This window comes from Cibotium barometz, chromosome 33 (genome assembly GCF_041138505.1).
Source record: "Cibotium barometz isolate CiBa-2024 chromosome 33, ASM4113850v1, whole genome shotgun sequence".
Taxonomy (NCBI): Eukaryota; Viridiplantae; Streptophyta; class Polypodiopsida; order Cyatheales; family Cibotiaceae; genus Cibotium; species Cibotium barometz.
The window spans coordinates 47,286,250-47,574,607 of NC_141078.1; the positions used below are offsets into that span (position 1 = coordinate 47,286,250).

Below are 288,358 nucleotides of genomic sequence, written 5' to 3' on the forward strand. Positions count from 1 at the left end.
CTTGAAAAATACCTGTTTTCCGGCTAAAGCCAAGGGCACTCACTACATGAAACTAGATAACCTCATCTTGCAACCACCCACATCCACATCTTGCAACCACCCACATCCACATCTATCCTTTCACATACATTCACATCCATTCTTATCGCATACACATTCTCATCTATCCTTTCACATACATTCACAACCATTCTTTCACATACATCCACTTCCATTCTTTCACATACATCCACTTCCATTCTTCTCATACATCCACATCCATCTTTCATATACATCCACTTCCATTCTCACATACATCCACATCCATCCTTTCACATACATACATCTACATCCATTCTCACATACATACATCTACATCCAATTCTTTCCCATAATTTACATACTTACATCTACATCCAATTCTTTCACATACTTACATCTACATTTAATTCTTTCATATACAACTACATCCATTCTTTCACATTTATCTGATTCTTCACATCACATCTATCTATCATATTCATTCACATTTATCTGTTTCACATCCCATCTCATCACATCTATTTACCTTTCATTCTCATCACTTCTATTCTTATCACATCCATTCTCTATTCATTCTCATCTATCTGATTCATATCACATATCATCACATCTATTTATAGAATGCAAGAGAATTCTTATTTTTTATAATAAAGATTCTTTACGCATCTATTTATGCATAAGAACAACTTCAGTGGTGAAAAATAACACTTTTATAAAAATCCGTTTATGCATGTATTTATGCATAAATTATATTTTAAGGAGAATAACACTTTTGAAATAAAAATATTTTTTTGGCATCTTTCTATGCATAAATTCAATATTAATGAGAATAACTCTTTTGAAATAAAAATAAATTCTTTATGCATCTTTCTAGGCATAAAATCAAAATTGATGAGAATAACTCTTTTGAAATAAAAATAAAACTCTTTATGCATCTTTCTATGCACAAAATCAAAATTGATGACAATAACTCTTTTGAAATAAAAATAAATCTCTTTATGCATCTTTCTATGCACAAAATCAAAATTGATGACAAGAACTCTTTTGAAATAAAAATAAATCTCTTTATGCATCTTTCTATGCACAAAATCAAAATTGATGACAATAACTCTTTTGAAATAAAAATAAATCTCTTTATGCATCTTTCTATGCATAAAATCAAAATTGATGAGAATAACTCTTTTGAAATAAAAATAAATTCTTTATGCATCTTTCTATGCATAAAATCAAAATTGATGAAAATAACTCTTTTGAAATAAAATAAATTTCTTTATGCATCTTTCTATGCATAAAATCAAAATTGATGAAAATAACTCTTTTGAAATAAAAATAGATTTCTTTATTCATCTTTCTATGCATACAATCAGAATTGATGAAAATAACTCTTTTATAATAAAAATATTCCTACTATGCATTTTTCTATGCATAGAATAAAAATAATACTTTTAGAATACACAAACGATGGGGATTACTCTTTTTGAATAATAAAAGATAAAACTTATTTCACAAAATTTAAGAAAATTTTGCCATAACCTCCTTTGTATGGCTGACCATTTTCAATTTTTCTAATCCTAATCTACTTAGGAATTATTTCCAATTGGTTTCAAGTATTCTAAACTAATCAATTTTCACTTTAAGAGAGAAACAATATGAAAAGTTTAATTCCAAAAATTAGATTACTTAACTAGGATAGAGAAGGGCTGAATTTAAGAAGAAGAGAGGGGATAAGCCTTTCCAACAAGGCATAGCATCTGTTTATCATTTTAAAGACAACAAAAATCAGAAAACCATTAAAAGAATAAAGAAAAGTAAGATTTCTTACTTACATAAATTTCTGGGAGCTTTCCTTTGGCTTGATGGTTTGAGGGATCTACTCTTGTTTGCAACAAGAGTGGCCACCAATTCTTTAGAAGAGGAAATGGTCAAAAACTAGTGAATTATTAACAAATTCACAGTTTTTGGCTCTGGGGGAGGAGCAGAGTAACAGTGCATAAAACACTATTAATCTTCAACAAAGGGGGAGGCTTTTATTTATAGGAAAAAGTGAGCTTCTAACCAAGCAAACTGATTCTAGAATTTTCCAGATCAGTTTGGTCAATTTTTGACCATTTTTAGGTCAGTTTAGCTTACTTTTTGGAACTAGACTTGAATTAGGTCAGTTTAGCTTACTTTTTGGAACTAGACTTGAATTAGGAGAGAGGAGAGATGAAATATCTCAATTTTTGATAATTTAAAACTCCACCACACATGTGAAATAGGTGCCTCCTTCATGAGGGGAATTCCCCCACACTGAGGTGTCAAAAATGCATCATTTCTCTAAATATCTCTTCTTTTTTAACTAATATCCTTGTCCTTAGTCAACTCATCATCTTATGTGAGTATTTAATCATTTTTGGGGGGATTTTGTTTATTTCTTCTATTTATCTCCTCCACACATTTGGATGAATCTGATTGGCCTCTCAAAACCTTAATTTGAAATTTTTAGAAAATCTGGACCCCCAGGGTAAGGCCTCTTGAATAGATTCTACTTGATTTCAATTGCACCTTCTGAAAATCTTTTTGAACTTCTGTTTTGAGGGAACTTATTTTAATACCAAGACATATTTTTCCATCCAAAAATATCCAAAATCTGAAGAATCTCTCTCTAGAATATTTTCTCTCTCTAAGGAAGAAACAAGATCTTTTATATTTATGAAGAGGGATTTGATTACAGGGGAAGATACTGGATATCCTGAGAGGTTGGGGAGGAATCTTACATTCTACCCCACTTAAAAAACGCGAGATGTCCTCATCTCGCAAAACTAGAGGAGAATTCTTTTCCATAAGATCTAACTGATTTTTGGTTCCTTATAGTCTGGTGAACCCAACAGAATCTTGGGATAAAGATCCCTTATATAAATCTCATCATCAGAGATAATAATTCACTCAGATCGTAATATTAAAATCCTTATCACAATAATGGTCCATTAGACCGAAATTTCTATCTGAACAGTCCTTTATGGAAATTTTCAATTATACAGATTTTTAATTTGACATCCCTTAACTTGATCCACTTAATTTGACATCCCTTAACTTGATCCACTGGGTCAAGTGTTAACAGGAGCAATCTACCAGCACAATCCACTAATCTCATAGTGGTTTGCTGAAGTCATTATTGTCATTCTAGCTACGAACATCATCATAGGGACTCATCCCATTCATCCTCATTGTGGTTTTACTTCGCTTATTACATTTCAACCAAAATTCAGGAACCTTCATTTTTCAATCGGAATCCAAATCAACTCATCAGTTCTCAATCAGAATTTAAAATCATATCAACCACATTCGAATTCATCATCTAGATAGTATTAATGCTTATAATTTCAAGTCTTAGACTTACTCGTATATACTACCAGTAAAGAGCTGCAGTTATACCCTCGGTATATACGGGTAGTCACGGTCCTTGAAACTATAAGGTAAATACCATCATGTCTAGGCCTCAAGCAAGTCAGGGATTCCATACAATTGCGGTACTTCCAGCTGAAGACCCAATTACCAATTTACGAATTTCAGTTTGAATATCAATTTGTATGAATTTTATCACACAATTACAACCTTTTACTCCTTCATAAATTTTTGACATTTTTGGCTTCTTGGTTGATCCTTATTAGCCAATTTGCTCTGATACCAGCTGTAAGATCCCTGACCCCACTGCACAACAAATTTGGGGGTGCTAGCAGCGGAAGTAGCACTTCTTGCACGGGGCAGGGTCCCACACTCGAGGCCTCGCCCACCACGGATATCCAGACAAGAGACTAATCCATCGGTTCTTCCAAAACCAAACTCGAAAAAACTTCCCTTGCCCGGAAAGCACGGGCGATTCCTTTAGGATAACTTTTCTTTAACGAAGTCAAAAGCCTTAACTAATTAAACTCATCTGACCGAACCTGTAAGTCGCATAGTCAGATCAGGGAAAAAGACTATACTTGGATCATAGAGACCAACGCTTTTTTCCTCATTGAGAGGCACAGCCGTTGATTCTTTTCCATAGAACAATTTTTATCTAGGATTTACCTCATCTATCATACTATATAGAAATTGAGTCTCGAGTTTTAGGGATCCATCAATCCAATCTAACCCCATCTACTCCCATGGGTTAGCCAACCGCCCAAGCCAACCGCCCAAGCCAACCGCCCAACCACTATAGTGATGGGATCCAATTAGGAATTTGGTTAGGTTTTGTCCCGGGTACTAGGGAAAAGAGTTCCCAGGCCCCCTAGCTGGATATTCATACAAACATAAAACTAGTCACACCACTTCAACACTCAATATAAACTTGCCTTTTTCACAGATTCAACAATCTTTAAAATAATCATTTAATGAAACCATAGTGTTACTGATCATAATCCTCAAAATCTTCGGTTAAATCCTTATTTCCATTCATTCCTTCATCGGTGTACCTATGGCATCACTAGAATGCTCACCACCTATCCACTTAGAGGCCTTTTCGATAGTTCTTAGCTCATAGTAACCGGCAATATATTCACATATCAAAATGGAGTCTCCATTGAAGATCAGCAAGATCAACCAATAGATCCATATAAAAGAGCCATGGATTCATCCGTTTTGAGAACCACCAAGGTCAATCAACCAGATCCATACCCGAATTCAGAAAACAACTCTTACTCCTTGTTCCAATAACTTCGCCGACGTACTTGTGGGTATCTTCGGCGACCCAGAGCCCCCGAGCACCGTATGGTCAGCACCCTCTAGGATCCTTCGCAGGTCACCTAGAGCTTCACTCATAGGCCGCTTCCTTGGTCCCTCATCCACAGTACCGGAAGCTCACCATTTAAATCAAACCGAGGCTGGTCAAGACCTCGGCCGATGACCTTGCTACGCGAGACATCCTCCATTGACTCTCCGTCTCAGTAGTTGCAACTTTAACAGATAGGTCTCCATGACCTCATTCACAAGACGGTCAAAATGCTTCCCCAGCATTCTTGACATAAAATAGTCATTCAAAAACAGATTTCACATACAATTATAGTTCCAACAATATTTCCATCTTTTTACATCCCTCCACATCCTTTCACATTAGATCCCATTTGTTCTCATCTTCCCACAATTTTTATTTTCTTCATCGATCCCTATCACATCACATCATTCCCACATCAAATCACATCTAATCGCATCATCCACACATCCAATCGCATCCAATCGCTCCCAATCCGCATCATCCACACATCCAATCGCATCCAATTGCATCATCCACACATTCATCCAATCGCATCCAATCGCATCCATCCAATCGCATTCATCCAATCGCATCTAATCGCATCCAATCGCATCATCCACACATCCATCCACATCAATCCACATTACTCATACATTAATCCACATTAACCACACTTCCATCCACATCTTCCATACATCCATCCACATCAATCCACACGTCAATCCATATCATCCATACATCCAACCACATCAATCCACATTATCCATATCATCCATACATCCAACCACATCAATCCACATTATCCACACATCCATCCACATCATCCACACGTCAATCCACATCATCCATACATCCAACCACATCAATCCACATTATCCACACATCCATCCACATCATCCACACGTCAATCCACATCATCCATACATCAATCCACATCATCATTTACATGAATTTCTATCATTCACTCATCAATCCATATCATCCATACATCCATTCACATCTTCCATACATCCATCCACATCATCCACACATCAATCCACATCATCCATACATCCAACCACATCAATCCACATTATCCACACATCAATCCACATATCATTCACATCAATTTCTATCATCCACTCATCAATCCACATCATCCATACATCCATTCACATCATCCACATCAATCCACATTCATTTCATAAGCATTCCCATTCTCATCTAATCACATCTTTTTCTATCTCATCACGTATTTCTTCATTTACTCTCATCAGATCTCATCCACTTGCATCTACCCATACATCTCATTACTTCACATACATAAACATATATTCAGATTACATTGCATCTTATCACATCCATTTCACATCACATCTCATTCATTCACATCTCGATTCACATGCCAACACATTCATTCACATCCCTTATCGTTCATTCACATCCGAATTCACATCACATCACATCCATTCACATCCCTTATCATTCCTTCACATCTCGATTCATGTACTATCACATTCATTCACATCCCGATTCATGTACTATCACATTCATTCACATCCCTTATCATTCATATCTATCCAATTTACATCACATCTCATCGCCTCTATTCTCGTTCATATCCATCACATTCACATCCACATATATTCTTTCACATACATCCACATCCATACTTATCACATACACATCCACATCTATCCTTTCACATACATCCACATCCATACTTATCACATACACATCCACATCTATCCTTTCACATACATTCACATCCATTCTTATCACATAGACATCCACATCTATCCTTTCACATACATTCACATCCATTCTTATCACATACACATCCACATCTATCCTTTCACATACATTCACATCCATTCACATCCATTCTTTCACATACACATCCACATCTATCCTTTCACATACATTCACATCCATTCTTTCACATACATCCACTTTCATTCTTCTCATACATCCACATCCATCTTTCACATACATCCACTTCCATTCTCACATACATCCACATCCATCTTTTCACATACATACATCTACATCCATTCTTTCACATACATACATCTACATCTAATTCTTTCACATACTTTACATACTTATATCTACATCCAATTCTTTCACATACTTACATTTACATTTAATTCTTTCACATCTACATCCATTTCTTTCACATACTCACATCTACATCCATTTCTTTCACATACTCACATCTACATTCAATTCTTTCACATACTTACATCTACATTCAATTCTTTCACATACTTACATCTACATCCATTCTTTCACATTTATCTGATTCACATCACATCTATCTATCTATTCATTCACATTTATCTGTTTCACATCCCATCTCATCACATCTATTTACCCTTCATTCTCATCACTTCTATTCTTATCACATCCATTCTCTATTCATTCTCATCTATTTGATTCATATCACATATCATCACATCTATTTATAGAATGCAAGAGAATTCTTATTTTTGATAATAAAGATTCTTTACGCATCTATGTATGCATAAGAACAACTTCAATGGAAAATAACACTTTTATAAAAATCCGTTTATGCATCTATTTATGCATAAATTCAATTTTACGGAGAATAATACTTTCGAAATAAAAAAAAATCTTTTATGCATCTTTCTATGCATAAATTCAATGTTAATGAGAATAACTCTTTTGAAATAAAAATAAATTCTTTATGCATCTTTCTATGCATAAAATCAAAATTGATGAGAATAACTCTTTTGAAATAAAAATAAATCTCTTTATGCATCTTTCTATGCATAAAATCAAAATTGATGAGAATAACTCTTTTGAAATAAAATAAATCTCTGTATGCATAAAATCAAAATTGAAGATGTACAGCACAAATGCCTAAGGAGACGGGACACCTTGGTGTGAAGATACAAAATTGATGAAAATAACTCTTTTGAAATAAAATAAATTTCTTTATGCATCTTTCTATGCATAAAATCAAAATTGATGAAAATAACTCTTTTGAAATAAAAATAGATTTCTTTATTCATCTTTCTATGCATACAATCAGAATTGATGAAAATAACTCTTTTATAATAAAAATATTCCTACTATGCATTTTTCTATGCATAGAATAAAAATAATACTTTTAGAATACACAAACGATGGGGATTACTCTTTTTGAATAATAAAAGATAAAACTTATTTCACAAAATTTAACAAAATTTTGCCATAACCTCCTTTGTATGGCTGACCATTTTTCAATTTTTCTAATCCTAATCTACTTAGGAATTATTTCCAATTGGTTTCAAGTATTCTAAACTAATCAATTTTCACTTTAAGAGAGAAACAATATGAAAAGTTTAATTCCAAAAATTAGATTACTTAACTAGGATAGAGAAGGGCTGAATTTAAGAAGAAGAGAGGGGATAAGCCTTTCCAACAAGGCATAGCATCTGTTTATCATTTTAAAGACAACAAAAATCAGAAAACCATTAAAAGAATAAAGAAAAGTAAGATTTCTTACTTACATAAATTTCTGGGAGCTTTCCTTTGGCTTGATGGTTTGAGGGATCTACTCTTGTTTGCAACAAGAGTGGCCACCAATTCTTTAGAAGAGGAAATGGTCAAAAACTAGTGAATTATTAACAAATTCACAGTTTTTGGCTCTGGGGGAGGAGCAGAGTAACAGTGCATAAAACACTATTAATCTTCAACAAAGGGGGAGGCTTTTATTTATAGGAAAAAGTGAGCTTCTAACCAAGCAAACTGATTCTAGAATTTTCCAGATCAGTTTGGTCAATTTTTGACCATTTTTAGGTCAGTTTAGCTTACTTTTTGGAACTAGACTTGAATTAGGAGAGAGGAGAGATAAAATATCTCAATTTTTGAAAATTTAAAACTCCACAACACATGTGAAATAGGCGCCTCCTTCATGAGGGGAATTCCCCCACACTGAGGTGTAAAAAATGCATAATTTCTCTAAATATCTCTTCTTTTTTAACTAATATCCTTGTCCTTAGTCAACTCTTCATCTTATGTGAGTATTTACTCATTTTTGGGGGGCATTTTCTTTATTTCTTCTATTTATCTCCTCCACACATTTGGATGAATCTGATTGGCCCCTCAAAATCTTAATTTAAAATTTTCAGAAAATCTGCACCCCCAGGGTAAGGCCTCTTGAACAGATTATACTTGATTTCAATTGCACCTTCTGAAAATCTTTTTGAACTTCTATTTCGAGGGAACTTATTTTAATACCAAGAGGTTTTTTTCCTTCCAAAAATATCCAAAATCTAAATAACCTCTCTCTAGAACATTTTCTCTCTCGAAGCCAAAACAGGTAGAAACAAGATCTTTTATATTTTTTTAAGAGGGATTTGATTACAGGGGAAGATATTGGACATCCTGAGAGGCTAGGGAGGAATCTTACAGGTTAGGTGTGCTAAATGTCTCTTACATGTAATGTCTTTTCTTTACAATGAGAGAGAAAGAAAGAGAGAGACACTTATACTTTTAAGTTTTCATCGGAAGCTCATCTTTTAAGATGAAGGCTCCTTTTTTTTCTCTCAAGGAAATCATTAGGTAAGAAGCCATCTCTCTCATCTCAAAAATTCAAAATTCAAAATTGAGAAAGGGAAAGCGTGAATTGTTCCTCTTTCTCCCTTGGCCATCTCCCTCCTCTCCTTTGGCCATGTGGAAGGGGGAAAGCTTGTGTTTAATAAGTGTAGATAAGGGATATATACCAGTTTTTTGTATTTGACTTAAACCTTGATTGGAAGTAAAGCTAAAGGATTTTGAAAAAGATGGGTTTGCTTTATCCTAGATTTTACTCAACTGTTAAAAAATCCACTTCGTCTCTTGAGAGGAGAAGGGAAAATGCCACCTCCATTTTTTCAAAAAATAGGAGTAATTGGATAAAATTATAAAGAAAATGCTTGATCAAAATTATCTTTTCCTCTTCAACCCATGCTGAGAAGGATTCATGTTAGGTTCACTAAAAAAATGTTTCCCCACACACCTTTTGTGTTTGTGGGTTCGGCATGGAAATTCAAGGTGACCAATTTCCTTATGGTGGGAAAAGGATATTGGGAGTTCATCACAGGAGCCAAAAATTGCTAAAGAAAATCCAACCCCACAACAAGTGTAGGCAAATAAAGCATAGTATGAAAGAGCTAGAAAGGTGTTGTATTGGTTGTGTGTCATTGTGATAGATTCTATGATTGTGCATATATAAGATGCACAAATGCCTAAGGAAGCTCGGGATAACTTGGTGAAGATGTATAATATAAACACTCAAGCTTAAAAGATGTGTAGCTAAAGTAAGAGCTGCATAACGTAACCGGAGAGAAGCTGAGTAATATAAATGATTACTCAGTAAAGGTTAAAGGGCTTGCAGATGCCCTTGATTCTCTTGGATCACTGGCGGTGATGATATGATTTTAATGTAACCTTGAATGGTCTTAGCAAGGAATATAACTAGTTTCAGACCTCTATTGGAGTTCGAGAGAACTTCCTTGATTTTTAGGAATTGATTGCTCTCCTTATCCATGTGAGGAGATGAATGTTAGGGAAGGTTCATCCTCTAGAAATTCACATGAACATGCCTTCTACTTAGATATAGGTAGAGGTAGTTCATCCTCTAGAAATTCACATAAGGAGGCCTTCTACTTAGATATAGGTAGAGGTAGAGGTAGTTCATCAACTAGAAATTCACATGAGCAGGCCTTCTAATTAGATACAGGTAGAGGCAGAGGCGGATCATCATCTAAATGCTAAAGTGTATGCTGTTTTGGAAATAAAAATCATGGGTAACAATAATAATATCTCTCTCTCTCACACACACACATACACAATGAGCATATAACAGCTCTAATTGAATTAGGCAAGCAAGACACAAGAGAGCAAGAGACTAAAGAAGAAGAGCACTCTATTAGTTGCATAGTCATGAGAGTTACATTTTAGGTTTTGTACGTGACCTCTAGGCTACACATTCTTGGGTAGCCAAAGTTAAAAGTCTGGTCCTTGGGCTCATTTAGCCACTCTAGCTAGTGTAAAAACCTATTCTAAAGCTAGCACTCTCAACTAGGATCTCGCAGTGCACCTTTAATAGACAAGTGGTGAGCACACATGTAAAATGTACAATACAAGGTTTTCCTGTGAATTTCGGCCATTCCGACGGTTGTGGCCTAAAAGAAGTGAAAATAATACGGTGGCTAGCGTCGATGCCACAGAGGTATCCGACAAGGGTTAACACTCACCATAACTGGTCATGTGGTTAGAGATGGCAAAATCCATATACCAGATATCTTCGGACATGTCTCTTATTGTGAAACTAAGCATATGTTGCATCACAACTTCTATTATCACCCTATTTACTTGATGATGCATAGTTTACTTATTGCAGCTTTCTACTTTTGATATCATTCTACTTTTTTATAACTTCCTTTGCCATGTGCCCTGGTTTGCCATAGTACTAAAACTCTATGATATTTGCACTCTGTTTTCTTTGCCAACCACTTCAGCCCCTCTAGTTCCCCCTACCTCTAGAGTGGCCTCGCCTACCTATTTGTACATTAGATTCCGATTGAGTGAGAGGAGGGTCGAGCTTCCTTTGGAGTGCGGCGGCGGTGGCACTTTAGAGTGTGGTTGCATGGCAACATCGTCTTCTATGAGAATCTGAGCACAAGTATTCACGAGGTGAGTGACACACCTTGCCCATGCAATTGTTAACTAGGTCATGGCATATTGGCTTCTCGGTTGAGCTATTTTATGCTCTCAAGTGTGGTTGGGAAAATCCTCATGACATTGGTTTGTTCCTGTACTCTTTTTATGGTGCAAAGGCTTCTCATAAGTGGTGCCGTCGAGGAATAGCCCCACTGCATAGCCACAATGCATTTTGAACACGTGTGCATATAATTGATTTCTATTATATTTATGCTTTCTAAAATTTTCAAGAATGATAGAAACAAAATGCTGAAAATATGTCCATTTTGTTGCATTGTTGTTAAAATTTGAAGAAATTTATGTTCAATTTATGTAATTTCTACATGTTTTACAATTTCTACATGTTCTTCAATTTTTTCATGTTTTTAATTTTTGTAAATTTTTACAATTTCTGTGCAGTTTGTGCATTTAGGTTAACCTTTCTTCCACTTATCATTTACAAGTTCAATTTTTGGTTTTCTATATTTTTTAATTTTGAAAATAAAACAACACTCAATTGAACATGAAATTGAAAGAATTGAGTTAAATAGATCATAAAATCGGTTTCCTAGCATAGTATTCATCCCAATTTTGACTTGTTACATGGAGAAATCGGGATAAAAATAGAAATTAGGGGAGGATTTGCAACACACATAAATTTTTATGTTTTTTTGCATATTTTGCATTTTTGCCTTAGTGTAATTAATGTGAGTTAATTAGGCTTAATCATGTCTCTAGTATGGGGCATCTTGACTAGCTTTCCGTATTTAATGCGTGCAAGCTTTTAGGCCAGTAGCCCAAAAAGTTCAAAAGCCTGTCAATACCCATTTTTAGGTGAGTTTTGATGGGTTGGCTGCATTCAATGCATGCATGCTTCTAGGCAGGCCCCAAGTTAAAGATTCTAGGAAAACCCCTTTTTGGGAAAACCAAAAATTGAAACTATAAACAGTAAACCAAAACATAAAAAATAAAAAATAAACGAAAAGGAAAAAGGAAAAAGAGAAAAGGTAAAAGGTCTAGGGGGGAAAAAAGTACTTTTTTTAAAAAAAGTGCATGCACAAACTTGCCTAATATATGTTTTAGGGTGTTTGTGATTGTGTTGTTACACCCACAAAATTAATATTTTTACATAGTTGAGCTTAACTATGAGAGCCAGCACCCGTAATGCTTGATTAACCTGAAAAAAGTACACTATTTTTGGGGCCATACGAGTTAAGAAACACCAGAAACGTGTTTCAGAAAACCTTTGGATAATCCAAAAAAATTTGGAAAAAAATAAAAATTTAAAATTTCCCAAACTTGTCTAGGGTATCTGTATAACCTTTTAACACCCTATAAGCACATGCACCTATGTTGTTGTGGGCATGTATTAGAGGCCTATTTAGACGATAGTACATCTATCGTGCTATGCACGTACCAACCTACACATTGGGCTCAAGACCTTTGATCAAAACCTAGTTTAGCATTGTACAAGGACATATACTAGGGGCCGGTGATATATTGTCAGATTTTGAGTCAATGGAAAGATCCCCAGTCCCAAGAAGTGAGAACCCTAACCAAACCTTACCAGTCAAGCTAGCTACCAGTCTGTTTGACCACCTAGCTAGCTACCTTAGAGGTTCCGCCTCAATCGCTATCTCTGAAGTAAACCTTACTACATATAAACCACACGATGAGGAGTTGAGGTATACTCCATAGAGACACTTGTTGTACTCTCATCGTTACAAGCCATCAGGGAAAATATGGACTATAAAAAGGGGCGTGTAAGGATTAGCTTAAGCTGTTAATTTTTTGGGTTTAGAATGCTAAACTTAGCTCCATAGTAGGGGACAAGCTAATGAATACCCTACTTTTGGGTCCCTTTTTAGACTAGTAACTCCTAGATCCTCTCCTATTCTTACTCTAGGGTCCACTCACTTTTTAGAAAAGTTACCACTATTTCTAGAGTCCATTCTCATTTGTGAATTTTTTATGTGTGAGATTCCTTGGACCACTTGCCTTTTTTATGTGGTCCCACACTTCTCTCTTCCCCAAATTTAAAAAACGCAGATAAAAGAGACCCTAAAATTAAGGTTTTTTTGAAATATTCAAATTTTAAGGAACAATTTTAATAAGAGTTCTAAAACTAACACTTTTCTTCAATGTTTATATTTCATGAACTTTTTGATGATGCATTAACGGGGAATTCACAAACACATACACCGAGTTATTTGAAAGCCTGCATTAGGAAGTAGGACATGTTGGCTATTGTTCGTGACTCCAATTACAAGGGATTTCGTGATGTTTTGACGAAAGATATCATGAAGGACATTGAGGGGATATTGAGTGCAAATGATATTCAAAGTGCTTGTGAGATGAAGCAGGTATAAGTCGGAAAGACTATGAGTCCATCCATGCCATCACAAAAAGGAGGCTCTTCACAAGCGAGGGATCAAAATCCACTTACTTCCACCTCTGTACAAAGTTGCATTGGCAAAGAAGACAAGCAGTGCACATGTAAGATCACTTGTTGGTGAGTATTTCCATGTGGAGGGAATAAATTATTGAAGGACAAATCAAAGGGCGATATCAAAGTAGATTATGATGCCTTCAACAACATTTTCATGGATTTAAAGAGACTTTAACAAGTAATGATCAAATTTTATAAAGTCTCTCATGAAGGCTAGTATGAATTAAACTTTCTTATTCATGGTGAAAAAATAAATAGCACGTATATTTAATCATGTGTTGCTTTATGCTTGTAGAGTCTCTTGGGGGAGTGGTCTCTTTTGTATTGAAGCTAGATGAGTTTCAAATTGTCAAAGGGTGTATATTGGAAAGGATGGGACTTACACTCATGAATGAGGCAATGGCACATGCAAAGGACAAGGACAATGTGCCTTCTTTCAGTGTTTAATCTAAAAAAGACAATTGGTGGTTAGGAGATTTTGAGATGCCAAAGGAGAATCATGAAATGCTAGATTGGATGCTTCAAAGATGTCCTTGGATTGTTGAGGTCATCAAGCCGCAACAAATAAACGGTGAACAACTTGCAGTTCTAGGTTTGGGTACCTTTGTAGTGGATTGGCATTTAGGAGGAGATTTGAAAACAATCAAATGTATGCTTGGTTGTGACACAAGTGCTACCTCTTTACTTCCTTACCCTCTATGCATAAAGAAATCAAAGCAAAAGTGCAAGAAGGAAGATGAATTGTGATGGATTGATTGAGTCATATCATGCAACGTCGAAGCACTACTAGACATGGATGGGAGCGAAGGATCTTACATGGAATCCCATTATTTCATTCCCATGTGAAAAAATTCACTTCTACACATTACATGCCATGATGAGAATATTTGATAAGTTGCTCAAATTGCACATTGACTTTGCATTCATTTATGAAGCCGACTACACGATCCATGATGGAAGGCATTTCCAAAGTGAAGGATCTACTCAACTCTCTAGGGGTGCATGGAGGCAATGTCAAAATAGTGAAGGATGCAAAGATGTCTAGAGATAATCATGTTGTGGCGCAAAAAGTATCAATGAGTGGAGTAAAGGCTAGGTATTTTTTGCACAACATGTCGGGGAAAAACTCCAAAGCAAGATGGGAGTTGTGGAAAAAGTTATGTAAAACTGTATGACTGATTGTGATAAGGATGCAAGTCTTCATAATAAACGAGCAAAGGTTTGGACTTGTTTTGATAAGATGGTGTCAATCATGCTGTTGAGTACTACCAACGTTGAACAACAAAGCATATTAAAGACAACAGTCATCGAGTTTACTCAGCTGGTCTGAAAGTTGGAAACATCAAGCACCCATTACATGATACTTTTTTGTTATTATCAAGTTGTTATAATTTGTATGTATTTATAATCACTCACTCAATTGCTTGTTTCTAGCATATTGTTTACGCTCATGGATCATATTACTTGGAAAACTATGGTTCCCTCGACATGTGGAGCACCCAAGGGATGGAGAAATCACATTATAGGGCAAAGGGAATCTATTTCAAGAACACTTGTCACGGTGGAGGGGTGACACGAAAAAATTACCTCATTGAAACATTTGATTGGTTTTTTCAATACACATTGAAAAGAATCTTATTAAAGGAGAAAGCAAAGGCATCTCAAATTGCAAAAGCAGTTCAACTTCGAATGAAGAAGAGCAATAAGACTAAATGGAACTAAAGTAGTGGGCTAACATGCCATGTTGCATAGCGTGCTACAATGGTTAGAAATGACAAATTTTGGGTGAAACAACATTAAATTATAAAGGACATTTAAAAAAAAGCGTTTCACACTAAATTGTAATTTTTAAAAATTTGACCCTAATTTTGAAGTGCCTATAATAAGACTCTATGGCCTCATTTTTGTCATTTCACTTTCACACTCCTCACTTTCTCACCCCATGGCTCGAATAAAGAATACTGCACGTAAAGTACCTCCTCATCCTGCCAATGGCTACTACTGGTAATTAGAAAGCATTCTCGAAATTTCGACAACACGGAATCGTCAATAACTGACAGCGAGCAAGAGCAGGAGCAAGAGTAGGAGCAGTGTCCTCCACCATGGGAAGGACCAAATATTCCACCTCCGCAAAGAGCAAGAGCAGCGAGCAAGAGAGAGCAAGAGCAGGAGCAAGAGTAGGAGCAGTGTCCTCCACCATGGGAAGGACCAAATATTCCACCTCCGTAAAGGGTAACGTGCTCGGAAGACCCTCCCTGCTAATATGGGTCCTCTTCCAACACGAGAGGAATTCCAAGCAGCAAGTGGAGGACAAGGAGGCTCTACAAGTGAGGGGAGCACACCTTGGATTCTATATTTACAAGCATGACCACAGCAGCAGAGGTAACTGAACCTCCACCACAACCTCACCGTGGCCGCCCCAAGGGACCTGACTGGAAAAAGGTGTTAACCCATTCCTAGGGTTAATAAGAGCTACAACCATTATCTTACATCAAGGAGTCAAGGTAGATACACCAAAAGGTCATACATTCAAGATATGATGCAATGGTGTCCAAATCTACAACTTGGATGGGTGCCCATAAATGGTCCGATGAAATACTTCAGGCGATTCCCGCTTCAAGAGTGTGTGGTAGCAAGTTAGGATGAAGTTCTAAGTGATGTACTTCCTAGATATATTATGAGAGTAGTCATTGTAATAGCATTAGGCCTCTTATGAGCCTAAAGTGCCGGCCACAGTTTAAGTGAGTGTGAATACTTATGGCCATGTATATAAGTGAAAATCTCTCATAATACAATATCCTCTCCCATTGTGCAATAGAGTATTTCTCTTACTAATCCTATTGCTAATCTCTCTCTCTAATGCATGCTAGTGTGTGTGTGTGAGCGATGTGAGGTGAGAGGAGGGACGAGTACACGTAGTGTAATGTGGCGGTGTAACAACGCTCACGGGAGTTGCTTCTCAAGGAGTTGTAGATCTTGGAGACCTAAAGGGTTGCGAGCTCGGCCCATTAGAAATATCCTCACACGACAGTTGCGGTTCACCAGGTAATCTCTTGTTGGATGTGTTTCAAGGGGGTTAGGGTGAGCCATACCATTTTTGGCACCGCTATTGGGGAGCCATCCCTTGGCTTTTTCTATCGTTTTTCTCTAATCTACGCATTTCTCATTGACCATTGTCTTTATTAATGGTTTCCCATGAACAAGATGTGGATTTGATGGAGATTTGGTGTAGAATAGCTCTCTTTTTTGTTGTAAAGAATGCTTTTGCTTAATTTGTTGTTTTTATTATTGATAATGTTGTTTTTAATGCTCCTAGGGCTTGTACATAGAGTGTATTAGGTTTAGTTTGCATCCATTGCATCAAACAATGTAATAGAGTGTAATTTTTAGTGAATGTTAGCTATCTTTAGAGTTAAACATAGAACTAGAATCATTAATTTTAGCTTAAATTTTTAGTGAATGTTAGCTATCTTTAGAGTTAAACATAGAACTAGAATAATTAATTTTAGCTTAAATTATGTGTTTTTTGTTGGAATTATATGCATTAGAGTGTTAGCAAGCATTAGGAGTAGCTTAATCCTTCAAAAAATTTATCAAATAACCCTTGAATTCGACTAATTTCTCATAATTGATCGATTTTTGTCATAAAGAGTAAATTTCTCATAATTGATCGATTTTTGTCATAAAGAGTAATTAATCCACTTCAAGAGGTAAAAAATTAAGAAAATGTGTTTTTTTGGGGTCTAATTCAGGCATGTAAGTAATCGAAATTAGTATTTTTGAGTGTTTTGAGAGCATCTAGATGCATCAAAACACCTAATTACATCGATTTTTTCATCAATTGGAGGAATTCGACTCTCTTTTTTAGTTAATTTTACCTTAAAAGAAGAGACCTTGTGTGAATTAATTATTGATTAGGGGTTAATTAGAGCCCTTTATTAGCCTAAAAGAGAAAAAAGATTAGTGTGAAAGGATTAATCTTTGATTAATTTTTAATCACTTTTTTAACACAACTCATTAAGGCTAATGAGCATTGAATGAGTAGATGCTCATTAAGACTAATGAGCATTAAATGAGTAGATGCTCATTGAGGCTAATGAGCATTGAATGAATTGATGCTTATGAGTTGTCAAATTGCCTATTTTGGGGGTCATTTATGAGGGGTGTAAGGGGGTGTTACAAAAAGGTTGACTTTTTTTATTCCCACTTGCCTTTTTGGAAAGATGCTAATATCTCCCTAATTTTAAATTTCAAAAAATGTTCCTCCCTAAACAAGAAAATTCGAATTTGCCACTAGACAAAAAAAAAAACCTGTGAGTCGCTCACGTCGTGAATCGTTTTTGCACTCACGCCTTAAGGGTTCACGTCTTGGGGGTCCGTGCCAAATTTTTTTTCCAAAAAATGATTAACATCCTAAGTGTTTTACGCCATGAAACCCTACTGTTTCATGATGTGAAATAGTTCTCGCGAAAAAAAATATCAAATTTGATAAAATCCATGAAGTCCGTTTCACGCCGTGAACTCCACCCTGCTAGTTCACTCTAGAAAACAGCCCTGTTTGGAGGCTTGTATCTCCTAAACTGTGAATCCAATGAAGGCGCTCTAGTGCTCATTGGAAAGTCGACATTGATCTCTTCGAAATTGGTCTTGACCATTTGAGGTCCAAATCGATCGTTTTAGCCTCCAACCAGTAGCCTCAAAATTCGACCCGAAAATCGAGGCAAAAAACGGTCAAAGCATAAAAATCGCCCAAAAAAGTACAAAAACAACTGTGAACCATATTCAAGCTACTTTTTGAGGTTCTAAATGATAAAATCATGAAAGACAGAGAGACAAAGTTGTAGAACTCCAAAAGTACTACAACTCTCTCATACATACTTTTTCCAAATTCCTTTTGGAACACCTTTAAAATCGGGTTGTGAAACAGGGAAAAAAATCATGAATTTTTTTCATCTTCAAATAGTGATGGAAAATAGGTTTTGAGACCTTCTCTTTCATTTGGGATGATACGAGCATGCACTTTTTCGAAAAAATATCTCTAAGGTTCACGTGTAGCACCTAAGCTGATTAGGGCAAATGGACACTCGTTTGACCCAACGAAGAGTATGCCAAGCCTCTTGAGGTTGTAAACAGGCTAGAGAAAATATAAAAGGCACCAAAAAAAATGTGTGCTTGCTCATTAAAGGAGCAATTAGTAACGTCAAGTTATGGCAACGATAGAGGGGCTACGTGGGCCGACACTCTCATTGAATCCAATGGCTGACATCTTCGAGCCATTGAGACCCATGCTGCAAATGCACCTCCCACTACCATTCGCCATGCTAACAACAAGAGTGTCATCGAGTTTTTCACCCGCTATCACTTCAATCCCATTGGGCTTTGGTCCTTTACCTAACATTTCCACAAATCCTATAGGTACTAACCCTTGGATGCCTACACCTTGAACATATTAACAAGTCTAGGAAGGGGGGTTGCCTAAGGACTAAGTGAGTCCCTACCCACAAGAGCACTCACAGACCCACAAGAGCACTCACAGACCCACAAGTGAGTCCCTACCCACAAGAGCACTCACAGACCCACAAGTCTAGGAAGGGGGGTTGCCCAAGGACTAAGTGAGTCCCTATCCATAAGAGCACTCACATACAGCCTTAGTGACATACAAAAATACGACCATACAGATTTCCAAATTATGGGTAAATACGATGGAACAATTGATCATGTTCAATTCATTCAAATGTTTGAACAGCGATGTGAAGTCTTTGGAAATCCAAACTACCCCACCAAGGTACATGTGTTGAACCTATACTTAGTGGGAAAGGCTAGTCGATGGTTCATCACATTGATGCTGGCGATCAAGTCAAACTTTAGAACCTTGAAGTCAGCCTTTATCCATGGCTTTTCAAGACAAGGTGATCGATGGAGGAGGGTAGCAAGTGAGCGTGAACCAAACAAAACCATTAGAGACTTTATCCTTTGGATAAAACTCTTTGACTCATGATGTGAGCCATGGGAAAAATTAAACGATTCTCAATTGAAGAAATGTTTCATGATGGGGGCTTAAAGAAAAGTAGCTTACACAACTTGATCTTTGTATCCAATCTAGAAACATTCGATCAATGTTGTAAAGAAGCAATATGTTTAGATGACAGCATGATGGGGGCTTAAAGAAAAGTAGCTTACACAACTTGATCTTTGTATCCAATCTAGAAACATTCGATCAATGTTGTAAAGAAGCAATATGTTTAGATGACAGCATGATGGAAGATGATCATGATATGTTATGATGACAGCATGATGGAAGATGATCATGATATGAGATGTTTCTCATCTAAACCAAGTAAAGCAATGGCTAAAGAACGATTGATCTCAGAATTGTCATTCCCTGAATTCTATGCAGCGTTGCTTAAAAGCTTACAACCGACATCTCTAAGAGAGGATGCAATCCTTTAAAACCAAACATCCTTAATGTCTCTCCAAGTGATGAGTGAAAGGCCTTGTGTTCAATGCAATCATTACAATCATCCCAATCCCCATTGTGCGTACAAGGCACTTGTTTTTTTGTATTGCATATATTGCAAAACCTTTGGTCACAACACATCCCAATGTCCCAATTCATCTACAATCAACTCAAAACCTTCATCTCCCTGTGCACCAAACACAAACAGTCAAAAGGGTAGAAACTACTCAAGAAGCAGTTAATCGAACACTTCAGTGTTTCTATTATCGTGAACTGCACAAGGTGGCAGATTGCACTATTTGGAATACTTCCATGTCCATGATCACTAACACCTTGCAATACCTGTGTTGTGAACGTTGTGGCATTCACATGTTCCAAGATTGCCCAAGGCAAGTTGCTTCACTACTGCAATCTGTCTCACAGAATACAACTCTAAATATCTTAAGTGTACAAAACAGAAAATTATCCACGATACCCTTGAATGTGCTTACACGATTGCAAGCCAAGGCACGAGAAACAGTAAAAAAGAATACAAAAGATAACACTTTGAAATGGATAGAAGAACATGCCTTAAAACAGAAACCAAAAGAGAAAACAAAACCTTCTAAACCCAAGAAAAACAAGGAATAATAAACTATCGAAACCAAGGTTGAAAGAGAGGACAGGGAAAAGAAACCTGTGGAAATATAAACCCAAACAACCCAAAAGCTACACATGCTGTAAAAGCATCCACCTCAAAGACTACTACACAAACCACAACACCCACATGTGCGACATAGAATACAAAAGCCCAAAAGAAAATTCGTTCTCATCACATGGGTAAACATAATGAAAACCTGACGATCCAAAGAAAGAAGATGAAATAAGTTCTAGTATGTCACTTAGTGAGGGTGAAACAAGTTCTGATTCATCACTTAGTGCACTTAATAGACCAATCAAGAAACTAGAACCCGCCCAACCACCCTAAATTGAAAATCATGATCATATGACATATGCGGAACGCAAAAAGCAAGCTCAAGAGAGCATGCTTAGCATTGTTGCGTGTATTACAGGATCACCAGCTGTGATTGAACCTCATAATACCAATCCTAAAAAAAACAACCAAAATGCAAGAACCTGAGGAGTATCGCTTTCCCTTTCAAGAGGAAGGCGTACTCTCTACGGGGAAGAGTCATTAGAGGCAAATTGCACGAAGTATTCGGTTGAAAAAGCACATGAGGAATTCGATGAATCCCTTACAAAATTAAAGCAATCTCTCAAAACCTTATTTGGATGAGTGCTCTTCTCTTATGTAGTGAAGCCAGCATAGCATCAACACTTGCACCTTTAAAGGCTAAACATGAGTTATACCAAGACATAAAGAGCTACATAGGACAGGACTGTGAGAATTCACAAGTTTCCAAACAAACCTCAATCAGAATTGTTAGAGAACCAAGTGTGCCATTGTGCACATTGGGTACTCTTGGAAAAGCTGAGAGCCAAAAAGAGGGTGAAAGTGAATGAGAATATGAAACCAAAATGAGATCTGAAACTAAAACATCCATGGTTCCTCTTGAAGATTCTATCATGATATGGTTGGATTTCCCTACGGGAAATGATGTTAAGTACAAACGTGTGTTGATTAGCCCTCGAGCTAGTCATAACATCATGATAATAGACACTTGGATGTCATTGGGATAACCTAAACTCATCCCTAAAGACAATGGACTCGCAAGAGGAGTCAATGGACAAAACATTGAAGTTTTAGGTTACTTTAGCTATGCTACTGAAATAATTGGTGGAGATGTAGAATTTAGATTCCATGTTACCACCACACATCCCCTCGAGTATGATGTCATTCTTGGTGGAACTTAGATATGTGACTCGTTGTATTCACTTGATAAATCCATGCAAACACTCACCTTGAACACTCCTGTAGGCATTGTGCAATTACTCTTGCGGAAGGACGAGACCTTGGAAGAGTTGGAACTTCCAACATATCTTACTGAGAATATCCCAAGAATTATGGTTGGATTGGAACTTTCTAGTAAAATCACCACAATTCAAGCACATCTTTATCTAACACGAGAGAAGAATCTCATGATCCTCGAGTTATGGGATTTGTTAGGTTAACCAACACTCACAGCTCGTCCTTAAAGAATTCCATTTACACAAGACTTGAACATGCCATGTCTAGGGTACTTTGAACATACAATTTGAACATACAATGTATATTGAAACTAACTCCCTTACTTGTAAGTTTTTTGTGGTTAATATTGAGATATTTTTGGATAAAAATTTCTCCTAATATCGAAAATATGTTTCCCTGAAACAAAAATTCAAAATAAATCTTCCAAGGTGCATTAGGAATCTAAAAGACCTTAGTCTAAGAGTCAAGATTTTCTGAAAAGCTTATGGTCCAATAAGGTTCCTATGGACCAATAAGATTAATCCAAGTGTTGGGATGAGATAAATCCAATGAATAAAAGAAAATACCCAAAAATGAGTAAATGCCCACATAAGATGAAGAGTTGAATGAGTACAAGATTTATTAGTTAAAAACTATGAGATATTACTAAAAAATGAGATATTTTGGAGGAATCGTACAATTTTGACACCTTGGTAAGGAAAGGGGGAGACTTCAAGGAGCACCTATTTCACACATGTGAATGAGTTTTAAATTCAAAAATATTAAGATATTTTTATCTCTCCTCTCTCCTGGATCAAACCAAATAAAAAAGGGAGCTAAACTGGTCCAAATCGTGTCCAAATTCAGCCAAACTGAAGTTGAAAAATTCTAGAACTTAGTTGGACTCAGTTAGTGGCCTCCCTCACCTATAAATAGACCCTCATTCTTTTGTAAAATCAGCGGCCGGTTGTGCCTCGTTTTTGTTAAAGGAGGAAAAAAGCGGTGATTCTATGGACCAAGTGCAAGTCTCTTCTTTGATCTGACCATGTGACTTCAGGTTCAGTCGGATAAGTTTAACTAGTTAAGACTTTGACTCGTTAGATTAATTCTCTCGTTAGAAGATTTTCCCATGGCGGAATCACTGGTGCCTTTGAGGAAAGTTTTTTCGGGCTCGATTTCGGAGAAATCGTCGGGCTAGTCTCTTGTCTAGACATCCGCAGGCAAGGCCCCGAGTGTGGATCCCCGCCCCAAGTGAGAGGTTGACGCTGCTTCCGCCGCCACTGCCCTTGGAGGGGGCATCACGGAGGAGGGGCGGGGGGATCTCACAGCTGGTATCAAAGCTTTGTTTTTTGAAAGCTAATAAGGACAAATGAATTCTTATGAGAAATTTGTAATAAAAACTCAGAAAGAGCATTTACATATTGTATTTTCATTCCGTAAGCCTCATTAATGAAGATTTTTAATCAAAGAATTTGATTTTATAGATGGAAGTTCCACACTTACTTGGTAAGTGGATTATTTATGCATAAATAGATGTATAAAAGAATAATTTTTATTATAAAAGTGTTACTTTCATCAAAGTGGATTATTTATGCATAAATAGATGCATAAAAGAATTTTATTCCAAAAGTGTTACTTTCATCAATATTGATTTTTATGCATAAAATGATGCGTAAAAAGATTTTTCTTTTATATACAAGTGTATTTCTAAAGAAGTTAGATTCTATGCATAAATAGATGCATACAAAATTTTTATATTAAAATAAGAGCTTTCTTTAATCCTATGTTTAAATCCCATGAATATTGGTAAATGAAAAAGTAAATACTCTGTGTGAAAGAAAATTCTACCATTTCATATTCTCGAGGATGAGAAAATTCAGAAAATCTATTGAAGTCAAAATTTTAGTTAAATGATTAATTTATCCCTCATAAGAATTCGTGATTAGTTTTGAATTCAGTTAAGTAAATACTCGATGAATGAAATTCAGTAAAGTAGTAATTGGGATATTACCTTCGATAAAGATATTTCAGAAAGAACCTTTCCCTCAATTTCAAGAAAAGATGATGTGACCAGTTCAGTAATCTACACTCAAATCACCCATCGAATCTGAAACTAAGTTGAGACCTTTGATTTCGATCTGAGGATCAAGATTACAGAATTCGAGGAATTCTGCTTGGGAATCCAGACCTGTGATCTAGAAGTATTGGGATACGAATTTAAGGTATACTCATCGTATTCAAAAGAAAAAAAAAATCAAAACTGAAAAACTTGCATAGAAACCCTGTTTTCTTAAAGGACTGTCTTACGCCAGAATGCTGGAGGGAGCATTTGGCATATATGTTTTTCTGAGAGAAGTTTGGTTGCAACAGCTGGCGGGGGAGTGTTCAAAGGATGGCTCACGCGGCAAAAACCTACCCAGGTCTCTTGACCAGCCTGGGTATGGTGTAAAATGGTGTGCTTTCGATACGATGGGCGAGGGCCGACGAAGCAGTCCCTGAGTGAAGTGCCAAGACACCTAAGGAGGATCCTGGAGGGTTCTGACCAGGTGATGCACGGGCTCGCGGTGCTTAGGACACCCATGCGTATGTCATGGAAGATGTATATATGAATGATGACAAGAATATTATTGTAATCTGTTTACTGGATCTCGTTGTTGACCTGTTGGTCTAAAACGGAGAGTTTAGAGTGATACTATTTTGTGAGAAACAAGGATTGAATGGAAATTTTGAGTTATGACATCTGTAACCTGTAATTGTTTGTCAATGGATTGTTTTATAAAGTTTAAAGAGGAGTGTGTGCGTATCTGTTTTCTAAAGCAAAAGTTAAGAAAGGCATTCAATTATGGGTGGGTGAGTACTTGTCTGGTTCTACTATTCCAGTGGTTAGGCGGTGGCTAACCCATGTTCCGGATGGCTGGAATCAGTAGAGTTTTAATAATAAAATTGATCAATAGGAATACGCTTAGAATTCGAGTAGATAATTAAAAGCCTGAAGACTTCTATATTGAATAGATCAACAGCGGCTGTGCCTGATTCAATTAGGAAAAAAGCATTGATCCCTTCAAGTTAAGTCTGTAATAGATTTCCTCTTCTATCTGGTTTTATCAGATGAAGGTAGTTCTGTATCTTGACCTCGTTAGAAAAATTCGTTAAGAAAATAAAAATGGTGGAATCGTCCCCGTTTTTTGGGCAATGGAAAATTTTCCCGGTTTCGGTTTTCGGAATGACCACCAGCTTACTCTCGTGCCCGGACATTGGAGGGTGAGGCCCCGAGTGTGGGAAACCCTGCCCCGCTATGCAAGAGGGAGCTGCTTCCGCTGCCAACAATCAGGAGTCCGGTGCGCGGAGGGGGCTGAGGGATCCCATAGGAGCAGAGTCCTCAGAGAATTTTTAGTAAAGTGAAAGTTATTCCCTCTAGAAGATGCCACCTAGGAGAAAGAAGAAGAGTTGGCGAAAGATTACCCCCACCTAGGAGAAAGAAGAAGATGCCACCTAGGAGAAAGAAGAAGAGTTGGCGAAAGATTACCCCCACTCTGCGAGATGAGGACATCTCGCGTTTTTCAAGTGGGAGAGGATGTAAGATTCCTCCTCAGCTTGAATAATGAATAAGCCTCTAATGAAGAGTTGATTGAGTACAAGATTTATTAGTTAAAAACTATGAGATATTACTAAAAAAATGAGATATTTTGGAGTAATCATACAATTTTGACACCTTGATAAGGAAAGGGGGAGACTTCAAGGAGGCGCCTATTTCACACATGTGAATGAGTTTTAAATTAAAAAATATTAAGATATTTTTATCTCTCCTCTCTCCTGGATCAAACCAAATAGAAAAGGGAGCTAAACTAGTCCAAATCTTGTCCAAATTCAGGCAAACTGAAGCTGAAAAATTTCAGAACTTAGTTGGACTCAATTAATGGCCTCCATCACCTATAAATAGACCCTCATCCTTTTGTATTCTTATCTGTGAAACTAGACCATGCCAATATTACATTAGAATAAGCATATTTTCTATTATCCTCTAAAAATCCTCTACAATTTGGAGAGATTAGAGTTTCTCTCTCTCTTCAACCTTCCTTGGAGCTTTCCTCTCAACATACTAACCAATTGATTGGTTGGGGGCCTCTCCTAAGAATAGAGAAGCAAGCAAAACAAGAGGTAAGATGTGACTTTATGGTTTTTCTTTAATCTTCTAAATGTTTTTCACTTCTCAACCCCTCTCAAGCTTGAGAAGTATTCAAATGAATGGTTTTTCAATGCAAATGAAGCTCTCTAATGAATTCTAATGAATTAATCATAAAAAGTTTACATTTATGCTATATCTCTCCCTCCCCCCAAAGAATGGTCATTCCTATGACCAATTCTCTATTCAAATGATGCTTCTCATGGAGCAATTCTCAATTCTAAAATCAAACTCTATGCTAGTCAAGCTAGAGGCTAAAGAAATGACTTTTTAATGCTTTTATGTTACATAAATTACGATAAAATTATGATTTAGATCCATAAATTGGATTTGGATCTATTGATAGTTAATCTATCATAAGTGTTTTACTAAGTCTTATGCCTTTCAAAATTATTGAAAATTATCAGTAATAGCAATGGAGCTATGGCAAAATTTTTTAGAAATTAACACATAAATCATTTTTATGCATAATGGGAAAAGAGGACTTCCTACCATATTCTAGGATTAGTCATCCTATGTTAAATGAATAATTCTCATCATATCCATGGAAAATCAATTTTTAATATTTATGCATAAATAGTTAATTAGAGAAAATGAGAAATTTTTAGTAATTTCATTTTTATGATAAAAGAGGAATTCCCATGATAATGGAGATCCATGTATTCCAATGGAGAAAGAGAGAATTTGGAATATTAAAATAATGGATATTTTATTTAAAATTAAAGAAGAATTTTAGATAAATTATTTTATACATGAATAAATTTAAATGATAAAAGAGGAATTCCCATCATATTTGGAATTCAATCATTTAAATGAGAAAAGTGGAATTCTTAGTATAATGGAATTAATGGACATTTTTATTCAATCTTAAGAGAAATTTTAGTTAAATTTATTTTTTATGCATAAGAAAAATTCAAATGATAAAAGAGAAATTCCCATAATATTTGGAATTCAATCATTTAAATGGGAAAAGTGAAATTCTTAGTATAATAGAATTAATGGATATTTTTATTTAATTTAAGAGAGTTAAATATATTTTTATATTTTTAATTAATTTAAGAGAGTTAAATGTATTTTTGAATAAATTTAAATGATGAAAGAGGAATTCCCATCATATTTGGAATTCAATCATTTGATGGTAAAAGTGAAATTCTTGGTATATTTAGAATATTGAATATTTTTATTTAATTTAAAGAGAAATTTTAGATAGATTTATTAGATGACAAAAGAGGAATTCCCATGACATTTGGATTGCACTCATTAAATGAGAAAAAGGGGAATTTTAAGCTTATTTAAAAAAATGGATGAAGGATTGGTTTATGCCAGAATGCTGGAGGAAGCATTTGGCATGTGTTTTACTAAGAGGAGGTTTGTTTTTGCAACAGCTAGCGGGGAGTCGTCGAGGGACGTCACTCATGGCAAAGCCTGCCGAGGTCTCGGTACGGTTAAAATGGTGTGCTTCCGGTATGATGGGCGAGGACTGACGAAGTGGTCCCTAAATGAAGTGCTAGGACACCTAAGGAGGATCCTAGAGGGTTCGGACTAGGTGATGCACAGGCTCGCGGTTGCTAGGACACCCATGCGTGCGCATCGAGGAAGATTCGGATGGACTAAGAAGAATGACTTTTGTGGATCAAAATTTTGATATTAGATCTCGTTGGTTGGCCTGCTGATCTTCAACGGAGAGTCCAGAGGAAACATTTTATAATACAATGGACTCAGAATTTTGGAGGATGATCATCAATAATATTATGATTTTCATTGAAGGATTGTTTTAAAGACAGTCAAATCTGTTACTTCATATCGGGTGTGTACATGGTGTGCCTACTTTAAATTTTGCTTGAAAGCCGGCTAAGGGGCCTGGGAACTCTTTTCCTCAGTATACTCGGGCAAAACATAACCAAATCTTTATAAAGGAATCCCACCAATATAGTGGTTGGGTGGTTGGCTAACCCATAGGTTGGATCGAGGGATTCCTGCGAAACAATTAAGATACGATTAGTTACGTTAGTTAGATTAAGTCTCAAGAAGACCCTTGTTCTGTGGGAGGGAATCAACAGCTGTGCCTCATTAAAGGAGAAAAAAAGGGGTGATTCTATGGACCAAGTGCAAGTCTCTTCTTTGATCTGACCATGTGACTTCAGGTTCGGTCGGATCAGTTTAACTAGTTAAGACTTTGACTTGTTAGATTAATTCCCCCGTTAGAAGATTTTTCCATGGCGGAATCGCCCGTGCCTTCGGGGCGAGGGAAGTTTTTTCGGGCTTGGTTTCGGAGGAACCACCGGGCTAGTCTCTTGTCCGGACATCCGTGGGCGAGGCCCCAAGTGTGGATCCCCACCCCGCGTGAGAGGCTGATGCTGCTTTCGCCGCCAATGCCCTCGGAGGGGGCATCGCGGAGGAGGGGCGGGGGAATCTCATCAAGCCACTTGGCGCTCTGATACCATGTCAGAATGCACAACGAAAATGAAGATAACTGTTGTAGAGAGCAATACATAGATGAAAGAGAGAGAGAGAGAGAGAGAGAGAGAGAAGCTTGTGGAACTCTATTATATACACCAATAAAATCCCGGAATAATACATGGAAGAGTGTGGGGGCAAATATGGCCCCCTTGGCTGTTGGTCGACCAACCCAAAGTCAGTCACAACAACTGCCCTGGTAGCCCACAACCTGTAAAACACCCAGTCGGCCAGCAATCAAGTAGTCAGCCAACACTATAGTATAGTCGGAGCAGCACCAGATCACATGGGTAGCACAAACACAATCGGCCAAGCAGCATCAGGGGGCAGCCGATAGTACATACACAACTTCAGAAAAAATAGGAAAAATACGAAGAGTGAGGAAAAATGGGAAGACACCAAAATCGGGCAGGCATACCCACAACAGAGGCCTTGATATAGTGTACAGAAAGGAGATGACTGCTAACAAGTGCAAGACAAGCTATAGGGAATATATGCTAGTAGCGAAGTGCAGGCAAGTGCTAGTGATACAAATGACAAAAATGAGAGAGGTTCCATATTTATAGAAAAATTGGGGTTTGAAATCGACAATTTCACACTTAACAAAAAAGGGCCGACCACCCAAAATACTTTATTAAACGTAGTCATTTTAATTATAATACTTAATCTAAGTAATATATTTAATCAAATGTATCCAAATAGTAAGTTTGTACAAACTTATCCAAATTAAACTTAAATAACTTTCCAATGTACAATTGAAATTAATTGAAAATAGGTAAAAAAGACCTTAGTCTAAGGGTCTAGATTTTCAGAAATTTTTGATTTATGCTCCAATTAAGGTTCCTATGGACCAATAAGATTAATCCAAATGTAGGAAGGAGATAAATTGAAGAATAAAAAAACCCCCCAAAAATGAGTAAATGCTCACATAAGATGAAGAGTTGACTGAGTACAAGGTTTATTAGTTAAAAATTAAGAGATATTTAGATGAAATCATTTTTGACACCTCAGTGTGGGGATCTCCCCTCATGAAGGAGGCACCTATTTCACATGTGTGGAGGAGTTTTAAACTAAAAAATAATGAGACATTTTCATCTCTCCTCTCTCTTGTTTCAACTAGATCCAAAAAATAAGCTAAATTGACCTAAAAATGGTCAAAAATTGACCAAACTGATCTGAAAAATTCTAGAATCAGTTTGCTTGGTTAGAGGCTCACTTTTTCCTATAAATAGAATCCTCCCCCTTTGTAAAAGCTTAATGGTGTTTATGCACTTTTACTCTGCTCCTATCTTGAGCCATTTAATATTAAATTTCTTGATAATTCAATTATTTTTGGCTTAATCCTCTCCAAAATAATTGGTGGCCACTCTCGCTTCAAACAAGAGTAGAACCCTCAATCCCTCAAGCCAAAGAAAAGCTTACAACTCCACGTAAGCTAAATTTTTCTTACTTTTTAAATTTAAATATATGGTTTTCTTTATTTTTCTTGTTTTATAAATGATTGAAGTAAATTCTAATGCTATGCCTTGATCAAAAGGCCACCCCTTCTCTTCTTTACAATTCAGTCTTTCTTTATCCTAAAATGATTAATAAAAAGATTATTTAAACTTTTCTTATTGTTTACTCTCTTGAAAATTAAAAATTGAGTAGATTAGAATCCTAGACATCTGATTGGGGTTAATATAAGTGAAAAGTAGAATGATAAAAATGAGAAATGGCCAGCCATACAAAGGAGGTTATGGTAAAATTTTCTAGAATTTTGTGGAAAAGAAAGTTTATTTTTATGTTCCTCCATAAGAGTAAATCCCATCGTTTATGCATTCTAAAAGAAATATTTTAATTTACTCCATGTACATATTTACTTATGAATATGCATGGATATTACTGATATTAATTATTGAATTTAATTTCTATACATAGAAAGATTTATTTTCATTAAAATTGATTTTATGCATAGAAAGATGCATAAAGGATTTATTTTTATTTCAAAAGTGTTATTTTCATTAAAATTAATTTTATGCATGGAAAGATGCATAAAGGATTTATTTTTTATTTCAAAAGTTCTATTTTCATTAAAATTGATTTTATGCATAGAAAGATGCATAAAGGATTTATTTTTATTTCAAAAGTGTTACTTTCATTAAAATTGATTTTTTACATAGAGAGATGCATAAAGGATTGATTTTTATTTTGGAAGTATTACTTTCATTAAAATTGATTTTTTGCATAGAGAGATGCATAAAGGATTTATTTTTATTTCGAAAGTGTTACTTTCATTAAAATTGATTTTTTGCATAAAGAGATGCATAAAGGATTTATTTTTATTTTGGAAGTGTTACTTTCATTAAAATTGATTTTCTGCATAGAGAGATGCATAAAGGATTTATTTTTATTTCGAAGTGTTACTTTCATTAAAATTGATTTTTTGCATAGAGAGATGCATAAAGGATTTATTTTTATTTCGAAGTGTTACTTTCATTAAAATTGATTTTTTTGCATAGAGAGATGCATAAAGGATTTATTTTTATTTCGGAAGTGTTACTTTCATTAAAATTGATTTTATGCATAGAGAGATGCATAAAGGATTTATTTTTATTTCAGAAGTGTTATTTTCATTAAATTTATTTTTGCATAGAGAGATGCATAAAGGGTTTATTTTTATTTCAAAAGTGTTATTTTTCTTAAATTTGAATTTATGCATAAATAGATGCATAAAAGGATTTTTATAAAAGTGTTATTCCCATTGAAGTTGATTTTTATGTATAAATAGATACGTAAAGAATCTTTATATCAAAATTAGAATTCTCTTAAATTCTATGTTTAAATTCTATGAAATAAATGAGATGTGATGTGAATGAATTGGATGGATGGATGTGATGTGAATAGAGGTGAATAGATGTGATGAGATGTGAGGCCAAGCTAGTGTCCATGGCAGAAACTGTCAAAATGGCGAAGGACTTCGCCAAAGCTTTCATTGTGAAAGTCCTGCCAAAGCCAGCTCCCTCATCCTTCAAAAGATTCCAGACACCGAGAAGTTCTTCCAACCGCCTCCAAAGAGACACCAAGGTCCCAACCAGAATCTGGAGATGGGAAGTTTCAGGAATAAAGGAAGACCTTTCCCTCGAAGTTCTTTCTCAGGAACTCCGGCTCTCTAAAGAATGCAAAGGGAAGAGCTTCGAAGCGAGAACAGATGCTTCGGATGTCAGGGGTTTGGGCACCAGCTCAAGGATTGCCCATATCCTTCCATGGGCCAAGGAAGCCAAGGTCCCAGAATTCAGAGATAGACTCCTTCATATCAGTCCAATCAGGGTCCCTCACGCCAAAATCAAGGTAACCCCAGAAGAGTGCCAGCTCAACCTGTAGCCTCCATGCAAAGCAGTCTTCGAACTCCCTTCCAGAATTGGAGTAACCAAAGAGAGAGAGTTTCACCTCAACAGCTAGAGCAATCACCATAGCTGATGAAGTGGAGGAAGAAAAAGGACATATCTATGCAGCAATAGAGCATCAAGGGAATAACCGTCAATTCTCAGTGCTCCAGACTCCAGCAAAGTACCAGGGTAAGTAATTCAAGCTTTTGATTGATTAAGGCAGTACTCATTCTTTTATTTCGCTAGGATGTCTGCGTAAATTATTCCTTAAAAAAAATCAGGAAAACCTATGCAAGTGGAATTGGCCAGTGGAAAGATTCTTTTCACACACCTTGAGATAGACCTTATTCAGTTTAGCCTAGATGGGAACGTAACAGAGTGCCAGTTCGAGTCCTACCGTTGGGAGTCTATGATGGAATCCTTGGAATGGATTGGCCCCGTAAGAATCAAGCTGATATTCATTGTCTCACAAAGGAACCATCTCTTTCCTTGACCTTCACGAGAATAAAGTTCAAGGAACTGGAATTTCCGGATCTCTAGTGCTGTAATTAGTCAAGGCTTCTAAATTGTTAAAAGGGCTCAGAAAGAGGCAAGGTGTTTATGTCGTTAAGATGAATCCAGTAGACATAAAATGCAAGGCTAAAGAACCAGATTGGTTAAAAAAGAGTAAGAGGTTCGAAAAATAATTTCTTAAACAATATAAATGATCTTATTTGGAGATCTATGACGACATATGTCCAGTAACAGATTTTGCTTCATCAATTCGTCAATAGACAATCACTTATACAACAGGGAATTTTTCCACAAAATGCTTCTTTATTTATAGAAAGGTTGCAGTATGTACATAGAGTAGCTCGGCTCTAGAAGTCAAAATCTCTTCAGGAGGAGACGCATAAGACGACAATACTGGGCTATAGACATGCCCTGATACAAATGTTCCCTTACTGCCAAGGGAGCTACTATCTTCTCCTTAGGAATAAAGCGACTAAGGAGTCTGTAGATTTGGCAGGAAAGTCTGAAATTTTGAGGTCTTGAGTGATATAAAATAACACCATGTATCACTTTTAGTCTCATCAGAATGATGGTTAATGAGAGATTCTACCTTAGCATCGCACGTTGGTCGCAAGAGGCATGGACATACTGCCCTATAAACCACTCGTGTTGCCATCTCTCCGCTGGGTCAGGAAAATAAAGATCCTCAAAATGGCTTGCGAGTCTAGCTCGGCTCGTTCAAGTTGTAGCGGAAGAGATGAGATGCTCCAAGGGCGAACGCAATCATGTCTTGTGACTGGGTAAGGTCGGGAACACCAGATAAGTGTGGAACTTCCATCTATAAAATCAAATTCTTTGATTAAAAATCTTTATTAATGAGGCTTAATGAATGAAAATACAATATGTAAATGCTCTTTCTGAGTTTTTATTATAAATTTCTGAGATAAGAATTCATTTGTTATTAATGAGGCTTACAGAATGAAAATACAATATGTAAATGCTCTTTCTGAGTTTTTATCAAATCTTTATTAATGAGGCTTATAGAATGAAAATACAATATGTAAATGCTCTTTCTGAGTTTTTATTACAAATTTCTAAGATAAGAATTCATTTTTCCTACTAGCTTTCAACAAAGCTCTAATACCAGCTTTAAGATCCCCCCGCCCCTCCTCCGCGATGCACCCTCCAAGGGCACTGGCGATGGAAGCAGCGTCAACCTCTCATGCAGGGCGGGGATCCACACTCGGGGCCTCGCCCGCGGATGTCCGGACAAGAGACTAGCCCGGTGGTTCCTCCGAAACCGAGCTCGAAAAAACTTCCCTCGAAGGCACGAGCAATTCCACCATGGAAAAATCTTCTAACAGGGGAATTAATCTAACGAGTCAAAGTCTTAACTAGTTAAACTGATCCGACCAAACCTGAAGTCACATGGTCAGATCAAAGAAGAGACTTGCACTTGGTCCATAGACTTGCACTTGGTCCATAGAATCACCGCTTTTTTCCTCCTTTAATGAGGCACAACCGCTAATTCCCTCCCACAGAACAAGGGTCTTCTCAAGACTTAATCTAACTAACGTAACTAATTGTATCTTAATTGTTTCGCACAGGAATCCCCCGATCCAGCCCCCAGGGGTTAGCCAACCACCCAACCACTGTATAGGTGGGATTCCTTTATAAAGACTTGGTTATGTTTTGCCCGGGTACCGAGGAAAAGAGTTCCCAAGCCCCTTAGCCAGCTTTCAAGCAAAATTTAAAGTATGCACACCATGTACACACCCAATATGAAATTGCCATTTTTAACAGATTCGACTCTCTTTAAAACAATCCTTCAATGAAAATCATAATATTACTGATCATCATCCTCCAAAATTCTAAGTCCATTGTATTACAAAATGTGTCCTCTCTGGACTATCCGTGTTGAAGACCAGTTGGCCAACCAACAAGATCCAATATCAAAATTTTGATCCACAAAAGTCATTCTTCTTAGTCTATCCGAATCTTCCTCGATGCACGCATGGGTGTCCTAGCAACCGTAAGCCCGTGCATCGCCTAGTCATAACCCTCTAGGATCCTCCTTAGGTGTCCTAGTGATTAATTCCATTATACGAAGAATTCCACTTTCCTCATTTAAATGATTGAATTACAAATATGATGGGAATTCCTCTTTTATCATTTAAATTTATTCATGCATAAAATAATTTATCTAAAATTCTTCTTTAATTTTAAATAAAATATCCATTATTTTAATTATCTTAATTCTCTCTTTCTCCATTGGAATACATGGATCTCCATTATCATGGGAATTTCTCTTTTATCATTTAAAAAAATTTTTACTAAAAATTTCTCTTTTTCTCTAATTAACTATTTATGCATAAACATTAAAAATTAATTTTCCATGGATATGATGAGAATTATTCATTTAACATAGGATGACTAATCCTAGAATATGGTAGGAAGTCCTCTTTTCACATTATGCATAAAAATGATTTATGTGTTAATTTCTAAAAATTTTGCCATAGCTTCGCTGCTATTACTGATAATTTTTAATAATTTTGAAAGGCATAAAACTTAGTAATACACTTATGATAGATTAACTATCAATAGATCCAAATCCAATTTATGGATCTACATCATAATTTTATCGTAATTTATGTAACATAAAAGTATTAAAAAGCCATTTCTTTAGCCTCTAGCTTGACTAGCATAGAGTTTGATTTTAGAATTGAGAATTGCTCCATGAGAAGCATCATTTAAATAGAGAATTGGTCATAGGAATGACCATTCTTTGGGGGAGAGAGAGATATATACTTTAAAAACATCCTAAATTAAGCATAACTGTAAACTTTTTATGATTAATCATTAGAATTCATTAGAGAGCTTCATTTGCATTGAAAAACCATTCATTTGAATACTTCTCCAGCTTGAGAGGGGTTGAGAAGTGAAAAACATTTAAAAGATTAAAGAAAAACCATAAAGTCACATCTTACCTCTTGTTTTGCTTGCTTCTCTATTCTTAGGAGAGGCCCCTAACCAATCAATTGGTTAGTATGTTGAGAGGAAAGCTCCAAGGAAGGTTGAAGAGAGAGAGAAACTCCAATCTCTCCAAATTGTAGAGGATTTTTAGAGGATAATAGAAAATATGGTTATTCTAATGTAATATTGGCATGGTCTAATTTCACAGATGAGAATACAAAAGGATGAGGGTCTATTTATAGGTGAGGGAGGCCACTAACTAAGTCCAACTAAGTTCTAGAATTTTTTAGCTTCAGTTTGGCTGAATTTGGACAAGATTTGGACCAGTTTAGCTCCCTTTTTTATTTGGTTTGATCCAAGAGAGAGAGGAGAGATAAAAATATCTTAATATTTTTGAATTTAAAACTCATTCACATGTGTGAAATAGGCGCCTCCTTGAAGTCTCCCCCTTTCCTTACCAAGGTGTCAAAATTGTATGATTACTCTAAAATATCTCATTTTTTTAGTAATATCTCATAGTTTTTAACTAATAAATCTTGTACTCAGTCAACTCTTCATCTTATGTGGGCATTTACTCATTTTTGGGTATTTTCTTTCATTCATTGGATTTATCTCATCCCAACACTTGGATTAATCTTATCAGTCCATAGGAACCTTAATTGGACCATAATCCAAAATTTTCAAAAAATCTTGACCCTTAGGCGCTAAGGTCTTTTAAATCATTTTTAATTAATTCCTAATGCACACTGGAAGATGTATTTTGAATTTTTGTTTCAAGGAAACATATTTTTGATATTAGGAGAATTTTTTTATCCAAAAATATCTCAATATTGAATTACCACTCTCTAGAAATTTTTATCTCTAGGCAAAAACAAGGAAAAATAATATTTTCTTGTATTCAGAAATAGGGAATGATTACAGCAGAGGCTTATTCATTATTCAGGCTGAGGAGGAATCTTTACACTTGAAGCTTGGACACAGTGGGAGGTCGAGGGTTTACTGATTGAGGTGCTGATTGGAGATTGTTTGGGCTATATGGGACTTGGAGATTGGGTAGAAGCTGGCCATCACCATTGGACAGCCACCTTGCATTCTATTTGTAACCTCTTCTTCTTCTTTTTTCCCACCCACCCTCCCTTCACAAGACCTTGTGAACCCTTGAGATGGCAGATTTGCTTGAGATGGCTGAGAAGCACGTGAAGATGTCGACACTCCCCACATTTCCAGTGGACCAAGAGTTGGACGGGAACAACTACAGCATATGGAAGGTAATGATGGAATCTATTTTGGAGTTCTATGACTTGGCTGATTTCATTGTTGTTGGGGTTCCACGGTCGGAGTTGGAAGATGGGGAATTACCCTCTATTCAGAACCTCTATTCGGAAGGAACGGGAGGCACAGGCATAGTTATGGGATCGTGTTAATGCCTGAGTCCTTTCTTTCATCTTCCTCAATTGCACACCACAAGTGATCAGTCACATAAAGCATGTGATGCTGGCTAGAGGGATTTGGCAGCATTTGGCTTCTCTACAATAGGGTATCACACCCATGAAGAGGATCTACTTGGAAGTTCAAATGCGGGTGATGAATCTTGCAAAGTTCAGATGAATCCTGCAAAGTCCTCGACGATGCTGGAGCATATCAACAAGCTGCGGGAGGCTGGTTCAAAAAATGGAGAACTTCCACCACACAACCTAGCTCAAGATACCATGTTAAGAGAAAACGTGGTGTATGAGATATGTGGAGGAGATTCACTCAAAGAATATAAGAAAATATCTTGTTTATTAAGTTGTTTATGAATACAACTAGGCCTCTTGCTCAATACAAAATGCCTCCTAGCTTCACCTTTAAATAGGTGAGCTAGTGGACCTTAAGTCCCTTCACACACACACACACACCTTCTCCTCCCCTTTGAGAAAACGTGGTGTATGAGATATGTGGAGGAGATTCACTCAAAGAATATAAGAAAATATCTTGTTTATTAAGTTGTTTATGAATACAACTAGGCCTCTTGCTCAATACAAAATGCCTCCTAGCTTCACCTTTAAATAGGTGAGCTAGTGGACCTTAAGTCCCTTCACACACACACACACCCTTCTCCTCCCCTTTGACAACCAGTTTCTTAATAAAAGATACAATATCACTTTGTTCATGAGAAGATCTTGGCTGGTGACATCTTGCTTCTTTATTGTTCGACGGAGGACAATGCGACAGACCTCTTCACGAAGTCTCTACCTCAAATGCTCCGATGGCACTCCAGCTCACTGGGGTTGGTTCCACATCCAGGAGCTGAGAGGGGGTGTTAGGTAGCAGTCATCTCCTGTCTACAGCTAAAGGTACCACCCCACATGCCAATGGAGAAGGTTCATTAGCAATGGGGTGGTTGTGGATGCACCCATGGATGAGGCCGATGAGATAGGGGTAGCACAAGATATGCCCAAGTTAGCACTAAGTACACTTAGCTCCATAGTGGTAGATGGAGAGAAGTTTCTCTTCTTTTGCAGGACTTAGAAAAAATGTTTAAAAGTAAAGCAAGATGAGTGCTTGTCTCTCCTTGCCATTAGGCTAGATTGTCCACTTAACAACAGATCCTCTCAATACATGACGGAGAAACTTGTACCAGTTGATGGTACGGTATTAGAGAGTGTCCAATTTGTTCAAGGACAAATACAAGAAGCTGAGTAGGGTCAGGTGCCCAAGGAGGAATTCAAAGAAGTACAATCTAGCTTGCCCCAAATCAACTTAGTGCATTCACCTCCTCAATAATTAGAGTAGTATAAGTCATCAATCAACATCGAGCAGCCAGATGCGATAGCATCTGATGAACTACACTTGGTAAGTTAATAATCCCCAGTTGTTTACTCCTATTCATGGCATGATTGATTACTAAAATGTGGTTTGTATGTAGCATGTCATGGAGTTGGATGCTTGGGCACATCGTAAGGCTGGCACAAGGGATCTCTTTGGAACTAACTTTGCATTGGCCCATTACATGGGCCGTATTCCAACAAAAGACATTGTGGTTATCCATGATGCTTTTAGCCCTATGGGAGGATTCCAACTTTTGGCTCTCAAGTCCTTATCCAAAGTGTTGTGCTTGTCTAGTGTCTCCAAGAATGCAGAGAAAATTATCCTCATCATCAGCAAGTCGACTATTTTTGCAACCTTTCAAGGAGGCTATGCTCCCAAGGTCCTTATCAATACAGCCATCGTCGAAAGTTTAGGGGAGAGAGATGCCACATGCATTGTAGATTCCATCATGGCAGGAACTCTTCCCCTCAAGAGAAGGCACAAGGCCTCAAAAGATTGAAAAAAAACTAGGATATAAATTATAAAGCTTATTATGTAATCCTGTTTTGGTAATAAAAACACTTTTTTTGAACTATCTACGAGGGGGGCAATTTTTATTTTTGTAGTTGAATTTTACATAAAGTGAATTTTTTTACTATGCAATTGATTATGAATTTGCAGTTGATTATCAATTTGTAATTTAATGGAGTGAGTTCAATTTTGTAGTTGAGTTTGTACTAATTAACAAAACTTTTATAATTATATTTGAAATCAATTAAAAAAAACATTCTGAAACATTTTTTTAGAGCCTGTACAGGCCTTCCAAGCCCTCCCCCAGGTCTCAGGGGGGCTGCATGTGCCCAAAAGGCCCTAGACCTGGGGCCAAACAGGCAAGCTAGGGCCTTTTGGGCACTTTAAGCTCATAAGAGGCCTAATGCTATTACAATGACTACTCTCATAATATATCCATGAAGTACATCACTTAGTACTTCATCCTAACTTTCTACCACATGCTCTTAAAGTGGGAATCACCTTAAGTATTCCATCAAACCATTATGAGCGCTCGTCCAAGTTGTAGATTTTGAAGCAATGATCTTTTGGTGCATCTATCTTGACTCCTTGATGCAAGATAATGGTTGTAGCTCTTGTTAACCCTAGGAATGGGTTAACATTCCCCCCTTCCTGATGGCGATCGTGTCCTCATGATTGCATTGTTGAAGACCTTTGTATGGGGAGAATTGACATGCTTGTAGATGGCTTTAATGTTGATTAACGTTTAATGGTCTTTTGTTTCTCCGGAAGGAATGAGAAAGGCAAGTTAGTAAATGAAAACATTAGTAGTTTATTGGGAATTTCTAATGAGGTAGTGGGGGGTGGGGTTTTTTATGAATGATTGCATTTTTATATTTTAGTGAGCATGTTTTTTCCTTTTTTTGGATCACTTTGTTTTTTGTAATCATAAGCAAGCTTACATGTGATTTGTGTTAGTAGGGAAGCTAAGGGATGTTAATGATGGGGAAGAAAAGAAGGAAGGATCCGGAGGAACGTAAACATAATCATCAGAATGAGATGGTGATTCTCAGTTTCTCATTTGATTCAATGAAGCGACATTCATCATTTGAAGAAATTGGCCTTTGATGATGTCCCTTTGTGTGGTAGGATTCTTGTCAAATGTTGTTGAGCGGGACTTTTTTCTGCATGCTTCTTCCCATGAACTTTTTATGCTTTTATTTATATTTAAGTGCTCGAATGAAGCAGATATATATGAAGTACAAGAGTCATATATTGAGCTTCTCCTGTTGAAGTAGCCCCGTGTTTGTAAGACATGAAAAAATTATGTTGACTTGCGAGACTAAGATATCTTCACTAAGGATTAGATATCATTGTGTTGTGAAGATTTTTATTTGGAGAGGTTTGCAATTTGAAAGAAAGTTCTAGGCGATGGGGTTGTACCATTGACCAGGCTTTCGCCTACCATGGCCCCCCATCCAGAGATGTACCTGGAAAGTTGTTGATGGTGAGGCTTTGGTGCAAATGTCCTCTAGTACATGAGTATGGATATGTACTCATGGAGCAACTGCTACATTAACTTAGCCAAAATAATAGTAAGCTATAAGCTTAACAAAAAGGGAATGGATATTGAAGATCGTTGGGGTTTGTTTGTGATATTCTACTAGGCCATATGTGTGACTCCCTTGTATTTGTGTTTTTTTTTGGGTTACCACCTTGCGAGCAACAAGTTCTTATATCTACCGCGTAGGTTTTGCACTTATGGTTCACATCTAGAGGGGTGAAAAGAGCATTGTAAGTTTGTCTTTGATGCACTCATAAGTCTCCATTGGCAGACGTGGGAATTGATTCTTAAATTTTTGGCTCAAATGTTATCGAGGGGGTAGGTAAGACTACTAGTTAGTTACCATAGGGGTTGCTTAAACACACAAGCTCTTGTGTAGGTGTTGAATGTACGAGAGTGGTTGAGTGACTTGCTTGGTGTTGCTTGGTGTTGAATGTATGAGAGTGGTTGAGTGACTTGCTTGGTGTTGCATGTACGAGAGTGGTTGAGTGACTTGCTTAGGTTTCCATTCTTGTCGAACTTTAGGTGAAGCTGTTGGGATCATGTAAGTGTCTCTCTCATTGTAAAGAAAAAACAAAAGGCATTACATGTAAGATGCATTTATTTTGAGAGAGAGTACACCTTACCACATACCCCACCCATTAAAATTTAATTAATTGAAAGTATATGTATATGTGTGTGTAAATATAAATTTATTCCTATGTATAAATATACATATATATGTATGTATAGATATATGTATCTAAATATAATAAAACCTAATGTGTGTGTGTGTGTGAGAGAGAGAGAGAGAGAGAGAGAGTTCTATGTGTGGGGGAGAGTGTGAGAGAGTTCTATGTGTGGGAGAGAGTGTGAGAGGAGAGAAAGGGAGTGTGTGTGTGTGTGTGTGTGTGTGTGTGTGAGAGAGAGAGAGAGAGAGAGAGAGAGAGAGAGAGAGAGAAAGAGGCATATAATTTATGTGTGAGAGAGTTATATGGGGGAAGAGAGTGCATTTGCATTAGTGCATGTGCGGGTGTGTACATGTGTGCGTGTGTGTATGTATGTGTGTGCATGTATGTATGTGCGTGCATGCGTGTGCGTGTGCGTGTGTGTGTGTGTGTGTGTGTGTGAGAGAGAGAGAGAGAGAGAGAGAGAGAGAGAGAGAGACATTACATGTAAGATGCATTTATTTAAGAGTGAGCACACATCACCACTTATCCCCACCCATTAAAATTTAATTAATTAAAATTAGATGTGTATGTGTGTGTGTATATATACATATATATATATATATATATATATATATATATATATATATATATATATATATATATATATATATATATATATATATATATATATATATGAATGTATAGGTATATGTGTCTAATTATAATAAAACAGAATATTGTTTATAATATATTTGTGTGTGTGTGTGTGTGTGTGTGAGAGAGAGAGAGAGAGAGAGAGAGAGTTATGTGAGTAAATAGTAGAATACATATTTCAAAAAAAAAAAAAAGAGAGAGAGTTATGTGAGTAAACTTTTTTGATAAAATTAGAGTTAAAGATAAGAGTATATGAATATATCTAAACAATTAGACAAAGAGAGAATGAGATGGGGGCAAGCCTAGGGGAGAGAGAGAGAGAGAGAGAGAGAGAGTTATGTGAGTAAACTTTCTTGATAAAATTAGAGTTATGTGAGTAAACTTTCTTGATAAAATTAGAGTTAGAGATGAGATTATATGAATATATCTAAACAATTAGAAAAATATAAAGAAAATAAATTTATGATAAAAATAGCATCTTTATGATAGAGATCCCCAAAAGTACGTCAACTTTTGCATACGGCCGAATTTAGTGAAACGGCTCATGCCAAGTTTTAAACCATGCCTATTCCCGTAATTTTAAGTACCAACTCAACTATATTTTGGTGAAAACCCAGAGAGTTACAGTGGTTGTAAGTCACAAGCATACATGGAGCCAGGTGACAGGGTGAGACAGGCAAACGTCTATAGGGAGTATCAATTTCTCTTATTGTTTTCCATACATGGTTTAATTATTTCATAAGTGTATGTAAGAGAGAGAGAGATATTAAACATGATTTGTAAGAATTGCAGGTTCCTTAGATAAAGCTCTCTTTTCTTTCCATGTTCTCTTTTCTCCTCTAAAGAGAAGATGCATTGATTATCAAATTACTTCATACCTTAATAAATCATCAAAATACTCATATGTGAGACTATGGGTCTCATATATTGGGGGGGCAGATTGGACCTAATATTTTTATCTTGTGTTGATAAATATTTTTGTGTATAAGTTTTTCATTCAATTCTTCTTCTAAGGTTGATATATTAACTTGTAGTTAACTTATTTAAAGCAATTGTAAAATTTCTTGAAAGCTTGTACTTGGATAAAACGTCCTGTAATAATAGTGGTATCAGAGCTACATGCCAAGTACAAGATCTTTTCACATGCTTAGGGGAAGAAAATCAAAGGTGTGGGTTATGGACTAACCTATTAATATTTGGACTATAGTGCTTTTGCTATTTTGCAGAAACATATTGAAGGAGTTACGATTTTTAAATTCCCCCCCTTTTCTACTCTTTTAAATTCCCCCCCTTTTCCACACACTGGATGACAGTTGTTTTCTCGAGAAAGAGGCACTGATCTCGTGTGTTTAATCACCCTCTAGGGCCATTGGGGATGCCCATGGCTTAGAGAAAACTAGACTTGAGTATGAGTTAGTACTCATGATTATTGTTGGGTGTAAGTAGCTATGGGCTGCTAATTGTGTGATGGTGGACAATTAGTATAGGTGGAGAGAGATGACAACAAGCACAACTCCTCTATCACCATGTCTCACATACAATGAGAAATCTGCATTGGCTACATGAAAGCCAATAGTGACAAGATATTCAGAAATCTTGTCAGACCATGCTCTTGGTGCTTGCTTTAAGCCATACAAGGCTTTCTTCAACCTGCAAACGTGCTCGAGGTGACCCTCATCCTCATAACCAGGTGGCTGCAACATATACACCTCTTCTTGTAAATCCCCATGCAAGAATGCATTCTTTACATCCATCTGGTAAAGACCATTGCTTTGACACAGCCACTGCTATCACTGTTGCCATCTTGGCAACTGGGCTGAAAGTTTCCTCATAATCAATCCCATATGTCTGTGCATATCCTTTGGCTACCAATCTAGCCTTGTACCTGTTTATGCTTCCATCACTGTTATGTTTAACTTTGTACACCCACTTGCATCCAATGGCTTTCTTGCCTTCAGGCAATTGCACTAAATCCCAAGTCTCATTTCCATATAGTGCATCCATCTCCTCGTCCATAGCTTTCTCCCAACACATATTTCCAACAGCCTCATCAATGCATGTGGGCTCAACAACCTGCACAACCTTTGCCATATATGCATAGTGATGTGCCATATATGCATAGTGATGTGCCACATAACCATCATAGGTAAATCTCTGCACAGGATTTCTCACTCTCCCAGATCTTCGCAGCTTTTCATTCATGGCTTCCATAGCCTTCTTTACACCAGGTGTTCTCATAGCTGGGATCCCAAGCTCCTCATCAAGGCTCATATCTGAGCCACTAGACTCTCCATCAACATGAGAATGCCCTGCTTCTCTTTTCCTTTACGCGATGTAGTAATCACATTTGCAGGACTGGTATTATGACGCAGCCTGCCACTCCATGGTCTATCAACAGACCCACTAGATGAGGACTCTCCTGGTCCACTCAAAGACTGTGATTGCTGACCTGCATTCTGTGCAACCACACTTCCACTCACATCAGCCCCAACAGCTTCTTTCTCAGCAGCATACCAGCTGCTCATCTCATCAAAGACAACATCCCTGCTTACCCTCAACTCACGTGTAGCAGGGTTATAACACCTGTATCCCTTTTGCTCAAGGGAATATCCAATAAACACACATTTTTCAGCTTTCGGATCCAGCTTAGTTCTCAGCTCATCTCGCACATGCACATATGCAATGCATCCAAAAACTTTCAGATGAGACAAATCTGGTTTTCTGCCAGTAAACCTCTCCTCTAGAGTTACATCATGTATGGCTGCAGTTGGAGTCCTGTTCATGATGTATACTGCTGTAGAAACAGCCTCAGCCCAATAGGAATGCGGCATATTCTTCTCTTCCATCAATGCTCGCGCAATCTCAGCAATGTGCCTGTTTTTCCGCTCAGCAACTCCATTTTGCTGCGGAGTGTATCTGCATGTAAACTGTCTCCGAATACCATTCTTCTTCAAAAATTCAGAGAACTCATTGGAGAAGTATTCTCCCCCTCCATCTGACCTTAGGCACTTGACATATTTCCCTGTTTGCTTTTCAACCAAAACTCTGAAATTCTGAAAGTGAGTGAACACCTCACTCTTCTCTTTCATGAAATATACCCACACTTTCCTTGTGTGGTCATCAATGAAAGTCACATAATACCTACAGCCTCCCATAGATATGGTCTTCGTAGGACCCCATACATCTGAATGCACAACATCTAGTGCATTTTTGCTCACATATCTGTTACGTGGAAACACATGCTTTGTTTGCTTCCCAAATTGGCATGCTTCACAGATTTGATGCATACCTTCCACTTTAAATTTTGGCAGCCCTGTCACAATTCCTTTTGTCTGCATAGACTTCAATCTCTGCACATTCACATGTCCAATTCTTTTATGCCATATGTCTATGTCTGCAACAATTCCTGAACCATTTGCAAACATCACAGCACTCATTTCAGGCATGTCTACATTCAACGTCAGCATTCTGCCCACTCTGTTGCCTTTTGCAACCAACCTGCACTTGTCTTTGAAATCTTCAACATAACACCCATCAGGGTTAAACTGAACCTGCAAACCCTGCTCAATCATCTGGCCAACTGAAACCAGATTCTTTGTTATGTTTGGTACATGAAGTACATCTGCAAGGTACTTCACTTTGTCATCCTGCATAGACAATGGCACATCTCCAACATGGGCAATTGGATGAGCAGGGTCATCCCCTGTTTTGTATGCACATTGAAGTCACTAGTTGTGACATTTGAGAGTACTACAGTACCGCTGTGCAGAAAATACAATAGTTTGTGCAGAAAAACCAGAGTGTAGTTTCTGGTAAAATTGTGTGTTTGGCAAGATGTCTAATGATGGCATAACACAGATTGTGGCTGAGAAGCTGGATAAGAATAACTTCCATGCTTGGAGGTTCAAGTTGACGAATTTCCTGATGGGAAAAGGCTATTGGGACTACATAGAAGGTGAGCATGAAGAGGCACCGGAGATACCGGATATAAATCCGACTGCTGCAGATGTGAAAGAGTTTAAAGACTGGAACCAAGGAGCCAGGAAAGTTATGTATTGGCTTTCCATTAGTATACAAGACACCATGATTGGGCACATTCAGGATGCCAAGTCCCCCAAGGAGGCATGGGACACCTTGGTAAAGCTCTTTGAAACAAATACCAAGGCACGTAAGATACAGTTGAAGAATGAACTTCATACTGTGGAGAAAAAGAGCATGTCTGTGAATGACTATGCGCTGAAGATAAAGGGTATTGTGGAATCCTTTGCATCTATTAGTGTGTCAGTAGATGATGATGACAAGGTGGAAGTTTGTCTACGTGGTCTCGGGCCACAATACAAGGCGTTCAAGACGTCCATTCAGACTCGGGAAAACATTCCCAACTTTACAGATTTGGTGTCTATGCTGATTATCGAAGAGAAGAGCTTGGGTGAAGACCAACAGTCTTCACAAAGCAAAAACAGTTCAGAGCAACAGGCCTTCTACACGAGTTCAGGGAAGAGGACGAGGTAGAGGAGGACGTGGACGCGGTCAAGGAGGTGGCCAAACAGGTAATCAGAATTATGGCCAGCAGCAGCCAGCAGCAACAACAGTCCCAGAATCAACAACAACAACAACAACAACACGCAGGTGGAAGAGGCAAATTCAGAGGCAGGGGGAGTCAAAGAGGCCGTGGAAATTGGCAAAGGCAATATAATGATGCACGTGAATGCTATTATTGTGGTAAGCCTGGACATGTGCAGTCAGAATGTTATAAGAAGCAGGCTAACATGCAAAATGGGAAAGTGCAGCAAAACAACTATGCATCCTCAAGCAGAAATAATGAGGATAATGAAAGGTTGTTTGTTATGCAGCATGTTGTGAATGCCATGTCTGAAAATGTTGATGCAGCACAAAAAGATAATGTATGGTATGTGGATTCAGGCGCTTCGAACCACATGACGAGTCATGGGGAGTGGTTCAAGGAGATGAAAAACCCGGAAAGACCAGGTTTTGCAATGGCAACTGTAGACCTCTTTGCAGCACCCATAGTGTCTGCACAGTCAATCTGTCTTCCTGCAGTTCTTAAAACAGAGTTCTGCAGAGAATCGATGACTTACCCGCAGTGCTCGAAATCGCCTGCTTTCTGAAAAACGGAGGTCCAGACGCGCCCGAAACGCGTTTTTCGGCCCGAAAATTTATAGTCCGATAGGACTGTTTAGTTGCCCTATAGCTTTACTCCCGCGAAGAAAGCTCCTCAATCAGAGACCGTTTGCCGGTGCCTCCCGTAGAGCTCCCGACAAGGGTGTAGTCACCAACACAATAGGGAAGAGTAGTTGAAGCTCTTACCCTCGTACCGCTTCCTATGGTTCTCTTGCTTGCAGCTAAGCCCTTAGCACGAACCAGGCTCTGATACCATGAAAAGATGCAGGGGGGAAGAGAGCTTGAGCTCTTGCAAGCACGCACACACGCTCACAAAACCCTAATAGAGAACACACAAGGTGAGAGGCTGAAATCTTCTTCTTCTCTACTCAACACACACAGCCTGTCATCCCACTGGCTGCATATCTTCCATGATCTCACCAACCATGCCAGTGGTGTGAGTGTGGGGCCTATCCCCCAGGCGGGTCATCAGTGGCCACCGCCTCACTAGACAAGCTCGATATCTCAACATGTAGTACAATCGTGATATGGAGAGTGATTGAAACTCAAATAGATGGTGAGATCACTTACAAGCTGATTTTAAACATGACTCATGCTCTTACAAATGTTTATATACTCAAGCACGTACTCATGCCAACATCATAATATCAATCTCATAATTTTCCATGCTCTCCACAACACCATAAAGCTCCAAGGGCATCAATTAAAACACATGTATGCCCCTTACATAGGCATGTAAAAAGCATAGGCATGTAAAAAGCATGGGCATGTATGCCCCTTACATAGGCATGCTTTTTACATAGGCATGTAAAAAGCATGGGCATTCAGTACCTCCATGTACATACATAATATTGAGCATTCACATAAGCATATCATATGCTATTCCAAAGCATTGATTCATGTTTCCATCATGTAGAATAACTCCCATGAATTAAATAAACATATCCAACATGTGGCTATAGCATTCATGAATATGATTAGAGCATGTAATTCCAACATATGCTATTCAAATGGCATAAGGATGGCCATGAATATCATAAATTGCATCCAAATGGCACAAGGAACAAGAACCCTTGCATTGTTGCTCTAAGGTTGGCTTAATGGCTCATATGATAGCTTGCCATTATAAATTAAAATGCTTAATGGCAACAAATCAATGCAATTAGCTTGTAAGAATAGCAATGGTATGGAATTAGGGACTCTTGATGAAAACCCATGGTATCAAACGAAAGGCAACTCTTGCAAGAATCAAGTCATTGATAGTATGTATGTGATTCATACCATTGTATTCATGAGCTAATAAGCATCATTAAGGAATATGTGCAACCCTAGGGCTCCCCATGCATCAAGGAAAAGCTAAGAATGACTAATCTTAGAATTATCTAAACATATGATGATTAATGACTTGATTAGAGCATGTAATGTGCATTAATGGCTTAATAGAAAAGTAATTGCATCAAGGTGAATAGAAGGCAACTCTATCGAAACATATGATGATGATGGAAACCCTAATATGTAAGAGAAGAGAAATTTAAGAAAATCAAGATTTAGGTCAAGACTTGATGCATAGTGATTAGGGAATGCAGTTAAATTGAAAATTGACAATAATTCCCATTCAACTCAAGCATTAGAACCCTAATTTTTTTGGAATCCCCTAATATGCACGAAAGGGAAAAAATTTTGAAAGGGAAAATTTGAGAGAAGGAAGAAATTGGAGATTGATCTTACTCTTAATAGATGCAATTGGTGAGGATTAGAAGCCATGCATGAAGCATTAAACACTTCTTCTCTTCACAAATTGAGTGTAGCACGTATGGGTGTTCCACGGCCCATTTCATCCATTACAAGGCGAGCCAAGCTTCCACTATGGTCACTGTGGTAAGCTTAGGCTTTGGTCTCCATTGGCCAAAATCGTCCCAAACGGTTGCCAAAATGCGTGAAACGTAGCATGATGAAATTCGGTGATTCACTCAAATCAACCTCCATAATACAAGTTAGAGGGGTGCTAATGCCTTGCCTAATGCTCTCCTAAAATTTCCTTTGCAAGATCTACTCCCATAATCATTTAACAAGATTCTCAAAAATCAAGCAAGAAAGAGCAAAAAGGAAAAAATGTTTTGATTATGATTAACACTAATCAAGATTAGTAAATCTCTCCCTCCTGTCTTTTTCAAATTTTGGAGCGGCTACCCCAAAAATTGATCCCCGTCTAACCCATGGCCCCAAAAACTTTAGGAATTAGATCAAGAAATGGGAATTTAACTAATCAAGGTCACCATATCCATCTTCTTGATCAAGAAAACCAAGAATATCAAGAACATGCAAAAAATTCAAGAAAAATACATAAAATTTAATAAAAAATGAATCAAAACAAGAGCTTTGATACCACTAAAAAGGTCCATTCATCACATAGAGTAGACAACAAGGGTGTAGGTCACCATCCTAGAATCTCATGTGTGAGTAGCTCACCATGGAAGCTTGCTCAAGGCAAGGGGATAACCATATGGCCATGTATCAAATATGTCAAAAAGGTATACAAACTATCCCATAAGTGACTTATATAGTCACTTACTCCAGGACCTTTCACCCATGGGCAGCCCATAAACCCAAGTCTATGCTCCATATCATGTGCCTAGGCCCTCATCCTACATGTGCACATAATTTTCTACATTACACCAAGACAAGCTGAGATAAGCAAATGTCTTATTGTTTTCCATACAGGGTTTAATTATTTCAGTGTGTGTGTGTGTGTGTGTGAGAGAGAGATATTAAACATGGTTTGTAAGAATTACAGGTTAGGCTTAGATGAAGCTCTCTTTTCTTTCCATGTTCTATTTTCTCCTCTGAAGAGAAGATGTATTGATTGTATCAAATTACTTCATACCTTAATAAAATCATCGAAATACTCATATGTAAGACCGTGGGTCTCACATAAGGGGAGGCAAATTGGACCCAATGCTTTTGTCTTGTATTGATAAATATTTTTCCGTTTAAGCTTTTCGTTCAATTCTTCTTCTAGATTGATGTATTAACTTATAGTTAACTTATTTAAAGCAATTGTAAATTTTGTTGAAAGCTTGTACTTGGAGAAAAGGTCTTGTAAGAGAGAGAGAGAGAGAGAGAGAGAGAGAGAGAGAGAGAGAGAATAAAAGTAAATTTCAATTAAATGTAAATGTAAATTAAATGTGTGTGTGTGTGTGTGTGTGTGTGTGTGTGTGTGTGTATAATATATCTATCTATACTATATGTGTGTGTGTGTGTGTGTGTGTGTGTGTATAATATATCTATCTATACTATATTATGCACAAGTTTTTGGGAGAGGAGGGAATATGTGGTGGTTGGAAGAGGTAAGAAAAAAGGGGGTGTGATGGCAGAGGGGAGGAGCCATGTATTGGGGGAGAGAGAGAGAGAGAGGAATAAGCGTAAGGGTATGTCGAGAGAAGAAAATTTAAACAAATAATATAATACAAAAATATAAAGATATATAATACATAAATATAAAATATCTATAGAATACAAATATATATAATAACAATATGTAAGCATATAATAAGTAAGGATATTAAATAAATATATATAATAGATCTATACTAATATATTATATGTTATAAATATGATAATTCATATAAATATAATATAAACATATAATTAATTAATAAAAATATATAAAAGTAAAAATTAAAAATATATATAATAATGTAATATTAATATAATTATATACAAATATAGTAAATCTATATACATATATTATATATAATAATAATATTATATTAATACAATTATATACAGACACATTCACACACACATACATACATGCACACACTATCACACACGTGCATGTGGAGGAGATGTGTGTGTGTGTGCGCGAGAGAGAGAGAGAGAGAGTTTCTATGTGTGTGAGAAGACAGATGCATATGTACGCGTATGTGTGTGAGAGAGGGTTGTGTGTGCACGTGTCAGAGAATACATGTGTGAAAAACATACACAGATATGAGTCTATGTGAGAGAGTCATCCATAAAAACATGCGCACACTGTGTATACAAATACACACATACACATGCATAGACACATACACACAACACAGTCACACGCACATACATATGTATGCAAGCAATGCTGCAGCTGTGTTTACACAGAACAAAGTTACAAACCCAAGGCGCACATATTAACAGGTAAAACATGAGCCAATTTTTCTAGCCATAGGCTCTGCGTTTAGAAAGCAAAGAGAGAGAAGATGGGGCTTTGCGGTGAGAATAGACAGCATGGCGATTTTGCTGCAGAATTCATGTCTTCGGTACCCCAGGGGTCTTTCCTGGGCCTGAAGGGGGACCCCTCCATCATCGCCCACCAGAGCTCGGGCCGCAAATGGTTCAAACAGTGGTACGATCTCTTGCTGCGTTCATCTGTAGCAGTATCTGTTGGATGTTTTGAAAGTCCTCTCATCTCTAGGGTTTCTAGTTTTATGTCGATGATTTTGTTTGCCTCTCTAGTTTGATCATTTTTAGCATTTTTCTTGATTTTAGGGTTGTCTGGCATATATATATCTGTTTGAATTTATCAGGGTTTTCTCTTGGGTCCATTATTTGGCTCAGGTTTTTGATCCTGTTTAGGAGTTTCACCTGAAGAAAACAACATTGTTCCTTACATGTACCTGTGCTCAATCTCCTGTAGATTAAGAAAACAACATTGTCTTTTATATGTACACGTTCCAATCAACCCTTACAAATTGATCCATGCCATAGTTTGTCTAACTGACCTGAAGCAATGGTGTCGCCAGGATTGGTATGAGGGGAGTGTACCACGTAATGCTTTGGAAAGTTAACATGGCATTTTCACAATGAAATCTATGTGTGTAACTATGCATAGGCGTATGCGTATGAAATTACGTACGCAAGGGAAAAGGCCGCTGTAGATGACAGAATATGCTGATATGCAGACTTTAACAACTCTAAGAAATGGTTCACAATTGGCTCATGCCACTGCACATTGAAGGCCATTATTTCACACGCATCCAAACACACTCTTTTTTTCATGGCTTATTTAGCAACCTTTCAACTACTTATTAGCCCATGTGTCTCTCATGGCATGATGATTGGTGTATCGATCTGCGTTGATTTTTGAAATTGCTGTATTCATACATTTGAACAGGAGCTGTATTCATTACATATCTCTGTGTTGATAACATGCTATTTAGCATGATTTAAAGTTTCAAACCAAACTTTTGCTTGATCAAATGGGAGTTTTACCTGCCTGGTTTCTGCGGTGTATGCAGGGTGCCTTATGATACTGTTTTGAATCCAGGGAAATGCCTGCTGTTAAAGTGGGTCAATGGTGAGCTCGTTCTTACCGTTTCTATATGTTTTCTACTTGCCTTCAACTGTCTTAAAGGCTGTGATACTTAAAAGTTTATGCATTTGTATCATTGCCCCGTTTACACATGGGCAAAGCATGCATTTGTGCTTTCCTAGCTTTCTATTGTCACTGTTTGTGAGGATGGTGTGGATGTGGTTGGGACATAGATCCTGGCATTTGCCCTCTTCCAGATGGATTGGTATTTTAAGTGGCAGTTGATATGACCCGGTAATGGCCAATGGATTGTAGAGGCCTGTTCATTGCATGACCAGTTCACAATGGCCTCAAGTTGCATTTCTTTCTTTAAAGGGGTCTTTTTGCCATTTGGAGAATTCTGGGAGCTCTGTCGAGACTCCCTTGTGTAGCGGCTGGAAACAGCCATTTGGCCCTATGGAACGTGGAAACGCTGTTTCCCCTTCCCTGTTGTTCCCATTCCCCCATTCCCATTTTTATATTTTCACGATTGTGTATAAATTGTTTACATCATGCTGTTCCATACCTATTCTGTTTTCCTACCCTGTCCGTTTCCGATTCTGTAATAAGTTCCCATTCCCCGATCCTTGCAACTATGCCCCCTTGGCGTGGGTTTGGATACACTATTGACCAATGGGCTGTGACTTTGCTGAGGAATTTGAAACTTCGTTCCATTTTGGGTAGGCGGCAACAGTGATGAAGTTGGTGGCATTTTGATGGTGGGTGCAGCCCACTTTAGAGAGCCACAAAGGCACCTAACAAGGGTGCAATAGAGCTGGTACAGCCAGTATGACTCTCCATTCAGCCGGTACAGTCTCCATTCAGCTGGTACAGTCTCCCATTCAGCCGGCACAGCAAGTATATGGGCTGGTATAGCAGGTACAACGGCCCGTACAGCAAATACAAGGGCTGGAACATCAGGTACAGTGGCTGGAACAGTAGGTACAATGGCTGGTACAGTAGGTACAGCCCTCAAATCAGCAAGTACATGGGCTGGTACAGTAGGTACAATGGCTGGTACAGTAGGTACAGCCCTCAAATCAGCAAGTACATGGGCTGGTACAGTAGGTACAATGGTTGGTACACCAAGTACAATGGTTGGAACAGCAGGTACAGTGGCTAGTACTGTAGGTACAGAGGCTATAGAAATAGAGAAACCTTCTGTTGATGGGAGTGAAGGAGTGTAGGGACTCTCCACAAGTAGTAGTTGACGAGAATGCGGGCAACCTGTTGGAGGTAGCAATTCTCGCAACAACGCCTGGGTTGTCGCATGACTGGATGTGGTGGATTATCCGATATGCAAGAGCATGGGAAGTCGAAGAGCCATATATATCACACACACACACACACACAGTGAAGTAGGCGTGAGCAAGAGAGTGTAGGCACAATAACTGATGATGATTGAGTGTACCACAATGCTAGTACAAATTAATAAGTGAGAGTGACCCAAGGGCCAAAGTACAAAAGTCACTTCACACACACTCCCAAAAGTGAGATAGAGTATGTTCCTGTGCACAGGCGAAAAAACCTGAGGGAAAAAGTGGCCGGCTTATCCTAGAGTGTTCGCACACTACTGCCCATGATATAGATGTCACAACACTACCTATGACACAGATGTCTACAAACCCGACTATGGAGGTTATGCTGAGGGCGCATATTTTTTTTAAGGCTTACTCTTTACTTAAACGTCTTGTGCTGGCCTCTTCCACTGTATAGAAACATGCATAAGGTTATTCTGCGGGAAATGTTCAGAAACCATGCTGTTAAACATGCTGATGGCCCTAAAGGTATTGTTTAGTTGTGTATATCATGAGTAAGAGGCTCTAATGTTGGGCTAAATTGTTCTGGGTAATGCCTGTAATCGATACTCTGTATTATCAATTTATCAGATGATATGTTGAAGTCCCTGAAAGACAAGTATCCAGAGGTGGAAAACGAACCTGAGGAAGAGTACGAGGTTCTTTACCTGTGTAATTTCGAAGGCTGTGGAAAGGCTTTCACAGATCAGGGTGCCCTCCGGAAACACATGAATGTGCATGGAGAGAAGCAGTTCATCTGCCACTATGAAGGGTGTGGAAAGGTGAGGTCATCGTTAAGTGCAACTGCGATGGCTACACCCTGATGCTTACTAATGGCAATGCTAACAATAACATGCTCACTGTTTCAGAGATTTATGGATAGCTCGAAGTTGAAAAGGCACTTTTTGATTCATACAGGAGAGAGGCCTTTTGTCTGCCCTGTTGATGGGTGTGGTAAGGTACATTTCAATTGATCTCTTTTGGGGCTTGATATTTTGAAGACCATGAGCACATTTATTTCTGTCAGGAGTGGCTTATGGGTCGTATTTCACAGGCCTTTTCATTGGATTTCAACCTGCGCTCCCACATGCGTACGCATACACAAGAGAATTATCATGTATGCCCATTTGAAGATTGTGGGAAGCGTTATGCCCATGAATACAAGCTACGTGCACATCTTCGAACATGTCATGAAAAGGTACTATTTTGTACAAGGCTTCACTACAAAATGTTGCTCTGAACTAGTTGGTGAACTGGAGCTACTGTTTTGCAAATGCTATAGGCCACAGATACAGCAAAGCTTAAGCACTTGGGTACATACTTATTAATCTTTTTTTTTTTTTTGGGAAAAAGTAGTCGCGTTAGAAGCCTTTGGTCTAAATGATGTGAACTTTGTGGGACTCCATTAGCAAACAAATTTTTGGTGCAGAGGTAATCCCAGCACTCACCATCACATGTAATGATGGAAGAGCTTGCAAATCAGCCATAGGCCTGTGGTTGCAGGAAAAACAGCATTTGTGAGGGAGCTATGCTACATTACAAAGATTTGAAAACTGAAGTTCAAGATCAGGCCTCAAGAGTTTGTGGGAAAAGAAAGCCTTTGATGTGTATGAGAGGCCAAAACAGGAGCTTTCTTCCCATGTTTCACAAACAATACAACATGCATGGACACAGGATTAATGGATCGGCATGATACTATAGGTGTGAGAATTCATGGTCAAGGAGGGGTGGAGAAGCTCCAGAAGAGATGAGTTGAAGGTAGTGGTAAGTTACATCAAAGGTGATATGGTCTTCATAAGCTGGGGGGAGATCAAACCTGACTTTCTTCAATGTGAGTAGGCAAGGCAACTAGCAGCACGGAGGCGTACTCCTCATATGCGGTTTATGCCATAAAGCATGATGCCTTAATTGAGGAATCCAAGTTCAGGCAACTCTTCATTTATGATTGATGATCTCGTGACAGAGCTTTATCCTTCATGCCTAGAGGGTGACAGTATTGAAGCTGATCACTTAAGTGGGCCATTTTTATCCATTGAACGGGGTCATAATACATGACCCAATGCACAATTAATATCATGCCTTAGACCGTCATGGCCTGTGACAGATGGTCTACAACAGTGTGGTGTGCATTTTGGAATCTGGATTTAGGCTAGACTAGGCATATATTTAAGGTCCTTTAGTGTGTGCATTTGTGGGCTTCTTTCTTGCAATCAACCATTGACTCACTGATTGGCTGTTTTTCTTCCATGCCAGCCCTCTGTGGTGCTTGAGAGCAATCTCGAAAAATCTAGCATAGACATGGACACGGGACTTACATGTTCGATGTATCTTATTGAAAATGTTTTTTAAAAGAATTTTCATCATCTAATATTTATATGTGAGTGGCATTTACAGGTTGCTGATGGGCTCCTTGTCTGCAGGTTCTACCTCCCGAGGTGAAACTTGCTCCTCCTCCTCCTCTCCCCGCTTCATTCGAAAAGGAGATCAGAATACAAAAGTCGGCAGCTGCAGCCTCCGCCTCAGCCAATCTAGAGCGGCCATTTGCATGCCATCATGAAGGTTGTGACAAGCGGTACATACATGAATACAAATTGAACCTTCATCTTCGCAAAGAGCATGCCAATGACAATCATGCAGAAGTTGCACAAACGGGGCGGCATGCTGATGCAGAAGATGACATGGACGAGGGTAGTGAAAGGGAGCTCACAAAGGCTGGGGTTTTTCGAGGCTCTGGCCGAGGAAAACTACGACTCATTCCAAAGGCACCCACACCAAAAACTGCAAAGAGGAAATGGCCCAATGTGGCGCCTGTAGATCTGAACATGAAGGTGCAGGGGGGTCCTCGTCCGGGGAGGCGTAAAGAGGTTGCAAGAAAAGGCCCTCATGCAGACAGTGAGGAGACAGAAGAGGAAGATCCCGAAGACACAGAGGATGAAAACATAGGAAGAATGATGCATGTGAGAACGACATACGAAGATGATGAAGAAACAGAAGATGACATGGAGTAGCGAGCTGGTGGGTTGATAGTGCAATGGCGACTCTGGATGCACCCGCGGATGAGGCCGATGAGATAGGGGCAGCACCAGATATGATGGAGTTAGCACTAAGTACGCTTAGCTCCGTAGTGGTAGATGGAGAGGAGTTTCTCATCTTGCAAGACTTAGAAAAAATGTTTAAAGTAAAGCAAGATGAGTGCTTGTCTCTCCTTCCATTGAGCTAGATTGTCCACTTAATGATAGGAACACTAGATATGCTCGAGTTAGCACTAAATATGCTTAGCTCTGTAGTGGTAGATAGAGTGGAGTTTCTCTTCTTACAGGACTTAGAAAAAATGTTTGAAGTAAAGTCCCTCCTTGCCATCGGGCTAGATTGTCCACTTGACAATAGATTCTCTCAATACATGACGGAGTAACTTGTACCAATTGATGGTATGGTATTAGAGAGTGTCCAATTTGTTCAAGGGCAAATACAAGAAGCTGAATCTGTAAACTGTCTAGAAGAATTTACAAAAAAATACACTTATGTGTTTTATAACTTGCTGTGAGAAACATGGTGCATTCTAGTTCAATTTTGCACATGGTAAATTAATAAAATATATTTCAAACTTACATATTTCAAAATGTGTTCCAAAACAAAAATCCATGACTATACAAGCTTAAAATGAGACAAGACAAAAAAAAAACTTGAGATTTCTATTGATAAAAATTGATTTTTATAAGAATAACGCTTTTATAATAATAAAATTCCTTTATGCATCTTTCTATGCATAGAAATTAAATTTAATAAGAATAACACTTTTGTAATAACAAAAATTTTGTTATGCATAAAAATTAAATTTAATAAGAATAACATTTTTTTAATTAAAAAAAAAATTTTATGCATCTTTTTATGCATAAAAATTAAATTTAATAAGAATAACTCTTTTGTAATATAAAAATTTTTTTTATACATTTTTTAATGCATAAAAATTAAATTTAATAAGAATAATACTTTTGTAATAAAAATATTTCTTTTATGCATCTTTCTATGCATAAAAATCAAATTTAACAAGAACACTTTTGTAATAAAAAAAATCTTTTATGCATCTTTCTATCCATAAAATGAAATTTAATAAGAATAACACTTTTGTAATAAAAAAATTTTCTTTATGCATCTTTCTATGCATAAAAATCAAATTACTTTCAAATAAAATTGAATGAGATATAAGGCATAAATCAATTGAATGTTTCTATAATCGCACGGTGTGCCTCTCATGTGCCCTCTCTTTCTGGAGCCTTTGTTGCAGGGTTTCTTTTTTCCGTTTCTCCCTTTTGGCCCAGCCTTGAAAGTCTTCAATCATCTTATCTTTGTTCTGTATCTCTGCAGTATGTGCTTTCCTCATGGCCTCCACATGATCTCGTCTTTTGCTGAGCTCGATCCTAGATGCTTTTAGCTCTTCTACATGCATTTTTCGTGTGGCATCTAGATGATCATGTTTGTTCTTTAGATCGGCATGGGTTGTTGTCTGAGCAACATTTAGCGCATTGACCGTCATTTTACCTCCTCTTCCTCTTGTGTTCTTGGCAGGGGTTGTGGACTCTATTTTCTTATTGAGGGCTTTTATTGTCAACCCATCCTGTCTTTGTTTCTCCTTGTATTCTGCCACTAGACCATCCAACTCTTCGATCTGGGCTCTAGAGCGGCCTCATCACCTGCCCTTTCTTCTAGCTTTTTTGTGGCTACCCAGGCATGCTCTTGCAGCTCATCATCGGGGATTATATCCATTGATGATCCTTCGTACAATACCAGCTCCTTTCCCTTGCCCTCAGGCTGCTCTTGCGTCCTCTTCCCATCACCTTTCTGCAAAGTAAACTTTTTCTTCCATGTCTTGAGTTTCATTTTTAGTTGCTCATTCTGTGCTTGCAACTCCTTTTCTTTGCTGGTGCGTGCCTCGCTGTGTCCTGCCTCCTTGTCCCCTTGGCTATTTGCAATAGTTTCCAGGGCTCTTATAAGGTTGGTTACTGTTAGCTTTCTTGTGTCCGAATTTCTAGATCATCCGAATTCTTATCCTGCCCCCTGGAAGGGAGCCATCTGCCTACAGGTGGGTGTGGGGGCTTGCATTGCCGCCTGTTAGCTTCTTCAAGTATTCACCCCACACCTCCTTTAGGTCTTCCATTGTGTGGATTTCCCATTGTTCCATTTTCTCTGCTTCCAGTTCGTAGATTTTCAAAAACCCTCAACGTCCAAAGCTGCCAGTCTGCCTTCCACCTTGACAAGCTCTACTTTGTCTTTATCCGCCTTGGCATGCACCTCTCTTATAATCTTGATATGTTCTTCTCTGATTAAGAGGATTTGGCCCTTAGCCCGAGCTTAGCTTTCCTTGGCCATGTCTATCTCTTCTTTTAGCTGTCTGTTTACCTCTTCATTCCTTGCCAACACCCCTTTTTTTTTTCCCATTTCTCTTTTTGTCTCTTGATTCTCTTTATGGAGCCCAAGCAGCTGTCTTTGCATCCCATATTATTCATTTACATCCTGATTCACATGACATCACATCTCATCCATTCATTCACATCTATCTGATTCACATCACATCTCATCACATCTATGCACCTCACATCCATCCATCCATTTCATTCACATCCATCTCATTCACATCACATCTCATTTATTTCATAGCATTTAAACATAGAATTTAAGAGAATTCTAATTTTGATATAAAGATTCTTTACGCATCTATTTATGCATAAAAATCAACTTCAATGGGAATAACACTTTTATAAAAATCCTTTTATACATCTATTTATGCATAAATTCAAATTTAAGAAAAATAACACTTTTGAAATAAAAATAAATCCTTTATGCATCTCTCTATGCAAAAAATCAATTTTAATGAAAATAACACTTCTGAAATAAAAATAAATCCTTATGCATCTCTCTATGCAAAAAATCAATTTTAATGAAAGTAACACTTCTGAAATAAAAATAAATCCTTTATGTATCTCTCTATGCAAAAAATCAATTTTAATGAAAGTAACACTTCTGAAATAAAAATAAATCCTTTATGCATCTCTCTATGCAAAAAATCAATTTTAATAAAAGTAACACTTCTAAAATAAAAAAATATCCTTTATGCATCTCTCTATGCATAAAATCAATTTTAATGAAAGTAACACTTCTGAAATAAAAATAAATTCTTTATGCATCTCTCTATGCATAAAATCAATTTTAATGAAAGTAACACTTCTGAAATAAAAATAATTTCCATTATGCATCTTTCTATGTATAGAAATTAAATTCAATAATTAATATCAGTAATATCCATGCATATTTATAAGTGAATATGTACATGGAGTAAATTAGAATATTTCTTTTAGAATGCACAAACGGTAAGAATTACTCTTATGGAGTAACATAAAAATAAACTTTCTTTTTCACAAAAGTCTAGAAAATTTTACCATAACCTCCTTTGTATGGCTGACCATTTCTCATTTTTATCATTCTATTTTTCACTCATATTAATCCCAATCAGATGTCTAGGATTTTAATCTACTTAATTTTTAATTTTCAAGAGAGTAAACAATAAGAAAAGTTTAAATAATCTTTTTGTTAATCATTCTAGGATAAAGAAAGGCTGAATTGTAAAGAAGAGAAGGGGTGGCCTTTTCATCAAGGCATAGCATTCGAATTTACTTCAATCATTTATAAAACAAGAAAAATAAAGAAAACCATAGATTTAAATTTAAAAAGCAAGAAAAATTTAGCTTACATGGAGTTGTAAGCTTTTCTTTGGCTTGAGGGATTGAGAATTCTACTCTTGTTTGAAGCAAGAGTGCCCACCAATTACTTTGGAGAGGATTAAGCCAAAAACAATTGAATTATCAAGAAATTCAATGTTAAATGGCTCAGGACAGGAGAGCAGAGTAACAGTGCATAAACATAATTAAGCTTTTATAAAGGGGAAGGCTTCTATTTATAGGAAAAAGTGAGCCTCTAACCAAGCAAACTGATTCTAGAATTTTTCAGATGAGTTTGGTCAATTTTTACCCATTTTTAGGTCAGTTTAGCTTACTTTTTGGATCTAGTTGAAACATGAGAGAGGAGAGATGAAAATATCTCATTATTTTTAAGTTTAAAACTCCTCCACACATGTGAAATAGGCGCCTCCTTCATGAGGGGAGATCCCCACACTGAGGTGTCAAAAATGCATCATTTCCTCTAAATATCTCTTAATTTTTAACTAATAAACCTTGTACTCAGTCAACTCTTCATCTTATGTAAGCATTTACTCATTTTTTGGGGTTTTTTTTAATTCTTCAATTTATCTCCTCCCTACATTTGGATTAATCTTATTGGTTCATAGGAACCTTAATTGGAGCATAAATCAAAAATTTCTGAAAATCTGGACCCTTAGACCAAGGTCCTTTTTACCTATCAATTAATTCCAATTCTACATTGGAAAGTTCTTTTTGAATTTCTGTTTCAGGGGAAACCATTTTAGACACTAGGAGGATTTTTATATCCAAAAATATCTCAATTTTGAATTACCTCCCTCTAGACATTTTCTCTCTCCAGGCCAAAATAGATAGAAACAAGATCTGTTATTATTCTGAAAAGGAGATTGATTACAAGGGGAGAAACTGGACATCTTGAGGGGCTGGGGAGGAATCTTACATCCTACCCCACTTAAAAAATGCGAGATGTACTCATCTCGTAGGTGGAGTATGATCTCTTTCATCATCATCTTCTTCTTCAATCACTTCTAGCGTTACTGCCCTTGGAAGTGGACGGTCGATTTGGGAACATCTCTCTTTGACTTCCCCTATTCTGAGGCGGAGGTCTTGCATTACTTGGGATTGAAACTGCGGGTTGGTTAGAGGGTCTACCTCTGGGATTTCCTTGATTTTGGCGGAAAGAAACCTGATTACTCCATGAAGGAAGGAGCTGGAGTCTGGAATCTTGATCCCTGATTCCCCTGCCTCGAAAACTTTGATCCAAAAGGAGTCGGGCAATCCATACTGTGATGTCCAAATCCTTGACAGTTATAGAATTTCACTCCCTTGTTCAAGGGTGGAACTTCTGAAGTTGAATTCCAGGGGATTGAGCTTCGGGAAAAGGACATTTCTTCCATTCTAGAACTTCCCATATCCTGGGCTTGACCCTGATATCTTTTAGGCGGTGGAAGGTTGGAATCACCTTTTGGAATAAAAAACCTTTTGAAAGGTGATGGTGTTGGCTTCAGTGGGACTTTGACATCAAAGGCCTTGGCAAAATCCTTTGCCATCCGCACTGTTTCAGCCATGGAAACTGGGTTGGCATTCTTCACTAGGATATTCAAAGGTTATGGGAATACATATGAAATGGATGTGATTTAAATAATTCTTATTGATGAGGAACAATGTGGAAAGATTAGAGTTTGTTATAGAAACTGTATTTATGACCTATTTTTTAAATGACTGTTTTATGTCAAGAATGCTGGGGAAGCATTTTGACTGTCTTGTGAATGAGGTTGTGGAGACCTAATCTGATAAAGATGCAACAGCTGACGGAGAGTCAGTGGAGGATGTCTCACGTAGCAAAGTCGGCCAGGGTCTTGACCAGCCTCGGTTCGATTAAAATGGTGAGCTTCCAGTACGGTGGATAAGGGACCAAGGAAGCGGCCTATGAGTGAAGCGCTAGGTCACCTGCGAAGGATCCTAGAGGGTGCTAACCATACAGTGCTCGGGCTCTGGGTTGCCGAAGACCCAAACCAAGCAAACTGATTATAGAATTTTCGAGATCAGTTTGGTTAATTTTTTACCATTTTTGGGTCAGTTCAGCTTACTTTTTGGATCTAGATTTGAAGCAGGAGAGAGGAGAGATGAAAATATCTTATTTTATTGATTAAACATTGGGGGTAATGATGAGAAAAAGGCACCTACTTCATGATGGGAGATCCCCACACTGAGGTGTCAAAATTCAGTTTTTTAATTCTTTTCTTTGTTCGGCATTTACAACACTGGTAGGTTTGGTACTTGGCACCAACATATCTTGGCCATAGATTCTAGAGCTAGACTACAGCGACTAGTCCACGTCTACCCACTCCACTTAGCATGTTCAAATTATGAACCGCATGTACATAGTACCTTAGTACCTATGTTGTGTTTTCCTTATCTTTTGAGAGAGCCCTCTTTTTGTTTTTAAGAAGAAGAAGAATAATTTTCAGCCTCTAACCTTGTGTGTTCTGTGTGTGTGTGTGTGCTTGCAATATCTTAAGGGCTGAAAACGCGCTTCAGTCCCATGTGTGTAGACCTTTGTTTTCCAATTCGCAGGCGTCACAGGCATTGTGGGGGTAGGTTTTGATTCTCTGCAGAATTCTATTTTTGGTACTAGAGACAGGTGATTGGTTGTGCAAACACTTTGTGTACTACAAAGAGGTCTTATAGTTGCAATTGGGTGTATGTATTCAAATTGGGGTCATTGATTGTGACTTTTTGGGTGCAATGTAGTACCAGTGCAGAGAATACAACATTTGCGCAGGTTAAACAAGAATGTTTTTTTTTGGTGAGGTGGTGGTGTAAACAAGATGTCCAATGATGGAATTAACCAGATTGGTGTAAAGAAGCTTGACAAAAACAACTTCCATGCTTCGAGGTTTAGATTGAGAAATTTTGTTATGGTGGTAAAAGGCTATTGGGACTACATTGAAGGTGAACATGAGGAGGTAATAGAGATACCGATATTAATCCAACTGTTGCATATGTAAAAGAATACAAAAATTGGAATCCGATAACTTTGGATTTTGTATGTTGAATTTACACCAAAAAGTATATTGAAAAGAAAATTCCCAAAGTAATGGGATTTTTCCAAACTCCCTAATATGGTCTTCAATGCAAAATTTCCTATCATGCTATATATCATTGGAAAGCTATTGAAACAAAGAATCTTGATGTATAATCTGCCACAAATTATGATTTGATTTGCAAAACATTTTCACATGCCCATTTTCTCTAACACTCCTTGTATTCAACACTCCGAGAATGAGAGGATTTAGGTTACATTTGACTTTTATATGTGACTTGGCCGTTCACACATGGATGCCCACACATGGCCGGCCGATCCTAATCATTATCCTGATGAAATTTGAGGTGCACCTCTCATCGGCGACACCCAATCCCCTTACCCTTTACATGTGGTGCCGACAAGCCCAGCCCATGACTCAGAATACGTAAAATAATTATATGACGTAAAAAGTAATACGTCTCAATGTCCGCCATAGGTTAATATGCCCTTCTTCCTTATGTAGATTTCGTCCTCGGAAGCTATGGTATGGTGACAAATTTCATGTCCACATCAGAAGGGAGCTCGTTGGAAAAAGTTAACCCATGACAATATAGCTTGCACTAACATGTTCAACAATGTAGCACCTGTACACATACTAAAAATCCTACTAGCAATAAAAATTAAAAAAGATGATGAGAAGGAGCACATATCAAAATAAGAGAATGAAGTATGACTATGTTGTTACTACAGGCCATGAGCATGGATTTTTTATGGATTGATATGAGTGACCCTATCCTGGACCCAGATTGTCTAGATTAGTACTATCAAGGGCATCTAAGTATTCCTCCTTTCCCACTCACAATATTTTTATGCACCATTAGGGGAGCAATGTTGTGGGGCCACCTTTGTGGACCTATTCTGCCTAAAGTTTCATCTTGTTGCACCATGTCTTAGTTGTGAACGTTGCATGTTGTCTGCAACTTCCTAATTATGCTAGCATTGTAGAACTTATTTTAGGTGCTGTGGGACAAGACTCTTGCAGTCCATCTTGCAGTCCATGGTGGTAGGAGAGACCCCACAACGACATGATGACATGAGTGTAGCTTACTCAATGGGAGGACCCTATCAAGTAAGGAATGCACAGGAAGAGCTTGTAGAGCAGGGGAGGAGGGAAAGAGCTTATACACTTACACCGTCATTCTATGAAATAATGTTATTGATTCCTCGTCCCTTCTAGAGCATGGTGGGTCATTTTTTTGACAGCTTAGCTAGCGGTAACTACTTAGCTCACTTGCTTGTAGTACCCATGCCATATCACAGTGAGGATGCACTTAACCCGTTGCCTTGTACACTAGAGGAGGCATATATATTAGAATCAAACTGTGAGGATGATGCGCTTAGTGACACTGAGTCTGAGCCAGCGTATGAGTTATGGCTATTTTTGATGACGACCTATTGCACTAATTTTTGAAGTTTTTTTATGCTTCATAGGAAGCAGGGAAGTTCTCAACATTACAAGTACAATTTGACAAGATCGACTTCCCAACCATACAATTACCAAGTGTATTCTAAACCCATCCTCAACTAATGCTATTGTTTTCAATTTCATTCTTTTTAACAATTCTCCGTTCAATGGTTGTTTGAGTGCTTGGTTGCATCATTCTCTCTGGTCTATCACTTTTCTAGTTATTATTTGGATAACCATTCAGGATTTGGTCCTAGTTCAATTCTTTACTACGATCGACTTTAAAGTATGCCAAGTACTCCACCTTCCTTAGTGTGCCCTCTTTAGTTAGAATAAAGCCTTTGAGGTGAATTGTAAAAGTGAAAGTAGTTCAAACAAAAAAAAATCAAAATTTTTAAAAACAAGACAAAAAGAAAAAGAAAGCCCAAGAAGATATCCATCGCCGTGTGCGATCTAGGTAGGGCTTTTGGGGAGCCTTGGGCCCTTAGCCTTGATCTCCATGGGATAGGACCTTGTGGCTAAAAACCTACCAATAAAGGGCTTAAAAAAAAACCATCGTTGTAGAGGTACTTAGCGGTTCTTAGATACTCTTGTATGAGGTCTCTGGGCCATTGCTTGGGTCTCTATAGGGTGGTGCCCTGCTTTTGTATTTTTATTTTGTTATTAAATTAAAAACAACCTAAAAAATGAAAGGCAAAAGCTTGCATTTATGAGGCTAGATAATAGCTAGAGATGGTTTCACCAAAGTGATAGTGTGTAGAGACTAGGGTTATAACCCAATGCATGCTCTTTGCTCCATCTTAGTTTAGATCGAATTTGGACCAACCTTAATATTACCCTTGTCTTAACTATAAAATTTTGACCAATCACAACAATATTTCCTCACTGCTTGATTAGGTGTTTGCTTTGTGCTTAAATTTTAATTATTATCCACATGAACACCTTACTGGTTATACCATGTTGCCTTGTAGACCTTATTGTGCTTAAATTTTAATTATTATCCACATGAACACCTTACTGGTTATATCATGTTGCCTTGTAGACCTTACAAGATCTTCGACATTTCCAACACTAACATGTAATTAGCATACAGACTCAACGCATCTTCATGGACATATTCCGATTTTAGGTAGAGTGTGCTATTTGTGGATTATTTGTGGATTAGGTGTTACACAAGCTAGAGTGGTCAAATGAGCCCTAGGACCTATTTTTTTACTTTGGCTGCCCAAGAGTGTAAACCCTAGCAGCCACACATAAGAGGAAAAAATGTAACCTTCACAACTCATTCTTTTATGCTAATTCAATAGAGTACTCTTCTTCTTTATCTACTATCTTATGCTATTGCTTGCTTGCTTGTTTGAGCTCTTATATGTGCTTGCTTGTTTGAGCTCTTATATGTGCTTGCATGTGCTCTTATATGTGCTTGCATGAGCTCTTATATGTGCTTGCATGTGAGACAGTGAGTGTGAGAGTGCTCTTCTTCTCTATCTACTATCTTATGCTATTGCTTGCTTTCTTGTTTGAGGTCTTATGTGTGCTTGCTTGCTCGCATGTGAGAGAGTGTGTTGTGAGAGATTAGGTTATGAGGAGGTTGAGCTTCCATTGAAGTGCGACAACAGAGTGGAGCTTTTGGGTGTGGCTACGTGGCAACATCGTCTCCTACGAGAATCATAGGCAACAAGCTTTCACGGGTGAGCAACACACCCTGAGTATGCATTTATGTGCTAGGTCATAGTAAATTGGTTTCTTGGTTAAGTTGTTTGTGCTCCCGAGTGTGGTTGGGCAAAGCCCCATAACATTGGATTGTATTAGACTTATAAATCAACAAGTGTATAATGGGTCCATTGGGTCTAGTTAGACCCAATGTAAGGTGGCTAACATAGGCTTACCTAGCGTATAATCCCCACGTAGAAACTATATATAGCTGAGAAGCATATCATCAATGAAGTTATGAATAAATGAACAAATATATAACTATGATACTTTTGAAATAATATATTTATATAATTACAAATAATATTTAATTATCTCAGGTTTGGGTTAATATACTATTCTATTAGTATTCTAAATTGTGTACTTCAAAATGGAATTACACCGTGTGAAAAAAGAATATTTTTATACTAGTATTATTGGGTAGCCTTATCCAAATATAAAATCATATACTTAAAAGCAATATATATGACACAAGTGAAGAGAAGAGAGACATCGTTCACCTTGCGTGCTTTTGCTCCTCTCGCTTGCTTGTGTGCTTTGCTCTTCGCTTACTTGTGTGCTTGGCAATGATGGTAGCTCAGGGAAGCTCGTAATTGCGAGACGATGATGAACGTTGAGACTAGCGTGTGCCTCTAATTTTTTTTAAAAACTTGCGTGCTTTGCTTTCTTTAGCGTGCGCTTGCTTTTTTCACTGTGTTGTGTGCTTGTGGTTTTTTTGCATGCCACGTGGCCTGTTGTAATCACTTGCTTTTCTACAAGCAACTTAGTTTTGTTGCCTTCTTCTTGCAACGTGCCTCCAAGGTAGTTGATCTTGACGCTGTGCCCATTGGCTCCCATACCTCCACCCTCTTCATCAGTCTCTCTTGCCAATTGGCCCCTTTTTTTTGCCGCCCTTGCGAGTTCAAATATTATCAAAGAGCACTTCCCATTCAAATATTATCAAAGAGCACTTCCCATTCAAGTTGTCTGAACTCCCCCATCTTTATCCCCACCTTTTGGGGGTAGCTAGGGATTTCACTAGGCTCTCTGAATTTGAGGACACACCAGTGTAACGCGATAGAAGAGGAGAACTGCCTATCTAGATTTCCCTCTTTATCGGATCCTGTCGCCTGCCCCTGCCTCTTGTGTATCCGTAGTTTTGCTGCCGGCTTCTTGCAACGTGCCTCCAAGGTAGTCGATCTTGATGTTGTGCCCATTGGCTCCCATACCTCCACCCCATAATCCTCCTCATCGGTCTCTCGCTAATCACCCCCCTTTTTTGTCGCCCTTGGCAGATCAGATATTATCAAAGAGCACCTCCCATTCAAGCTGCCTGAACTCCCCTAGCCTCGTCCCCACCTTTCGGGGGCAGCCATGGATTTCACTAGGCTCTCTAAATTTGAGGATGCACTAGTGTAACGTCATAGAAAAGTTGGCATTTTTTTGGCCTGCCACGTGGCTTGCTGCGTTGTGTACCTATTGTCACTAAAACACTCACACTGGACACTTTAGATGGCTACCAACTTGCCACGTGGCCTGCTGTAGTCGCTTGCTTTTCTCCAAGGAGCTTAGGCTAGCCAATATTAAATTGTCAAATGTTAATATACTGTATTCGTATGTGTACTTCAAAATGGAAATAAGCACCCAAAACGTTTTTTTTTGTGGTTGAATTAATTAATAACATCGTTTGAAATGTTATGTGATAAGGTTGCACCATAACAATCACAATAATGTAAAAATAGCAACTTTTTTTTTAATGCAAAGAAATTTATATTAAGTATCAAATTAGATACAGCACCCTAAGGTGAACACTGGAGCTTATGGACTTTCCTAAGCAGTAGATCCACAGTAGCTTTAATCTTCCCTCTCTCCCTAGTCCTTGCTAGTACAAGACCTTCTACCACTAGATTCCTTACTCTCCCTATGGAGCTATAGTCACAGCTGGATCCCCTGTGTGGGCAGCAGTCAGCAGAATCCTCAGTGACTGTGGAGTGCTTGACAAGATCAACTGGAAGCAAGCAGTCATTGGATGCAAGGGCAGGATGAACCCTGCCATATATCAAGTGTGGCAAACACTGAGAGGCTTGATACTAAACTTTTTTATTTTAGCAAGAACATTTGCATGGTGGGCGTTGTCTCTATCTCTTACATATTGTTGAGACGTCGTTCTCTCTCTCTTTCCTTCTCTCGCTCGCCTGAGCGCTACAAATGAGGGAAGCTGGTGACGAGTAGAGAGAGGACGAGGAGTTGGACGGGGTGGCCGTGAGGACGAGGAGGGGATATAGGGGGTGATGGCGAGGAGAGAGAGGATGAGGAGATGTAGTGGGCGGCTGTGAGGACAAGGAGGAGGAGTGGATGGAGAAGGCAATGACGAGATGCTGGCCCTCGAGCAAATGACGAAGATGTTTTGCATTGCCTAAGGTTGAGCACCTTAGTATTTGGGCATTAATTAATTAATGGCCAATAAAAAGGTGAATATATATATATACACCAACAATAAAAAATATTATATCGTGTGAAACATATCGTAATTTTCCCAAGCATTATTCTCTCCGTCTCTGTCTCTCTCTCTCCCCCTCTCTCTCTCTCTCTGTCTGACAGCAGCTTCTTCCGAGTACTCATGGAAGAGACGCTTCTGCCATCGCCATCACAACCGCTACCGCTACCGCTACCGCCCGCACCATCATCAGAAGCAGCCAACAATAACACAGATGTGGCGGCGATCGCTGGCGCCCCCGGCGGCCCTCTCTTCACGCCCGGCTTTATCTCTCCCCTCATCTGCGTCAGGAACTTTCAGGGTTCCTGCGTGACTGTGTTGATGGTGAGCATAACATATACATAGACATAGATATGGATGCACACACATCTATATACGCATACATATGCTTAGACACTAATACATAGGCTACACATACAAATCATATATGTGTAGACATCGACACAATCATACATGCGTATATACACCATACCCACATATACACTATATTTAAAAAGATAGTTTAGAAGCACACTGATAGAATGATGGCAAGTGCTCAAAACGAGAATGTATTTGAGTTTTGATGCAAAATAGGAACTAAACCCAATGTGGGCTCAACACAGCAGCCTTCCTTTCATTGGAGTTGCAGCTCATCCAGTTATAAGTTTAGAAGGGATAAAATCAGTTTTAAAGTTAGAGATGTTGGTGTGGCATTGCAGGCTATTCAAGCTGAGCTGAATGATACATCCATACAGGCTGCTGATGACGCTGATCTTTTGTAAGTACAACTTGCTATCCTCTTCTTTTGAAGTGACAGATTTTAAGTGCACTCTGGCTCTGATAGGGAACTGGGCAGCTTTTCTGAGTCGCTGGGCTATTGTTTACTTAGTAGCTTTTTGTGCTTGTACTCCAGGTTGTCATTGCACTGCAAGCATTTGGTGCGTCTACTTTATGGTTGACATTAGTTCTGGCCAACATATAGAGGAATTATGCTTTTATGAACATGAGAGCTTAGTTAGAAGCCTTGGTACAAGTTGAACGAAGTCTGTTCTAGTATGTAGTTTGGGCGGGTGAATTCAACAGCATTTTTGTCATAGGAAACGGTCCTAAGAACTCGCGACTGTTTCCAAGGCTGTGTGAATGGCGCTTGTGTAATCTTTTTTGAATGCTTCTGCAAAGGTTTCTATTGTATACATGTAACATTCTGACTTGTTCATGTCTACGTGTAGGCTTACCCAAATTACAGGTGATGCAAAAATTCCGGAAAATTTAATTGGATCGTTAATAAATATGTTCACTGCATAGCTGATGTCTGGCATGGGTGTTTTTCAGATAGATAAAACTCTGGTCTAGCTTGAGTAAAGTCTTGTGTAGCATTGAAGTGTCTTTGATGGCAATGTTTGATCAGCTTCCGTTGGCATACCAACTGGCTTGCACTTAGCCACGCGTGTGTTCGTAGTTCTGGAGATCCTTAAACGATGGTGCTGAAACTACACTGGCTTGGTGTGAATGTCCTTGGGCACCGTCTCATGAACAATACGCGCGTTAACACTTAAAATGTAATAGCCACAATGCAGAAAACAACTGAAAGATACATCACTACACAAGATAATTTGCAAAAGACAAGCACTGCACAATACACCACCATTGGGGCGCAAATGGGCTGATCTCCCCCTCAATACTGAAGTATATTATTGGAGTATTTTAATTTGTGTACAAGATTCCAAGGGCTTTCTAGCCAGATAGTCCTATGCAAATGCAAATATGAAGACAAGTTACCCAAACAAGAGGGGCGTTGGAGTAGATTGTTGATGCCAGACTCGTCAAATGAGTCAAAGTAACCTGGCCACGAGTCTCGTAGACTTGGAGAGGAGTGAACGTGAAACTGTTGTCACACGAACAGGCGCTCTCGTACTAGAGCCTGGCTCAAACCCTCATAGAGACCGTGGCTCAGTCTCCCTGGTGCAAGTACACAAATAGGTAGATGCACACGAATAGGTACAAGTACACAAACAGGTACTAGTTCGCGGTTTCCAATAGGAGGTACTCAAACAGGTACACGCGGAGCCAGTTCACAGCAAATACACCTGGTACAGTAGAGTTCTCAGTTAGAACATCAGGTATAGTTCAGCATTTAATGTTTGCATTTTGGGGTCCACAGTGCTGGTGGCCGATTGATGTCTAGCCCTTGTAAGCCCTGGCGGACTGCTGTCGATGCTGCAAAAGCCCTAAATCTGGTCCTAAATCTGGCTGCCAACCTGCATTAGGCATGTCCTTGAGCAATGCACATGACAACATGGTTGGCAGGCAGGAGGTGGAGGGGTCCAACCCTTGTGTGCCACATGGCACAGCCAACCTCAAACCAAGGTGGGCACCTCCTTTTGGTGTACACACACACTTAATGTGTGTTTACATGGTCAAAAGGGTGCCCACAGGTTGGGCTGCCCTAACCTGCATCCCTTGGGCCCTAGGCACTAGCTGTTGGGTATTTCGGAGTCTCGTGTGTGTATCCATGTGTGTACTGCCCCCCAAGGGTTGTGTTCGTATGTGTGTGTACCATGTCTCCAAATCACAACCGATTTCCTCCTGTACAGTGCCTGCCTACACGATATCACCATCGTTGCTTCCATCTCCATTCGCATTGTCATTGTTCGCCACCCACTGCTGATGACACACATTGAACGGGTGCCTCTAGTGAGTGCTGAGCACTAGTCACCACACGACGTCCTCAGCTCGTACAGTTGCCGTTGACACCCACTCGTCCACGTGTACCACATCAACTACATTAGCATGTCACCTATACTTGCAAAAATCAAGGTTTTCAAAATTTGGGGCTTTTACAAATTAAGGTAAAAATCATCAAATCGAGGCTTCTGCGAACTTAGGTAGCTGGTTCTGACCATGTACAGAGATTTCTTCTTTCGATTGTGCTCCTCTTGTAGTAGCAAGCCAAACAACTCTTCAAACAAGATTGGTCCTGGGTTCCCCCGCATAGATAGAGTGAGCGATGTGTGGAAGTTCAAGTAAGTTGTTGGCAGTGATGATAGTGTTCTGGAACCAGCTCCTTTTTAGAAATGATCTCATCAATATTGAGCAACTGCTCTTGAAGATCTTGGATCTTTGTAAGATGATCAATCATACTGTCATCATCATTTATGTCCAAGTTCTCAAGTTCCTTCTTAAGATATGCAATCCTGGCCTCATTCTTTGCTTGATACATGGTTTCAAGTACATCCCAAGCTGGCCGTGAGGTCTTGCAAGACCTAATATGTGGTATGATTAATCGCTTTAATGACAAAGCAATCAAAGCCATCGCTTGGGCATCACGAGTATCCCATCTCTTCTGCTTCTGAGAGGGAGGAGTAGGTACTGTAGCTTGTTGAGCACCACAACCATGTGTGTTAGGTGCTATGTTTGCAGGGCGTACATCTTTACCTAATACATAACCTCATAAACCTTTGGCGACAAGAAGGTTTTGGACCATGAAACTCCAGAGGGAGTGGTTACTGCCATCCAATTTGTCCTCTTGGGACAAAACCTCCAATGTATCAGTTGTATTCCCAGTCATAATGTTGAAATCTCTTTGCCAAGAGATATGCAATCACTTGCAACCAAATATGCTGTATAAAGAACACCTATAGGCAAGAACACAATGCACCGGAATGCTATGCTAGGCAATCACAGATTCCTAAGCAAGGCTGTAGTAAATGTTTGGAGTGTCTTGACAATACGAACAATGCAAATCTCTGCACAATCAGTGCTCAAACATCCAATCAAGGCCTGTAGAATGGAAACCCCAATTTTTGGTGCACTAGAGACATAGTTGCCAGGGGTTTTTTGAAACGCGTTTCAAAAACGTTTCTAAAACCTTTCATTCAAATCTGTGACGTTTCAAAAACGTTTCATACAAGAGGGGGGGTTAGAGGTCCCAAAATTTATATATAAGTTTATAATACGAAAAAAATATGTTGCCTAGTTTGCAAAACAATATTAAACATGCATCATTTACACATTAAAACATGTTTACAAGTTAAAACTAAAGATTCAAGGTGACCTAGTTAGTTACCGTGGGCACCCAATTGATCAATTGGCATAAATAAACGGGCAACATTAAGAATCAAGTTATGGATTCCATCGTCAATAATGGCAATTGCCCAAAACTCAAGAAACAATATATAAAGCAGGCAAGAGTGACATAGTCCGTTGAGCACTCAAAGTGATCACAAAAAGTCTGAATCTTGAGCTGATACAAAAAAAGAAAACTGAAGTCTGAAATACACAAAGTAAAGCATGTTGATAGATAGATACATGACAAACTAGAGGAGCTTGATAGCCCCAAAGACTAGAGTCCTCAATTTGGAGTCTGGGCCTCAATATCCTCGATGTTCTCATCAGTAGCCTCCTTGATAAAAAACGCTCAAATTGTATTGATAAGAGGTGGGAGAGAAAGAAATGCGTTTCATTTGAAAGAAACGTTTTTGAAACATTTTGTTTCATAAAAAATGAATGAAACGTGTTTATTTGCAACTATGACCAAAGAGCTGAATGATGTGCCAATTGCACACAAATTTGAAAAGCCCCAAATCTTTGTGTACGTTGTAGCTGCAATTGTGCAATTAAGCATGAATTTTTGTGAAAAGCCCCAAATTTCTACAAAGCTTGCAGCTTTAATTTTTGCAATTAAGCAAAAATTATGTAGTTGCATGCATGAAATTGTCCTCTTTGCCATGAATTATTCAATTAAGCATGAATCTCTAAAAATCCCTAATTTTCACTGAACCCTGCACTTGAAATCTTGCACTATAGTGCTGCCTGCACCTGGAATTTTGCAATGAAGCATGTAACTCACAAAAGCCCCAAAACAAAAATCCAATTTACCTGTTGGAAAGGGGGGCAAGTAGCGGATTGTGACAACCAGCTGACAAAGGTTGTAGATCAGCCGTGGAGCAGAATGGTCAACAGGCGAACAGGTAGGCAATTGAGGTGATAGAAGTCAAGTAAGCAGGAGCCGGTACCTCTTTGAATTACTCCTCAAGTGCCTGGCCCTGCCCAGCTTCTTGTATTTTCCCTTGAACAAATCGGACACTCTCTACTACCGTACCATCAATTGGTACAAGTTTCTCCGTCATATATTGATAGGATCTGTTGGTCAAGTGGACAATCTAGCACCATGGCAAGGAGAGACAAACACTCATCTTTCTTTACTTTAAACATTTTTTCTAAGTCCTGCAAGAAGATAAAATCCTCTCCATCTACCACTATGGAGCTAAGCATACTTAGTGCTGCCCCTATCTCTTTGGCCTCATCCCCGTGGGTGCATCCATAGCCGCCATTGGGAGGGGGGAAGATTTTTGAGGTGCCGGGGATTGGTATGACATCGGCGAACAGCAACTGGCATGAAACCGATCCCGTTAAGTGGGAGAAGACTCCGTTGGACACCCCCACGAGTAATAGCACAACTTAAATATCACAATCAAATGGACAACTCAACTGAAAAACTGAAATGAAATGATGATCAATGGACACCAGCACTGGGGCCGGAACGGGCCGACCCCCCCCTCAATATATAATATATTATTGGGAGTATTTAAGTGATACAATGCTCCATGGGTTCAATGAACTAGATGATGTCCATGAACAATTGAAATGAATACAGTTACCAAACAAGAGACTTGAAGTAGACGTTCGAGGAAGAGCGATCCACTTGAAGAAGTCTAGTCTCTACGGTCCCGTGCTTTCACTGGAATCCGCAGAGAGCGCCCCACTGGTGTTCCAGGACCACGCACAAACAGGCGCTCCCGTACTAACGCCTGGCTCTCCCGATCTTGGCACCCATGGACCGTGGTTCTCCAAAAGCTTCGACTACCCGGCACCGAACGGGTGTTAGTAGCAGTGAATATCCCTGTAAGATTTACACCAAAGACCTTTGCTTGAATCTCCTTGTAAAACAATGAATATGGCCTTCAGTAGTACTAGGCACCCACATATGAAAGGAGAAGTCTCTATTACTGCTATTGCTGCCAGCTTGAGGGATAGAGGATGGATCGCCAGCAGCTGCCCGATAGTATGGGGAGCTAGAGTCGCCTGTTGTGTAGTCTGCCTGTGTGCAAGCAGGAGAGAAGGTCGTTTGTGAGTACAGCCGCCTGCGGGCAAAAGAGAGAAGACCTGTGTGCAGCCCCCTGCAAGGCAAGAGAGATGGTCGGCGCCTGGGCACAGCCGCCTGCGGGCAAGAGTAAGGACGAGTCGTCGGGTTGCAGTCGTCTCGTTGCAGTCGCCTGCGGGCAATAGAAGAATGACTTGTGCGCAGCCGCCTGTGGGCAAGGTCGCCTCCACGCAAAAGTGGAGAGGGTCGCTTGCGGGCAAAGGTGGCCGACTAAGTACAGCTGGCCGACTCACCCTTTGCATGGGGGGCGGCCAGTTGAAGGCTTCAGGGGGGGGTGGTTAGGTGACCATGCACCCACCACCACCCAGGAGCCCTCCCCACCATGGTCCAAGAGTGGGTGCCCATAATGGGTGCCCACCCTAGAAAAGGGCAGGGGGAGGCCGCCCACTCATTAATGAGTGTGAACCTGCAACCTTATAAAAACAAAGGTTAGAAATAATGCCATAAAATAAACAAATGACCACCTATTCACACGCAACAAAACTCGTTAGAAGACAGAGCAAACTTCACGACTCACTGGCAGGTGTCTCCGCTTAGTAAGTGAGACGTCAAACAGGCAAACACAAGAATACAAGTCACACGAAAACAGTTCCAGGCATGCAAAACATGAATGTATGTGCAAACAGTATCATGGACATATCTCCCGTTCATGGAACAAGTACTAGACATTCGTGTCGGGCACGATGATGGCACGACAGAAAGTATAAATCCCGGTCTTCCTATGGAGTGACAGTCCCATAGGTAAGACACAGATCCAGGCACGAGCCTCCCTATGGAGTGACAGTCCCATAGTACTAGACATTCGTGTCGGGCACGATGATGGCACGACAGAAAGTATAAATCCGGGTCTTCTTATTGAGTGACAGTCCCATAGGTAAGACACAGATCCAGGCACGAGCCTCCCTATGGAGTGACAGTCCCATAGGCAAGACACGGCACAAATACTGGCTCTTCCATGGCGTGACAATCCCATGGATAGAACACAGTCTAGGTCATACACGGGTGGCACCAGTCTGGCTCCCGTCCATGTTATGCAAAATAGTGGCCCCTTCACATGAGACACCGGCTTGGCCTCAAGTGAACGAGACACAAATCTGGAGATGGACCAAATGGTCGGCCAATTGGTGATATCCCCCCGGGCTTCTAAAGAGTTGTCCTCAACTGAAAAGCCTCAAGATATGCCTGCAACAATTGTGGGTAGTCAATGAAATAATCCTTATTTACCCACTTTGCATCAATGGGCAAATAATTCTTGAACTTCACAAGGTATCTCCTGGAAAGCTTTCCTGCAGGTAGCCTTCTCTCCTTGTGAAAGACAATCTGTTCTGGCTGGAGGATCTCCTCAAGCTCATCAATCTCTGGCGGGTCTTCTGTGAGGCTCGTCAGGATCTGGCCCGACATATTTCCGCAAAAGATTCACATGAAATGCATTGTGAATCTTCCAATGACTAGGTAAAGCAAGCTTGTATGACAATTCATTGATCTTTTGAATCACCTTGAAGGGTCCATAATAGCGAGGAGAAAGCTTAAGATATGATCCTTCTCGTCCTGGCCTCTTCCGAAGCCTAGCTTTCTCAAATTTTAGCAAAACCCAATCACCTTCTTTGACTTGCTTGTGCCTTGCTATGCTTGTCAGCAGCCATTTTATGCTTATCTTGTGACCTTGCAATGGCTGTCCGTACCTGAGCAAAGGCTACATCCAAGTCACGCCATCTGAATAGAGATGAAGTTATCTGTTGCACAATCATCAAACATAAATAAGGCGGGCTGATCCTTGATTTGACCCCATGCTTTGCATACCATCCGCTCTTTTCCATCATGTTTTGTGTTTCCCTGCACATCGGGAACTGCATGCACATTTGCCTTGGTTTGCTTGTCCTCATGCTTTGGTTTGTGGTCAGGGCATTGTCGAAACATGTGCTCTTTGCTGCCACAAGAGAAACATTTCCCCTCCTTGGCATATTGCTCCCTTTGCTCGGGGGTCAAGCCAAATTTGTTCTTCTTTGGCCCATGATCTTTAGATGAGGTATTTTCAGCGTTACCTCCCTTTTGGATCTCCCGAAACCTTTTTGCAGATTTGGGACAGCCTTATCTTTGCTCTTTGAACCCCCTTGATCTTGCTTAATTTTGAGCACCAATTGCTCCGTGGCAAGAGCAGAGGCTATAAGCTGTTGCAAAGTGTGTTTCGGGTGCAATTCAATGCCCGAACGATAAGCTGGTTGCAATCCGGAGCGAAACGTCCTCTTTCTTTCATCCTCAGTGATTGGCATAAAGGGAGTTACCTCAAGCAACACTTTCCAAAACTTATTGGCATACTGCTGCACACTTTCAGTATCTCTTTGTTGCTCAAGTCTATCCCACTTTTGGGTGAGAGTTTGCTCCTCATTAGGTGGCAAGAACTGGGCATAAAATCTGTCCTTAAACTCTTTCCAAGTGCAAATGGGGTCTTTGGTGGTCTTTTCAGTGATCCACCAATGAGCGGCTGTCTCCTTCAAGAACATGCTAGCATGGCGTACTTTAGACTTCTCAGTGAAGTCCTCATCACTAAAAGCAATATCAAACTGTGCCATGAATGCTAACACCTTGGAAGCATTATGCTCTCCATGAAAAACATCGAACTTAACGGACTTGTCACCTGCTTTGAATTCCTTGAGCTTTCTGGCATGAGGCTCATGGTCCTCTCTTTTTCTTTTCCCCTTATCCGACGGGGCAGCCCTATCTGCATGGGCTCCATGGGCCATCATGGAAGTTTCATGAAGCACGGTGGCATGTGCTCCACGAACCTGAAAATCAGATGCATGTGACCTTCTTGCATAAGGCAACGCATCTCCATGAGACAACTCAGTAGGCAAAGCTCTTCTAGTTGCAGACCTGTCACCCCCTCCATGGGATACATGCCTTGAATACATGTGACCATCATGCCCTCCATGAGCACTAGCATACATATATCTGTCACCCTTTGTGCCTTGTGGAGAAGATGCATGACGAGAGGTGGCTGTCACCTCTTCCCTTTGCATAAATGACCTCAACCTTTGAGATGCGGGATCTCCATGCTTCAAGCGAGGTGGATTTCTGAATTTCAGCTCTCCATCTTCCCCCTCTTTGATGTCACCTTTGCGGAGGAGGTAGGAAAGTGCCAACTCCCTTGGCTTCTTGCTCACTTCTCGTGCCATGGACTCAAAAGTCATGCCCACCATTGCATCGGCTTTCCTTGCTTCAATGGCACTTTGCACATGGGGATCTTCATGCAAGAATTTCAGCTCTTGCTCTTTTGCCTGCAAAAGCTTTCTCATATGCTCCAATTCAGCCCTCATTGCATTAGGCTCCTCTTCTTGCATAACTGTCTTTCCACGAGACGGTTGTCCCCTCGAATCACTATCATTCACCCTCTCAAGGGGCTTGTGCCTTCCCTGCAAAGCATCAGAGAACCACGCGAGGCACTTGATGGGCCCCTCGAATTAGGCACTTCCAAAGGGTTGCCTTGGCTGTCCATTGTGTTAAGTGTGCTAGCAGCCGGGTGTCCAATACACAGGTTCGTTTCCCCACTAAGAAGAGGGAAATAACCGTGCTCTGATACCAATGAAACTGATCCCGTCAAGTGGGAGAAGACTCCGTTGGACACCCACACGCGTAATAGCACAACTTAAATATCACAATTAAATGGAAAACTCAATAACAACTGAAAAACTGAAATGAAATGATGATCAATGGACACCAGCACTGGGGCCGGAATGGGCCGACCCCCCCCCCCCCTCAATATATAATATATTATTGGGAGTATTTAAGTGATACAATGCTCCATGGGTTCAATGAACCAGATGATGTCCATGAACAATTGAAATGAATACAGTTACCAAACAAGAGACTTGAAGTAGACGTTCGAGGAAGAGCGATCCACTTGAAGAAGTCTAGTCTCTATGGTCTCGTGTCTTCACTGGAATCCGTAGAGAGCGCCCCACTGGTGTTCCAGGACCACGCACAAACAGGCGGTCCTGTACTAACGCCTGGCTCTCCCGATCTCGGCACCCATGGACCGTGGTTCTCCAGAAGCTTGGACTACCCGACACCGAACGGGTGTTAGCAGCAGTGAATATCCCTTGTAAGATTTACACAAAGTAAAACAATGAATATGGCCTTCAGTAGCACTAGGCACCCACGTATGAAAGGAGAAGTCTCTATTACTGCTGTTGCTGCCAGCTTGAGGGATAGAGGATGGATTGCTAGCAGCTGCTCGATAGTATGGGGAGCTAGAGTCGCCTGTTGTGTAGTCTGCCTGTGCGCAAGCAGGAGAGAAGGTCGCTTGTGAGTACAGCCGCCTGCGGGCAAGAGAGAGAAGACCTGTGTGCAGCTGCCTGCAAGGCAAGAGAGATGGTTGGCGCCTGGGCACAGCCGCCTGCTGCGGGCAAGAGTAAGGACGAGTCGTCGGGTTGTAGTTGTCTCGTTGCAGTCGCCTGCGGGCAATAGAAGAATGACTTGTGCACAGCCGCCCGTGGGCAAGCGAAGGGAAGGTCGCCTGCACGCAAAAGTGGAGAGGGTCGCTTGCGGGCAAAGGTGGCCGACTACGTACAGCTGGCCAACTCACCCTTTGCATGGGGGGCGGCCAGTTGAAGGCTTCGGGGGGGGGGGGGGGTGGTTAGGTGACCATGCACCCACCACCACCCACATACGGTTAAGGGAGGGCTCCCCTCCCCACCATGGTCCAAGAGTGGGTGCCCATAATGGGTGCCCACCCTAGAAAAGGGCACCATGAGATATTGGGGAGACCGCCCACTCATTAATGAGTGTGAACCTGCAACCTTATAAAAACAAAGGTTAGAAATAATTCCATAAAATAAACAAATGACCACCTATTCACACGCAACAAAACTCGTTAGAAGACAGAGCAAACTTCACGACTCACTGGCAGGCGTCCCCGCTCAGTAAGTGGCACGTTAAACAGGCAAACACAAGAATACAAGTCACACGAAAACAGTTCCAGGCATGCAAAACATGAATGTATGTGCAAACAGTATCATGGACATATCTCCCGTTCATGGAACAAGTACTAGACATTCGTGTCGGGCACGATGATGGCACGACAGAAAGTATAAATCCCGGTCTTCCTATGGAGTGACAGTCCCATAGGTAAGACACAGATCCAGGCATGAGCCTCCCTATGGAGTGACAGTCCCATAGGCAAGACACGGCACAAATACTGGCTCTTCCATGGCGTGACAATCCCATGGATAGAACACAGTCCAGGTCATACACGGGTGGCACCAGTCTGGCTCCCGTCCATACGACACCATCTTGCTGACACACGGGTGGCACTTGTCTGGCTCCTGTCCATGTTATGCAAAATACTGGCCCCTTCACATGAGACACCGGCCTGGCCTCAAGTGAACGAGACACAAATCTGGAGATGGACCAAATGGTCGGCCAATTGGTGACAGGACATAAAATTGACCGCCTTAGTCCCAAACAGGTGTGCACACGCGCGTCCACGGGGTGTCCAGGCGTCCTCGGTGCCCGTGGACATTCACAGGCAAAATACGATGCAATGTCTAGGCAAACAAAACAAGTCACACATGCAAGTGCACTTCTCAGGCAAATAATTGTGCGTGATGATTTGGATTAAATCTCCCAACTTGCCATCTTGTACACAAAAACTATCGTGACCATGCGCACCACACATGGTGGATCCAAATGCTGTACTCACTAGAGCCATTGCCGTTACATGAGCCCAGCTAACTCACCAAGATCACCAACCCTTCCATGAGGTAACATACTCACTAAACAGAGTCACCAACTCTTTCATGAGTTTATGGAGACACTAGGGTCACTAACCCTTGCGCATCACCTCTATTCACCTCACATCCATCCATTCACATCTCATCACTTCTATTCACCTCACATCCATCCATTCACTCTTACATGAGTGAATCCATCATGCTCTAGGAAATTCCTTGCGCATGGCACAGATCTCTGGAGGATTGTGATATCCCCCTCGGCTTCTAATGAGTTGTCCTCAACTGAAATGTGTCCATATATGCTGTAAGGAGATTCAAGTAGTCCTTAAAGTATTCTTCATCAACTGACTTCGCATCGAGTGCTGGGTAGTTTTTGAATTTAACTAGATATCTACGAACAAGCTACCCACGAGACACTTTTCATTCCTTGTGGTAGATAATTTGCACAGGTTGCAAGATTTCTTCCAATTCATCAATCTCCGGTTGGTCGTCCAGTACCAGTGCCAAAGGATCTGTACCAACATATGGTTTCAAGAGACTGACATGAAAGGCATTATGTATCCGCCCCATTTGAAAAGCTACCTCATTGATCTTCTCCAAGATCTGAAATGGTCCATAATACTTGCATGATAGCTTGGGATACATTTTCTCTTTGCTTGTCTTCTTGCAGAGGCGAGCTTTTTGGAATTTCAATAAAACCCAATCACCCACCTAGAGCTGCAACGCTTTCCGATGTTTATCTGCAGCTTTCTTATGCTTTAGGATCTCTGTGTGGTTGTCTTGACCTTTGAGAAGGTAGTATCTAGATCCCTAACATACTCATCTGTTGCAAATATTTCATCCTTGGTGCGTAGTATAGGAGGCAAAACTACTTTACCATACACAATTTCAAAGGGTGCCTTACCTGTAGAAGTATGCTTTGTATTGTTGTAGGCAAACTCAACAAGTCGTAAATACTTCTCTCAGTCTGATTTGCAATCAGAAACATAAGATTTTAGCAAATCAAGCAATGCCGAATTTGCAATTTCACTCTGTCATCTGTCTGTAGATGATATGATAAAATCCATGGTGATACTTTTCCAAGGCTGATTCGGAATCGGCAACGGTTGAAGCAACCGTGGAGTCTTATGCCTGTCAAATTTGACCTTCTGGCAAACCAAACATTGGCGAACATAATCATCAGTTTCTTTACACAACTGAGGCCAAAAGAAATACTTCTCCAAAGCCTGTGTAGTGGCAAGAATGCCACTATGTCCTGCATAAGGTGGTACATGGCATTCTTCCAACACTTTTTGCCTTAAGTTTTTATGCACACAAAGGCGGTTGTGTATCATCAAATACCCATCACGTATGGAATAATTTGGGACTGAATTACCTTGCTGTAAATCAGTCCATATATGTTGAAAATCATCATCTGTGTGATGGGCATCTCGCATATCTGAGAGGTCTTGATGATGGCGATAGTAATGGCATGAACTTGAGGCCTTTGGGAAAGCGCATTAGCAACATATTTTTCTTTCTGGGAATGTGTAGAATCTGAAAATGAAACACAGAAAGGAAATTTGTCCATCTCATATGCTTCTCAGACAACTTCGTTTGAGTAAGAAAGTACCGAAGACTTTGATGATCTGTCTTAACGCTAAATTCAGCTCCCAACAAATAATGCTTCCACATCGTGAGAGCATGAATGACGGCTAGAAGCTCTCTCTCATAAACCTGCAAGTGAAGTTTCACATGTTGCAATCAACGGCTTTCGTGTGCAACACCATGTCCTTCTTGGTTTAATACGGCACCAATACAATCTCCAGAAGCATCACATTCAGTGGAGAATGATTTGTGTAAATCTGGCACAATCAAAACCGGTCTAGACATGATGGCTTGTTTTAAGCCATGAAAAGCCTTCTTTTTTACATTACCACACTGAAAAATTGTCTTTTTCTTGGTAAGATCATGTAATGGTGAAGCAATTTTAGCAAAGTGCTTAATGAAGCATTGGTAATACGAGCATAATCCTAGAAAACTTCGAACGTCTGCACTGACTCCTCTTCTTCCTGTTTTAGCCAATCCCATTCTTTGCGCACATTTTCAGCAAGTTTGGTGGTAAGAATTGATCATAAAACTGAGTTTTGAATTCAGCCCATGTGCGGGCAGCACTATGGTCCAAGAGTTTGGCCATCCACCAATCACTAGCTGTATCTCTTAGATGCATACCCACATGTCTTAGTTTAGAATTCTTTGAGAAGTCTTCATTGCAAAAAGCTATCTCAAACTGCTGAATAAAAGCAAGAGCTTTGAAACTTCCAGCTTCACAAAGAAGTTCTCAAATTTGATGTCCTTATCCCCTGACTTAAACTCTTTGGCTTTCTTCTTTGAATGAGATCTGCCATGCCCATCAGTTTTAGCCATAGGGGACTCGTGTCGACCTCTCTTTCCACTATCTCGAGCAGCACTCGTAGATCACGTGGAATTAGCATGAAGAGAATTCTTTCGGTGTGTGGCAATATGATGAGGATGAGATATTGTCTCTTCTAAATCATCAGAATTTGCATGTGCTTCCGAGCGAGAAACCTTTCTTCCACTGGAGTCCTCGGATACATCCCTTTGTCCTCTTATATAAAACTTGCCCGATTCACGAGGATCTCTTTGCTGCCATGGTCTCAAAGGCTGCATCATCTGGAGAAATTTTCCTTTTTGTACTCAAAGACTTCTTGCACATCTGGATCCTTTCTCAAAGATCTCCATTGCAATGGTATCATCTAACTTGGCGCCTCAAGGCCTCCAACTTAGACTTTACATCAACAAGATTTGTATATGCAGTACAGCCCCCACAGACATCATAAATCACATACACATCTTGCAACCACAAAAGATAATCTTGCACATGACACAGCACTAGGGGATGATATTGGGTCAGCCCCAACATCCCCCCCCCCCCCCCCCCCCCCGCGCCTGCGCCCCCCGAGGTATCTTTATTACCAATAGAGTGTTCTCTTATACAAGATGCTGGTGCCGGGAGTTCCACTCCTCAGCCAATACTAGATTTATCCAAATTTGTGGAAAACAAACAATTCAAGCTCTCGGTCACCAATAGAGAAAACAAATCCTTGGTCACCAACCAGGCCAGAGAAGTCACCAACTGCCCAATAGAGAAAACAATTCCTTGGCCACCAACGAAGGTCAAAGCAGTCACCACCTGCTGCCAGATAAATCCAACTCTCGGTCACCAACCAGGGCCAAAGCAGTCACCAATTGCTGTCCCATGAAACCAAACCCTTGGTCACCAACCTGGGCTTACATAGTCACCAACTGTTCCTTAGTTTCACGGCTGTCCACATGATTGTGCAATTCAGCAGCTCAAAACAGGCCCAATACAGCACTTAGGCCAATCGTTTTGCTCCCCTTGAAGCTGTGTTGAAGCCGGGCACAACCTGTATCTGCTCCATCTCAAGGAAACCCTTAAGAGTATTGCTGAAATCTGCTGTAAATCAGCACAACCAGCCAAAAGAGAAAGCAATAGAGGAAGTCGACCAGATTTAGGGAGCAGTTAAGCAACTCGACTGGCCCTCTGTGGATTGTGGAAACCTTGTTGGTCATGTCCACTCCCGACTAGTTCAGGTGTGAACCCAGCTTACTCACGGGCACTTTTTCCTTGTGATTGGACACAGGTTTTTTCCCCGTGTGAACACACTTATGTGTGTTGGGCACTTTGCCCTAGGTCTTTTAGTACTCACTTGTACTTTCATTTTATATCCTTATTGAGTACATCTTTTCCAGCACTCTCACGTTTCTCTGTGCTTGAGGTTGTGTGTGTGTGTGTGTGTGTGCAGGCTAGCTTCCCTCCTACCCAACATTGGTATCAAAGCTTGGCTAGGGTTAGCATTAGGGTTTGCCCCTTGCTGCCCGTCAGAGCTTGAGCCTATTGCACACATCAGGGCATTAGGGTTTTGCTGCATTAGGGTTAGGGTTAGGGTTTAGCCTTCAGCCGTCCTGCAGCCACCCTGCCGCCGCCCTTAGCCGCCTCTGCACGCCGTTGTCGCTCTGTCCGTACGCCGACCGTACCTGTGCGGAGCACCACCTGTACCACAGTCGTCGTCGCCGTTCGCCGCCTGTCACATCTACGACGTTGACCTGTACCGCCGCCGTCGCCGTCGTCGCCGCCTCTGCCGGTCGTAATTGCGTGCGCTGCCGTCGACTGTAGCTGCCAGATCTGTGCGCCGCCGGCTTCACAACTCCCAGATCTGGGGTCGTCGCCTTTAGATCTGCCATCGTCGCCCTCAGATCTGTGCCGCCCGTCATTTGCCCAGTGCCACCGCCGTCTGCGCCCGTACCTGCCGCCGCTGCCGCTTGCGCCTATCGCCTTAAGCACCGCCGCCTCTGCCGTCGCCCTCACGCGCAGCTGCCGCCTGCGCCGCCGTCACCGCCCTGTACTGTGCCTCGTGCAACCTCCCTGTACCGTCGTACGATTGTACCTGCACCTATACGTGTACCGTACGATTGTACCTGTGTAGCTGCTCTGCACTGCCCAAAGCAACTTCAGATTCACCTTCAGATCTATCCAAAATTGGCAAGGTTTGAGGGATTTGCAATTTTTTGACCTGAAAATTGCACATTTTGCCTATTAAAAATTGGGGCTTTTCACCATTGAGCCTGTAATTGCAACATTGGCATTGATTTCAGCAGAATTGGTGCATAATTGCACTAGAAATTGGCACTATTTTGCAGAAATTGACTCGATTTTGCAGAAATTGGCACTATTTGCAGGCAATTTTGGGTATTACAGGCACATTTGGTTGGCATTGGAGCATTTCCCCCAAATTTTTGGGTATTGCAGGCACATTTGGTTGGCATTGGAGCATTTCCCCCAATTTTTTGGGTATTGCAGGCACATCTGGTTGGCATTGGGGCATTTCCTCCAATTTTTGGGCATTGCAGCACTTGGTATAGGTGACAATCGCATTAGCAGATTTACAGGTGTAGATCCGGTTCAGTTGTGATCGAATTGGTTGCCTAAAAATTAGGGCTTTTCTACATTGAGCCCATTTTTGGAGCATTCGACCAATTTACATTTGATCTGACAGGATTTGAGCACTTGCAGCTCTTACAGGTGTCAGCTGATTGTGTTTTTCACGGCACATGTATACATTTGTGGTTTGCTGCAGTATATGTATGCCATGGTGGACACTTTGACAGATTTGCATCATCGTGCAGTACACTTGCAGATTTGGGACATGCATATGTATTTCTCCTAGTGAAGGAGTTCCCTTTCAGTCCATTGGTTATCCTGCTATTTATCTCCCGCATTCTTACGGTTTTGCTGGACATTGCATACTTGTGGTGACTTGTGACAGATTTGCTGTCCTATCATGGCCAACAGTAATAATGACCTCTTTGGAATGCTATCTCAAGAGGACAAGCTCAATGGGGACAACTACCCTATGTGGGCTTATATGATGCGTCATGTTTTGGTTGCCAAAAATGTATGGTTGTATGTGGATGGCACTGAGGAGCGTCCTCTTGCACCTGCTCCAGTGGAAGGTGAAGTGATTCCCGCTCATCCTCCTGCAGGTCCACCTCCTCGTCTTCCTCCTACTTAGCAGCAACGTACTTGGGATGCTAGGGATGCTCAGGCCCATGCATTGATTGCTCTCTCGCGCAGGCATATCATTCCGCACATTCGATCTTGCACCACTGCAAAGGGTGCTTGGGATACCTTGGCGGCGTTGTATTCAGGTTGCAATGAGGCTCGTGTAGCTTACCTTCGGGGCAAGCTTGAGACTGACCGCATGCTTGAAGGTGACTCTATCGATCAGTACCTTACGCATGTGAAGGACCTACGAGAGCAGCTCATTAACATTGATGAGGTTTTGACAGATAGCTATCTTGTTCAGACAGTTTTGCGCAACTTGCCTGACTCTTATCAGACATTTGGCACCACTTTGCTTTTGTTGGCTGGCAATGCACCTAATGTGGTCACTTTTGACAACCGTGTGACTCTCTTGCTGAGTGAAGAGCAATCTCGTTCCAACAGGAACAACATGATGTCTATTGAGTCAGCAATGACTGCTCCTTTTCGTGGGAATAGATCTGGGCCTAAACCTAGCCCATCGAATCCTCCCAAGACAGAGGACAAGCTTGAAAAGAAAAAGCGCTGTAACTATTGCAGGAAAACAGGGCACATACCATAGAGGAATGCAGGAAGCGTATTGAGAGTGAAAAACAGAAGAAGCTGGCATCTTCTTCCATAGGTGCAGATCAGGCCAATTTGGCTACACGTGTCAGCCTTGACACTTACATCTTCATTGCTTGTAGAGATGTCTTCTGATGCCATTGCTTTTGATGACTATGCTTTATAGTCTGTACTCCATGGTATGCATTGTCTGGCAGATGCATTTCAGGGGGGGGATTCTACTTGCCCACATGTAGTTGGTGATGCCTCACGGTCACTTATGCTTGTTGACCCTTATGCTGGTCTATGCTAGACGCTTTCTCTTATGTGATGTCTACTGGAGATGCCTTTTATGCTGTTTTCCCTTGCAGCGGGATTGTTTCTACAGTGTTGACATTGTCACTTTCTCACATGTGATGTTTACTGGGAGTGCCTTTTACTCACTTGGCCAGTGTTGGCTTGCTCTCATGGTTTTGACATGTCACATGTATATTCTTCATTGTGGGATTATGCATCTTTACATTTGCCATACATGCCACTGATCATGACATCGCTGAGAGTTTACCTATCCTCTCATAGCATTGGCTGATACCCGCCTCTAGCCCCCACTTTTTCTCCCCATTTTCAGCTTTTCCCATTGCTGATTTTTCCTCATCGGATCCTCCATTGATGAGTTTCACTTATGCAGCTTACATTGCATGTCTCACAGGCATGACTTCTGGATCCTGTTGCCTTTACACATGCGTATATCTGCTACCTCTTCTTATGCTTATGACTGGTGCAGTTACATAGCATTGATGTGGATTACATGCAGTTCAGCTTGGCCTTTGGTACTTGCCTTCAGGGGGGTATTATGCGATGCCTCTTGATTTGATGCAGTTGATGTCCACATGATCTTTGCCATGCATTTCTGGTGATGCATTTATGTACTACTGTGCTCTAGCATTCGCACTATGACATTGGGGATTCTCCTTTTTCCCGTCATATAGTGCTTGCTTTTTCCATTGGCACTGCAGTTCAGTCTTACTGTGGAGCATAGTGCAGGGCAGCATTCACAGCTTTATCACCCTGCTGCTACCCGTTCACACCATTCACTTGAGGGGGGTTTGTTGGTACTCCCGGCTAGTTCAAGTGTGAACCCAGCTTACTCACGGGCACTTTTTCCCTGTGACTGGACACAGGTTAAATCCAGGGAGGAAGAAGACCGAAAGCATGCAGACCAAGCTACCGGCGAAAGGCTTCATCGTGAGGCTATGCAACTCCAAAATCAGCAGGTGATAGCCGGTATGCAAGTGAATGTTTTGTCTATTCTCCCTACACTGGCGAACCAAGGCGCAAGTTCCTCCGTCACCCCAACCACCACCGTCTTACTAGCTCAACCGAACTTCAGTAAGTATGATGGTAAGTGTGATCATGCTGCATTTTTACAATCCATTCCTCAATTTGTCGCATATTTTCTTTTGGCTAAGCTTTCAGATCCACAAGATTGAGTCCACCTAGCGGCACCTCACCTTTTAGGCGAGGCGGTCACTTGGTGGCAGCGTTGGTCGAGTCTACATGTAGGGACTCCACAGTATGTATGGGACACCTTTGTGTTTGACCTGAAGAGAAGGTTTCTCCCTCTACAGTACATGACGAACCTTGAGGATGAGTTTTACACACTCTCCCAAAATGGGTCACCTGTGCTCACTTACTCTTATAAAGTATGGAGGTAAGCCCAAGCAACCATGGACTAGCTCCAAACCCCAACAACCATCATCCACAACCCAATAATCATCATCTCGGGGGGGGGGGGGGGAGGAGGCTCAAAATAGCAAAGACAATAAGAAAGACTTCGAGAGCACTTCATGAGGTAAGAAGGTGCACCTAAGAAAACTCCTGAGGATAAGGCCAAGGAGGCATTACTAGTGGATATCTCCAACCAGAATATCTTTAGCGAGACTTCATTGTCTCATTCCTTTTGGGGTGTGATACGATTCTCAGCGTTTAGTGGTTTAGGGAGTATGCACCCATGCCATTCGGTCTCACCAATGCACCTATGACGATGATGTCTCAGGTATTTGTGGAGCTCATAGGAAAGTGCGTGTTCATCTTTTTAGATGATATACTCATTTTTTTTGCCGCTGCAGAGCAGCATGTGTAGAATGTCGAAAAGGTCTTGCAACTTTTGTGAGACAATGCGCTCTACATCGATGGGAAAAAGAGCGAATTTGGGGAAGAAGAAATCCATTATCTGGGATATGTCATCAGTTGGGACGGGATTAGCCTAGACCTTGAAAAGGTAAGGGCGATTCTCGAATGGGATGTTTCCTAGAATGCGCAAGAGATCCGCTCTTTTGTGGGTCTCTGCCAAACATACAATATCCATATGGACAAATTTTGCGACCTTGTAGCTTCTCTCACCGATCTGCTCAAGGGCGTGTAGATGTGTCATCAAAAAGTGTCCGTTACAGGCAAAGCACTCCAAGCATTTCATGCAATGAAAAAAGTGGCCTTGGAATCTCTGGTTCTCAAATTGGCTTCATGGGATGATCCTTTCGAGGTAAACACGGATGCCAACAATTTAGCCATAGGAGTTGTCCTCCAGCAGGAAGGGTGCCCAGTGGCTTATTACATTCGGAAATTAAATGATGCAGAAAAGAATTATGCAAGGAGTTATTGGGGGTGATGATAGCTCTTAAACATTGGAAACAGTTCCTTTTACGGGAGAGAGTTTATCGTTAAGACGTATCACTAGGCACTGAAATGGTTATAGACCATCAATGGAGTGACAGACAAGCCAGCTGCAGTCAGATCTTCCAACAATTTGGAGGTATGATTGTATACATTCCTGGCTCAAATAACCCCGTCGCCGATGCTCTTAGTCGAAAAGGCACAATTCAAAATTTGTAGGAGTCCATTGTGCTTGAAATACAGGGAAAAGATCTCGACAGTATGAAGGCACAATACGAGGATTCTTTGGGATTCGGGAGTCAATTTAGATTGGCCCATCAGTCAGAACCAGGTCACTACACCATTCATGATGGCTGGTTATTTTACAAGAACCGGCTGTGCATTCTTTGGGAAAAGTGGCAGACACTTCTCCATGATGCGCATGATTCTCTTGTTGGAGGGCATTGTGGTATCAACAGTACACTGGAGAAACTTGAGCAATCCTTCTATTGGCCAAAGATGAGACGGGATGTCTATTAGTATGTCCAAGCATGTCAAATATGCCAGAAAGTGAAGGTACCTCATACGAAACAGGTGATCTTTCTATTGGCCAAAGATGAGACGGGATGTCTATCAGTAAGTCCAAGCATGTCAAATATGCCAGAGAGTGAAGGTACCTCATACGAAGCAGGGAAGGGTACTTCAACCTTTGCTAGTTCTAGAGGGTCCTTTCCAGGGTATCAGTATGGACTTTGTTGGACCTCTTCTGGTTGCATTTGGATCTCGGAACACATAGTGCATGACCATTGTGGACCGGTTCAGTTGAGTGTGTCAAAGAGTGCCTTGCCAAAGCACAGGAAGTATACACTAGGCAAGCCAACAAATCAAGAAGAGATGTCCCCTTTAAAGAAGGGGATTGGGTATATCTGTGAATTATGAAGCAATGACTAAAACAAGTGGGCAAACATTATCCAAAATTATCCTTTCGCAGCTTCGGACCCTTTCCTATCTTTAAAAAGATTGATGATGTCTCTATGAAGCTTAAGCTTCCTGATAGTTGGACTATGCATAATCTTTTCCATGTTTCTTGGTTGAAGCCCTATATTGGTTGAAGCCCTGTATTGGTCCAGCTTTGCAAGATATTTCTTGGTTGAAGCCCTATATTGGTCCAGCTTTGCAAGATATTACAGATGAGCAACAACTGGATGTGGTAGACGAAGCCGAAGTTATTGAGCTTGAACAGATTCTCCTCCACAGGTGGAAGCATGGATCTGGTCGAAGACAGAGACAATTCTACACAAAGTTTCAAGACAGAGGTACCCATAAAGCAGTATGGCTCAGCGAAGAGTTCTTCCCCGAGTATCCCCAGCACCTGGTGGACTACTTGGAAGCAATGAACTTACCGCCAAGCTAAGTAGGAGGGAATGTCACATGCACCGTGCACTAGAGTGCTATGTGACACACTGGCTCTACATCAGTGCACCATTCATCATTGGGAATTACCTTTTTTGGAAAATTTTGTCGTATGCTGTGGCCCCATTGTGAGCCCTAGACCAGGGACAGTCAGGCATGAGCTACGTAGGTCAGTCTCTAGGCCTTAGAGGTCAGTCAAGTGTGAGTCCTCTTAACCCACTTGGAGAATGTCTCAGATAGTGCATATAGTGTCAGCCTTAGGATTAGGTTGCATTAGGAGAGCATATAGGTAGGCTTTGGGCCAGGCCATGGCATGGCCAGTCCAATGGGGCAACATCCAGGCCATTAGGTGGGCCTGGGCAGCCAGTCGGCAGCCCACATAAAGCCCTTCCTGCAGTTGGGTAGCATTTAATGCTACCAGGCTCCATTCGACCAGCACAAGGATTGGCCTCATGCAGTCGGCCAACATCAGAAAGTGCATCAGCCTGCAGTCGGGGGACAGCCAGTCGGGCAGCTTTATTGATAGCATCTTTTGCTAAGTGCAGCAGATTTATTAGCTTTTAATGCTATTTTTTTGGTCCAAGTGCTATTGGCCGACAACATCTGCTGGCCAACCCCAGCAGCCTAGGATCATATAAATACATGCGCTTCAGTCCCCCATTAAATCCATTCAGGTATTCAGCATAAATCAGCAAGACAGGATCAGTTCCAAGCATTCCCAGGGCTCCACTAAGGGCATCTTCAGCATTCAGCCAGCATATGTGCATCCCTCATTTTTGGGGTTGCATAGTGGTCATTGAAGTGCCATTCAAAGGAGCTTGGACAACATCTGGATCAGCCTGCGTTGGGTCTATATCGTCCTTGTATTTGGCAGTCTTGAGGCATCCTTCATACTCATTGTAAGTTCTCCAAAGATTAATATAAGCAAAAATACACCTGCTTGCAAGAGAAAGGGGGGGGGGGGGTTTCAGTGGGTAAATTGGGACCCAATATTGTGTCGACTCTTATCTGCTTTCTTTCTCTCTTCTACTCTCTCTCTCTAAGCGGAATCGCACAAACTCACGGGTACAAAGAAAGCTTTGTTGCGTGTTATGACGATCAACCTCTTGCATGCTACAATTAGAGTTAGGCACAGCAGCAGCAACACACTCACAAGAAGGCACACACAAGATGATGAGAGATGCAAAGAGCAGGTTGTATGGAGCTAGAAGGTTAACTCCATAATATCATAATACAAGGTGTCCTTCACACCAAACCTCCAAGGGGAAAAACCCAAAGGGAAAAAGTGCCCTTGGTTAGCCGGCATGGGCCTAGGCACATGGGGCTTAGGGTAGCTTTATGCATGTGGAATTAGGGCACATGTGGCCCTGGGACTATAAAAGGCACATGGCCTATGTACTTGGATACCTTACCAGACTTTTCGTACTTTTGGATCATTATACACTTTATCTTCTCGGAGCTTATGGCCCAAGCTTTCATGATTGTCATTGCAGACCTCCCATGTCTAGGTGCTACTCCCAATGATTAGTGGGACTCCCTATGATGAGTGGATCTAGGTGGTGCTCCGTATGATGGGTGGATCTACCTCATGAGTGCAATCTTCATCTCTATCCCTAGATCCCTTTCTTGCAATCAAAGTGGGCTATGAAAGCCATTGTCTTACTCGCATCGTAATCATTTCAAACTTTACAGATTTATCACCTGCCTTGGAATTCTTTAAGCCTCTTGGCATGGTGACCCACCTCATCTATCTTCCTCTGCCCCTTATCCAATGGGAGAGCAGTACGTGCATGCACATGACTACGGCGAGAAACATGTGGCACCGAGGCATGTGCCCTATGCAACTGTCATGTGCAAGACATGCACTGGCTAATCCCAGGCTAATCTTGAAGAGGCAACAAGATAAAGACAGATCAGAACCAGACTTTGGAGCATAGGTTGCTGCTTTGGCAAGGGATTTAACTGGTGGTGGACAAGGAGGGCTGTCGGTGAGCGCTGGAAGGAAGGAAGACCTGTTGGCTGCAGCATATTACATAGAATATTGTCTTGGACCTGGCTGACCAGCAGTCAGCCAGTCTATTAGTTCATTCCCAAGCCTGTAAAAGGCACAAGTTGCTCATCATTTAGACTTTTCAGTCCAGCCAGGACTGAATCATAGATTTAGGCATAGAATAGGTTACACACCTTTTCATGAAGGCAGCCCATGGCTGCACGATCTGAACTACCTTTTTGTACTATAAGAATGTATTGAATACTCAGCTATCTCTCTTTCTCTTCTCTCCCTTCATGTGTTTTGCATCAGCATGTTCCAGGATGTGTTTAGGGCTGAAAGAAGACTCCCAGAGCTTCTGCGTGTAACATTGGTATCAGAGCATCAAGCTCAACAAGGCTAAACACTGATTCAGTCCGAGATGAAGGTGCACAGGTCCAAGGCACAGGAAAGTGAACAGGTACGAGGTCCAAGGAAAGGAACACAAGACATGGAAGAATTCTCAGGAGGTTGGTTGGCCTAGGGGAATGGCAGTCCTATGAGTCGGGTGCCACTTGGGGCACACTAGGAAAGGCTTTCAGGCAACGGTTCCAGGGGAGGTTGATCCTCCAAGGGGTGGAGTGAGTGCCAAACTCAATACTTAGGAAAGATGACTAGAGACAGTGTTTAGGGACAGGGCAAGAATGGAAAGGGAATGGGATGGAACAGATGCATAGATCTTCATGAGAGTTAGAGTGGATTTGGAGACTGGGCCGGGTGTTTAGTGGAAAGGTTGCTAGAGGGAAGGATGACTGGGGGACTCCGAGAACAGAGAATGGGATGATGACAGTCATCCAAGAACACAGATTGGAATCCCATCATCAAGTTTAGCAGAGGGGAATGTCATGTGCAAGACATGCACTGGCTAATCCTGAAGAGGCAACAAGATAAGGACAGATCAGAATGAGACTTCGGAGCATAGGTTGCTGCTTTGGCAAGGGATTTAACTGGTGGTGGACAAGGAGGGTTGTCAGCTAGCGCTGGAAGGAAGACCTGTCGGCTGCAGCATATTACATAGAATATTGTCCTGGACCTGGCCGACCAGCAGTCGGCCAGTCCATTAGTCCATTTCCAAGCCTATAGAAGGCACTAGTTGCTCGTCATTTAGACTATTCAGTCTAGCCAGGACTAGATCATAGATTTAGGCATAGAATAGGTTACACTCCTTTCATGAAAGCAACCCATGGCTGCAGGATCTGTACTACCTTTTTGTACTATAAGAATATATTGAATACTCAGCTATCCCTCTCGGGGCATGAGTAACGGGTGAAACACGATCAACTTTGGGTCTTCCCACATTATGCATAATTTTCAGCCCTTGACAGGCCTCTTCTCTAGCCATTAGGCAGCTAACAATTTCCCCACGGGAATAAAACATCACATATACATTTTCATCCTGTTTGCCACTCTCTTTGCCATGTACATATCTTTCCTTTCTTGACGCATGCTAGGTGGAGACTTGCTTGGAAGTCACTGAAGCCTCGTCCTTGTGCACATAAGACTTTATCCTACGAGACTAAGTATTATCTATCTCCACACGTGGGGGTTCTTTGACACAAAGTTCACATGTTTGGCCCTTCACCAAATCCCGAGTGCGCATAAGGTAGTTGAGAGCTGCCTCACGAAGATTCACACCCAATTCCTTGGCCATAGAGTCCATAGTATGTGCAATCATAGAGCGGGTTCACATGAAACATCTTCAACTGTTCCCCTTGGCATTCAACTGCCTCTTTGACGTTCCATCTCGGCCTTCAACACAGGCCTTCGACACATGCCTTCAACACATTTGGGTCATCTTCATGCGTCCTCTGTTGGCTCTCAGATGCTGTCCCACATGTGTTTCCTCCTCCACATAACCTATGTGCATATGCCTATTACCCAAGGCATCGCATGTGAAGTAGGTCCTTGCCCAATTTGTGCATGGCTGTCCATAGTGTATGACGGCTGTTCACTCGAAGCCCAATGCCCGACGACTGTTTCCTTACTAAGAGGGAAAGAACAATGCTCTGATACCACTGAAAGTACACCGGCTTGGTGTGGACGTCCTTGGGCACCGTCTTGTGAACAATACGTGTGTCAACACTTAAAAATAAAAGCCACAATGCAGAAAACAATTGAAAGATACATCACTGCACAAGATAATCTGCAAAATACAAGCACTGCCTAGTTTACCATCTGTGCCTATGCCGGACTTCGGCCATGGACATGTGGTTCACAGGCGTTCTTGCGAAAGGTCCCTTAGGAGAGCCTCTGGTGGTATGGGATGCTAGGTTTGACTTGCTTGGCCCGTGGGGAGTGGAATCATAGCCCCTGGCTCAAGGGAAAGTCAAAACTTGAATTAAAGCTGAGTTAAATCAAACTGTAATTTTGAGTTACATGGTGACCAATTGCATCTTCATTTGCTTTTTTTTTTTTGCACTGTGTATGCATTTTATTTTGAGCCACTCTTTTGTGAAGAGCTCACTTATTTGCTTGATAGGTGGTCCATTTTGGTGGGAGACCTTTTGATGTTGTGTTATGGTACTTCCTCTAATGTTTCTGATCATCATGGTCAAAATTGCTTCCAGGGTGGATGATTTGAAGATAGTTTCAGAGGAGGAGCTTGTAAATCACGCTTTGAAGAAAATTGTACAGGTGTGTTTTGCTGATGTTTCCTCTCTACACACTTTTTGTCCAGAATTGTCAGAACAGCTGTCGAAGGATCAGGGCAATTCTTTTTTGCATTCTTACCCGTGTGCTTGTAAGATATGATGAAGCATAAAACTTTTCTACTTTTAGATATGTGCGTGTATTGTGCTCCTTTTCCTTGTTGGAGGTGGAGATGGATCTAAAGCAAAAGACTGCCTATATAGATGTATGTATGCATGCATACATGTACATGTGTGTGTATGTATGTGTATGTATTTGCATACATGTACACGTGTGTGTATGTATTTGCATATTTATGTATGTGATACTTGTGTGTGTATGTGTGTGCATGCATACATACATATATCATGCTCACATATACATTCATAAAAACACATACGTTGACCCTCACTTTGACTGATTGGTGTCTTTCTTTAACATATTCAACCATGGCCATACATTTGCAAGTATACATTCAACCATGGCCACACATCTTAAATCTAGACTTTTTGCACATGTGCGCATTAACAATGTTCCTAGAATAAAGTCTTTTTGGGTCTTTTTAAAAAAAAATTTGTGCCCTACAGTTTTCAAAATGAAATTCGTCCCAACACAGGATGTGGGTCGCCTTTCCAGGAAAAAATTAGCGAAGCTACTGGGTGTGGTCCTGAAATTGAAGGACAAGAAGGCAGCTCTTCAGGTCTTGGGCATGGCTCTATTGATAGCACCTGTGAAGGCGTGGATGTCTCAGAAGAAAATAATGTCTTATTGGAGAGAACAAAAATACTGATGAAAAGGAAGAGGGGAAGACCTTTTGATCGGATCGTGCGAGCTGCTGCATGGGGAAAGGTAAGTTGTGTCTTTAAGAACCTTCATTTTTTTTTTCTGGCAGGGTGGAAGCAATCTTCAAGTGCTAATTACAGAGTGATTTACAAACAGTGTTAGCCAGAGTAAAGTGCTATTAAACTGGATGGTTACTGCTATTCTTTTAAAATTTGGGTATAGGTGGAATCAAATACTTACTAAGAAATTTTATGTCAAATCAAATTCTAGACTTGTTCATGTAGCCTTTTTCACTTACATGAGATACGATATTTTCCAAAGTAAAGGCATGTACTGGTCACGCTGCTTGTTTTCCTCTGCATCTAGTGGCTTGCACTTAAGCAGTCAATCTTACTTAGCACATCAATTGAACCAAGACACTAACCGCATGAAGTACCATTCTTACTTGGCCCACACCCCTAAAAACTATCAGCCCCCTAAGTGCGTTATGGGACACGGTGTGACAGTGGCCTGTAGGCAAATGTTCAAATGTTAGCATATCATCCTTGTGTGCTAAATGATAATAATCTGCTATTGGTGAAATGAGAACATGGTGAGGTAGAGATTATAGAATTATATTGTGATGAGATGACACTAGTAAGGTGTCCCCTTGATTGAGTGTCTCATGCTATTGATTGCAGGTAATATTTTCACTTAAAAAAAATTAATGGGATGGTGATGGAAGGGTTGAGTCTCATAGCATGCTGGACATGTCATTGTCATCTTCTTCCCTGCTGTCATGCCTTCATATGTTACTGGTGTGACGATTCTTGCAACTGTCCCATTAGATGTCTGTAGTGCAGTCTTTCCGAATCCTTTATCAGCTTATGGTGGAAGGATGGATGGATTCTTCGCATTTCTCAAATCAGCTATTGGGAGTGTGTGTAAGTAGGGCCTGTGCCATGCCAGCTCTTGTCATATACATAACCCCTCTGCTGTGGGCTGGACTACTACCAGATCTAGAGACAATTTTTCCCCCTCTAATAAATGAACCTTGAATCTGGGGATGCACTCTCATAGTTTTACTCAAATAACATGGAGTAAAGATAGCCATAAACCTGTACTCTAGGGTTTACATTTGCAAGGCGAGGGTCAAAATATTTCCGAAATCTGCGAAGGGGCTGAGGATGAACAGGGCCAAGATGAGTTTCAGGAGGCAGTTCCCTTAATGTCCCAGTCTCCGATCGCTGACGTCAGGCAGCAGGCTTCACACAAATCAGTTCTAGATCAGCCCCTCCATTAATGGCTGTTGGTTGCAGAGGAGGTAGAAAGTAGAATTTTGTTTTTGGGAATGGGCTTATAATTATTGCTGCTTAATTTTGGCCAGAGATTCATAACCCTACTAGAGTTGGGCATTCAAGCTTTGTCCCATGGTAAGAAAAGACTACTCAAGTAATTGCATGGGTCAGATTCTTCATGGGCTTATTTCTGTATGGGAAGAGATATCTCTGCATGGCTTCCTGGGAAGCGTGGAACATTTTTTTTCCCTTCAATAAATGAACTGGAGTCTGGGGATGCACTCTAATAGCTTTGCTCCAGTAACATGGAGTAAAGGTAGCCATAAACTTGTACTCCAGGGGTTGCATTTCCAATGCCAGGGTTAAAATATCTGCAAAATCTGTGAAGGGGCTGAGTATGAACAATTCAAATATGAGTTTCAGGAGGCAGTTCCCTCAATGTATGAATCTCCAACCTCTCATGTCCGCAGCAGGCTTCAGACATATCAGTTCTAGATCAGCCCCTCCATTACTGGTTGCAGAGGAGTTAGAAAGTTGAATCTTGTTTTTGGGAATGGGCTCATAATTATTGCTTCTTAATTTTGGCTAGAGATTCATAGCCCTACTTGAGTTGGGCGCTCGAGCCTTGTCCCATGGTAAAAAAGACTACTCTCAAGTAATTGCATGGGTCAGATTCTTCATGGGCTTATTTCTGTATGGGAAGAGATATCTCTGCATGGTCTCCTGGGAAGCGTGGAAGATTATTGCCCAAAGATCTTCTTTTCAGAGCAAGCCTTGACAGTTCCAGCTGCTCATGTAGCTCCTCTGGTGTTTGAGCATGAAGAGAGTAAAATTTCGGATGCTGTCAATTACACATGTAAATTACTGATTCATTATAAAATGGTTGAAAGTTTGGTTTTGAATATAAATGCCTTGCTGTAAGTGTTTTTTGCAACCAAAAATGGTCCACTGTCTGGCTTGCAAAGCATTTGAAGGAAAATTGTCAATTTTTTCCTTGAAAGGAATGCAGTTTTGGGGAACATTGATACAGCAGATGTGTGCTGATTGAGCCATGTTGGGTTGGGCAATGTTGATGACGTCTGTGCCATTCTATCCAGGGTGAAGCGTTGCTGGAGGAGTCTCTATACGCAAGGCTAAAGATGGAACGGGAAAATGCCAAGACAAATTGCTGTTTGCGGTCTCTAAGGTGCACAATCTTTCCCTTTATTTATCTTCCAAGAACTGTCTCATGCTTTCTATCAGGGAACTCTAAGGTGCTCTCCAAGGATCTGACTAATTCGTTGAACTTGTAATAAGTTGTGATATGTGACTTGAAATTAGTGCAGAGTCCATACTGTATTTATACATTGTTTTTTCACCACTTTGGGAAAAACTTAGGTCCCCAAATAAAAGCGCACCTACAGAAGAGCCTGCCCAGTGCTGTTTTCCTCTTGCAGGCTGGTTGACGTGATTTCTTTACCAAATTTGCCTTCCCCAATCTTGTTGGGATTTGTGCAACCTGTTTTTTGAGGTTGGTACGCTCAATTTTTTATTACTTTAGTTGATTTGTGGGAAAAAATCAGATTTTAAAATTGGGTTACCCATTTCTCATTTTATCATCAAAATGCCTTGCGCCAGGGATGCTATGTTTCCCCATTTCTCATTTTACCAAATCTGCCCTCCCCAATCTTGTTGGGATTTGTGCAACCTGTTTTTGAGGTTGGTACGCTCTATTTTTGACTACTTTATTTGATTTTTGGGGAAAAATCAGATTTTGAAATTGGGGCTTTTTTGGCATGCTTCCCCATTTCTCATTTTATCATCAAAATGCCTCACGCTAGGGATGTTGTCACATGCAGAAGCTCTGGAAGTCTTCTTTCAGGCTTAAGCACTGCATAGGAACTCTTGATGCAGTCCCAACTGAGTTAGTGTAGTGGTCAAAGCTTGTGACTTGTAACCTCTAGGTTATGAGTTCAAGTCCCACTAGGCTCTCTCATGTTATAAAGGGACACCTATGCTCACTTGATGTGTTTGGTTGCTCGGGCTCTTGCCCCTTGAACACTCGAGTGACTCCTTCTCCTCGGGTGGTGGATCACCCGAGATAGGAGGATCCATACGAGACCCCTCCGCTGTTCCAGCGCCGCTCGACTCATCGCAGTGGTCATGGGGGATGCCTAATTCGTGGCTCTTGCCCCATGGTACGTGGCCCTTGCCCGACCATGCTAATTGGCTAATTGTTGGAAGGGGAAATCGGCTCCACCCACTTGAGTGGATCCCGGGTGTGTACGGAAAAAAAAAAAGGAAACTCTTGATGCAAGAATGATAAGGGGAGAGAGAGAAATAAAGAAAGAAAGAAAGAAAGATATATTAAGCGTCTACTAAAGACTCAATGGGCCTATGAGACCAAAGTGATACAATAATGTCCATGGCATATCTCATCATGGAATGGAAAATAAAATAAAAAGAAAACATAAACATAGCTATCTCACTGGGGTGATACAAAACTGTCCATGGAAACTCATCATGGAATACTAAGAACATAGAAACATGAGAGCAACATCAGCTCTGAGTAGATGGTATACCACTCTCCAAAATATCAAGCATGGGGCTAATGATTATGGCCGAGAAGTCTCCCTCAGCTATGTCACGTGGAAAGGTAGCTGGATGGCGGTGGAGCATGTCTTGGATCTGGAGCTGATGAGGTGATCGTGGCCAACGGGGGGGACGAGGGCGTCGGGCACGTTGGAGTGCAAAGGCTCGGTCCGAGGTAACTCCTCTTGGGCGAGGTAGGTCCAGAGCAGCTCGTGGAGGATCCACAAGATCCACTATGTCGGTGTCCTCCGGGTCCAGAAGAAACTAGTGATGGTTGGCTGGCGAGGGAGGGGGTGGGGTGGCTGGGGCCGAGGCTCTCTCAAGAAGGTGTCCTTGTGTCTGCGGAGCTCAAGTAGGAAGAGGCCCAAGCAATGTTGGTCCTGGAAGTCCATGATCCTCGAGAGTGGACCGAATCCCTCACGAAATAGACAGTGAAACCTCTTGCAGATCTCATAGTATACTAGGCAGCAGCATATGTAATGCTCCTCCGTCTCAACCTCTGTGTGGCATAGTCGGCAGATCCTCTCCTCTCTGGGTCTTCGTATGAGCTTCCCGGCTCTGAAGATGCGTTCAACTCCGCCTGTCTCCACTCTGAGGGGCGGTGGGATGAAACCCGTATCTGGCCAATCGCAATCCGCATGGCATGGGACATGTGAACACTCAAGCAGCCCGGTTGTTGGATAAATCCATCTGCAGTGAGTGTGAGGAAGTGATCTGTAGAAGTGCATCTTCGTGGGGAGCTCCGGAGGTGTGATCCATGTGCAATGTGTGTAGAGGCTGAGAAGATCTAACCGGATAACCCGGTTGGTATCCTCGTTTCTGTCGGAGAAAAGGAGAGTCCAAACTGTACTGAAGAGTGGGTAGGTGGTCCATGCAGAGCCCGTATACTAAGAACCAAGTGGAAACTAGTGCATACCATACTCGAGAGTGGCCCTCAAGTGCTAGCTGTCTGGAGGACTCCAGGGCAAGCCTCGGGTACCTGTGGGGATCCATGTGATTGATGTGATGGAGGTATGTGACTGTCTGGAAGAGTGCATTCACTACCATTGGGGCTGGAGCAAACTCTGCCTAGATAATCTGGTGTGGGACTCATGGTTTACTTCGGATCATACGGGAGAACATCATGACCTGGGGCTTCTCAACTCGTTGCCAATCCTCATCGGATAAATCTGGCCCCCAGAAGGCTGCTCCATACATCAAGGTTGGTGTGACGAGTGTGTCAAAAAGCCAGCCCTTCGTCCTGGGCTCCTGGAAATGTGCCTGGAAGCACTGCCGTTCAAGTAAGCTCAAGGATGCATATCCCCGCGTCACTTTGGCATGTGCCGCGGGAACCATGGTAAAGCGTGGGCCATTGAAAGTGACACCAAGGTAGACATAGGATGAGACAATCTCCACAGGATCCCCTCTATATGTGAAGCTCAATCTAGATGTGAAGGGGTGAGAGGTATCGAAGACCATTACCTTGGTTTTACCAAGGTTAACAGAGAGGTCCTGTTAAGTGCAAAAGTCATGTAAGGCATCCAACTGTCTCTAAAGCCCTTCGGCTGAGTCTGAGAGGAGGACAATGTCATCTAAAGCCCTGCCAATGTGGGACCAGCCCCGCCTAATCCATCAATGAAGCTCGAGATCTCATCAATGTAGAGGCCGAAAAGAGTGGGTGATAGAGGGCAGCCCGGTTTCACCCCAATAGTGCTGGAAATCTCTTGTGATGTACCTCCTGGGGCTCTCACTCGTCCGGTGACGGACTCATAGAGGGCGATGATGCTCCAAACCATGTCAGATGGGACTCTGATCTCTTGTAGACGGTGTAGGAGGTGGGCTCGGGGTACAATATCAAAAGCTTTGCGGAAATCCACAAAGCAACAGTAAATCCTCTGATGTCGTGCTCTACCCTCCTCGATGATGGCACGGAGGGTGAAGATGTGGTCAAGGGTAGAGTAGCTCCTCCGAAAGCCAGCCTGTCTTGAGGCTCTACATCCTTGGCTCTCTGCAAATGAATTGAGCTCCGCCTCTAGCACTGATCCATAGAGTTTGGCCAATGTGTGGCCAATCATGATTGTCGTGTAGTTATTAGGATCAAGTGGATCTTCGGCTTTGAGGATGGGGGTGATAGTGTTGGTGGACCAAGAGGGTGGAAATCCTTCACAAAGGGCTCTATTGAACATGTAGGCTAGTAGGGGCGCCAGGGTCTTATCGGCATGCGAGATGTACTTGGGAGTGAGTCCCTCATGATCTTGGGCTCGCCCATTGCGTAGTCTACGAATGGCCTTGAGGACCATGCCCTTTGTGAAGAAGGTGGAGGTGGTGGGACGGGGATCTGGTGGTGGGGGTAGGGGTGGCTGATGGGGGATATGATAGAGGGAGCGTGCATAGGAGTGCCATGTGTTCGGGCAGGTGATGTTCTCGGAGTTTGCTCCAAGCCTCTTTGCAGTTCGGCCCTAAGAAAAGTCAGTATAACTCATCCTCTTTCCGAGCATAGAACTCCCGTTTCTTGCGTTGGGTGAGCCGTTGAGAAATCCGTTGCGCTTGGTGCTTCGTGATTTGCCGAATCCATACCTCATGCTTAAGACGGGAGCGTGTGGCCCGGCATTCGTGATCATACCAACAGTTTTGGGGCATGGAACTGCAAGGTGGCTTGGCGGTAGACCACCGCGTGCAGATGAAAGAAGCAGTGGCGGATGTGTGGAGTATGGTGGTGATCTGTGCTGTGAGGGTGGATAGGTTGACAGTAGGTTCCACATCCTGGAGTTGGCGGTAGATGTGGTTGGAGTAAACAAGGTCAAGCTCGTGATCAAAAAGGACGTGAGTGTAATGTGAGATGGGGGGGGGGTGGTGGTGGTGGTGGAGGGACGGGTGGTGTGCAGGTAAGAGTGAAAGAGAGGTAGGCATGGTCAGCTTCAAAAGGGGGTGGCGGAATGGAGAAGTCGGGGAGAAGGTGTGCCAAAGCCGGAGATCCCATAAGGTAGTCCACGGTGCTAGTACCTCTTGGGTGAGGGCGCCGGAGGAGAATGACCCTACCATCTCTGTAGATAGCCCGCTTGCCTGCTCTGCGTGCCTCATGACCAGGCACCATCGCCTCACGTCGGTGTGCCATTTGTGCTCAAGTGAGATCATCTCCCATGTACACCTGTGTGCCCTTGAGGGCAGCCCGCCTTGTTGGGGTAAAGGCATTATGCCCACCCTTATAGTGTGTACAAGCCCATAAGTTATAGTACATAGTACACTTAGTACATTAAAAGTACTAAGTGCACTATGTGTACTAGTGCAATATACATGTGTGATAGGGGAGTCACACACTCATCTTGATGAGTTGACTTATCCCCACAACTCTCTCTCTCTCTCTCTCTCCCTTCTTCTCTGTGTGTGTCTCCCACATGAAACTCTAACCTAATTCTCTCTCCCATTCAACTGGTATCAGAGCCAGTCTGCAGCTCTCTGCATGTGCAGTTTACTTCCAACAATGGTGGTGTCGAATGTGCTGTAGAGTGAAGCGGCCGATTCTTGCTACAGGCAGCCAAGCATTGAACGCAGTCTCACGCGGGCAGGTTACAGTAGCAACAGCGTACCACAAAGGGGAAGGAGACTGAAGCGCTGAATACAAGGAGGCTGTAGCGCTGACAGAAGGCCATATAGTGCAGCGCAGCAACGCTTGAGATTGGAGCTTCTTGTAAGGACAGAGAGCGCTGAGCAGCGCACAGCACTGAAGAGAGGGCAGGGCGCCAGGCAAGAAGGCGTGGGCTGCTCAGCTGCTGCCCAGGCACAGCCACGCTGCCCCAGCAACCTCAGCGCAGCATCAACCTCAGCGCAACAGCAACAGAAATCAGAAATATGCAGCAGCCTCCACACCTGCATCCGTACCTGCACGGTGACAAAGAAGCATCATCTCTCCCCTTTCCTGCCAACAGAAATCAAAAATCAGAGGTATTTTGCTCCAATTTTGAAATTTACATGTCCAATTTGCAATTGAGCAGGTACAATCATCAATTGAGCAGGTCAGGTGCCCAATTGCTCAATTTTTGAGAAAAATTGGCAAAATTGGGTGACATTGGTCACAATCAGGATCAATTTGCAGGAAATTGGATTTCGAAATTTGGGGCTTTTGATGTAATTGTGCAATTAAGCATTCATACATGCTGTATGATGTGAGAAATTGCACATTCGGACAAAATTGCAGCAAATTGCAGTGCAAATCAAGGGGCTTTTGTGCCGATTGGATTGATTTGCATGCAGGCAATCGCATTTGATGCTGTGGATAATGTGTTGATGCCTGTCAAGCACTCAATGTGCCTGTAAATCAAGGGGCTTTCATGTATTGGATGTATATGTGGCCAGGGGGAAGCACCGTGAAGACTTTGGATGCCTTCATGTGCGTCAATGTACCATGTATGATCAGCAATTGATCTTAAATCAAGGGGCTTTTCAAGATTTTATGCTTGTTAAGCTTGGCAAAGCAGCAGGCAAGACTTTTATGCCTTGAATCCTCAGAAATCAGCTTGCAGTCAAGGGGCTTTTGCCCAATTTCTGTTCGGGACTGTTTTATGCAGTGTTCGGGACTGTAAAAGTCTGATTTTCACTCTTTTGGACAGCCAGGAGAGCATTTATTGCTACTGTACCTGCTGGTACAGATTTGGCACAGCTTTGTGCAAGTTTTGGCATGGCTGTACACTGATTTGAGTGAGCAAAAGGTTCAATTTCAGCTGCTGTACTTGCCGGTACAAGTTTGGTACATCATTGGTGAGCACTTAGTACTGCTGTACAGTACTTTGGAAGGGCAACAGAGCACATTTAAGGTGCTGTCCTAAATCTGCAGCAACCAGATTTTGGTGTTTTCATCACATACAGTGGGAGAAAAGTTGCATTTGTGCTTCCGCAGTGGGAGATAAAGCTTGGGAGAATAACTGTGAGCACTTTGTGTGCTTTTGGTGCAGTGTTTGCACATTTTGCAGGGAGTCAGGCATTGACAGGTTGCATATTGCTATGGCAACCACAGGTGAGAGCTCTTCATTGCTTCACATCAAGAAGCTTGAAGGCTCACATAACTATGATATTTGGCAAACCCAGTGCTATAATGTGTTGCTCCAGAAGAAGCAGCACAAGCTTATCAAAGAAAGGGGTGTAAAGCCCGCTTCTCTTACTGCTGAAGAGTGGGAAGATATGGATGAGCTGGCAAGATCTACTATCATGTTATCTGTGTCAGACTCTTTACTTTTCAGCATTCGTGAAGAGAAGACAGCTTGGGGAATGTGGCAGAGATTGCAGGACTTGTATGCCTAGCAAAGTGCCTCAAGCAAAGTGTATTGGTTGAAGAAACTCATAGGTCTTCATATGAAGGAAGGGGCGTCTATGGCAGCCCATCTAAATGAGTTTAATGGTATTGTCAGCCAAGTTATAAATCAAAAGTTGGCAATGGACGATGAGTTCAAAGCCACTTTTCTCTTATGCACTTTGCCAGAGAGTTGGGACACATTCAGGACAGCCACTAGCAATTCGAATGCTATGCTGTCATATGCAGATGTGGAAGGTGCTCTTCTTCAAGAAGAGATGAACAGGAAGCACAATTGTGTTGGAAAGTCCAATGCAATGAATGCACGTGGGAGATCCCAGCAAAGGGGTAAAAGCCAAGAAAGGGGAAGGAGCAAGTCTCGCTCCAAAAAGGACTTGGAATGCCATTATTGTGGCAAGAAGGGACACATCAAAAAGCAATGCTACAAATGGAAAAATGATCAAAAGGAAAAGGGAAAAGGCAAAGACAAAGACAAAGATGAAGCCAAAGATGTAAAGCCAAAGGGCAAAAGTGGAGTCAAGATTGAAGAAATCAATGTGTCACATGCAGGTGACAGTGAGGATGAGGTCCTATTTACGTCTTCACTTGATGCCCATTCACTTCTTACAGGTGGTCATGGTATGCACTCATGGATCATTGATTCAGGTGTCTCCTTTCATGTCACAGGTTGCAGAGACTTGTTTGTCAGGTATACTGCTGGCAATGAAGGAGTAGTTTATTTGGGTGATAACCATGCATGCAAGATTCTTGGCAGAGGTGATGTGAGGCTTGTGTTTTCAGATGGCTCACAGCTTATGCTCCATGATGTCAGGCATGTGCTTGAGATCAAGAAGAACCTGCTTTCTACTGGACAGCTTGATGATGCTGATTATGTTACCACATTTGGTCGTGGAAAGTGGAAAATTAGTAAGGGCTCACTGGTTGTTGCCAGAGGCTCTAAGGTGGACACTCTTTACTTTATGCATGCAGGTGTTTGTCACCATGCTAATGTAAATACAACCGAGCTGCCGGAAATCTCTATGTGGCATAGCCGGTTGGGACACATGAGTGTCAAAGGAATGGAGCAATTGTCTTGTTTGGGTTACTTGCCTTCTCTAAAGTTTTCAAGTTTTCAGTTTTGTGAGCATTGTATATATGGTAGGCAACTCCAGTGCCCCCACAAGAAAGCTCTTGGACAGAAAGATGCTCAGTTAGAGCTTGTGCATACAGATGTATGTGAGATGCCTCAGCTTTCTTTGGGAGGGGCAAAATATTGTGTGTCTTTTATTGATGATGCCACACGCAAGGTGTGGGTTTATCCTCCTCGTTTGAAGAGTGATACATTCTCAGTGTTTGAGAAGTTTGTTGCTCTTGTTGAGAATCAAACTGGCAAAACACTGAAGGCTTTGCGTTCCGACAATGGTGGAGAGTATATGTCCAAACAGTTTCAGGACTTTTGTGATGCTAAAGGCATCAAGAGGGAGCTCTCTACTCCTTATGATCCTCCACAAAACGGAGGATATGGTGACAACGGTGAAATGGGGTATAGACTTTGGGATCCCGTGAATAGAAAGATTATACGCAGCAACGATGTCATTTTTGATGAAACATGCATGTATAAGGAGCCTGCAAGGCAACAGGAGCCTGGCAGAGTCATCTTTGATGATGATGGACATCATGGACAACAACCAAGGGCTGTAAATCAGCCATTACAGCAGGAAAACCAGCCCTTAAATGGTGCTGAAAATGGTCCAAATGGACAGCCAGAGATGGCAGAAGATATCCCTATGGATTTACCACAGTTAGAGGAGATACCGGGCATGATTTTTCAGCCTTATGGCATGGAACAGGAGCCACCAATGGGTGATATGCAGGCTGGACAGCAACCTGAAAATGATGGTCATTGGGTACGGAGGTCCACAAGACCCTCCAGAGTCCCTGATGACAGGTTTGTTCCAGGGGTTGACTACTTGATGCTCACTGACTGTGGGGAGCCCTCATGTTATAAGGAGGCTTTATAGAGGGCAGACAAGGCTCTTTGGGAGCGTGCCATGAAGTCAGAGATGGATTCTCTGCACAAAAATGGAACATGGAAGTTGGTGCATTTGCCTGCAAGCAAGAAGATTTTGCCATGCAAGTGGGTTTACAGGCTCAAAGTTGCACCAGATGCAAAGCCAAGATACAAAGCCAGATTAGTGGCTAAGGGCTTCAAGCAGGAATATGGTGTGGACTTTGAGATCTTCTCTCCAGTGGTCAAAATGACCACACTTAGAGCTGTGTTAGCTTTGGTTGCACATGATGATCTGGACTTGATTCAGATGGATGTGAAGACTGCTTTTCTTCACGGTGATCTCCATGAGGAGATATATATGCAGCAGCCAGAGGGTTATGCAGTGAATGGAAAGGAGAAGCTTGTATGCAAGCTGAAAAAGAGTCTTTATGGGCTCAAATAGGCACCAAGGGAATGGTATCATAAATTTGATACATTCATGAAATCCCAGAAATTCAGGAGAAGTGACATAGATCACTGCTTATACACCAAGAAAGCTTTGGATGGCAGTCTATTGATCCTCATCTTGTATGTTGATGATATGTTGATTGCCGGGAAATCTCGTAAAGAGATGGATGCCTGGAAGCAGAGGCTGCATCAAACCTTTGATATGAAGGATTTGGGTGATGCAAATCACATTTTGGGTATGCGGATACTTCGGGACAGAAATCAGCATGTGTTGTATTTGTCTCAGAAGGAATACATTGGCAAAGTTTTGCAGAGGTTCAATATGGACGGGGGGAAGAAGACTAGTACTCCTTTACCTCCATATGCGAAACTCAGTGCTATGGACAGCCCATAGTCGGATAGTGACAGGGCTGATATGGCCAAGATTCCGTATGCTTCAGCTTGTGGCAGTCTCATGTATGCCATGGTTGCTACTAGGCCGGACATTGCATTTGCACTGGGAGTGGTTTCTAGATACATGGCCAACCCTGGCAAGAAGCATTGGGAAGCAGTGAAAGGTGTCATGAGATACCTGAAGGGCACACAGGATATGTGCATTTGTTTTGGGAAACAGGATGCATTAGTGCATGGTTACACGGATTCGGATTATGTCGGTCATCCAAATAACCGGAAGTCTACTACCGGTTATGTGTTTACATTCACAGGAGGTGCTGTGTCATGGATATCCAGGATGCAGAAGTGCACTGCCTTATCTACTACAGAGGCCGAGTATATTGCAGGCACAGAGGCTTGCAAGGAGGCATTATGGCTATCTCGGTTCGTGGTTGATTTGGGCTATACAGGGGATATTCCATTGTTGCATTGTGACAGTCAGAGTGCCATCCAGTTGGCAAAGAACCCTGTCTTTCATGCAAAGACGAAGCATGTGGATGTGAAGTATCACTTCATCAGAGAGGTGATAGAGAACAAGCAAATTCAGCTTGTTAAGATTCATACGGATGACAACCCGGCTGATCTGTTGACGAAGAGTTTGCCTCCGGAGCGGTTTGCTCATTGCAGACACTTGGTGGGCATTGGATGAGGCCAGTTTCAGCCTTGATATGGCCTTGTATATTATCATGTACATGCTGATTTTTTCTTTTCCTTCATTTAAGGGCACTTTGCCTTTAAGTGGGAGGTTGTTGGGGTAAAGGCATTATGCCCACCCTTATAGTGTGTACAAGCCCATAAGTTATAGTACATAGTACACTTAGTACATTAAAAGTACTAAGTGCACTATGTGTACTAGTGCAATATACATGTGATAGGGGAGTCACACACTCATCTTGATGAGTTGACTTATCCCCACAACTCTCTCTCTCTCTCTCTCTCTCTCTCCCTTCTTCTCTGTGTATGTCTCCCACATGAAACTCTAACCTAATTCTCTCTCCCATTCACGCCTGTCTAAGAAGGCGTGTCTGTTGGTGGCATCAGGGAATCTAATGATGAGGGCCGCTCTCGTGTCATATCCTTGGGGGGAGAGAGAGAGAGAGAGAGAGAGAGAGAGAGAGAGAGAGAGAGAGGAGGGAAGAAGAAGAAGAAGAAGAAGAATATATTATCGTCCTCGGGGGGCCAAAAAACGGCCCATGGGACCCCCACAAAGTAAGTACAAAAGCTGTAAACAAAGCCTCCTTCTTTCATGGGAGGGAAAAAAAGACTAGTGTGTGGCCAATTGCGTTACAAGGTAGTCACGGTGCTCGAGAATTTTGATGAAGTATATGCCGAGGGCAGCAAGTTGGCCATGCGAGAGCAAATTCACTAAGTCGGTGTATCCTTCTAAAGTGGTGTTGAAATCTCTCCTTATGTGCTCATATTGTGGGCATGTTAAAAGAACATGCTCCTCTGTCTCCACTGCTCGCAGACTACATAGCTGGCATAATCTTTTCTCTCTCTCGACACCGCTCCATGCTCCTCTCTCAATCTCGAGAGTGTGTGACCGGGTGCGGATGAGCGCAAGACCTTGCCTGGCATTAGCAGGAATGGGTGTGCTTATGTATTTCTGAGCATTATCTTCTTCTTGTGAGTATGTGACCCAGTGGTTTGGATTAATGTGCGAACAGTAGTATTCATATTTAGCCCTTTTTTCTGCTGATTGCCATTGGCAATGTAGTGCTTCCAATAATGCTTGGTGGAATGCTATCTCGTCTACTGCGTCTGGTGATGTATCTAGGTACGAGGCTATACCCCATCTTTGGAACCAGCCCTTGATGTCATGCATCCATCCTGATGATAGCATCTTACTTTTGTTTGTCTTTTGTGGTCTCTTACTTGCTTCCCATGCTTTCCTCGGTAGTCTCTCTACCTTCATGGATTTGACCTTCCTTATGTACTTAAAAACCCTTTCAAGTGCTCGGAGCTCAATGGGTCTACTGCGTGTTTCAAGGAGTTATATATATATATATATGTTATATATATGTATATGTTATATATATATATATATATATGTTATATATATATATATATATATATATGTTATATATATATATATATATATATATATATATATATATATATATATATATATATATATATATATATATGTTATATATATATATATATATAGAGAGAGAGAGAGAGAGAGAGAGCGAGAGAGAGAGAGAGAGAGAGAGAGAGAGAGAGAGAGAGAGATTTTATTAACGTCTTCCAAAAGACCGAACTCGGCCTATGAGACAAATCAGTTTACCTGTGTGGGGTATCCTCTGTCATCCCAACAAAATGAAAAAGTATTGAACTAAAAAGCTGAATCTGGGTGTGCAATAAGTACAATGAGTGGGGGAGGGGATGGAGCTCTACTACTAGGAGAATGCAAAGCTATATGCATGGAGTATACAATCATGATATGCAACCTAGCTAGCTCCATCCTGTACCATACTGGGGGTATAAAATGGTATACATCAATGAAGGGGGTGTCCACAGCTCCGTGAAGAACATGCCTAGGTCTGCTCTGAAGCGAGCCAGTCGCTCCGCACCCTCTCTGTGAAACTGAGCCCTGATCTCTGTCATCTCTCTCTGGTATAGGCGTGGTGTCCGAAAGCCAGGTGTCCTTTGTCTCCTGCGGGCTCTGAGTGTCTCTGCTCTCTGGAGAGTAATTCCCTGCTGTGTAGGGGCTGGGAGTGGGGTATATCTCTGAAAAAATGTAGTAATCTGTGTCTGTCATCCCCCCCTTTGGAGCTGTCTGAGCCTGTAATGATGTCTCTCTGTGACGTTGTATGTCTAGAATGAATCTCCCCAGTATGCGCTGGTCTGCTGCCTCAAAGAGCTGGCGTAGGGAATGTGGCTCTCTGAATAAAATGGGATATCTCTCTCTGATGGCTGTATATGCTCTGCATTTGCATACATAATGCTCCTCACTCTCCACCTCCTCTCTGCACAATCTGCATACCCTCTCCTCTCGGGGGATCCGTGCTGCTCTGCCAGTCTCGATCTCCAATTGATGTGATGAGACTCTAAGCTGACCAATAGCTACTCGGGAGCCATGTGGTAAAAAGCCCTCCATGTATCTAGGCCTCTCTATAAATCCATAATCAGTGATACTCATGAAGTGATCTCTGTAGTACAGCATCTTCGGTGGAAGAGGCTGTGTAGGCGATATCCATGTCTCTCGTGTATAGAGCTGCCATAGGTCCTGTCTCAATACTCTGTTTCTCTCACTATGAGAGAGACAGATATGTGGTGCATCCCTGTCATACTGGAATTGTCACCATTTGGCCACCCGAATGGTTCACTCTTGCTTTCACACTATGTACATATTGGATTGGTGTCTGCGGAATATCATATCCAACTATATAGCATGACACGTGTCAATCACATGCATAGGCACATTCCATAAGCCATACTTGACGTTATCATGCCCGGAATATCTGGAGGACTTGGCTTTCCGCTGGGACTTGTGCCTTTGTGTACATGCCCGAAAACGCCTGGAGGATTGGCTTTCCACTGGGTCTGGTATCACATATACTTGCCTGGAAACGCCTGGTCTTATATGGTTTCATGAACGGAAATTGCTCATGCCAATGCTGCATTGCATAGCATCTTTATGTGCTTGCCTGCAAATGAAATTGCATGCTGTTTTCATGCCTGCATGACCTATGTGTAGTTCCGGGTTAGGGGAGGCCTGCCCGTGAATCGTACGTGTGAAACTGTCTGCTGACATGGCTGTGTGGCATGTGAACAGGTGGTAAGTATTACCCAATCTAGGCTCAAATAGCCTTTAGGACTTAGCCAATATTTATAAGTGAGTGCGTTCCCACTTCATTAAAGTTTGGGCGTCCAAAAGTCACTTATAAATTATGACCGCTTCCAAGTTCACACTCACTGAAGTCCCGAGGCAGACAAGACTCAATGTCCAGGACCTGATCCTCCCTTTTTACTCATAAATGGGCATCTCCCCATGTCCCTTCATCTAATTGGACCTCAATTCACTTACTTATTAAGAGAAAATTTGTGTTTTCTCTTCATGAGGATTTTTGGAGGCTGAAAACTCTGTTTTTCCACCATTTTTCTCCATTTCCAAGCTCTCCATAGCCATACCCAACTTGCTAGGGTGTTTTCCAAGCTTCTAAGAGTGTTTCCAAGTGCTAATCACTCTCCTACTCACTCCCAATGACTGAAATTCAGCAAAACAACTCAATGTCCAGGACCTGATCCTCCCTTTTTACTCATAAATGGACATCTCCCCATGTCCCTTCATCTGATTGTACCCCAATTCACTTACTTATTAAGAGAAAATTCGTGTTTTCTCTTCATGAGGATTTTTGGAGGCTGAAAACTCTGTTTTTCCACCATTTTTCTCCATTTCCAAGCTCTCCATAGCCATACCCAACTTGCTAGGGTGTTTTCCAAGCTTCTAAGAGTGTTTCCAAGTGCTAATCACTCTCCTACTCACTCCCAATGACTGAAATTCAGCAAAACAGCTCTCATTTTTGTTGTAATTTCTGGTCTTTTTGCTGAAAACCCTAATTTCAGCCTTCCTTTCTCAAATTGAACCATAGGGGAAGCTTTCCCAGGGTTCCCTTCATCCTCTTGAAGACTTTTGTCGCGAAGGATTGCGGCAAATCGAAGATATCAACACTTCTAAAGCTTCCAACGCAAAGGCTTCCGCTCGCAACAACTTCTATGAAGATTGGTAGCTAATTGGACAATGTGTTGTCATTACTTATTCAGTAGAAGGGCAGGACTCCTTGTTTAGCCGCCCTGTGTAGTATTTCTCTTGTCCTATGTGCTCTTGAAGATGTTGCTACCTTGCTTGGTAGAACATAGAGCCAATGGTAGAGAATATGGGCACTGAAGTTCGGCTGGGCATCAAGGCAGCTCCTTGGTGATCTACATCGACATACCATTGTTTTCTAAATACTGAATTTCATATGCATTGGCATGGAGGATTTGGCAATGGATGCCCGTGAAGCTATGTATTGAATTTCTCCAATAGTAATATAATTTACTCAAGGGAGGGGTCGGCCGTTCCGGCTCATTGTGTGTCTCTTGTCAATTCAGCAATTTACTTCTTGTATTTGAGCAAGTGTCCTTCAAATCTTAGTGTATTTAAGTGTATTGATTAGCATTGTGTTCTACCAAGTTCTGTTGGTATCAGAGCATACGGTTCTCTTTCACTTCTATCGTGAGAGACGATCATCGTGAACACTAGCTATCTACACTTAGAACATTATGGACAGCCATACAATGAATGTTGGAGATGCTAATACAAGAGGCAGGGACAATGAAATGCATGCCTCCAAGCAAACTCATGTGGTGCACAATAGGGAACATGAATATGTGGGACAGCCGTCCCGTGGCAAAGAGAAGATGCAAGAAGAAGAGTCCATAGTCTTGAGGGCTGAACTTACTCGTATGTAGGCTCTTCTCCATGCACAACAGGATCCATTGGTACATGATCGTTTGAAGGCCAAGAAAGCTGAATCTTATATGGATCATGCAATGGCAATGATTGCTCAAGAGTTGCATATGCAACCGAGGGATGCAACACGTGCATACTTGGGTCGTACCGAGGATGCCTATGCAGAAAAGGCAACCATCCCACATGTCTTGGAATCCCCACAAGTGCCCGAACAAGAACTTATGTCTAAGAGGATAAATCTCCATGTGATGGGAGAGGAACAATCAGTGACTTCACGCCATGCAGGAATACCTCATGTAGCCCGTGAAGGATACAATGTTTATGGCAGTGGTCAAAATGTATGTCAAATACCATTGCCGGCTGAAAATGTATATGCACAACACATGCAACATGGGCTGCAATTTTCTGTTGGTGCAGGTATTCCGCGTATCTCTCATGCCACTCATGCCTTCGAGTCTGCTCGTGAGGGAGAACTTATGGCTGAAAATGTATCAATGCATGTTGAGGGGCCAGCCATGCCTTATGCTTACAGGGCACATGTATCTATGCCTTATGCATCACCTTTTGGTCCAAAAATGATGCCAATTACAGGGGCTGTTCCAATGGACAAACATGGGGGAAAACATGTTGAGATGCACACACATGCATCAAAGTCTCGTGACTTCAAAGCCGGAGACAAATCTGTGAAGTTTGACACATATCATGGAGAATATGATGCATCAAAGGCACTTGCTTTTATTGCCCACTTTGATATTGCTTTCAGTGATGAGGATTTCACTCAGAAATCCATGATCCGGCATGTATGCATGTTCATGAAAGGCACTGCTGTCCATTGGTGGCTTATGGAGAAGCTCTCTCCGAATCCTATTAGATCATGGAAAAAGTTCAAGGAGAGGTTCTATGCTCAATTCTTGCCTCCCAATGCATTGAATGAGATAACAATGAAGTGGGATTGGGTAAAGCAAAATGAGGGGGAATCGGTAAATGCATATGTACAAAAGTTTTGGAAAGTGCTCTTGGAGGTGTCTCCATTTATGCATGTCACCGAGGCAAAAACGAAGAGAAGGTTTCAATCGGGATTGCAACCCGTGTACAAAGCGGGATTACAAATGTATCCTGTTTATACCTTACACCAATTAATCGCAGCCGCCACCGCCACCGCCACCTAGCAATTGGAACTCAAATTGAGTCGATCCAATAAGGCTAAACCCTCATTTCAAGGCAAAGAGAGGGCTGTCCAAAACCTGCAAAATGATGGACAGCCACCTAAAAGGGACCAAAACCAAGCCAAATCAGGTCCAAAAGCTGAAAATAAGTTTGCTAAAAAGCGCCCTTATAAGCCGGCAAACTTTGGTCTTAGTGCTGAGAAGGAGGAGCAATATATGCTAAAGGCAAATGCTTTACTTGTGGCAGCACTGAGGGCGACCCCCTCCCCCCCACCAACTAAGGGCGACCATTGCCCTTAGTTGGTGGGGGTGTCTCACCCCCCACTAAGGGCGATCGTCGCCCTTAGTGGGGGGTGCACGCACCATTAAATGCTTGACCCCCCTACACGGCAGCCACTCTCCCACCCTGCGAATGCGGTAACCACCCTCCCTCTCCTTGTAAGATTCCTTGCTCCCAGCTTTTGAGGTGTACAGATGTAAGAACCTCCCCTTCTGATATTGTAATTATTTCTCCTTCTGAAATAAAAGAAAGATTCTGTTTTATCCTGTTTTGACCTAGAGAGAGAAAATGTCTAGAGCGAGGTAGTCCAAAATTGAGATATTTTTGGATATAAAAATTCTCCTAGTGTCTAAAATGGTTTCCCCTGAAAGAAAAATTCAAAAAGAACTTTCCAATGTGCAATTGGAATTAATTAGAAATTGAAGTGGCAGTCCGAAAAGGAACGACTCATCTTAGGGCAGATCATTTGTCTCGAATCACCTCTGGCGAAGCTCCTGTGGGTGTGGATGATGATATGTTAGATTCAACACTTTTCCTTGTAGAGACAGCTCCTAAATGGTTTGAATCCATCTTAGAAATTTTGACAAGTGGGCAGATACAACTAGTGGGTCCTAATGTGGACCTATGGCACCATTCAAGTTAATCTCAGGGAGATTATATTGTCAGGGTAATGATGGAGTGTTGCGGCTCATACCTAACCCTGACCAATATGAGGAGATCTTGGAATGGGCACACGCGGGTATCGGTTTAATAGCAAAGATAGGGTTGTATGCAAAGCTTGGGGACAACTCAAGAATCAGCCGGCTTTGTTTATGTTTGATGATTGTGCATCTGAAAATTTCATATCCACTCAGATGGCAGCTGCTTTGGGTATTGAAGTGGAGGACATGGGTCCTCAAATTGAAGCAGGGATTGCCTTTGTTGGTAGAGAAGTGGAGGTCATGCCTATTTTTGGCAAGTTGCGCATACACATTTAAGGCTATGTGGATCATGAGGATTTTCTTGTGGCGCCTTTGAATGGCTGTGATGTATTGCTTGGAAAGCCTTGGCATACACGTATTGATCCGTGCAAGGCTTACAAGACTAACAGGATCACCTTCATGCATAAAGACCGAGAACATGTAATTGATGCTGGAGAAGAGGGTGATACCATTCCCCTTGTATCTCATGTACAAATTAAGAAAGTAATGAAAAAGAGTATTTTTGCGTACTTGATTTTTGTACGAGATCCTGTTGAGGAAAATAATGTACATGTAAACACTCTTTGTAATGATGGGCCGAAATTTTTGCAAGAGCACAATGATTGTTTTGCTGATGAGTTACCACCTGTACGACTGGAAGATCATCGCATTGATCTTGTGCCGGGTAGCTCACCACCTAATAGGCCAGCCTATCGTGTAAGTGCATTCCAAAAAGAGGAGATCATGAAGTAAGTAAATGAGCTTCTTGAGAAGGGTTTGGTTCAGCCAAGCTCTTCCCCATATTGTTCACCCGTCCTCTTGGTTCAAAAGAAGGATGGATCCTTTTGTATGTGTGTGGATTATACAGCTTTGAATAAGCTTACCATCAAGAATCGGTTTCCGATTCCACGCATAGACGACATCCTTGACAAGTTGGATGGATCAGCATACTTTAGCCGAATTGATCTCAAGAGTGGATATCATCAAGTGCGTGTAGTGCCTCAGGATGTACACAAAACTGCTTTCAGGACAGCATTTGGGCTTTATGAGTATCTTGTTATGCCTTTTGGTCTTCCAAATGTCCCGGCTACATTCAATAGAATGATGGATCGCATATTCCGTGGGTACAGGAAATTTACAGTTGTCTTCTTTGATGACATCCTAGTCTTCTCGAAGACCGAAGAAGAGCATAAAGCTCATTTGGCTTTTTTTTTTTGAAGAGCTCCATAAGCATAAACTCTTCATAAATGCAAAGAAGAGTGAATTCTTCTTGTCAGAGATACATTATCTTGGGCATATTGTGTCCAAAGATGGAGTGCGGATGGATCCTGCAAAGATTGATGCAATTCGGAATTGGCCCAAATTGAGTTCGGTGCATGAGATCCGTAGTTTTCTTGGATTATGCTCTTACTACCGCAGGTTCATTCGGCACTTTGCATGGAATGCTTCTCCTTTGCATGATTTGACAAAGAAGAAGGCCGTGTTCAAATGGACTAATGTAGAGAGAGATGCATTCCTCAAATTGAAAGATGCAACTACTCATGGTCCAGTGTTGATCGTTCCGGATTTGCAAAAGCCTTTTTGTGTGGAATGTGATGCATCTGGAAATTGCATAGGAGCTGTCCTTAATCAAGAGGGACATGCCGTGGCTTATGAGAGTCGTAGATTGCATGATGCAGAGCTATCTCTTGGCATTTATGAGAAAGAGCTCTTGGCTGTAATTCATGCACTTACTATATGGAAACATTACCTTCTTGGGGCTGATTTCACTGTGAAGACAGATTACCAGAGTTTGAGGTATTTTCTTACTCAAACTAAGTTATCAGAGAAGCATATGAGGATGGCCAATTTCCTCTCTATGTTTCATTTTCAGATCTTGCACACCCCGGGAAAGAAGAATGTAGTGGCTGATGCATTGTCACGAAAGCCGTATGTAGCAGCTATCTCGGTTGCCTCTCATGGGGACATGTCTACCATGTGTGATTTGTATCATATGGATGTCGATTTTGTGACTATTTGGACTGATTTGATGTTGATTTTGCCACTATTTGGGCTGATTTGTATCATACGGATGTTGATTTTGCCACTATTTGGGCTGATTTGATGGCTGGGCCTCATATGTGATCAAAGAGGGTTATCTCATGAAAGATAATTGCCTATGTGTGATGTCTGACATGAGGCAAAAGGTTTTGGATGAGTGCCATGCTCCTCCATATGCTGGTCATAGAGACATAATGCCTACTACGCACAAGATTGAGCGGTATTTCTTTTGGCCAGGTATGCGGAAGGACATAGAGGCACATGTAAGTGCATGTATCACCTGTCAAAAGGTCAAATTTGATAGGCAAAAGGCACTAGGTTTGCTTCAGCCATTGCCTATTCCCACGCAGCCATGGGAAAGTATTACAATGGATTTCATTATGGACTTGCCACGTACCCAACAGGGTAATGATGCAATTTGGACAATTGTGGACAGGTTTCTTGCACAAGTGTTCAAACATCATGGAATACCGAAGTCCATTGTGGGGGATAGAGATCCCAGGACTACAAGTCTCTTTTGGCGGGCCTTATTTGATAATATGGGCACCAAATTGGACTTCTCATCAGCTTATCACCCTCAAACGGATGGGCAAAGTGAGGCTGCAAATTCAGCCGTGTTGGATCTCTTGAAATGTTATGTGGCGGATGAGAAGTCTTCTTGGGAGAAGTACTTACCGCTTGTGAAATTTGCATACAACAACACAGTGCATGCATCTACGGGAAAGGTCCCGTTTGAGATTGTTTATGGTAAGGTGGTTTTGCCACCCATCCTTCGCACAAAGGATGAGATATTTGCAGCTGATGAGTATGTAAGAGACTTGGATATTGCTTTTGCTCAGGTGCGGACAGCCATTGCAAGATCACAAGACAAGCATAAAAAGGCTGCCGACAAGCATAGAAGGCAATTGGATGTTAAAGAGAATGATTGGGTATTGCTGAAATTTGAGAAAGCAAGACTTGCAAAGAGGCCTGGCAAAGAGGGTGCATATCCTAAGCTTGCAACCAGGTACTATGGACCTTTTCGAGTGATCGAGAAGATCAATGAAGTGGCTTTCAGATTGGCATTACCTAGTCATTGGCACATACACAATGCTTTTCATGTGAGTCTCCTTCGCAAGTATGTAGGGCCGGAGCCCAGTGAAATGGTCATTGAGGATCCACCAGAAGTGGATGAGCTTGAGGAGATCTTGCAACCAGAGCAGATTGTGTATCACAAGGAACGCAAGCTTGCTGCAGGCAAAGTTGTGAGGCGTTACCTTGTGAAGTTTAAGAACTATCTTCCCATTGATGCTAAATGGGTAGATGAAGAGTTCTTCAAAGATTGCCCGCATGTGCTTCAGACATATTTGGATGCATTTCAGTTGCGGACAACTGTTTAGAAGCGCGGGGGAATGTCACCATTTGGCCACCCGAATGGTTCACTCTTGCTTTCACACTATGTACATATTGGATTGGTGTCCATGGCTTATGGAATGTGCCTATGCATGTGATTGACATGTGTCATGCTATATAGTTGCATATGATATTCCGCTGGGATTTGACGTTATCATGCCCGGAATATCTAGAGGACTTGGCTTTCCGCTGGGACTTGTGCCTTTGTGTACATGCCCGGAAACGCCTAGAGGATTGGCTTTCCACTGGGTCTGGTATCGCATATACTTGCCTGGAAACGCCTGGTCTTATATGGTTTCATGAACGGAAATTGCTCATGCCAATGCTGCATTGCATAGCATCTTTATGTGCTTGCCTGCAAATGAAATTGCATGCTGTTTTCATGCCTGCATGACCTATGTGTAGTTCCGGGCTAGGAGAAGTCCGCCCGTGAGCCGTGCGTGTGAAACTGTCAGCTGACATGGTTGTGTGGCATGTGAACAGGTGGTAAGTATTACCCAATCTAGGCTCAAATAGCCTTTAGGACTTAGCCAATATTTATAAGTGAGTGCGTTCCCACTTCATTAAAGTTTGGGCGTCCAAAAGTCACTTATAAATTATGACCGCTTCCAAGTTCACACTCACTGAAGTCCCGAGGCGGACAAGACTCAATGTCCAGGACCTGATGCTCCCTTTTTACTCATAAATGGGCATCTCCCCATGTCCCTTCACCTGATTGGACCCCAATTCACTTACTTATTAAGAGAAAATTCGTGTTTTCTCTTCATGAGGATTTTTGGAGGCTGAAAACTCTGTTTTTCCACCATTTTTCTCCATTTCCAAGCTCTCCATAGCCATACCCAACTTGCTAGGGTGTTTTCCAAGCTTCTAAGAGTGTTTCCAAGTGCTAATCACTCTCCTACTCACTCCAAATGACTGAAATTCAGCAAAATAGCTCTCATTTTTGTTGTAATTTCTGGTCTTTTTGCTGAAAACCCTAATTTCAGCCTTCCTTTCTCAAATTGAACCATAGGGGAAGCTTTCCCAGGGTTCCCTTCATCCTCTTGAAGACTTTTGTCTCGAAGGATTGCGGCAAATCGAAGATATCAACACGTCTAAAGCTTCCAACGCGAAGGCTTCCGCTTGCAACAACTTCTATGAAGATTGGTAAGCTAATTGGACAATGTGTTGTCATTACTTATTCAGTAGAAGGGCAGGACTCCTTGTTTAGCCGCCCTGTGTAGTATTTCTCTTGTCCTATGTGCTCTTGAAGATGTTGCTACCTTGCTTGGTAGAACATAGAGCCAATGGTAGAGAATATGGGCACTGAAGTCGGGCCGGGCATCAAGGCAGCTCCTTGGTGATCTACATCGACATACCATTGTTTTCTAAATGCTGAATTTCATATGCATTGGCATGGAGGATTTGGCAATGGATGCCCGTGAAGCTATGTATTGAATTTCTCCAATAGTAATACAGTTTACTCAAGGGAGGGGTCGGCCGTTCCGGCTCATTGTGTGTCTCTTGTCAATTCAACAATTTACTTTTCGTATTTGAGCAAGTGTCCTTCAAATCTTAGTGTATTTAAGTGTATTGATTAGCGTTGTGTTCAAGTTCAACCAAGTTACAGGAGTGGTGGTAGATGATCCATGTCTAGGCCATGCTGTGAGAACCAATGTGTGACCTGTGCATACCATGATCCTCTGTCTCCTGCCTCAGCTAGCTGTCTAGATGCCTCAAAAGCTATGTATGACAATATGTCCTGTGACATCTCTCTGAATCTGTCTAGCAAGCATATAGTCTGGAATATGGGCTCTACCATCATAGGAGGCGCATCAAACTCTGCTTGGATAATGTCATGAGGTACTGACGGTTTGCTGCGTATCATGCGTGCCATCATGAGAGCCTGTTGTCTCTCTATCTGTGTTCACCAATGGGTAGCAAGGCCTGGTGCCCATACCGTTGCTCCATACATTAGTGCCGGTGTGACTAATGTGTCAAATAGCCACCCCTTTGTCCGGGGCTCCTGAAAATGCGCCTGGTGGCACACTATCTCTCTAGCATAGCCAATGCTGCATGTCCTCGTGTCAATCTAGCTCTAGCTGCTGAACCCATGGTGAAACGCGTGGCTGCTACAGTTTGTAGAGAAGGTAACCCCTAGGTACACGTTTGATGTTAGCACCTCCACTTGGCGTCCTGCGAGAGTGAATGTCAACTGACTCCTGCCTTGTCTCGATGTATGAAAGACCATAACCTTGGTTTTCCCAAGGTTCACAGTAAGATCCCTCTGTGTGCATGTAGATGCTGTTGTAGACCTCCTGGAGACTCAGACACTAATACAATATCATCAGCATAAAGCATAATATGTACTGAGGTACCTGCTAGATCAACTCCATCTCCGCCTCCCTGTGTAATGAAGTCAGCCACGTCATCAATGTATAACCCTAATAGCGTGGGGGAAAGTGGGCATCCTTGCTTCACACCAATGGTGCTAGCAATAGTCTCGGACATACCTCTTGGGCATCTAACTCGCCCAAAAACCTGCTTATATAATGCATAGATGCCCCATGTCATATATGCTGGTATGCCAAGAGATTGTAGGCGCTGAAAGAGCCTCTCTCGTGGTACTGTGTCAAATGCCTTGCGGAAATCCACAAAGCAGCAATAGAGCTTTCTCTTCCTCACTTTGGCTTGATCAATCATACATCTCAAAGTGAATACATGGTCAGTGGTAGAGAAAGCTCTCCTGAAGCCTGCCTTCCCTGATGAGCGTAAACCTGCTCGCTCAGCATATAAGCTAAGCTCTTGCTCCAACACTGCACCATAGAGTTTGACCAACGCGTGGCCAACCATAACCGTCCTGTAGTTGCTCGGATCAAGCATATCCCCTGTTTTTTTGATCGGCACAATGGTGTGCATCGTCCACTCCGCAGGCAAACCCTCTGCTAGTGCCTTGTTAAACAGGTGTGCAAGAAAAGGAGCCAAAGAATCTACTGCATATATGAGATGCTCACCCTGTAGGCCCATATGGTCGGCGGCCCGTCCATGCTGTAGGTGGCGGATAGCGGCGAGTAAGTCTCCTCATCTCTCTCCTCGACTCCTGCTCTGTGATGGCTCCCGAGGTAGCGGAGCCGTGAGTATAGGGCTGTGCACTCGTCATCATACCATCTGTTTTGGGGGCATAGTCCCAGATCTCGCAGGCTCTCCTGAGTGGACACGATGTGGGAAGCTCTGCCAGTGTATATGTTTGCCATGTCATGTGTGAAGTAGATGGTAGTGTGTGGCGTTGGTATGTGGGGGGCGGTGATACTGGTGATCCGGCTAGTGAAAATGCCAAGTATGTATGATCTGCCCCAATAGGACGAGGTGGGATGGAGAATGAGGTGACAAGCTGTGATGCCTCCAAAGACCCCATAATGTAGTCTACCACCGTGCCTCCGGTCCGTGTATGACCCCCATGTGGGAAGCATGTCAGCCCTCCTGATACCGGCCACAGTAGCATCCCGTTATTAATAACAAGACGATGCGTGGCTCTTAACTCTAGTAAGTGGTCCCCATAATGTCCTCTGTTTGGTCTAGTGTCCTCTGATGCTCGACCAGCCCCTATCTCCTCTGGATCCACAGGGTGGAGGATCTCCATGTCATCATAGTCATACACCTCACACTGTCTGCTCTGTGTGTGGGCATTGAAGTCACCCGTAAGAAATACCTCCCCTAGTGTAGAATAATGCATAATGTCCTCTGACAGACAAGTGTATGGCGAGGCTTCTGTCTCCTCCTCCTGTGGCATGTCCTCTGTAATGACATAGGAGGATCCTGATGGAGGAAAGTAGCATAGGGCTATGTATATAACCCTGTCCTGTGAGAGCTGTAAGCTGATCCACATGTATCTGGCCTCTGGATCCTGTGCTACCACTCTCAGTCTCCCCTGTAGCTTTCGTCTGAATAGAACTGCTACCCCCCCCCCCCCCCCCCCCCCGCGACCCTCTCGAGGTACCTTGGCGTGTCGTCGTCCTCTATGCTGACTCCCACTGGAATCCCTCTACTCGAGGTAGCCCTCTCTCTGGGCTCTGATGTGTCTCTGTCAGAAGTATGATGTCTCTCCTCATCATAACATGCTCTAGTCGTCCAGGCTATACCCATAGTGAACCATTACAGTTCCATACTGCCATGTGTATCTCTGTCAGTGGCCTGGTCTATGTCCCATAGGCCCCAAACCGCTAATCCATGGGCCGGCCATCAATGATGACCCGACCATCTCGATAGAAGGCCTTCTTGCCTTCTCTCCTCGCGTGTAAGACTCGTGGCATGCAAGCTCTCCTATGCTCTAGCTCGCGTGTAAGACTCGTGGCATGCAAGCTCTCCTATGCTCTAGCTGCATCCTCGTGAGATCATCGTCCAAGAAAATAGGAGCTCCCTCTAAGCCTCGTATTATGACCCTCTTCCTTATGAAGATGGTGCGTGCCTCCACATCCCTAAACTATATGATGAGAGCTCTCTTCTTTGTCATGTCTTTCCCGGCCCTCCAAGCTTTGAGGAAGGGGGGAGGTCCCTCATGTGAGTATCCAAGTCGTGGGCATAGTGTTCGCCCATCCCCCTTGGGTAGAGTCGGCTACCTCGGGAATCCCCGTGACTCTCACATTGAGTCTACGAGCATGTCGCATCCGCTCCTCCTCAATGGTGGTGTTGACGATTTGGAGCCCTTCTTTTTGGGCATCCTCTTTCACTTCCTTTTTGATGTTCCCTTTCACCACTTCTACCCAACCCTCCCTTGTTGCCTCCATCTTACCTTCTAGGCTCTTGGCGATTGCCTTGGTGAGTTCCTCTTTGATGGCCTCTTTGTCAACTTCCACAATCTCCCCCTCCTCCCGTGGTGGTCGGTCCCGTAGAGAGATCACCTCCGCTTTGAGGATGTCGATTTCCTCCTTCATAGTGTCCCGTTCCTTCTTCCATCCCTCTTTCTCCTCTTTCCATGCTTCTTTCTCCTTCTTCCCTCCTTCCTTCTCTTTCTCCCTCTCCTTCTCCCTTTTCCAGGCTTCCTTCTCTTTTTGTAAAGCTTCGATCTCCTTCTCGACTTTGGAAAGTCGGTTGATGATGTTGATGGCGGAGTCCGCTGTCTTCTTGTTTTCTCTGATGGAGATGTTCAGCTTATCCTCCATTTTGACTATCTCCTCTTTGCTTGCACCCTTGGCCATGTCGATGTACCTCGGAGAGAGAGAACCCTAACACTTATGTTGCTGCCTTGGAGGCTTGAGCAAGGGTGGCTGGGAAAAGGAAGGCGGAGGGGCTAGCAGACGGGCCAGCATAGCGAGCCAGTCCAAGGGCGGGAGAGAGGGCAATGAGCAGGGGCGAAGGCGGCGGCGAGCAGGGGCGCGAATTGAAGGTGGACAGTAGCGAAGCGAAGGCGGGAGAGTTGCGGGTGGCGAACAATAGCGAAGCGAGTAGGGGCGCGAACAGACGGCGGACATTAGCGCAGCGGAGCGAATAGAAGGCGGCGAGTGAGGGCGATGGTGAGCACTGGGGGAGGAGAGGGTGATGGCGGGCAGGTGCAGGTCGTCGCGGGGGAAAGAGGGAAAGAGAGAGAGAGAAGCGAAGAGAAAGGGGGCGAAGAGAGAGAAGGCGGGTGCGCAGAGAGAGAAGCAAAGCGGGTGGGGGAGACACAAGGGAGCGCAGAGAGAAGCGAAGAGACGAAGAGAGAGAAGCGAAGAGAAAGGGGGCGAAGAGAGAGAAGGCGGGTGCGTAGAGAGAGAAGGCGGGTGGGAGAGAGAGAAGGGAGCCGAGAGAAAGAAAGAAAGAAAGAAAGATTTTATTAACGTCTTCCAAAAGACCGAACTCGGCCTATGAGACAAATCGGAGAGAGAGAAGGCGGGTGCGCAGAGAGAAGCGAAGAGACGAAGAGAGAGAAGCGAAGAGAAAGGGGGCGAAGAGAGAGAAGGCGGGAGGAGAGGGCGATGGCGGGCAGGTGCAGGTCGCGGGGGAAAGAGGTAGATTGAGAGAGACACTAAGAGTGCAAGTGCAAATCTTCGCACTGGGGTAGCCCTATGGGCTGGCCCCATCTCTACATGCAAACCTACATGCCTACAGATGTCTGGCATCCAGTTGCAAACCAGATACACAGAACATCTGACATCATTCCAGAGGGAGACTCACAGCGCGGACTGGCACTGCTTCATGTGCAGGACAGTGCACACCTGACCTTGGACTCATGTGCAGGACAATGCACACCTGACCTCGGACGACTGAGATGGATCCCTGGCTGACTCGTCCCGGACTGGGCTCACATGGGACCAGTTCACCATCCCAGGTCCTGCACCTTCTGTACAGAAATGTCTACGTGGCATCCAAGTGCGGGATGCACGTGCTTTTATAGGCCTTTCAAATGCCTAATCAATTGGTTGACTTGCTGTCGGCCGGTTCCATGGACAACAATAAATGTAAATGCTGCCAACATCGTCTGGAAGGTCAAATCCACCTGGCCAATTGGTGTCATTGCCCACGTGGACGTCTTTTGCATATCTGAGCCCTAATCTAATGTTTATCTGTTGCAAACCATGGATTTAGCCTTGGATGTGCACGTGCATGTGCATGCACATGACAGATGCTATGTGGGCCCATGTTGTTAGCAGTCATCTCCTGTCTGTACATTACACCGGGATCTCTGTTGTGGGTGTGCTTGCCGATTTTTGGTGTCCCCCCATTTTTCCTCACTTTTCATGTATTTTTTTATTTTTTCTGGCTGTGGGAGGGTTGTTGGCTGTCATCTTCTGTTGGTTGACCGGAGGAGTTGCTACCTGACCTGGTTCAGATCTAGCCGACTGCATTTTTTTCTAGTCAACTATCGTGGGTGCTGGTTATAAGCATCTCTGGCTACTGTCGGCCTGTTTTGGGCTGGCCGATCGGCACCGTGGGGCCATATAAAATGGCCTTGGCCCTCCACACTTGTTTTGTACCATTACCGAGATTTTCTAGTGTATATGTAGAGTTTATATAGCTTCTCTGTCCTCTCTCATCTGCATTTTTCTATCTACAGTAGTTGTCTTCATTTCCGCTGCGCATTCTGACATGGTATCATAGCCCCATGTGGCTTGAAGCTTGGAGACAGTGGGACCTCGAGGGTTTGTTGATTTGTGGTGTTGATTGGAGATTGCTTGGGCTGTTCAGGACTTGGAGATTGGGTAGAAGGTGGCCATCACCGTTGGACAGCCACCTTGCATACTATTTGTAGCCTCTTTATTTTTTTTCCCAGCCACCCTCCCTTCACAAGACCTTGTCAACCCTTGAGATGGTAGACTTGCTTGAGATGGCTGAGAAGCACGTGAAGATCCCTACACTCCCCACATTCGTGGTGGACAGACAGTTGGACGGGAACAACTACGACATATGGTAGGTAATGATGGAGTTTGTCTTAGAGTCTTATGACTTCGTTGATTTCATTGTAGTTGGTGTTCCATGGCCGGAGTTGGAAGATGGGGAGTTACTCTCTACACAGAAAGAATGGGAGGCTCAGGCACAATTATGGGATCGTGTCAATGCCCGTGTGCATTCTTTCATCTTTCTTAATTGCACACCACATGTGATTAATCATATAAAGCATATGACGTTGGCCAATGCCCGTGTGCATTCTTTCATCTTCCTTAATTGCACACCACATGTGATTAATCATATAAAGCATATGACGCTGGCTAGAGGGATTTGGCAGCACTTGGCTTCTCTGTATAACAGGGTATCACTCATGAAGCAGATCTCCTTGGAAGTGCAGGTGCGGGTGATGAATCTTGCAAAGTCTTCGACGATGCGGGAGCACATCAACAAGTCGTAGGCTCTTCAGCAGGAGGTTCTTCAGGCTGGGAAGGAGATATCTTCAAAGGACATGGCCATTATGTTGTTGTCTCATTTGCCCTCTCAGTACTCTCACTAGTGGGGCAGGCTCAGCATCATCACATGGGAGGAGCTTGTGCCAATGGTCTTGGACCAAGAAGAGCGTTTTATGAACCCTCCACAAGGCGGAGGTTTTGAGGCTTGGACTGGCCAGCGGTCGAAAGGCCGTAACAACAGCAACAATAAGGGCAAAGGGAAGTCTTTATCGGAGAAGTCTTCTGAGAAGAAGCCCGATTCAGACCGTGAGAAACTAAAGGCCGAGCGAACTTATAACGATTGTGGCGAGAAAGGCCACTATTGGAGAAAGTGTCCTAAGTGGAATATCGAGAAGAGTGCTAATTCTTCAGCTTCAGCTGCAAAGACACCAGCCTTTGTGCACTTGGTTCAGACCGTGAGAAACTGAAGGCCGAGCGAACCTGTAATGATTGTGGCGAGAAAGGCCACTATTGGAGAAAGTGTCCTAAGCGGAATACCGAGAAGAGTGCTGATTCTTTAGCTTCAGCTGCAAAGACTCCAACCTTTGTGCACTTGGAGATTTTGGACATAGATGCTTCATCTTCTTTGAGCGAGGAGACAGTTGGCTTCACCGCCAGGGATACTCGGGAGTGGATTCTTGATAGTGGTGCTTCTAGGCACATGACTCCTTCCCATGAGTTCTTACATGATCTTAAACGGCAATCAGGTCCCATTTTCATTGGCGACAATTTCACTATACCGATTCATAGTGAGGACATGATGGACAATATTCTTGATGGCCAAGGGGGGAAGCATTCCTCTCGTGTTCTTTACGTCCCCGCACTTGGTTTTCATCTATTGTTAGTGCATGAGGTTAGCAAGACTGGCTTCCGGGTGGAATTTGAGGAGCATTCTGTTGCTCTACGGGACAGAAAAACAGGCCAGGTTGTTTGGGAAGGCGGAGTGGAGAACGATATCTACAAACTCTCAGCACTCTCCTCTCTGACAGGCACTCAGATCGGTGATTTGTGGCACTTCCGTTTTGGCCACTTGAATGTGGATGCGATGCGGTGGGCTTTCCGAGACGAGATGGTGGATGGCTTGTCAGATGTTGGCATTAGGCAGGGATGCTGTTGGAAGAAATCCATCAGAGCATTCACTTGCATTGGGTATGAGCATGAGGGACATTCTTATTTTTAAAAGAGCTATGAAGCGTTGCAAGGTAGCTAGAGGTGGAGCCATTGAAAAGAACTTGGGTAAAACAGGAATATAGGCTCTTATGTGATAGTTGGACATATGTTAGAAACATGAATGTGTATAACATTTTGGTGTCCTCGTGTAAGGGAACAATGTTTTTTCATGCCATTGATGCATTTGCAGGAGGGACAATTGTCACATGAGAGTACATTTGGAGACACTTACACGAGGCGGTCATGGAGATTGGCTTGTCGAATTGCGTGGCCTCTTGAGACAGAGGATGAGCCGTTGATATATTGCAATGACAACCATGGTTTTGGAAGGGCCACAACTTATATGAGATATTCAACTTCATCCCGTCTCCTAGTGGAAAAATATAGGATCAACACTATGCATCCGGTGAGTGTCAAGACTCAAGAATCGAATCACTATAATTTATTAATTACAATGTACTTAGTACTTGCAACTTCCATCAGAGTCCTCATAACATTGCAGTTTAGGTTCTTGTGAGAAAGAAAGATATATTAACGTCTACAAGAGGCCAAAGTAGCCTATGAGACTAAAGTACCAATACATCCAAAACTCAAGGAAACTAAATTTCCCTAGTAGAAAATGAAAAGCATAAATTGGAAAACAACTAGCTATAACATGTGGCCAAAGAGGAAGTAGTGGCCTGATACAACTGCCAAAAAAAGGCATATCTAATAAAAGTGTGGAGCTGGAAAAATGGTAGGCTATGGGAAGCAGCTAAGATAGATGTCTCACATAGGTCGATCTAGCATATACCAGTTGAAGCGCTGAGCTCGTGCCAATATCGCCTGTAGCCTCTGATAATGTCTCGGTTGGGGCCGCAGCCCCGTGGGTCGTGAACGCCGTGCTCTACATAGCTCTCCAGCTTTGTCCAGGGTGATTCCTCGAGGTGGCTGTGTGGGCCCAGTCCACGGTCAACGGTGCGCGGGGTCGTTGCTGCTTTGAAGAAGTTGGTACAGGTGCGTTGGCCTATGTCTCGGACATGTCCCCCCTGTCTGGAGCGTAGGATGTGGTCTCGGTGTTTGCCTAGCTCGAGGAGAAAAAGCCGAAGGCAACGTTGGTCTGAGTAGTCCATCACTCTGGACAATGGCCCAAATCCATCTCGGAAGAGGCAATGTGTAACATGCGTTGCGGAAGCGTGTTCATGATTAACGCTAAGCAAAGAAGATAACACTAATCCTATGTTTAGCAAAGACACAAAAGAGAGGGAGAGAGAGACCTAATCTACTGTATATTGCCTAAACATGCTATATATACAATGATCTTGCTGATTCACAGCTTCATGATGCGTACCAAAGATCCTTGCAACCCTCTACTTGCAATCGAACAAGAGAAGCTCCTGTGGATCCACCACTAAGTCCTTGTTGCCTTGCAGACTCTGACAAATAGATCCTCTTGATCTTTGAATGATGATTCTAATGAATGCCTAATGATCCTATTTATAGGAAAAAGGAATGAATTCGTAATCAAGTCGGTTTTGCCTATTTTTCCCACAAAACATTATCCAAACAGTCATATTTTGTGTCCAAACTATGCCCAAAAGGTGTCCCAACCATTGGGCTATGTTTTGGGCACTTCCGGGAGCTTGTAGGGCTGCAAAATCTGCCCCTAAATCTACCCATATATTTGCTAATGAGAATATACATGTCTATGAGCATTGGGATGAACGGATGCACATGACATCCCCTTTTGCTAAGCTTGGAGCATTGGGGTAATCCACTCTTTTCGCGACGGAAATTAACGCACAAACTTGAAAGGAGAAGTGCAGAAAATAGAGAGAGAGAGGGAGAGATGGAGAGGACAGAGTATTGGGTCCCAATTACCCTCTGTAGGGCCCCCACCACGGATGGTGTATTTGCTTTATTAGAATGATGAGAAAACTGAAAGCAAATACAGAATTCTTGACCTTTTCTTGGCTGGGAAATCCCTGCCCTTGACCTTCAGAAGTCAACCCCTTTGCTTAGCAATCTCCTTGGCTTGTCTACCCCTTGATTCAGTGTGTGACTCCCCTATCACACATGTATATTTGCACTAGTACACATAGTGCACTTAGTACATTAAAAGTACTAAGTGTACTATGTACTATAACTTATGGGCTTGTACACACTACAAGGGTGGGCATAATGCCTTTACCCCAACAACCTCCCACTTAAAGGCAAAGTGTCCTTAAATGAAGGAAAAGAAAAATCAGCATGTACATGATAGTATACAAGGCCATATCAAGGCTAAAATTGGTCTCATCCAATGCCCATCAAGTGTCTGCAATGAGCAAACCGCTCCGGAGGCAAACTCTTTGTCAACAGATCAGCCGGGTTGTCATCCGTATGAATCTTAACAAGCTGAATTTGCTTGTTCTCTATCACCTCTCTGATGAAGTGATACTTCACATCCACATGCTTCGTCTTTGCATGAAAGACAGGGTTCTTTGCCAACTGGATGGCACTCTGACTGTCACAATGCAACAATGGAATATCCCCTGTATAGCCCAAATCAACCACTAACCGAGATAGCCATAATGCCTCCTTGCAAGCCTCTGTGGTTGCAATATACTCGGCCTCTGTAGTAGATAAGGCAGTGCACTTCTGCATCCTGGATATCCATGACACAGCACCTCCTGTGAATGTAAACACATAACCGGTAGTAGACTTCCGGTTATCTGGATGACCGGCATAATCCGAATCCGTGTAACCATGCACTAATGCATCCTGTTTCCCAAAACAAATGCACATATCCTGTGTGCCCTTCAGGTATCTCATGACACCTTTCACTGCTTCCCAATGCTTCTTGCCAGGGTTGGCCATGTATCTAGAAACCACTCCCACTGCAAATGCAATGTCCGGCCTAGTAGCAACCATGGCATACATGAGACTGCCACAAGCTGAAGCATACGGAATCTTGGCCATATCAGCCCTGTCACTATCCGACTATGGGCTGTCCATAGCACTGAGTTTCGCATATGGAGGTAAAGGAGTACTAGTCTTCTTCGTCCACATTGAACCTCTGCAAAACTTTGCCAGTGTATTCCTTCTGAGACAAATACAACACATGCTGATTTCTGTCCCGAAGTATCCGCATACCCAAAATGTGATTTGCATCACCCAAATCCTTCATATCAAAGGTTTGATGCAGCCTCTTCTTCAAGGCATACATCTCTTTATGAGATTTCCCGGCAATCAACATATCATCAACATACAAGATGAGGATCAATAGACTGCCATCCAAAGCTTTCTTGGTGTATAAGCAGTGATCTATGTCACTTCTCCTGAAATCCTGTGATTTCATGAATGTATCAGATTTATGATACCATTCCCTTGGTGCCTGTTTTAGCCCATAAAGACTCTTTTTCAGCTTGCATACAAGCTTCTCCTTTCCATTCACTGCATAACTCTCTGGCTGTTGCATATATATCTCCTCATGGAGATCACTGTGAAGAAAAGCAGTCTTCACATGCATCTGAATCAAATCCAGATCATCATGAGCAACCAAAGCTAATACAGCTCCAAGTGTGGTCATTTTGACCACTGGAGAGAAGATCTCATCAAAGTCCACACCGTATTCCTGCTTGAAGCCCTTAGCCACTAACCTGGCTTTGTATCTTGGCTTTGCATCAGGTGCAACTTTGAGCCTGTAAACCCACTTGCATGGCAAAACCTTCTTGCCTGTAGGCAAATGCACCAACTTCCATGTTCCATTTTTGTGTAGAGAATCCATCTCTGACTTCATAGCACGCTCCCATAGAGCCTTGTCTGCCCTCTGTAAAGCCTCCTTATAACATGACGGCTCCCCACAGTCAGTGAGCATCAAGTAGTCAACCCCTGGAACAAACCTGTCAGGGGCTTTGGAGGGTCTTGTGGACCTCCGTACCCAATGACCATCATTTGCAGGTTGCTGTCCAGCCTGCATATCACCGATTGGTGGCTCCTGTTCCATGCCATAAGGTTGAAAAATCATGCCCGGTATCTCCTCTAACTGTGGGATATCCATAGGGATATCTTCTGCCAACTTTGGCTGTCCATTTGGACCATTTTCAGCACCATTTAAGGGCTGGTTTTGATGCTGTAATGGCTGATTTACAGCCCTTGGTTGTTGTCCATGATGTCCATCATCATCAAAGATGACTCTGCCAGGCTCCTGTTGCCTTGCAAGCTCCTTATACATGCATGTTTCATAAAAAATGACATCATTGTTGCGTATAATCTTTCTATTCACTGGATTCCAAAGTCTATACCCCATTTCACCTCTGTCGCCATATCTAGGAATATGCATTTGTGAGACTTAGGATCAAGTTTGGTGCGTATTTCCCTGCGTATGTGCACGTACGCAACGCAACTAAACACTCTCAAGTGCTTGTAGGACGGAGGCTTCCCTGTCCATACTTCCTGTGGCACTTTCCCACCAAGCCTCGTGTTAGGTGACCTGTTTATAAGATGAATGGCTGTCATAACAGCTTCAGCCCAAAAACCATGAGGTAACGCAGCATTTGACAACATAGAACGGACCTTCTCCTGAATGGTCTTGTTCATCCTCTCTGCTGTCCCGTTTTGTGGAGGATCACAAGGAGTAGAGAGCTCCCTCTTGATGCCTTTAGCATCACAAAAGTCCTGAAACTGTTTGGACATATACTCTCCACCATTGTCGGAACGCAAAGCCTTCAGTGTTTTGCCAGTTTGATTCTCAACAAGAGCAACAAACTTCTCAAACACTGAGAATGTATCACTCTTCAAACGAAGAGGATAAACCCACACCTTGCGTGTGGCATCATCAATAAAAGACACAAAATATTTTGCCCCTCCCAAAGAAAGCTGAGGCATCTCACATACATCTGTATGCACAAGCTCTAACTGAGTATCTTTCTGTCCAAGAGCTTTCTTGTGGGGGCACTGGAGTTGCCTGCCATATATACAATGCTCACAAAGCTGAAAACTTGAGAACTTTAGAGAAGGCAAGTAACCAAAACGAGACAATTGCTCCATTCCTTTGACACTCATGTGTCCCAACCGGCTATGCCACATAGAGATTTCCGGCAGCTCGGTTGCATTTACATTAGCATGGTGACAAACACCAGCATGCATGAAGTAAAGAGTGTCCATAGCATCATCAAGCTGTCCAGTAGAAAGCAGGTTCTTCTTGATCTCAGGCACATGCCTGACATCATGGAGCATAAGCTGTGAGCCATCTGAAAACACAAGCCTCACATCACCTATGCCAAGAATCTTGCATGCATGGTTGTCACCCAAATAAACTACTCCTTCATTGCCAGCAATATACCTGACAAACAAGTCTCTGCAACCTGTGACATGAAAGGAGGCACCTGAATCAATGATCCATGAGTGCATACCATGACCATCTCCTGCAAGAAGTGAATGGCCATCAAGTGAACTGTCACCTGCATGTGACACATTGACTTCTTCAATCTTGACTCCACTTTTGCCCTTTGGCTTTGCTTCTTTGGCTTCATCTTTGTCTTTGTCTTTGCCTTTGCCCTTTTCCTTTTGATCATTCTTCCATTTGTAGCATTGCTTTTTGAAGTGTCCCTTCTTGCCACAATAATGGCATTCCAAGTCCTTTTTGGAGCGAGACTTGCTCCTTCCCCGTTCTTGGCTTTTACCCCTTTGCTGGGATCTCCCACGTGCATTCATTGCATTGGACTTTCCAACAGAGTTGTTTTTCCTGTTCATCTCCTCTTGAAGGAGAGCACCCTCCACATCTGCATATGACAGCATAGCATTTGAATTGCTAGTGGCTGTCCTGAATGTGTCCCAACTCTGTGGCAAAGTGCATAAGAGAAAGGTGGCTTTGAACTCATCATCCAACTTTTGATTGATTACATGGCTGACAACACCATTAAACTCATTTAGATGGGCTGTCATAGACGCCCCTTCCTTCATTTGAAGACCTATGAGTTTCTTCAACCAATACACTTTGCTTGAGGCACTTTGCTGGGCATACAAGTCTTGCAATCTTTGGCACATTCCCCAAGCTGTCTTCTCTTCACGAATGCTGAAAAGTAAAGAGTCTGACACAGACAACATGATAGTAGATCTTGCCAGCTCATCCATATCTTCCCATTCTTCAGTAGTAAGAGAAGCGGGCATTACGTCCCTTTCTTTGATGGGCTTGTGCTGCTTCTTCTGGAGCAACACATTATAGCACTGGGTTTGCCAAATGTCATAATTGTGTGAGCCTTCAAGCTTCTTGATGTGAAGCAATGAAGAGCTCTCACCTGTGGTTGCCATAGCAATATGCAACCTGTCTCACAGTCAATGCCTGACTCCCTGCAAGATGTGCAAACACTGCACCAAAGCACACAAAGTGCTCACAGTTGTTCTCCCAAAGTTTATCTCCCACTGCGGAAGCACGAATGTAACTCTACTCCCACTGTATGTGATAAAATCACCAAAATCTGGTTGCTGCAGATTTAGGACAGCACCTTAAATGTGCTCTGTTCCCCTTCCAAAGTACTGTACAGCAGTACTAAGTGCTCACCAATGATGTACCAAACCTGTACCGGCAAGTACAACAGCTGAAATTGAACCTTTTCCTCACTCAAATCAGTGTACAGCCATGCCAAAACTTGTACAAAGTTGTACCAAATCTGTACCAACAAGTACAATAGCAATAAATGCTATCCTGGCTGTCCAAATGAGTGAAAATCAGACTTTTACAGTTCCCACCACTGCATACAACAGTCCCGAACAGAAATCGGGCAAAAGCCCCTTGACTGCAAGTGGATTTCTGAGGATTCAAGGCATAAAAGTCTTGCCTGCTGCTTTGCCAAGCTCAACAAGCATGCAATCTTGAAAAGCCCCTTGATTTAAGATCAATTTCTGATCATACATGGTACATTAACGCACATGAAGGCATCGAGAGTCTTCACAGTGCTTCCCCTTGGCCACATATACATCCAATACATAAAAGCCCCTTGATTTACAGGCACATTGAGTGCTTGACAGGCATCAACACATTTCCCAAAGCATCAAATGCCAATGCCTGCATGCAAATCAACCCAATCGGCACAAAAGCCCCTTTGATCTGCACTTCAATTTCTTGCAATTTTGGCCCAAATGTGAGATTGCTCACATCATATAGCATATATGAATGCCCAATGGCACAATTACATCAAAAGCCCTAAATTTTGACATCCAATTTCCTGCAAATTGATCCTGAATGTGACCAATGTCACCCTATTTTGCCAATTTTGCTCAAAATTTGAGCAATTTGGCACCTGTACCTGCTCAATTGATAATTGTACCTGCTCAATTGCAAATCCCAAAAAAAAATTGAAGCATGTACCTCTGAAAATTTCTGTTTTACAGGAAGGGGGGGGAAGTGCTGATGCTGCTACAGTCTGAAATACTGATTGGCCTTTGAAGGTCGCAGGGGAGGGGCACACACTGGTTCAACACAGGGACACACAGTGTTGCCCAACGCTTCTTCTCCAGGCTGAACAGGCGTGCAACACAGTAGACGACGGGAAGCTGTGAAATGTCCCTCGGTCCAGTTGTGACATGCGCACCTCCCTGCAATCCGACTCTGAGGGGCAAGCGAACTAATCGACGTGAGCGTGGCGAATACACGGCAGGTGACTTTTTCGAAGCTTCGTGGGGGACTGAGTTGTGCTATCGAGTCGGCGTCTCACGGCTGTTGACGCTGCCCCACGGCTGTCCCGGCTACTCCTCCCGGCTGATGGTCGACGGCGATGACTTTTGTGCCGGCCGCGTTGGAGTCAAACCTGTAAGCGCACACAGGCGCACGATTTTCAGCTCATGCGCTTTCAAGCGCTTCACAGCTCTGCCGGCTCGTGTGATGTAAAACCCTTCGCTTCACCCACAGTTGTACGATAGCAAGCTCTCCCAGGTTGTCCGGCCCACTGTGCAGCGACAGGCAGCATTTCACAAGAAAACACAAGCAAGTCCGTCCAGAGCAGCTTTCGAAGGTGAACACAGGTCCATCCACAGTAGCTCGAAGGCGGGCAGGTCCAGGCAGTCTAGCAGGCTCTGATACCAGTTGAAGGGAGCTGAGTTAGGGTTTCATGTGGGAGACATACACAGAGAGAAGAAGAGAGAGAGAGACATATAGGGATAAGTTAACTCATAGTATGTATGAGTGTGTGACTCCCCTATCACACATGTATATTTGCACTAGTACACATAGTGCACTTAGTACATTAAAAGTACTAAGTGTACTATGTACTATAACTTATGGGCTTGTACACACTACAAGGGTGGGCATAATGCCTTTACCCCAACAAAATCTGCCCCTAAATCTACCCATATATTTACTAATGAGAATATACATGTCTATGAGCATTGGGATGAACGGATGCACATGACATCCCCTTTTGCTAAGCTTGGAGCACTGGGGTAATCCACTCTTTTCGCGACGGAAATTAACGCACAAACTTGAAAGGAGAACTGCAGAAAATAGAGAGAGAGAGGGAGAGATGGAGAGGACACAGTATTGGGTCCCAATTACTCTCCGTAGGGCCCCCACCACGGATGGTGTATTTGCTTTATTAGAATGATGAGAAAACTGAAAGCAAATACAGAATTCTTGACCTTTTCTTGGCTGGGAAATCCCTCCCCTTGACCTTCAGAAGTCCACCCCTTTGCTTAGCAATCTCCTTGGCTTGTCTAGGTCTTGATTGACTTGAGCTCTTGGTGAATACTGAGATAGTGTTCTTGTTCCCTTTTGTATCGTTCATCTTCCTGTCTCCGACGACTCTGCAAAGTCGTGAGAAAGTCATCGTCCATTGCCTCTGAACTCATGATATTATTTTGCTGTTTTTTCTGTTGTAATCAGCCCAAAAACCCTAACTCTAGACTTCTATATGCTTTCTAAACTCCCTAGGATCATGCTAGGCTGAAAACTAGACTTTCTAGCACTATACTATGCTGAAAATGAGCAAAAAGTTGATGCAAAAACGCAGATTTAACGCAAAAACGCAAACCCTAATCTTGCTCGTAAACCCTAAAATGCAAACCCTAATTTCAGAAACCCTAATTTAGCATGCACCAAATATAAGCTAAGAATTGTCCTAGGATGACCTAAGTTCTGATACCAATGTAACATGCATTGCGGAAGCGTGTTCATGATTAACGGTGAGCAAAGAAGATAACGCTAATCCTATGTTTAGCAAAGACACAAAAGAGAGGGAGAGAGAGACCTAATCTATTGTATATTGCCAAAACATGCTATATATACAATGATCTTGCTGATTCACAGCTTCAGGATGCATACGAAAGATCCTTGCAGCCCTCTACTTGCAATCGAACAAGAGAAGCTCCTGTGGATCCACCACTGTGTCCTTGCTGCCTTGCAGACTTTGACAAATGGATCCTCTTGATCTTTGAATGATGATTCTAATGAATGCCTAATGATCCTATTTATAGGAAAAAGGAATGAATTCGTAATCAAGTCGGTTTTGCCTATTTTTCCCACAAAACATTGTCCAAACAGTCATATTTTGTGTCCAAACTATGCCCAAAAGGTGTCCCAACCATTGGGCTATGTTTTGGGCACTTCCGGGAGCTTGTAGGGCTGCAAAATCTGCTCTAAATCTTCCCCTAAATCTACCCATATATTTGCTAATGAGAATATACATGTGTATGAGCATTGGGATGAACGGATGCACATGACACAATGAAAGCGCCCTCGGATCTCATAGTACACTAGGCACCGACATATGTAATGCTCCTCAGTTTGGCAAATCCAATCCGTAGGGGGAAGGGAGACGGCTCCATATTGACTGGTCTCTGTCCTTAGCTGATGTGAAGACGTGCGGATTTGGCCAATAGCACATCTGACTCCATGAGAGAGCTGAATGTCCATGTACCTCGGGCGGACAACAAAACCATTAGGGGATAAATGGAGAAGATGCTCTCGGTAGAAAGCCATCTTCGTCCCTAGTGGTACGGCCGGTGTGATCCATGTGCGTGCTATGTGTAGCTGAACGATATCCATCCTAATGATCTTGTTGAGCGCACTCCGGCTCAACTCCAGGAAGGGACCCTCTTTCATGCAAAGAAGAGGAATCGATTGTCTACTGTTGACTTGTAACAATTGGTGTTTTGCCTATGCAACCTCTGTCTCACTTAGCAAAGAGACAATCCCATAGAGCCTTGCTTGGTGAAGGTAGACAAAATCGACATAGAGAAAGCGAAGGGTGCCTCGGGTGTGACATCTATGCCGTGCTCTATAAGGACATGATGGCACGAGCTCGTGTCACACGAGCACATGCATGGCAAGAGGTGCTAGTATGAGTGCAGCAGGAGAGACGAGTACTGCAGCTGAGCTTGATCTACCTTTCGGAGGCTTCATCCGCTCATGATACTAAGTCAAAGCCATATGAGGACATTGAGGCATGAGGTGATGAGAAGATGGAGGATGTTGAGGCTTGGAGGATATAGAGGCTTGAGCCTTCACTTTGATTTTGTATCCATTAGTTTGGTCACTGGTGATTGGTCCACGGATTATGTGTACGAGTCATAACATTTGTACATGAGTCCTATGGATTCCTATTTTTGGCTCTTTTTAGAGCACTATCTTGGTTTTTGACTTTCACTATAGTTTACTTAGATATCTTGGTTTCCTAATTTTGTTGTTATAAGTTTGTATGAATAATGAAACATCGATGTTTGTATTGACTTTTCATAAACTTGGAAATTGGGCTTGGGGCTTGGAAAGTTGGATAGGGCTCTAGCATTTACCTGCTAGACTCCAAACCTTGTTACTGACAACTGCGCAGGCAGCGAGCAACAACAATGAACTGTGAGTAGTGTTTCTGGAGGCAGAAGTTGGAAGTTTGAGTCTTAACGCTTTTCAGTGTAAATGATGCATATTTTGAATTTTCTATGTTTTGATGCTTTTAAGAATGAAATAATGCTGGTACAGTTTTTATTTGGAGCTTGTACTCCCCCTCTGTATGAAACGTTTCCCTGGGTACGTTCATGAAACATGTGGTAACTATGATGTATACCAAATAAGGTTTTTCTGTACCACGGGACTCTTTCTTGATACCCAAACTAGTGCCAACAGAAAAAGCGGTGACCAGGTTCTCCTCAATGATGCATGCCATGAGCTTCTCAGGCCATGCACCTAGAGAAAGTGGCTTCATGCATTTTACTGTCACGATTACTTTGCAAAGTGTAGGCTCTGTTGGGAGTTGATTTAAGGAAGTTCTATTTGGGTCTTAAAGTTGATCTGAAATGTCATCAGACTCTAGATTCTAGCTAGTTTTCTTGGGTTTTTGGTCAGTAACTATGCAATCTCTGCTTTGTTTTAGAAAGTTTTTTTTTTTTGGTCTTTATTTGTGTTGGTCTATTGTGTGTTGACTTAGTTACTGACGCCTCAAGTGTGCACTCATGTCTTCAGTTTAAAGAATCAGCAAGGAGCAGTGCCAGTCCAATTGAGAAGCAACAGAAGAATGCAGGCATTAAATTTCTTTCTCTCTCCTATAAAGGTGATTTTTCAGCTCGATTTTAGACTTAACTTTTAAGCACATATTATAATATCGGGTTTTGTGTGATACTAGTTACTTGGTTTAGTGTCTGTTTCTAACATGGTTGATCCTGTACATATTTTCTTTGTATATACTTTGGTTTAATGTCAAGATTTGCTTTTCTTGTGTTTATTTTTCTTCTGATCTAACCAATGTGAGTGGAGGATGTGTAGTTTGAATTCAGGATTTAATTGGGGATGTAAAACTGGCTCAAAATCTTGTGAAAATGATCTTCAATTCTTTCTTGCATGTGAATTTGCTTTAGGCAACTTTAGAATGGTTGTTTTGCAAAGATATGGTTCTTTGATAAAAGACAAAATAAGTAAACTGACCAAGTGAAAGAGATGTGGTTTCTAGAGGGTGAAGTGTTTTAAGATTTTGGGAACATGCGTGAAATTACCAGTTTAGAAACTAGGTAGAATTTGTAAAGGGAAACTGCCTTGTGTGGAAAGGAGGGTAAGACCACCGTACATACACTAGGAAGATTTTTATGAGCACAGGAACTTTCATTCGTCTTTTTGGTTACGTAGTTTTCTGTGAGTCTTGACGGGGACAAGATTTTCATTAGCCATTGTCATCTTGAGAGAGGAGGCTGTAGATGGTCCAAGAAATCATAAGAAGGTGAAGATAGCTTGGAGACTACTTGTCCATATTTACAGTTAATAAGGTGTCCAATTACAGCAATCCTGTGACCACTTAATCGGGAAAGGCGATTTTGCATCAGGAGAGACTAGGACATGTGTCCAAGGCATCCCTTGTAGACACGATCTATTCCAGGCTCAAAGTCGTGATTCCAGCAAGAGACAGTTTAAGATCCTCAGATATGAAACCCTGTCTGGGAGTCTCGCCAAATGACTCGAAGTCAACGCTCATGGGGTTCACGGGCATAGTTATCCAAACTCATGATACTCACGTGGATCATTAGCTAATTTGCTCTCCCTCCCCTCTTTTCCAAGCTTCTAAATGGTAAAGAGTTATCCTTAATTGAAAAGCTTCCAAATACGTTTCAAGAAAGACCTGACACTCCTTGAAGTAATTCTTATCCAACCATTTTGCATCAATGACTGGATAATTTTTAATTTCACAAGGTAGCGCCTTCGCTCCTTATGAACTGCAATCTCCCATGTCATAGTACCTCTCAAGCTGGATCTTCAAAAACAAGACTAGTGGCTGTGGGTCCCATATACCTCTTCAAGTGGCTAACATGAAAAGCATTTCGGCAATGCAAGTGTGAAAAGCCACTTCATTGATCTTTTGTGTGATACGGAACAGCCCATAATACCTATTGGAAATCTTTGGATACATTCTTGCCTTCCTTAAAGGCTTATGAAGTCTTGCTTCCTCAGCTCAGCCAGTCTCTACTTTGAGGCGGTGGGAGGATACCTGAGCTGGTTGATCGTGATACGCATAGCATGTGACATGTGTATCTGCATGTATCCCGGGATCTCAAAGAATCCATTCTCGGAGAGTCTCAAGAAGTGATCTCTGTAGAACTCACACTTCTTACCATTCTCTGACAGAGACACCCATGTCTCGTGTATGAGAGGAAGAAAGAAAGAAAGAAAGATATATTAAGCGTCTACTAAAGACCCAATGGGCCTATGAGACCAAAGTGATACAATAATGTCCATGGCATATCTCATCATGGAATGGAAAATAAAACAGAAACAAAACATAAACATAGCTATCTCACTGGGGTGATACAAAACTGTCCATGGAAACACATCATGGAATACTAAGAACATAGAGACATGAGAGCAGCATTAGCTTCTAGTAGATGGTATACCACTCTCCAAAAATCAAGCATGGGGCTAATGAGTATGGCTGAGAGGTCTGCCTCTGCTATGTCACGTGGAAAGGTAGCTCGATGGCGATGGAGCATGTCGTGGATCTGGAGCTGATGAGAGAGAGAGAGAGATTAATGTCCACAAAACACCTTAAGGGTATGTGAGATCAAATTTAATGCAAAGTATCCATAATGAATATTCAACTATGGAAAAGAAAAAATGTGTGAAAAAATAACATAAGCTGGGATAGCCTTGGGATGGTACATGATGTCGATGTTATTGGACAAATTGATGTACTTGGGATTTATGGATGTAGAGCATAAGCCTTAGGTCATTTGTCAAAGGTTAGAATCTCGCAGTTATTGTAAACTGTGCCAGTAAAGGTGAAAGAATCCATGAGGTGTACTAGGAGCCAGGAGCATTAAAGGCAACCTTATTTGTTGACTTTGGAAGCTAGAATCTAAGGCATGTGGAGGCTACAATCATGGAGAGATTCTAGGGAGAGAATCATGGAGAGATTTGTGGAGAGCATCATTGACTTTGTTAAGCTACTAAGCATGATTAGCATTTGCCATAGTTCATATCATACGTTTCATACTGCCATACGTTAGGGAGAATGATAGGTATGATTTAGCTCGTGGTGAAGTTCCGTATGTGGCCTAAATTTGTGGCTATATATGCATGTGAGTGTTGGGACTTAAAAATATTGACAATTTGACTCTTTAAAGTTGAAAGTTTAAGGCTGAAAACTTGAATGTACAGAGTACATGTGCTATGTCCTATATGTACTAATAGGTATGTGTAGTACATTGGTACAGTGTAGGGATTTTTCATAGTATAGTGCCCACAGCCCAACCTCAGGTCCATGTTCTTTACAGCCCGAGCCTAATACCTACAGGGTGCAGACCAGCACATGGTGTCACTTTCAGCAAAAAAGTCCCAAATTTTTTATTAAAAAAACAGAGCAAGAATGATAGGCCAGTTTCATACGTCATTTTACCATACATTTGCTAACGTTTGCTTCACCAATCATACGAGTATGAAATGAACTATGGCATTTGCTAATCCATCTTGTACTCAGCGTATTTAAGAGGCACACATCTAATGCAAATTCAACTCACTCTCCCATCTTGGTGTCATTATGCTCATCATATTGTGATTAGGTTAACCCTCTAGATTAGCATGTTAATTTTGTCTTAACCATGAGATTTCTCATCATCTATGAGCCACCATGATCCCAACAATTGGTATCAGAGCTTGTGTCACATGCACTCTGCACTGTAGTGCACGATGACAAGATGGCTCATCATCATTAGTGCAACATTGTACAATATTAGCACCTTTTAGGATGATAATTGTCGTACGCCGTGACCCCATTGTAATCCTTAGTCTAGGATAAGTCAGGCACGAGCTACGCAGGTCATTCTCAGCCTTAGACACTCAGTCAGTCCAAGTCCCTTAACCCACTTGAAGAGATGCATTCATGCATGTAGAGTCAGGAGAAGCCTTAGAGTTTTCATCAGGACATGTGTGCATTTATGCATAGCATTCATTCCATATGTAGGTAGGCCATCTAGACCATTGCAGAAGCCTTCAGATATCATTTAGCAGTCATCAGAATTTATGGAGTATTATTCTCATATTTTATAGCATTTATTGGGCATTTTTTACATCATTTATATATTTTGCCTGGACAAGTGCAGTCGGCCAGTCCTGTAGCCAGCCGACCAGCACCCCTTGTAAAATAGCTGAGCATATCATCCATTTATTCATTCAGATCATAAACAGCCTTGAAGCACTCATCGCTTGGAGCCTTCAGCATAAGGAGCATAAGCGATTGCAGAATTCAGCACCTCATCCTTCAACGTTTTCCTCATCAGCATCTAGGAGCATCAACGCTTGAGCAATGAGGAATCGAGCCTCTATGCAGTAAAACGTAGCATGTACCATATTCAGCCTCCAGTTCCCCTTGCGTTTTCAACATTCATACTGTTTTCAGCATCCTCATATGCATCGTTTTGCTACAGCCACTTGGTGAAGGTAAAACTCAGCATTCATACATAGTCTAGAACAGTCCCAATCAGCCCCTTCTCTCAGCCTCAGATTTGCAGCCTTCCTACATCCATTGGGAAGAGTGTATAGGCTCGAGATTGGTCATCATTGGTGCATCTACAGTCGTGTACAGTTCAGCCCGACTCTTGGTCTTCCGAGATCTTGTGTTTGGCTTATCGTCAGTCCACCGTCAGTCCCTTCAAAGAGATAAAGTAAATACTATTCCGGTAACGGGATAGGGGGCCCTTCAGTGGGTAATTCGGGACCCCATACGGTGTATAGTCTCTCTCTCTCTCTCTCTCTCTCTCTCTCTCTCTGGACATCAGCACCATATCCAGGAGCGACTAGATTACTTACACTCACACCCGGAGATCATGCTCTGAGGGATTTTTGCCTCACCATCGCCTATGTATCACATATTACACCCCCATTATGGTACTGGTTGGAGCTAGACAGATCTGCATTGCATTCTTGTATACCCTACACATATAGGTTGCATACTGAGCCTCTAGCAATAGTGCTCCATCCATCACACCCCCCCTCACTAGCTCAGTACTTTCATAGTTTATTTCATGTTCATTTTGTCCTTTTTTTTTTTGGACGTCGAGAGGACATTGACAGTTGTACATTGATTTGTCTCATAGGTCGAGTTCGGCCTCTAGTAGACGTTAATACAGCTCTCTCTCTCTCTCTCTCTCTCTCTCTCTCTCTCTCTCTCTTAAATCTCTTAAAGTTTAAAGTCTTAAAGTGGATTGCTAAACTCGTGAAACTCGGGATATAGAAGACGCTGTGAGCATTTGTGTGACAGGATCCTCAATTACGAATACTTTTGCTGCATGTTACATTGGTATCAGATTCAGTTTGTCCACACACACTGTATCCTAGCGTGAGGGCATCCTTGGATGGTCAGATTGCATTCCGGCGCGACCACCAACTTCAGCATCATGTCTACAAAGGAGAGTACCCATCAGCCGAAAGACGTCTCCCTCGAAGGAGACCTAGCTCTTCTGACTACAGCACACACCATAGCTCTACTCAGAGCTCAGAACCAGCTTCTCATGGAGCGTCTCCAACTCTTGGAGGCAACAACAGCACGTCCTCCTCCGCCTCCAGCAACCCCCAACTACATCTCTCTCTTCTTTTGGATGAAATAACAAAGAAGAGAAGACGAGGCTAGATGGAGAGAAGAAAAAGCAGAAGCTGAAGCAAGAAAGCAGCAAGGAAAAGCAGATAGATGGGACTATGAGGAAGCCCAACGCAAGATCGAAGAAGATTGGCGTCAGGTTGAACTCATCGCTTGGAAGCACAATGAGAGCTCCATCGAGAACGTATGTTACTCGTGTTGAGATATCGAGCTCATCTAGTGAGGCGGTGGACACTGATGACCCGCCTGGGGGATAGGTCCCACACTTACATCACTGGCATGGTTGGTGAGATCATGGGTGATATGCGGCCAGTGGGATGACAGGCTGTGTGACAGCCATTCTAGAGACTGGCTTAGTTATAGCGCCAGCTCATTTAGTTGGGTTCACACTATAGAGAACCCTAGTATGTATTTGGTTGAGTACCCTTTCATATTGTGTGTACTCTTATCTTTGTATATGGTGTGTTGAGTGTTGCGTGAAGAAGAAGAAGATTTTCAGCCTCTCACATTGTGTGTTCTCTTTTAGGGTTTTGTGAGTGTGTGTGCTTGCAAGAGCTTAAGCTCTCTTCTCCCCTGCATCTTTTCATGGTATCAGAGCTTGGTTCATGCTAAGGGCTGAGCTGCAAGCAAGAGAAGCATAGGAAGCGGTACGAGGGTAAGAGCTTCATCTACTCTTTCCTATTTGTGTTGGCGACTACACCCTTGTCGGGAGCTCTACGGGAGGCACCGGTAAACGATCTCTGATTGAGGAGCTTTCTTTGCGGGAGTAAAGCTATAGGGAAACTATACTGTTCTATTGGACATTGGACATAATTTTTCAAGCCGAAAACGCGTGTTTTAGGTGCGCTAGGATCTCCTTTTTTCAGAAAGCAGGCGATTTCGAGCATTGCGGGTAAGTCATCGATTCTATGCAGAACTCTGTTTAAGACTCCTTTCCATGTTTCTCGTTTAGCCTACATGTGGCTTATGAGAGGAAAGTTCGGATTTCGTGGCTCACACTTAATGGTTATTGGGGCTTTGGTCACATTTCGGGTAATTCGAAAAGTGTGGTTGGAACTTGTAAAACCATTAATTTCTATGAATCACTAGTTTAGCACCTTGATCTTTGAACTTGATGCTTGTCGTCATGCTTGTGCTAAATCCTTCTACCTTCTTGTCTACTGAAGTCAACAAGAACCGAGCTTGCCGAGCAGCCTGTTCCCTTACCACATCCTCCGTGCTGCCGTTGTCAAACAAGACAGCGACTCTCTGACCACCTATATAGCTAAACGTCTTGAGAATTCATTGCGCTTATACTCTTGGTCTTGGTGGCCCTTTTGCTTATCTTTGAGCTCCCAGCTGATGATTGCACCAATCGAAGAAGCGGGGTCCGAAGAACTAGGAACAACCGTTGGGGTATGTGTGGGAGCGGGGTTTACCATGGAAGCTGTGGTGGCTGGGGTGGGAGTCTGGGAAGTTGTCCTTTTGTATGACAAAAGAAACATATACCCTCTTCCTTGTACTGAGCCGTTTTTTCTTTGCTCAGCCATCCACTTGTCTTGCCTACCTGAGCTTTCTGGTCTGGAGTAAGCTTGGGCGCATTAGTCGAGTTCTTGGAGCTAGAGGCTCCTGTGCTGTCCTGGGGAAGACCCCGTTTGCCTCCATTGTACTTCATCTTAGCACTATGCGCAAGCGAGATTGCATCTTTGAAGGTGGCTAGCCGAAACATATGCACTTACTACTAGATTTGCGTGTCAAGGCCATAGAGGAACTTTCCTTCTTGTCCTTATCAAAAATGCCTAATTGTAAATATAAGTTCAAAATTTTGTTGTTGGTAAACTGCAAGACTGGTTGTGTGGAACTTACCATCGTAGCATTCCTTTAGTATGGGTGTTGCATATATGGTGTTTCTCTGTCCACCTTCCTCCTTTTCTCATCTTTGTTTACATAGTGGGCATATTTTTACCACTTCATGTATCAGATGACGGCTTAGCTTGAATGTTGTGATGCGTTTCTGCAGATCGATACAATGGCAGTAGTAAGTGCTGTTGAGGAGGTTCCAGCTTTTGAGGTGGTTCTATGGATTGAAGTTCGACGACAATCAAAAAAACAAAAGGTAACTATTTTAGTACAGCAGACTATGATTTTTTTATTTTAAAAATTTGGTGGGTGAAGTCGCATTACCTTTTCTTTAATCACCTTTCATCAGTGATGCACATGTGATATTGAACTTTAACTTTCTTGTTTCAACTTTCAGAAAGTTTGAATTGTATTTGAAATTGGTGTGGACTAACAAATCTGGTGCATATCACTTGTCTTGTAATGGACTTTGTGTTTTTCTCTCTCGCAAATTAGTTTATGAGTGGGGCTAATCACTAGGGGGAATCGAAAAGTAATCGGCTTAGCAATCCTCTTAAAGACTTGTGACTGGTTTCTTGTTCCACCTCACAGTACGACCATTGCTTGTTAAGATAGTGCCAGCCTGTAAATGTCAACAGAGTCTTAATATCTCAGAGTTGTAAGGAACCTACCTACAGTGTTACCTTCTTCATGAAGACCAAGCATATATAGCTCATAATCTATTGGCATATGTCGTCGTGAGTTTTCAAGCTTATAAAGAGTGAACCTATTACTGTAATGCATAATAATAATCCATTTTATAGAAGAAAGGGATATATAAGCCGCAGCACACGGCATGCCCGGCAAGCCTGGATACTGGTGCATCTATTGAGCAGGTGGAGCGTCAAGCCGATGAAGCGGGGCTCTGCCCGAAAATCCCAAACAAAGGGAGATATATATATATATATATAGCCTGGATACAGGTGCATCTATTGAGCAGGTGGAGCGTCAAGCCAATGAAGCGGGGCTCCGCCCGAAAATCCCAAACAAAGGGGGAAATCTCTCTCTCTCTCTCTCTCTCTCTCTATATATATATATATATAGATATATATATAGAGATATAGCCTGGATACGGGTGCATCTATTGAGCAGGTGGAGCGTCAAGCCGATGAAGCGGGCTCCGCCCGAAAATCCCAAACAAAGGGGGAAATCTCTCTATATATATATAGAGATTTCCCCCTTTGTTTGGGATCGCCCCACCAGCAACCCTCAACTCCTCCGTAGCCCATCACTTCAGTGTGTGTCGCCAGCAGCAGCTACTCCAACACCTCTCTCTCTCTCTGTGCTGATCCTCTGCCAACCTCACAACGAGCACTTCCACAGGCAGCTTCTCTGCAGTGCTACCGGCCCCACCAGCCAAGCAGCAACACCTTTGTCCTTCTCTTCCAGGTGCCCCCCCTCTCACACGTTGGTCACCGCCAGCCTAAAACCATACCCACAGGCAGCCTTCTAGGCGGCTCCCCCACCTGTCAGTGGCGGCTCACAGTCGTCGCCAGCCTCTGTGCCAAGACCCTCCACGTCAAGCTTGTCTTCAGCAATCACAGCCACGCTGTCCTCTTCACTGCTTCCCGGTGCCATCCTTCGCATCCCAAAAGGCGGCCATCTCCCGGCCTCGCCTGCAGCCGCGCATCCCTTCACGTCGCTGCGCAACACCTCTTTGACCTCTCAGCTCTGGTCGCTGCCGTTGGTGTGCTAAGCCTTCTCACCTCTTTGTCCTCGCCAGCAGCTGCGCCAACCAGTGCCTTGCATCCGGCTGTGCCGTCTGCGCTACCAGCTTCAAGGCGGCTTCCCCCTCGCTGACGTCCCCTGGCTACAGCGCTTCACCAAAGCGGCTCCCTTCTACAGCGCCAGCCCATCAGCAGCACCTTCCATCACGTCCAGCAGCCCGCTCCAGAGGCTGCTCCCTCAAGCCTTTCGCTCGCACGCTGGTCCCCTCTCACACGTTGGTCACCGCCAGCCAAAAACCATACCCGCAGCCAGCCTTACCTCTCCTTCATCGCGGCGATCCTCAATTGGCCGCCTTCACACACGTTGGTCACGTCAACCCGCTTCTCTGCCTGTCAGCCACGCCGTCCACTAGACCCTGTCGGCGTCACCTTCGAGGCGGCTTCTTTGCAGTCGGCGCCTGCCAGCCTTCTGTTCTGCGCATCCAGCCACCGTCGTCCCCAATTGTCGACAAGGTGGCCTACCAGCCGCACCTGCGCACATCAGAGGCCGTCACAGCCAGCCTCTTTCTCTTCTGACAGCCCTCGACTCTCTTCGCTCAAGAAGGCGTGCTCAGAGGGCCCTTTGCCAGACAGCTTCTCCCAGCAGCTGCTCCAACGCCAAGCCCATCTGTCACCAGCGCCTGTGGCTGCACATGTCTCCGAAGAAGCCTCACCGTTTTCTTTACGTGCCAGCCATCTGCATCCTTCTGGAAGAACCCACAGCTTGTCTCCAGTTGTCACAGCCCTCGTCTATTTCACGTGCCCGCCAGCTCTGCAATGGACAATTGCTTTTGGAAGAACCCACGTGGCCAAATTTGGCATCCTTGCTTTTTTTTTTTTTGATTCTCATGCGCCACCTCCTTCCTACCATGCATACATGTAGCCACCCAAACTTGACATTTCACACCATCTACAAGGCAACGTTGGCCCTGCTTCCACACACACTTCAAATACCACCCACGAGTGCCCAGTTTCTTTTTGGAACGCACACACAAACAAAGCTACCGAGCGGCTGATGCCACCTCCAACAAAGCACACTTCGAACAAACCTGCACAAGCCTACAGCAAAACCATCCACCCTGTACATCTGCCAAGGCATTCAGGGCAAAGCTTATTCGCTTGCCATGCATTCCATATGTACACAAGCCCAAAACACCTTTCAGATTTTTGCCTGACATACTTTGCCAACCCCCCCTGTTTGCTAGAGCATTCATGCTCAGCAGCAAAAGATAAAGTCCAATAGCTATCCACCAGGATCAAAAGGAAACATCTGTAACTCACCATCCCATTTGCCAACATCTGTGAAAAACAATGGCTACATCACTACATACCAAATGTCAACCATACGAGCCACAAAATCATTTCCGTCCATGCTCTGATAAGCATTCACAGACTCTGACCACACAGCATCACCCTCAAACACTCGCTCTTCAAATAAACCATAAGAGAACACTTCACCCACAACAAACCTCCTTGTCTTCAAAACCTGTGGCATTGCAACATCTAGCATCCAATTCATCAATACCAGTGAAGGCCAGGTTCCAACATTTTGACCTTTAGGCACACAAAAATCCACATCCTTCCCAACAGCAGTGTCCACAAGCACTTCCAGCTCTTGTAAAATAGGCATCTCTTCACAACCATACAGCTCAACTGGTTCAGAATCTTTGTCATCCATGGACTTTGTCTTTAGCATTTCAACAATACGTAAAGAAGCCTTTGTTACACTCTCAAGCATATTTGCATCCATATCCATCTCTGGCTCCTGTTCATCAAGGCTAGCAACTTCCCACATATCATCCTCAAGCACAATACTCACATCACAATGCTCTTCATCAGCCCAATCTACATGCATACCTTCTTGAATGTTGCCAACCCCCCTAGTATCATCGTCCAAAGACTCCCCAGCACATAATGCATCAAATGGAACAACATCCACATCATTCTTCGCAGGTACCATACCACCATCAAGCTGTCCAAGAAAATCCATAATAATAGGATCTTCCTCCACACTCTCCATATCCGCATTACAAACCGTCTTCACTTCATCACAAGTCTCTACCTCATCCTCCTCCCTTGTAGAATCTGGCAAAAATCATCCTCAAAGCATTCTATATCCAACTCCTCTTCCTTCTTATCATCAGTCAATCCCAAGGCATCATCCTCTTTACTTCCATGTGCATGCATGTCTTCCAGATCCGAATACAAATGATCTTCAATAGAGCATTCCAAATCACTGTTATGAGCAGCCATAACGTCCCAATCCAAAGCAGAATCCACTGGCAATTCCTTATCTGCAAAAGTCTCAAACCTTGACCCAGATTCCTCATGCTGCTTTTCATCCACCTTCACATGCTTTAAAGACTTTGGAAAAAAATCAGAAGGCACATAGAACATCCCCCTTTGCACCTGTATAGGCCTTTGAGGCTCCTGTCTAATCAAACTTTGGATAGGACTCTTATCCACCTCAACCAAATTTACATGCATATCCCTTGCAGACATAACACCTTCATACGGATAAATACCCATCTCCATTTGCTTCAAAATCTTGCCTTCCTTTTCCCTAGCAACCCTAACTGCATCATCAAATCACTTGGGATTCTTCAACTCAACCCTGACCTTCAAATGGGGTAGCAAACCATCAATAAACAAGCTCTTCTTCAGAAACATAGGAGGAACTTCCTGCTTCAATGTCATACACCACTCACTTCACAAAATCATCCAGTGATTGCCCATGGACCTGCTTCAAGATGCTCAACTCCTGCCAAAGCACACTAGAATCCTCCGCTTGCTGCTGAAAATGCTCCAAAAGGCCTTCTTTCAACCTGTCTAAGGTCAAAACACCATGTAGCTCATATGCCGCATCCTGTGCTTCATGATGCCATTGCTTATCACATACACACATAAATGGCTACAAGAGGTTGTTCACATGCACCTACACACATACTCACATAAGTGAGTGTTTACACACAGATATAAGGGCTGTTCACGCACGGACACAAGCGGGTACACAAACAGGGGTACATGTATACAAGGGTACACACACAGACTCTGAATAATGAACTACTTCCGCATAAGTGGCTTATCACACTGGTATCAGAGCTTTGCCGCCTTTGGTAAAAGAGAGCACTAAAATGTTTCTGGTTGGTTTTCAGGCTCCAGTGGCATACCCAAGTACCAGGTGTGGTTCCCATCTCTCGTAGGTGGTTGGTTTACTAGCCTAACCGGAAAGTCTGTGAAAGAGCCTCCCACACCCGTGGTGAATGGTTTACTTGTGCTCGGTGTTGAACACAAGCACTCCCGCAATGAGTAATTTGGAAGATTCAGTCTCACCACCACAAGAGAAGCTCACTACTCCCCTTGATTCATCTTTTCCCACGGAGCATACTTCTTCTTCGATTGTTTCTTCATCTGGACTTGAGACTTCCATGACTTCCATTTTTTCCTTGATACAGTAGCAGATGCAGCAGCAAATACATCAGCATCAGGACACCTAGAAGTTACGCCATCCTCAAGCCTTCTGCCCAAGTATCTCCTCTACATTGAGATCCAGAGGCCAATCGTCAGCACACAGCCATGGAGTTGGAGCAATTCTGTGGTACTCTCTAGGAGGCGGCCCGTGCAGCAGATGCCAGATGCCTTGCTGAAGCCCATGAGGAGCAAAGGCATGATGCAGCCTCACAGCCTCTGGCATTGCCTGTTGTTGCATCTTGGTCTCTTTCAGCGTCCTAATCTCCTCCTGCTGGTGGTTCATGTTTGCCTCCAGTTCTTCGATCTTGTTATTTTTGCTCTGGATCTTCTTGCAGAGGCCTTACAACTGTTTTTCATGTTGGTTCAAGACCTTGTCCAAGGCATTCTTTTGCCCAACCAAGGCCTTCTTGGTGTTGTCCTCCAAAGTCTTGATGTATGCCTCCAGCCCGTGTAGGTTCATCCTGGCTATCCCCCCCCCCCCCCAGTTGCTGCCTTGGGGGCTTGAGTACGGTGGCTGGGGTAAAGGGGTGCACGGCGCGGGTAGCAGGGCAGCACAGACAACAGGAAGGGGCGTGCAACGCGGACAGCCAAGGTGCACAACGCGGACAGAAGGGAGGGGCGCAAAGGTGCTCACGCACGCGAGAGAGAGAGAGAGAGAGAGAGAGAGAGAGAGAGAGAGAGAGAGATGAAATGAAATGAAATGTTACATTAACGTCTTCAAAAGGCCATAATGACCTATGAGACCAAAAGTTACATCATGGTGGATCTGATACAATGTCTGGATAAAAAAACCCAGAAAATGAAAAATAAAGATGATACTACTGGCACCTAGAAAATGAAACTGGAAATGGAAGGTAAACAGAAACCCTTATAGGGTGTGAATATAGTGAGGGGGGGTATGCTATGGAGGTGAGTGGAATATAGTGAGGGGATACAATATCATGTGGGACGGAGGGGTACACTATGGAGGTGCCTCCATCTCATAATATGTGCCGCATCGGACACTAGGGGGAGGGGGCCATCAAGGATATCGAGCATGGGGTTAGCCTGTAGAGGGCTCTGCAGATCCGCTGGGCGTGGGAAGGTGGTTCTGTGACTCTCCACGATCTCCTCAAGTTGGGGCTGATATGTGTGTTGCTGGCGAGGTCCAGGGAGTCTAGGGTGTCGAGCTCCCTGTAGTGCTGTGGCAGCCCAGTATAGAGTCACACCAGAGTGGGGTCTGGCGGGGGGTCAAGCACTTGAGAATGTGTGGCTCGATGAGGCTAAGGGTATGTCATCCATGGCTGGTGGGGTGTCCTCTTGTGGCTGGAAGAACCGAGTGTTGATTGCTTGGGGCCGGGGTGGATGTCTCCCATAGGGTGACGGGTCTCGACTCCCTAATCAGTGTGGCGATGACACTCTAGTAGGAAGAGGCCCAGGCATCGCTGATCTGGGTAATCCATGATCTTGGATAAGGGTCCAAACCCGATAGTGGAACCTCCTTGGAATCTCATAATGTACGGTGCATTTGCATATGAAGTGCTCCTCTGACTCGACCTCTTGTTGGCACATAGTGCATATCCTCTCCTCATGAGATCTCTGCATGGCTCTCCCTGTCTATATTCTCAGGCGGTGCAATGACACCCGCAAGTCGCCCACTACAATCCGCATGGCATGTGACATGTATATGTCAAGATATTTAGCCCTCAGCATGAAACCACCCTCTGTAAGCCTCATGAAAGTATCCATGTAGTATTGCTGTTTGTGTGAGAGTGGCTTATGTGTTGTGATCCAGGTATCCTGTATGTACAGTCCCAGTAAAACATATCTGATCACCTAGTTTCTGTCATCTTGAGAGAGCATGATGAATGGGGAGTCTGGGTCATATTGTGGAGTGGGGGGAGGCGATCGATCCTGAGGCCCTGCCTCGTGCCCATCTGCTGCTAGCTGTTGGGAGGACTGTAGGGCTAGCCTCGAGAGTCTCCAAGGGGCCATGGCACTCATCGTGTGAATGTATGTGATTGTCTGGAAAAGTGCCTCTACTATCATGGGTGCTGCAGCAAACTCTGCCAAGATGATATCATGTGGGATCGATGGTTTGGTGCATATCATATGGGAGAGTATCATGACCTGAGGCCTCTCTATCTTCAGCCATTTGGCCGCTTAGAGCTGTAAGATCAAGTGCCCAAAAGGGTGCTCCATACATCAATGCAAGAGTGACCAAGGTGTCAAATAGCCACATCTTGGTCCTTGGCTCGTGGGAATGGGCTTGGAAGCACTGCCACTCCATGAGAGCAAGAGAAGCATACCTCGCATCAGTCTAGTCTAGTCTCTGCAACATGGCCCATCGAGAAGACTGGTCCTGTAAAATTCACTCCCAAGTACACAAATGAGTGTGCAATCTCCACTGGGCTGCCCATGTAGGTGAAACTCAGTTGAGATGTGAAAAGAGGAGATGTGTTGAAGACCATAACCTTGGTTTTCCCAAGGTTTATTGAGAGATCCCGCTGTGCACAAAAGTCCTAGAATGTGTCAAACATGCCTCCAGAGAGCCTTTGGATGGATATATATATATATATATATATATATATATATATATATATATATATATATATATATATATATATATATAGAGAGAGAGAGAGAGAGAGAGAGAGAGAGAGAGAGAGTTGTATTAACGTCTTCAAAAGGCAAAAATGACCTATGAGACCAAAAGGCTACATCATATCCATGAGGTACATCATCCTGGGTACAAAATAGTAATAAAGAAAGATAACAAAAATCTGGAACTATAAAATGTGATCTAAGTACATGAGCAGAGAGCTTTCATATCACCCTAATACATCCCTCATGGGCCGCTGTGACATGGTGCTCAAGGTGGTGAAACTGAGCTGGCATGAGAAGGTCCTGCGGCGATGATGGCCTGGATCCTCCTGTGGTGGCATGGCCGTGGGCGAGGGCCATGGGGTCTGGGGCAGAGAGAGAGAGAGAGAGAGAGAGAGAGAGAGAGAGAGAGAGAGAGAGAGAGAGAGAGAGAGAGAGAGATGAAATGATATATTAACGTCTTCAGAAGGACAAAATGACCTATGAGACCAAAAAGGTTACAACAATTGGTGGATCTGATACAATGTCTGTGTAAGAAAAGCTAAAAACAACTAAACAACTAACTGAAACTGAAACAACTATGAGGAAAAGTACGGTACTAGGAGCTCCTAATGGATAACATGTGGGAGGAAAACTCCAGCAACAAAGGTAAGCATCATACACATCACTATCCAAAGATGTCTCTCATCAGTCGATGGCGGATATCCTCAATGTCCTCCATGGTGAGTACTCTGACTGGACGTCTCCCATGCCGTGCTAGTATTAACGTCTTCAAAAGGCCAAAATGACCTATGAGACCAAAAGGTTACATCATATCCATGAGGTACATGATCCTGGGTACAAAATAGTAATAAAGAAAGATAACAAAAATCTAGAACTATAAAATCTGATCTAGGTACATAAGCAGAGAGCACTCATATCACCCTAATACATCCCTCATGGGGCGCTGTGACATGGTGCTCAAGGTGGTAAAACTGAGCTGCCGTGAGAAGGTCCTGCGATGATGGGAGATGATGGCCCGGATCTTCTTGTGGTGGCGTGGCCGTGGGAGAGGGCCATGGGGTCCGGGGCGTTGAGCTCTGCATAACTCAGTGGCTTTGTTGAGCACCTCTCGGCTGAGCTCCTGCACTAGCCTGTAGTCTAGGTATGATGGTTGGATTGCCCCTCGGAGTGCTGGTATGGAAGAAGTTGGTGAGAGCTCTCTGTGCTGGTCCCCGAGCAAGTACAGTTGATCTGGATCTCACTAAGGACTCCCTGTGTCTACGGAGCTCTAGAAGAAAGAGTCCCAGGTATCTCTGATTCGGGAAGTCCATGATCTTGGAAAGTGGTCCGAACCCAGCTCGGCCGGAAGAGGCAGTGGAACCTCCCCCGAATCTCATAGTATACAGGGCATCGGCATATGTAATGATCCTCTGTCTCGGGCTTTGTGTGACAGAGCTAGCATATCCTGTCCTCTAGTGCGGCCGCCCTAGGCCCATATCTGGCAGTCTACACTCTCAGCTGGTGGGACGAGGTGCGGATGTGGCGGATCGCACATCTCACCCCAAAGGATAGGTGTGTATCCATGTAGCGTGGGCGGATGATGAACCCATCCTCTGTCAGGCATAGGAGGTGATCTCTGTAGAAGGCCATCTTCGTTCCCAGTGGATGACTAGGTGAACTCCATGTCCTTTGAGTATCCAGTCTGACAATGTCCTTCTTGATAACCCTGTTCCGCTCTGTGCGGCTGAGAGCAAATGACGGGGCCTCTATGCTGTATTGGAACGGGGGGAGTGCCTCCATCTACATACTGTGCATGCCAAACCAATTGCCTGCCTGTGCATACCAGCACTCTGTATCTCCCTCAAGTGTCAACTGTCTCGAGGACTCCAGAGCTAGCCGGGGGTATCTATCAAGTGGAAGCTCCCATAGCCTGTGCCAGTATGTCACTGTCTAGAATCGAGCCTCTGTCACTATTGGTGCAGCCCCCATCTCTGCCCACACAATCTCATGTGGCATTGAGGGCCTACTCCTAATCATGCGTGAGATCATCGCCACTAAGGGCCTCTCCATCGGCTTCCACCCATCATATACCTCCTTTGTATCTGTGCTGGCTCTCTCCTCTGTCTCCTCCTGTGGTATAAGCTAGGACCCCAGATGGGGGCACCATACAGTAGTGCAGGTGTAACTAGAGTATCAAATAGCCAAAGCTTCGTCCTCGGCTCCTGAAACTGTATCTGAGCATTGCCTCTCTAGCGAGCCAAGGGCTGCATATCCCCTCATCAATCTAGCTTTGGCCGCCTTCCGCATCGAGAACTGAGGTCCAGCAAAAGTGATCCCAAGGTATACATATGAGGTAACATACTCCACAGGCTCTCCACTGTATGTAAACTATGCTGCAGATCTACTTATCCACTGTGAGGAGGTGTTAAAGATCATGACCTTGGTCTTTCCAAGGTTCACAGTGAGGTCCCGGTCCTCGCAAAAGGCCCGTAATGCATCCAAATGCCTCTGCAGCCTCTCTGGCGAATCAAAAATAAGAACAATATCATCTGCATACAAGAGGATCGGTATCAAGACTCCTGCCAAATGTGCTCCTTGTCCTCCGTGTCTGTCTATGTAATTCGAGATCTCGTCAATGTATAGACCAAATAGAGTAGGAGACAAGGGGCAGCCCTGCTTCACCTTGATAGTGTTGTGTATGATCTCTAAGTCACCTCCTGAGCCTGTACTTTGCCTATGACTTGACTCATAGAGTGTAATGATCCCCCAAGCATCTCTGCTGGCACTCCCATATCTTGCAGTCTCCTCATCAGTCTAGCCCGTCTTGGGCCCTCTTTGTCTGGATCCTCACCTACAAAAACCGTGCGGCCTCATCCCGTCCGACCACCTGTATCACATGTTGAAGCTCCTCCTTGTATAGTAAAGCCACCCTTGCCGACCCCCGGGTACCCCCTACTATGCGTGGTTGTGGGCGGTGAACAAACTCCCATTTGTATCCTCTCGCCTTTGGAAGCCGACTCCTCTGGCACTGATGTGTCTATGTGTATAAGACCAAGTCTCTCCCTTTAATTGTCTCCTCGAACAGACCATTGCAGTTCCAAACCGCAATCTCTAGCTTGGTCTCATAGGTCTCGCATTGTCATTGGGCACGTCGCTTGGTGATGATCACCCTCCCATCTCTGTACACTGCCCATTTCCCTGCCTTCCGTGCATCCAAGATGCGTGGCATGCACTCCCTCCTGTGTGCCACTTGTGCTAGTGTGAGATTGTCTTCGAGGTAAGTCTTTTCTCCTATTAGTGCCCGCCTTTTGGTAAGGAATGCTTGCCTCGCCTCTAGCCCTGCAAACTTGAGGATGAGTGCGCGTTCCTTGGTGGTGTCTTTGTCCACCCTCCATGCCTTGACGAAGGGGGTATCAGCGATTTCCAGCTTTCTGCATAGTGCTATGGCGTCCTCTTTCGGCGAGGCTCCTTCCTTCCATCCCACCACTCTCACATTCAATGCCCTAATCTTCCTTCTTTTCTCCTCTTAGAGTGTGTCATTGATGATGGTGGGTTCCGTTGCTTCTTGGCAACCTCAATCCAGCTGCCCGCTTCTTCCACTTGTTTCTGTGTCTTCTTAATCACCTCGGCCCATGTGGTTGCCTTGTTTGCCGTCTTCTCCTCTTGTTCTTGGAGGGTCTTCATTTGCTCTCTAAGTGTATTCAGCTCATCATTGAGGGATAGTTGAATTTCTCCTCCTTCAAATTGAGTACATGCCCTCAAGGTTAGAGAGAGAAAGATATATTAAGCGTCTACTAAAGACCCAATGGGCCTATGAGACTAAAGTGATACAATAATGTCCATGGCATATCTCATATGGAATGGTAAATAAAACAGAAAAAAAACATAAACATAGCTATCTCATTGGGGTGATACAAAACTGTCCATGGAAACTCATCATGGAATACTAAGAACATAGAAACACGAGAGCAACATCAGCTTCGAGTAGATGGTATACGACTCTCCAAAATATCAAGCATGGGGCTAATGAATATGGCCGAGAGGTCTCCCTCAGCTATGTCACGTAAAAAGGTAGCTCGATGGCGGTGGAGCATGTCTTGGATTTGGAGCTAATGAGGTGATTGTGGCCGACGGGGGGGCCGAGGGTGTCGTCGGGCACGCTGGAGTGTAGAGGCTCGGTCCGAGGTAACTCCTCTCGGGCTAGGTAGGTCAAGAGCAGCTCGTGGAGGGTCCACAAGATCCACTATGTCGGTGTCCTCCACCTCGTGGGTTCGGAGGAAACTGGTGATGGTTGGCTGGCGAGGGAGGGGGCGGGGTGGCTGGGACCGGAGCTCTCTCAAGGTGTCCCTGTGTCTGTAGAGCTCAAGCAGGAAGAGGCCTAGGCAACGCTGGTCTTGGAAGTCAATGATCTTGGAGAGTGGACCAAATCCCTCACGAAATAGACAGTGAAACGTCCCGCGGCTCTCATAGTATATTGGGCAGCGGCATATGTAAGAGAGAGAGAGAGAGGATATTAAGTGTCTACTAAAGACCCAATGGACCATTGAGACCAAAGTGAGACAAAAATGTCCATTGCATATCTCATCATGGGACAGAAAATAAAATAGAACAATCTCATTGGAGTGATGCAGAAATGTCCATGGAAATCTCATCATGGAATACAAGGAACATGAAACATGAATCATGAGAGTAGCATTAGCTTCCAATAGACTCTCCAATATATCAAGCATGGGCTAATGAGTATGGCCGAAAGGTCTCCCTTAGCTATGTCACGTGCAAAGGTAGCTCAATGGCCGTGGAGCATGTCTTGGATGTGGAGTGGATGAGTGGATCATGGCTGTCGTCCATGAAGGGCGTAGTGGGCGTCGGGCATGGTAACTCCTCTCCGGGGAGGTGGGTCTGCAACAATAGCCTGAGGTGGGTCCATGGGATTCATTGTGGGGTGTCCTCCTCTTGGGTCCATAAGAAGCTCGTGGTAGATGGTCGGCGAGGGACGGGGCGGGGTGGCTGGGGTCTAAGCTCTTTCAAGAATGTATCCCTCTGTCTGCGGAGCTTCAACAGGAAGAACCCTGGGCAGTATTGGTCTGGGAAGTCAGTGATCTTGGAAAGTGGGCCAAACCCCTCATGGAACAGACAATGAAACCTCCCGCGGATCTCATAGTATACTAGGCAGTGACATACGTAATGCTCCTCTGACTCAACCTTTGTGTGGCATAATCGGCATATATTCTCCTCCCTAGGTCTCCGTATGAGCTCCCTAGCTCTGAAGACGTGCTCAACTCTCCTTGTCTCCACTCTGAGGCAGTGGGATGAAACCCGTATTTGGCGAATGGCAATCCGCATGGCATGGGTCAAGTGCAACTTAGGTAGCCGGGCTGCTTGATGAATCCATTTTTTGTGAGCCCAGGGAAGTGATCTCTGTAGAAGTGCATCTTCGGTGGAAGCTCCGAAGGTGTGATCCATGTGTAGTAAGTGTAGAGGTTGAGAAGATCCAACTGGATAACCCGGTTGTTGTCTTCATGAGAGGTGGGAGGCGGTCCATGTGGAGCCCATATCCTAAGAACCAAGTGGAAAGTCGGGCGTACCATACTCCAGGGTGGCCCTGTGCCTCGAGGACTCGAGGGCAAGCCTTGGGTACCTGTGGGGAGCCCTCTCACTTATGTCATGGAGGTAAGTGACTTTCTGGAAGAATGCATCCACTACCATCGGGGCTGCTACAAACTTTGCTTGGATAATCATGTGTAGCATTGATGGTGTGGTGCGGATCATATGGGAGAACTTCATGACTTGGGGCCTCTCAACTCGTTGCCTATTCTCATCAGATAAATTTGGCCCCTAAGAAGCTGCGAGAGAGAGAAAGAAAGAAAGAAAGTTATATTAACGTCTACGGAAGACTCCAAGGGCCTATGAGACCAAAAGTAATACAATGGTACCATGGATATACTGAGCCATGGAAAACTGAAAGAAAAAGTAAAATGAAAACATCTGACAATACATGTGATCAGCAGATAATCCTATGTAGAGTGAGATATGCTGTGATCAGCTAATGACGATACCAGCCTAGGCCAGAACCGATCTGATGGTGGGTTGAATGTCAGGCCTGTGTGATGGAAGTGTGACATGTCGGTGGAGAACCTCACGAATCTGTCTCTATGTGGTGGAGGGTCCTGATGCTCTGGGTCGGGGACGTCTGGCTCGTAGAATGGATCGAGCTCTCTCACTAAGAACTCCTCTGGGGCGTGAAACTTGAGCGTGGGTACGGGTGGTGGGCTTTGATGTCATAGTAGAGGAACTATTGTGGATAGTGGATTCCGATGTGAATGTATGTACCACAAAGAAATCTGTTATTGGTCTCTGTGAGGTGTACTATCAGAGTTGGGGTTGTCTCTCAGCATGCTGCCTCAACACTACATCCCTGTGTTGTCTGAGCTCCATCAAGTACATGCCCAAGCACCTTTGTTCCTCAAACTGTATCACCCGTGTGAGTGGTCTGAATCCCTCTCGGAAGAGGCCCAATGGGCCTATGAGACCAAAGTGATACAATAATGTCCATGGCATATCTCATCATGGAATGGAAAATAAAACAGAAAGAAAACATAAACATAGTAATCTCATTGGGGTGATACAAAACTGTCCATGGAAACTCATCATGGAATACTAAGAACATAGAAACATGAGAGCAACATCAGCTCCGAGTAGATGGTATACCACTCTCCAAAATATCAAGCATGGAGCTAATGAATATGGCCGAGAGGTCTCCCTCAGCTATGTCACGTGGAAAGGTAGCTCGATGGCGGTGGAGCATGTCCTGGATCTGGAGCTAATGAGGTGATCGTGGCCAACGGGGGGGCAGGGAGCATTGGGCACGTTGGAGTGCGGAGGCTTGGTCCGAGGTAGGTCCAGAGTAGCTCATGGAGGCTCCACAAGATCCACTATATGAGTGTCCTCCACCCCGTGGGTCCGGAAGAAACTGGTGATGGTTGGCTGGCGAGGGAGGGGGCGGGGTGGCTGGGGCCGAGCGAAGCTCTCTCAAGAAGGTGTCCCTGTGTGCGGAGCTCAAGCAGGAAGAGGCCTAGGCAAGGCTGGTCTTGGAAGTCAATGATCTTGGAGAGTGGACCAAATCCCTCACGAAATAGACAATGAAACCTCCCGCGGATCTCATAGTATATTGGGCAGCGACATATGGAATGCTCCTCTGTTTCAATGTCTTTGTGGCATAATCGGCCGATCCTCTCCTCTCTGTATGAGCTTCTCGGCTCTGAAGATGTGCTTAGCTCTACCTGTCTCCACTCTGAGGTGGTGGGATAAAACCCGTATCTGGCCAATCGCAATCCACATGGCATGGGACATGTGAACACTCAAATTACCCGGCTGTTGGATGAATCCAGCCTCAGTGAGTGTGAGGAAGTGATCTATGTAGAAGTGCATCTTCGTGGGGAGCTCCGGAGGTGTGATCCATGTGCAATGGGTGTAGAGGTTGAGAAGATCTAACCGGATAACCCGGTTGGTATCCTCGTGAGAGAGCCAGATAAAAGGGAGTGGAAACTGTACTGAAGGGGGGGTAGGCGGTCCATGCGGAGCCCGTATACTGAGAACCAACTGGAAACTAGTGCATACCATACTCCAAAGTGGCCCTCAAGCGCTAGCTGTCTTGAGGACTCCAGGGCAAGCCTTGGGTACTTGTGGGGATCCATGTGACTGATGCGATGGAGGTATGTGACTGTCTGGAAGAGTGTATCCACTACCATCGGGGCTGCAGCAAACTCTGCTTGGATAATCTGGTGTTGGACTGATGGTTTGCTGCGAATCATACGAGAGAGAGAGAGAGAGAGAGAGAGAGAGAGAGAGAGAGAGATGAAATGAAATGTTATATTAACGTCTTCAAAAGGCCAAAGTGACCTATGAGACCAAAGTTACAACCATGTGACATCTGATACACTGTCTGGAAAAGAAAAGAAAGAACTAAGTATCTAGCCCCACAATACATCAAGAGAGAGAGAGAGAGTCTACACAAGTCCCAATGGGCCTGTGAGACCAAAGTGATGCAGTAATGTCCATGTCACATCTCATCATGGAATGGAAAATAAAATAGAAACAAAACATAGCTATCTATCTTATTGGGGTGATACAAAACTGTCCATGGAATCTCATCATGGAATACCAAGAATATGGAACATGAGAGGAGCATCAGCCGCCAATAGATGGTATACCACTCTCCAAAATATTAAGCATGGGGCTAGTGAGTATGGCTGAGAGGTCTCCCTTAGCTACGTCATGTGGAAAGGTAGCTCGATGGCAGTGGAGCATGTCTTGGATCTGGAGCTGATGAGGGGATTATGGCCAACGTCCGGGGGCCAGGGGCGTGGGGCACACTAGAATGCGCAGGCCGGGTCCGAGGTAACTCCTCTCAAGCGAGGTGGGTCCGGAGAAGCCCGAGGTGGGTCCATACGATCCACAGTATGGGTGTCCTCCACCTCCTAAGTCCAGAAGAAACTGGTGATGGTTGGTTGGCGAGGGAGGGGTCGGGGTTGCTGGGGCCGAAGCTCTCTCAAGAAAGTGTCCCTGTGTTTGCGGAGCTCAAGCAAGAACAGCCCTAGGCAACACTAGTTCGGGAAGTCAATGTTTTTTTTTTGAAGAAAAGATCCTTCCATTAGTTAGAAAAAATACAGCCGGAAAATGGCTAAGTATATGATCCAGTCTCAATCAAGGGAGACAAGAAGAACAATTGGGGATAGAGAGGGGCTCTTCCTCGCACAGGCTCGCTGATCTCGGAGGAACTCTATCTCCTACGATTGGGTGGGGGGGGGGAGTCAGACAGGTGGCTTTTAATGCCAAGTAACCTCGTTGTCTCTTATGCTGTGGTAAGGATTGTTCCTCGAAATTCGCAAATAATCCTCTCGATGCTTCCGCATACGCTTAGAGCCGCATCACGACTTCTCCCATTGGCCACAGTGGGTGTGTATGATGTATGTCCATGTGCTTTTGGATGGACTCAACGGGTGGCGCCCTCTATGGCCTTGCTGCATTGAACATGCCAAATGTGCCATGTTGTTATACTGTTGATGATCTCCCACCTCTGACAGGGGCATGTGGTCCTCCTCCCTACCGGGGCTGCTGATAGTGGGGTTGTCATGATATTGTGGTGAGAGGAGAAGGGCGAGGTCCTGTGCCGTCTCCTCATATGCTAGGGCCGGTGCTGACTTAGAAGCCCAGGCTACCAGACCCCATGTGATGATGCGGACAGATGCTTGGTCCATCGTGAAGATACGGAGGATGCTCAACCAAGTCTGCTGCCCCTTGGATAAATCAGTCACGCAAGCTCCCCCCCTCTTGCTTGCGCCCTCTCTCCCCCACCCGTTGTGTGCCCGTCCTTCCCCTCCCTCCCCCTCCATTCATAGCTTCGCTGCCCGCATCATCCCTCCCCCCCCCCCCCGCCCCTTCCCTTTTCTTTCCATCCTCCTCTTTGTTTCCCTATCCCTCTCCTCTCTCTACTCCTGTGTAGGTTGGCGCTTTCTGGCTTCTGGGGTTTTCAGCTTTATTTGGCTAGCTTTGGCCTATTCTGGTCTTCACCCTCAGGAGGACTCCATGGCAGCCGCTCCGTCATTCGTGACCAAAGCCACCGTTGCTTGCATTACCTTGTCCGAAGCGGATCTACAGGTTCTTTCCATGATTGTTGCCTCACTTGAGGCCTCCACCCTGGTCTGCAAAATTGTTGGTAGCCGCCCTGCACGTGGACAGCTCAGGGATCCTTTTTAGGCAAGCCTCATTGGCGAACCTGCAAAGATCACTGATATTCACCCTCTGGGGTGTGGATACTACTAGGTGGAGTTCAACTCGCCATCTGCATCGGACCGAGTCATGCAGCTGAGTTCCCTTACACTCCATATGGCGCAAGCCTTCTTTTCACGGTGGTAGCATGGCTTCGATCCAATGTCTGACCCATTGGCTAGGGTTTCGGGCATCCTAGTGATGGGGACTTCATCACTCTCCTGAAGGCACCACCAATTACTGGGAGAAGAGGAAGGTACTCCTTCTGAAGGCCTGGGAAGCAAGCTCTCACCAGGGGGTAGAGAGAGAGGCAAGCCCTCAGGCAGCAGAGCACCAGGCCTCAACTTCGGGTGACCCAGAGTGGCGGTTGGTTGGACCACACCTGGGCCGCCAGACGACCACCATTGCCGAGCACCACCGTGGTGCGTGTGAGGCTGGTAGATCTCAGGAGGATTCGGTTCTGTCAGAGAACCGGTACGAGCATTTATCTCAACATTTTTTCCCCTGGTGATGCGCCCTCTCCAGTCCCAGAGTGGGTCCCTCGGGCCCCACCAATATGGTGGTCGATCCCCTGTCAAGATCCCCCCGAGCCACAGTGTTTTGAGAGGTTGGCCGACCTCTCTGAGTCCCCGACGGGTCCCTCCCCTCAGCTTTCCTCTGCGATGGATCCCTCACAGCAGCAGGATCCTGGGACAGTCTGTGGACTATAGTTTTTTCTAGTGTTTGTCGACGGAAGGGATCGACATGTTTGAGGAGACAGGAGCCCCTGTTCAGGTTTGTGTGGTTTTTCACCACTCTAGGCCCTGTACGCTAGATAATGGCACGATGATCTTCTCTTTCCCCTTCAGTGCAGCCCCGGGGACAAAGTGGGATCCTGAGTTGGTGGCAGTTGCCATTCGGGGTCAGGCAGTTGAGCTCTCCCACCATCTCCACGATCTTTTCATCACCGACATTCTCACCCATTTTTGGCCTTTGGCTTGAATGGAGCTTGGAGGTTCAACCCATCGAGGCCAGGACGGGGAGTTGGTAGTCTCCAGTCTGGAGGTGCTGCTTTTTGTGTTCATGCATACTTCTGCTATGGTACCTCTTCCCCCCTCTTACAGATACCTCTACTGTGATCGATGGAGTCCGGAGCATGCATATGTGCGTGCTCGTACAGAGTGGCGCACGGATTGTGATTATTCCCCGTCTAAACCCTCACCCAAGACTCTTCGAGTGGAGGGCAGTTCAGTTAGTGCCACATCACACCGAGATTGATATGCGGATTGTTTCATGGAACATTCAGGGTTTAGGGGGGCCTCAGTGCTTTCAGAGGGGAGCTCCACAGATGCGGGAAGATTCTTCCAGGCAAGAGTCACACTTTTTGGTCCCCATCCTTTGGCCCCTCAGGGACGCAGGGAGGGGTGTGTATATTTGGCAGTGAGTGAGCAGTTGCTATCGGCAGTGAGTGGCTCAGGAGTTATTGTCCCGGGGCGTGTGCAGGGGATTACCATTACTATTGGAGAGGATAGCGTTGGCTTCCTCAACGTTTACCTTCCAAACGCTACTGCAGGTAGAGCCCTCTTTTGGAGCTCAGTACGGCACGCCCTCCCTCGGGCTGACTTTTGGTGCTTGGGTGGTGACTTTAACATGATAGAGGCAGCAGAGGACAAACTTGGGGGTGGCACGGCCACAGTTTCAGGAGCAGAGTACTCAGCCTGGGAGGAGATGATTCTTGCACTCAAAGGGACAGGACCCTTCGCATCTTCCAGAGTTTGGGCGTAGCCATGGGAACCTTTGCTTCTCGAGATCGGATAGGAGGAGCACGGGTCCCAATCTCTCTAGACTTGACAGATTTTATGTTGATGAGTGGGCTTGCAGCCGAGGGGGTATGATTGGTATTTTGGCAGGCACTTCATTTTTTGACTACGCCCCGGTTATTTTGTCCTTAGAGGACCCCTGGAGGCATGACATGCATGTGAGCTTGAGGATTCCAGACAACCTCATTCAGGACCTTGAGATTTGCTGTAGGATAGAGCAGATATGGGTGGGATTGGATTTTCTTCTAGGCTCTGCTGCGTGCACATTGGATGAGGGCTTAGGGGAGATCAGTTGTTTCTTGCAGGAGGCGGCCCAGAGCCGATTAGAGGGTTTCCGGGAACATGAGAGGAGTTTGAGGAGTCTTGCCTCTTTACAATGGCTTTAGGAGAGGTCCCCGGACATCCAATGGATCGGGAGTCCGCTTGCTGCCACTCACACGGAGGCTAGATCCATAGAGGAGAGGAGGTGGAGTACATGTATCATGCCAGGGTCTATTTCTCGACTCCGGCAGGCGATGAGTCATAGGGGATTTCTTAAAGATAGCTGGCTCCCATAGGAGGAGAGACGGTATATTCACAGGTTGCGTGGCCACCACGATGCGAGCCCATGGTTTTAGCCTGGCTTTTGAGGACAGATTTGCAGCCAGCTTACTTCGTGCTTGGGAGCACCTTAGGCTTGCCCTTAGACTGATAGCGAGGAGCAGCTTCCGCAACCTTTGTTCTGGACCCCCCCTGACCCGTTTACCCAGTGGCCACATGCTAGGGGCCCGACCGCACGTTTCTTGGAGCGCCTTGAGCATGGGACTAGTGAGGTCTCTTGGAGATTGGATCGCCCACAGGCAGTTACCCCCGGAGGTGGAGGAGAGAGGCTTGACAGGTATCCGGGGTAGAGATAGGCTTAGCATCGACATCGACTAAGCTATCCCTGAGGAGTGGCTGACTCCCCCAAACCCGACTCCTCCAATGTCGCTAGGTGTGTTTACCAGACACGATATCCTAGTGGCTGTCCATGGAGCAGATGAGGACAGTAGTCTGCTCACTTTCTCTATTAGATTTGTAAGCCCAACGGAGCGTGTAGTGACAAATGCAACGACGTGTACGAGACATAAAGATAGAGAGAGAGAAAGGGGAGAGAGATGGGAATAGGGGATTTCACACAGTACATGTTGAGCGGGGAACAGGCTGCGCCCCCTCTTCAGGAATTTATTTCAGGAACAATCCACGAGCTTTCCCAAACCAAGACCAATACACCAATGACTACAATATCAAACAAAAGTGTTGATGTCGAGATCGGGCTGAGTCGATGTTGAGGCACAAGATAACTGATGCCGAGCTCACCACGAGAATGATCCACAAGAGTCTTACACTGGGCTAGTATCAATTTCATATATATGAATTGGATTCTGATGTTTCACAAATACCCCCAAGAACTTTGCACCCGAGATGGAAATGAGTCTCAAAAAGGGCAATCACCAAGGTGGAGGATGCTGACAAGTCTAAAGACAATCCAAGGTGGCAGGCTGAGTGTGTGGCTGCTAACGATTGAAAGATAGGAAGAGGTGGTGCAAGGCAGTGATCTTCAGGCAATAGGCGGCAGAGCAACGTGCTGTACAGGGTGGCGTAGCTCTACCGCAGGCAGTGGCGTTGGGTGGCTGATATTGCAGGTGGCGGCGGTGTTGTTGTAGCACTGGTGCTGCACACAGGCTGGCAGAAGCGGCTATGGGCGGCGCTTCTCTGAGGACAATGTAGGCAGCACTAGGGGTTCTGCGCAAAGGCAACAGGTGGTGGTTGCCATGGCGGCGCTGCGCTGCTGACGGCTACAAGTGCAAGCGGAAGCGTTGCTGGATAGGTGCACAGAATAGTGGCGCAACAACTGGCGGGCGGCGGCAGAGTCAACCGAGTAGAGGCGCAAGGTGGTGGAGCATCAGCCGAGGAGGACGTTGCAAGGGTGTCGTGGAGGTGGTTGCTGATGAAGATGGTGGTTAGACGGCCAAAAAGAGAAGGTGATGATGACGAACGATGATTCTTCTCAAGATCTTCTTCAAAAATCTCCATGAATACTTCTTTGAATCTCCAAGACGGTGCATGCTTCTTTATATACTTGAAGGGGTGCCTGCTTTTGCCACGCTTTGCTTTTTCTTTTATTACGACTTTGCTTCTGTTTTATTTTCTTGCTTTTGCTTTGCCTCCTTGCTTTTGTTTTAATAATAGTCAAAGTTCTTGATTTATGCTTTTAGAATGTTCAAGGCCTTGCTTTTTGGCCTTGGAGCAGCTTTTTGCAAAAGCGGTTTTTAGCTTTTTGATCCAATTCGATGTCCTCTTTCCATCGGTGCCCTCAGCTTTTTGGTCAACAAAGTTTGACTTTTGCTTTTTCTTGCTTTTTGACTAAGATGGGTGGTTTTTTGCAATTCCAACTTTAGGAACCCTGTTTCCATGTGGCAATCATCTTGTCCATGTGTCCGCGCATGAGTTTTCTCATGTGAAAAGTGCATGGAGGACCAAATAGTTACATCTCCTCTTTCTTACATCACAATTGTCTTCAACTCTAGCATGCATATGATCGTGGTACTAGCCCCATCTAGTGCTCTTGCACCGCTGGCAACATCTTTATGCCTTTGTTTGACCGATGTCCTTGTTCTTGATGGTACATATTCTTCATAGCCTATAACAGGGTTAGATATAATAAATGCATACTCACCTTCTGCAAAAACTAGACACAAGCTAGTCAACAAACAAGTATGCACCATTTGCGTCTACTGGGTATTCGAGGTATTGGCCAGGTAGTCTGGAGCCCAGTGGACTATCACATGCCATAAATTCAAGCATTTTCCATACATCAAAAACAATACACAAAGTCAAAGAAATTCACACATAAATCAATATGCAATGCACAAGTAATGATCCTCTTGTTCATGGATTATCGTGTCTGGTTTTATCGAAACCGTGCTGAGCCATTTGGTCACTAGGACCGCTCAGTCTTCACTCAAGGCCATCTGGTCACTATGACCACCCGAGAGTTCATCAATAGTCATATGGGCCATCTGGTCGCATTGACTACCCGACTATGAAATCCAATATAGTCATATGGGCCATCTGGTTGCAATGATTGCCCGACTACGAAATCCAGTAGTCATCTGGGCTGTCTAGTCGCAATGACCGCCCGACTGCGAATGTCCAATATATCTGGCGTCGTTGCCATCCAATGGGTCTTCTAGCATTGTTGCCTCCCATATACAAATCTTGCTCGGGCTTTCTGGCATCATTGCCACCCAAGCTAGAGCATATCCAATCAAGACCATTACATAAGCAATATAATGATCAATTCCATTTCAGTATAAATATTACAATGAAGAGGGCTAGGGCTACAATCCCTCCCTCTTAAATCTGTCTTGATCACAAGACGTTTCAAGCCTGTACTTCAATTATATTTGGACCAATTGTTTCCTCATAAGCCCGAAGAATATCTAGGTAGTCCTTGAAGTACTCTTCTGGCATCCATTTCGCATCCATAGGCGAATAGTCCACTTCTGGTGAATCCTCCAATACAGGCTCCTTTGGGGGTAGTCCTGTATAGGGCTTCAATAAACTGACATGAAAAGCATTATGTATCCTCCAATGATTTGGAAAGTCCAAATGATAACATACATCATTGATCTTCTTGGTAACCTGAAAAGGTCCATAATATCTGCAGGCAAGCTTGGGTTCTTTGAGCTCCTTAGCTTTTGACTATCTAAGTCTTGCCTTTTTAAATCGCAATAACACCCAATCCCCTTCTTCAAAAGTGACCTTCCTTCTGTGCTTATCTGCAGCTTTCTTTTGCTTGGCTTGAGATGTCCCAATAGCCTTCTGAACTTGTGCAAAGGCCGTATCCAAATCTTGAACAAACTCGTCCGCATAAAAGATCTCTTCCTTGGTCTTCAAAATTGTTGGGTTTTATGCTGTGTATGCACCCAGAGGAGTGCTAGTGATCATCAGTAGGTTACTGGGGCACTTTTTACTTCAGTTAGTGGAGGTTTTTTCCCCCAGTTTAGTTCATTTTCACTTATATGCAGTTTATAAGTGTTTTGGTCCACCCGGCACATTTATGGCCGGTCATGTGAACACTTATCCTTTAGGGGTCACTATCATGTGGCTTGTACTTTACATTTTATTATTATTGAGATATCTACAGCAGTCGTGTTCACTCCCTGCTGGTTTTCTATGCTTGTTTTCTTTCTGTAAACCCTAACCCTAACCCTGTTTAGGTCTTCAATTGGTATCAGAGCTTTTGAAGCTCTACACTACCTGCCCGTACACATCAAGCGTCGCCTTTAGCAGAGCATTGAAGCTCTGTGTTGCTGCAGCCCGTACAGCTGTACCAGCCCGTACAGTCAATCGAAGTCACCACCTGTGCGCCATCAGCTAACATCTACGCCTGCTGCCCATAATCAGCCGCCTTCAGTCGGGTACTACAGTACGCCGCCTACAACGACTATAAGTGTCCTTCAGTCGGGTACAGTGCGCCGCCTTCAGCGCACGTGTACCAGCCACCGGACGCCTACAAATTCAGCGCACGTGCATCAGATTCGAAAAACTGCGCCTGTCATCAGTGCTGTTGTACCTGCTACGTACGCTTGTACCTGCATACAGCTCGACTGAAGCTGACGTGTACCTGCTGTGTATTTGGTGTTCCTGCTCCGTACCTGCAGTCTGTCAAGCCACCGTACGCCTACGCCTTCAGTGCCAATAGTACAACTGTGCGCCACCTTTTGTGCAAGTCGAAACCTTCTTCGAAGTCTGCGCCTATGTACAAATCTGCGCAGGACAGTACCTGCTCCGTACCTGCACAGTACAGTCGAACAGAACCTGCAACGTCAACATTAAACTTAGTCTACTGCTTTCGTACATGCTTCAGAACAGCACCTCGACTGATTTGCTGAGTACCTGCACAATACAGAAGTGGTAAGCATTACACATTTTGAATACTGGGCATTCTTATTTTTATCTGTGAAAAATACACAGGCACACCAAGCAGTTTTTCTATCAAGAAAAATACAGGCACAAAAGGCAGATTTTCTAGCAAGAAAATATACAGATTTTAGCACAGTTTGGGTGCAGCAAATTTGGGCATTTTTGGGGCATTTTGGCATTGTGTACGCCATTTGCTGTCCTACTCAGTCATTGGTGCATTAAGCTGCACATTCAGAGGATTGAGAGTGCAGGCAGATTTGGGTAAACTGTATTCAGTGGAGTACAGTTGTTATCAGGGTTTTTTTGCTTTTGGGTTTTTTGGTAAACAGGTACAACATTGTGCGTAAAGCATAATGGCAAATCAACAGCAAAGTGATGTATTCACATATTTGTCTAAGGAAGACAAATTGGATGGCACGAACTACTCCTTGTGGAGTTTTATGCTGAAAAATGTGCTTGTGGCAAAAGGTCTTTGGGATTTTGTTAGTGGTGATGAACCACGTCCAGGTCCATTGGCTCCAGAGACTCCTCCTCAAGGGGGTGCTCGTGGACGAGGACAACAGGTACAGGCTCCAGGACAGCCATTGCCTGTTCAGAGAACAAATGCTCAAAAGACATGGGATGCCAGGGATGCACAAGCATTGTCACTCATTGCATTGTCAGTTCAGAGGTCCATTATACCTCATATTCGGTCAGCTGGCTCTTCACAGAATGCATGGGTGACTTTGGAGCAGATGTATGCTGCTCGTAATGAGGCTAGGATCTCATTTTTGAAAAGAGAGCTGGAAAATCAGAAAATGAATGAAGGAGATGATATGTCGAGCCACTTAAACAAGCTGCAGGATTTGAGAGAGCAACTCATCAATGTGGATGAGATTATTCCTGAGACACAGCTTGTGTCCACCATTTTGCACTCTTTGCCAAGATCTTACTTGGCTTTCCATACCTCTTTGAACCTCAGCATGAGGAATGCTGTTGAACCCCTCAAGTATCAGGAACTTGTTGCTCTCTTACTACAAGAGGAGCAAATGAGGAAGAATATGAATATGAACACAAATGCTGAACAAGCATTTACTACAGGTCAAAAGGGGAAAGGGAAATCTCAGCCAAAGAGTGCAAATCAAAATTCAGGTGATGGTGGTTCTTCACAGGATACCAAGAAAAGTAATGGACAGCCCAAGAAGAAGGGAAAATGTCATTACTGTAAGAAGCCAGGTCACTACATCACGGAATGTAGGAAGAGGATTGCCAAAGAGAAGGCAAAGGAAGCTGGGATGTCTGTTAATGATGCTCCTAAAGCTCCTCCAGAGACTGCTTCTTTTGTTGAGGACAGGGATTACTGTTTCTATACATGCAGCTATGATGCCTCTTGGTCTTCACAGGCACTCAGTATGACAGAGCATGCATGTACTTGGTATTTTGATAGTGGTGCCTCAAAGCATATCACATCTCGCAGGGATTTGTTTAGTCATGTTGGCCCTGCCCCCGTTGGCAAAACTGTTCAGTGTGCCAACAATGCTTCATATCCAGTGTGTGGCATTGGGGAGATTCAGCTTACAGCCATTGATGGCTCCATTCTCCGCCTTACAGATGCCTTATATGTACCAGGGATAAAGAAGAATTTGTTGTCCATTTCTTCTTTAGCACATTGTGGAATGCAAGTCCACTTTGATGATGATAAATGCATGGTCAGAGACAAAGCAAATGCCTTGACCTTGATGCTTACTGGTACATTATGTCATGGACTTTATGAGTTGGATGCATTTCAGCCAGTGGATCAGTCTGCTTATCATGCATTCACTCTTACTCCAGCTATGGTTGATGCGGAGTTATGGCATGCTCGCATGGGGCATGTAAATTTTGGTAGTCTTATGCTTATGCAGCGACATAATATGTTTACAGATCTACCTCTCATGGAGAAGCCTCCAGATCACATTTGTGAAGGATGTATTTTGGGAAAAATGCACAGGTTTTCCTTCCCACGTGATCAGGCTCTAAGAGCAACTGCAAAGTTGCAACTTATACACAGTGATCTTTGTGGTCCCATGCAGACGAAGTCATTAGGTGGTTGCTTTTATTTTGCAACATTTATTGATGACTTCTCTCGTATATGCTGGGTCTATCCTTTGACACAGAAATCACAGGTATATGATGCATTTTTGGCCTTTATAGCACTTGCTGAGACAGAGTCTGGATGCAAGGTGAAGACTCTCCGTTCTGACCGAGGGGGGGAATATATGTCACATGTGCTGAATTCTTTTCTTGGGAGTAGAGGTATAAAACATCAGTATACTACTCCTTACACTCCACAGCAGAATGGGGTCGCAGAAAGGAAAAATCGGTCACTCATGGAGATGGCCAGATGTATGCTAAAGGCAAAAAGACTACCACATATCTTTTGGGTGGAAGCAGTAATGTGTGCTTGTCATATTTTGAATCGATGTCCCACAAAGGCATTGGTTTCTATTACTCCTTTTGAGGCTTGGCATGGCCGCAAGCCTTCTGTATCGCATTTTCGTATCTTTGGGTGCCTTGCATATGCACACATACCCAAAGAGTTGAGGAGGAAGCTTGATGATAAAGCCACAAAATGCATTTTTGTTGGGTATAGCCGTGAGAGCAAGGGCTACAGGTTATATGACCCACTATCCAGGAAGATATTTATCAGCCGGGATGTGATTTTTGATGAAAAATCAGAATTATCCATGGCTGGTTATGAGCCAAATCAGGCTGAAAATGATGTATTTGAAGGTCTTCTACCCATGGAGTTTCATTCCACAGTTGGTGATCCAACTCATGAGGGTAATGGACAGCCAGCAAATGATGTAGGTGGTGCAGAAATTCAGCAGCCAAATGAGCCAGAATCTGAACCAAATATGGGACAGCAGGCACCACAGGTCAGACATATACCTAGATGGTATTTGAGGACACTACAGGACAGCCATTTAGAGGGTCCTCTTGCTGGTCGTACTCGTAGGGAGACAAGGACCAATGAGCATGCACACATCATAGATTTGAATCTGGTTATGGCAGCCAGTTTACAGGATGATGATGAGCCTGATTCATTTGTGGATGCACGAGATAATGTGCATTGGAACAAAGCCATGCAGGATGAGATTGATTCTATTAAAAAGAATCAAACATGGGATTTGGTTGATCTGCCCAAAGGCAAGAAAGCCATTGGTACTAAATGGGTCTACAAGTTGAAAAGACATGCAGATGGATCCATTGACAGGAACAAAGCCCGTCTAGTTGCAAAGGGCTATGCACAGAAGAAGGGCATTGATTATGAGGAGACATTTGCTCCTACATCCCGTATGTCGACACTTAGGTGTGTCATTGCATTGGCTGCACATCGTGGTTGGGTTGTTCACCAGTTGGACATAAAGACTGCATTCCTACATGGGGACCTCGAGGAGGAAGTTTATGTTTTTCAGCCCATGGGATTTGCAGAACATGGTCATGAGGGGAAAGTATGCAGGCTGAAAAAGGCCTTGTATGGTTTGAAACAAGCTCCACGAGCTTGGTATGCAAAAATAGATGCGTTTCTACTCACTCAGGGATTTGTGAACAGTCCATCAGAGACCACTTTGTATGTGAAGAAAGAAGAGACAGATCTGCTGGTCATCAGTCTTTATGTGGATGATCTCTTGCTCATGGGATCAGATGACAAAATTGCAGCATTTAAAGAGATACTGCAATAGACATTTGACATGTCTGACTTGGGCCTTGTACATTACTATTTGGGCATACAGTTTGTGCAGGATAACAGAGGCATTGGGTTGTTGCAATCACGTTATGTTGCTAAACTTCTGGAGAAGTTTAAATTTCAGGATTGCAAACCTATTAGTACTCCTATGGAGCCTGGGATGAAACTGTCACTACAAGATGACAGTGTTTCCTTTGATGCTACTACATATGCTCAGGCTGTTGGGTGCCTCATATACTTGTGTAATACAAGGCCAGATATTCAGTATGCAGTCTCTCAGTTGAGCAGATTCATGCACAGCCCACGGTTGTCACATTGGCAAGCTGTGAAGCGTGTATTCCGTTATTTGCAGGGTACCTTGTCTCTTGGGTTGCTTTATCCTGAGGGGGGTGACATGCAGCTACATGCTTACAGTGATTCAGATTGGGCTGGTGATTTTGATACCAGACATTCCACTAGTGGGAATTGTTTCTTCCTTGGCGCTTCATGCATTTCTTGGCTAAGCAAGAAACAGACCACAGTGGCCACTTCATCTTGTGAGGCAGAGTACAGAGCAGCCTACACTACTACTGTTGAGTGTGTTTGGCTGCGTCGTCTTATGACTGATATGGATATTTCAGTGGAGGAGCCTACACCTATCTATACTGATAGTCAGAGTGCCATTGCTGTGGCCAGGAATCCTGTGTTTCATGCTCGCACGAAACACATTGAGATTCACTATCATTTTGTTCGGGAGAGACTCCAGGCAGGAGATATCAGTCTGATCTACTGTCCTACAGATCAGAATGTGGCAGACATCTTCACCAAGGCATTACCACGTCCGAAATTTGAAGCATTCCGCAATGCTTTGAATTTGTTTCCTTTTGGTGGATGATGTACAGTGATCACATATCACTCCAGGGGGGTTTGTTGGGTTTTATGCTGTGTATGCACCCAGAGGAGTGCTAGTGATCATCAGTAGGTTACTGGGGCACTTTTTACTTCAGTTAGTGGAGGTTTTTTCCCCCAGTTTAGTTCATTTTCACTTATATGCAGTTTATAAGTGTTTTGGTCCACCCGGCACATTTATGGCCGGTCATGTGAACACTTATCCTTTAGGGGTCACTATCATGTGGCTTGTACTTTACATTTTATTATTATTGAGATATCTACAGCAGTCGTGTTCACTCCCTGCTGGTTTTCTATGCTTGTTTTCTTTCTGTAAACCCTAACCCTAACCCTGTTTAGGTCTTCAAAAATAGGCAACAACAATGGTTTGCCATAAATAATCTCAAAATGAGCTTTGTTTCTTGAAGAATGAACAATGTTATTATAGGCAAACTCAACAAATGGCAAGTACTTCTCCGAGTGATCCTTTGCTTCGAGAGCATAACACTTTAGCATATCCAAAATAGTGAGGTTTGCAATCTCACTTTGCCCGTCTGTTTGAGGATGATAAGCCGAAGAAAAACTCAACTTTGTCTCCATGTTGTCAAAAAGTGCTCTCCAAAAGAAACTAGTAGTGTGAGGATCTCTATCCCCTACAATGGATTTGGGTATTCCATGATGCTTAAAAATCTGTTGAATAAACAATCTTGCCAATGATCTGCACAGATGGTCTTCTTCACTGGAATGAAGTGGGCTTGCTTACTAAACCTGTCAATAATAGTCTATATTCCATCATTCCCAAATCGTGTTTTTGGCAATCCAAAGATGAGATCTATAGCAATACTTTTCCATGGAATGTTTGGAATTGGCAAAGGTTGTAACAATCCTGCGGGTTTTTGTCGATCAAACTTGACCTTCTGACAAACGAAACATTCTTGAACATATTGCTGAATATACCTTCTCATGCTAGACCAAAAGAAATAACTTTCCAAGGCTTGAGTTGTTGTCATGATACCTCTATGTCCCATATAAGGTGGGGCATGGCATTCTTCCATTACTGTTGGTCTCCAGTCCTTGGTCACACATAAACGGTTTGCATCATAAGAAACCCTTCCTTGATGACATAAGAAGTCACCAAGTCTCCATTCTGTAACCTGTCCCAAATGTCCTTGAAATCTTCATCTAGAGCATAAAGATCTTTCATCATAGTGAAGGCCAAATGATATCCCATGGAAACTGCATGGGTCATGGGTCTTCGAGATAGAAGAGTACGTATAATCTACAAATGAAATTGGGCCAAATAGCTAGCCCATCTTATATGCTTTTCTGATATTTTAGATTGAGACATAAAATACCTAAGACTTTGATGATCTGCCTTGATAATAAACTCAACACCCATAAGATAGTGCTTTCAAATCTTCAAGGCATGAATGATAGCCATCAATTCTTTTTCATATGTGGGTGCGGTCTTTTCAGCTCCTTGAAGTCTTCGACTCTCATAGGCCACGGCATGGCCTTCTTGGTTCAAGACTGCTCGAATGCAATCTCCTGAGGCATCACACTCTATCATAAATGGTTTTGATAAATTTGGAATAATCTATATTGGTCCTTTGCTAGCATAAAACTTTAGTGCTTCAAAGGATTCTTTTTCAGCTTTGGCCCACCGAAATCCCACGGCTTTCTTTGTCAAATCATGTATTGGACTTGCTACCAGAGCAAACCACTTGATGAACTTCCTGTAATAAGAGCATAAGCCAAGGAAACTTCGAACTGTATGCACACTAGTCAACTCTGGCCATTCCACAATAGCCTTGACCTTTTCTGGGTCCAACCTGACCCCTTCCTTGTACACTATATGGCCCAAGTAGTGCTCTGGAACAATCCTGACTTAATGGTATCCACTCTTCAAGTCAATCTTGTTGAAAATAGTGGCTCCATCTAATCTATTCCGGATATCATTAATCCTAGGAATAGGAAACTTGTTCTTTATTTACAGTGATCTTATTAAGAGCCCTGTAATCAATACACATACGCCAAGAACCATCCTTTTTCAGAACCAATAAGACTGTGGAGCAAAAAGGTGATGAGCTAGGTCGAATCAAACCCTTTTCCAAAAGCTCGGTCACTTGTTTCATAATCTTGTCTTGTTGAGCCTGACTCACTTGATAAGGAGGTCTATTAGGAGGTGAGCTTCCTGGCATGATGTCAATCTTATGATCTTCCGGTCTCTTTGGAGGTAGCTCTCCTGGAAGAGTATCTGCAAAACAATCCTCATACTTCTTTAGGAAATCTTTCCTTTCATGATCAAGAGTTGAGAGTGACTTATCACCCTCAGATTCCTTTGGATCTCTTACATAATTCAAGTACGAGGAAATAGATTGCTTTATTGCTTTAGGAACTTGTACATGACTAATGAGTGGAATGGAATTCCCCTCAACTCCTACATCAAAAGCTACATTCTTGTCTTTAAAAGCAAACGTAATCTTATTTCCAGCCCAATCAATGGCTGGGTCTATCTTCTTATGCTAGGGCATACCCAAAATCACATCACAATGTCCAACTTTGCCAACACCAAAGTTCTCATGATCCACATAGTCTCCAATGTGTAAGCGAAGCTTTTCCAAAATAGGAGTCACCTCGGCTGACATTCCTTCAAAAGTGGCACCTGCTGTAATACTATCGAAGTGGATAAGTACTGGTTAATTTGCCACTTTGCCCCAAGCTTTGAAGAGTTGCCTCCTCTCTAGTGGTGTATCATCTTGATGTTGAAGTTCTTTAGTTAATGCATTACTTTGGGGCGGTTTGGCTTCTTAGTTTTGTTTATTAGGACACTTTACAGCCATGTGTCCTTTCTTTCCACATTGGAAACATTTACCTTCTTTGACATAATCCTCAAGTTGCTTGCGGGATAGCTTCTTTTGGTACAATGGGAGTTTATCCTTATTTTTGTTCTTCTTTTCTTGTGGCTCGTTCCTTGCTTGAGATCACCCTTTGAACTTCTTCTTTTGGGACGAGTCTCGATTCTCATTCTTTGATTTGTCCACCATCCAAGGCATATATAGAGCTTCGGCTTACAAGGCTTTGTCTTGGGCTTCTTCCAAGGTTTTAGGTCCCATCATATAGACTGCTTGATAAAGCTTTGGTTGCAATCCATTGACAAACTTTCGCATTTTCATCAATTGTGTGATAGGAGTATATGAGGTAAACTTCAATGAGACGGCTGAAAAGTTATTAAGATATGTTGCCACACTTTCTCTTGCCTTTTGCTTTACCTCATATAATTCCTTTTGTACATCTGCCTCAAAGGTTGCGGGAAGGAACTTCTTGTTGAATATGGTTTTGAAATCAGCCCATGAGGTAGGCTCGGTCCCTTCTTGAACCACCTTTAGCCACCAATTCAAGGCGGCATCTTTCAAGTGCATACAGACCCTGTGGAGTTTGGACTTTTCGGAGAAGTCCTCTCCTCCAAAGGTGGCGTCAAACTGATTGATGAAGGATAGAGATTTCTTAGTGTCGCTCTTTCCTTAAAAAGTATCAAACTTTACGCTTTTCTCTCCTGGCTTGAAGTCCGCTTTGCCGTTGGAAGGCTCAGCGCCTGGAAGCAGCCCCCGAATAATAAGCTTCCCCAATAAGGCTCTACTCTGATCAACTGGATCTATAATGCCCAAGCCTCCCTGGGCCAACGAAAGTGTAATAACTGCCCAAGCAACCTTTGCCTGGGTTGGCTGACCATCCCGCCCAGACCAAAGAAAGTTCCTGATCAGCCTCTATACCTGGCTGATACAAGAGCTCGAGAAGATCCAGCAAGACGTAATGTACCACATGGTCGCTAAAAGCACCTGATTTGCCACCACCACCCTCCCAGCCAAGGATAGCCGAGCTGTACTCCAATACAAAAGCTTCTTCCGAATGCTCAGAAGAAGTGCTTTCTTCTCTTTTGCTAAGCATGAAGAGGTTGCATTTGATAGAGCGGGCCTAGAGGTAGCTTCTCTTTGTCCTCCATGTGTGATGGATCGGGTGACTTTGGGTTCTTCTCTAAAGGTAATCCCTTTTCCTCGTAAGTATGCTTTGGCGACTTCCACACCTTGGGCTTCAGTGGTCTAGTCTTTGATAAAATCTTCGAACATTTGAGCTCTTTTGTAGTCTTGTTTCTTCTTGGCTGTCCAAGCTAGAAACTCTTCTTGAAGATACTTTTTGAACTTTTGAAAGTCTCGATATTTATTTTATGTCATGATTGCAGTCTCATGAGAGACGGATTGGCGACCTTGGATCCCTCCTTGATGCTTTGGGTTGGCTTCATAGTTTCTCCCTTCTTGAGGTTCTTGGTCTCCCTCAACTCTCGACATGGTTCTGTCACCCCAGAAAAGATTTCTTTAAGAGAAAACCTGGCTCTAATACCACTATAAGCCCAACAGAGCGTGCAGTGACAGATGCAACCATGTGTACGAGAGATAAAGATAGAGAGAGAGAGAGAGGGGAGAGAGAGATGGGAATAGGGGATTTCACATAGTACACATTGAGCAGGGAACATGCCCCGCTCCCTCTTCAAGAATTTATTTCAGGAACAATCCACAGGCTTTTTCAAGCTAGGACCAATACACAAATGAATACAATATCAAAGAAAAGTGTTGATGTCGAGATTGGGCTGAGTGGATGGGCACAAGATAACGGATGCCGAGCTCACCACGAGGATGACCCACAAGAGTCTTACACCGGGCTAGTACCAATATCCAATATATGAAATGGATTCTGATGTTTCACAAATACCCCCAAGAACTTTGCACCCAATATGGAAATGAGTCTCAAAAAGGGCAATCACCAAGGTGGAGGATGCTGACAAGTCTAAAGACAATCCAAGGTGGCAGTGACTGAGTGTGTGGCTGCCAACGACTGAGATAGGAAGAGGTGGTGCAAGGCACTGATCTTCAGGAAATAGGCAGCGGAGCAACGTGCTGTACAGGGTGGCATAGCTGTACCGTAGGCGGCGGCGTCTGGTGGCTGATATTGCAGGTGGCGGTGCTGCTGTTGTAGTGTTGGCGGAGCACACAAGCTGGCAAAAGCAGTTGTGGGTGGCGCTTCTCTAAGGACAGTGCAGGTGGCACTAGGGGTTCTGTGCAAAGGCAATAGGTGGCCGTTGACATGGCGGCGCTGCGCTGCTGACGGCTATAAGTGCAGGCAGAGGCGCTGCTGGATAGGCGCACAGAACAGCGGCGCAACAACTGGCGGGCAGCAGCAGCGGCAGAGTTCACCGAGAAGAGGCGTAGGGTGGCAGAGCAACGGCTGAGGAGGGCGCTGCAAGGGTGTCGTGGGGGTGGTTGCTGATGAAGATGGAGTTAGACGGCCAAAAAGAGAAGGTGATGATGACAATGATTCTTCTCAAGATCTTCTTCAAAAATCTCCACGAATACTTCTATGAATCTCCAAGAGGGTGCATGCTTCTTTATATACTTAAAGGGGTGCTTGCTTTTGCCACGCTTTGCTTTTGCTTTTACCACTTGGCTTTTGTTTTATTTTCTTGCTTTTGCTTTGCCTCTTTGCTTTTGTTTTAATAATAGTCAAAGTTCTTGATTTATGCTTTTAGAATCTTTAGGGCCTTGCTTTTTGGCCCTAGAACAGCTTTTTGCAAAAGCGGCTTTTAGCTTTTTGATCCACTTCGATGTCCTCTTTTCATCGGTGCCCTTAGCTTTTTGGTCAACAAAGTTTGACTTTTGCTTTTTGACCAAGACAGGTGCTTTTTTCCAATTCCAACTTTAGGAAAACCTTGTTTCCATGTGTCCATCATCCTGTCCGTGTGTTCGGGCATGAGTTCTAAATGTGAAAAGAGCATGGAGGACCAAATAGTTATAGGATCCCATGGCAGACTAGAGAGATCTGAGCTTGAAGATCCCATGGCAGACTAGAGAGATCTGAGCTTCCCTTGGAGGATTTTAGTGGCTACACCATGCAAAGGGTGAGGGTGATTGGTTTTCGGGCTTGGGAATGGCATATTGATCCAACACCGGCCAAGGTGGCCAGGGAGAGATTATGGCGGCTATGGATATGGGAGTGCGGACCTCTCACGCGCCTTCAGTGGGATCCGGGAGAGTGGACTTGGCATGATCCAGCAGATTGGGAGGAGACTCTGGATGCCCCCTTCTTTGCATATACTGCGCGGCTATGCCGCAGGATCCAGAGGCTCGAGATAGATGGCACACCGGCAACAACAGCACATGGGCAGTCTCAGGGCCTCTCAGAGCATTTTCTTTTAGATTTCTAGAAGAGACCATGGGACAGATTGCGGCCAAGAAAGATCACCCTCTTTCTTTGGTTAATGGCACATAGGAGTTTAGCGGTTTGTACGTGGCTAGCAATTGGTGGTTGACCAATGGCTTGCCCGCGGTGCGGCCACCCCCAGGAGACTCAAAGACATTCCCTTTGGGATTGCCCGAAGGCTCGGCAGATTTGGCAGAGGATTCTCCGCATCTTTGCTATGGATTGGGCATCGACCCGGATCATCACATGGGGCACTGTCGCTTGGGCCACAAAGGCTAGAGTGGTTAGGGCTTATGAGGAGGATGGGGGAGAGCTAGGCCTTCAGATCTCTCACCATCGTATTGCAGTAGTACCAGTCACAGCCCCACCTACAGGCGACTGGCGGCTAAGCTCATGCCAGAGATGGGAGATTTGCAGTAGCATAGCAGCCTGGCACATTTGGTGTGCTAGATGCAGTGAGGCCATCGAGGGTACCCACACTCCGCCGGCGGAGACCATCAGGAGCATATGGCTTGATATCATTCACACCCTCCGCGGTTAGTGGGGGAAGTTACAGGGAGGTTTAGACCAAATGCGGAAGCGGCGGGAAGCTTTCTTGCGACTTTGGAGGCACGGCCCATTCCTTACAGATAGAGGAGGTGACCCCATTTGGCATTACAGACCACGTGTGTGGTTGTTCCCCCCCCCCTCCCCCTGTATGAGATAGCCTTCTCCTCACAGAGTGGCCAGCCGGAGCAGAAGCATCTCTTCCCTTCATGATCATTTGATTCCCGCCCTTAAATGAGGCGAGTTTGTATGTAGCCCATTGCGACTGTTTTTTCCTTAACTAATTGAAGGATCTTTTCCATGGAAAAAAAAGTCTGCTGTCCCTTGAGACAATCCCAAAGGCAATGCCGATGTGACTCCTTGGGGTGTGCACATCTAGAACGGAGGGTTGGCCGACCTCCAACTGCCACCTAGGTGCCCACTACCAAGCTCTTGTGAGCTATTTGTGAAAGGAAGAACCCTCGAACGTATGTTTGTGAAGAGTAGTCTCTTTTGACGACGTTTCCATGCTAGTGCCGATGCTGATTTTGTTGTAGAAGGCAATGATGCCCTAATGCAAATGCTTTGACCTTCCATGGCAATGGAGAAGCTCCAATTTGATGTGATTTCAAATCTGTGTGGGTGTAGAGGCTTCAATTTGTTGTAGGAGGCTCAATTTTGAAAAAGCCCTAAAATTTGGTGGATGCCGGAGCTCCAATTTGATGATTTTCTCTATTTTTAAGAAAAGGCTCAATTTTTTGCAAATGCAGTGTGCACAAGCTTCAATTCGACAATTTTTGCCAATTTCTTCTTCTTTATGTGGTCATCGTGGACTATGAGCAACTTTTTGGTTGTGGCCTTGCATTGGTTAGCTCACAAGTTTAATTAATTACTTACCTGAGCATTCTCCGTTCTTGGAGTGGAACTTGCAGTAGTGGTACTCATTACAATACTTATAGAGCCGTTGTGCTGGGCAAGGGCTTTCTAGTCGAAGTGGAAGACTGGGCTGGGCACCACATGGGTACTCTAGCTGGGCTGGGCAACGGAACTCTCTCTCTCTCTCTCACACACACACACCTCTCTCAGCAGCTCGACAGACGACAGATGTTCCATCCAAAGGCGGTGTGATGACACCCTTATCTGAGCAGTGGCAATCCTCATGGCATAGGATATGTTTCTGTGCAAATAACTAGGCCTCTCGATCAAACCATCCCTAGTGACCCTCAAGCAATGCTCTTTGTAGGACTGAAGCTTTGAGTAAAGCTCGTTTGGGGACATCGATGTCTCGTCTGTATGAAGTCTAGCAAGATGTAGATGGACGATGCGGTTGCCATGAGAGATCAAGGAAGGGGAAGAGAGAGAGATTTTATTAACGTCTTCCAAAAGACCGAACTCGGCCTATGAGACAAATCAGTGTACCTGTGTGGGGTATCCTCTGTCATCCCAACAAAATGAAAAAGTACTGAACTAAAAAGCTGAATCTGGGTGTGCAATAAGTACAATGAGTGGGAGAGAGAGATTACATGGAACAATAGGCAGTTACATTGCATCAGTTGAGCCAGGAGATAATTAGTGCATAATAATTTTTATTTAGGAAAAGACGTAATACTTTGATTATTTGATTTTGAAAAAGGACGAGTCGAATCTGATGATGTGCCCTATTAAAGTTAAGGAGATAAAATATTTGGAGTTTTGATTGCACCATGAAATTGTATTGGCTGAATGTTACTTTCCAAGAAGCAGGTTTTTTTCGTGCTTTCTGCTAGAGTTCTATGTTAAAGTGGAGCTAAAGTATAGGCGACTCTTATGTTTGGTAGGTTTTGTCCTAAACACAACTGCATTGGTCTTTTCTGAGAATTACCTTAAAGCTATCCACTGGGTGCCAAATTCTGAGTTGATTTCAGAGTTCTAGCTTAAAAGACGAGTTTTTTGGGGTTTTCAACAATGCAGGCCCAAGCCTTTCTTGTTTTGGGGAGTCAGATGCTGACGACTTTGAGAGACAAGATTTACTGCCTTACTGACGAACTTATGAGGAAAGCACACACCCATGTTCCTTCTGGTTATTTCCACATTGAGGTATTTCTTTGTTGTTTCAAACTTGCTTTTTACTGGTGTCAATGTGGCAATGATGCATATTGGGTACTCTCATGTTCCTTCTGGTTATTTCCACATTGAGGTATTTCTTTGTTGTTTCAAACTTGCTTTTTACTGGTGTCAATGTGGCAATGATGCATATTGGGTACTTACGGTCCTTTGGAGTTGAAATGAGCTCAATGAGTGGTGGTGTGTTCTGCTCAAATTTTACTTCACTGAAGTGTAACTTTTTGCACTTTGGATAGAACGTATTCTACAATGATTTAAGGGATCCAACTGCCATCGACTACAGTATCCCCATCCTAGACTGGTTGAATAAGCAAGCAGTTGGGGAGATGTGCACCAATTACAATTATTCCACGTCCTATGCTGCAGATATGGCATCTTCACAGTTCTTGGATCTTCAATGTCGTGTAGGAATGCAATATGTTTACTGTCATCAGGTAAGACAGAAAAGAATGTTCAATTTATTATTATTTTTTTAAAATTTCCTGATTTTAGTATTTTCATGAAGAGCTAGGTTAATGTAGTCCAAAATGTCCGGACTCCCCCTCCCCCACCCCTCAACCTACCCACCAATTCCTCTCTCTCTCTCTCTCTCTCTCTCTCTCTCTCTCTCTCATGCTACAATCGCATGACATGCTGCTATTCCACTACTTACATGTTGATCCTGATGAATTTGTTCCACAGGCTTATGACCAGAGTATACAAGGTTATATTTAGGAGGTACCCTTTGGTCACGAGTGCACTTTAGGACCCTGTTGGCAGTGTGTGCATACGGATCAACTTTTAATTCCCTCTCCTCGAGCACTGGTTTCAAATACCCCTTCGTCATGGGCACACTTCAGGACCCTGGTGGCACTGCATGAATATGCATCACCTTTTATTCCCCTATCCTCAAGCACTAGATTCAAATAGCCAGACATGTCTACTTTGAAGTAGCTAGTAGTTATTTTTCTGGTGTTTTCTGGTATGTGCAACTGGGCATGATGGATGTCTCTTGCTGGATCACAGTTTTTAGACCTTCAAAATTTCCTTTCTTTATTTTCTTCTTCCTCTTGCTTTCTCTTGTGGCATTGCTTGATGCATGGGCAGACCTTAGAGCCACGAGCCAGGCTGGCTTTTGGTGAGACCACTCCACACTGGACCATATCTTGACTCTATTTCACTTGTTGCTGTAACTGTTTAGTAGAGTGCATGTGCATGCAATATTTGATCTTTAACCATCATCCAGCCGGACAGATAGGTGTTGATGGCTGTAAAGGTTGATGCAAAATATCATACCTATTTTTACTTTTGAGTTATGAAAATCCTTTACATTTATCTATATTTTTATGCCTTGGGTTTTTGCAGGGTGATTGCAAACATGACGTAGTGGTGAGAGACATGCGACTTATACACAAAGAGGATATTCAAAATGCACTTTTGTACCCTTTGTTACGCTCTCAGTTTCGTGTGCGTCATAGGAAGTGCACAATTTGTGAAATATATGTAGCAAAGAAGGTGACATTTGATGACAAGATGGCTCCACAAAGCCCTTGCTATTTTTGTGATTACTGCTACTACTTGCTACATTACTCCCAAGATGGGACCCTACTGTACAGTGATTTCAGAGTTTATGATTATTACCATGAATGAGAGCTCTCAAACAACTAATGCTTTCAATGAAACTCCAAGGCATTTTCATGTTATTAAAGTATACATGTTCCTTAAATAAAATCTTATTATAGGCCGGGCCTTGAACATGGCTGTCATGAATTCACCTATAGATTCAAAATTATCACCAATCTTTCATGATAATTTACATGGTGTGTGTAAAGAGAGCCTAAGTTAAGGTGGATGGAAGATATCCATGGTATATGTGTGGAGAGAGAGAGAGAGAGAGAGAGAGAGAGAGAGAGAGAGAGATTAAAACGTCTACTAAATGCCCAATGGGCCTATGAGACCAAAGTGATACAATAATGTCCATGGTGTATAATGGTAAATAAAATAGAAACAAAACAAAACTATTTCAGTAGAGTGATACAAAACTGTCCATGGAAGTCTCACCATGAAGTGATACAGAACTGTCCAAGGAAATCTCATACATGAAATACCAGGAACATGAAACACAGATGGTACACCACTCCAAAGTATCAAGCATGGGGCTAATGAGAGAGAGAGAGAGAGAGAGAGAGAGAGAGAGAGAGAGGGTATTGCACTACTCAGTGGTGATTAGATTGATTGATAGATGTGATGCATATCACCAAGTACAATGCTATTGTAGACTGGAAGCCTTATGTGTTGATCCATACAAATATATCACTCTAATAAGTGGGTGTGTCACATGGCACACTTGTCTTATCCACTTACAAGAGTGTTCACACACTAACTCTTTTAGGGCTGTTCACACAGATGCATACACATAAACATAGGTTCACACACATGGCACATGGCACACTTGTCTTATCCACTTACAAGAGTGTTCACACACTAACTCTTTTAGGGCTGTTCACACAGATGCATACACATAAACATAGGTTCACACACACAAGAAGAGACACACATGCGACTTCAAATTCCAATAGCAAAGGTGTAGATGATTGAGATGACCTTCAATAGCCATGGTGACTTCGGCTACTAATTGCAATGCACGATACAAAAGAACACTGTGGCAACACTCGTATACTCATGTCAAGCCCGATATAGGAGCTTGACCACACATGACAAGTTACAAATCGGATTATTTAAAATAAGTTACAAATTGGATTATTTATTTCAGTTTTTGGGGGACTTATTGGGAAGAGAACCCATGATTCAAGCAAAAAAATGGGAAAAATAATTGTTTTTTGGAAGTTAATAAGCTTCCTCTTGTACGTCGTTGAAAAAGGATCTCTTTTCACCACATTTGCATGCCACTGCTTTTTCCATGGCACATTAAAAAACTTCAATTCAACGTAGGAGTCTTCAATTGGGAAAGCTCCAAATTTGGATATTAATGAGGCCTTAGTTTGATGTAGACGACTTATTTTTTACAAAAGTCTCAAATTTCAGAGCATGCATAAACTTTAATTTGATGTTTTTTATCAGGTTTTTTTTAAAAAAAAAACCTTATTTTTTTTATTGATGTGGTAGCTTGCAGGTATTGGTGGTTGGTGTTGGGTGATGATGAGCAACTACACTTGGTAGGTGCTGCTGATGGCAATGCAGGTTGGCAATGGGGTAGAGACGTTAGAGACGGGCGATAATGTCGAGAATAAGTTATATGCATCCATCACTTAGTGTGTGACATTAGATTTAATACATTTATGCTAAGGGTATAAGAAAAGGTGTGAACCATCTTGTAACCCATGGTTATTGACTAGCATTAAAGGCACCTCCTCTAGGTGACAAGAGAGGGGCAAGTAGGAAAGTGGATGAGAGTTAGGTGCCTTTCTCCTTTGAGCCTATAAAAGCAGGGTCTCAACACCTTCTTTGGCATATGAGAGCTCTAGCATCTTTGTAAGTACTTTGTGCTTAATCTAAGCTTTGTGTTACTTTGTGAAACCCTTGCTCAAATCACCATTTGGCTCTTCTTTGAGTATTCTAACCATTCTATGTGTTAAGTAGCTTTAACGATATGCGTGAGATCTTTATCATTGTTACGTAATGAGTATTCATTAGCATAATCGTTGGTTGATGTATTGCTTTGTGTTATAAGCTATCACATCATCTGTTGGTGACTACCTTCATAACTTAGTGGTTTCAACAATTGGTACCAAAGCTCCTTTCCATGGGAGCATGGTCATTTATGTGTTGACATGATAAATCTTTGTGTGTGTGTTTTGGCTCACCCTAACCCTCCTTGAAACACATCCAACAAGAGATTACCTGGTGAACCGCAACTATTGTGAGGATCTTTCCAATGGCCAAGCTCGTAACCCGTGAGGCCTCCAAGCTCTATAACTCCTTGAGAAGCAATTCCACTGCATCTCCCGTGAGCATTGTCACACCATCACGTTGTACTACGTGTACTCGTCCCTTCTCTCACCTCACATCACTCACACACACTCACTAGCATGCATTGGAGAGAGAGATTAGTAAGAGGATTCGCAAGAGCAAGACTCTGTTGCACAATGGGAGAGTATCCTTGTATTATGAGAGTATTCACTTATATACCTGGCCATAAGTGTTCACACTTAGTTAAACTATGGTCGGCAGGGCACTTTAGGCTCATAAGAGGCCTAATGCTATTATAATGACTACTCTCATAATATATCCATGAAGTACATCACTTGTGGAACTTTATCCTAACTTGCTACCACATGCTCTTGAAGCGAGAATCGCCTTAAGTATTCCATCGGACTATTACGGGCGTCCGTCCAAGTTGTAGATTTGGAAACCATTGCTTCATATCTTGAATGTATGACCTTTTGGTGCATCTACCTTGACTCTTTGATGTAAGATAATGGTGGTAGCTCTTGTTAATCCTAGGAATGGGTTAACATTCCCTCCCTTCCTAATGCCGATCGCGTCCTCGTGATCGCGTTGACGACCTTTGTGTGGGGAGAATTGACAAGTTTGTAAATGGCTTTGATGTTGAGTGATGCTCAATGGTCATTGTTCCTCCAGAAGGAATAAGAAAGGTGAGTTAGTGAATGAAAATGTTAGTAGTTTATTGGGAATTCCTAACGGAGTGGGATGTTTTTGCGTATTTTTATATTTTTAGTGAGCATGTTTTTTTTTTTGGCTCACTTTGTTTTTGGCAATCATAAGCAAAGTTACATGTGATTTGTGTTAGTGGGGAAGCTAAGATATATTAATAATGGGGGAGAAGAGAATGAATGATCCGAAGAAACATAGACATAATCATCAGAACGAGAGGCTTTGACTATCGAGGTACCCAAATTTAATTGGCACCTTCGTAGTAGCCTTGAGCTACAAGTAGCTACTTCTCTACCCATATTTTAATTGGCACCTTCGTGCTTCTCTACCCATATTTTGATACCATTAAGATACCTTGATTTGTGTTGTCTTGGTGGATTTTTCTTTTTGGTGGAAGTGGAAGGTTTTGGGCCCTCCTTCACATTGGTTGTTGGCACTGAGACAGGAGGTTTGAGACTCATGGGCATTGTTGACGATGAGGCTAGAGTCTCGTGGTTCTGGGGCTTTTCATTCGAGTTCCTTATTAGATGGTTGCGTTTGGGGAATCTCTTCAGGAATAGAAGTGGATTGTGAGGTTGTGGCATTGAACTTTGTTGGTGAGAATAGAGTTGAGGGGATAGATGTTTTATCGGATCGATCATTGATGAAGCTGGCAGTTCATTGTGTAGAGGGGCTTCTGTGGAAGAGGCTTGTAATTTTTTGCATTCAGCATCATAGAAATCCATTAGGGTTGGATCCTCTTTCATGTAGTATGGTATTGTCAACTCTGTGTCATTGATAATCATGATGACCCTATTGCTAGCAAAGCACAATGGTGCTTGGGGCCCAAGATCAACCAACACATATTCAACCACAAAAAATTAGAGGTTAGTTTCAATATACATTGTATGTTGAAAGTATCCTAGACATGGCATGTTCAAGTATTGTGTAAATGGAATTCTTTTAGGATGAGACGTGAGTGTTGGTTGATCTAACAAATCCCATAACTCGAGGGTCATGAGATTCTCGTCTCGTGTTGGATAAAGTTGTGCTTGAATTGTGGTGATTTTATAACCAATCATAATTCTTAGGATATTCTCAGTAAGATATGTTGGAAGTTTCAGCTCCTCCAAGGTCTCTTTCTCCCGTAAGAGCCATTGCACAATGCCTGTAGGAGTGTTCAAGGTGACTACTTACATGGATTTATGAATTGAATATACAACGAGTCACGTATCCAAGTTCTACCAAGGACGACATCATACTCAAGGGGATCTTGGGTAACATGGAATCTAAATTTCACATCTCCACCGATTGTTTGAGTAGCATAGCTAAAATAACCTGGAACTTCAATGTTTTTTCCATTGGCTCCTCTTGCAAGACCATTGTCTTTAGGGATGAGTTTAGCTTGTCCCTAATGATACCCATTGTCAGGATGTTATGACTAGCTCGAGGGTTAATCAACACGCATTTGCGCTTAACATCATTGCCCACAGGGAAATCTAACCATACCATGAGGAACCATGGATGTTTCAGTTTTTATTTTAGCTTCAAATCTCGTTTCGGTTTCATAATTCCATTCACTCTCATGCTCTTTTTGGCTCTTAGCTTTTTCAATAGTACCCAATGTGTACAATGGTACACTCAGTTCTCTCACAGTTCTCTCCCGTTCTATGTAGCTCTTGATGTTTTTGTATAACTCATGTTTAGCCGTTAAAGGTGCAAGTGCGCTGATGCTATGCTGGCTTCTTAATGAGAGAAGAGCACTCCTCAAATGAGGATTTGAGTGACTGCTTTAATTTCATAAGGGATTCATCGAATTCCTCACGTGCATTTTCAATCTCATAATTCATGCAATTTGCCTTTATTGACTCTTCTATAGAGTCTACCTCTTGAAAGGGAAAGTAATACTCCTCAGATTCTTGTATTTTGGTTGCTTCTTTAGGATTGGCATTATGAGGTTCAATCACAACCGGTGATCCTGTATGACACTCAACCATGCTAAGCATGCTCTCTTGAGCTTGCTTTTTACGTTCCGCATATGTCATGTGATAATGATTTTCAATTTGAGGTGGTTGGACAGGTTCTAGTTTCTTGATTGGTTTGTGAGGTGCACTTAGTGCTGAATCAGAACTTGTTTCATTCTCACTTTTAGCGATGTACTAGAATTGGTTTCATCTTCTGACTTTCTTTGGATCGTTAGGTTTTCATTATGTTTACCCATGCGACAAGAATGAATTTTGTTGAGTCGGATTTTGTATTCTTTGTGTCGCACATATGGGTGTTGTGTTGTTTTGTGTGGTAGCCTTTGAGATGGATGCTTCTGCATTATGTGTAGCTTTTGGCTCTTTTGGGATTATGTCCTCCACAGGCTGTTTTTCCCTATCCTTTATTTTAGCTTTGGTTTTGATAGTTTGTTGCCCCTTGTCCTTCTTGGGTTTAGAAGGCTGTGCTTTTTCTTTTGGTCCCTGTTTTAAAGCATGTTCTTGTACCCATTTCAAAGTGTTTACTTTTTCATTCTTTTTTATTGTCTCTCGTGCCTTGGCTTGCGTGTAAGCACATTCAAGGGTATCGTGGACAATTGCTCATTTTTATACTTAAGATGTTAAGAGTTATATTTTGTGAGACAAGTTGCATTGAAGCAATTAGCCTTGGGCAATCTTAGAGCATGTGATCAATGCCACACATCGTTTACATCGGGTTGCAAGAAGGTGTCAGTGTTTGTGGGCATTCCAAACTGTGCAATCTACACCTTGTGCGGTCCACGACAATAGAAACACTGACGTGTTTGCTTAACTGCTCCTTGAGCGATTTCTACCCTTTGGACTGTTTCTGTTTGGTGCACAGGAGATGGAGGTTTTGAGTTAATTGTTGGATGAATAGGGACATAGGGTTGTGTCATGGCCAAAAGTTTTGCAATATATGCAGTACAGAAAAACAGGTTCCTTGTATGCACAATGGGGATTGGGATGGTCATAGTAGTGATTGCACTGAACACAAGGCATTTCGCTCATCACTTGAAGAGGCATTAAGGATGTCTGGTTTTGAAGGATCTCATCCTCTCTTAGAGATGTTGGTTATGAAGGAACAAGATGGAGACAAGTAGTGAACACAAGTGAACGAATGTGCTCCACATAAGAAAGCTCCAATAGATATTCGATAGAATGAGATACAAAGTACTTGGTGTATATAGTACCTAAGTAGAACATGAAAAATAGACTAAGTCCTAGTCTACCCTACAACACCATATCTTTGTATGTGTCTACAAATCCCCCCTCAAAGATATGGCTGAAGTACTTTGGAAGCGTCTCAGTAGTACCTAGGGCACCTAAAGTACCATGGTTGGACAAATTCATCCATCAGGATATAGCAACCTATGGGGTAACACATGAATAACAATGTCATTTTACAACCTCCCTTGACATTGTTGTAATATCTCGAATCCCCAAGCCATGTCGATGACATATGAAAAGTGGAGTGCTGTGACAGGATTTTAGTGAAGATGTCCACCATTGTCCTCAGTGGAACAATAGATGAGGTCAATGAAGCCATCCTGTATACAATCCCAAACATAATGATAGTAATCCTCAATGTGTTTCATGCGGGCATGAAAGACAGGATTCTTCTCAATGGCAATGCAACTCATACTGTCCACCCCACAAAAGATAGAGCTAGCCTCACCATCTTGTGCATGATGTAAATCATACATAAGCTTCTTTAACCACATAACCTCTGTAGTGGTTGCATTTGCAGCTTTGTATTCTGCTTCACTTGAGGAAAGAGAAGCATGGTCTTGCTTCTTACTGAGCCAAGACATGCATGTTGAACCCAATGAGAAGCAATATCCGCTTGTTGATCTTCTATCATCCATGTCCCCTGACCAATCTGAGTAAGTGAAACCACTCAAAGAAACATCACAAGCTGAAGCATAATGCAATCCAAACGAAAGAGTGCCCTGCAGATATCTGAGAACCCTCTTGGCTACATTCCAATGTGTGACTGTGGGACAATGCATGAACTGACTAGGCAACCCTGTAGCATAGGCAATATCTGGCCTGGTAGAGCACAAATAGATGAGGCTCCCCACCACTAACTGCCTGTAACGTGTGCCATCAAACTTCTCAGCTGTGTCATGCTTTGTAAGCTTGAGGCCTTTTCCCATTCGAGTGTCCACAGGTTTGCATTCTGCCATATTAAACTTCTGCAAGAGACCTTTAGCATACTTTGCCTGCTGTGACATGCATATCCCCTCCTGGGTTTGCCAAAACTCAATGCCAAGACAATAATGCAATAAACCCAAATCTGTCATATCAAAGGTCTAACATAAGGCGGCCTTGATGGCTGCAATTTGCTGTGTATTACCTCCAGTGAGTAATATATCATCATCCACATAAAGCACCAAAATCAGCAAATCTGAATTTTCTTGTAGAACATAGAGGTTAGACTTTGTATGTGTGTTCACAAAGCCTTGGGACAGCAAATACTGATGTATCTTGTGATACCATGCATGAGGTGCTTGTTTGAGCCCATATAACGACTTGCGTAGCCTGCATACCTTGTGCTCTTGTCCCTTAACCTCAAATCCTTGGGGCTGCTACACATAAACCTCCTCCTTCAAGTCTCCATTCAAGAAGGCAGCCTTGACATCCATCTGAAAGACGGGCCAACCATAATGTGCAACAAGAGAGATGACGGAACGAATGGTAGTCATCTTGGCTACCGGAGCAAAAGTCTCCTCATAGTCTATTCCCTCTTCTTGAGCATACCCCTTGGCAACTAACCTTGCTGCCTTGTGCTTCTCAACAGTACCATCTGCATGATACTTAACCTTATAGATCCATTTTGTGCCAACAACATTCTTCCCAATTGGCCTATCAACCAAATCCCATGTGGCATTCTTCTCAATGGAACTAATCTCTGATTCCATGGCCTTCTGCCATGTGGGATGTCCCTTTGCATCCTCAAACTTCTGAGGCTCTAATTCATCATCCATCACTAAGGCCATCAATGCATAATTCACCTGAGATGGGGCATTCTTTGTGGCTGTCCTGGTTCTCCCTAAAACTGGTTGATCCTTGGTGTCTCTAAGTGTCAACCGTGCCCATTTTGGAATTAAAATTTCCCGATTACCACTGGCTGTACCACTGGCTGTGGCATCCTTTGCACAACGGTGGTAATGTTTCCAAACATGTGGCTGAACACGTGGCTGTCCGTCCCCACTAGCTAGCTGCCCATCTGGAACACTTGAGGGAGAAACACCCTCAACATATGGCACCAATGCTGAACTGGGTGAGGAAGAAGAAGCAACCTATGGAGAACCCATCTCATCATCCTCAAATTGAATTATATCAAGAGGTACATCATCATCATATGGTGGCAAGTCCACATTGACTGGCTGCATTACTTCATTCTCTGCAAAAGCAACATCTCTACTTATGATAACCTTTCTAGTAATAGGATCATAAAGATGGAATCCTTTACTGTCAAGGCTATATCCCACAAATATGCATTTGACACTCTTGTCATCAAGCTTTGTTCTGTGTTGGGCTGGAACTAAAGCATATGTAACCGATCCAAAAATTCTGAAGTGATGAACCTTGGGCTTGTACCCATGAAATGCCTCAAATGGAGTCTTATCAACCAAAGCCTTGGTTGGGCATTTGTTCAAAATGTAGGTGGCTGTAGTAATGGCCTCTCCCCAGAATCCCTTTGAGATCTTCTTATATTTTAGCATGCATCTAGTCATCTCCATGAGTGTCCTATTCTTCCTTTTGGCAATAGGATTATGCTGAGGTGTGTATGTCACTGTCAAATGATGCTTGATGCCACATTCGTGCAAGTACCCCTCAAAGGCATTTGAAGTGTATTCTCCCCCTCTATTATCTGAACAAAGTGTTTGTATCTTTGAATTGGTTTGATTCTCAGCCATAGCCTTGAATATCTTGAACCAATAAAATACTTCTGATTTATGCTTCATGAGGAAAAGCCAAGTGAACCTGGAATGATCATCAATAAAGATAACAAAATACCTTGCCCCTCTATGAGTAGTCACATTCATGGGGCCACACACATCACTGTGCACTATCTGCAATACTCTTGTTGCTATGACATCACCCTTGCCATCCTTCTTGAAAGGTAGGCTGTGTAATTTTCCAAGAGCACACCATTCACACACTTCATGGGCTAGCTGCTGCAATTTCGGCATCCCAATGACCATCTTGTTGTTATACAAGTAGGTCAATGCCCTGTGATGAACATGGCCAAACCTTGCATGCCATAAATCACCCTGAGAAGCACATGATACAACCATAGCATGCTGAGTATAGGGCTGAGCATCAAGCTTGTACAACCCTTTCTCATAAGTACCTGTAGCCACAATAGCATAGCCCTTCTTGGGATCCTTAATTCGGCATTGGCCATCCTGGAACTCCACCAACATGTGTTGGTCATAAGCAATGGAAGAAACTGAAATGAGATTCTTTTTCAAATTCGGCACATACCAAAACATCACGGATGTATTGTTTCTTCCCTGAACCATCCAAAAGAATAGGAACATGTCCCACTCCTGTGATGTCTTGTGTAGCATCATTTGCACAAATGACATGTCTGCCATGAACAGGTGTGATCTCCTCAAACTAATCTCTGTGGTGTGTCATGTGCCTCGATGCACCACTGTCCAAATACCATGTGTTAGTGGTAGCCAAAGATGCATCAAGTGTAGCTGGCACTGGCTCAATAAGAGCATGGGCATGTGCACTACAATCACTGCATTCCCCCCTTGTGTCAATGATCTCATGATCCATTACACCAAAGGCAAAGTCTTTGTCATTCTGTGCATAATGAGCATGAGATGAGGCATTTGAATTTTCAGCTGGAGCAACAAAATTACTGTTTGTACCTTGCCTCTTCTTCTCATTTGCGATTCTTTTTGGACATTCTGTAATGTAGTGACCTAGCACCTTGCAGTAATTGCATCTGCCCTTCTTCTTTGGTCCTTGACTAGCATTATTGCTTGCATTCCCCTCATTCTTGGGCTGATATGCATGGCTGTTTTTTTTCTAAAAATTACCTCCCTTGGGCTGAAATTTGCCCTTCCCTCCGAAAAGTGCTTGCTCACCTTGGCGGGAAGAATGGGCAAAATTGGAGGTTCTCTCCTCATCCTGTAAGAGCAGCCCTACCAACTCATCAAAAGAAACAAGGGCAGCCCTGAGCATAAGGGTCAAAGATGTCACAAAAGTACCATAAGAAGGGGCGAGGCTATTGAGAGTAGTGGATACTAACTTTTTGTCCTCCATTTCCTCATCACCTGCCAGCAGCAGCTGATCTCTAAGATCAGTGATGTTTGCAATATGCTCAGTGATGGTTTGACCTTCCTCCATCTTCAACTCCTTGAGTTGATTGGTTAATGCAAGAATTCTAGCCTCATTCTTGACATGATACATGCTCTCCAGCTTATCCCATGCCACCTTGGCACTTTTGCATGACTTGATGGTTGACATAATGTGCCTCTTCATTGAGAGGGCAATCAATGACAAAGCTTGGGCATTCCTTCTATCAATCTTCTTTTGCTCATCCAAAAGAGGAGTAGATGGAGCAGTTGGAGTAGAAGGTGTCTGACTTGTAGTGGATGAGCTAGTGCTAGCAAATGCTGCAGCAGGCCTAGTCTCATCTCCACTCACAATGTCCCAACGACCCTTGCCACCCAAAATATTCCACAGCATAAATGACCACAATGCATAGTTGGGACCTTCTAACTTATCCCCTTCAGTCATGGTGCTAGAACTCTCTGAAAGAGACATGGTGACTTCATAAACAACTGACTACAAATACCTGCAAGTAAAAACAATGCAACCCAGAGAAAACAGGCTCTATGCAATCACTGCAAATGACATCAACCTCTGTAACCCAAATCTGAAATCTGAAAGTGCACTTCAAGTGCAATAATGCATCCAATCACTGCCAACACAATTTGAAATTGCAAGCTGGCAACTGTGTCCAAGCAATAGGTACCTGTTTATCGAGTTCCTGTGAGGGCAAGGAGCAGAACACGAAGAAAGACGAGCTGAATACTGTAAGAATTCGTAGCCCACAAAAGTCCAACTTCTGAAGCTTAGCTTAGAATGAAATTTTGAGTGTACGATATTACCCCAAGACACTTGCCTACACAACTTCCAAATCACCGAGATCGATTCCAAGAGCTTAACTCCACCAAACAGTGTGTAAATTGCGTGCGTGCGTGTGCGACAATGCGCAAATTGAACATACCTTCTCTTGGTAAGCACAGAAAGAGGGCTGAATGCTGGGAGACCTCAAGAAGAGAAAAAACACAGCAACCTTCCCACGAACTGGCTGGAAACAAGATCACGAGCACCACTGGAACACCAGGAAACCTACGGGGCGATGGGGAAGGAAGTCAGAATCCGGGTTCTAGTGACAGGAGCTCTGATACCACATGAAGGAACAAGATGGAGACAAGTAGTGAACACAAGTTAACGAATGAGCTCCACACAGGAAAGCTCCAATAGATGTTCGATAGAATGAGATACAAAGTACTTGGTATATATTGTACCCAAGTAGAACATGAAAAATAGACTAAGTCCTAGTCTACCCTACAACGCCATATCTTTGTATGTGTCTATAGGTTATAAGCTTTTAAGCAAGGAACATCTCGTATTATGATCATCTTTCACCATGCTGTCATTTAACTGTATTGCTTCTTTACAACATTGATCGAATGTTTTCGGGTTGGATACAATGATCAAGCTATGTAAGTTGTTATTCTTTAAGCTCATCATGAAACATCTCTTCAATTGAGCATCATTTAGTTTCTCCCATGGCTCACATCGTGAGTCCAAGAGTTTTATTTGAAGGATAAAATCCTGAATGGTTTCATTCTGTTTTCGCTCAATTGAATGGACTTTTGTTGCTGCACTCCACCGATCACCTTGTCTTGAAAAGCTGTGGATAAAGGCTTTTTCCAAGGCCTTGAAGTTTGTCTTGATTGTCGGCATGAACCATCGACCGACCTTTCTAACTAAGCATAGGTTTAACACATTTACCTTGGTGGGGCAGTTTGGATTTTCAAAGGCTTCACATCTCTGTTCAAACATTTGAATGAATTGAACAGGATCAGTTGTTCCATCATATTCGCCCATGATTTTTAAAATTTGTACGGTCATGTTTTTGTATGTCACTGAGACTCTGTGTGAGTGCTCTTGTGGTAGGGAACTCACTTAGTCCTTGGGCAACCCCTCTTCCTAGATTAGTCAATATATCCCAGGTGTGAGCATCTAGAGGTTGCAAAGGGTTGGTACCTATAGGATTTGTGGGAATGTTAGGTGAAGGACCAAAGCCCAGTGGGATTGAAGTGACAAGAGGTGTAAAACTCGATGACACGCTTGTTGTCGGCATGGCCGATGGTATTGGGAGGTGCATTTGGGGCATTGATCTCAATGGCTCGAAGATGTCAGCCATTGGGTTCAACCAGGGTGTTGGCCCTCGTAGTCCCTCTATCGTTGCCATGTCTGACGCTCCCAATTTCTCCTTAATGAGCAAACGCACTTTCTTTTTTTTGACTTTTTAGGATTTATGACAGGCCTGCTTTACAGCCTCAGGATGCCTAGCATACCCTTCGTTGGATCAAACGAGTGTCCATTTGCCGAAATTAGCTTAGATGCTATATGCACGTGAACGATCTCTTAGAGATATTTTTTTCGAAAAAAGTCCATGATGGTAGCATCCTAGATGGAAGAGAAGGTCTCATAACTTGTTTTCCATCACTATCTAAAGATGAAATTTTTTCGGAAAAGTTTTTTCCTGTTTCGTAGTCCGTTTTGAAGGTATTCCAAAAGGAATTTTAAAAAACTATGTATCAGAGTGTTATAGTATTTTTGGAGTACTAAAACTTTGTCTCTATGAGTTTTTTGTGATTTTGTGGTTTAGACTCTCAAAAAGTAGCCTGAATATGGTTTGCAATCATTTTCACGCTATTTTGGGCGATTTTTAGTGCCTTAAGGATCGTTTTTTGCCTTGACTTCCGAATCGAATTTTGAGGTTGATGGTCAAAAACTAAAATGATGGATTTTACCCTTGGATGCGCAGGCCAATTTCGAAGAGCTTGATGCCCACTTTTCGATGAGCACTAGAGCACCTTCAACAGATTTACGGTTTAGGAGATACGAGTCTCCAAACAGGGCTTTTTTTTTTGACGGACCTCCTTTCACGTCATGAAACAGCAGGGCGCAATTTACGTCGTAAAACAGACTTCACGAAAAGAATTAAATTTTATTATTATTATTATTTTTTTATTTTTTGCGCAGGGACTGTTTCACGCCATGAACCCTTAAGGTGTAAGACTTCACGGATTTTATCAAATTTGAATTTTTTTTTCCCAGTGTGAGGCCTTAAGGCATGAAACGTCAAATTTTTTATTTTTTTATTTTGATTTTTGGCACATGAGGCCTTAAGGCGTGAAACCCTTACGGTGTGAGACGTCGATTTTTTTTTTTGGCGCGTGAGACCTTAAGACGTGAACGGGAAACTCGAGTCTAAAGGGAAATTTGAATTTTAAGCCTAAAGGGAAATTCGAATTTCCTTGTTGGGGGGGATATTTTTTAAATTTTTATCAGGGATATATTGGCATTTTTTCAAAAAGGCAAGTGGGAATAAAAAACCCTTTATGACACCCTCTTACACCCTTCATAAATGACCCCCAAAATGGACAATTTGACAACTCATTGGTATCTTCTCATTCAATGCTCATTAGCCTTAATAAGTTATGTAAAAAAATGTTTAAGAATTAATACTTTCACTAATCCTTCCCTCCTTTTAGACTAATCAAGAGCTCTAATTAACCATATTTAATTCACACCATTAAGCATATCATTGGATAGAACATGAAATTGCTAAGCTATGTGTATCAACAAATGTGTAAATTAATGTATAATTAGAGATTAATTAAACTTTTAATTAATGTCTCCTCTTTAAGCAAAATTAAGCAAAAGAGAAAAAAATTTATCCAATTAATTAAGGAATTGATGTAATTAGGTGTTTTGATGTATCTAGATGCTCTTAAAACACTCAAAAACATTAATTTCGACTTCTTACATGATCAATTTGGACCCCAAAAAACATATTTTTTAAAATTTTGTCTCTTGAATTGGATTAATCACCCTTAATGATAAAAACTAGTCGATTAAGAAAGATTAGTCAATTTCAAGAGTTTTTTTATGGTTTTGAGATTTTTTTTGAAGGATTAAGCTACTCCTAATACTTGCTAACACTCCTATGCATACAAATCAAACAAAAAACATACAAATCAGGCAAAAATTAATGATTCTAACTCTATGTTTAATTCTAAAGAGAGCTAAAATTCACTAAAAATTGCATTCCATTGCATTATTTGATGCAATGGATGCAAACTAAGCCTAATATACTCTATCTGTGCAAGCCTTAGGAACATTAAAAACCACATTAACAACAACAAAAACAATAAATTAAGCTAAAAATTAAGCAAAAAAACATTCTTTACAAAACAAAAAAGAGAGCTATTTCTTACCAAATCACACATAAATCTCTATCAAATCCACATATTTTTCATGGGAAACCATTAAATCAGACAATGGGCAATGGGTAATATGTAGATTAAAGAGAAATGATGGAAAAAGCCAAGGGATTGTTCCCCGGCAGAGGTGGCGCCAAAAATGTTATGGCTCACCCTAACCCTCCTTGAAATACATTCAACAAGAGATTACCTGGTGAACCGCAACTGTCTCATGGAGGATCTTTCTAATGGCCAAGCTCATAACCCTTGAGTTCTCCAAGCTCTATAACTCCTTGGGAAGCAATTCCACCGCATCTCTGCTGCGAGCGTTGTCACACCGTCGTGTTGCACTACGTGTACTCGTCCCTCCTCTCACCTCACATCACTCACACACACTCACTAGCATGCATTAGAGAGAGAGATTAGCAAGAGCAAGACTCTATTGCACAATGGGAGAGTATCCTTGTATTATGAGAGATATTCACTTATATACATGGTTGTAAGTGTTCACACTCACTTAAACTGTGGCCGGTCGGAAACTTTAGGCTCATAAGAGGCCTGATGCTATTACAATGACTACTCTCATAATATATCCATGAAGTACATCACTAGGGACTTCATCCTAACTTGCTACCATACGCTCTTGAAGCAAGAATTGACTTAAGTATTCCATCGAACCATTACGGGCACCCGCCCAAGTTATAGATTTGGACATAATTGCTTCATATCTTGAATGTATGACCTTTTGATGTATCTACTTTGACTCCTTAATGTAAGATAATGGTGGTAGCTCTTGTTAACACCCTAGGAATGGAGGTTGTGCAAATGACCACCAATAGCGCTGGACCAGCACGAGGTCCAACTGTGTAAAGCACACAGGAGTAGAATGACCATTTTGCTCTGTGCTGTCTAACATCGGCAACCAGCAAGCTAGCTGATTCACCACACAAGCGGTCAGTTGTGACACAACAAAATCGGCACCGGCACATGTTGGCATTTTGTGGCCTATCCAAAGCGTCAACCTATTCTGTGGTTTCCAGTAGTAGCAACTACTTTTTAATGTTTTTACCTACCTGCTGTGAGCAGCACCAATCTGTGTGATCTCTGCAGTGCACAAACGCATATCTCACTACTACTTCTTGTTAAAGTTGCAGCAATGTGATGAGCTATGGTGGATCAAATGGTAGAATCAACATCATTTACAAAGAGATTAGATGATAATTAAGATGTGATTAGTGAGCATTTAAGATGTGATTAGTGAGTAATTAAGATGTGATTAGTGAGCAATTAAGATGTGATTAGTGAGCAATTAAGATGTGATAGCTTAATGTAGGCATGGATAATCAAAAACTAGCAAATTCTCATTAGGCCAATGCCTCAATTTATAGAGTTTACATCCAAGCATCCAATCCCACTCATTTCTCCTTGATTCACTCCACCTCTTTCGCTTGATTCTCTCCACCTTTCCCAGAATATCTCCACACCTCTTTTGCTTGATTCTCTCCACCTCTCCCAGAATATCTCCACACCTCCTAAATCTCCTCATGCTACCCTTTATTCTCTCCCAGTAGATACTTCTCACCTTTTCACAGCTTCTCTCACATTTACAAATTCTCTTTTACAGCCTCTTGCTAAGGGCTTGTTCTCGCACACACCCTATTCACTTGTATATTTCAACACCTCCCCTCAAGTGAATACTCCTAGCACATCTGGACTCTATACCAAGTTTCCCTCTTACTTGATAGTCTGCGACCAGTGCCTCAAGTCCCTAAACTCATAGTCCTTGACACTCTCTCTCTCTATGTGTCCAAGGCTACTACAAGTGCCCGTGACCTTAACTAAAGTGCTCACATATACATCTACCACATGGCCTACATCATCGGGGCTCAGAGGTGGTTTTACTCTCTGTTGGGGCAAGTTACATTGGGTTGTGGGGTTTCACTCTCTCTCTCTCAGAAAAGATGATCCGACTCCATTTCCTTAGGAGCCTCCATGAAGTTTGCCGATGTTGTTCCTTCTCCAGTGGGTTTGCTGTAGTAGCAGTCTCTTGCCATGTGTCCTAGCTCCACAGTTGTGGGACAAGTGAAGGTCCTTCCTCCTACTCTGCCTCTTCCTTGTCCTCATCCTCGAGAGAATCCTTCTCGGGTGAAGAATGCTTTTTCTTCTCCTGCTGTTGAGTCCAACCATTTCTTCTCTTTGCTTCTGGTCTCTTGCTCTAGTAGAGCTCCTTCTATCTCGTGTAGCTTCAACTTAGGTACATTCTTTAATGTTGCTACAATGTTTTCATATTCACCTTTGTCCACACTCTTCAGAAGCACTACTAGTGCCTCATCATCTTCTACCTTTTTGCCAATAGCTACCAGTTGTTGCTTAATGCTTTTATATCTATTCAAGTGTGTGATTAAAGGTTCACTTTCCTTCATATCCAATTTGTAGAATTGCATTAACAGATTTATCTTTGAATTTTTAGCTTGTGTGCCAAATAATTTATTGAGTTCATCCCATGCATCTTTTGCCCACTGTATCCCTGTGATGTGATGAATGAGTGCGATAAGTCCCAATGCTTTTTCATTCCTGCTCTTCCACTCATTTTCCCTGTCACCTCTGGGCATTCATCTCTTCCCTCAACTAGCCCCCACAGATTTTTCCTCATGAGCAGATACATGGTTTTTGTCTGCCATGTGTAAAACTGCTCCCCATTAAATTTGGCTCTCTTGTGCTGTACTCATGATGACAGTGAAGGGGGTCTTACCTCTTGATCCAATTTCAAGATTCCAGGGCAGTGTCTACCCTTTAACAACTCAATCTGGTGTTTAGGAGATGATTACAACATATTTATCAGCATAAAATCACCAGAAATTACATTAAATCAAGGTTAACAAATCTGTACAGAATGGTTGGAGTATCAAACCATCTCCGAATTGCAATCTGAAGTTATAGGGATCTGTATCAGATACCCAATGGTTAATTTGAACCCTCAATTGTACCAAAAAATAGTGATTAGTACTAATTAATCATTGATTAAAAAATTAATCCTCTATTTTGTGTGCAAAAAATAGAGTATGTGGGGAGTCCAGATCTAAGGCCTTAGAGTTCAAATAAGCTCAAATCCTTTCAAGGCCATCAATACCAATTAGTCTAGTAGAGGATTAAGCCAAGAAACATAAGATTTGACCAAACATTGAATGCTTAATCTCTGTTTTACCAAAGTCACATGCAGATTTGATGAAGAGCTTGGATCTCACTGTAGACTTGATCAAATCCAAATTTGTCTTCACCAGCTTGTACAGCACCCTTGAAAACCCCTAAGGCCAAGAGGAATCAGACCCATTGCAACTAGAATAGCATAAATCGTAGATTTTTCTCAGAAAAATGGTGCCTGTAAAATAGCAACAAACAACAGCTATACATGGCAGTTTGGCGATTTGTTTGAATGGGCTTATGCCTTGGGAGTATGGCTAGCTATGGCTGAAAGCTTTTGAGCTAATGTTGAGCCTAGAGGGAGAGAGAGCTCCTCCACCAGCTAGGGGTACAGAGGTAAGTTGAAAAAGAGGTTAAAAAAATCTAATTATCCTACTAATCCTAATTAGCTAGGTGATTAGCAAGATAATGGGCTGACAAATTGATGGATTCTAGGTAGGCTTTGATACCATGTTAAATTTGCAGCAATGTGATGAGCTATGGAGAATCACATCATTAACAAAGAGATTAGATTATACTTAAGATATGATTAGTGAGCAATTAATTGATAGCTTAATGTAGGCATGGATAATCAAAAACCAACAAATTCTCATTAGGCCAATGCCTCAATTTACTCAATTCACCCAAGTCTTTCATATCAAACTGCCCACTCAATGCCTTCTTGACATGCATAACATCTGTAGCATGATCTCCTGTGATAATCAAGTCATCCACATAGATGGCAAGTAAGACAATCCCATGATCTGTTTTCTTCACATAGAGTGAAGAATCTACTGAAGAAACCTGAAATCCAAGGGAGATAAGATATCGGCTTATCTTATCACTCCAAGCACGAGGTGCTTGCTTCAAACCATATAATGCTTTCCTTAATCTGCATACATGAGTGGGGTACCTCGGGTGTACATATCCTTCTGGCTCCTTCTGGCTGTGCCATAGAAACTTCATCTTGTAAATCACCATTTAGAAATGCATTTTTCACATCCATTTGATGCATTTCCCAACCATTTGGTGTGCAGCCATATCAATGACTGCTCTCACTGTTCCCATGTTTGCAACTGGACTAAATGTTTCATCATAGTCCAAGCCTTTGGTTTGTGCATAACCCTTAGCTACCAACTGCACTATCTGGTGCTCAATGGAACCATCTGATTTGCATTTCACCTTATAAACCCATTTGCAACCAATAACATTTGCAACCAATAACATTTTTGCATTTCACCTTATAAGCCCATTTGCAACCAATAACATTTTTGCCTTGTGGTAAGGCAACCAAATCCCAAGTTTCATTATGAACCAATGCGTTCATCTCAACATCCATTGCCTTCTCCCATACATGCTTCCCAATAGCTTCTGTATAGCATGTAGGTTCTGTATAGCATGTATGGGAGAAGGCAATGGATGTTGAGATGGACACATTGGTTCCCATGTAGCTTCTGTAGTGTAGCTTCTGTATAGCATGTAGGTTCCACATGCTTCACCAAGGAGGTCATATATGCATAATGCATAACAAAGTCATGATATGTCAACCTGTCAACTGGATACCTGACCCTTTGGGACCTCCGCAATGCATGTGGATCACTCTGAACACCTATCACTCTAGCATGTGGAGGCACATATGTATCCTGCCTTGCACACCTGGTGTGCGTAAAACTTGTATGCCAAGTTCCTCATCCAAACTTTCTGAACTTGATGACTCATAACCTATAATGTCAATTCCTTCAACCTTCTTTTTCCCTTTATCCACAGCACTACTCCCAGTGCTCACACTCTCATGTCTCAAGCATCTTGACCATGGATGTATAGTGCTACTCTCAGACTTTGCTGGCCTAGACATAGAAATAGAACTTGCTTGTGGCAAGTTCACATGCACATCAGCATCAAAATGGAATCAATGACACCCTCATCCTTTGCCTTGTACCAACTAGCAAGTTCATCAAATACCACATCTCGTGAGAGAACCACTTGCCTAGTTTGTGGATTGTAACATTTATATGCCTTGTGATCTTGTGCATACCCAGCAAAAATGCACTTTTTGGCCTTAGGATCCAACTTCGTCCTTCTCTCGTCTGGCACATGCACATAAGCTATGCAACCAAACACTTTGAGGTGTCCAATGTCTGGCCTAAAACCTGTAAGACGCATCTCTGGTGTACTTCCATGTATGGCTCCTGTGGGTGTCTTATTAAGTACATACACTGCTGTGGCACACGCTTCTGCCCAATAATAATCGGGCATGCTCTTTTCATTGAGCATCGCCTTGGCCACATCACAAAAAATGACTCTATTTTTCCTCTCAGCACAACACCATTTTGCTGAGGTGTGTACCTGCAAGTTAGCTACCTTCTTATGCCATGCTTTCTCAAGAAATTCTCAAAAGCATGTGAGGTGTATTCACCACCTCCATCTGTCCTCAAACATTTTATCCAAGAGCCATATTGCTTCTTTGCAAAAGCTTTGAAGTCCATAAACTTTCCCAACACTTCACTTTTCTCACTAAGAAAGTAAATCCAAGTCATTCTGCTGAAATCATCAATGAATGTCACATAATACAAGCTGCCTTTAATGGATGGGTTTTGTGTAGGACCCCATATATCACTATGAACTATCTCAAGTGGCTTGCTACTCATGTTGCCTTCTTTAGGAAATGGCAACCTTGCTTGCTTTCCAAATTGACAAGCACCACAGACATGCATATTCCCATCATACTTGAATCTAGGTAGCCCACTAACAATGCCTCTTGCCTGCATGTTCTTTAACCTTTGTATGTCCACATGTCCAATCCTTTTATGCCACATGTCAATGTTTTGTACCACATTTTGGCTTTTAGAGAACATGGCTGATTTCAACTCAGGAATCCCAGCATCAAGCTTAAATAATGTACCTTCTTTCTTGCCTTTAGCAATGACTCTACATCCATTTTTGAAATCCTCAACGAAGCAACCATGCTCGTTGAAACGAACCTGTAAACCCTGTTCCACCTTTTGACCAACTGAGGCCAAACTTTTTGTAATAGAAGGCACATACAAGACATCTGCCATAGACTTTGTTTCACCATTGTGCATCACCAATGGTACACTTCCAATATGTGTGATAGCATGTTGGGAATTATCTCCTGTCTCTACATAGCCTTTCACATCCATAGGCTTCATATGTCCAAACCATTCACTATGACAAGTCATATGGTTTGATGCTCCAGAGTCTATATACCAAGTGTCATCACTGTCACCATTTGTCATCATAGATCCCACAACATGTTTCATGGCAAACAAGTGATTTGCGCTGCCATCATTACTGCTTGATGCAAAATTTTCACCATTTGCATATTTTCCACCATGTTGTGCTCTACCCCCTCTCAAATCATTTTGTTTGCGGTAACAATCACGTGCTATATGACCAAACTTCCCACAGTAATGGCATTCCACATTTTGCATAGATGTTTGTTGGCCTTGCCCAACGTCCTCTTCCATGAGGATTACCTCTGCCTCTCTGAGGTGTATATCCACTCGACCACCTCTGGCACCATATGTAGGCTGAAAATTCTATTGCGGTGACCTATCCTGCCATCCACGACCATTACCCCACGACCTTGTGATGCAAATCTCCCCCTGCCACTAAATCCCCTTTGTGAATAGAATGCGTGATTTCTGCCATTATCATCATGGCTAGTAGATGCATCATGAAAAGAGTCACTGAGTTTGATTTCCTCAACAAGCAAGAGTGAAACCAACTCATCAAAATCTGGTAAACTTGTACTCCTTGCCCCAACACGCAAGGCAATGTCTACCAAATCATCATCAGGTATGGGGGCATTGATAGTTGCCAATGCATCTGCATACTTCTTTATCTCTTGAACATAGTCATGGATACTCCTTCCTTTCCACTTTACATTATGGATCTGTTGTCTCAACTGAGACTTACGAGCACTAGTATTTGTATCAAACAGCTTTAACCAATGTATCCCATGCATCCTTGGGATTCTCAGCATCATGTATATGTATGAGTATAGCATCCGAGATACATATAGACAAGTAATGCAAAACTTTGTATGCTTTCTCTGACCATTGATATGAGCTACAACCTATTGTTGTGTAGGTTGTCGGGGTAGTTCCGCCGGCTTTGGCTCCGCACCTGTAACAAGGTTCCAAAATACTTTTCCCTTCAGAAAGCTTTTAATCCTGTACTTCCATGCCTGGAAGTTCTTTCTATCCAACTTCTCACCCACAATCTATACTGGGTTGTCTGACATATTTTCTCAATGCAAATGCACCTTCCGCACATGTCCAATTCTATAAATGAGCCTTCCTCAACTTAACCACACTTTAATAAGTGTTCCAGATACTCCAAAGTACTATTTGCTCTTCTATTCAAGTATTCACCACCTCTAGACGAAGAGCAACTTATGGCCAGGTTCATTTGGGAAATGAACGAACCCTTAGACACATTGGTCAAGAATGCCAAGCCAGTGTCCATGGTAGAAGCTGTCAGAATGGCAAAGGACCTCGCCAAAGCTTTCATTGTGAAAGTCTCGTCAAAGCCAGAGCTCCCTCATCCTTCAAGAGATTCCAGACATCGATAAGTTCTTCCAACCTTCCGCCTCCAAAGAGACACCATGGTCCCAACCAGAATCTGGAGACGAGAAGTTTCAGGAATGAAGGAAGACCTTTCCCTCAAAGTTCTTTTTCAGGAACTTTGGCTCTCTCAAGAATGCAAAGGGAAGAGCTTCGAAGCGAGAACAAATTCTTCGGATGTCAGGGGTTAGGGCACCAGCTCAAGGATTGCCCATTTCCTTCTGTGGGCCAAGGAAGCCAAGGTCCTAGAATTCAGAGACAGTCTCCTTCATATCAGTCCAATCAGGGTCCCCCCCATGCCAAAATCAGGGTAACCCCAAAAGAGTGCCAGTTCAGCCTGCAGTCTCCATGCAAAACAGTCTCCGAACTCCCAGAATTGGAGTAACCAAAGAGAGAGTTCCACCTCAGACTGTAGCAGCTAGACCAGTCACCATAGCTGATGAAGTGGAGGAAGAAAAAGGACATATCTATGCAGCAATAGAGCATCAAGGGAATAACCGTCAATTCTTAGTGCTCCAGACTCCAGCAGAGTACCAGGGTAAGAAATTCAAACTTTTGATTGATTAAGGCGTACTCATTCTTTTATTTCCCGAGGATGTCTGCGTAAATTAGTCCTAAATCAAAAATCAGGGAAACCTATGCAAGTGGAAAGATTCTTTTCACACACCTTGAGATAGACCTTATTTAGTTCAGCCTAGATGGGAACGTAATAGAGTGCCAGTTCAGAGTCCTACCCTTGGGAGTCTATGATGGAATCCCTGGAATGGATTGGCTCAGTAAGAATCAAGCTGATATTCATTCACAAAGGAACCATCTCTTTCCTTGACCTTCACGACGAGAATAAAGTTCAAGGAACTGGAATTTATGGATCCCTAGTGCTGTAATTAGTCAAGGCTTCTAAATTGTTAAAAGGGCTCAAAAAGAGGCAAGCTGTTTATGTCATTAAGATGAATCCAGTAGACATAAAATGCAAGGCTAAAGAACCAGAGTGGTTGAGTGAGTATGTAGATGTGTTCCCCCCCTGAAGAGCTAACTAAGATGCCTTCGTGTCTCACAAAGTAGATCATGAGATCGAGTTAACCTCCGGAGCTCAGCCAGTGGCCCAGCATACATACAAAATGCCAGTCCTCCCTAAAGCCATAGAACTTAAGGAGCAATTAAGACAACTGTCAGGGATTCGTTAGACCCAGTGTCTCACCTTGGGGTGTGCGCCCGTTCTCTTTCAAAAGAAGAAAGATGGAACATTAACACTATGTATTGACTACAGAGGATTGAATCAATTAACAATTAAGAATAAGTATCCTATTCCTAGGATTGATGAACTTCTAGATCGGTTAAGTGGGACCCAAATGTTCACAAAGATAGATCTCAAATTCGGGTACTACCAGATCAGAATCAAGGAACAAGACATCCCGAAGACATCATTCAATACTCGCCATGGGTATTATGAGTTCACAGTCATGCTGTTTGGATTGACTAATGTCCCAATGACATTTAATCATCTTATGTAGGATATTCTCAGAGAATACTTGGCTAATTTTATTCTTGTCTTCTTTGATGATATCTTGTTATACTCAAAGAATGCTGCAGATCATGAAGATCATGTGCGCAAGGTCCTGGAAATCCTAAGGAAACACCAACTCTTTGCAAAAAAGAGCAAGTGTTCTTTCTCTATCGGACCAGGTGGTGGAATACTTGGGATTCATAGTATCAAAGGATGGGATTTCTCCTGACCCCACAAAGATAAAAGCAGTCATAGAATGGCCAAGACCCAAGACAGTAAAGGAAGTCAGAGGATTCCTAGGATTAACCAGATGATATAGGATCTTTATACCTACGTATACTCAGATAGCATCCCCTTTAACTAACCTTCTCAAGAAGAGTACACTTTTTTAGTGGACTGCAATGTGTCAGAGTACCTTTGATAAACTGAAGACAGCCTTAGTAACCAACCCTATCCTTAAGTTGCCACATTTTACCTTACAGTGGTGTCAAATCCATTGATCAATGAAGCAAAGGAGAAAATCATGCATGACAAATTCTTTACCCCTATTGCTACCCTTCTAATATAGGAAAGCAAGACTCCTCAGGAAATGAGTCGAGTTCTTGGGTACAAATTGGATGAAGGATGCATGTATTATAATAACCGGCTATGTATCCCCAATGATGAGGGAATAAAGGGAAGAATTCTGAGAGAAGCCCATAATAGCCTGATAGCTGGACATCCAAGGTTTATAAAAACCTATATGTCTATGAAGAAAAGCTTCTTCTGGCGGTCGGGACTCAAAAAGGATGTACTTGATCATGTGCAAAAATGCTTAATGTGTTAGAGAGTCAAGGCAGAGAGAGTCAAGATGCCAGGGAAACTACAGCCTCTAGACATTCCACAGATGAAGTGGGAGTGTATCAGTATGGACTTTGTCACTGGATTACCTTCAGTGCAATCAGGTTATAACTCCATTTTTATGGTAGTTGACAGGTTAACCAAAGTTTCCCATCTGATTCCAGTGAAAGAAACATACACTGCTGTGGATGTTGCTCGAGTTTTCCTTAAAGAGATCTTCAGATTGCATGGCTTACCCACAAGAGGATAGTAAGTGACAAAGATCCCAAATTCACATCGAAATTCTGGACTGCATTCTTCGAAGCAGTAGGAACTTTCTTGGATCTCAGCACAGCCTATCACCTTGAAACAGATGGCCAGACTGAAAGAGTGAACCAGGTAATAGAAGATATCCTTCGGTCATGCTGCGGCAAGGAACTCAAGAAGTGGTTAAGCCATTTGCATCTGGTCGAATTTGCTTACAATGCTTCTTATTCATTGATGCATTGGGATGAGTCCTTTCAAAGCTTTGTATGGACAAGATTGCCTTACAATGTTGACTTGGTGTGAGACCCATTGATTAGAGTCGAAATGTCCAAACAAATGCTTGATGACATCATGGACCAACAAATGCAATCAGTCCGTAAAGATATAAAGGTCGCCCAAGATAGGCAAAAGCAGTATTATGCAGATAAAAAAAGATCATAGAGAGAGAGTTTGAAGAATCAGATATGGTCTTCATTTGAGTACGACCAAAAAGAAGTTTAGGAAAGTACAAGAAGCTCTCTCCCAGATACTGTGGGCCATATGCTATTATAAAGAAAATGGGCGATCTAGCCTACAAACTTCTTCTGCCTCCCCATCTCTCAAGGTACATGATGTATTCCATGTTAGTTTGCTTAAGAAATATGTACCCAGCTCGAGTCACGTGCTTGATGGATGAACAATTGATCTCTCCGACTCAAGGCCAGATGGTACTCCAACAACCTGAGGAAATCCTTGATGTTCGAGAGGAGAAGATTCTCAGGAGCAGAGTCCTCAGAGAATTTTTAGTAAAGTGGAAGTTATTCCCTCTAGAAGACGCCACCTGAAGAAAATATTCCCCTGTAATCATTCCCTATTTTTGAATACAAGAAAATATTATTTTTCCTTGTTTTTGCCTAGAGAGATGAAAAATTCTAGAGAGTGGTAATTCAATATTGAGATATTTTTGGATAAACAAATTCTCCTAATATCAAAAATATATTTTTCTGAAATAAAAATTTAAAATAAAATACCAAAGCATATGCACATCTCTTGCGTAGCTCGCAAGTACCGCATCAAACCCTTCACTGCCTCCTCCCAATGCTTCTTGCCTAGATTTTCCATGTACCTGCTACTCCCGCTGCAAATGCAATGTCGGGCCTCGTAGCTATCATAGCATACATCAAATTGCCAACTGCCTGCTGATGCATAAGGAACCTTAGCCATCTCGGCCTTCTCACGATCTGACTTCGGACAATCTTTCTGGCTAAGTTTCACATATGGAGGAAGAGGAGTGCTCAATGCCTTCCCCCCCGCCATATTGAAATGCTCAAGCACTTTGCCGACATACTCTTTCTGGGATAACCATAAGAGTCCTTGCTTTCTGTCACGTGTAATGCGCATGCCCAAAATGTGTCCTGCATCTCCCAAGTCCTTCATGTCAAATGCCTCATGCAACTTGGCCCGAATACCATCTAGCTCATAGCTATTCCTGCTAGCAAGTAGCATATCATCCACATATAGAATGCATATAAATAGACTGCCATCTATGGCCTTCTTGGTGTAAAGACAGTGACTCACTCCGCCTAAAATGCTGAGATCTCATGAATGCATCAAACTTGTGATACCATTCCCTGGGTGCCTGCTTAAGACCATATAGGCTCTTCTTAAGCTTGCATACCAGCTTCTCTATGCCTTTTTGCACAAAGCCCTTAGGCTGCTACATGTAGATGTCCTCAGGCAAGTCACCATGAAGAAACACAGTCTTGACATCCATCTGCTTTAACTCCATGTCATCTTTAGCTACCAAGCCAAGCACACATCTGAGTGTAGTCATCTTCACGGACTGGCGAGAAGATCTCATCAAAGTCCACACCCTTTTCCTGCTTGAATCCCTTGGCAACTAACCGCGCCTTATACTTAGGCACTGCATCACCTATGACTTTCATCTTGAACACCCACTTGCATGGGAGCGCATGCTTCTCTCTAGGCAAAGAAACAAGATTCCACGTATCATTCTTTTTGAGTGAATCCATCTCTGACTGCATAGCAAGCTCCCACTTGTGCTTGTCATCATGAAGCATAGCCTCTTTGTAGCATGACGGTTCTCCGCAATCAGTCAACATAACATAGTCTGCGCGCCTGGCACAAATCTATCTGGCGGTCTAGAGATTCTGGTTGACCGTCTCAAAGGCATGTCAACTTGTTGTCCATCATGCATATCAGCCATATCCTACTCATCACGTCCAATTGATGAACTATCATCTGCCCTTTGTTGTAAACCACTGGGAGTACCTGGCTGTACCATTTGATCCACATTTGGTGCATGAACAACTTGCCTTCGACCATCATGTGCCAGCAGATTAACATCCTGAAAGGTGACTCTGCGCATTTCCACATGTTTGATGGGTGTCTTATGCATCTTCTTCTCATTGAAGACCACATCATGGCTGCGTATGATCTTCTTGCCTTCTGGATCCTAGAGACGATATCCCATCTCTCCACTTTCACCATAACCCAGAAAGATGCATTTCTTAGATTTCGGATCTAACTTCTTCCGAAGCTCTTTTGGCACATGTGCAAATGCCTCACACCCAAATATGCGCAGGTGATTGTAAGAGGGCTTCTTGCCACTCCATGCCTGTTCAGGAACGCCATGATCCAAATTCTTATTCGGTGATCTGTTTATCACATGCACTGCAGTCTTCAATGCCTCAGCCTAAAATCCACCTGCTGACAAGCTAGCATGAGAAAGCATACACTGCATCCTCTCCTGAATAGTCCGGTTTATTCTCTTTGCAACTCCATTCTAAGCTGGAGTACGAGGAGTGGTAAGCTCCCTCTTTATGTCACGTGTGTCACAGAAATGTTGAAACTCATCAGAGACATATTCTCCACCATTATCAGTCCGCAAGCATTTAAGCTTTCCATCTGATTGATTCTCAACCAAAGCCAACCATTTCTGAAACACATTGAATGCATCACTCTTACGAGCCATAGGATAAGCCCAAACTTTCCTGGTTGCATCGTCAATGAATGTGACAAAATATTCAGCCCCTCCTAATGATCGAGTAGGCATAGGACCACATACATCTAAATGAACCAAATCCAACTTGTCAAGCTCTTTCTTAGCCTGTCGCTTGTGGGCTGATTTAGACTGCTTGCCATACACACAATGTTCACAAAATTCAAAATCAGAAAAGCTCAAACTCGGCACATAACCCAAACGGCATAAGCTTTTCATTCCATTCTGGCTCATATGGCCCAATCGGCAATGCCACAAAGAAGTGCTTGGCTGCTCGGTTATAGCAACAACATTATCAAAAACACCTGATACATGCAAGGGATGCAACGTCCCACATTTGGCACCTCTCGCCAAAACCATAGAGCCCTTTTGAATCTTCCAACTCTGAGATCCAAAGATAGTATGATAACCACTATCATCCAACTGACCAGCTGATATAAGACTCTTAGTCACTTTGGGTACATGACATACATTCTTCAGAGTAAATGACGAACCATTTGCAAATGAGAACTTAATGTCCCCTGCTCCCACTATGTCACATGCATAGTTGTTTCCAAGATGAACACAGCCATGCATTCCACTATCATAGGTGCTGAACCAATCCTTATGGGGAGTGACATGAAATGAAGCACCTGAATCTAGGATCCAATCCTGAGAATATCCATCATCGGATGTAGTAAGCGCTTTTGCAGGCAGGCATGACATGAAAAGTATCTCAGTGTCATTACTATCAGTTGGTGACTGCATTAATTTCCTCAATCTTTGCTTTCCCTTTCCTGTCATCATCTTTTGGTCCGTTGTCATTCTTCTTTACATCCTTTTTCTTCTCTTTTTGCTCTCTTTTCCATGCATAATAGTCACGCTTGATGTGCCCCTTCTTGCCACAATGATGGCACTCAATATCCTTGCAACTGCGTGACTTACTGCGTGACCTGCCTCTTTCTGTAGACTCCCCCCCTGAACTGCCATCTACCACGGTCAACATTGAGAGCTGCATCTTGCTTGCCATGATCTACAGACTTCTTTCTGATCTCTTCTATAAGCAAGCTACCCTCCACAACATCATCAAAGTTCAGTACTCCACCAGATGCAGAGTTACTGATAGCAGTGTGGAAAGTATCCCATGATGATGGCAATGAACATAATAGAAATATCGCCTTCATCTCCGCATCAAAATTCAACTTCTGTTCTTGAAGCTGACTGAAGATGATATTGAATTCAGCTTCTGTGCTTGAAGATGACTGAAGATGATATTGAATTCATTCAAGTGCGATGCAATGGATCCACCCTCTTTCATCTGCAGCTCAAATAACGGTTTCATGAGATAGACTTTATTGGAGGCAGTCTCTTTCTCATATGTGGAACATAGCTTCATCCACAGCTCATGCGTAGTCTTCTCATTTACCACTGTAAAGTACACTGACTCAGCAAAGATGAAGTCTGACAGTAGACTTTGCTAAGGCATCCAACTCATTCCAATCCTCTGCATCCATATCTGCAAGCTTAGCAGTTATCCCCTTCAAGGGCTTCAACTGCTTCTTCTGAATGAGCACATCCTGAATCTGCTCTTTCCAGAGCGAGAAGTTCGTACCATCAAACTTCTTGATGTTGTACAATTCACGATCTGAATGCGACGAAGACATGATGTACAACACCAATGGCAAAGATCACAGATTTTGAAAAATTTGGGCAGAGTTTCCCCTGCAAAACCTCAGCATCCACCTCAAATTGTATGCCAAAATCACTATCCAACTGTCACAGACAGATGCGTAAACCAATGCGTACTGTCACATCAAGCAGGCATGTGTGTTGACATCCACTGGCATGTAACCAACTGCCAAAACTGATGTACCTGCACCTGCAAGAAAAGTATGCAAATCGCTCACTAGAATGAGAGAGTCGAAAAGAGAGTGTTGATGTGGGCAGAGTTTCCCCTGCAAAACCTCAGTATCCACCTCAAATTGTATGCCAAAATCACTATCCAAGTGTCACAGACAGATGCGTAAACCAATGCGTACTGTCACATCAAGCAGGCATGTGTGTTGACATCCACCACTGGCATGTAACCAACTGCCAAAACTGATGTACCTGCACCTGCAAGAAAAGTATGCAAATCGCTCACTAGAATGAGAGAGTCGAAAAGAGAGTGTTGATGTAGGCAGTTGGAAGCTGATTTGCTAACCAAGAACACTCTATCCCGCACTTAAACCAGTGCCAAAACCTTCAGCAACAAGTGCATAATCCTTGCATACAATTTCATTGACCCATCATGGCATATGACATCCAGAATTTTGTGGAAAAGAAAGTTTGTTTTTATGTTATTCCAAAAGAGTAATTCCCACCATTTTTGCATCTAAAAGAAATATTCTAATTACGCCATGTACATATTCACCTATGAATATGCATGGATATCACTGACATTAATTATTAAAATTGATTTCTATGCATAGAAAGATGCATAGAAATTTCCAGTATGCATCTTTCTATGCATAGAAAGATGCATAATGGAAATTTTTATTATAAAAGTGTTATTCTCATTAAATTTATATTTTGTGCATATAGAAAGATGCATAATGAAAATTTTATCATTATAAAAGTGTTATTCTCATTAAATTTAATTTCTATGCATAGAAAGATGCATAATGGAAATTCTTTTTATTATAAAAGTGTTATTCTCATTAAATTTAATTTCTATGCATAGAAAGATGCATAATGGAAATTGTTTCATTATAAAAGTGTTATTCTCATTAAATTTAATTTCTATGCATAGAAAGGTGCATAATGGAAAATTTTTATTATAAAAGTGTTATTTTCATTAAATTTAATTTCTATGCATAGAAAGATGCATAATGGAAAATTTTTATTATAAAATTATTATTTTCATTAAATTTAATTTCTATGCATAGAAAGATGCATAATGGAAATTTTTTTATTATAAAAGTGTTATTTTCATTAAATTTAATTTCTATGCATAGAAAGATGCATAAAGGAAATTTTTATTATAAAAGTGTTATTCTTGTAAAAATTGATTTTTATGCATAAATAGATGCATAAAGAAATTCTTTTTATTTTAAAAGTGTTATTCCTATTAAAATTGATTTTATGCATAAATAGATGCATAAAGAAATTCTTTTTTTTTAAGTGTTATTCCTATTGAAATTAATTTTATGCATAAATAGATGCATAAAAGAATTTTTTTAAAGTATTATTCCCATTAAAGTTGATTTTTATGCATAAATAGATGCATAAAGAATTTTTATATCATAAATTAGAATTCTCTTAAATTCTATGTTTAAATTCTATGAGAAATTGATAAATGAATAATTAAATACTCTAAGAGAGAAATTTCTATCGTTTTATACTCACACGGATCGTAAAAAGAAAATTCAAGAAATCTATCGAGATCGAAATATTCAGATAAATGATTAATTTATTCCTCATTGGAATTTGTAACTAATTTAGAAATCAATTAAGCGAATATTCAAAGAAAGAAATTCAATAAAATAGTAACTGAATTATCAAACCTTTTCAAGAAAGATAGTTCAGGAAAAATCTTATCAGACTCGAACCTTGAATCAGACTATGATAACCAAGACCAAACTCTTTTGTCAGTTTCGAGGAAAGAAGATGTGACCAGTTTAGAAAAATACCCTCAAAAGTTTGATACCCTTCGAATTGACCTGTGGATCAAGGTTATAGAATTCGAGGAATTCTGGTATGAAATTCAGAATTTCGATCAAGAAGTTTTGGGGATACTGATTCAAGAAATACTCCTTGTATTCAAAAGAAAATCAAACTGAAAACTTGCATAGAAACCCTGTTTTCTTAAAGGATTGTCTTACACCAGAATGCTGGAGGGAGCATTTGGTATATGTTTTTCTAAGGGAAGTTTGGTTGCAATAGCTAGCGAGGAGTGTTCAAAGGACAACTCATGCGACAAGAAAGTCAATTAAATAATGATAAAAATGAGAAATGGTTAGCCATATAAAGGAGGTTATGGCAAAATTTTCCAGAATTTTATGGAAAAGAAAGTTTTTTTTTATGTTATTCCAAAATTCCCACCATTTTGCATCTAAAAGAAATATTCTAATTACTCCATATACATATTCAATATGCATGGATATCACTGACATTAATTATTAAAATTGATTTCTATGCATAGAAAGATGCATAATGAAAATTTTTTATTATAAAAGTGTTATTCTCATTAAATTTAATTTCTATGCATAGAAAGATGCATAATGGAAATTTTATTATTATAAAAGTGTTATTCTCATTAAATTTAATTTCTATGCATAGAAAGATGCATAATGGAAATTCTTTTTATTATAAAAGTGTTATTCTCATTAAATTTAATTTCTATGCATAGAAAGATGCATAATGGAAATTGTTTTATTATAAAAGTGTTATTCTCATTAAATTTAATTTGTATGCATAGAAAGATGCATGATGAAAAATTTTTATTATAAAAGTGTTATTTTTATTAAATTTAATTTCTATGCATAGAAAGATGCATAATGGAATTTTTTTAATTATAAAAGTGTTTTCTAATATGGCCCTCCTGAATATTGCCTATGTAGCACCATTTTGCATGAACAGTCTTCTGTTCTACAAGAGGATGTAAAGTGTATGCTAGGTTGTGAGAGATAAGTGTGTAAATCTCAAGATGGAGATAATTGTTTGAGGCTTCGTACTAAATGCAGTCCCAATCTTTCATTTGGAAACCTGTTATTATAATGCTTTGCAATGCCAGGAATCTTATTAGGCTACATGGTAAAATAAGTTAAATTGCGACTTCATAAATGTGTAACATTATAGTTCAAGGATTTCTAAGGAAAATGTGTTGCAATTGTGCTTCTGTTGAGTAAGAATCCATATAAAAGCTTTTCTCGCTTAACAGTGTCATATCCTAGACACAAGGAGGAGTTCCCTGTCCCTTCCCAAACAAGATTCCTAATCCATCATGTAACTTTGATAAGATTAGTTTACCTTAGATTTAGCTATAGAGTAATTTAGATTAGTATAGATTTGAGCTTTCGTAAGGAAAACTAGAACGTATTTTTTTTTTAAAGGAAAAATTTAAGATCAATAGAAAGAAATTAGGGATTCATCAATAATTAATTTTAGTTAAAATTAATTTAGCTAAAAAACCATCAAATTAAAAGCTAATTGGACTAAAGTAATTAAAACTTTTAAAAATTAAAACTAGATTTATATAATAAACTTAAAAAAGATAATACATAATTAAACAATCAAATCATCAGAGGGAGCAATGGTAGATGCACCCGCAGAGATGAGATGAGATAGGGGCAGCACTGGATATGATGGAGTTAGCACTAAGTACGCTTATCTCCATAGTGGTAGATGGAGAGGAGTTTCTCATCTTGCAAGACTTAGAAAAAATGTTTAAAGTAAAGCAAGATGAGTGCTTGTCTCTCCTTCCATCTAGCTAGATTGTCCAGTTGATGATAGGGACACTAGATATGCCCGAGTTAGCACTAAATACGCTTAGCTCCATAGTGGTAGATAGAGAGGATTTTCTCTTCTTGCAGGACTTAGAAAAAATGTTTAAAGTAAAGCGAGATGAGTGCTTATCTCTCCTTGCCATCGGGCTAGATTGTCCACTTTTGACAATAGATTCTCTCAATACATGACGGAGTAACTTGTACCAATTGATGGTATGGTATTAGAGAGTGTCCAATTTGTTCAAGGGCAAATACAAGAAGCTGAGCAAGGTTAGCTACCCGAGGATGAATTCAAAGAAGTACAAGCTAGTTTGCCCCAAGTCAACTTGGTGCATTCCCCTCCTCAACAATTGGAGGGGCACAAGAATTAACATTGAGCAACCAGATGTGATAGCATCTGATAAACTACACTCGGTAAGTTAATAATCCCTAGTTTTTTACTCATATTCATGGCATCATTGATTACTAAAATGTGGTTTGTATACAGCATGTCATGGAGTTGGATGCATGGGCACATCGTAAGGGTGGCACAAGGGATCCCTTTGGAACTAATTCAACATTGGTCCATTACATGGGCCGTATTCCAACTAAAGACATTGTGGTCACTTTGGTGGGGCCTTTTGAGGCCTAAGGGAGGGCTTGGAAGGCCTACATAGGGTTTAAAGAAATGTTTCAAATTGTTTAATTTTTTTTGGAATTGATTTCAAAAATAATTATAAAAATTCAGTTAATTAGTACAAACTCAACTATAAAATTGAACTCACTCCATTCAACTGCAAATTCATAATCAATTGCACAATTAAAAAGTTCACTTCATGTAAAATTCAACTTCAAAAAGTAAAATTGTCCCCAGCATAGATACTTCAAAAAAATGTTTTTTATTACCAAAAAAGAGGGATTACATGATAAGCATTACAATTTACATCCCAATTTTTTTCAGTCTTTTGGGGCCTTACGTCTTCTCTTGTTGAGGGGAAGAGTGCTCAACATGATGGAATCTACAATACACTCGGCATCTCTCTCTCCTACACTTTCTATGATGGCTGTATTGACAAGGACCTTAGGAGTATAGCCCCTTGAAAGGTTGCAAAAATGGCCGACTTGCTGATGAGGATAATCTTCTCTGCATTCTTGGAGACACTCGACAAGCACAACACTTTAGATAAGGCCTTGAGAGTAAAAAGTTAGAATCCTCCTTCAAGCCAGCACAGGACGACCTGGGGCTCTAGCAAGCCTATCTGGCCCCATGTCGCCTACTAGTGGGGCCTTCTGGGCGGCCCATGCAGTCCATCTAGGCCTAGGGGGAGGGGGGGCTTGGAAAGCCTACACAAGGTTTAAAAAAAATGTTTTGGATTATTTGAAAAAAAATCTCATTTTTCTAAAAAGTTTTGTTATAAATTTAGAATTCAATTTTGCAATTCAAATGAACAAAAAATAATGTAAATCTGTAAACTCTCTAGAAGAATTTACAAAAATGCACTTATGTCTTTTATAACTTGCTGTGAGAAACATGGTGCATTCTAGTTCAATTTTGCTTATGATAAATTAATAAAATATATTTCAAACTTACATATTTCAAAATGTGTTCCAAAACAAAAATCCATGACTATACAAGCTTAAAATGAGACAAGACCAAAAAAAAAAACTTAAGATTTCTAGTGATAAAGATAAGTTCTTACATAGCAGCACTGCTAATTATTACAAGTCTTGACGACATAAAAGTCTAGCTAATTTAATATCCTTCGTCATTATAGTAACCCTCTTGGCATGAATAGCACAAAGGTTTGCATCCCCAAAAAAGTTAACAAAAAAGGCTTCCACAGTTTCTTGTAAAGCTCCCAAAGCAAGGCTTTGATAGTCTTGAAAGTAACTCTATAGGATTTCTTTTACAAGACAAGTGAAAGGTTCCTTGGGAATAAGGAGATCCACAGATTTTTGAAATCTGCATATCTCTTGGAGTGCCTTGACACCATATTTCCTCCTCTTCCTTGGTGCACGCGGAGCCACATTCGGGTTCTGAGGCCTTGGAGGATGAGGAGACTTCTTCCAATCAGGTCCCTTGAGGCGGCCACGATGAGGTTCTGGTGGAGGTTCTACTACTTGCTACTGTGGTAGTACTTGTAAATATAAAATACCAGGCATGTTAAAATACCTTTTCACTAGAAGTATCTATGTAACATGGAAAGGTAGCTCGGTGGCAGTGGAGCATGTCCTAGATCTGGAGCTGATGAGGTGATCGTGGCCGACAAGCAGGCCGAGGGCATCGGGCACACTGGAGTGCAGAGGCTAGGTCCGAGGTAACTCCTCTTGGAAGAGGTAGGTCTAGAGCAGCTCGTGGAGGGTCCACGAGAGAGAGAGAGAGAGAGAGAGAGAGAGAGAGAGAGAGCATGCGTGTGCATGCATGTGTGTGTGTGTGTGTATGTGTGTATGTTTGCATATGTTTGCATATGTGCTTGTCAGATAGAGAAAGAGAGGGTGTGTGTGTGGGAGAGAGAGAGAGAGAGAGACACACAGAGAGAGAGAGATAGAGAGAGAGAGAGGGAGAGAGAGAGAGGTTTGTGAGAGAGAGAGAGAGGGAGAGCGAGAGGGTCCGTGTGTGTGTGTGTGTGTGTGTGTGTGTGTGTGTGTGTGTGTGTGTGTGAGAGAGAGAGAGAGAGAGAGAGAGAGAGAGAGGGTATGTGTGAGAGAGAAAGAAAGAAATTAATATTAACAGCTACCCAAAGGGTCTATGAGACCATAAGTGATAGAATGATACCATGTATATATCCTGAGTCATGGAAAAAATAACTAAAAGAAAAGGCATGGATATATACCGAGTCATGGAAAAAATAACTGAAAGAAAAGGTAAAAAACTATCAGTAGTGTATAGAGATGTGTATATGTGATGTGAGCTTATGATCTCTACACACTATCACTAGTGTATAGAGATGTGTATATGTGATGTCAACTTGTGATCCTATAAAGATCTTTGCATCAAAAAACCTCATAGATCTACATTTTCCTTATGGAGGGTTGTGATGCTCTGGGTCACGGGGATGTTTGGCCCAAAATAGATGGAGTTCTGTCATTGAGGGTGGAGGATGCACTACTATGGTGGGCCTTGGTGTGGACACATGATGACTAGTGAAGAAATATGTAATGGCCTTGTAGAAGCATATATTGGCATCAAAAAACCTCATGGATCTACATCTGTCTGGTGTGGAGGGTTGTGATGCTCTTGGTCATGGGGACGTCTCACCCACAAAATAGATGGAGCTCTACACTGAGGGTAGAGGACGGACTGCTAGCAAGTTCATAAATTTTGCAATATCATCCCAGTTAGACAGTCTCACCGCTCCTTGCCTACATCATAGCCTGAACCAAACTTCGCATGTGAGTGAGGGCTGTCTCTTTCTAGATAGTTGTGCTCTCATGTGCCCTCTCTTCCTCGAGCCTTTACTGCAGGGCTTCCTTTTCCCTTTTCTCCCTTTTGGCGTAGCCCTGAAAGTCTTCAATCATCTTATCTTTGTTCTGCATCTCTGCAGCATGCGCTTTCCTCATGGCCTCCACATGATCTCGTCTTTTGCTAAGCTCGACCCTAGATGTTTTTAGCTCTTCTACATGCATTTTTTGTGTGGCATCCAAATGATCATGTCTGTTCTTTAGATCGGCATGGGTTGTTGTCAGAGCGACGTTTAGCGCATTGACCGTCATTTTACCTCCTCTTCCTCTTGTGTTCTTGGCAGGGGTTATGGACTCTATTTCCTTATTGAGGGCTTTTATTGTCAACCCATCCTGCCTTTGTTCCTCCTTGTATTCTGCCACTAGACCATCCAACTCTTCAATTTGGGCTCTAAGAGAGGCCTCATCACCTGCTGCCCTTTCTTCTAGCTTTTTTGTGGCTACCCACGCATGCTCTTGCAGCTCATCATCGGGGATTATATCCATTGATGATCATTTGTACAATACCAGCTCCTTTCCCTTGCCCTCAGGCTGCTCTTGCGTCCTCTTCCCATCACCTTTCAGCAAAGTAAACTTTTTCTTCCATGTCTCCAGTTCCAATTTTAGTTGCTCATTCTGTGCTTGCAACTCCTTTTCTTTGCTGGTGCCCTGCCTCGCTGTGTCCTACCTCCTCGTCCCCTTGGCTATTTGCAATAGTTTCCAGGGCTTTTGTAAGGTTGGATCCTGTTAGCTTTCCTATGTCTGAATTTCCAAATCCTCCATCCGAATTCTTATCCTGCCCCTGGGGAAGGGAGCCATCTGCCTACAAGTGGGTGTGGGGGCTTGCATTGCCACCTATTAGCTTCTTCAAGTATTCACCCCACACCTACGTTAGGTCTTCCACTGTGTGGATCTCCCATTGTTCCATTTTCTCTGCTTCCAATTTGTAGATTTTCAAAAACTCCTCAACGTCCAAAGCTGCCAGTTTGGCTTCCACCTTGACAAGCTCCACTTTGTCTTTATCTTTTTGGCATGCACCTCTCTTATAATCTTGATATGTTCTTCTCTGATTAAGAGGATCTGGCCCTCAGCCCGAGCTTAGCCCGAGCTTAGCTTTCCTTGGCCATGTCTATCTCTTCTTTGAGCTACCTGTTTACCTCTTCATTCCTTGCCAACACCCCTTTTTTAATTCCCATTTCTCTTTTTGTCTCTTGATTCTCTTTATGGAGCCCAAGCAGCTGCCTGCATCCCATATTATTCATTTACATCCAGGTTCACATGACATCACATCTCATCCATTCATTCACATCTATCTGATGATTCACATCACATCTATTCACCTCACATCTCATCACCTCTATTCACATCACATCCATCCATCCATTTCATCACCTCTATTCACATCTCATCACCTCTATTCACATCACATCCATCCATCCATTTCATTCACATCCATCTGATTCACATCACATCTCATTTATTTCATAGAATTTAAGAGAATTCTAATTTTGATATAAAGATTCTTTACGCATCTATTTATGCATAAAACTCAACTTCATCAATGGGAATAACACTTTTATAAAAATCCTTTTATACATCTATTTATGCATAAATTCAAATTTAAGGAAAATAACACTTTTGAAATAAAAATAAATTCTTTATGCATCTCTCTATGCAAAAAATCAATTTTAATGAAAATAAATCTTCTGAAATAAAAATAAATCCTTTATGCATCTCTCTATGCATAAAATCAATTTTAATGAAAGTAACACTTCTGAAATAAAAATAAATCCTTTATGCATCTCTCTATGCAAAAAATCAATTTTAATGAAAGTAACGCTTCTGAAATAAAAATAAATCCTTTATGCATCTCTCTATGCAAAAAATCAATTTTAATGAAAGTAACGCTTCTGAAATAAAAATAAATCCTTTATGCATCTCTTTATGCATAAAATCAATTTTAATGAAAGTAACACTTCTGAAATAAAAATAAATCCTTTATGCATCTCTCTATGCATAAAATCAATTTTAATGAAAGTAACACTTTTGAAATAAAAATAAATCCTTTATGCATCTTTCTATGCATAAAATCAAGTTTAATGAAAATAACACTTTTGAAATAAAAATAATTTCCATTATGCATCTTTCTATGTATAGAAATTAAATTCAATAATTAATATCAGTAATATCCATGCATATTCATAAGTGAATATGTACATGGAGTAAATTAGAATATTTCTTTTAGAATGCACAAACGGTGGGAATTACTCTTTTGGAGTAACATAGAAATAAACTTTCTTTTCCACAAAATTCTAGAAAATTTTGCCATAACCTCGTTTGTATGGCTGACCATTTCTCATTTTTATCATTCTATTTTTCACTTATATTAACCCCAATCAGATATCTAGGATTCTAATCTACTCAATTTTTAATGTCCGAGAGAGTAAAGAATAAGAAAAGTTTAAATAATCTTTTTGTTAATCATTCTAGGATAAAGAAAGGCTGAATTGTAAAGAAGAGAAGGGGTGGCCTTTTCATCAAGGCATAGCATTAGAATTTACTTCAATCATTTATAAAACAAGAAAAATAAAAAAACCATAGATTTAAATTTAAAAAGTAAGAAAAATTACCTTACATGGAGTTGTAAGAAAAATTACCTTACATTGAGTTGTAAGCTTTCCTTTGGCTTGAGGGATTGAGGGTTCTACTCTTGTTTGAAGCAAGAGTGGCCACCAATTACTTTGAAGAGGATTAAGCCAAAAACAATTGAATTATCAAGAAATTCAATGTTAAATGGCTCAGGAGAGGAGTAGAGTAAACTTGAATATTTCTTTTAGAATGCATAAAATCAATTTTAATGAAAATAACACTTCTGAAATAAAAATAAATCCTTTATGCATCCCTCTATGCATAAAATCCATTTTAATGAAAATAACACTTCTGAAATAAAAATAAATCCTTTATGCATCCCTCTATGCATAAAATCAATTTTAATGAAAATAACACTTCTGAAAATTCATTCACATCTCGATTCACATGACATCACATCTCATTTATTTACATCCCAATTCACATCACAATCATTCATATCCATCACCATCCCATCCACTTGCATTCATTCATATCCATCACATTCATTCTCATCACCATCCCATCCACTTGCATCTACCCATCACATTCATTCATTCTCATCACATTCATTCATTCTCATCACCATCCCATCCACTTGCATCTACCCATCAGATCCCATCCACTCGCATCTACCCATCTCCACATCTCAACACATCACATTCATTTACATCTCGATTCACATGACATCACATCTCATTTATTTACATCCCAATTCACATCACATTCATTCATATCCATCACATTCATTCTCATCATCACCATCCCATCCACTCTCATCTTTTCTCATTTATCCTCCATCATCCACTCGCATCTACCCATCTCCACATCACATTCATTCACATCTCGATTCACATGACATTACATCTCATTTATTTACATCCCAATTCACATCACATTCATTCATATCCATCACATTCATTCTCATCACCATCCCATCACATAACATCTATCCACATCATATCTCATTCACATCTCGATTCACATGACATTACATCTCATTTATTTACATCCCAATTCACATCACATTCATTCATATCCATCACATTCATTCTCATCACCATCCCATCACATAACATCTATCCACATCATATCTCATTCATACACATCCATCTCATTCATCCACATCCATCCAATCATTCACCTGTACGACTACCCACATCTATTCATACATTCATATCTCACATCCACATATATTCATGTCAAATCACATCTCTTTACATCACATCACATTCTTTCACATACACATCTACATCCATTCTTTCACATACACATCCACATCCATTCTTTCACATACATCCACATCCATTCTTTCACATACATATCCACATCCATTCTTTCACATACTCGTTCACATCCATTCTTCACATACATCCACTTACATCCCATATTATTCATTTACATCCTGATTCACATGACATCACATCTAATCCATTCATTCACATCTATCTGATTCACATCACATCTCATCACATCTATTCTACATCTCATCACCTCTATTCACATCACATCCATCCATCCAATTCATTCACATCCATCTCATTCACATCCATCCAATTCATTCACATCACATCTTATTTATTTCATAGAATTTAAACATAGAATTTAAGATAATTCTAATTTTGATATAAAGATTCTTTACACATCTATTTATGCATAAAAAACAACTTCAATGGGAATAACACTTTTATAAAAATCCTTTTATGCATCTATTTATGCATAAATTAAAATATAAGAAAAATAACACTTTTGAAATAAAAATAAATCCTTTATGCATCTCTCTATGCAAAAATCAATTTTAATGAAAATAACACTTCTAAAATAAAAATAAATCCTTTATGCATCTCTCTATGCATAAAATCAATTTTAATGAAAATAACACTTCTGAAATAAAAATAAATCCTTTATGCATCTCTCTATACATAAAATCAATATTAATGAAAATAACACTTCTGAAATAAAAATAAATCCTTTATGCATCTCTCTATGCAAAAAAATCAATTTTAATGAAAATAACACTTTTGAAATAAAAATAAATCCTTTATGCATCTCTCTATGCAAAAAATCAATTTTAATGAAAATAACACTTCTGAAATAAAAATAAATCCTATATGCATCTCTCTATGCAAAAAAATCAATTTTAATGAAAGTAACACTTTTGAAATAAAAATAAATCCTTTATGCATCTCTCTATGCAAAAAATCAATTTTAATGAAAGTAACACTTCTGAAATAAAAATAAATCCTTTATGCATCTCTCTATGCATAAAATCAATTTTAATGAAAATAACACTTTTGAAATAAAAAATAATTTCATTGTGCATCTTTCTATGCATAAAATCAATTTTAATGAAAATAAAACTTTTGAAATAAAAATAAATCCTTTATCCATCTTTCTATACAAAATCAATTTTAATGAAAATAACACTTTAAAAATAATTTCCATTATGTATCTTTCTATGTATAGAAATTAAATTCAAAAATTAATATCAGTAATATCCACGCATATTCATAATCAAATATGTACATGGAGTAAATTAGAATATTTCTTTTAGAATGCACAAACGGTGGGAATTACACTTTTGGAGTAACATAAAAAAAACTTTCTTTTCCACAAAATTCTAGAAAATTTTACCATAACCTCCTTTGTATTGCTGAACATTTCTCATTTTTATCATTCTATTTTTCACTTATATTAACCCCAATCAGATGTCTAGGATTCTAATCTACTCAAATTTTAATTTTCAAGAGAGTAAACAATAAGAAAAGTTTAGATAATATTTTTGTTTATCATTTCAAGATAAAGAAAGACTGAATTGTAAAGAAGAGAAGGGGTAGCCTTTTCATCAAGGCATAGCATTAGAATTTACTTCAATCATTTATAAAATAAGAAAAATCAAGAAAACCATAGATTTAAATTTTAAAAGTAAGAAAAATTTAGCTTACATGGAGTTGTAAGCTTTCCTTTGGCTTGAGGGATTGAGGGTTCTACTCTTGTTTGAAGCAAGAGTGGCCACCAATTACTTTGGAGAGGATTAAGCCAAAAATAATTGAATTATCAAGGGTGAGGCTTCTATTTATAGGAAAAAGTGAGCCTCCAAGCAAACTGATTCTAGAATTTTCTAGATCAATTTGGTCAATTTTGACCATTTTTAGGTCAGTTTAGCTTACTTTTTGGATCTAGTTGAAACAGGAGAAAGGAGAGATGAAAATATCTCATTATTTTTTAGTTTAAAACTCCTCCACACATGTGAAATAGGCGCCTCCTTCACGAGGGGAGATCCCCACACTGAGGTGTCAAAAATGCATCATTTTCTCTAAATACCTCTTAATTTTTAACTAATAAACCTTGTACTCAGTCAACTCTTCATCTTATGTGAGCATTTACTCATTTTTGGGGGGTTTTTCTTTTATTCTTCAATTTATCTCCTACCTACATTTGGATTAATCTTATTGGTCCATAGGAACCTTAATTGGAGCATAAATCAAAAATTTAAAAATCTGGACCATTAGACTAAGGTCCTTTTTACCTATTTTGAATTAATTCCAATTGTATATTGCAAAGTTCTTTTTGAATTTTTGTTTCAGGGGAAACCATTTTAGGCACTAGGAGGATTTTTATATCCAAACATATCACTTTTGAATTACCTTCCTCTAGACATTTTCTCTCTCCAGGCCAAAATAGATAGAAACAAGATCTGTTATTATTCTGAAAAGGGGATTGATTACAGGGGGAGAAACTAGACATCTTGAGGGGATGGGGAGGAATCTTACATCCTACCCCACTTAAAAAAATGCGAGATGTCTTCATCTCACAGGTGGAGTATGATCTCTTTCATCTTCTTCTTCTTTTTTAATCACTTCCAGCGTTACTGCCTTGGAAGTGGACGGCCGATTTGGGAACATCTCTCTTTGACTTCCCCTATTCTGAGGCGGAGGTCTTGCATTTCTTGGGATTGAAACTGCGGGTTGGTTAGAAGGTCTACCTCTGGGACTTCCTTGATTTTGGTGGAAAGAAACCTGATTACTCTAGAAGGAAGGAGCTGGAGTCTGGAAGGAAGGAGCTGGAGTCTAGAATCTTGATCCCTGATTTCCCTGCCCCGAAAACCTTGATCCAAAAGGAGTCGGGCAATCCATACTGTAATGTCCAAATCCTTGATAGTTATAGCATTTCACTCCCTTGTTCAAGGGTGGAACTTCTGAAGTTGAATTAGGGGATTGAGCTTCGGGAAAAGGACATTTCTTCCATTATGGAACTTCCCATATCCTGGGCTTGACCCTGATATCTTTTAGGCAGTGGAAGGTTGGAATCACCTTCTGGAAATAAAAACCTTTTGAAAGGTGATGGTACTAGCTTCAGTAGGACTTTGACATCAAAGGCCTTGGCAAAATCCTTGGCCATCCGCACTGCTTCAGCCGTGGAAACTGGCTTGGCATTCTTCACCAGGATATTCAAAGGTTCGTTCAGTCCTCGAATGAACCTGTCCATCAGCTGTTCTTCATCTAGCGGTGGTGAGTATTTAAGGAGGAGAGGTGATAAATTTGAATAGTTCAGCTCCCCTGGGTTAACTCTAAGAATTCGTTCATCTTTGTTTCCAAAAAGCCGAGAGGATATAGAATCTCGTCCTTAGGTAAATTTTTGAGATCATTCCATGTCTGGGTATTCTGATCCAGACGGCTTGTCTTGCAGTGGTTTCTCCATGCCACTCTGGCTCTTTCTACTATCTTCAGCCTTGCAAGAGCCATTTTGCTCTTCTCATTGTACCCAGTGACATAGAAGTACTCTTCCATTACTTCGATCCACTTCTCCACAGCCTCACCCAAGTTTTCCCCTTCACCCTTGAAAGGTCCAAGCTACGATCTATGAAGAGTTTTACAAACATCCAAGTCGAGCTCTTCCTCATCGAGTTGGGGGTTATCATTTCTACAATGACGACCTCGATCTATGTTCCTATCCAATATGAAAATTCTTGTTAAGTCCCTTTATTTATGATTCAAATCCGATTTTAGATTCAACTGATTCTGGGGTTCTTTAGATTGGTCAGCTCCTCACAGAAGCATGGGATACAAATATTCATATAGAACTCATTATCAGAGCAGATAACAATTCATTCAAAACATATCATTCATATCTTTAACACAATAATGGTCCATTAGATCAAATTTTCCATCTGAACAGTCCTCCATGGGAATTTTAATTATACATATTTTTAATTTGTCATTCCTTAACTTGATCCATAGGGTCAAGTAATAACATTAGTAATTTGTCAGCACAATCCACTAATCTCATAGTGATTTGTTGAAGTCATTATTGTCAGTCCAGTTACGAACATCATCACAGGGACTCATCCCATTCATCCTCATTGTGGTTTTTTTCAGCTTATCGCTTTTCAACCAAAATTCAAGAATCATCATTTTTCAATCAAAATCTAAATCAACTCATCAGTTCTCAACCAAAATTTCAAAATCTATCAACCACATTCGAATTCATCATCTGGATAGCATTTTTGTTTATAATTTCAAGATCTTAGATTTACTCGTATATACTGCCAGTAAAGAGCTGCAGTTATATCCTCGGTATATACGGGTAGTCACGGTCCTTGGGAACTATAAGGTAAATACCATCATGTCTAGGCCTCAAGCAAGTCAAGGATTCCATATAATTGCAGTACTTCCATTTGAAGACCCAATTACCTATTATGAACCTTCATTTTGAATATCAATTTGTATGAATTTCATCACACAATTACAACCTTTTGCTGCTACTTCATAAATTTTTGACATTTTTGGCTTCTCGGTTGATCCACTTTAGCCAATTCGCTTTGATACTAGCTGAAAGATCCCTATCCCCTCTGCGCAACGAATTCAGGGGTACTAGCAGTGGAAGTAGCACTTCTTGCGCAGGGCAGGGTCCCTTACTCGGGGCCTCGCCCACGGATATCCGGACAAGAGACTAATCCCTCGGTTCTTCCAAAACCAAACTCGGAAAAACTTCCCTCGCCCAAAAAGCACGGGCAATTCCTCCAGGATATTTTTACTCTAACATAGTCAAAAGTCTTAACTTAGTGAACTGATCTTATCGAACCTGTAAGTCCCATAGTCAGAACAAGGAAAAGATTGCACTTAGATCATAAAGACCAACCCTTTTTTCCTCATTGAGAGGCACAGCTGTTGATTCTTTTCCATAGAACAATTTTTATCCGAGATTTACTTCATCTTTCGTACCATAACAGAATTGAGTCTCATTTTAGGGATCCATCAGTCCTGTAAGGTTCCCCCTTCCAAAATAGAGGAAACACTTAAGATAGTCCACTAAGTCTTAACTTGGAGAAAATTTCCTATTCATCGACACCTCGACCATGTAGAGATTCAAGGATATGATTCATAGGTAAGACCTAGTCCTATCCCGCAGGGGGAGCGTGATCCTCTAAAAATCAAATCACCCATAGGGTAATTGATCATGAATTGGGTAACTACTCGACTTGATTTCTAGAGGCAACGCTTTTTTCCTCATCCATGCAAGGCACAGCTGCCGCTCACCTAGTCTTCTAGAATAGAGTTGCCTAAGAATCTATTTATCTAGCATAGGGCTTTCACTTAATCTGTTGGAAAGCTTCCCGACTAATTGGGTCCACCCGCCGTCCGTAGGATGGTGCCATCGGGGCATTGCATCCTCCCACTTTCCACCCTACTCACTCGTCAATTTATTTTCTAATTAATCCTACCACACTGTTTAACATAAATAAATATGTTCCTTAATTAAGGCCCTTTTCACAAGGTTTGTTAAAACAGCCTTTTTCCACAATACAATAATGCCAAAGACAAGATTTATAAAAAAAAAGGTTTATACATAAATCAAGCCATACCGGCTTTCTTATTCTTTTCCTTTATACCGGCTTTCTTTTCCTTTATACCGCCGATGATCTAGAATTTGGCCTTCCAGCCTCTACATGCTCTACATGCTGGGGAAAACCCTATGGGACCATACACCTCATCATCGGCCCACTGACGAGGACTCAAGCTGGCTTGTTGCCCTCTCTCAGGCTCCATCGCTCGATCCTCCTACCCCTCAGAGGGATGTCTGCACACTAGGGTGGGCTTGGCTTAGAATTTGAAGATTCTAAGTAGAAATGGCTTATTTAATAAACTCATTGATTTTAATACCATAAAAAACTCATAAATTCATCTATTACATGGACATTTCTTTATTAGTGAAGATGGGTACGTTACATCCTTCCCCCCTTAAAGAAATCGAGATGTCCTCATCTCGTCTCATGAACTGGGGATAATCCTTTAAGAGTGTAGCTTCATCTTCCCAAGTTGCATCCTCTTCAGGGTGATCTTTGTACAAGATGTTCTATAAGAGTTCTATTTCAGAGTTGCCTTTCCCTAGAATCTATGATCCTACTGGGCTATAATTCAAGGACTCCTTGAGTAGGGATTACAACTTGTTCATCATCGAGGATATGATCGAGACTGGGTACATAAGGTTTTAACAAACTTACATGAAATACATTGTGGACTTTGATATGGGCTGGGAGTTGGAGTTTATAGGCACTTTTACCTAGACACTTGATAACTGTATAGGGACCACAATCCCTAGGGCTGAGCTTCTTATATTTCCCAAGTGATAGAGAACTTTTTTTGGGTCACACTCGTAGAAGAACTTTGTCTCCTTCCTTGAAGATCCTTTCAGACCTCTTAGTGTCAGCATAATGCTTTTGTCGATCTTCGGCAGCTTTAATATCCTTTTGGATTGCCTTGGTTTGTTCCTCCATCTCTTCGAGCATTTTCCTGGATGCCTCAACTCTTATGGTCGGATCAAAGAAATTTAGAGGAGACAAGCATGACATTCCTATGCTGTGATGATAAGATGCATTGTAGGCAAATTCTACCAGAGGAAGGTGTTGAATCCACCTTCTTGGTTCCCATCCATAATATGCTTTGAGAATGTCTTCAATTACTTGATTGACTCTCTCAGTCTGGCCATCGATCTCTGGATGATAAGTTGTACTAAAGCAAAGTTGAGTTCCCAGGACTTGAAATAAGGACTACCAGAACTTTGAAGTGAAGTCAGAATCCCGGTCACTTACTATCCTTTTTGGGAGACCATGAAGTTTGAGGACTTCCTTGATGAATATTCGAGCAACATCAGAAGCTTTGAAGGTCTTCTTTGCTGGTATAAGGTGAGATACTTTGGTAAGTAAGTCCACTACTACCAGAATGGAGTCATATCCTCCTTGAACAATGGGGAGACTTGTGACAAAATCCATACTAATGCACTCCCACTTCATTTGGGGAATATCCAAGGGTTGAAGTTTCCCAGGCATCTTGACCCTTTTAGCTTTGATCCTTTGGCATGAGAGACATTGCTTCAAGTATCAAAGGACATCATTTTTCAAGCCTGTCCAAGCTCCTTCTTATGGAATTTAATGTTTTTGCATAGCCTGGGTGTCCTGCAGAAGCAGGACTATCATGAGCTTCATGGGATTAGTTTCTTTAAAGCAGGATCCTTCGGGATACATAGCCTGTTATTGAAGTAGAGGCTTCCTTCATGAGTGGAGTATCCCTTGATTAGATTCTTCTCTTTCTCTGAATTTTCCCCTTCTTCTACTAACTTCATCATCCTTTGATAATCCAGATCATGAGATGAGACTTCTTCCACCCTGACCAGTATGGGATTATTTAGCATTGAAATTGCACTTAAGAAAGATTTGCGGCTAAGTGCATCTGCTACCACATTATCTTTCCCAGGGTGGAATTTGATGTCGAAGTCATATTCTTGTAGAATTTCAATCCATCTCCTTTGCCACATGTTGAGGCTAGGCTGGGTGAAGATCCACTTCAGACTTTTGTGGTCAGTTACACAAAAAGCTGGAATTTGCCCCCAAGAGATAATGTCTCCATAATTTGAGGCAATGATCAACTGCTAAGAGCTCCAAATCATGGGTGGCATAATTCGCTTCATATTGCTTCAGCTTGCGGGAAGTATAAGCAACTGGTCTTCCTTCTTGGCCTAAGACACCACCAAGTGCTAGACTACTAGCATCAGTAACCACTTCAAATTCCTTGGTGAAATCAGGAAGTTTCAAGACTAGGACAGAAGTAATAATGACCTTGAGCTGATCAAAACTATTTTGATGGATTGGCAGCCACACTATTTTGCAATCCTTCTTAAGAAGATCCGTCAAAGATGCAGCTACCAAGGCATAATCTTTGATAAAAATCCTAGACCATCCCGTGATTCCCAAAAACCCACGAACTTCACAAACTGATTTAGGGGGTGGCCACTCCAGAATATCTTTGACCTTGGGGGGGTCTACTGAGATGCCATCTTTGGAGATGATGAACCCAAGATACTCAATTTGATGAGTAAAGAAGGTACATTTGCTCTTCTTGGCATAGAGTTTGTGTCTACGCAAAAAATTACAGAACTCTACACACATGCTCCTCATGCTCTTCCATTGATTTGGAGTAGATTAAGATGTCATAAAAAAACAAGCACAAATTCATCCAAGTAAGGATGGAATATATCTTGCCTTAGGCGGTTGAAGGTTGCAGGAGCATTGGTTAACCCAATGACATTACAGTAAACTCATAGTGGCCATAACGAGTATTGAAGGCTGTCTTGGGTATATCTGCTTCCTTGACTTTGATCTGATAGTAACCAGACCTCAAATCTATTTTTGAGAAGACTTTGGCCCCATGAAGCCTGTCAATAAGTTCGTCGATACGAGGGATAGGATACTTATTCTTGACAGTGACTTGATTTAGCCCTTGATAATCTATGCAGAGGCGGAGAGTTCTGTCCTTCTTTTTTTGGAAAAGGACAGGTGCCCCCCAAGGAGAGCTACTGGGGTGTACGAATCCTTGTTCAATGAGTTGGGAAAGTTGCTCTTTAAGTTCAATGGCTTCAGGAAGAGACATTTTATAGGGAATTTTTAAGACGAGTAGAGCTCCAAGGATCACCTCGATTTCATGATCGACTTCTCGAGGAGGCGGTAGCCCTGTAAGCTCGTCAGGGAAGATGTCAGAGAATTCTTGGAGCCAAGAGGGTTCTGTCTCCTTACTAGATTCAATGGCTTTGTTGAGCTTGACTAAGAAAACTTGCTGACCCTTACATGTTCCCTTGAGAAGATGTTTTGCCTTGACTACCCTAGATTTAGGTTTTCCTGTTATCCCCCCTGAACGGATATTACTTGGCCATGCTCATTTTCAAAAGTGATACTCCCTTGGTTACAATGAATGCTAGCTTTGTTTGCAATTAACCAATCCATCCCAAGGATTCCATCATAAATTCTTAATGGCAAGACTCTAAAGTGGCCATGAGTTTGCTCATTACCCAGCTCAAAATCAAGGTTTCCTACAGAGTGGTGAGATACTACTTCTTTCCCACTGGCTAACTCTACAGTCATTCTTCTAGCTATTTTTTGACCCAAGTTTAATTTTTGCAAACACCTAGGAGAAAGAAATGAATGGATACTACCACAATCAATCAAAAACTGGAATGGCTTACCGTGATGAGTGGCTGGGGTTTGGATTACACCAAATTGTTTATTCGGACCTTGGTGTTCTATTGCCGCATGGACGGTGGCGTGCTCTTTTTTAGCCATTTCCAAGGTCGGTTCTTCACTTATAATACAGGCGGTCCTGGCCAACTACTCCTCCATGGCCTCTGCCATGTCCACCGCCTCTTGCACCTTGGTGGATAGGGGTTCCACTGCCTTGATTTTGTCTGCCACCTTGGGGAAATGATGTTGCCATCTTGGGACAGTTGGCCCTGAAGTGTCCTGGCTCATTGCACTCAAAACACAGAGGGCCTTCTCTAGAAGAAGCAACATATGAGCGGGGGACAAAAGAGTTGCTTTGTCGCCCTCTGTTGTAGTAGGGGAAATTCTGTTGGGGTTTCTTGTAGGGTTGATCTTTAGGATTTACCTCAGGGTAAGATCTCTTTTGAGGCCTAGGTTTGTCAGTCCTCATTTCTTTCACAAGGGGCTTTGCTCATATGAGAGCATCCTGTAATGTGCTTGGCCTCATTGCTTTAAGGCGGGAATCTAAGGGTTCATTTAACCCTTGACAGAAACGAGCCACTTGTTGGGAAGTAGTCATAGCTAGGGCATACTTCTGAAGAGTGATAAATTTGGAATAGTAGTCTCCTCAAGAGTTAAGCTGCACTGCCTAAGACTAAAAAACTCATTCATCTTTATGGATTCATGGGATGGGGGAAGATATCTTTCCTTCACGGCGGCTTGCTTGATGTCTTCCCACATTTGAGAATGCTCGGTGACTCCCTTGTCACGGCATCACTGTTTCCACCAGAGTTTAGCATCTCCGATGAGGCGAAACCATGCAAGCATAGACTGATTTGCTACTCCAGTACCTGCAGCCAGTACCGGCAGCAGAGAAATAATCATCCATCACTTCAATCCAGACTTTAGCATCCTTCTCAATATTTTAACCCTCCTTTAAAGGAGGGAGGTTGCATTTTCTTGAGCAGGAGCTTCTTCTCTTGGATATCAGCGTGTGGATATCAGTGTAAAGCGCATTGGGAAGTGGAGGGTGATCGTCCTAGCCATCATTGTAAAAACAATTTTAAGGTTACAAGATTCATACTTGCACAACACTTATTTTGGAGAGTAAAACATTGAAATCATTTTATTTCCAAATATTTACAAGGACGAGTTTTATTACAAAGATCTGAGACTAATATAATTAGTCTTATTTGCCATCAAGGGAAATTCCTAAGCTTGACTATGACATAAGGGTAGAGTGATCCACATAGGTGAAGTATGGGGGTTACGCTGTAGTTTCTAAGACTCTAAAAACTGATGGTAAGGGTGGTAGACTCTGGATTGGGGTCGGTCCCAACACAGCTACTCTATTAGGTAAGGCCTACATCACTTGGTCATACACCCAGCGATCCTGAGGTATGCGAATCCCATCTATAGTCACATAGGTGTTGGCCCTCGGAGTACCAACCAACGAACCAAAATAAACGGATCGTCCTCAACTTTTCAATCCAACGAATCCGCTAGGTCGGTGGTAAGGTTCCCAATTCGATCAGCTCGAATGAAGAAATATCTCGGCCCATGACTCTAGAAATCTCTACCCCATCCTCTTTCAATACGAGAGAAATAAGGGAGGGACATCTTCTCTAGTATCTGCACCATGGTGTCATGGAACTCGAAATTTGAGGAGTGACTAGCAGTCTCGAAGATGCATTGCAAAACTAGAAACTTCGAGTAGGCATCTTCCTCTTCCTACAATCATTCAAACATCAATTCAACTTGTTTTTAGTAGGATGTTTTTATTAATTAGCATAGGTAAAACATACATTGCAACATAGTCCTTAAATGGCAAGTCCTAGGAGCTAAGATCGGCTCTGATACCAATTGTAAGGTTCCCCCCTTCCAAAATAGGGGGAACACTTAAGATAGTCCACTAAGTCAACTTGGAGAAAATTTCCTATTCATCGACACCTCGACCATGTAGAGAATCAAGGATACGATTTATAGGTAAGACGTAGTCCTATCCCACAAGGGGAGCATGATCCTCTAAAAATCAAATCACCCATAGGGTAATTGATCATGAATTGGGCAACTACTAGACTTGATTTCTAGAGGCAATGCTTTTTTCCTCATCCATGCAAGGCATGGCCGCCGCCCGCCCGCCGCCGCCGCTGGCCTAGTCTTCTAGAATAGAGTTGCCCAAGAATCTATTTATCTAGTGTAGGGCTTTCACTTAATCTGTTGGAAAGCAACCCGACTAATCGGGTCCACCCGTACGTAGGATGGTGCCATCGGGGCATTCCATCCTTCCACTTTCCACTCTACTCACGCGTCAATTTATTTTCTAATTAATCCTACCAGACTGTTTGACATAAATAAACATGTTCCTTAATTACGGCCCTTTTCACAAGGTTTGTTAAAACAGCCTTTTTCCACAATACAATAATGCCAAAGACAAGATTTATTAAAAAAAAGGTTTATACATGAATCAAGCCAAACCGGCTTTCTTATTCTTTTCCTTTATACCGCCGATGATCTAGAATTCGGCCTTCCAACCTCTACATGCTGGGCAAAACCCTACGGGACCATACACCTCATCGTCAACCACTGGCAAGGACTCAAGCCGACCTGTCGCCCTCTTAGGCTCCATCGCTCAATCCTCCCGCCCCTCGCAGAGGGATGTCTGCACACTAGGGTGGGCTTATTCACCGCACTAGCCTGGGCCCTCAGAACTAGACATCATCATAATCTCTCGCCTCAATCGGCGAACCTTATTCTCCCAAAGATATGAGGGATACCTTGGGCCATTCTCGGGCTTTGCTAATACAACGCCGCCCGGCTACACAAGCACGGAACGGAGTTAGTGTCGAAGCCAAGAAAACTTGCACTCTAAAAACAACAATTTCAATACAACTCATTGAATACAGTATCACTCAATTCATTGAATATAGTATCACTCAATTCATAGCTTCATACAATTTTATTTTATTATTTTAAAAGGAAAAGATACACATTTATTAACACTAATATATTTAAAAAAATCTTCTTTAAAAGATAACCAAGCTAACCTGGCCACCATTTCCTTGAGGGGCTTGTAATATAACGGGAGAGCCGGGGCCGCTGGTGGGAGCATCTTCTCTAGTATCGTTGTTGCGCGCTCCTCCCGAGGCAATATTCTGATGTTTTCGGGAAGGGGCCATCTTGGACATCGTCTTGTAGGGCTCGCTGTCGTGGTCGAAACGCTCCAGTCAGATCTCAATTCTAAGATCGTTTGCTCACCGTATGATCAAAAGACCACAGTGCATGAACCTTCTCTAAGGCCAAAACCTCTTGCTAAAGTCCACGCAAATGGGGAGGGAAGAGTTAAGGACACTGCCTCCAAGAGGGGGATAGAGGAAAATTGCCTTATCTGAAAAGTGGCAACTGAGGGGGTGTGGAGAGGGGTGGATGCAAGGGGCGGCTATACTACAGCAAGTACAATGCACAGGGACAGACGGCGGGACGGCGGCACGACAGAGCATAAGCTACGCAGAAATGCGTGTTGCCCGTGGAGCACCCCGGGGGTTTATATAACTGTGGGGTACGAGTTTGGACACTGTGCAAAGCAAGGACGAAAGGATAGTGTACCAACAAAAAGGCTGTAGATCAGTGGCCTGCATGGCTCAGGGGGGAAGGTATGGTGTTGGTTAACAGGGAAAGGAGTGGTACGCATGTACCTTATCTAATCAGGGGGGCAGCATGGGTGTCCATGTAGCGGTACGTATGGACCACACAGTGGACGGCCGTCCTTTGGTTCTTGTGCGGCCATCATACGGGCACCCTGGTAAGTGTGTACGGTCTAAATTTTGGGGAGGGGTCCCCAAATTTGGGGCGTCGACCTCAATTTGCGTGCCGAACCACCCCATGGGGCAAAAAAAAAATTTATCCACGATGTTCTCCTAGTCATTGGGGTGCAGACCGTTTGTCAATCGGACGCTTGATCATGCATTTATTAAGGTTCAAAGGTCATCGCTTTTTAACTAAAAATAACCAAAATTTGTGTATAAGCTTGATCCAGTGTCCGTTTTGGATGCTGTAAAATCCTATATTAGGGTAAAAATCCTATAATAGGGTAAAATTGCACGCAGATCCAAAATTTGAGCTCAAAATTTGAAGATTCTAAGTAGAAATGGCTCATTTAATAAAATCATTGATTTTTATACCATAAAAACTCATAAATTCATCTATTACATGGACATTTCTTTATTAGTGAAGATGGGTACGTTACAAGTCCAGCCTAACCCCATCGAGTCTCGTGGGTTAGCCAACCACCCAACCATTGTAGTGATGGGATCCAATTAGAAATTTGGTTAGGTTTTGTCCCGAGTACCAGGGAAAAGAGTTCCCAGGCCCCCTAGCCGGATATTCATGCAAACTTAAAACTAGTCACACCACTTACACACCCAATATGAAATTGCCTTTTTCACAGATTCAGCTATCTTTAAAACAATCATTTAATGAAATCATTGTGTCACTGATCATAATCCTCAAAATCTCCAGTTGAATCCTTATTTCCAATCATTCCTTCATCGGTGTACTTATGGCATCATTGGCAACCATTCCTTCATCGGTGTACTTATGGCATCATTGGCAACCAAAATGCTCACCACTTGTCCACTTAGGGGCCTTTTCGATGGTTCCTAGCTCATAGTACTCGGCAATATATTCACATAATAAAATGGAATCTCCGTTGAAGATCAGCAAGATCAACCAACGGATCCATATAAAAGAGCCATGGACTCATCCATTGAGGACCAGCAAGGTCAATCAACCAGATCCATGCCCGAATTCAGAAACAACTCTTACTCCTTGTTCCAATATCTTCCACGATGCACATGTGGCGACCCAGAGCCCGAGCACCGTATGGTCAGCACCCTCTAGGATCCTTCGCAGGTGACCTAGCGCTTCACTCATAGGCCGCTTCCTTGGTCCCTCATCCACCGTACCGGAAGTTCACCATTTTAATTGAACCGAGGCTAGTCAAGACCTCGACCGACTTTGCTATGCGAGATGTCCTCCATTGACTCTCCATCAGCTGTTGCATCTTTATCAGATTAGGTCTCCACAACCTCATTCACAAGGCGGTCGAAACGCTTCCCCAGTATAAAACAATCATTTAAAAAACAAGTCATAAATACAGTTTCTATAATGAACTCTAGTCTTTCCACATTGTTCCTCATCAATCCACATTATTTAAATCACATCCATTTCATATGTATTCCCATTCTCATCCAACCACATCATTTTCATCTCATCACATCTTTCCTCATTTATCCTCATCAGATCTCATCCACTCGCATCTACCCATCTCCACATCTCATCACATCACATTCATTCACATCTCAATTCACATGACATCAAATCTCATTTATTTACATCCTGATTCACATCACATTCATTCTCATCACCATCCCATCACATACATTCTATCCACATAACATCTAATCACATCTATCCACATCATATCTCATTCATACACATCCATCTCATTCATCCACATCCATCCAATCGTTCATCTGTACGACTACCCACATCTATTTATACATTCATATCTATCACTTCATATCCACATATATTCATGTCACATCATATCTCTTTACATCACATCACATTCTTTCACATACACATCTACAACCATTCTTTCACATACACATACACATCCACATCCATTCTTTCACATACACATCCATTCTTTCACATACACATCCACATCTATTCTTTCACATACATCCACATCCATTCTTTCACATACATATCCACATCCATTCTTTCACATACTTGTTCACATCCATTCTTCACATACATCCACTCACATCCCATATTATTCATTTACATCATGATTCACATGACATCACATCTCATCACCTCTATTCACATCACATCCATCCATCCAATTCATTCACATCCATCTCATTCACATCACATCTCATTTATTTCATAGAATTTAAACATAGAATTTAAGAGAATTCTAATTTTGATATAAAGATTCTTTACGCATCTATTTATGCATAAAAATCAACTTCAATGGGAATAACACTTTTATAAAAATCCTTTTACGCATCTATTTATGCATAAATTCAAATTTAGAAAAAATAACACTTTTGAAATAAAAATAAATCATTTATGCATCTCTCTATGCAAAAATCAATGTTAATGAAAAAAACACTTCTGAAATAAAAATAAATCCTTTATGCATCTCTATGCATAAAATCAATTTTAATGAAAATAACACTTTTGAAATAAAAATAAATCCTTTATGCATCTCTCTATGCATAAAATCAATTTTAATGAAAATAACACTTTTGAAATAAAAAATAATTCCTTTTTGCATCTTTCTATGCATAAAATCAATTTTAATGAAAAGAACACTTTTGAAATAAAAATAAATCCTTTATGCATATTTCTATATATAGAAATTAAATTCAATAATTAATATCAGTAATATCCATGCATATTCATAATTGAATATGTACATGGAGTAAATTTGAATATTTCTTTTAGAATGCACAAATGGTGGGAATTACTCTTTTGGAGTAACATAAAAATAAACTTTCTTTTCCACAAAATTCTAGAAATCTTTACCATAACCTCCTTTGTATGGCTGACCATTTCTCATTTTTATCATTCTATTTTTCACTTATATTAACCTCAATCAGATGTCTAGGATTCTAATCTACTCAATTTTTAATTTTCAAGAGTAAACAATAAAAAAAGTTTAAATAATCTTTTTGTTACTCATTCTAGGATAAAGAAAGGCTGAATTGTAAAGAAGAGAAGGGGTAGCCTTTTCATCAAAAAAATTAGCTTACATGGAGTTGTAAGCTTTCCTTTGGCTTGAGGGATTGAGGGTTCCAATTTTGTTTGAAGCAAGAGTGGCCACCAATTACTTTTGAGAGGATTAAGCCAAAAGCAATTGAATTATCAAGAAATTCAATGTTAAATGGCTCAGCACAAGAGAGCAGAATAAAAGTGCATAAACACCATTAAGCTTTTACAAAGGAGGAGGCTTCTATTTATAGGAAAAAGTGAGCCTCTAACCAAGCAAACTGATTCTAGAATTTTCTAGATTAGTTTGGTCAATTTTTGACCATTTTTAGGTCAGTTTAGCTTACTTTTTGGATCTAGTTGAAACAGGAGAGAGGAGAGATGAAAATATCTCATTATTTTTGAGTTTAAAACTCCTCCACATATGTGAAATAGGCTCCTCTTTCATGAGGGGAGATCCCCACACTGAGGTGTCAAAAATGCATCATTTCCTCTAAATATCTCTTAATTTTTAACTAATAAACCTTGTACTCAGTCAACTCTTCATCTTATGTGAGCATTTACTCATTTTTGGGGGTTTTTCTTTTATTCTTCAGTTTATCTCCTCCCTACATTTGGATTAATTTTATTGGTCCATAGGAACCTTAATTGGAGCATAAATCAAGAATTTCTGAAAATCTGGACCCTTAGGCTAAGGTCCTTTTTACCTATTTTCAATTAATTCCAATTGTACATTGGAAAGTTCTTTTTGAATTTCTCTTTCAGAGGAAACCATTTTAGACACTAGGAGGATTTTTATATCCAAACATATGTCAATTTTGAATTATCTCCCTCTAGACATTTTCTCTCTCCAAATAGATAGAAACAAGATTTGTTATTATTCTGAAAAGGGGATTGATTACAGGGGGAGAAACTGGACATCTTGAGGGGCTGGGCAGGAATCTTACATCCTACCCCACTTAAAAAATGCGAGATGTCCTCATCTCGTAGGTGGAGTATGATCTCTTTCATCTTGTTCTTCTTCTTCAATCACTTCCAACGTTACTGCCTTGGAAGTGGACGGCCGATTTGGGAACATCTCTCTTTGACTTCCCCTGTTCTGAGGCAGAGGTCTTGCATTACTTGGGATTGAAACTACGGGTTGTTGAAATATACAAGTGAATAGGGTGTGTGCGGGAAGAACAAGCCCTTGGCAAGAGGCTGTAAAAGAGAATCTGTAAATGTGAGAGAACCTGTGAAAAGGTGAGAAGAATCTATTGGGAGAGAATAAAGGGTAGCATGAGAAGATTTAGGAAGTGTGGAGATATTCTGGGAGAGGTGGAGAGAATCAAGCAAAAGAGGTGGAGTGAATCAAGGAGAAATCAATGGGATTAGATGCTTGGATGTAAACTCTATAAATTGAGGCATTGGCCTAATGAGAATTTGCTAGTTTTTTATTATCCATGCCTACGTTAAGCTATTTGTTAATTGCATCTTAATTATTTGCTAATCACTTGTTAATGATGTTGATTCTAGTATTTGATCCACCATAACTCATCGCATTGCTGTGATTTCAACATGGTCTCAGAGCCAATCCTAGAATCCATCAATTTGTGAGCCCATTATCTTGCTAATTACTTTGCTAATTAGGATTAGTAGAAAATTAATATTTTCACCTCTTTTTCAACTAACCTCTGCACCCCCAGCCAGTGGAGTAGCCTTGTAGGCTCAACCATTGCCCAAGCCCTTTTAGGTACTTATTCTAGACTCAAGGGCCTACACACAGCCCAAACCAATCGACGAATCTCAACGTAGAATGCCGGCGGGCAGCACGATTTGCAAGCGCCATTTTTTTGGAGGAAATCTGAGTTTTCTACTTCATGAAATCAAATTGGTCTGATTCCTCATAGCTCCAGGGGTTTTCAAGCATGCTCTACAAGCTGGTGAAGTCAGACTTTGATTTGATCAAGTCTACAGTGAGATCCAAGCTCTTCATCAAATTTGTAGGTGACGATGAACCTGGCCATCAGCTGTTCTTCATCCAGCGGTGGCAAGTATTTGAGGAGGAGAGCGATTGCTTGGTGATAAATTTCAATAGTTCTACTCCCCTGGGGGGGGGGTTAACTCTAAGAATTCGTTCATCTTTATTTCCAAAAAGCCGAGAGGATAGAATCTCATCCTTAGGTAAATTTTGAGATCATTCCATGTCTGGGTATTCCAATCCAGATGGTTTGTCTCGTAGTGGTTTCTCCATGCCACTCTGGCTCTTTCTACTATCTTCAGCCTTGCAAGAGCCATTTTGCTTTTCTCATTGTACCCAGTGACATCGAAGTACTCTTCCATTGCTTCGATCCACTTCTCCACAGCCTCACCCAAGTTTTCCCCTTCACCCTTGAAAGGTCCAAGCTGCGATCTATAAAGAGTGTTACAAACATCCAAGTCGAGCTCTTCCTCATCGAGTTGGGGGTTATCATGTCTACAACAACGACCTCGATCCATATTCCTATCAATACAAAAATTCTTCTTAAGTCCCTTTATTTATGATTCAAATCCGATTTTAGATTCAACTGATTCTGGGGTTCTTTAGATTGGTCAACTCCTCACAGAATCATGGGATACAGATATTCATATAGAACTCATTATTAGATAACAATTCATTAAGAACATATCATTCATATCTTTAACACAATAATGGTCCATTAGACCGAATTTTCCATCTGAACAGTCCTCCATGGGAATTTCAATTATACAGATTTTTAATTTGTCATCCCTTAACTTGATCCACAGGGTCAAGTGTTAACATTAGTAATTTGTCAGCACAATCCACTAATCTCATAGTGGTTTACTGAAGTCATTATTGTCATTCCAGTTACGAACATCATTACAGGGACTCATCCCATTCATCCTCATTGTGGTTTTGCTCAGCTTATCGCTTTTCAACCAAAATTCAGGGTTCATCATTTTTCAATCAGAATCCAAATCAACTCATCAGTTCTCAACCAGAATTTTAAAATCATATCAACCACATTTGAATTCATCATCTGGATAGCATTTTTGTTTATAATTTCAAGATCTTAGATTTACTCATATATACTTCTAGTAAAGAGCTACAGTTATACCCTCGGTATATACGGGTAGTCACGGTCCTTGGGAACTATAAGGTAAATACCATCATGTCTAGGCCTCAAGCAAGTCAAGGATTCCATATAATTGCAGTACCTCCATTTGAAGACCCAATTACCTATTATGAATCTTCATTCTGAATATCAATTTGTGTGACTTTCATCACACAATTACAACCTTTTGCTGCTACTTCATAAATTTTTGACATTTTTGACTTCTCAGTTGATCCAATTTAGCCAATTCACTCTGATACTACCAGCTGAAAGATCCATGTCCCCTCTGTGCAACGAATTTAGGGGTACTAGCAGCGGAAGTAGCACTTCTTGCGCGGGGCAGGGTCCCTCACTCGGGGCCTCGCCCACGAATATTTGCACAAGAGACTAATCCCTTGGTTCTTCCAAAACTAAACTTAGAAAACTTCCCTCGCCCAGAAAGCACGAGCAATTCCTCCAGGATATTTTTACTCTTACGTAGTCAAAAGCCTTAACTTACTGAACTGATTAGACCGAACCCATAAATCCCATAGTCAGAACAAGGAAACGATTGCACTTTGATTATAGAGACCAACACTTTTTTCCTCATTGAGAGGCATAGCCATTGATTCTTTTCCATAGAACAATTTTTATCTGAGATTTACTTCATCTATCGTACCATAACAGAATTGAGTCTCATTTTAGGGATCCATCGGTCCAACTCCCGTGGGTTAGCCAACTGCCCAACCACTGTAGTGATGGGATCCAATTAGGAATTTGGTTAGGTTTTGTCTCGAGTACCAAGGAAAAGAGTTCCTAGGCCCCCTAGCTAGATATTCATGCAAACTTAAAACTAGTCACACCACTTACACACCCAATATGAAATTGCCTTTTTCATAGATTCAACTGTCTTTAAAACAATCATTTAATGAAATCATTGTGTCACTGATCATAATCCTCAAAATCTCTGGTTGAATCCTTATTTCTAATCATTCCTTCATCGGTGTACCTATGGCATCATTGGCAACGAGAATGCTCACCACCTGTCCACTTAGGGGCCTTTTTGATGGTTCCTAGCTCATAGTACTCGGCAATATATTCACATAACAAAATGGAATCTCCATTGAAGATCAGCAGGATCAACCAACGGATCCATATAAAAGAGCCATGGACTCATCCATTGAGGACCAGCAAGGTCAATCAACCAGATCCATGCCCGAATTCAGAAACAACTCTTACTCCTTGTTCCAATATCTTCCACGATGCACGTGTGGGTATCTTTGTCAAGCACCGTATGGTCAGCACCCTGTAGGATCCTTCACAGGTGACCTAGCGCTTCACTCATAGGCCACTTCCTTGGTCCCTCATCCAGCGTACCGGAAGCTCACCATTTTAATCGAGGCTGGTCAAGACCTTGGCCGACTTTGCTACTACACGAGACATCCTCCATTGACTCTCCGTCAACTGTTGCATCTTTATCAGTAGATTAGGTCTCCACGACCTCATTCACAAGACCGTCAAAATGCTTCCCCAGCATTCTTGACATAAAACAGTCATTTAAAAAACAGGCCATAAATACAATTTCTATAACGAAATCTAGTCTTTGGATATTGTTCCTCATCAATCCACATTATTTAAATCACATCCTTTTCATATGTATTTCCATTCTCATCCAGCCACATCATTTTCATCTCATCACATATTTCCTCATTTATCCTCATCAGATCTCATCCACTCGCATCTACCCATCTCCACATCTCATCTACCCATCTCCACATCTCATCATATCACATTCATTCACATCTCAATTCACATGACATCACATCTCATTTATTTACATCCCGATTCACATCGCATTCATTCATATCCGTCACATTCATTCTCATCACCATCCCATCACATACATTCTATCCACATAACATCTAATCACATCTATCCACATCATATCTCATTCATACACATCCATCTCATTCATCCACATCCATCCAATCGTTCACCTGTATGACTACCCACATATATTCATACATTCATACCTATCACTTCACATCCACATATATTCATGTCACATCACATCACATTCTTTCACGTACACATCTACATCCATTCTTTCACATACACATCCATATGCATTCTTTCACATACATCCACATCCATTCTTTCACATACATATCCACATCCACATCCATTCTTCACATACATCCACATCCATTCTTTCACAGTTCACATCCATTCTTCACATACATCCACTCACATCCCATATTATTCATTTACATCCTGATTCACATGACATCACATCTCATCCATTCATTCACATCTATCTGATTCACATCACATCTATTCACCTCACATCTCATCACCTCTATTCACATCACATCCATCCATCCAATTCATTCACATCCCATCTCATTTATTTCATAGAATTTAAACATAGAATTTAAGAGAATTCAAATTTTGATATAAAGATTCTTTACGCATCTATTTATGCATAAAAATCAACTTCAATGGGAATAACACTTTTATAAAAATCCTTTTACACATCTATTTATGCATAAATTCAAATTTAAGAAAAATAACACTTTTGAAATTAAAAAAATCCTTTATGCATCTCTCTATGCAAAAATCAATTTTAATGAAAATAACACTTCTGAAATAAAAATAAATCCTTTATGCATCTCTCTATGCATAAAATCAATTTTAATGAAAATAACACTTCTGAAATAAAAATAAATTCTTTATGCATCTCTCTTTGCATAAAATCAATTTTAATGAAAATAACACTTCTGAAATAAAAGTAAATCCTTTATGCATCTCTCTATGCATAAAATCAATTTTAATGAAAAGAACACTTCTAAATAAAAATAAATCCTTTATGAATCTCTCAATGCATAAAATCAATTTTAATGAAAATAACACTTTTGAAATAAAAATAAATCCTTTATGCATCTCTCTATGCTTAAAATCAATTTTAATGAAAATAACACTTATGAAATAAAAATAAATCCTTTTTGTATCTCTCTATGCATAAAATTAATTTTAATAAAAATAACACTTCTGAAATAAAAATAAATCCTTTATGCATCTCTCTATGCATAAAATCAATTTTAATAAAAATAACACTTCTAAATAAAAATAAATCCTTTATGCATCTCTCTATGAATAAAATCAATTTTAATGAAAATAACACTTTTGAAATAAAAATAAATCCTTTATGCATCTCTCTATGCAAAAAATCAGTTTTAATGAAAGTAACACTTCTGAAATAAAAATAAATCCTTTATGCATCTCTCTATGCAAAAAATCAATTTTAATGAAAGTAACACTTCTGAAATAAAAATAAATCCTTTATGCATCTCTATGCAAAAAATAAATTTTAATGAAAGTAACACTTTTGAAATAAAAATAAATCCTTTATGCATCTTTTTATGCATAAAATCAATTTTAATGAAAATAACACTTTTGAAATAAAAAATAATTCCCTTATGCATCTTTCTATGCATAAAATAAATTTTAATGAAAATCACACTTTTGAAATAAAAATAAATCCTTTGTGCATCTTTTTATGCATAAAATCAATTTTAATGAAAATAACACTTTTGAAATAAAAATAATTTCCATTATTCATCTTTCTATGTATAGAAGATAAATTTAATAATTAATATCAGTAATATTCATGCATATGTATAATTGAATATATACATGGAGTAAATTAGAATATTTCTTTTAGAATGCATAAACGGTGGGAATTACTCTTTTGGAGTAACATAAAAATAAACTTTCTTTTCCAAAAAATTCTAGAAAATTTTACCATAACCTCCTTTGTATGGCTGACCATTTCTCATTTTTATCATTCTATTTTTCACTTATATTAACTCAGATGTCTAGGATTCTAATCTACTCAATTTTTAATTTTTAAGAGAGTAAACAATAAGAAAAGTTTAAATAATTATTTTGTTAATCATTCTAGGATAAAGAAAGGCTAAATTGTAAAGAAGAGAAGGGGTAGCCTTTTCATCAAGGCATAGCATTAGAATTTACTTCAATCATTTATAAAACAAGAAAAAATCAAGAAAACCATAGATTTAAATTTAAAAAGTAAGAAAAATTTAGCTTACATGAGTTGTAAGCTTTCCTTTGGCTTGAGGGATTGAGGGTTCTACTCTTGTTTGAAGCAAGAGTGGCCACCAATTACTTTGGAGAGGATTAAGCCAAAAATAATTGAATTATCAAGAAATTCAATGTTAAATGGCTCAGGAGAGGAGCAGAGTAAAAGTGCATAAACACCATTGAGCTTTTACAAAGGGGGAGACTTCTATTTATAGGAAAAAGTGAGCCTCTAACCAAGCAAACTGATACTAGAATTTTTCAGATTAGTTTGGTCAATTTTTGACCATTTTTAGGTCAGTTTAGCTTACTTTTTGGATCTAGTTGAAATAGGAGAGAGGAGAGATGAAAATATCTCATTATTTTTTAGTTTAAAACTCCTCCACACATGTGAAATAGGTGCCTCCTTCATGAGGGGAGATCCCTACACTGAGGTGTCAAAAATGCATTATTTTCTCTAAATATCTCTTAATTTTTAACAAAATAAACCTTGTACTCAGTCAACTCTTCATCTTATGTGAGCATTTACTCATTTTTGGGGGTTTTTCTTTTATTCTTTAATTTATCTCCTCCCTACATTTGGATTAATCTTATTGGTCCAAAGGAACCTTAATTAGAGCATAAATTAAAAAAATGAAAATCTGGACCCTTAGGCTAAGGTCCTTTTTACCTATTTTCAATTAATTCCAATTGTACATTGGAAAGTTCTTTTTGAATTTATGTTTCAGGGAAAACCATTTTAGACACTAGGAGAATTTTTATATCCAAACATATCTCAATTTGGAATTACCTCCCTCTAGACATTTTCTCTCTCCAGGCCAAAATAGATAAAAACAAGATCTGATATTATTCTGAAAAGGGGATTGATTACAAGGGGAGAAACTGGACATCTTGAGGGGTTGGGGAGGAATCTTATATCCTACCCCACTTAACAAATGCGAGATGTCCTCATCTCGCAGGTGGAGTATGATCTCTTTCATCTTCTTCTTCTTCTTCAATCACTTCCAACGTTACTGCCTTGGAAGTGGACGGTCGATTTGGGAACATCTCTCTTTGACTTCCCCTATTCTGAGGCGGAGGTCTTGCATTACTTGGGATTGAAACTGCGGGTTGGTTAGAGGGTCTACCTCTAGGTTTTACTTGATTTTGGCGAAAAGAAACCTTATTACTCTGGAAGGAAGGAGCTGGAGTCTGGAATCCTGATCCTTGATTTCCCCGCCCCAAAAACCTTGATCCAAAAGGAGTCAAGCAATCCATACTGTGATGTCCAAATCCTTGATAGTTATAGCATTTCATTCCCTTGTTCAAGGGTGGAACTTTTGAAGTTGAATTCCAAGGGATTGAGCTTCAGGAGAAGGACATTTCTTCCATTCTGGAACTTTCCATATCCTGGGCTTGACCTTGATATCTTTTAGGCGGTGGAAGGTTGGAATCACCTTCTGGAATTAAAAACCTTGTGAAGGTGATAATGCTGGCTTCAACGGGACTTTGACATCAAAGGCCTTGGCAAAATCCTTTGCCATCTACACTGCTTCAGCCATGGAAACTCGTTTGGCATTCTTCACCAGGATATTCAAAGGTTCGTTCAGTCCCTGAATGAACCTGGCCATCAGCTGTTCTTCATCCAGCGGTGGCCAGAATTTGAGGAGGAGAGCGAACGCTTGGTGATAAATTTCAATAGTTCTGCTCCCCTAGGTTAACTCTAAGAATTCGTTCACCTTTGTTTCCAAAAATCCGAGAGCTCAAAATCTCATCCTTAGGTAAATTTTGAGATCATTCCATGTCTGGGTATTCCGATCCAGACGATTTGTCTCGCAGTGGTTTCTCCATGCCAATCTGGCTCTTTCTACTATCTTCAACCTTGCAAGAGCCATTTTTCTCTTCTCATTGTACCCAGTGACATCGAAGTACTCTTCCATTGCTTCGATCCACTTCTCCATAGCCTCACCCAAGTTTTCCCCTTCACCCTTGAAAGGTCCAAGCTGTGATCTATAAAGAGTTTTACGAACATCCAAGTCGAGCTCTTTCTCATCGAGTTGGGGGTTATCATTTCTACCACGACGACCTCGATCCATGTTCCTATCAATACAAAAATTCTTGTTGAGTCCCTTTATTTATGATTCAAATCCGATTTTAGATTCAACTGATTCTAGGGTTCTTTAGATTGGTAAGCTCCTCATAGAATCATGGGATATAGATATTCATATAGAACTCATTATCAGATAACAATTCATTCAGAACATATCATTCATATCTTTAACACAATAATGGTCCATTAGACCGAATTTTCCATCTGATGAACAGTCCTCCATGGGAATTTCAATTATACAGATTTTTAATTTGTCATCCCTTAACTTGATCCACATGGTCATGTTAATAGTAGTAATTTGTCAGCACAATCCACTAATCTTATAGTGATTTGATGAAGTCATTATTGTCATTCCAGTTACGAACATCATCAGAGGGACTCATCTCCCATTCATCCTCATTGTGGTTTTGATCAGCTTATCGCTTTTTAACCAAAATTCAAGAATCATCATTTTTTAATCACAATCCAAATCAACTCATCAGTTCTCAACCAGAATTTTAAAATCATATCAACCACATTTTGACGTTTTTGGCTTCTCGGTTGATCCACTTTAGCCAATTCGCTATGATACCAGCAGAGCTGAAAGATCCCTGTCCCCTCCGCGCAATGAATTCAGGGGTACTAGCAGTGGAAGTAACACTTCTTGCATGGGGCAGGGTCCCTCACTCGAGGCCTCGCCCACCACGGATATTCAGACAAGAGACTAATCGCTCGGTTCTTCAAAAACCGCAGAATCCAAATCAACTCATCAGTTCTCAACTAGAATTTTAAAATCATATCAACCACATTTTGACATTTTTGGCTTCTCGGTTGATCCACTTTAGCCAATTCGCTCTGATACTAGCTGAAAGATCCCTATCCCCTCCGCGCAACAAATTGAAGGGTACTAGCAGTGGAAGTAGCACTTCTTGCACGGGGCAGGGTCCCTCACTCGAGGCCTCGCCCACGGATATCCGAACAAGAGACTAATCCCTTGGTTCTTCCAAAATCAAACTCGAAAAAACTTCCCTCGCCCGGAAAGCATGGGCGATTCCTCCAGGGTATTTTTAATCTAGCGTAGTCAAAAGCCTTAACCTACTGAACTAATCTGACCGAACCCGTAAGTCCCATTGTCAGAACAAGGAAAAGATTACACTTGGATCATAAAGGCCAACGCTTTTTTTCTCATTAAGAGCACAGCCGTTGATTCTTTTCCATAGAACAATTTTTATCCGAGATTTACTTCATCTATCGTACCATAACAGAATTGAGTCTCATTTTAGGGATCCATCAGTCCAGCTTAACCCCATCCAGTCCCGTGGGGTTAGCCAACCACTGTAGTGATGGGATCCAATTAGGAATTTGGTTAGGTTTTGTCCCGAGTACCAAGGAAAAGAGTTCCCAAGCCCCCTAGCTGGATATTCATGCAAACTTAAAACTAGTGACACCACTTACACACCCAATATGAAATTGCCTTTTTCACAGATTCAGCCGGATATTCATGAAAACTTAAAACTAGTCACACCACTTACACACCCAATATGAAATTGCCTTTTTCACAGATTCAGCTGTCTTTAAAACAATCATTTAATGAAATCATTGTGTCATTAATCATAATCCTCAAAATCTCCGGTTGAATCCTTATTTCCAATCATTCCTTCATCAGTGTGCCTATGGCATCATTGGCAACGAGAATGCTCACCACCTGTCCACTCACAGGGGCCTTTTCGTTCATCGATGATTCCTAGCTCATAGTACTCGGCAATATATTCACATAACAAAATGGAATCTCCGTTGAAGATCAGCAAGATCAACCAACGGATCCATATAAAAGAGCCATGGACTCATCCATTGAGGACCAGCAAGGTCAATCAACCAGATCCATGCCTGAATTCAGAAACAACTCTTACTCCTTGTTTCAATATCTTCCATGATGCATGTGTGGGTATCTTTGACGATCCAGAGCCCGAGCACCGTATGGTCAGCACCCTCTAGGATCCTTCTCGCAGGTGACCTAGCGCTTCACTCATAGGCCGCTTCCTTGGTCCCTCATCCACCGTACCAAAAGCTCACCATTTTAATCGAACCGAGCACTACAAGCCATTGGGGGGTCTAGCGAGGGGGTTTAAATTATCTAGCGTCGCTTATACGATAACGAATATGTCGCTTAAGCGACGTATTATCGCTTAAGCGACGTCTAAATTTTTTTAAAAAAAATTTATCGCTTATACGATGTTTTTAGAGCCATCGTTTAAGCGAATGTCTAAAACAATTGTTTTATCGACGTTTGCATATACTGATATGCGTCGCTTAAGAGACGGCTAAAAAATTTATATCCTTGGCCCCAACCGTGGGAGAGAGATTTGTTTATTCGATGGACAGAGGGTCTCTTGGATTAACAAATAGGAGGGGAGCTACTACAAGCAGCTAAACTTGACAAGGTTATGTAAATTTCCCTCTGTCTAATTTGTCTTTTGTTTTTGATTGCTCTCTTGACAAGTCTATTCTCATTTCTGATCACTTCCCTCTTGTTTTCAAATTTAAGCAAGATGTCAACATTAGCAAGAATGGGGGGTTCCATGCTAACCATTCTTTGTTTCAGCTTGAGGAAGTTAAAAATGTTGTGTATGATATTTTTGCCAAAGCTTTTCAACAAGGTTGTTCTTCCTCTCATAGGGGATGGTAAGAGGTATTAAAAGGAATCTCTCTTGGATATCAGGTGCTATAATCAACTTTCTAGGTGATAACTCTGCTCTTATAGCTAATTTGAATGATAGATGGGGCATCAATTTGAATGCCTATCAATGGACCTATAGATTCAAATCTATTTGGGTCTTTTCTAGTAGCTCCAAACATGCTTGTTTTCTCGAGCTTATTCTACACAAAGTAGTTTGGTCTGGCTAGAGAGCTACAAGAGTGGGGGTTTATAATGGCATTTGCTCTAGGTGTGGCAAAGGTGTAGAATATTTAATGCATCTGTCCACCCATGAATTGTGAAAGCAATAAGAAATTTCTTAACATCTTGCATGATTGCTATCCCCTTCTCATGGAAAGAGATACTTCTTGGTGAATGTAGGCATATGGATCCTATTCTATGGAATAACATTGGGAGTAGTCTTCTCTGCCATATTTGACTATAGGCTAAAATGGCTATTAAAGAAGCTCGTGATGAAGATTCCTCGATGATAAAGAAATACAAATGGCAGGAGTGGTAGGTTAAGCTATCAAAAATTTTTGCCTCCACAAGGCTCATTATGGTGGAGAATATCTTGGAAAGAGCTACTAAGATCCCACCACTAATGTTGATGGACATTTGTACGAATATAGTTTTTTAGGCATACATGTTTAATGTCACATTTGAGAATATTGTTGCTAACTGTAGGGGGACGCACACTTGAGAAGGGAGTAGCCAGGTATATAAAGGTAAACTTGGGAAGGCTTGCATCATAGTGCTTGGAAGATGGTTGGTATAACCCTTATTATAGCTTTGTGTGGGACCAAGGTTGTAGTATATGCGGAAGCTTCGGAGAAAGTTCGGTACTTCAAAACTCAAAAATCAGCACTCTTTTCGTGAGACGGAAATTAACGCACAAACTGAAAGGAGATGTGCAGAAAATAGAGAGAGAAGGGGGAGATGGAGAGGACACAGTATTGGGTCCCAATTACCCTCTGTATGGCCCCTACCACGGCGGATGGTGTATTTGCTTTATTAGAATGATGTAAATCTAAAAACAAATACAGAAAACTTGACCTTTCTTGGCTGGAAAATCCTGCCCTTGACCTGAATCCTTCACCCCCTTTGCGTTAGCAAGCCCTTGGCTGTCTTGGCCCCTTGGTTTGCTTGAGCACTTGGTTAAAAATGAGATGAATTATGGGATTGTGGACCTCTCCTATTTATACTACCCTTCACAGCATAAAAGCAGTCGGCCAACAGCATAAAAGCAGTCGGCCAACAGCATAAAAGCAGTCGGCCAGCAGCATATTCCCACGACTGAGTATTTTCAGCATTAAATGCTCAAATAAATACCAATAAATGCTGCGTAAATTCCCTAGCAAGCTGGGGAGGCAGGCGCTTGCTTCTAGAAGGCTGGGCATAGCCTTTGCCCACAATCCATGGGCTGGGCAGCCTGTATGGGCTACCCCATACTTGCCCTACAGCCCCATGAAGGCTGTAACCTCCTAAAAATGGCCTTATTCTCGCCTTAGGGCTATCCCACAGAGCCCTTGCATGGCTGGTGGGTCCATCCTGGGCCTTACTGGCCCAGGATGGGGATGGTTTCACACCATTCCCATGCCCATACTAAGCTCTGGGGTAGCCCTATGGGCTGGCCCCTTGTCCTAAACATAGTCTACTCAGTGATCTGGCATTCGGTACCATACCCAATACACAGAACCACTAACATCATTCTAGAGGAAGACTCACAGTGCGAACTGGCACTGTTTCATGTGCAGGACAGTGCACATCTAACCTTAGACTCATGTGCAAGACAATGCACACCTGACCTCGGACTGACCTCGGACGACCAGGGATTTCACTGACGTAAACGAGAACATGTGAACATGTTAATAACATATGTTAATAATACAAAAAATCTTGTGATCACATGTTATATTCACAAAGCTATCACAAGGGCCTAAAAATTTTATCTTTGTCGGGCATAAAAAATCTTCTTAGGTGGCCACCACTGACCTACTATTATGTGAAGATGGTAACATGAGAACATGTGAATAGCTTATTCCCATGTGTAGCCAAGCTTTTAAGGGGTTCCCAAATGGCAAGTGACCTGTTATTTTGTGAACGGTAACATGAGAACATGTGAATAACTTGTTCACATATGTTATTATCACAAAAAATCTTGTGATCATGTGAATATTAAATCCCTGCGGACGACCGAGATGGATCCCTGGCTGACTCGTCCCGGACTGGGGGCTCACATGGGACCAGTTCACCATCCCAGGTCCTGCACCTTCTGTACGAAAATGTCTACGTGGCATCCAAGTGCGGGATGCACGTGACATCCCCTTCTGCTTAACTTGACGGAAGCTGCATAGCCTCCAAATAATTCATCAATAATGCCGGATAGTCTTCAAAGAACTCTTTGTCAAGCCATACCGCGTCATGAGTTCCTCGGTCCTGAAACTTTGTGAGGAACTGTCGTAATCTTCAGCGTGAGCCATGCTTGAAACGGTGCAGAAGGATCTATTCTGGAACCATTACTTCTGCTTCATCCACAATGTCTGGTTCCGCTTCGTCTTTGACCTTTGAAGGGGGTGGACCTGCATATGGCTTTAACCAACTGACATGAAATACATCGTGCATAGTCCAACTTGGAGGTAGCTTTAACTGCGTAGACACCTCATTAATCTTTTTCCAAATGGGGAAAGGTCCGAAGCTCCTAAAAGACAACTTTGGGCATCGCTTGCCCACCTGCTTCAATCTTTGCTTCATAATCCGAAGACACACCCAATCTCCTTCCGAAAACTTCATATCCCTTCGGTCTTTATTGGCCTGTCGAGTATAGGCCTCTTGTGCTTTAGCCAATCTATCCTTTACTGACTCTAAAATCTCCTGGTAGGACTCCGTCACTCTGTTCGCCTCCGGTACTGAAGACGAAGTCCTGGTTAACAACGACTAGAAAGGTCTTCCAAACGCTGCCTCATATGGAGTCCTGCTAGCTGAAGAAAAAGAGTCATTTAAAACAGCTTGAACTAAAGGCAAAAACGATTCCCACTTACCTTGCTGATCGTGGACATAACACTTCAGCACATCAGGCTAACTGGCTGTATATTTCTGTCTGGCCATCTGTCTGTGGGTGGAATGCACTGGAAAAATTCAACTTAGTACCAAAATTATCAAACAATGCCCTCCAAAAATGACTTGTAAACTTGGCATCGTCTCGGTCTGACACTATGGTCCTAGGAATCCCGCCAATCGGGTACCAATGCCGAATGAATAACTGGGCAACATCCTCGACGGTCACATTGGCCCTGCATGGAATAAGCATAACAAATTTGCTAAATTTGCTAAACCTATCAACAATAGTTAAGCACTGCGTATTATGCTTACTCGGACTGGGAGGCAAATTTGTGACAAAGTCCATCGAAATGTCCTGGAAAGGACCCTCAGGAATTGGCAAAGGCTGTAACAACCCTATCTTCTTTCCACGAGGAGCTTTCACCTTTTGACAAATGTCACAGTGTTGTACATATGTAAACACATCACGCCTCATCTTTGGCCAATAGTATTGCTATTCTAGTTTCTCCAGAGTCGAATTCATGCCCCTATGACCACCTGTAATGGTGTCATGTGCATCATGGAGAAGAGCTGCCCGAAATGACTTCATGACACATAGTCGGCCTTTGTAGAAAAGCCAACCATCGCGTATCAGAAACTGGCATGGTCCTATGTGGCACACTAAGTACCGAATTCCTCGGAATCCACGTACGTGTGCTTCATGTCTTCTAGTCTTGTACCAACAAGGTCAAGTCTAGTGGTCTGAATCGTAGATACTTGTCCCGACCACTGGATTGGCCTTTCTTGGAAGGTACTCAATCATACCACCGAGCTGCTGGAATATCTGACTCCAGCGGTGTTGTCGATCACTCCACTGTGCACTTGGCATCGTCTGAATCCAGCGCAATGCCTGATGGTCAGTGCGAACCTCGAAGTCACGGCCATACAGGAAATGTTTCAATGTTTCAAGGCCTATATAACTGCTAGGAGTTCACAATCATAGACTGAGTAGTTCTTCTCGGCGGGCAGTAACTTACGAGACATGTAAGCTACTGGATGACCATTCTAGTTGCAATACACCTCCAATTGCGATGTTACTCGCATCGGTGATCACTTGAAATGGTTCGTCCCATGAGGAAAGGGCTAAACAAGGCGCTTCTGACAAAGCCACCTTGAGGTTTTGGAATGCCTCCAACGCTCGTGGAGTCATTCGAATCTTTTGCCTTCTTGTTTTCACTCCCTTTAGCAGATCGGTGAGGTCTATCGAGAGCTCAGAAAACTTGTCAATGTGGGTGGAATATGCCTGGCATATACCCACAAATGATCTAATGTCATAAGCTGTCTGTGGTACTTCCCAGTTAACAATCTCGGCCACCTTAGCCGAATCAAGTCGAATGCCTTCAGCACGAATTATATATCCCAAGTAATGTACCTGGAACAGATAAAATTTTAACTTCTTTTCATTGACATAGACCTCGTTGCTTTCCAGCAACTTAAGGACTTTCTCCACATCAATGTCATGCTGCTCAACTGTAGCTAAAAATATGAGTATGTCATCCAGAAATATGAACACACACTTTCCAATCAACTCCCGGAAAATACGCATCATCATGCGGTTAAATGTAGCTGGGGCATTCGTCAAACCAAATAGCATGACCACAAATTCATAGTGGGCCCGTTCTGTACGGAAGGTTGTCTCGGGGATGTCCCCCTCTACAATCTGTACCTGGTGGTACCCACTCTTTAAATCTAGTTTGGAGAACACTTTAGCTCCATTCAGCCTCTCTAGAATATAGTCAATTCGAGGCATCGAGAATCTGCTCTTGATAGTCAGCTTGTTGAGTGCATGATAATCGACACACAACCGAGAAGACCCATCTTTCTTCTTGAGAAACAAGATCGGTGCTGCAAATGGCGATATGCTGGGGTGGATGAAGCTAGCTTGCAACAATTCTTGGAGTTGGTGGTCCAACTCCGATTCCATTGCCTTAGAAAGGCGATACGAAAACTTGCTCGGGGGTTCTGAGCTTGGGAGGAGGTCAATCCTGTGATCCTCCGCCGATCTGGACGGGGGGAGCTGGGGAGGGAGACTGTCCTGAAGAAAAATCTTCTGGAACTTTTCATGGAGAACCGAGTACTTCTCGAAAGCACTAGCCACCGTCTACGCTGTCTAGATGTAAATCATTGCACACTGTGCGCCTTTACTGACTACGCTGTCTAGATGTAAATCATTGCACACTGTGCGCCTTTCCTGACTACTCGCTTAGCCTGTAAGTGGCTTATGAGCGGAAAGTTTGGAATACCTGGCTCACACTTAATGGTCACCGAGGTGTTTGACACATTCCAATTGATGATCTGGAACGTGTGCTTGTCCCACTTAACATCAGGAAGAAACTTGTGAAACCACTGGATACCCAAAATTATGTCTGCTCCTACAAGAGGGGCAACCATAAAGTCACGCACAAACTCTATGCCGCCCTAAATCACTAACTTAGCACCTAGAGCTTCATACTTGACGCTCGTTGTCATACCTGTGCTAAAACCCTCAACCTGTTTGTCCACCGGAGTCAGCTCGAAATGGGCATGCCTAGCGGGCTGTTTCGTGACCACATCCTCCGTGCTGCCGCCGCTGTCAAACAAGACAACGACTCTCTGGCCACCTATGTAGCCAAAGGACTTGAGCAATTCGTTGTGCTCATACTCCTGGTCATGGGCGCCTTTCTGCTTATCTTCGAGCTCCCGGCGGCTAATAATTGCTCCAACTGAAACACCGGGGGTTGAAGAACTAGGGTAGCCGCTGGGGTCTATATGGGAGCTGAGCTCACCACGGAAGCTGTGGAGGCGACAGTGGCCTTTGGAGGCTTCTTCGGACAATCCCGAGAAGTATGTCCTTTTGTGTGACAAAAGAAACATCTACCCTCCTTCTTGTACTGAGAAAGCTCATCAGCACTCAACTTGTCACTTGTCTTGCCTGCCTCCGCTTTTTGGTCTGGAGTAAGCTTGGATGCATTGTTCGAGTTCTTGGAGCCAGAGGCTCCCGGGCTCTGTCCTGGGGAAGACCTCATCTGGTTCTGGCTTTTGCCCCCCGAGGTGTTAGCCCTGGGAGAAGCCGGTTGGGAAGTCTTGGGGCTTGCCACCATTGTGTTTCATTTCTGCACTCTGTGCAAGCAAGAGTGCATCCTCAAAGGTGGCTGGCCTAAACATACGCACCTCTCATTGGATTTGCGTGTCCAGGCCATACAAAAACTACCCTTTCTTGCCCGTATATCAGATAAGCCTAATTGCAGACACAAGGTCGAAATTTTATTGGCAAACTGAAGGACTGGTTGTGCGTTCTGATGCGCTCCCCTGAGCTCGCTTTGAGTCACTCAAGGTAGTGGGGCGGTAGAAACCGCTGCTTAAGGTCGCAGACGAACTCGTCCCACACATAAGCTGCCATACCTGCTCTGGTGTGGGCATGAGCCCACTAAGTCCACCAAGGAATGGCCTCACCTTCCAAGTACCAACTAGCTAAGATCACTTTGTCAGTATCTATTTTCCTAACTGCGGCAAAGTAAGCTTCAAATTGATGTAACCATGAATAAAGAGTTGTGGGATCGAGTTTACCATTATACTTATTGAAATTCATTTTCTTGGGAAAATGATTCGAGGGTGCCGTCGGTGTCAATTTGGCGTCCAAAGCTCTGAGGTAACGCTCCTGTTCCACGTGTCGCATGGCATCGTCTTCTTGTTGTCGAATCTCCAATGCACGCATCTGCAACTCAAGCAAGGAGCTTGGCTATGGCTGTGACCCCGCCGCGAGAGGGTCCCTGTGAGTGACAAGGATCTGGTATCTGGGATACGGAAGGAGAGGGAGGAGGAGATGGAAAACACGACACTAGAGGGCGGGTATGCTCCTCCTCCAGAGCCAAGATCCGCGCCTTCTGCTCATCCTACTTGGCTGTCTGGTCTGCCGAGTGCTCGCATCATCTGCTGGAACATGTCTGTGACACTCAAGCCGGGTGCCCTAGCTGGGCTGCCTGGTGCACTCTGGTCCCATGGTTCTGTTTCTCTCTTGTCGCCGAAGCTCGCCATAGCGGGAAAATGCAATTCCTTTCCGGAATGTAATCTGACCATCCACTATCTGTGTGGGAGACTTTCGGAGGCTTCCGGAGGCTAAAAACCAACCATCCAAGGGACAGGAGTCACTCCGAAAGGGGTAGTCCACCGGCATCTAAAAACCAACCACACGAGCGAGAAAAATTTTCTGGTTTTCTTTGCTGAATCTTTGTCCTTGAAGTAGGCTCATATGTCCTGGTTCATGACTATTCTCACACTCCACAAACGTGCAATTGGTTCTTGAACTCATCCCTCGACTACTATTGATTAAACCTGCTATGTTTCCTTGAGAGTAAGGTCTTCCGTCAACATAGAGTCTTTGTCCTTCTGCATGTGTAATCCCTCTATCAGAAAGAGAGGCTGCATTGAGACATAACCCATAAGTACTCATGCTCTAAATGTAGCGAGTAAGCTGATGCCATGGACCCCATCTATATATAGGTCCACAAAAAGACATAAGGGTGACCTCTGAACGAGGGGGCACATGCAAATCCTGTGCAATAAAGAGGCCTCGTCCTGCTCCACTGATGGTAGATGGAGCAATCATGTAGCGATTGCCCCAGAAGCTAAAAACCACTCCATCTAAAGGAAGTGATCCTCTCTGCCATCCTCCGTATCGTCTTTGATCATACGTCTATACTAGAGAATGCAAACGAGTAGGCAACGGATGATCTCCACCCATCTCAGCCTCCAAAGTAGGAGGTAGAGGATGTCACTGATAGTGAAGTCATTCTCGTCATCAAGTGAATATACCTACATATATAATATGGTTGCATTATATATGAGCCTTTGATTTATAAAATAACCAATAATAAAACTAAGGGAGAACAGTCACATACCATAGGTCGATGTCGCTCCTCAGGTGGTGGTGCTCGCTCAAAAGTACCATGAGTCATCTCATGTGAAAAGCACTCCCATCGTGGCCTCCGATATGTGCCACAACAACGAGCGCACGAGCATATAATAGACTCATCGTAGTAGAAATCATCATAAACGGGTTCATGTGCAGTATTGGAACTCTGTGCACCCCAACCACCACCAGTAGGAGGTGGCAGTGTACCCTCTGATTGGTCCGAATCTGATTTTCAAGTACCATAAAAACATGAGTCATTTATCAAATGATCAAAGTTAAAAAATCAATAAAAGAAACAAAACATTGAAATCTAACAAGTTCTATGGTATAATCTAATGCTTATTGTAATATGAAAAATAAATAGACGCTACTGTATGGTGGAGACAAACAAGAGGAGGGCTGATATGTGCATGGAGACATGGCAATACTTCCGCAAGGAGAGACGCCTACGCATCACTTTTCCTCAGTAGAAGGTGTGTGCCTTTGCTAACGTATATTAGAATTAATATGAACTTTGCTAGATTGATTCTAACTATTCTCTAATCTATGTTATTTTGTCTAATCAAATTTACATAGATGGCAGCATGAAAGAGACTACAAGCTGGTCACACATCTAGACTAGGCCGGATGGGACGAGATGGATTTGTGGCCACATTTGTGAGTATAGACCGTTCAAATTTTAACTTTCAAAGGTAATATTATTGAATGAAGAAATCAATACGTCTTTGTTCTGTCTTGATGCAGACCAAAGACTATGGTCATGCACCTACGGCGCAGGAGATGGAGTACGCCACATACTACGGCTATCGCGCTTTGCAGGCGACACTTGCTGACAGGCCAAATCCACTTGTGGGTATCACTGTTTTGTTTTGTAGTTTATTTTCATGTTAATTGTAATATGTTCTTATTTGATTTCACTAACTAATGGAGGAGCAATATGGCGAGGACAACATGACAGAGGTGGCTTGACAGGAGGCCGAGGGGGCGACGCTGAGAGGCTGAGAGGAGCGGCGGCATGATCGCGGGTGGGGGCATGGGTGGTGGCGCTAGTGATGGTGGTGTTGCAGGTGGGGGCACGGGTGGTGGCAGTGGTGATGGTGATGGTGATGGTGATGGTGATCACGAGTCCGATACTAGCGACTCGTATAGTGATGGCTCATGTAGTGATCATACTTAGGGATCTGTTTTGTATATGTGAGGATTGATCACCACACACTCTAGACACATGTACATATATTTGTTGATGATATATATTGACGTATGTTCGTTGCATCACTCAATTTGTCTATTGTCACAAACAATTAATTATTTGTCGGTAAGTTAATTAGCCTAAGTATCTGCGAGAACATTATTTATTTATCTTTACGTTTTTTTTTTTAAATAGACCCTAAACAAGGAAAGAGGCGAGGCCACGTTGTAACACATCAAAAGAAGCAAAAGATTGGCAAGCATCAACAATTTCTCAAAAGCTCTTGGAAAGCTAGATAGAGACAAATCAGAATCTTTATCGCAGTTCTAGTGATTGTTTTTCTATGTTAGGCTCTTGATTTTCACAATTTTTGCAGAGGTCCCAGATTCTATGCTACGTATCAACTCAAGCTAACTTTCAAGCTTAAAGATCCAAACTATGAAGTTTCAAAGCACGTGATTTCAAAGTATCAAGCTCAACATAAGCTATTACGATTACAATACCATGTACCAATTTATGTACCATGTACCATATACTAATTGCAAGTACGAGGTTCAACATGATACCAAATCAAGTACCAAGTACCAAGTACCAAATCTAACCCTCTCTCCTTGTTGATACCCACGGGCTTCAAGCTCTACCTACCGGCTATCACCTGGCAGCTTCAGCTATGGATTTTAATGGCCCTCCTTATATACAGGAAAGCATGCATGCAGGCCAACCAAACCCTTCATATTTTACACAAGACAAGGACTCGAGAATATTGTTGTTAGCAAATGGCTGGAGGTCATCTCTTAATTGTATGTGACGTACCTCTTGAAGTGGCCTTGGTGGAGACAGGTGGGGTGCCAGCAACTCCTCCGACCGCCCGCGGGGGGGGGGGGGGGGGGGCAAGAGTGTCAATGGGAAAATCTATAGGTATAAAAGGAAGACGAGAGAAAATGCAGTTAGCCTCAAGTTTATTAGTTGGACTAACACTTGGATAAGGGTTTATTATTTTACTGACGATAGAAGAAAACACTAGATAAGTATATAGAGTTGAAGAGCCTTGTGTTTTTTCTTGGTCCTCTCCTGGACTAGGGGGTGGGTGGACAAACTTGTGTATTTTCAACTCCTGGAGTTTCGTGATATGTTCTAAAGATATGTCAGGATATATATATATATGTTAAGATATTTAATATGTATTATATCAAAGTTATATACCACAATAGTCATCATGGCTTCTAAGTGTTTATGTATATAGCGATAGAGCTTCAAAATGCCATATGGGTGATAAAGGGTGGATTCGGTTAGATGTAAGTGCCGGTGTGTATTATAGACTTCTATCCACCCATGACTAATGATCCAGTGTAAGCTTTGTGCTGTAACCTCATAATTGGCCGGTGTATTAGGAATATCATTTGGTATAAACAGGTAAAGTTTGTCGACACTGTTATCCAAGATGTTAGATTGTGTAACACCCGACACCAACTATGTAGGTTTAACACAATTGGATGCAATGGGTCGAAGAATATATCACTTGGATCTGTTAGTACTAAGTCCCCCAAAAAATGCCCATGATGATAGTTGGGTTCGCCTCTCTATTTGTATTTTGGTTAAGTCCCCTAGAATAAGATCTTGAGATAAGTTCATTTCATACTCAAGAAGTAAGAGGGTTAGTGTACATAAAAACACAGTTAGAGTTTGAGGAGGAGCTCGAGGAGTCACTGGTAATGAATCTATTTTTGAGGCTCGTTCAATAAGTAGTCGCAATTTGTATGTAGGTTCCTGTCTTTCACTTCTTTCTCAATGGCCAGCTGGCGTTCCAATTCCTGTATTCTGAGTCTTTGGCTGATAGAAGATTTGGTATGGCCGTTTCACGAACCATTCGAGCCGAATCTAAGTCCTCAAATCTGTGTGTGGCAGCTTCCTGTGCCCTTCTTGCTAAAGCTTCCAAAGCTTGAGCCTTTCTGCTGCCAATACTTAGTTGGCCTCCTGGAGGTGCTGAGTGACCTATTCCACTTCCTGTTTGTGGCTAATGGACATTTGTTCAATCTCCAAGGATTTAGCAGTGATCACCTCATTCAATGCTTTAACTTTCTCTGCATGTGCTTTGTTTATCTGTTCCCTTTTGTTCTGAAGATGAAGTAACTTTTGCTTAGTAGATGCGAGGGCTTCATTGATGGTAGCCATGGTCTTTGTGAATGCCTTTTCTTTGGCCTGGAATGTTTCGTTGGCCTCATGAAGTTGTTGAGCATGTTGCCTTGCTTGTTCCTTAGTATGTGTGACTTCATTTTGAAGTTGATCCTTTGCTTGCTCTCCTTGCACCTTCAGCTCCGTATTTTCCTTAATGTGTTTCACAATTGTATGGCTGAGGACTTGGTTGTTGCCTTCTAGAACCCGATATCTTGCCTCTTGTTCTTTTGCAGCCTTTACGTCTTTTGAGGATGACATCTTTATGTGTAGCCGCTACTGCTGCCATTTGTTCTTGGAGCATCTAGACATGGTCACTTGCTTCTTGGACTTGTCTCCAGAGTGTAGCGTTTCTGTCTTTGAGCTTGTGAGTAGTTAACAAATGGCAGCACCACACTCTTTGTTCTTGTTCCCATATGGAAGCACTAGTTGTATCTGCGCCATCTAACACGTACGTCTAACACGTACTAGTAATTGCAACAAGCCTTCCAAGCCCACCATAGTCTCTGCTAGGAAGTGGTCAGTATCTAGATTATGCAAGACCAAATCCATCATCTGGATTTGGTCTTCATCATCTAGCCGTTGTCGCTTGTGCTGTGGCTTATTGCTTCTTCATCTCTCTTTCTTTTTTCCACTTTTTGGATTTCATCTGGGGCCTCTGGACGTGCTGAGGTTGCCTCTTCATTCTTGTGGCTTATATCCTCTTGTAGTATATCTCTCTCAGGAGATTTATCTACACCAATTTTTGCTGATGCATTCTGATCTGATATATTATAATCACGAAGCGGTGATAGGTTTTTGCTTCTTCATCTCTCTTTCTTTTTTCCACTTTCTGGATTTCATCTGGGGCCTCTGGACGTGCTGAGGTTGCCTCTTCATTCTTGTGGCTTATATCCTCTTGTAGTATATCTCTCTCAGGAGATTTATCTACACCAATTTTTGCTGATGCATTCTGATCTGATATATTATAATCACGAAGCGGTGATAGGTTTTTGAATACCATATGGGCTAGGAGGAGGTGTTTGTTGAGGCACTTCAGCAGATGTGCTTACTGGTATTTCTGAAAAGCTAATACCCCTTGCTTTTTGGTTCTCCACCACTTCCTCATAAAGAGGCAATGTCTTGGGCCAGTTTTGCTTCTAGGCGTTCGGACTCCTTAGCGACTCTGGGAATGATACCTCTCGTCTTTTTGTATGTCTTCTTTCTTATGATCCTCTTTAGTTCCTTCGTAATTTCCTTTGTGTCCTTTAGAAGTGCATGCCCTTCTTGGAGCTCTTCAGAGGTAAGTGATGGTGGTTTTTCTAGCCGTTGCGGCTTGTGGTACTTGTTCCTCTAGTATGCATTCTGGAATCGAAAGATCTACTGCATGAGATAGGATGGATAGCAAAATTAAACACTCCCACTCTCAACGGAAGAGGTTACAACAACAAATTCCCACAAGGGCCAAGGTACCAAATTGGTTTCTGTGGGGCAATAAGCAGAGAAGAAGTACAAAAGGTATCCATTCCTCAATAATGAGTCCAAGGTAAAAGTGCATTTAACCCTTCTCTTAATGCATGATATGGGAAATTGAGCGTTTGATTATGTAGGAAGCATAGGGTATCAACATAGCTCACGTTGTGAAATGCTTAGTGCTTCACACCGTGTAATGGTCATAAGCAGAGAAGAAGTACAAAAGGTATCCATTCCTCAATAATGAGTCCAAGGTAAAAGTGCATTTAACCCTTCTCTTAATGCATGATATGGGAAATTGAGCGTTTGATTATGTAGGAAGCATAGGGTATCAACATAGCTCACGTTGTGAAATGCTTAGTGCTTCATGCCGTGTAATGGTCAGAAGCAGTTCACGTCGTGAAAGGCTTAGTGCTTCACGCCGTGAAATGGTCAAAAGCAGTTCACGTCGTGAAATGCTTAGTGCTTCACGTCGCGAAATGGTCAGAAATAGTTCACGTCGTTAAATGCTTAGTGCTTCACGCCATGAAATAATCAGCAGAAACAATTCACGTTGTGAACCGCCTTAGTGCTTCACGGCATGAAACGATCAAATACCATCTACCAATCTCACAAGACACCACGTGAATTGCTTCATTAATTAGGCTAATTCATAAAATCAATTTCTTTCCTCTTTTGTGCATTTCTACATTCGAGCTTCCTTATCACAATCGTGCTCATCAATCACGGATTTGTGCTCCAACTCTTCCGTCTGTCATGGCTTGCGACTTCAATTCCAGGTGGGAGCTCATACTTTAACCCTTTTTCTTTTCTTTGTAAAATGTTGGTACACAATCGCATGTTATGATTCAATCTTGTGCAGTGTAACACTTCGTTGCATGTGCTCTATTTGCAGTGTGTGAGTATGTTGTGTATATGTTCACCCATCATACATATGTATGTTGCTCCTATGTTGTGTATATGTGCATAAAATGTTTCACTATTGGTGATGGATTTTCCCCGTGAAATAGCAGTTTGCTATTTCATGGCATCCACTCCAATCCTTAGGATAGACCTACACACTCCTACATCTTTGTCCAAATATCTAAATCATGCCCTTGCTTATACATAATATCATTTAAAAAAATCAAGAAATCATCAAGGTAACCCTGATAACTCATGGGTTAAAACCTGCCATCTCATGGGCTAAGCCATCTCATGGGTTAACCATCTCACGTGCTAAGCCATCTCACGAGTTAAGCATCTCACAAGTTAAGCATCTCACGTGTTAACAATCTCACGAGTTAAAACCCTACAACTTCTCGGGTTAAGATCATGCACTCTCACAGCTTAAGCCTTCGAGCCTGAATCCTCATGTATTCTACACCTTGTTATTGCTCACCCCACTAACACCCTTCTCATCAATATAACACAAACACACACACGCAATCTTTTTTTTTTTAGAAAAGAAAAAGGGGAGAAAACCACATGCTCTTGCCAGTCATTATATAACTAAATCTTTTATCACTGTTACAAATGTCATCCTCCGCAACCCCAGAACTGAAAGTCGAGGAGGAGACTCCGGCCGTCACACAGGCAAGTACCAAAGGTTCACCTATGGACTGAAGGAAAACAGCACTGAGAGGTCCAAAGCTCAGTTATATGGGTCAGTATGCACGTATGTACAAGGGCTCCATAATCAACAAGGATATGGTGACAGGACATGGTAAGATAGCCCTAATGGAGAGACGGAATAACTCTCTCACTTGTAGCAAGAGTAGTATGATCCACACTTAGCTCAATCCAATGGGATTTACATCCCTTTCGGAGCTAGGGATTCAACCCGTACCGGTGCACAAAAGCTTATCCATTTGATGGAGAGAATGCTAAGAAAACTACAACTAATGACATAGACTCAACACACTCTCAAGCTCAATCTTGCTATTGCTCACTTAACTCCACATTCCACTCATCCATACATCCAAACAAAAAGAAAGCTTAGCTATTGCTTACACAAGATCAAAGCATTCTTCATTCTCAAATACTCATTTCCCTAGCATGCACACAACCCTTGAAGCTATCAATAAGAAACATGCACACTAGAGAATTGACATGAGAAGAGAGACAAATATCAACTCATTGCATTGAATTAACAAAAGAATAGAACTTACAACAATGTAGATGGGGAGAGAGAAGAGCTTGCACCTCTATGGAAGAAGAGGGAGAGCTAGTCTCAAGAGAGCTCAAACATGAGTTTGCCCAATGTGTCCATAAGCTCTCAAATGAGCCACTTTTTATACAAAAACTCTAAAACTCCCAAAAGTTCCCATGTGGGATTATTGTCAAACCCACTCCCACACTCATCCACAACTTGGAACTCTTTTCAAGAGCCCTAAGTGTCTTTTTTGTTGCATCCTTGTATTGATCTTCATTCGTCATGCAACACCCTACACTATCATAGACCGGAATGCCTACAAATTCTGAAGGATGTAGAAGTCAAAGATAAGCTGGAGAAGGTAGGGCTCATAAGAATGGTTAAATGCCTCCCTTGCACAATCAACACAGAATTGTGTGAGGAGTATTTGAAATCCTATGATAGGGCAACTAAGAGGGGACAGGTGACAAAGGCAGATGATGGCACCATTGAATAGGTCCTCCTCTCCAAAGAATTGATCCATGAGGCTTTCGAGCTGTCGCCACACCAATCAAGATACATTCTCACAACTTTGAAAAGATGCCCTTGGATGCCATGCTTAAAAGGAGTTCATACAATTCAAACAAGACAGAATATGAGAATATACGGAATGAAGTGATAAAAAAAGCCTGCAGAGCAATGCCTTTAATTATGTAGGTTAAGCCAGTCGACACCTCTAAACAGAATAGCCAAAGTGCATGAGGAGAAAGAAGATGACTAGGCTTGGTACATTCACAGAGAAATGGAAAACTACTTGAAGGCACACCAATCCAAAGTATGCAATCCATACTTGCTTACCAAGGTCCCCCTTTCTCATTTTATTTAGCTAAATCATTGATGCCCCCATCATATGCAAATTCCATCTTTGTTCTAGTGTTGTATCTAGGCTCGTACTCTCTTTTGCATCTGCTTAGTATGGCATGTTTGAAGCTTGCTTTTTCTTTGATCTCATGTGTTCTACTTCTACTACTCTAGCTTCTAAAAATCTGACTTGTGCTCTTCACATGACTGAAAACATCCATTTTTTGCAACATGTAGCTCTAAATATTATAGGGCATCATCTCATAGTAAACCAACTCTCTAGTTCTACTTCTTCTACTAGTAGTATTATAGGGCATCATCATAGTATACCAACTCTCTACTTCTTCTACTAGTCTCCAAGCCCATCTATACAGAGGCCCTTCAAAAATATTGGAAGGGGCTCCATATTGTTTCTCTTCTTTTCTCTTCAGCTATCCTAACCTATTGGTGAGTGGTACTGGCGGTGCCACCCTTCACATGGGCTTTTACCCCTCACCTCAAGCGGCTAGGTTAAGACAGCTCCACTTTCTCTCAAAACAGATATGGAGCTAGTTTCATGGGTTTCCGTGGGCATGGTGTCTACTACCAGTCCTAACTCCATTTTTCTGTCTACTTGAGGCTACAATGCTAGGTCTTTGTCTAGATGTTCCATGAACTGTCGGATCTTCACTTGTTGATTTCTTTTTGAGCCTTCCTTAGTCTTGTAGAGCTCACTCAACAAGTTGGATTTTATCTAGTGCTAGAGCTTTCCTGACCTCGTTCTCCCTTAAGCCCCAACAGTGGAATTTGCTTATATACGAACTTAGCCGTTGTTCGTGCATCAGCTCACTCTTAGAGGCTTTTGCCTCCACCTATTTTGTGAAATAGTATGTGGTCACGATCACGTCTCACGCTTGTGGACGGATGCGTAGCTGGACTAATGGGTCCAACAAAATCAATACCCCACTTCTCAACTTACAATCACAAGGGTGAGTGGCATCCTGTCTCGTTGTTGTGGAATAGCGAATCTTTGACACTCTTTGTATCTTTTTATACAAACTCCATGGCATCCCCGAATAATGTGGGCCACCAGTCCTGCTTGAAGCACCTTGCGAGTTGTAATTTCCTCAGCAAAATGTCCTCCGGCTATTCTTGAGTGTGCTTCATCTAGTATAGTGACAAATTCGTCTTCTCACACACATCTTCTTAAGATATTGTTCTTACCTAGCTTGTACAATTCTCTAGCAATTGATAAGGTGAAGTCAGCTTAATAAGCTGACGCATTATATCCTTGTTCAAAGGTTGTTCTTTTGGAAAACCATAAGCTAGATAGTCTGATATCTCCTCACTCCATTTAGGCACCATGTCTGAACAAACAAGCATTTGGGAGATCATCATCATCAACACCAGTTTGTAGGTTCCCCATTCGAAATTCTATACATGCGATTGGCCAACACATGTGTCCCTTTTCTTACTGTGACCGTGAAGTGAAATTCCAAGAGTAGGAGCAACCAGCGTGTGATTCTTTCCATAGTGCAAGGCTTATTCACCAAGTATAATAGAGCCTGATGATAGAGCCTGATGGTCCACAAAGAAAATAAAATTATTGGTCAATAGGTAATGTCGATATTTCTTGATAACATAAACCATGGCCAATCCTTCCTACTCCATCATGGTGTAATTTATCTATGTATCATTTAATTGACGACGACTAGCAAAACAGACTGGGTAATCCAATTTGAACTCACCAAGCTAGGCCAATACACATCCTATTGCAAAGTTTGATGCATCGATGTACATATGGAATATAAGATCCTAGTTGGGCGGTCTCAGAATTGGTGCATTGGCCAATGCTTTCTTCAACGTGTCATATGCTTTTTGGCATTCCTCAGTCCATTCAAAGACAACGAGTACTCTATACAATGGTCTAGCGATTTCAGCATAGAATATTATGAAGCGATGATAATACCCAACGTGGCCCATAAACCTCTGTACACCTTTGTAATTGGTGGGTGGGGGTAATTCTAAGATTAGTTTTACCTTGCTTTCATCCATGGAAATACTGTTCTTAGAGACGATGTGTCCTAAGATCACACCATGTTTGACCCAAAATTGGCACTTCAAAGAGTTAAAGGATATATGATAAAATCGACATTGTTCAGACACCTTCCTCGAACAAGCCAAATGGTCTAGCCATCGTGAGTGTGCACACAAATCATCAATGAATACCTCTAACCACTTTTGCAAATAGTCTTTGAAGGCTATGCACATCAATCGTTGGAAAGTTCCTGGGGCATTGGTGAGGCCAAATTGCATAACCTTGTAAGCATATATCCCCCACATAGTATTAGAGGCCATTTTGTGTTGGTCTTCGGGTGCTATAGACAACTGATTGTAGCATGAAAATCCATCTAAGAAGCTATAAGCTTCTTAGATGGACCCTTGTTATATTCTTGGGTTTCCTCAGTTGGTCTTATCTCGGGGATAGGAGGACATTGTTCAAGGTGGGCTGTTAGGTTCCTCCTCTAATTGAGCTTGACAGTCCTTGACCAGCTCCCGAGCGGCCTTTAGCCTTCTTTCCTCTTCGGGTGCTACTGATTGTAGCATGAGAATCCATCTAAGAAGCTATAAGCTTCCTCACCCCTTCCAATACGTGTTTGGTATAGGGCGGTGGGTAATGGTCGACGCATTTTATCCTTGTTCAATGGTCGTTCTTGCGGAAAACCATAAGCTAGATAGTTTGATATCTCCTCACTCCATTTAGGCACCATGTCCAGTTTGAATATACAAGCATCTGGGAGATCATCATAAACACCAGTTTGAAGGTTCTCCATTCGAAATTCTAGACATGTGATCGGCCAACACATGTTGTGTCCCTTTTCTTACTGTGATCGTGAAGTTGAATTCCAAGAGTAGGAGCAACCAACGTGTGATTCTTCCCGTGGTGCATGGATCAAAGAGGATTGTGCTTATTTTTTTAAAAAAATAGAAAATTCCCTCTTCAAAAATCACCAATAGGGCATGAAATTGGTACATTTTGGGAAAACAGATCCTGAAATTGAGTTCCTAGCCATGGGTTTACCCTAATAACGATTATCTACATGGCTGATTCGGGTGGAAAATAGCAAACCGGTTAGAGTTGCCAAAATTAATGGGAGGATTAAATTCAGATTAATTTTTGCCTAAACCTAGTTTTTTTAATTAGTGCTAATCCAAAAATTGATTAGGCTTAATCTTCCATCCATGGTGGGCCACTAGTGTGATGCCATGTGTCCCACAAGTCAGCAAAGGGTTTTTAATGCTCCCATAAATCAAAGAGTGATTTAAAGGGAATTTTAAAAAAAGGATTTTAAAAAGCCAAAATCTATGGGATTTTTTGCTAGGTATTTTTTGCATGTGGTGTGACATTTTCTGCCATTCACACCACACATTAAGTCCCTTGAGCCCTCCCCTTTTCTTGCCTTGATAACAAGCCTATCTTTTGGTGGACTGGGGTGACTGCCTATCTTTTGGTGAGACGGGTGACTCATGTCTGTCGTGTGTGTCTGCACGCTACTCATTTACAACATTGTGTAGTAGTAGCAAAAAGGCTAGATGTGTTGTTTTTATGCTTGCTTCTTCTTGTGTTGGGTGGGCGATAAACGCCGGTATCTGCGTCGGAACAACGACATCGGTATAAGCGTCGGGGATTAATACCGGCGCTTATACCAGTGTCTATACCAACGTTACATCGGTGCCTATACCGACGAGTATACCAGTGTCTATACCGGCAACTATACCAGCCCCTGTACCGGTACCTATACCGAGGAATTTACCGGTGTCTATACCGACGTTACACCGGCGCCTATACCGACGAGCATACCGGCGTCTATACTGGCACATATACCGATGCTTGTACCGGTATCTATACCGGGGAATATACCGACGCTATAGTAGAAATTTTTTTTAGACAGAATGGTGTTGCCTGGCTGTTGCTTGGCTGCCTGCAATGAACAGGACTCAACAGCAGTAAACAGACAACACCATTCTGTCTAAAATAGAGTACAAAAGACAACCGTTCTCGTTTTTTTATTTTTGAGATAAAGAAGAAATTAAATTAAACATTAATACTCAAGAATCTTTTGATCATATACCAATAGTTTGAAGGTCGTTTACATTATGGTAATGCCTCCCAATTGACGGTCTCTCCTTCTTCTTCAAGCATCTCAAACAAGGCCACAAGGCCATGTTTGTGAGCGTACTTCTCTTCTCGCCTACTTGGTGGGCGATTCATGGCCAACTCCTACACAAACGATTAACAATTACAACTTTTAGAAATCAACATTTAGCCCACATACATACATTTAGATAAACAAAATTGCTACAAATACTTACGAATTGGCGCATGGTTTCATAACCACCACTCCCAAGATGAGAAGCCCCTACTGTTTGGAGTCTTGCCCTTGCCGCCTCTCTTTGTTGTTGAAACCTCTCTGGTGTCTCTGTGAGCTCCTGTGAGCAATGGCTTCCCACTCCCTATCATCTAGCCAAACAGGTTTCTCTTTCCTCTCTCTAAATGCATCCCTCGCCTCTGACCTACGATGCCCCATCAAAATGCGAGCTGTATACTGTATCCACTCATTAGAGACGACATTCATAGGGTCAGATGGCTGAAACTCTTGCTTTATCTTTGTATTTATGTAATTTTTCTTCTCCGTATCTTGCTGATCCCATTTAGTCATGACAGAGTTGTAAAACTGTATAGTACACAATTATCGAATTCGTGTCTTCATTGCCTTCCCTGCACTATTCATTATTGGTGCCCCATCCCTAATTGTGTATATCTTGCTATTGTCATGGTCATGTGCACCCCAGGGAGTGGAAGGTGAACCTATGGGTGTGCTATCAACAGATGAGAGCGAAGGACGACGCTCACGTGGTGGTGGTGTCACAGCATCTGTGGCACTACCACCACAACCACCTCCCCCTGAAGACCTACTACATGAGCGACGTCTATGTGAAGAGGTGGTAGATCGAGCTTAAGAGGAGTGGAAAGCTGTGTGGTATGAGGTGTGGGAGCTGCTGTCGTACCTACGGGTGTGGGAACTGGCGTCGTGAAGCCAGATGGTGAGGCAGATGTCCCTGCTCCAGAACCCCAATAACTCTGAGCCATGGCTCTCTGCTCTGGAGTCATGGACGAGAGAAAACCATATAACTGCTGGGGACTGATGCCCTGCGGTGTAGGGTTAAATGAGAAATTAGGACTGTAGTCGAGCGGCGGTGAGTCATCACCCATGGCCTGTTGGACAAAAAACCATATGACAAACTTGTGCGAAATGAAAATTACACGGTAAACAATGAAAGAACCATATGACAAACATTAACAATGATAAACAACAATGGTAAAACCATATCAATTTGCACCTGCACTAGTGATTATGACGGTAAACATTAACAATGGTAAACAATGAAAGGACCATATGACAAACATTAACTTTCCTAAACAACAATGGTAAACCATATCACTTTGCACCTTCAATGTCATAAAATCATTACAAATATGTCATAACTATTTGCATAATCATTAAGATACATCATTTTAAAAATCATTATCTATTCTATCATCCTCATTAAGATCAGTAGCCCCAAAGAGGTCTATGTCTATGTACATTTCAGCATCCTCATCATTAAAAGTCCCTTGATGAAGGATGTCCTCATCATCTATGTCTTCTTCCTCAACATGTTTTCCAGCTTCATTGGTTTGCACCTCTTCATTTGGATCTTGCTCTAGTTGCTCCTCTTCATTTGCTTGCTCCTCTTCATTGTTGATATCGGCTTGTTCTTGTTGCTCCCCACCACCCTGTGAATCCACATCACCCTGTTGTAGCTCAAATTCTTCAAAAATTTGCTTACTGCGGCGACTTGAACCACAAATAGCCAGCGTGGATCTTTTGGATCCGCTTTAAAGACAACCTGCTCACAATGCTCTGGGCGTACAAAAGTATCTTGCTGATCGGTCCATACCTTTGTGGAGTCCACTTGGATGAGGCCACTCTTGTCTCTACGTACAGTTGCATGTGTCCCATTTGTGATTACCTTGAACCACTTCACATCAAAGATAAACAACTCAAAACTTCTGAAGCCAACCTTTAATATGTCTTGAATGGTTCCAAAGTAATCAAGCATTCCAGTAGTTGTGTTATCATCACTTGCACTTGCACGACTTTCTTGAACAAACTGTCCTGTGACACCACAATCAAAGGTTGCTCTTCTTTGGTCTATTCGTTCTACTTGAAAATGATGTCCATGTGACCAAAACGCCCCATATTTGTGATACTACAAATAGCACATAAAGATTGTTGATGGACAAACAAAAACTGAGACATGTAGAGAAAAAAAAGAGAGACATGTAGAACTTAAACACTTACATGCCAATCGCATCCTTTTGTAAGCTCCTCCTCCTCCTCTGTTATAGTTAAACCAGTACGTTTGGCTTCTAAAATTGTAGCTTCTAGCCATCTACCTGTGGGAAAGTCCGGAAGAGCTTGCATACCTTCTGGATATGGGAGATTTCTTGTAGTGCGATTCCTTCTGAAACTTAAACGATCTTGTACTCGCTGTCATTTGAGAGCTTCATATGTCTCAATCCACTTCTCCATTACATGAGAGTGCAAGATGCAAAATTTGTTGATTTTTTCCCTCAAATTGTATCCATCTTTCTCTTAATGCCTTGGCCTTGAGGTTCCTCACCAATGACTCACCTGTTAGACTCTTGAGACCATAGTCGAGGTATCTCTAGATCTGAAGAACTTAAATATTCAGTGATGTAAACAAGGGACTCTTGTATCAGCCACCCTTCTGACATACTACCCTTCGGGCGAGCCATTTGGCGAACAAATCCCTTTAATGTCTTCATAAACCTCTCCAAAAAGAACATCCATCTTGAATGGACTGTTCCAGCAACTGCAACCTCATCTACAACATGAACTAGCAGATGCATCTGGATTGTTAATAAACTTGTAGGGAAAAACTTCTCTACCATGCAGACTGCCTCTATGGAGTTTAAACGCGTTGTCTCCAAAGTGTCTCTCTCTATCTCTTTTGAAGAAATCCAGCGCACCAATGTGCTAATCTTATAGATAGTAGCTCTAATGTCTTCAGTGAGGCAATCTTTTATTGCTATGGGTAGCACAAATTGTAGAAACTTGTGCCAATCATGACTCTTGAGGCCACTAAGATCATCATCCTTTGTAAATGCACTTTTCAAGCAATGCATACAACCTGTAGGAGTCCGAAACTCTGAAATTGTCCTCTTCACTTGTTGTTCCTCCATCTTACTAAAAACCCATGGGGCTCTTGGAAGTAGCACCTTTCCATTGGGTCTAGTGCGAGCCCACAACTCTAGCATGCAACCTATCTCTTCCAAGTCGTCCCTTTGGCCTTTAGTCTCCTTTTTTCTGGTCATGGTCTTGCACAGAATGTCAGCTAAATATGCATCGGGTCAAGCAAATGGTTTATAAGGAGATCACCCCAATAGGGGAGTTCGTGAAAGATAGAGAGCCTCTTCATCCCAGGACATGCCAAGTTACCACATTCCTCCCATTTGATCTTCCAATCGCTTGCCTTCAGTGCACTTGGAGGAGGTCTTCCTAGATTACCATCCCGCAATTCATGATTTTCTGGAAGATACCTAACATGTCCTTGGTAGACATTCTTTCGTAATGCTTTTGAGTATCTTGAATCAAGTCGAGGACCACATACAGGACATGCATTGTAACCTGATATAGACAAACCTGAGCATTCTCCATAGCCAGGCCAATCATGCATTGTCCACATGAGAATACCTTGCACAGTTGTTGCAAGTCTTTGGCCACTCTGCTGCTTTGACATGTCCTTCACTTCAATTCCGTTCCACAAGGTGCGTAACTCATCAATAAGTGGTGCCAAATATCCATCCATGTTCTTCACCTTGTACTTTCCTGGAACTATTAATGAGAGCAACAAATGACCTTTCTTTATTGCTAACCATGGCAGAAGATTATAATTCACAAGGCAAACAGGCCATGTGCTCCATGAAGAGATCCTTAAACCAAAAGGGTTAACACCATCCATTGCTAGGCCAAGACGGAGGTTACGAGGATCTTCCCTAAAAGCCGGCCATTTCTCTTCAATGTGTCTCCATGCGGGTGAATTAGCAGGCACACGCATCACTTCATCTGTGGATTGAGTTGTGGCATGCCATGTCATCAAGCTTGCTATAGATTTGCACCTGAATATGCTTTTTATTCTTGGGATGATTGGAAAGTGCCTAAGAACCTTTACCGGGACAGCTTCCCCCTGAACATCTTCTCTGTATCTGTTAGAGCCACAATGGGGACATTCTTGCAAATGCTCATATTCATGGCGGAAGAGGCAACAATCATTGTGACAAGCATGAATATTATTGTAATCCATGCCTATGGATTTCAATAACTTCTTGGCATCTGCACGAGATGGAGGCATCTCGTTGCCGGGGGGTAATATTTGGTCTTTCAAAAGCCTGCAAGTATGGCAATATCTGATCGTTACTGGAGAGACGGAATAACTCTCTCACTTGTAGCAAGAGTAGTACGATCCACACGTAGCTCAATCCAATGGGATTTGCATCCCTTTCGGAGCTAGGGATTCAACCCGTACCGGTGCACAAAAGCTTATCCAATTAATGGAGAGAATGCTAAGAAAACTACTACTATTGACATAGATTCAACACACACTCAAGCTCAATCTTACCATACTCATTCACTCATCATCCCACTCCTTCATACATCCAAACAAGAAGAAAGCTAAGCTATTGCATACACAAGCTCAAAGCATCCTTCATTCTCAAAATCTTACTCCCTAGCATGCACACAAACCTTGAAGCTAACAAAGAAACATGCATACTAGAGAATAGACAAGAGAAGAGAGACAAACATCACTCATTGCATTGAATTAACAAAAGAATAGAACTTACAACAATGTTGATGGGGAGTGAGAAGAGCTTGCACCTCTATGGAAGAAGAGGGAGATCTAGTCTCAAGAGAGCTCAAACATGAGTTTGCCCAATGTGTCCATGCTCTCAAATGAGCCACCTTTTATACAAAAATTCTAGAACTCTCAAAAGTTCCCATGTGGGATTATTGTGAAGCCCTCTCCCACATTCATCTACAAAGTGGAACTCTTTACAAGAGCCCTAAGTATCTTTTTTGTTGCTTCCTTGTATTGATCTTCATTTGCATGCAACACTCTCCCCTTCCTATTTTGCGCACGTCCTCGAGCGCGGTAGTAGCAAGAGCTGCAACAAAAAACAATTGATACATTGAAGTCTTTTATTGAAAAAGAAAAAGAAAAGAAAAGAAAAGAAAAATCAGCAATGATAATTTTCACACGTGAGCATACAAGTGCAAGGCTGAGTAAAGTTTTAATGAGTACTAAAATAGGTGAGTAAAGACTAGTCAAAGTGAGACTTAAGTGGTAGATAATGCTATGCAAAGGCAAGTGTGCTTTGTACACCGCCGGTTATGACCGCAGTCTCAATGTCCTACAAGTATGTAAGTTATTCCTAAGTGGCATACCTACTCCTAAATATGAGCAAAGGTGATTGGAACTCTCGTTTTTTTTTTCTTTTTTCTTTTTTGATATGTGTGTAGAAGGTGATAAAGATTAAGGTTCTATCCCAAAGAGACCCAAGCAATGGCCAAGAGACCTCCGCCAAGAGAATCTAAAGACCGCTAAGTATCTCAAGGGCGACAGACCCTTTTTCTTTCTGTTATGACCTAAGGAGTACCCCTTGAAGATGAAAGCATCGGTCTTGAGGGCCCATAGTGTACCCCCGAGTCCTACCAACATCTATCAAGGCGATAGATTCCTCAAAGTTCTTCTTCTGAAGTTTTTAGACATCAGTGTTCACCCCATGGAAACCAAGGCATCGGCCCCAAGGTGCTTAAGACAACCTCAGGTCCTACCAAGCATTTCACATGGCGGTAGACACTTCCTGTCTCAATTTATTTTGGATATATATTTTTTAGGGCACATTTTCGTAAATTTTTATTACTCCTAGCACCTAGCTCATATCTAAGAGGTAGCTACCACTAAGGATAACTAATATACCTTGAAAACATAAGTACTTGGCATACTCCATTGGTATATATCCTACACTGTCTTTAAATAGAAATATCTTTTACTAAGTCTTCTAAGACTCTAGAACTCACTCACCATATTTTAACAACTAATCAAAAACTCAAACCAGCCAATATTGTGTGAACATGCAAACCATATATTCGAAAGATAAGAGCACATAAAGAAATAAAGATTAAGATTTGAATACACCTGTTGTAGTGCCCTGTTGATGTTGTTCGTTTGCATTGATGCATTGTTGATTTTGTGCAGATTGCTCCTCCTTGATCTTTGTAGGTGTAGCATGTCTCCCCCCTTCCTAATTTGTGTGCAAGGTAGGTGGACTAGTGGGGCATGTTTGATGCTCTTGTTTTAGCGAGGATCTCTGTAAAATTTTTATTAACAAAAACGAAAAGAAAAGAAAACAAAAAAATAAAATTTGCCATTGGTGCCAAACACCGAATATAGCCGAGGGGAAAAACCCAATGGGAGAAAAGTGCCCTGGCTTGTCGATCTTATTGTGGAGTCGATGTGCTTACCCTTGCGCTGGTGGTGGATCCGTGTCCTCGTCTGCTAGAAAGATGGTATCAATTTCCTCAGGATGCAGAGACAACCCCTCACAAAAACCTGCCGCTGGAGAAGGTGGTAGAGGAAGGAGTGCTTCCTCACTAAAGTATGGCATTGGTTCTATGGGAAGGTTAATCAGACAGTTTCTATTTTGGAACTGTGCAATGTAGGTACTCATATTGATCCAATATTGACATGTGGGGGCTTGGGGAAGGAGGGCTTGCAAGATCGGTGGTTGCAAGTCATTTAGGCTTGTATCCCTCCATTGTTGTGCTTGAACCTCCTCAGGTCATCGTCGTTGATTTGGTCCCCTCTCTGGTATTCTCACATTAAGAAGATTATGGCGTTGGGGTGTAACTCCCACAATTTACTTCATTAAGCCCGTGCCATATCGTCTAAAGTAAGAGCGGCATATCCAACAAATATGTGAAGCTTTTTCTAATACAAGCCGTGCACACTCTTGACAATGTGGAAATGGGTGATGCTGTTGATAGAATAATGTGACAAAGTGATGCCCACAGCAACTCTCACCTAAGGGAGCATAGAAGTACCTAGAATGTGTTTGAAATGGAGGAGCACTATAACCCCCGCGATGATCTGGTCGAGTACTATCAGGGTTAATGCATGGTGGACATGTATCTCGCCAAATATCCATCAGGAGTTATCTGGACGTAGAACAATGAAATTTAGAACACTCATATCCATCATGACAATTCCAATCAAAAACAAGATTATTTCAAAGAAAACACATCTTCTAAAGGCATAAGGAACTACATTATTCAAACATTGATTTACCAAGGAGCTTTAATTGTAGTGTTAATGCCTTATCATTAGTTTTTGGTATATCCTTTTTAAGAGGTGGACACTTTAGCAATTGTCTTGGAATTTGAGCAAGATAAGAGGTTTTAGGCATTGAAATGCTAGAATCTATGCTCAAATAAGACTCATTTGGACTTGTCGTAGGTACACAAGTTGTTGGTTGAATTGTGAAACAAGGAGAAATAGGGACAGCAGGTGTTTCAATACATGTTTTAGGAAGATCAACACAAGTTGTTTTGTAGGTGCTATCACAGCCACCTTTCCTTTCTTGAAGAGTTTGTGTTGATTTCTTTTGCACCCACTGATATGGACAATCAAGGGTGGCTTTTGGAATCTTTCTGAAACACTCTTTTACCTTTGTCAAAGCTTGGCATTTTGGAAGCCAAATTGCTGTTGCACCCTCATAATAGCCTTGTGCTTTGAGCACATGTTTTGGGACCCATCGATTAACAATCCGAGGTTTGGGCTTGGAAATGATGTGCTTCTTAAGAGTCTTAGCAACTGGACTAGATGGTACAAGTTTGTACGCATCTTTGGGTAGCCACATTGATAATTCCTTCTTACCTGGCCTTCTTTGAGCAGCAACTAGAGTAGTTGGAACATGCCAGACATGGCCCTCACTTGAGTACTCATCAATTATCCACATCATTTGTTTTGGAGCTTCAAGAGCAGATTTTGATTGTGGGTTGGGTAAGGTAGAAACATTACCCTTTTGACACGATAAAGCTCGTGGTGTAGCAGATCCCAAGATGCAATCAGAATCAATTTGCAACTTGTATTGTCTATTCTTCCAATCTAATGAGCAATTGGTAGCACTTAACCACGATCTACCGAGAACAACCTCTACTACTGCCTTGGACTTACGTGCCACATAAAAGGACACTGACATCTGGTGATCCTGAATGGTCATCATAATGACACATTTTCCCTCTATAGGGTTATCTTCTCCAGAGAAGCTTCGTAGGTCCACAGGAATTTGTACAAGTGGTGGTTGACCCAAGGCTTTCCAGGTGTCAAACGAGAGAACATTATAATCTGCACCAGAGTCAATTAAGGCAGAGACAAAGTAGGTAGTCTCATGAAGATGAAGTCCCACTCGAATATTGAATGGTTCGACATATGGCTCATCAGTAGCCAACTGTATGGCAGCTTTGCGACGCTCCTTGGCTTTTGCAACTCTAGCTTTAGCCTCCTCTTGAGCCTGACGTTTAAGTAGGTCAAGTGCTTTTTTCCGTGTTTGTGCAGCATGCATCTGCTGAAGCATGGCTTCAGTTAATGGTTCATTGTATTTCTTGAGACGACTTCCATTAATGAAGTTAGGCATTTGCTCACCTTCTAGTGTCTCTAAACGCACTGCACCACTTGGGGTAAGCTCATTAATCACAAACGGTCCTAAGCCACGTTTTTTGAGCTTTCTCTTATGCTTCTTAAGTGTGTATAAGAGCACCAGGTCTCCTTTTTTGAATCGGCCAGTTGTTACATTTCTATCATACCATTGCTTTTGTCTCCTCTTCTCAGCATACATCCCCATTACCGCCGCCAATAAGCGGGTCTCATCAAGCTTTTTCAATTCGTCAACGCGTTGTGAAAGCTCATGACCAGTCCAATCCAGTTGTTTAGCTACTCGTAGAGTAGGTACAAGAAATTCAATGGGAAGAATTGCGTCTAGCCCAAAAGCAAGTTCAAATGGGGTTGTGCCCACAGATGTTTTATAGGCTGTTCTATATGCCCAGAGAACTGAGTGCAACTTCTGCTCCCAATCAGTCCTATGTCCCTCAACAATCTTTGTGAGTGCTGTGCAGAGAATCTTGTTAGTACTCTCAGCTTGTCCATTAGTCTGGGGATGATAGGGTGCAGAACGCTTGTGAATTACCATAAATTCTTGAAGCAAAAATTCTATGACTTCATTTACAAAGTGTACACCTTGATCACTAACGATCTCAATGGGTAAGCCATAGCGTGTAAACACGTACTCATACAAGAACTTGGCTGTGGTTCTGGCATCATTTTTGACTGTTGCCTTTGCCTCTACCCATTTGGTCAAATAGTCGGTTGCGACTATAATATATTCTGCATGCGTGTTACGAGCTGGAGGTTTAATGGGACCGACAAAATCAATACCCCATTTTGCAAAAGCACGTGTGCTTAACATAGGCCGCAATGGCATGTTATCCTTTGTGATGGGAGGTTTGGTCCTTTGACAATCGTCACAACGTTTCACATATTCTTCGGCATCCATTTGTAAGGTTGGCCACCAAAGCCCAGACCACCTAATCAACTTTGCTGTGGTATTGCCAGAAAAGTGTCCACCTCCAACACCTGCATGTGCATGAGTTAAGATTTTCAGATAGTCAGCTTCACATACACACATGCGTAAGTTGCCATCCTTGCCCCTCTTGTAGAGTTGCCCCTCTATTAGCATATAGTTTGCCGCCTCAATTTTAATAGCCTGCTTTCGATGTTTAGGAATTGTTTGATCCGTATGACCATGCTGAAGATAGTCCACAATATACTTACTCCAACTTGGTGTAGTTGAAATTTGGAACAATGTGACATTATGAATTGGCTTCTGAATTTTACATGAAGCACAGTTACGAACAAATGTTTCAGCATCTGCATGCATGGTAGGCCACCATTGCCCATCTTGAGATATATGTCGCACACAAGTGGTAGCTGATGCATGGATTCCATCGATACCCGCATGTGCCCATTCCAAGATCTCCTCATATTGGTCGGGGTTAGGTATAAGCCTCAACACTCCATCATTACCCTGACGATATAATCTCCCTGAGATTAATGTGAATGGTCGCCATAGGTCCACATTAGGACCTGCTAGTTGTATCCACCCACTTGTCAAAATTTCTAAAATGGATTCAGACCATCTAGGAGCTGTCTCTACAAGGAAAAGTGTTGAATCTAACATATCATCATCCACACCCACAGGAGCTTCGCCAGAGGTGATTCGAGACAAATGATCTGCTCTTAGATGAGTTGTTCCTTTTCGAACTGCAACTTCAAAATCAAACTCAAGAAGGATGATAAACCACCTTACTATCCTTCCAGTTGCACATGGCTTATTCACCAAATATAGCAATGCTTGATGGTCCACAAAAAATATGAATTTGTTTGCCAAAAGGTAATGGCGAAACTTTTTCACTGCATATATCATGGACAATCCTTCTCTTTCTGTTGTGGTGTAATTCCTCTCAGCATTGTTCAACTGTCGACTAGCATATGAGATTGGGAAATCCTTATTGTGTTCTCCCGATTGAGCCAAAATACATCCAATCGCAAAGTTTGAAGCATCAATATGGACATGAAAGATTTGGTTCCAATCTGGTGCCCGTAAAATGGGTGCAATCACTAATGCTTGCTTCAACTTTTCGAAGGATTCCTCACACTCATCAGTCCAATTAAACTTTACAAGAAGAGCATATAACGGTCTGGCTAGGACAGCATACATGTAGATGAATCTACGGTAATAGCCACAATGTCCCATGAAAGTTTGTACCCCTTTAGGGTTGATAGGCCGAGGTAATGAGACAATGACATCAATTTTATCCATATCTGTTGAAATCCCATTGCGAGAAACAATATGGCCCAAAATTTTTCCTTGTCTTACCATGAATTTGCACTTGTCAGGATTCAAGCATATACGATAAAGTTGACACTTTTGAAACACAAGTCTCAGGTGTTCTATATGATCATCACGCTCTTGTGAGTGAACACATAAATCATCCATGAAAATCTCAAGAAATTGCCTAAGGTACTCCTTGAATACATGACTCATTAACCGCTGAAAGGTTGCTGGCGCATTTGTTAGACCAAATGGCATAACACGATAGGCAAAGATGCCATCTTCAGTAGCAAAGGCTGTCTTGTGTTGATCCTTTGGATCAATTGACACTTGGTTGTACCCGGAGAATCCATCCAAGAAACTATATGCCTTTTTCCCTGCAACTCATTCTAGAACATGATCCGTGATTGGAAGTGGGTAATGATCACGCACAGTAGCTGCATTTACCTTCTTGAGGTTGACACATACTCGAAGTTTTCCATTTTTCTTGGGCACCACTACAATAGGGGAGACCCATTCAGTGTGTTCAATTTTATAGATAAATTCTGCCTCTAAGAGCTTGTCTATTTCTTCCTTTATCTTCCGTGCAAAATTTTCATTGTAGGTATAAGGACGTTGCTTGGAGGGTTTTGCATCCTCCCGCAATGGAATTGTATGCTGACATATGCTTGGATCAACTCCTTTGAGGTCTTTATAACTCCAAGCAAAAACATCGCGATACTCCTTTATTGTTTGTATTAATAACTTCTCCTCATCCAAGGATAAGTCTGTGGCAATCCACACATAGCGAGGCTCTTCTCCTGGCTTAGCAATATCAATCTTTTTTGCATCCTCTGGACCATCGTATGAAATCCCTGGCACGCTTGGTTTTTGACGCATGGGCTGTTGAAGAACAATCTTCCGATCTTCAAGAGTGTACTGTGTGAAATTGGGAGGAACATTTAGACCTTGCTTTTGTCCACTTGAGTCTTCACTCATTGAAGACCATGCGGTTTTGAGCTCTCCTTTGCTATCTTGCATCGGATTTTTTTGTTCAATCGTTGTCTTTGCACTTCCCACACTCTTTTTTGAATCGGTTTTAGACTTGAGTTTTGGTTTTTGTTTCTTCGTCTTTTTACGATTTTTGCTAACAATTGTTAGCTTTTCCCTTGCTTGGAATCCATCTGATCGTTTGACTTGGTCTTTGATACTGTCTTGTGCTTGGACATAGTATAGATATCCGTTCTTTCCTGAGAAGTGAGGTGGTGGTCGAGAGTTTTCACTCTTAGACTCCTCCTTTTCTTTTTGGAGTCTCTCACGTTGTTCACGCTCATCTTGTCTACGGGTTCTTTTATGGCTCTTACAGCATTTACGTTTAGGTCGGCTTCTAGGGATCTCTACCTGAACCTCCCTTCCTCTCAAGAGTAGGCGTGCCTTTCCTAACTCTTCCTCAGGGATTGTCACCTCATTATTAAAATCAGAGTCCCAGCCATCTTCCTTATCAGCATCATTAGCAGATTCGAGTGTCAAATCCTCTACTGAGACTTCCTCGACATGCAGAGCTGTTGTGGATGTATTCCTATAGTACAAATCATCTAGAAGGGCACGTGTTTGTACCATTCGTAGAGGAATAATATCATATCCATCTGAGTCACAAAATTGAATTGGCTTTGGTAAAGCACATGTCGATAATGTTGCAAGGACATGACTCCATTCTAATGGATCAATTAAATGCTCAGGGAAGGGTTGTGGAATGTATGCCTCGTCTGATACACTTCGATTACCCTTAAGTCTCTCAGTGTTGAAATCCCTACATGAGGCTCCACACATCCATAGATCTTCTCGCCCATCTGACAATGTAACTCTTGAGCCCTCAGATGAAGCAGAATCAAACTCATCTATTGGAGACCTTGTTACATCACGATTGTTTGAACTTCCTCCTGAATGCTTTGGTTGAGAGGTGCCTTCCTCATGTGGTTTCAGCAGACAGTCTTTTGGGAAGTGTTCTACACAACACCCTAGACAATATCTTTCAATTGGTGGAAACTGTTGTACTGTTGTATTGGATCGAGATGCTTGCCTAGAGCGATGTGGACAATCACGAGCCCAATGGGGTTCTCCGCACTCATAACAGGGGCCCATTGGTTTGGCCTCTACTTTCCTTGGCTGCCATTGACCTGAGGGGCCTGGAGTCCTAGGTTGGTAGTCGCCTAGCAACATTAAAGAGTTTTGTTCCCCTGGTTGAGTCTCCAGTGCTGGGCTTGGGTATACGGGACTTTCAAAAATATTTTCTTTGGATGAATATGATACATATTCTTCCTCCACATAGCCTGGGTTTACCAATTCTCTACACATATTCGAATTGTCGTAGTCGACAACCCTCACAGGAGCAGTCCCTGGAGCAGGAGGTTGAGCACCAAGAACAGGTCGTGCTTGTTCTTGTGTCATCGGTGGCTTACGTTCAAAACTAGTATACTGTTGATACATTTGTGGAGCCACTCCACCCCTCGGCTGCTCACGTTCCTGTCTCATTCTCGCAATGCGAGTACATTCCTGTGTGGTATGAGTAAAGTTCCAAAGCACAGGCTTGGCACCACTTCTTTGTGGGTTGGT

General features: G+C 42.0%; 2 protein-coding genes and 1 pseudogene across 3 annotated transcripts; 2 read left to right on the plus strand and 1 right to left on the minus strand.

Annotated features, from left to right (window-relative positions):
* Positions 1-51,030: 51,030 nt before the first annotated feature.
* LOC147619660 (zinc finger transcription factor YY1-like) lies at positions 51,031-57,112 on the plus strand. 2 transcript variants are annotated; one of them, XM_086773346.1, is made up of 7 exons: positions 51,031-51,160; positions 51,269-51,368; positions 52,261-52,319; positions 54,203-54,393; positions 54,481-54,570; positions 54,666-54,809; positions 56,032-57,112. In XM_086773346.1, the coding sequence occupies exons 1-7, from the start codon at positions 51,046-51,048 to the stop codon at positions 56,617-56,619; spliced, it is 1,287 nt and encodes a 428-aa protein (XP_086629472.1). In that variant the 5' UTR covers positions 51,031-51,045; the 3' UTR covers positions 56,620-57,112. The 2 variants fall into 2 exon arrangements, with proteins under 2 accessions (XP_086629472.1, XP_086629473.1); XM_086773347.1 differs by lacking the exon at positions 51,031-51,160 and having other exon boundaries at positions 51,167-51,368; positions 56,032-57,110.
* Positions 57,113-69,026: 11,914 nt separating this feature from the next.
* SRD2 (snRNA activating complex family protein) lies at positions 69,027-186,384 on the plus strand. Its single transcript, XM_086773348.1, has 10 exons — positions 69,027-69,327; positions 69,702-69,760; positions 95,702-95,768; positions 96,399-96,611; positions 98,920-99,008; positions 139,978-140,065; positions 147,087-147,182; positions 184,528-184,653; positions 184,917-185,114; positions 186,025-186,384. Exons 1-10 carry the CDS (start codon positions 69,127-69,129, stop codon positions 186,307-186,309), a joined length of 1,422 nt encoding a protein of 473 aa, XP_086629474.1. The 5' UTR covers positions 69,027-69,126; the 3' UTR covers positions 186,310-186,384.
* Positions 124,025-124,739, minus strand: LOC147619662 (uncharacterized; annotated as a pseudogene).
* Positions 186,385-288,358: the final 101,974 nt, after the last annotated feature.

Coding starts and splice junctions, on each gene's coding strand:
- LOC147619660 (XM_086773346.1), top strand. CDS start 51,046: ATGCATAGACACATACACACAACACAGTCACACGCACATACATATGTA. Junction 51,369..52,260: donor CGCAAATGGTTCAAACAGTG/GTACGATCTCTT, acceptor CGGTGTATGCAG/GGTGCCTTATGATACTGTTT. Junction 54,810..56,031: donor TTCGAACATGTCATGAAAAG/GTACTATTTTGT, acceptor CCTTGTCTGCAG/GTTCTACCTCCCGAGGTGAA.
- SRD2 (XM_086773348.1), top strand. CDS start 69,127: ATGGAAGAGACGCTTCTGCCATCGCCATCACAACCGCTACCGCTACCG. Junction 95,769..96,398: donor CTTTGAAGAAAATTGTACAG/GTGTGTTTTGCT, acceptor TCGCCTTTCCAG/GAAAAAATTAGCGAAGCTAC. Junction 140,066..147,086: donor TCTTTCTCTCTCCTATAAAG/GTGATTTTTCAG, acceptor GCGTTTCTGCAG/ATCGATACAATGGCAGTAGT.